Source organism: Arvicanthis niloticus, chromosome 14 (assembly GCF_011762505.2).
Source record: "Arvicanthis niloticus isolate mArvNil1 chromosome 14, mArvNil1.pat.X, whole genome shotgun sequence".
NCBI classification, from domain to species: Eukaryota; Metazoa; Chordata; class Mammalia; order Rodentia; family Muridae; genus Arvicanthis; species Arvicanthis niloticus.
In genome coordinates, this window is record NC_047671.1 from 41,474,737 (window position 1) to 41,763,094 (window position 288,358).

Sequence of the window (288,358 nt, forward strand, 5' to 3'; positions counted from 1 at the left end):
ATGGTAGTGTAAATATTTTTTTGGAGCTAGAGATTTGCCGTGGGTTGAGATCCACTGCCCTAGAGTGAACTTTGCTGAAATCCTATCTCCAATTCTTATCGGGTCCCTAGGAAGACCAACTCTCCCAGTAGGAAGGAATTTTATCTGGAATGCCGTAAGACTTCCTGGTACTGGGAAGAAGAGGTCTCATTCTGTGACATGATCCAGAGGTCATTGAGGAATTACAAGAGGCATATTACTGTCTTCCATCACGGAAGCCACTGAATCAAGCCTTGCCTGAAGTTCCCTGCATGTCTCTGAGGACTCTGGGTTTCCCAGTTACATGACAAATAGCCTTTGATCCCCACTCATTTTCCCTTTGGCTAGTTTGCGTTGGATGTTTTTCCCCTCTGACAAGGGTCCCAGAACTTAGTTTTGTCTTAGCTAATTTGGTGCTTAGTAAATGTTGCCATTCAAGATATCAAGCCATATTGGGTTCACTGCAAACAACCTCAACATGAGTGTTGGTAAATTAGATACAGTGGTTGTATCACCAGATCTTTTGAGGGTAGTGTGATTTCAGGAGCTAGGAGAAAAATTACTGGTTGCTTCTATGAAGATTAATTTTGCTTTTCACTGTTAGAACTTTGTTTTGATTACATTAATCAATAACTTCACAGGCCTTCCTTCTGTTCAATACAATCGATTCTACACCAATCTGAATGCTACACAGAGAGCCAAACTTATTTCTAATCTTGTCAAGCGTAGATTTGGGAGGTAGCATAATATGTACTTGTGACTTCAGCCAGTTTTTCCTCTTGCCCATAATTCTATATTGCAAACTGATCTGTATTCATCGTATCAGAACTGTGTTGTCTTTTTAATATGTACTCCCATGAGAGACTGGTTTCAGTCTGTTGCAACCCAGTATACCAAAGTCTGAGCTGTTCAAGTCTCTTGGATAAACTGGCACAGTATTTGTATAGAACTGATGGAGGTCTTCTTGAATATTTTAAATTATTTCTAGATCATTTATAATATATATGTCTTATAAATAGACATACTTAGTATAACTGCTGTATATTCTGTCTACGGAATAATGTCAAGAAAACGTGTCTATGTTTAGCTTTTATGTTTAGTTTTGTGTTTTTTTGAGATGGGTCTTTCTATGTAGCTAGCCTTCGTTGGCCTGGCCTGGAACTCACTATGTAAACCAAGAATAGCCTAGGACTTGGGGGATTCCTTTTACCCCTGCCCCCAGAGTGCTGTGATGTCCGGTAAATACCACCACATCTGGCTTAACTGATGCACTTCAACAACAGGAACAACTCCATGGACAGTTAAGTGCAGAGACAGATCCCAAGGAGGACTGCTGAGGTCCTACTTGCTCATTTGTTATTTAGAATTGTGCTGTTTTTTTTTTTTTTTCTTTTCTTAATGATCCAGTGGGGAATGAGAAATCCATCACCATGATGTAGCCTCTAAACAGTTTAATATCCCTAAATGCCAAGAAGCATAAAAGTGAGATCTGAAGAAGAAAAGGTGCCGTAGAGTGGGAACAAAAGCCAAGTGAAAAGGAACAGAGGCTGTTTAAGCATCAGGGTAGAAGGCCCTTCTGAGTAGAGAACATTCTGAAAGCATGCTAGAAGTTTGTATTGTTTTATGTAGAAAGGGGAGTCTTAAATTACTTTGTAAACCAGTTTGAGATTTCAGAGTCCTTGGCTGCCCCGTTTATTGGAAACACCCAATTGCTTCATGAATTGGCCGAAAGCACATCTCAGTAAATTATTTATGTGGCATGTCACCGAGGCTGCAGGTTCCTACCAAGCCACAGCCGTATAAACAAAGGCTATTAACCTATTGGCTGGAGTTAGAAGACACTTCAGACTGTTTAAATCTACTGACAGTTTGAAAGACGGCGTCTCTAGATTATTCACAAATCAACTGTTGAATGTGACAAGGCTGTTTCTAAACAGCCCTGAAAGCAATGTGTGTGTTCTGAAGATGACCTTGGAAGACATGGGGCCTGGTGTTTTATATCCACTCAGAAGCATGGAGAAAACATGCAGAGGGACTGAGAAGAGAAGTCAGGATAGTTCAGGAGAGAGGCAGAGTCCAGACAGGCTTTCAGGTATTTTTCCGAGAGAGCATGTGACTAGCAGTAGTAAATGATTTATTTGCTAACTATGAAATACAGTTTTTCCTTCCTGTCCCTCATGTCCTTTCAGAGATAAGCTTTTAAGTGTTTTGTCAGGCCTGTTCCTGATCTGGGTTATTGTTTACTAATGAATCCCAGGAAGACTCGAGGAAGACAATGAGATAAAGGAAGAAGAGACCAGTGGCTGGAGGCGAGATCATCTGGGTCAGTCCTTTGGGAACCTTTGAGTAAATGGCTTACTCGGTTACCACTCTCTCTTCATCAGGGCAGAAGTGGGTCTGGCTCTATGGAACCTAGAGAATACTACAGGCTGAGGGGGAGAAAGGCCAGGGCTATTACGTTAGAAGCCTTCAGTTGGTAAGGAAGAACTCTCTGGTTCATTCAAGTGAACCGGGCAAGGATATACACTACAGTGGGGCAGCAATGAAGTCACTGCATTAAAAAGGTCATTTTAAAAAAGAGTTATTTATTTTATGTATATGAGTACACTGTCTTCAGACACACCAGAAGAGAGCATTGGATCCCATTACAGATGGTTGTGAGCCACCATGTGGTTGCTGGGAATTGAACTCAGGATCTCGGGAAGAACAGTCACTGAGTCATTTTTTTCAGCCCCAAAAGGTCATTTTTATACCCCTGAAAACTTAATTTTTTCAGGACACATTACACCTTTTTTCTTCAGCCAGAAGAGTGTCTATTTGGTGCATTTTTTTTTTTTAGGACTTTAGTGATTGTTTTGAGTCAAGTTTCCTAGCTGTATCTTCCAATAATATTACTATGATCTATGAACAACAAGATAATAAAACCACAGCTAAATTTCCAGAGAACCTCTGTGACATGAAATATTATAAAGGCATTGCGATCATGCTTTAGGGATTTTTCATAACTTGAGAAAATGCTAAGTAAACCGTTAAGTGAGAAAAAAATCAGATTATAAACTACATACAATCAGTTATATAAGAAAGGAAAGTATTTTTGTATAGAAGGGAAGAAACACACCAAGGGAAGGATGCTGCTTACCCGCAGAAGGGGAGGCTGCATAATGGATCACTGTTTTCACTTTTTATACTTCTCACTTCTTAAGTGTTCTCCAATAAGCATGCACATCTTTTAAAAAGTTTATGGAGTAACTGCATGTGTTTGGGTTTCCCTCCATGACCAGACTGAGTGGGAAGCTTGAAGAATGAGCTTGGAATTTACAGATGTGTGTGTGTGTGTGTGTGTGTGTGTGTGTGTGTGTGTGTGTGATGGGTACTCCATGATAGAGCAGCTTCCCTACTTCCCTATAAACAGACACTCTCACACTTGCTGATTGGAACACAGGAGGCCGGCCATTGTGCATTGCAACGCTGTCTTTGCTTCTGGTTCCCCTGGGCGGCCTTACAGTCTGTCTATGCTCAATTCAGAATTAGATCATGGGCCTGCTTCTGGGAAAACTTGCCAGATCAGCAGGACAGATGACAGCACTGGATCTGCCCATCAAGGCTCCTGCAGAGGTCTTAGGGAGGGGCCACTCACTCCTTGGTTTAGAGAAGACTATTGAGGAGGTAGAACCTGGAAGAGAGGTGGTCCATTTATTTGTCTTTGGGGGGCAAGCTGAGGGCTGCATTCTGGTTGCTGTTAATTCAGCTTCTGTGTTTAGTTAGTAGCTACATAGTCTAGGGTAGCGAGAGGACAGGACAGTCTCATCTCCGTCTGAGAATCAGCACAGGACAGGGAACATGAGGAGAGTTCAAAGAGGAAGATATTTTGTGCCTCCAAACTCCATCCACTCATCTAACTTTGTAACAGGGTTGATAGAGCCACCAGGATGGACGAGGCTCACTTTCTCAAAGATTTGATTCATCACTGCGTCTAATTCATCCAAATTTTGAACACAAGACCCTGTATATACTTGCCTGTTCTGTTACTATGAAATGAATTCAGTTGAGGAGGCTGCTTTCTTTTTTCATGTTGGGCAGTTTGGGCCACCCTTGAACACCTCACTAAGGTAAATGCTCATAATCCTTCCTTCCTTCCTTCCTTCCTTCCTTCCTTCCTTCCTTCCTTCCTTCCTTCCTCCCTCCCTCCCTCCCTCCCTCCCTCCCTCCCTCCCTCCCTCCCTCCTTTCTTTCTTTCTTTCTTTCTTTCTTTCTTTCTTTCTTTCTTTCTTTCATTTTACCAGCTCTCTAACCCCTAGGGTCTTGGGCAACTTTGTTTAAGGAATTGGAAAAGGTTGGCTTTGGCTTGCTTCATTGTAGACATCAGGAGGGGCTGTGTTTGGTGTTGTTTTTTTTTTTTTTTTTTTTTTTTTTTTTTTTTTTTTTTTTTTTTTTTTTTTTTTTTTTTTTTTTTTTAAATAGAGTAGTGTGCCATTTGACACCAGAGCAAAAATGACCTGATTAGAGACCTTATAATAAATGTGGGAGGAAATAAAAAAACAATAAAAACAAGGCCACAGGGATACAGCAATAGGATTTCCATGAGGTGATATTTGCAGCCCTTATGCCAATATTGACTCACTAAGTTTGAGACTGAAAAATAAAACTGGTTTGTATTTGAGCCAACCAGGCAAAGCACAGGGAGTCTCCCTTAGGGAGGTCTTCCGGAGAACTGGGATTCAGCCTGGAAACCAGCACTGTGTCATACCTAACCTGGAGTCTCCCACTGTAGAGACACCCACACTCCATGTATATTAATCTCCGCTGGCTCTCTGCAGCTTTTCCTCCCAGTGGCTTGAGAAATAGGGAGTCAAATCAACTGCAAGCAGTGACATATGGCCTTAGAAAAACAATCATTCTATTTTAACATGAGGTTGCAGTGTGTATTTCCCTCCCTTTCTGTGTGCCCTGAGAGCACTTCATGTAAAGTTTCCGCTTATCTTGAGAGGGTTCACTGACCAGGGCCTTCTGCTACATGGAAGGACAAATGAACATTTAGTTGGCTAATCATTCTACTGACACCATGACCAAGGTAACTCTTATAACAACATTTAACTGGGGTTGGCGTACAGGTTCAGAGGTTCAGTCCATTATCATCAAGGTAGGAACACGGCAGCATCCAGGCAGGCATGGTGCAGGAGGATCCGAGAGTTCAACATCTTCATCTGAAGGCTGCTAGCAGAATACTGACTTCCAGGCATTGAGCCATGACAGGGAAGTAAGTTCAGGCAGGAATCTAATTTTAGGCTAAAACAGAGAAGTAATTTCGGTCAGGAATCTAAGTCTTAGGCTAGAACAGAGAAGTAGGCTTCAGGCATGACTAGGACAGGGAAGAAGGCTCAGATATTTTTGTCATCCTGATGAGCCCTTAGAAACAGTGATCATGGGAATGATCACAGGACTTTGTTTATTGCCTTGTTTGTTCCTTGACTATTTGCAGCCATTGTATTGCTGGTTCCTCAACCTAGAACTGACCTAAATATTTGCATGTAATTAAAATGAATGTAATTTAAAAGAAAATTACATGTAATTACATGTACTCTGCATGTACTTTAAAAGAAAATTGAGAAAAAATAAACCTGCCTCGGCTTGAGCCTCAGAACTGGCTGGGGTCATGCTATAGTGTTGTCTAATCATCTTTTTTCTTTTAATCGTCACTCCTGCGCTGGAGAACCTGTTGACTGACTGAGCTGGCTTGGTCACCCCTTTTTCTCTGGGCTCTTCCCTAGCCTTTCAAACCATCTATTGTGGTTGGTCTCAATATGAATGTCACCCACAAGCTCCTATGTTGAACACTGGTCCTTAGGTGGTAACAGTGTTTGGGAAATTTATGAAACCTTTAGGAGGTGTAGTCTCACAGAAGGAACTGAGCCATTGGGGATAAGCCTTGAGGTCTCATAGCTCAGACCTGCTTCCTGTCTGCAGACATACTGTGACCTCTCCCATTGTTTTTCCTACCAAGGTGGACTGTCTGTCTTCTTAAGCTGTAAGCTAAAATAAACCCTCTTCCCTTAAGTGGCTTCTTGTCAGTCATCTGATCACAGCAATGAGAAAGATGACAAATGCATCATACAAATTAAGGATAGCTCTGAAGGGTCTCTGATACACAAAATGGTGTCCTTAAAGAGACTGGTCTCCTGGTGGTTCCTCAATTAGGTTACCCAAACCTTTCATTTTTTCCCCCTTGTTTTAAGGAAAAAAAAAAAAACCTTTTATTGCAGAATGAGCACTTTTTAAATTTAGTAATCTTTATATCTACAACTATTTAAAAAAATTATAAGAATCTACCAGTAGTCCATAAAACTGGAGGCAGAAGGAAGGAGGGGCCTCATATCATGTGCCCATGGTACTATGTGTTTGGTCTTGAAGGAGGCTGCTTTGTTCTCTTGAGGATGATTGGCAAGGACAGTTCAAGTCTCTATCAGAGGCACAACAGGAGCTACAAGCTCTCCTGACTCTCACAGCGTGGAGACTTTGGTCCATATACAACATTCTCTGAATCACCACAGTGGAACAGTGATGGGGGATAATGGCCTTTGCTAGAGAAGACACTTAGAGTAAGGTTTCTGCAAGATAAGGACCTCAATCATTTCACTAAGACACACAAAAGACCATGCCACGGATTCTCTAGGAAATTCCAGAATGATTGTGAATCAGGTGATCGAGGTGTTCCTTCCATCCAGATGTTTGATATCATGTGGCAAAGAAGCCAGATGTATATTTTGAGAGAAGTCATAGGGCCATGGGATGTTTAAAACCATAGTGCTTTATGGATCAAGCATGGTTGACAATGGCTGACATTGTCTGACCCCTGCCTTGGGCATAATGAACAAAGATACAGCAGGAGCTTGCAACAGAGAAAGGCGATACTTTTTTTTTCTTTCCATATTTAGATTTGCAATCTTGCTTTGGCCTTCTTATAAAAACAATGGGCATCCCTAGTCTTTAGAAGAGGGTTAAAAGTCCAAGAAACAATCCTGGGCTAAGGCGAAAGAGCTTTGTGCAGAGATAGGAGAGCTGGAGTCCAGACTCCTTATTCACTGCCTAAGTAGTCTATGGACTTTGTTCCAGTCTCTTCATCTCTGCTGAGATGGGCACGTGTAGGCGAAGAGGTGGGTAGCTCATTTCCCAGCCCTTCCCAGCCTGCTGTTTGTTCAAGGATTTTCCTCTGAGACTCCTTGAAGCCTTTACATAACTCCCTGGGCTGAAAGTCCATTTAGGGTAAACAGAAGGCTGTGATCTGGTCACCATCACTGTAGAACTGGCTGAGCTGGGAACAGTATGTTCAGACAGAGTCAGGAGAATTCATCGCCTTGAAGTTACAGGCATTGGTCTGGGGCTGCTCTCCAGCTTGATGCCTGACATAGAAAACTGGCTTTGGTCAGAACCCTGGTGTAATGAAAAGGCATGCTGGAGGGAGACTTAAACCCAAGGGCAGTCCTGCGACGTTGGTCACTGTTCTCTCTGAGACCCTGTTCCAAAGTGAATGTGAAGTGAGGTAGTACGGTCAGCCCCACCTCTTTGGAAGTTTCTATAAGGACAAAATATATGTGGAAGCAAAATTATAAAGTGGCACCAAAACAGGATTGTGATCAGCTTTGAAAGCTGTCTCTACAGGAACTAGGATGAAAGCAGGGGCTGCAGCGTTTTAGCACAAGGTAAAGGCAGAGAGAATCTGGGCATCTGGATGAGGTTAGGATGAGTGAAGGGATGAGGAGGCAAAGTGCAAAACCAGAGAACGGATGGAAGGGCTCCAGCCTACATCTGCCTCAGCCTTGTTCATAGGTTCAGTCCTCAAGATGGCACCCACTTCCCATTTCCAAAGATACCCTGTTTGCTGATGGGTGACTTTTCTACTGGAAATTTCTGTTGTAATACTGATTCTCTCCCTCCCTCCTCCTTTCTGACTGTATGAGTGGGAGTATGCGTTTATGTTTATGTGTGTGTCTCCATCGCTCTGTTTCTCTTTCTCTGTGTCTCTCTGTGTCTCTCTGTGTCTCTGTCTCTCTCTCTGTCTCTCTCTCTCTCTCTCTCTCTCTCTCTCTCTCTCTCTCTCTCTCTGATGCAGTCTTTAACTGAACCTGTTTCTCACCATGTCAGCTAAACTGGCTGGCCATCAGACACCTAGGATCTGCTTGTTTCCCCCCAAATTCTGGGATTTTAGACATGTGCCTCCATGCCCAGCTTTTATGTGAGTTCTAGATATCTAAACTCAGGTATTCATGCTTGATCAGCAAGCCCTCCACCTACTAACCATCTCTCCAAACCCTCTGTGGCAGTATTTCTTTTAAGTAGACAATTCCTTGATGTGTGACCAGAGGAGCCAGTGGCGGATGTTTCATTCTGGGCCTCTCTGGTCTTTGGAGACACTGGATGAGCTATGGCACCATGCATGGGAAGTGGAGGCATTTAACTGTGCAAGATGGGCTCAGTAGACTAACTGGTAACAATCCAGCTAATGAAATAATGGCAGTTACAGGTACTATTATTGAGCACTGTGTTATTGCCAAAGGCTGAGCTGTTTCATGCATGTCTGCTATTTAACGTTTCCATCTATCTTTGAGCCTGCTTTACTGTTAGTTTACACTAGTATCAAGAAGAAGTTAGGAGAGGTAGTGGAACTTTACTTGCCCAATCTGTTCCCAAGACAGAATAGACTTTGAACCCAGTTTGTTTGAACCCTAGATTCTGTTCTTAATCCTTCTGCTGTTATCTCTTAGGTACAAAGATTTTAATCAAGTCAGCCCAAAGTTGCCTGGATGTTAGCAGAATTACAAAGTCCTTTCAAAACAAATCAGTCCTAAACACCAAAGAGATTAAGATACAGTAAGAAATTCCCCCAAAGCATCTGACTTGCTCTTTTTCAAAACTAGGATAAAAGGTAAATAAGAGAGGGCCTGAAGAGATTGTTCATCTTGCAAAGTGCTTATATTGCAAGCACAGGGACCTGAGTTCAAGTCTCAGAACCCACATACTGCTTCAAAGCAGCATAGCATGTGCTTGTAATCCCAGACAGAAGCAGCAAGGCCAGCTGATCTAGCCTAATTGGTGAGTGCCAGGCCAATGGCATCATTCAATAGTGTGCCTGAAAGGCACACACAAACATACATGCACACAGAGCACACATGCACATGTGTAACAATGTCTTCTGAGTTGGAACTTTCCACCCTGGGGACATTTAATTTTATAACATTCCATTCTGGAGGGTCCATTAAGACTCGGTAAGATCATAACTTGCAATTCTCAGAAAGACCCTGGAATCCACCAGATTCACAGAGCTACTTTCTCCCCAAGGTTCTGTAAACAGCAACAACTTCTGAAGAGTGGAGATTGTGAGCAGCCCAGTTACCTGGAGAAGAGACTCCCCAGCCTGCCTGGCTGCTTGCAAGTGGTGAAGAGAGTTCGGGGTTGCAGCTTTCGTGACTCCTACCTTAGGCTGGGTGGATTTGTCAGTGATGCAGCTGCTAGTTCTGTTAGCAACCCCTTACACATGGTCCTGTGAGTAACCCCTTACCTACACACCTGTAAGTAATGACAACAAACTCTTTGGTTTACCAAGTTGGACTTTGGTGTAATTGTTAGTTTGATCTGTCTTCCATTTCCTATCTGGAGTAGATTTTTTTTCAGATATCTCTCTCTCTCTCTCTCTCTCTCTCTCTCTCTCTCTCTCTCTCTCTCTCTCACACACACACACACACACAAACACACACACACACACACACACACATACTAAGATTTTGTTGTTTATTTTTAAAAAGTAGTAGTTCCTTTAGTGAGAATCAGTGGTATTTCCCTTTTGGAGTGTGTGTGTGTGCGTGTGTGTGTGTGTGTGTGTGTGTGTGTGTGTGTGTGTTGGTCTAGGACACATAAGATGTCCTAGAGGAAACAGCATTTATTGACTGTCTCAGCTAGTGCTGTGCTGACGTTGAGTTGGCCTGGCTCATGCCTGTGTTTAAGGGCTGGTGATGTGTAAATCTTCCAAATTCTACATTATATGAAGTTAAATTAGTAAGTTTGCAAAAGTGAGTATTTGTACCATGGAAAACAAGGCAAATGCCACAGATCAGAACTCTGTCTCCCTGCAGCCTTGTCCCAGGATATTTATCTACATATTACCAATTCCAACCCTGTTTGTCCATTTGTTAATAAACCATAAATCCCTCTAGAGAGTTGTTTCTGAAATGCTTTTGGAAGGGATCCTGGATTTGTAAATCTAGATCCTACCAAGGAACCAATGTTGGAAAAACAGCTTAGAGTAAGCACTGAGAAACCAGGATTGTCAAGCAGACATACTTTCTGTAATGAGAGAAGAGTGACACCTGGTCACCCGGGGAATGCTGGAGTGAAAGTGGTCAGACAGCCTGGTGGTCCTTTGCTATTCTATTAGCAGCCAGCCTCCACCTGAATTTCCCCAAATCCTGAGAATTTTTTAGGCCCTACTTGTAGACTTTGTTTTCCAGTGAATATAACCCATCCTTATAAAAATGGCCCCAAGTACTTTGCATCTTCCATCAATGGATCCATCCGTATGCCTATTACAAATCCTTACTCTAAGCCAGGGGTTCTCACTCTTCCTTTTTTATTTATTTATTTATTTGTTGTTGTTGTTGTTGTTTTCGAGACAGGGTTTCTTTGTGTAGTCCTGGTTGTCCTGGAACTCACTCTGTAGACCAGGCTGGCCCCGAACTCAGAAATCCACCTGCCTCTGCCTCCCAAGTGCTGGGATTAAAGGCGTGCGCCACCACCGCCCAGCGGTTCTCACTCTTCATAATGCTGCAACTCTTTAATACAGTTCTTCTTCATGTTGTGGTAACTGACCCGCTAATCATATTTATTTTGTTACTACTTCATAACTACAATTTTGCTACTGTTAAAAATCATAATGTTAGTATCTAATATGCAGGATGTTTAATATTTGACTCTCAAAGGGGTCATGACCCACAGGTTTAGAATACCCTATCCATGAGTACTGTTTCCCAGTTGATAGAACTCATTCTTATGATAAAGGGCTCAGGTACTTTGCTCTAGTGGGTATTTTACAAGAGAATTTTGATGTAGCTCTCCCTGAAGGTTTGTTATGAGAATTGTCATGTGGAGATCCTCCTGCCCCTGGCAAAGTTTTACTATGTTTAAAAGTGTAAGAAAATTAAACCACAGGATCAGACTCTCCAGCTTCTACAGTCTAGCAGTTTTGATCTGGTCTTACTGACCAAGTCCAGTTCTACGGAGATTTTAATCATTGCCCTGTGGGCTGTGATTCCTGCAGGGATCCCCAACAAACCAGTGAGGCATTTTTACACGCAGAAGAAGACATACACTCAAAATTGCTTGGTAACTAAGCTTGTCCTAAGCAGTTGACACCGATAGTGGCTGACTACTTGTAGCCAGCCTCAGAGAATATCTTGTCCCCAGCAGCCCTGCCTATGCCTGCGGGGGGAAGAATGCTGGCCCCCTTTGGTAAGGTCTGCTGGCTTGAACTGTAACAATGACCATTCCCTTCTTGACGTCTATATAATAACATACCAGAGATGGGGTGGATAAATAATTAAAGCAAGGAGCTGGATATATTTTGTTAGATCACCAAATTTTTCAGTGACATCTTTATTTACTAGAAATGGCACTTTTGATCTTAGCTGTATTTCCCCTTCTTTTCCATGGAAATCAGAGAGAGGAACAGTATAGAGAAACAGAGCAACACATTCCCCACAACGTCTAGGGTTGTTAATACACTGGGCCTGTATGGTAAGACTCTTCTCTGAACTGGGTAGAAGTATGTTCTTCCATTATTCTAGTCCCTTCTTTCCTGTATCAATGGAAAAGCCAGGGGTGGACATGTCTAGTAGATGCTTATACCAACATCCTCTAACCAGTTATGAGACAGTAGAACCTTGGTTCCTCTGAGGTCCTCTCCAGCTCAAAGATTATGTACCTAAATAACTGACACCCAAGTGGTCCGTGGTACAAACTACTTTTCAAAATGGCTTCTCCTTAGCCTGAGGGGCAGCATGGGTTTCCTTTACAGCAGCCAGACTGCAATGAACATAAAGAGATTGAGTAACCCACTCTCAGACACCTTCACTGAGCCCAGTGCTGACACCCTTATGAGCCTTGTGCCTTTTGCTGCATGCAGCCCTTCATGTATAAGGTCTTATATAAGACTCGGGCACCCAGCAGCTTGCCCCTCCCTGCCAGGGCACTTTACAGTCCACAGGATGAGCCACACTCTATTTCTGGAAGGCAGAAAGTACAGGCAAAGGGTAGCCACTGGGAACATTTTCATCTACTCCACCAAAGAACCAGAGACAGATTCCTATGGAGAAGACTGTACAGAAAAGCCAGGAACTTTGGACCTAGGGCTGGGGATCAAAGAGAGTGAACAAGATAGAAATGTAACTGGATTCCCACTGTCAGGTCTGTCTTTGGCTGCTCCATCGATCAAAACCTTAGATTTTAAAAGTGTAATTTATCTTGATGAACCACCCAAACTTATGTATACATTATATGTTAAGAAGTATAGAAAATTCTGATAATTTAACGCCTTGAGGAATTTACTAGGTCAGACATCAAGTGCTCGCAGAGCATGGTCACTGAGCATGTACTGATTTGATTTGCAGTCTCACTCACTTGGTAGTTAGCTGCTCCCTTGAAAGAGGAGGAGGTAGGTAGTGGTTGTGGTCATAACTGAATGTAGGCATTTGAGGATGTGTCCTGAACTTGAGGGTGAGTGGGGTCTGGTGCAAATGACAGCTCTGAAATTAGGTGTGTCCAATTCTAGGAGGAAAGCATCAAGCTGTGACCTAGGAATCTAAGGTAAAAAGGTAGCAGCCCAAACAGGCTGGAAACAGACCCTCGGGTCATGAACAGGAACCAAATCAGGAACTGACTCTCCTACAGCCCTGTGTGTGGAGTTGCAGAACACACACCAGAAAACTCACTGAGAGACCCATCCAGAAGACATCTCTGAGGTCCCAATACTGACAAAGAGAATGTGAATGCAGGTGCTCTCAACTTCCCACGTTGCAATTGAAACCAAGATTGATCCTGTTTGTGCAGTGGGCATGGGTGACTGTCACCTAGATGCTCTGCCTGAACTGTTGACATCTGATATCCTTTCAGGTGAACACTATTTCTGAAACTCACAGATGGGAATTTCCTTCAGAGGTAATGCTTGAACAGCATAAGAAAGCACATGACACAAATTCTTTGTTAGCCACCCTCCAATCCCTAACTAACCCGAAGGTGAAACCTACATATTTTAGGCTTGTGCCGGGTGGGGGATAGAAGGTGACTGAGATGCCTGCTGAGGAGACACTGTTTTGGTCCAGAAAGAGATGTTGGTGGGGTGTGCATGGGGCCAAGTATAGATTCAGGAAAAGAGATAGGTTTAGGTGTGAGTAAAACCAAAGGCATGTAGGCTTTTGTTCTGTGGATTCAATGTCCCATAATAACTGTTTTAGTTGTAAGAAAACAACAGATGAGATTTCAACCTATAAGTGTGTTTATGAGACTCAAACATAGCTTTCAGTTGCAATGTAAGGATATGTCCTGTATGTAACAATTGACACCAAAGATGTCTCAAAGGAAGCAGAGAAGTTTAGGAGTACACGGAGCCCAGTTCACTGGGAGACCAGCTGACAGCAGAACTAGCTGGTGTAGCAATATGACCAGTTGAAATCTCAGCTTTCTCAGAAAGGGACTATATGAATGGGCGAAGAATGAAGTTACTGCATTGTAGCTGAATATGGTTGATTTAAAAACTAATATCAAAGAGTCAGGCATATTTGTAAAGCTCTACATACCATCCTAATGAGAAACTAGGAGAAGCTGACCATGTTGTTATAAGGCACCCTTATTGAATGGTGCTTTCAACTCATGATGGTTGCAGACATGCCATCCACATTGGATTTTATTTGAACCTTTGATTCAAGCTGACTTGATCTCTTAGTTAGGGTTTTACTGCTGCGAACAGAAACCATGACCAAGGCAACTCTTATAAGGATGACATTTAATTGGTGCTGGCTTACAGGTTCAGAGGTTCAGTCCATTATCATTAAGGTAGGAGCATGGCAGCATCCAGGCAGACATAGATCTGGAAGAGCTGAGAGTTCCTTCCACCTCTTGTTCAGAAGGCAGCTAGCAGAAGACTGGCTTCAGGCATCTAGGACAAGGGCCTTAAAGCCCACGCTCACAGTGACACACCTACTCCAACAAGGCTACACCTCCTAATAGTGCTATTCCCTGGGCCAAGCATATATAAACCATCACACTTGGAAAGTTGAGACATCTTACTTATGAAAGAATTATATTATATGTGGTAATGCCACTGTGATAGTTTTAAAGGAATCTATCATTTCAGTATATATAATGAAAGGGGAAGAATAAAAATTTAAATACAGAGAATTGAAAAAGGATTTGTAGAACAAAGATTGTCTCTAAATTAATAATCTTCTTAAGCTGTCTGATGGGGTTAAAGGGGTCTTTGTACCAGGAGCTGGTGTGTGTGTGTGTGTGTGTGTGTGTGTGTGATATCTGCTGGTGCTACATACCAAGGATGTTCCGAACCACACATCTGCTCATACAGACTAATTTTTATACTCCACGAGAACAAAGGCCTATAGATGTGCACATAACAGAGTAGAAACAGTAACAAGTGTTGGTGTTGTGGAGATGTTTGTACTAAATGTATATCCTGTCTATTCTTTCTGCTAAAAATCTAAAGGAAGCCACATTTAGAAATTTATCCAGAAGAGTGATGGCATGGGAGAAGCCATTTCTTCTGTTCTTGTCTTTCTTAGTAGCAGAGACTTGTTTTGTTAGGGTCTTTGCTTCTCAAAGAATAAATTTCCCAGACTCCCTTATGATGTATGGCCATGTGATTTGGTTCTAGCCAATGAGGTATAAGGAATGTTGTATGGGCTCTCTGGAAGGCTCGTCAGAGTCAGCTGACTGTATGGTGCACCCATTTCTCTCCCCGACCCACTATCTGGAATGCAGACGTGAGGCTTAGAGATTCCATAACCACAAGGAAGACTTAGAAGTGGAAGCCATGTATCTCACATATAGAAAGAAGGACCCTGGCATTCCTTCTAGTCACTGAATCATCTTTACTACCTCTGGACTGAGTTTACCAAACAAGAACTGTCATTAAACCAAAATTGCCTATGTTTCTGATTATATACAAAGACTTTATTATTATTGACCAGATAACTGATGGCTTATTCTTTTGGGGTTTGCTTACAACAGTATTATTCTATATCCTGGGCTGGATCCAGATTTGGAACTGGAGGCAATGTGAGTGTTCCAACTCTGAGAGATAAAGTTTCTGCAATGCAAGAGTTATAACTCTGAAGGGAAAGGTATCCTGGCAGTCAGGAGTCAAGGAGTACCACAAAGTCACACTGCACAACAAACCTCACACAGGAGATTTATTGGGAAAAAAAACAGGAAGGTGGCTGCCTCTGCTCTAGAGAGAAGCAGCAGGGAACTGAGCATGAGACAGATGTATCCAGGGGTTCTTAGGGGCAGAGTTTTCCAGAGTAGAGATTTTCAGGGTGGGGATTGGTGGAATTTCAAATCCTGAGCTTGGGGTGAGCCAAGGAATTGGTGGGATCTTGAACTAGGGGATTGGTGGAGTCTTGAGCTCAGGGACACTATAGTGGGCTTTTGAGATCAGGGATTGGTGGGTTTTCAAACCTGGAAGTAAGCATGGACCTTTTACCCGACTTCTTGCCTTAGCTTCTGGGGTGCTTAGATTATAGGTATGACGCATCATGCCTAGCTCTGATTGGCATTATTAATGAGGCATTATGGATTTAGTATTATCTATCAAAAATCAAAGTACATAGAGCCACTAACTCATCAAACTAAGAGTTAAGACTTCAACTTACAGATACGCACACAAGAGAGCTTGTCATTTATACTAACACTATAAACAACCCAAGGAGCTACCTGTGTTTATAGACTAGCTACTTAGGGGAATAAAAGGCTGTCATTCAAAGAATGAGCTCTGTATGTGTTGCCATGGGAGAGCCCCACATCCCATTAGTAACTGAGAACCCAAACTACAAAAGTGTACACACTGATATACAAGCATGCTGTGGGGGTCTCTGTTCAACCAGACACAGATAAAAATATTAAAAATGAAGTTGTGTCTGTACTCAACATGTACAGACTGTCCCCATGCTCTAAAGGAGTTAATCTAACCATTATTTACACAGTCTATATTACGACAGGCTTTGTACATACACTAGAGAGGATAATAGCAAGTGGGAGGTATACAGAGATTACATGAAAATGCCATGCCAATTGAAACAAAGAATGCAGTATCTGAGATACTTGTGTTCAATTGTAGTGAATGGTGGCCTTTTATTACAGTTTCTTTATCTTAAAGTACGATCTGGCTTCCATCCTAGGAATTTTAAAATAGTTAGAATAAAGGTATTGTTGGCTCCCCTCCAGCCCTCTCTCCCTGCCCTCTTGTCCCCGTCCTTCCCATCTTTCACCTCCTTTCTTTCTTCTTGTCTCTGCCCTCACCTCCTCCCTATAAAACCATAATATTCGGTCTTTAAGAGCCTAGTCTTCCGAGGGTCCATGCAAGGAATCAGGAGAGCATTTTCTAGGAAGGACAAGCCAGCTAAGGAATCTCTCTGTGGCCCTGGGCTGAATGCTGTGCTTCTGCCGGAACACAGTGTCCTGGGAACACTCAGTAGCCCTCAGGTGGATGCAGCCAGGTTGTTTGTGTCTTGCAAATGAACGAGGACACATGCTCTGACAGGAGTTGGAATATGATCAGAGGTTTGTTTACTCAGGCCTCATATGGAGGCAAAGGTTTATTTTGACTTGTCCTGTAGCATAGAGCTGCCCAAGGGAGCAGGATGAAACTGCGGGAGGAGGGGTGCAGCTTGCCAGCCTGTGCAATGAGCAGATGGCAGAAGGGGTCTTGTGAACTTGCAAGAGAAGCTCATTTGGCTTTTGATTTTAGAACCGCCATTGTCATGACAGGTGACCTCAGTTGCTTGCTGCATGCTTTAATGATAAAGCCTAAATAAGCATTGGCTATCTATGATCTAGAAAGAGTTACTATTAGATAATAAAGAGAATTCTTGTCTACATGCTGGCATATTCTAGGTCACTCCAGAGACAGACTCTCACACAGACTGAGTACTAATGCATGTCAGGGATGGAGTCGAGTCTCACAGGCATTCATGTGAGCTAATCAAGTCTAAGGCAAGAAGGGGGATGTAAATGGAAAACATGGGGTTCCGGAATTTGTTATGAGGCTAGGTGGACTGCTTATGAAATACGTGCCCAAGTCAAACATCCAGTCCCTGGGAGATTCAGCAGGTGGTTGCAGACACAGCTTGAGCCAAAGCTTTCATCAGAGCGTGAAAGTTACTCTGCCTCTCTTCTTCTCAGGCTTGCTGTTTATCCCGTCCCAATTATAATATTATAATTAAAGAGGAGTATCTGGTCCTAAGGACATTAGCAAGTATCAAAACACAGAAAGTGATTACTTATGCTACAATCGGGCCAGCCTTCTTTCTCTTATAGGGGTTAAGAGGTCACAACATTAATTCAGGACTAGGCACTGTATTAGATGAAAGGTGATAAAAATTAGCAAGAAATGTCCTGTTTCCGATGGACAATGTGAAGTGGAACCTGAGAGACTGGCTCCAGAATACCCGAATGACACTTCCTGTTCGTCTATAGTTGAATCCAGCCTATCAAAGAAAAAATTGCCATTGGGCTCCCTGGCTTCTGGCTTCTCCAGTCTCCATGAAAAAGAATGAAGATGTCAGGGAGCCCTAGAGGGGATGCATAATATACTAAGAAAAGAACAGATGCTTCAGTCTGTAAAACCTTGACAGGTTTTACATCTATGGACAGGTATCCATCTATGGGCAGCTATTCTACACAAGGAGGCAAAGATGGCCATCGAGTAGCGGGAGGGCTTGTCTCGCAACGGATCTGGGTTCAGTTCCCAGCAGCCACATCAGGTAGCTCACAACCACCTGGCATGCATATGGTACTTACACATGGAGGCATTCACATAAAAAACAATAAATAAATCTTTTTTTTTTTAAAGATGGCCACCAATTGTTCTATTTATCATTTAGCTCATCATCCCCAGATACCTCATTCAATAATTTCTGGGCTGCTTTTTCATTTATCCAACCCGGGGCATGTGCCCATCACTGTGTCAGCAATATTTCAGGTCCAGACCAAGTACCTAAACCTGGAACTAGAGTCACTTCAGAGCAAGGAGTGGGATGGGAGAGGAGATACAGAGGGAAATTAAGATGTCCTCCAAAGCAGGGAGATAGTTAGCAGAGAGCAAAATACCCACTGTTCCAGGGAAGACTTCACAGTTCATTTTCCCCCAGAAATAATGAAAGGAAGAAGTGTGTGTGTGTGTGGGGGGGGGATATCAATATAGTATGTAACCTTTCTCTGATATGTTAGACATTGAAGGTTTTGTCGAGGCCTGAGCTGAATGTTGAGGCCTGGGCTGCCCCACGTTTGAGTGACAAAAAATGTTGGGGCCTAGGCTGGCTCACTTTGGGCGGCCTAAAATGTTGAGGCTCTCTCCACTCCGAGCTTGGCAGCCACTGTATCCCAGCCCAAGCTACTGCTCTGGTCCGAGGGTTGGGGTTCAGCAAGAGAGAGAGTGAGGACGGACTCGAAGAATGAAGACCAGACAGAGTGTGATTCAATCCCGTTTATTCTTCAGTTCTCTCTTCCTAGTCTAAGTCCCAAGTCTTGAGTTCCTAGTTCCTAGTTCCTAGTTGTACTCCTTCTTGTTCTCTTCCGAGTGTCTAATGTCTACTCCTACTCCTAGTGTCTGAATCTCTGTTACTCCAAATTGTTCTCCAAGTTGTACTCTCTAAAGTGTCTGATTCTCTGATCTCTCTTCTGTCTGCCTCTCGCCTTTATATGTCTCACTTCTAAGCCATGCCTTTTGGTCACGCCTTTAATCATGCCCTTAGGTCTTGTCTCTAAATCTGATCTCTAGGTCACACTCTTAAGTCACATACCTTTAATCTCACACACCCAAGGAAAGTCCTGGGTATCAGAGTGTGCTCAGTTGTTGTAGGCTATTGTAATACAAGTCTCATGTCAGGGTATATGGCTCAAGATGGCTGCAAAGCTGATAGCCGCTTTCTGCTAAAAGTTGGCCCCCAACAAGGTTTACTCTAGTCTTTAGGTGTTTGGGGATTATCATGTGTGCTTGGCTTGCAAAAGGATTTGAATGTATATAAAACTGAAAAGTTTTTTTTTTTTGTTTTTTTTTTTTTGTTTTTTTTTTTTTAAGGCCTTTTGAATTCCTCTCCTGAGAGGCGAAGGGGCCAGCCCAAGTTATTTTTGTTCCACTTTTGCCTCTGTTATACAGATCAGTAAACTAGGGCTTACACAGCAGCCAGTGATGCAAGGCTTGGTCAGTGCTCAGGCCTTCAATCCCGAGTCACAGGCATGCTCCTCTGTCCCTGCTGTGGGTAGGTAGACAGGGCTACAAAGAGCATTGGTGCCATTCCATGAATGAGCTGTGTGACATGAAATCTTAGCAAGGCTGAGAAACACTGTCATTTAGAGGAAGAAAAGGAGACTGTAGTGACTTAAACATTCATGTTAAATGCTGGGTCAGAGTGTAAGTTAGCTGAGCAGATGGACAGGCCTAAGAGCGGCAGCCTGCCCATGCCCTCCTCATCCCTGCCTGCTGGAACCCTACGAGGCAATTAGCTTCCCCCAGAAACTGATGACTACTAGTTCTTTTCCTTACTTATGGAATATTGTAGAATTTTTATCACATTGATGTGTTTAAAAATAAACTTTAGTAGTAGGAGGAGGCATAGTGTGAAAGCAGAGGTCATCTATAGCTGAAATTACTTCCCAAGGGGGAGACATAACAATGTCTACTCCTCCTTCTAAGGTTCTAATGTCAAACGGAGGTACAATTCTGCCATTCTTCACTCAGGGGAACCAATGAGTTTATTAGGCTTATTTACAGAGCAATAGGTGGGGCTTTGGCAGGAGAACAGATTGGCTTAAACTAGCCACCCTGGAAGATCTGTGTCTTCCCTTCACCCTTCCTTCTATTAATACTAGCATCTCCTAGAGATGTTGAAGATGTACAGTGTTAGAGCCAAATTGCATCCAACTGGTTGGGAGGGGTGACTAGATACTCAGATGAGGGTCCTAGGACATTCCCTGACCCCTCCTCCCAAGAAAGATCAACAGTCATCAAACCCAGCTTTGATGATCTTTAGTGAGTTTGCTCAACTGCACTCCTGAAGATGGCCCCAATTTGACCTGGAGGATAGTCCTATACAACAACATCCTAGAGATATAGAAGCTTAGGGGAGGCCTCTATGTTCTCAAAAACTGACCAAGAAGACATTGGTAGGGACAGTGCCAATCATGATTCCTGTCCAAGCTGGATGACCACTGGGTGTTGTCATTGGCTGCTCAGTTTTACTTAGAAAGAGTCAGTTTGGGCAACATAAATCCTTCTCCCTTTGCAATTTGAGACATATAAAACCAAGACCTCAAAGTATCTGTTTACTGGTAGAAGACTCTCAGGATATCGTCCACGCCTCCTTTTTTTTGACTATGATGTCAAGAAAGAAACAGCAATCTTACTCACCCAGGCATGGGACCAGGGTGGCATCTATACAAGCAAGAAACCCATAGTTTTATCCTTGTGGAATTCAGGAGTCAGATGTATGACAGAACCTGTCAATGGGTTGAGAATCATCAGGAAATAGACATGTGAAATACATCCACACATAAGGCACAAGTTGCTTCAAACCAGCCATAAGCAGGGCATATCAGATACACAGTATGCTTGCTTGGCTTATGGGGTTTTAAATTTGAAATGGTTGCCTGCATCTAAGAATTGGGCTATTTTAAAATGGATGGGCCTTCCAGAGAAAGCTACACAGACACTGTAGCTGTTTAAATGGGAGCACACTGACAGCGTAGAGCCAGACTTTGGGTACACTGAGGTTTTTTAGACTTCCAGAATATGCATAAGTGAAATCCCTGAAAGTTCCATCCGATGCAGCAATGGACCTGCTCCGTACTTACAGGATGCTCAGAGTAAATGAACAGCCTCCAGCGGACTCACCAAGGACTCATTCAACAAAGAATTCCTTCTTGTAAGTTCATGCAAGTAGCCCAGTGCCTTCAGCACCTGCTGTGGCTCCCCAGGCTCTGTGAGTTTCCATTTCAGATCTTACTGTTTCATGGTGAGCTTGCAGTGCAGCTCAGAACCCTGCCAGACGTGAAGGGTCCACGCTGCCCCTGTGCAGGGCTTCCAAGGACATCCATTTCTGCCTCTCTGAGCCTGGCTCTTTAGCAATTCAAAAACAACTTTTGAAAGGCTTTTAAAGTGAGCCTTCTCTCATGTCTCTGCTGAACCCATACCATACACAGTGCATTTGTGCCAATGTGAGTAGGTTTCAGGTTTGATTGCCTGTGCTGATTCTATCTATCTATCTATCTATCTATCTATCTATCTATCTCTATCTCTGTATCTCTGTATCTCTGTATCTATCTATCTATCTATCTATCTATCTATCTATCTATCTATCTATGTATCTATCTATGTATCTACCTATGTATCTATCTATGTATCTATTTATGTATCTATCTATGTATCTATCTATGTATCTATTTATGTATCTATGTATCTATCTATCTATCTATCTATCTATCTACCTATTACCTATCTATCATCTATCTATATTTCTATGTATCTATGATCTATCTATATTTCTATCTATGTATCTATGATCTATCTATCTATCATTTATCATTTATATATCTATTTGTTTTCAACTTGACACAGGTTAGAGTCCTCTGAAAAGAAGGAACCTCAACTGAGAAAATGCCTCTATAGGATTGGCCTGTCTGTGGGACATTTTAAAAAAAATTAATGATTAATGTGGGAGGGCTAAATTGTGGGTGGTGCCATCCCTAGCAGATGATACTGGGTTACATTACACAGCAAGATGAGCAAGCCAGTAAGAAGCCTCTGCTTCAGTTCCTGCATTGACTTCCCCAGATGATGGACTACAAGCTGTAAAGGGGAAATAAACTCCCCCCCGCCCCCACAAGTTGCTTTTGGTTATGCTGTCTTTCGTGGCAATAGAAGGCAAACTAGGATGCCGCCAAAGGGGCTCTCAGTATAACAGTGGGTGAGAATTACCCTCACAAAGAATAGACTGTGTGTGGAGGGATTTGCCTGTGTCCCATTATGTCACCCAGAGTCACCAAAAGCCTTTAATAAAGCCTTCACATGCCTTGTTGGCAGTCTTCTTCCAGGCTTCTTCCCTCCCACAGCATCTGGGCATAGCTAACTATACCATGGAAGACATCAAGCTATAAATGACTTGACTTTTAGTTTTGCACCCACACTTTTGCTCAAGGATAACCTGCATGCCTGGGAGATATTTTGATATTTGCAAATCTTTGCTTGCTCCCTCCCCGCCCCAATCTTTTTTTTTTTTTTTTTTTTTTTTTTTCCGTTCTCTGGGGTTTTTCGTTTTTTCGAGACAGGGTTTTTCTGTGTAGCCCTGGCCCCTGGCTGTCCTGGAACTCACTCTGTAGACCAGGCTGGCCTCAAACTCAGAAATCTGCCTGCCTCTGCCTCCCAAGTGCTGGGATTAAATGCGTGCGCCGCCACCGCCCGGCTCCCCGCCCCAATCTTGATGAGTATGTTCACTGGATCTGTTTATTGATGGCAACAGAGAAATGGATCCTCACCTTGGACACTGAGACAGTTGAGTGTTTCAGGGATTTTCCTCAAGTGGGTGTGTGGCATGCTTTAAAGCCTTTGTGCAGACTTTGCTCTTCTTTTTTTTTTTTTTTTTTTTTTTTTGAGTCAGACTCATGTGCTGTCTAAAATGGTGGTGAGTGCAGGCAAGGCAGACCAAACACAATAGCGATTCACCAGGGAGAGTGTGACCCCCAAGTCCGAAGTCTTAGAAAGACTCCATTTGGTTACTGTTAAATTGAAGTTAGACTAAGTAGGTGAGCCTGCTGAGTTGGCTCAGCTCAGGGGTGGCTTTCCTCAGATACAGCTGTATCTCGTAGCTTTTGAGAGGTGGGAGCACCAGAGTCTGAACAGAAAGTAAGCAGTAACATACTTGTGGCCTCACTTCCTGATAGACTATGCCAACATGTAGATTCCCAAGCAAGCATCAGCTCATTAGACACAGTTCAAGACTGGGTGAAGCATGTTTGGGATCTTTGTCTGTTTACAGCGTAAGTTTAGGGATGATACACACTAGAATAAGTATGTTCCCATGATGTTCATATGAACACTTATGAAGTAGCTGGTGCTGTCTAGAGGACCGCTGGCTAAATTCTTAACCTACTATTCAGCTTCAGGTCACTGAAGGGCGGATCACATGACTCCCAAAAATTGCACGTGTTGTAAGTGCTTGAATTGTCACAGCCATGAGTGGATGAGCAAATACATGAGGCAGTGAAACAGTGAGACACACCAGAGCACTGAGTGGCCAGCCCTCCCCTTAAGGAGCACGTGGATAAGGGGAAGTGGTTGTTTATGAGGATTACAGAATTCCAGTGTAGCAAAAACATAGTGGCTTCTTGGGATGACGTGTTACGGGTAAGAGCCTGGTATAACAAAGAAAACCTTTGGAGACTACACACACACACACACACACACACACACACACACCACATGCACACATGTACACATACATACACACACACAAACACAACACACACACACAACACATGCACACATGTACACATACATACACACACACAAACACAACACACACATGCACACACACATATGTGTACCCATTTGTGTAAATGGTTCTTATCAAGGAAAAATAAAGGTATTTAGTTAGACCTAGAACTATTCCTCTGAATATGGGTCTGTTCCTTTTTCTCCTAATGTCTGTCAATTCTCTTGCCAGTATTTTCTAGCTTTGTTTATTTTCTTAGTTCTAAAGGTTTCCTTTTAATTTATGCCACCCCCGCATCCCATGTCCTGCCAAAATACCACTTTCCCATCTCCCACCCAGAGAGTCTTTCCAGTCAACATTCCTTCCTCCTTGTCTCCTCCGCTCTAATTATTTCTAGCTAACAGAGTCATAGTTTGGTGGGCCTTGGGCATCCAACACTGGCTTGGTGGGTGTTGGGGCCTGGTTGTGTCCCCTCCCTTATAATAAGAACAGATGTAGATATCTAATCTCTAGTAGATTTGGAGCTTCGGCCTATGAAAAGTCAGGTCTGTCATGAGAGTGGAGTCCTCGTGGGTGAGTTAAGTACCATTAAGAGCACAGACTGCTAAACTGGCCACCTTTCTCTACTGTGTGAGAACACTATGAGAAGTTGGATATCTGTAGCTCAGGACTGGGCCCACGGCAAATCCCACCATACTGTTACAACTGCTCTGTTGTTTAAGAACTACTTTTTGATAGGAAACCAAACTGGCTAAAAGAAGAGAATATTGAATAATTCTCCAAGCCAGTGTTCAGGTGGGCTGGTACTCTCTTCACTAGTCATGCACACTGACTATCCACAGGTAATCCAAACCTCATACTAGTAGTCGATCACCTCAACCAATTTCCAACATTTTTTTTTTCAGTTGTCCGGACTTTAGTCTTGTGTGTGTGTGTTGTTGTTGTTGTGAACAATAATCAAGTTCCTTCTATACAACCCTAGCCTTCTTTTCTTCTTCACAGAATTGACTTTCTGCCTGTACTTTGCCCTACACAATATCCACTTGGCCTGAAAAGCTTGGTGTTTTCTACCCCCTGGCTGGAGAAAGGGCCACTGTAAGATTGGAAGAGACTGGATGATCTGCTACAAGAACCTCACAAGATCATGACAGAGGCCCAGACTGTAAGTCCCACAGACAGTAAACACATCTTAGTGCTACAGAGCACCACACTCCCCTTTAAAGTTATAGATCTTGAAGAGTGACTAATACAAATTTCAGCTGGATCATTTGTACAGCAATGAGCTGTTCTTAAAGTTAATTCATATTCAGAATCCATTCAGTTCTTTTCCATCCATTCTTGATTTTTTTACTTAGAACAAAACAAGGTGTATTGAAGACTAGAAAACATACAATGGGACTGGGGGCTTGCGGAGGGGAAACTGGGAAGGGGGACAACATTTGTAAATAAATAAAATAACAAATAAGAAACAGAAGATAGAATTAACCAAGAGATGTTTTTACATTGTTTCTTTATTACAGGTTGGTCTCCCAACCTACACACTGGAAAATAAGCATCATTAGATAATATTAAATACAATGGAGATGTCAGGAAAGTGTGCCAATCAGAGCAAGGTCTGGTCACATGGGAAAAGCTTTCTATTCAAGAAAGCTTTGAATAATCTGTAAGCAGAGTGGTATTTGATGAGCAACACAGATATAACAAAAATGTTAATTATCTCCTGGTGACTAACGATCAGCTATCCATCCCTTTAATATGCATGTGTGGGAGGAAGTGTGAGGTAGAGGCCAGAGGCTTTGATGGGAAAAGTTCCAGCTGGTGAGGCTGACAGGTGGTTCCAAGCTGGTGTCAACCTCTCGGGAGTCATCAGCTCTGCTGTTCTAAGTAGTGTTTACCAAAAGCTAGAGATCTTTTAAAATGAACTAACCATGGCAATGCATACACATTCCCAATCATTTACCTCAATCAAAATACTCGTCTTATGTCCTTATGTGTCTAAAAGCTGTTCAGATGATTCTACCATGCAGCTGGGGCTGAATGCCACAGCTCTGGGGGAGGTTTAGCTACTTTGTGGTTTGATGGACAAGGGAACCTCATCCTGTGTCGGGATGGTGGGCTGGGGATATTGCAAGGGCCCCCATTAGTGGTCATAAATAAGAAGCGATTTCTTCAGTGAGTCAGAAACTGGGATAAATCCTAAGTATGGAGTATAAACCCAGTTGATTCGAAGACAGGACATGGCATCTAAAACTTGCCCAGAATAGTGTCACTAAAATGGCAAAAAGGTGTCAGAATTGCTGCAACCCTGAAGCGGGGCACAGGAATGTGTCTGGTTCCTCAGCATGTGGGTCCCTGAGGTCACTGCTGCAAGAGAAGCAGGCAACTCATCCTCAACAGATGCTCTTTCCTCTGCCTTGGGAACCAAACAATGACAAAGTTCTATCCTCTAGGTAGGAATTGTGGGTAGAGAACCCAAATTAGATAGGCATGGCCATATGTTATGTGACTGGCTACAGCCATGGGGTACCAGACTTTCCCTAACATCCAACCAGAAGATAGGACCATAAACTGCCGACCACAACCAAAGGAATGATTTCCCCTAGCAGTCTGACAGCCCCTGGCACAGAATACAGTCTATTGAGCATCTCAATCTTAAGGAAGATGGCAGGCAAGATTATCACTTTCCAGGACAACCAACTCTGTGGAGGTGACAGCAGACATAAGTGAAAATGGAACAAGCAAAGCAGGAATCAAGAATAAACATGAAGGTCCAGCAAGATAGGTCATCAGATGTGTGCTTGTTGTGAGGGCAGGAGGACCTGAGCTTAACCTTCTGGGTAGCACAGAAGCCAGGAAGGTGAGAAACAATCCTTCAAAGTTGTCCTCCGTCTTACTCTCTCTCTCTCTCTCTCTCTCTCTCTCTCTCTCTCTCTCTCTCCCCCTCTCTCTCCTCCATAGCATGTGGGAACTCAGGCATACAAGCATCTGCACACTCGGGTGCATAAGCATGTGCATCTAAACACACACACACACACACACACACACACACACACACACACACACACTATAATGTCTTTTAGAACTTCAAAGGACAGTTAATCTTTAAAAAATAATATTAACTTGAAGGGACTGGAGATATGTCTCAGTTGTTAAAAGTGCTTGCTGCTCATCTAAGGGAGGCAAGTTCAGTCTCCAGCATCCATGACAGGACAGCTCACAACTGCCCATAATTCTAGTTCCAGAGGATTCAATTCCCTCTCATGGTATTCACCTGTTCCTGCACAATGAAGTGAACATATACTCATGAAGGTTTACCCACACATACATTAAAAATAATAAATATTTTAAAATAAAATAAGCATAAGATCTTTTTTAAAAAGACATTAGCATGAAGACCAGGAAATAACTCAAGACCAGGAATGTAAGTCAGTTGGTAGGTGCTTGCAAGGCATACGAACATACATACATACATACATACATACATACATACATACATACATACATAGTTCCAGGGTAGGTGTAGCAGTGCACACCTATGATTTTGTGGCAGTTTGATGAGAATGGCCCCCATAGGCTCAAATGTTTGAATACTAGGTTCCTAGTTGCTGACACTGTTTGGGAAGGATTAGGAGGTGTGTCCTCATTGAAGGAGGAGTGTCACTGGGGGTGGGTCTTGAGGCTTCAAGACACTCACATCATTCCGGGCCTTTCTCCGCCTGCAACTTGTGGATCAAGATGTAAGCTCTCAGCTCTTCCTCCCATCATGCCTGTTCTCTGCCATCATGGACTCTCACCCTCTGAATTATAAGCCCCAAATTAAACACATCCTTTTATAATTTATTTGCTTATGGTGTGTTATCACAGCCATTGGAAAGTAAGCCAAATCCCAACATTTTAGAGGTAGAGGGAAGAGGAAAAGGATCAGAAATTCAAGGTCATCCTTGGCTACATAGTGAGTTCAAGGCTAACCTGAGCTACATGAGACCTTGTCTCAATATCTCAATACATACATACATACATACATACATACATACATACATAGTTCCAGAGTTTCTTTCCCTTGGGACAGTTTAAACATAATTAGGTATCAACTCCTTTGATCTGGATAAAGAACTCCTCTTTGAGAAAATTCAATTACTTCCTGGTCCTTTTAATTCTGCCTTTCAAACCTTTTCATTTTCTACATGAATTTATGATTATGACTGCTAGTTGTCTCCGGGTGATCTTTCCCCAGGCTTGCCTAATCTATTTTTGTTTTTGAAGAAAAAGTACTTAACTGATTTTTTAAGGTATATTTTATTACCTATTAGGACAAAAGTGTATTGGGATCAGGTAAGTGGATAGTTGATGCTACACCATGCATTTCTTCTTCTCCTTTTCCATTTTATTTTTTGAGATGCCCTTACACTGTAGCCCAAGCTAGCCTAGAACTCACCATATAGTCCAGATTGCTATTGCCTTTGCGGCAATCCTCTTAGTGCAGGAGTAAAGTACACATATTTTAAAAAATAGAATATCCTTTATTCATCGTCAGTTGCGTGCATACAGAGTATCTTGGTCATACGCACCCAAACTGCCTTCTAGACACCTCACACAGCCAACCCCCTCATATCTCCTCATTTTCTTTATTTTTCTTTCTTTTTTGTACCGTCAGTCTCTGTAATGTAATGTTGACTGATCTTGTTGGCTTGGTCTCGTAAGGGTAACCATGGCTGCAGTAAGTTCATGGCTGTGTCATGTCCAGAAGACATCTTTTTACAGTCCCCTTTCCCATATTCTGGCTCTTAAACTCTTTCTGCCCCTCCTTCCTCAGTGCTCTCCTGAGCCATGGAGGTAGGTGTTGGAAAAGATGCTGTATTTAGGCCGGAGGACTCAACAGTGGTTTATTCTCGGCTTTTGGACCACTTATAGGTCACTGTATGAACTGATGACTGCTGTAAAGAGAGGTTTCCCTGGGCAAGGTTGAAGGCAGCACTGATTTATGTGTCTAAGCATAAATACTTAGAGTCTGTCTGACAACATATCCACTTAGTAGGCTAACAATAATAGCTTCACTCTCGGGCCTATAAACTCTCTAGTTGTGGGTTTTTGATCATGTTTATAGTATGAGACATAAATACCTTCCTATGGAGCAGTTTTCAAACTCAATCTGATGTCGGTTGGTTACCTCCATATCTCTCATGTCACTACACCCACGTCACCAGTGGGTCCATCTTGCCTGGCAGATAGCTATTGTATGTAGCATTTAGGACTCACTGTTGGGTAACACCATTAATAACTTTTCTCCTCTAGAAGCCTCCATGGTACTTTCTGGAACTATGAACATTAGCTAGAAGGAGGAAGTTTTTATGTCAGTTACAGCTTATTCATCTATGTCCTGTTACCAAAGCAAAGCACATATTTCTTTACCAAGCATCACCTGAAAACATAAGACTACAATAACACATTCCATTACAGAAACTCTAGATTTGATGCCTATCCAAGAATTTAAACCACAATGTCACTTTCTAGCATGTGTTATATATTTCAAAACACACATATTTTCAAAAGCAAGCTATAATCAAATAATGTTTTCCTAAGTACTCTTTGATACATCTTTAGAGCAAACTAAAAAACCCAACTGTGAAAACTGAAGCTGTGTTCATCAACAAAATAAATACAACGTATGCTGCCAACTTATGGGTTCCTTAGTTAAGGCGGTTGTCGATTTGTTGTCTGCTTGTGATCAGTAAATTCAGTTGTTTTTCTTTCCAATACTCTAAAACAGTGGTTCTCAACCTGTCAGTCATGACCCCCTATGAATTGAACAACCCTTTCACAAGGGTTGCCTGAGATCTTTGGAAAAACACAGATATTTATATTACAATTCATAACTAGCAAAATTACAGTTATGAAGAAGCAAAGACAATAGTGTTATGGTTGGGGGTTACCACACGTGAGGAACTTTATTAAAAGGTCACAGCATCAGGAAGGTTGAGAACGGCTGTTCTAAAGTGTCTCTCACAGCCTCCTTCCAATTCTAGGAAGGTCTTTTCTGATACCAGGTTATGGGAAACTTCTGAGTTGCTTTCTTCTGAGGTGCTTTCTTCAGATTAGCACAATGCAGCCTTTAATTATTCAAGGAAACGTGGCAAACTTGGGCCTGACTTGATGGTATAGGCTTTAGTCATAGCACTTGGGAGACTGTGGCAGGTAGATCTATGAGAGTCTACAACCAGCATGATCTTTATAGTAAGCTCCAGGCTAGCCAGGGCCTCATAGTGAGACCCTATCTTTAAAAACAAACAAACAAACAAACATCTCCAGGAACACAAGCAAACAAGAACCTATGGTAACTATAACAACCTCTTACACACTCTGAAGAAGTCATATTATTACCAACTGTCCTTCTAATTTCAGTCTAAGGGAGTTTTTAGTATATTGACATTTCTGTTGTTTTGGATTCTGCTCTTATAGGAGATAACTAGAGGAAACACACTAGAGCATTTCAGAGAAGACATCTTAGTATGTGATCCATTGGCAGGAACATCCTTAGGATACAAAGCAAACTCGGCAGGGATGAAAGCAATGTGATTTTCAAAGAATCCAAGCCTTCTAAGATCAGAACAATGAATTGTATTCACCTTGCTGACTATACAATTTCCTCTTAGGAAACTGAGGCTTTCTGGTTAATTGTGGAGCATGTTCATTGAGCCAAATCGCCTGGTTTCTGTTCTGGAGAATGCTTCCAGGACCTTTCTGGTAATAGTCTAGAACTATTTGCATTGGAGGTTTCTAGACTTTGACTCAGTTTAGAGTGGGAAAGAAACTCCATGTCAATGAATCTCTGTTCTCTGCCTCTTCCTGTCTTTCACCCTCTTCTCTTGTTCACCCCCCTCTCCCTGTCCCTTGCTACCTTCCTCCTTTCCTCTCTCATTCTCTTCCCCATTCCTCCCTCATTCCCTCTTTCCTTCCTTCTCTCTTTCTTTGTCTTATTCTCACCCAGGGCCAAGGCCTGTTACATGCTAGGCAAGTATTTGTCCTCAGAGTCTCAGGCCCTTGTTTTTGTTTTAAATAAGACAAAAACATTAATTCTTTATCTTTTGGGGTGCTGCAGAGAGGGATGATATCTGATAACAATCTCTGGTTTGTCATCCCTGTACTGAGCAATTCTCTCCAGGCAGCTCATTAGGCCCCAGCTTTGTAGTTTGGAAAGGTTTTAATTCAAATTTGCAGACCAGCCACTGGCTGTGTGACTCCTCTCAGCACTGGGTTTTAGTTGATAGTCTCAAAAGGCAAGTTTAGTGGGTACCAGGTATATCCAATAAACCCCATCTGAACTGCTGCTTTATGGAGTATCCTGGAAGAGACATATCTCAGCCAGTGGAGCTGGGGAGAGTTTCAGTTCTTGGAGGGTAAGCATAGTTTTGATATGATCTGCAATGAAGTGTTCTTGCTCAGTGATTCTTGCCTCAATCTCTGTCTCTTGCATAAATCTCTGTAGGCTTCCACTAATTGCTTGAAGCATCTGGTTTAGTCTGAAGCATTTCTTTTTATTTGAGTTGAGGATGTGCTTGCCAGAACCTGGATCCCCCAAGATTGTCAGACAACAGCTCTCAGATAACTCCACACAAGCATGCTAAGCCCTGGTAGTGACAGCAGTGGAGCTGCGCCTGGCTCAAGGCTCCTTCTAGCATCCACTGTGAGAACCAAAGGCCTGTAAGAGATATGAGATATGAGAGTTGGAATACTGAACCAAGGAACTCCCTCATGAGGCAGTATATAATGTGGGTAAATATAAAAGGGAAATTGGATTATATATACATTAATATGTATGTGTAAATATGTATATATATTCAAAAGTCCCACCATTTATAAGTAAAAAAATGGAGAGAATAATATTGAAAGAAACAGTTAAAAATGGTCAAGAATTTCTCAGAAACTAGGAAAGGTCCAAGTCTTCAAGAAGGCAATTACATCAATGGGACAGTATAGAGAATGTAAAAGTACATATTGTCAAGGTATGAAAAAATGGGTCATCTTACACTCATCCATGGGATCCCTTGCAGCTAGGTTGGTAGGCAATTTGGAAGTAGCTATTAATTTTACAGGTTATCTATTGAGGGATGGCAAGACAGCTCATAGATAGGGGCACCTGCTGCCAAGCCTGAGAACCTGAGCTCAGTTGGAGTACTCATATGGTGGAGAGAGAGAAACAAGTCCCTCAACTTTCCTTCTGACCCCTACTTGCACACACAGTGGCATGTGGTTGTGCACACATGCACACAAGTGCACATACAAAATAAACAAATAATAAAATGTACTTTCAATTTAAACATTATCTATTGGTATCCCCTTTGAATGCTTCCACACAATAAAAATGAGGAGTTAATAGGATTTATTACTGTCTTATTATATCAGAAAAATGTGGCTAACAATCTAAATGTTCACAAGTTAACTAGCTAACCAAACACCAGCTCTACTATAAAACAGTACAGAGAATCATGTCGTAGTGTATTTCCATGAAAGGATTTCTAGGACATTATAACTAGAGACTCTAGAAAGTTGCATATGGAAACAAATGTTAAAATGTACCTATAAAGCAAGCTAGAAGCCAATGGCAGCTTTCCGGAGTGGAAAGACATGAGTGAATGATCCTATTTGCATGAATAGAGGCAGGAGGAGTGACTAGGAGGAGGCTAGTTCAACTGATTAACAGAGAGTTGAGAAAGTTCTGTTTAATTCATTTCTCCAATTATGACTGAGATAAGCATCTCTGTTTTTGGATCATTTGATTTTAATTTTTGTATGGATTGTTTGTTTGTTTGTTTGACAGGGAAGATCATGCTGGGATGGCACACTAGGCGTCATGCATGCTAGCCATGCATTTACCCACTCAGCTATACCGCCAGCATTCCATGCAATTTCCAGTTTTTACTGCATTATGTTTTATTTTTGGTGTGTGTGCTGGGAATTGAACCCAGGGTCTTACATGTATTAAATAAGCACACTATCATTCATTCACATGCCAAGGCCCCATTAAGATTTTTTTTCAATTTTCAGATAGCAAATCAATTTCTCTCAGTTTACCTTCCCAGTATTTTAATTATTTAATCATGCAGGGTTCCCCCCTTCCTTCCTTCCTTCCTTCCTTCCTTCCTTTCTTTCTTTCTTTCTTTCTTTCTTTCTTTCTCTCTTTCTTTCTTTCTTTCTTTCTCTCTTTTCTTCTGAGACAGGCAATATTTTTAAGCAGACAACTCTTGTTTTCATGTCATTTTTCTTTTATTAACCTTTTAGATTGGCATGCAGACTAATGGTTTTGTTGTGCTATTTTGTATATGCATCCCTGTACTTGCTCATATTTATCCCCAACCCCGTTATCTCCCCTCGTCCCCCTCCCTCCTCTGCCAGTCTCCTGGTCAGCCTCTTCAAGCAGTTTTCAACCAAATGCATGATGAAGGAAACAGCTGCAGGAGACATGAAATCCTCAGCTCTGCCTTCAGTGGTCCAATTGCACTGGTTTGACACAGTGTAGGCCCTGTATCATACGGTGCCAAAGCTATTTAAGAGCTGCCAAGTCACCAACCACGCATCCCTTCATTCCCAAGCCATTCTCGAGGCCACCTCATTTCTAAAAATGATCCTTAAAAAAATAACGTGATGGGTTGCCATCGTCCTATAAGCAAGCAGGAAAGCTGCTTCCAGGATGGAGGTTTTGAGAGTAGAAACCTGATTTCTGCATTTGAATTTCATGGGGGCAGACTAGAGATGCTGCTCTAATTTTTCAGACTTTCGAATACTGTTTCTGCTATTTCGATTCTTTAAATTAGTCATGTAGTCTCTCTTATTGTTCTCAAGAGTTACACTGAACATGTAGATTCAAAGGGTTTATGGATATGCAGTAGAGTTTGGCTCATATCCCCCAGCAAAGGAAGAAAAGGTTGTTACTCTTTAAAATAGTATTTTGCACAAAGCCAATTTATTTGCATTATAAAGACGCTTCCCATTATTGTCTTGTAGGATAACTAATTATATACACAAAAGATGATCCTGCCTTGGCCTTTCTATTCTTCTGGAATGGATTTAGACTTCTAGTATATTTAGTCTTTAACTGAGGTGTCTAATTTAGTATCAGACTCTGGTCCCAGAATATCCCAGAGTATTCCAGATAGAGTGTCTGTGAAGAGTTGGTAGCATTTGCTCAGCTCCAGGTCTGAGTGGGAGAGAGTGTGTTCTGATCCAGCTCACAGCAGGCACACGGCTGACTGGAAAGCCAGTGAGTGAGTCACTCTGTCTGCCTCACCTAAGTCCAGACCTGAGCCAGACCTGTGGTGTTTGTTCTTAATGGTGCCTGGGAAATAGTCTTGAGCAAAATAACACTCAATATGGAGGAAATGGCTGAGGTCACAACAGAAACACATGGAAGAGTCAGGTTTACACCAGGCCTCTGGATTTCATGCCTGATTCAAGCTGCAGGTCACATCCACTGCCAGGCAGATCTGACTGCAGACATGTAGTGAAACCTTCTGGATATATTCTTCACACTAGCAGAAATCAAAAGGCAGGAATTTCTCTAGATAAGTCATTTTCTCCCTGTAGTATTAATTCTTCTATACTGGTAACTCCCATGTGAATTTTTTGTCCATCCCTTTAAGACAGAGACAGCAAAATCGCAAACCTGAGGCACCGAGGTAAAGACACACTTCAAATCATTCATTCACTGAGCCCAGCAAACTTCAATTGGGCATTTATTTTGGGACCAATTGTACACTTAGGGACACCCTGCCCTACCTCCACCACCTTGGAGGTTAAGGGCCTGTCTGTGACTGACTTGCCAGTGGGTATTGTGAGTCAATGTTGCTTTTGCAAAGTGTGTCAGTTGCCTCTCTCTGATCCTGGAATGATTTTACGTCTCTGGGAGAAATGGTCACCATCTCCACCCTGAGTTTGATAGCTCTATTTTATTTGAAACTTTTAAATTATGAAAACTGTCAAAAGATTCATAAAACTGGAGGGATGGCAAGATAAGCCTTATAAGCATATCTATCATCCATGTTCAGTGACGATTGCTGTTTTGCCATCTTGCTATAGGTTTATTTTCTGCAGGATTGTAAACAAAAGCACTTTCTGTTTTTTGTTTGTTTGTTTGTTTGTTTTCAGACAGGGCCTTATTATGTATCCCTAGCTATCCTGGAACTCTTTGTAGAACACGATGGCCTTGAACTCACAGACTCCCCTGATTCTGTCTCCTCTGTGCTGGTATTAAAGTAGTGCGCCATTATGCCTGGCAATAGAAACTTTTAGAAAAGGCTTTGCATCACACACCTTTAGCTCAAACACTTGGGAGACAGAGGCAGGTGGATCTCTGAGAGTTCAGGGCCAACCTGGCTTATATAGCAAGTTCCAGGTCAGCCAGAGATAGGTCATGAGACTGTCGCAACACACACACACACACACACACACACACACACACACACACACACCATTTACAAATGCTTTAAGTAAGAGATAAGGAGTTCATATGACTCTTCCATGGATGCTTCACCAGAGCCTGTTTGACCTGCTCTTGTGGTGCTTAGAATTCTCACACCTGAGGAGAAGGCCATGCCACTGACATGCACTGGACCAAAGCCAGGGATACTGCTTGCTAACGTTGCCCAGGACACACACATCCCAAAAGAGTGTTTATTGTAGCTGGCAAGATGGCTTTCACTATCTTTCTAGAGGACCTGAGTTTGGTTCCCAGCACCTACATCATGTGGCTCATGGCCATCTGTAACACCATTTTGGGAGGACCTGATACCCTTTTCTGTCCTCAGCAAACATATACGCACACAGATACAGATAATAAAAATTATTTTTTAAAATAGGGCTATACGAAGGGACTTGTTTATGTGCAATTCAAACTGACCCTGGAGTCCTGCATTTTTTTAATTTACTAACCCTGTCAGCCTTAACCACCAAACCTGCTGTAAGGCGTGTCAAAGAACTCCCGGGCCTCACAGGCGAACAGTGTAGAACTGAGCAACATGGCTGTAAATGCAGGCTCTTGCATGGCTTCCTGGATGAACAGAGAGAAGAGTACCGCTGTGAAGATTTTTAATTTCATTAGACAGGGGCAATTTTGGGTTAAAACCTGCGACCTCTATCCAGTTGGTCCATCCGTGATGCAGATGAAAACATGAGTCCTGCTTCCAGCAAACAAATCAGAGGGGGCCATGCTGGGGGAAACCTTGTTCCCTAACACCTCCTCACTGTGCTGATAATTTTACATGAGCCACCTACTGCCTGATCACATTACTTGGAGAGACTATCGCATAAACAAACAAGCTAATCCAGAAATATTTGTTGAAGCTGACACTAGGCAAAGTGATTTGGGCGAGGAATAGAAACAGAAAGTAAATCGAAGGCAGGTCGTTAAACTGAAAAATAGAACTACCACCTGACCAGCTATTCCATCCTAAGCATATACCCAGAGAACTCCATCCTACCGTGAATCTAGAGAACCCCCATGTGAATCGCTGCTCTATATACTATAGCAAAAAGCCTGAATCATCCTAAAGACCCATCAGTTGGTGAAGGAAATATATATTCTAATCAGCTCTAAAAATGCAATCATAAAATTTTCAAGGAAATGGACGAACTTAGGATGTATAACATTAAGCAAGATCATACAATCTCAGAAAGAAAGAAAAAAAAGCCGCTGTTACCTTTCAAATGCATAGCCAGTTATATATGTAGACAAATGCACATTTGGGTGCAGCATAACACATAAAAAAGAGAACATACCCTAAATGTTGGGGCACGAGGAAGGACTAAATGCAGATAATACACATGCATTAATGAAAAAGGATATGAAGCTAATTGTTTTCTAGTTCTAACTCTGTTGTGAATTTTTCTTTTCTTCTTTTTTTGGTGGTGAATAAGTGCATTAAAAATATACTTGATGGTGAAAATGTAAAACCCAGTAGGACGTTCCACTGCTTCAGAATGGCTGTCCTAACTGAGTTGGGTAGACTCTGGGCCTGGTTCATTTCAGTGTGTCATGTTTCTCACTTCCATTTTTTTTTTTTTTTGTAATAAAGTTAATTAAAAATGAAAAAAAAATCCATGGCTCTTGAGAGATGCATGGGGTTTCAGAGGTGAGTAGAGGGGAAAGAAATTCTAAATCCTATCACCATGTAAGATTACATGGTGGCTCGGTTCCCTGCATGCATGTCAGGTGCCTCTTCTAACTGTTACCTTTTCTGTAGACAAGAAAAACCAGATCTTAACATAGAAATTTTCTAAATCATGAGCCTGGATGGAGAGTAGGATTGGGCTATGAGGCTGGGCAACGGCTGGGATTCAGGGAGACGCCGTCTGTAGGATGTGCCAGCTGGTTGATATGTGGAGTCTGAACAGGATAACAGGAAATACTTGGTGGTAACCACTGGTCCTGATTACAGAATTATGACCCTGGTTCTAAATTCCTTTGATTTCTGTGGTTGTCTTCCAGCACTGGTCACATCACACTGACTCTTTGACTGGAGCAGGAACTTTAAAAAAATATATGTATAATAGGGATGAAGTAATTTTCTTCTGCTATGTTTACCAAAGAAAATGTTCTCCATGCAGATCTGGGGAAAGTTGAGATTTACAATCTTTCATTGAAAACCAAGTATGGCGATGCATGTCTGTGATCCCAACCCTTAGAAGGCAGAGGCATCTGGATCTCAGCGCGTTCATGGCTGAGGTCTTAGATTAAATAGTGAGACCCTGTCTCAAAAAAAAAAAAAAAAATCCTTCATGAAAACATTAATGAGTTGGTCATCTCAGACACCTGCTTCCTATGAATGCATTGCTGGTGCCTTTCATGTCTGTCTAGAGCTCACACAAAGATGAGTCACTAACCATGCTGTGGTACCTGAGATGGGGAAATAGGCTGCCAGGTGCTTTGTCATTCTTGAGAAGCTTGAGGGCACCCTCCCAGTGTTGGTTCACCTGAGGTTGCATAATCGGCTGTCTGAATCTTTAGCCACACTTTGTCTCCTGCAGCTTTCCTTCAGCCACTTCTGAGCCTTGTAATTCCTAGCTCTGTATCTCTGTAGCTAGCTCCTACACTGCCGATTCTGAGCCACTATATAGGAAACAAAAGGTAGGCTTGTGTTTTGTATGCTGTCCTTTAACAACCTGCTCACACTGGTCCCTCTGACTCACCCAGGGAGGATCCAATTACACCATGACCTCTGTTCAGAGGGCACAGAATCTTGTCACTCATCTTTGAAAGCTTGCTATAAAAAGTTGCTGAAAATAATAACATAGTTTTGTGATTGAAGGGTTAGGTTCAGTTTTCTGAAGAGTTGGCCTACATAATACATGTTTCCACAGGCCAGCAGACGGGGCTGTGTGGGACTGCCGTGCTCAGGGGCACAGGGGTTCCAGATGCTGTCATTTTTGGGCCAAGGGGGTCTTGATAAGATATGGTCACTTCAAACAACCTTTTAAACTAGAATAGTACTAGCTTTGCAGAACATGGAGAAGGTCACATTTCCTTCTACCCTGTTTCCTCTACTGTTTGCAACCAAGATACATTGTTGCTGACTCCAGATATTACCTGGATCAAACAGATTTTCCATTGTTGTCCTTTCTTCTGCAGGTTCAAAGCCATTACCCTCTGTTACATGTAGTTGTTTTGTCTCTCCTTTTAAAAATGACACCTTAAGGAGTACTTCTCAGGGACTTAGAATACCCTGAATCTGTATTTGTCTTGTTGATCACATGGTTGACAGACGCTGCATGTTTTTGAAAGAATGGTGTCCTGCCTGCAGTATCACATCAAGGACCAACTATGCCAGACATTATCCTGGTGAGACTCAGAGCTAGTGCTTGGGCACGGGTGCTACCTGAAGCTTTCTCTGCTGCCCAGGCATAGTTTTTCATTCTCTTCCTCTGATCTTCACAGCTGGACCATTAAGACCAGCTGCCCTCTGAAGGAGTGAGTAGGCAAGGCTCTATTTCCTCAAATGGTGAACATCTACAATACTACTGAGAATTTTTGATGGAGAAAAAAAAAACTTACACTTTAATTTTAATAAAATATTTTAAACATACTGACCCCTGAGCTTTAACAAAAACAAAAGCAAAACAAAAACAAAAAAATAAAACAAAACAAAAAACCCTTGAACACATTGTTTAAAACGCTTCAGGTCTTTATTTTAAATCTTAAAGGCATCCTTAGCAATGTAGTTGAATTCTTCCTTTTTCCATCTGATCCTTATCGCTCATTTTCTACAGACAAGAAGAACCAGGTTTTAATGTATGATATCTATCCGTGAAAGGAGTTTTATACCTATATTGTTTTTGCAACTGGATTGTTTCATTCAGTTTTATATGTTCTGGATGAAGCATGAATATAAGAATATATGAATATAATACTTGTGAACCGTCTTCGATCTTTCTCTCTCTATAAGCTAGACTATTTGAGAAAAGGTTTCCTATAGTCTCCCTAGATCCATCTATTATTGTTGTTGTTAGTTTTTTGAAACAGGATCTCCTGTAGCCCAGGCTGGATATAAATTCATTCTATTGACCAGGCTAGTCTTAAACTCCTGATCCTCCTGCCCCTGTGTCTCAATGCTAGAATGTTGCAATTCTTTTTTTTTTCGAGACAGGGTTTCTCTGTGTAGCCCTGGCTGTCCTGGAACTCACTCTGTAGACCAGGCTGACCTCGAACTCAAAAATCCGCCTATCTCTGCCTCCCAAGTGCTGGGATTAAAGTCGTGCGCCACCACTGCCTTTCTCTTCTGAACACCTCTTCTCTAGCTTTGTTTTGCTGGGTACACTCTGACACGGAGACTGTAGGTCAAGGCCAGATAGGAACTGTCCTTCCTGCTTTTTGCTTTTCTCATACTGTAATGTAGCTGCTTTTCTATAATCACTAACTTTCATGGGTCCTGAGAGCCAAGCCTTGTGTCTTGCTCACTGGGTAGCAGAGAGCATGGCATGTGTTTCTGAACGCTGGGATGAGTTTCCAGGATTCCTCTCCTCTAAGTGAAATGTTCCAGTATGATACACAGTTTTAAACATTAAACAGTAGTATGGTGGGCCTGTGTCATATTGGGAATGAGGCTGCATTTATTGCTAGGAACTGTTGAGCAGGGTCAGAGTCTTCAGGGTCTTCTGTGGGTCTGGTCTTTCCTGCAGCAAAGAAGCCAAGCTCATTTTCTTCAGCAGTGGCCTCAGGATGAGCTGACCAGGGCCAAAGTCATTGACTTACTAGGGCCTTACTTTCCTTGAATTCTAAAAGCTCACTATTATCTGTCTGTACCTGCTTACCTGTCTCCGCATGTTTTCAGGCTATCCCACCACAAGCAAGCAGAACATCTCTAGAGCCAATTTAATCATTGCTGGTGCCCATGTATAAAACGGTGATATTCAAGTTCTCTGCTTAACTAGTGAGCAAAGTAAATCAAGAAGTAATAGCTAGCTTGCCTTGAAAGTCTTGTAACCTTGGCTTAATCCCAGAACCCACCTTGGAAAGAGAGAACTAATTCCCAAGAGTAAATTTTTGATCTCCACATGTCTGCCATTGCATTTGAACGCATACGTCATGCACACATACATGTACAGAAGAATAAATAAATATAAGTAAATTTAAGTTGAAGTTCTCTGTGTGATATAACTGTTCCTTATTTTATATCTATTTCTCTGCTCATTTATCGCACCAGTGCTTGGAAGTAATTGGCTAGTTTTGATACAGTTGCCATTAAGAGCGACATATCCATCTTAATTTGGATCAAGGGTTTTCTTGAAACAGAAAAGTGGCAGCTAAATTTCTAGTGAAAATATTTTCATTTTCCAGTGTATTTTAATTGATTTGAATGTGGATGGAGAAAAATATGACAGTAACGTCATTAAGTCAAGTGGTCTTTATTAAGCAGATGATACAAATGACTCATTAATATTGATAGTGACAGGCGAGGGGCCTTCCTTAAGCCTTCACAGAGCACCAGGGACACACAGTTGAGAGGATGGTATCACTGCAACCTCTGCCTCATGAGCTCTGCTTGTTTTTGAAGCCTCGTGGGAAAGAGAATTCCATCACCTTCCTCGTGAACCCACCAAGGTTTTAGAAGTGCTGACTAAGGGAAATCTGAGTGTATCGATTTTTTTTTTTCACTTAAACTCTTCATCCCTGCAGGTAAAACCCAATTCCATTTGCCTTTTTGCAGTGTAGGAGAAAACAATTCTTAAAGAGGTTAAATTACCTGCCCATGATTGCCCTGCAAAGGGTAGATACACGATTTAACTACGGCCTGATTCTCCATCTCCCCTCCTTTGCTCTGCCTTGGGTAGTTAATGAAATTGTTCAGTAAGCAAGGCAATTAGGCTTCTCAGCCAGCTTGGATTAGAGGTAATAAATGCACAGTCTTGGTCCCAAACTCTTAAGCTTCCAGCTACCAGTGCAGAGTTGGCAAGGCAGCCCAGCTGCCTTTGGAAACAGCGCAGATGGAAGCAGGAAACCACACCATCTCATAGCCTGGTGTGCTTCTCAGACAAGCCTGGAAGATCTTTGGCTGAGCATCCCAGGCTTTCGGAAGAGTCTAACACTTCATGTTACCCTACCCAACTCTGACCCTAGGAATGTAGAAAAGGCTACTCTTGGCTCACGTCTAGGAACTCAGCCTATAAAATGATGTAACGATTCAATCTTTACTGTCTTACTTAGAGGGAGTGTGGTTGAGACAGACTGGTGGAAAAGAAAGCTCTCAGAGCGAAGACATTAACTCGGTGAAGAGATGGCCTGTAGAATGGGAGAAAAATCTTTGACAGCTATTCATGGGACTAGAGATTAATATCCATAATATATAAAGAACTCAAAATAAGCACAAAACAAATAACCTAATGAATAAATGAACTAATGAAGTTTTAAAAAAGAAAGAAAGAAAAGAAAAACCATTGCCCCAAAGAATTATAAACAGTCAGTAAAGGCATAAAAATATCCAGTGTTTTTATCAAAAATTTTTGTATTAAATGTTATTTATTTGAGCGTGGTGTGGTCATTTGCCAGTTGTAGGGATGGCAGTCAGAGGACCACTGACACTCACAAGAATAACTTGCAGAAATTGGCTCTCTCCTTTCACTACATGGAATGAAAAGATTGAACTCACTTGGTGGAGGCTGGCAATAGATGACTTTACCCCTTGAGCCATTTCGGCAGCCCAGTGTCTAATGTCTCTAGCCATCACAAAGTTGGAAGCCAAAGCTTCACTGAGATTTCTCTCATCACATTCAGGTGGGGTACCACCAAGAAACAAGAGATGCTGGTGAGGATGCAGGGAGATAAGGAACCCTTATACACCGATGATGAGGATGCAAGTTAGTGCAGCCACTATAGGAATCAGTACGGAAGGTCCTCAGAGATGGAAGGGAACTGCCATCTGATCCAGCAATAACACATCTTGGGTGTACATCTGAAGGAATCAAAGAGCACAGTTCTCTCAGACTCACACGTCTTGTGGTACTACTCACAATAGCTGAGTTAGAGAATCTGCCTGGTTCCCTTCAACAGATGAATAGCTGAGGAAAATATACAAAAAGCAAGCATATGTTTGTCCATGGAGAATGATTCATGCTGTTTGCAGGGAAATGGGTGGAACTGAAGATCACCATGTTAAATGAAAGGAACCAAACTTGGAAAACAAGAATCACATGTTGTTCTCTTATAGGTGGGAATCTAAGGCGGTGGGGGTGGGACATGAAAGTGGGAGACAGGACAAATAGGGCAAAGGAAGTGGATCAGAGAGAGGTGAGAGGAAGAAGGAAGGAGAGGAATGAGGAGGTGAGTGTGTTAAAATGGGTTACACGAGTGCATGAAAAGTTCCAGTGAAACCTACTTTTTTGTACACTGAATAGATTACTTAAGAGAAAGGTCTTCATTAAGCTTAAGTTTGAATATTATTTTGCTCTCGCACTCACTCTCTCTCTCTCTTTCTCTCTCTCTCAGTGTGTGTGTTTTGAGATAGAGTATCAAGTAGACCAAAGTAGCTTCAAACTTTTTATAAAGCCAAGTCTGACCCTGAACTCCTGATCACCCCACCTCCTAAGTGCCACCACACCTGGCTATAAACACACCTTTTAATTGTTATTGTTATTGTTGGTTAATGGCATTAAGGAACAAAGTGTTTAAGTATGCCAATTATGTTAATTAGATGCTCTGCAGTCATGTTCTGGACTGGCTAGTCACTCAGCCAGAGAAGAGAAACAGACCTGGCTTCAGTAGCTGCTGCTAAAACAGATCCACACCCCCAAGGTGCCTAGGCCACACCTCCACGGTGCCTTGGCCACACATTTATGGTGTCTAGGCCACACCTCCACGGTGCCTTGGCCACACCTCCATGATGTCTAGGCCACACCTCCACGGTGCCTTGGCCACACCTCCATGATGTCTAGGCCACACCTCCACGGTGCCTTGGCACCCTGTGAGTTTCATACATTCATTCCCTTTAGCTTTTCCCATGTTTCTACTCACTGTTTTGGATACTTTAATATTTTCTACTAAAACATTACTATATTTAATCCTTGTACCTAAAAAGTTACTTTGAAGCTTCCTTATTTATATTCTTTAGTTCCTAAATTTTAACAGTAGCTTACTGATTACTTGTCTTCAAGGGTTTGGTTTGGTTTTTCTTTTGTTCCGTGTGTGTCTGGTATGAGTGGGTGACCTCAGGCTGTGGTGTGTGTGGAGATCAAAGGACAGCTTTGTGGAGTTGGTTCTTTCTCTCTTTCCTCCCTTATGTGGGCTCTGGAGATGGAACTCTGGCCTTCCTGTTTGTGCTGCAAACACTTTTAAACACTGAGCCAGCCATCTTGCTGGGTCCCATACTCATCAGTTTTACAGTGTTTTTTTTTTTTTTTTTTCTCTTTCCTTATGTTGTTTTATATCCATTTAGTTTGAAATCTTGTATTTACATTTCTTCCACAGTGCACCTGATTTTTCTCGCTTCTTTAAAAAAAAATGCTTAAGTATCTGCTCAAAATATACAAATTGATTTTCTCATGAAAACATCTAAAAGTAAAAACAAGTCTTATAAGCAAACATCCATACTTTACTAGCTTCAAAGGTTACAATTGTAAGAACCAACCGGATGCTTTCTTTTAAAATGTACAGTAATAATGCTCGGAAATGTGTTTGCTATATGATCATGAGCAGACCTCATCTTCAGTTCATTAATTACCAGCTACAGCTTTTACAGGATCATTAGCTGCTTGCACGTTGATTCCCTGCAGGAGCACATGAAGATCTGTTGGATGAATCTGAAGGACTCAAGCCTGTATCTTCTGATATTATATGACATTGCCACAAATCCAGTGGGGGCTCTGCCTCTTCTGTACACACATGCACGTGCCCACATGCCATGGTGGTCCCTTGGAGACTCTCACCTTGAAGACCACACTTAATGTCCATCTTGACCAGATTCTATCTCAAAAAGAGAGAGATGTAAATATGCCATGGCCACAGCTGCAACTGTACCTTACCAACAACCCTATATTTATTAATATATTACAAATACGAATATATGTACATGTATACACACACACACTAGAGCCAGCTGGAGTAGAAACAGCCACAAGGAATTATTTAGAAGCAAAACAGTGCTTCTCTGGATGATAGTGAGTGTCAGACCACTATAATTTATGGTTCATCTGCCTCTGAGCAAAACTGTCAAGGCAAATCAATGTCACTGCGATGGGGTTCTTGGTCTCAGGCTAATGTGTGGACTTTACTGAGAGGTCAAGGCCTCATTGAGGAAGATTTCATAAGATTTGCTCACAGGACGGTTTGAGTTCAGTGATAGCTGGTACATGCTAATTACATACACCTGCCTGCCCAGGGCCAGCTACACTCATGGAGGGCTCCGAGCGTTTACACAATGAGTCACCGGATCAACATCGTTTATTTTGAGGTAGGTAACAACTCCAGTGTAGCTGCTGCTTCTGCTGCTGCTGCTGGCCGGATATCCTCTAATGCTGATGATCTTAAGTGTCTTGTTGGAAAAGCAAAAGGTACCAAGACATCAAATGCTTTCCAAAAGCTTTTACAGGGGCTGCTTGAACTTGTGAATTAGGAGTCATTTTGCTTTGAAGAGTGAGGGTAAGGTGATTCCGATTTCCAAAGTTGACCTATGACTCAGCAAAATGCCAGGGCATGAGATCAAAGAAACATGGCTTCAGTCCGCAGGTGGAAACAGCTGCTTTGTGCCAATTATCGGGACAGGTCACAACAGCAGCAAAGGGGTTTAAGTCAAGACCTGGGCCAGGGCCCAGGATGGCTTTTCTAGGAAATGGCTATATAGCCAGTGATTTTTTTTTTTTTTTTTTTTTTTTGACAGGGTTTCTCTGTGTAGCCCTGGCTGTCCTGGAACTCACTCTGTAGACCAGGCTGGCCTCGAACTCAGAAATCCTCCTGCCTCTGCCTCCCAAGTGCTGGGATTAAAGGCCAGCCAGTGATTTCTTAGCACTAGATACAGAAACAGGTTACAAAGCTGCACTGCTGTTTTTCATGGCCTGTCTGCTGTCCAGCAGATTGCTTAGGCTCTTCCACATCACATCTGCATAGGGGCCCTGGAGAAAGAGTCCCTCCAAGGCTGAACTTGGAACTGACATCACACCAATATACCACATTCCATTGACCAAGACAACATGGTTCATGGCCAGCCCAGTTCTTGATGGGAGTCTGTCTGAGTCGTATTATTAAAGACACAGAAGCAGGGAGTCAATCATCTTTGAAATTTGTCAGACTTCCAATGAAGAATGGGTGGCAATGAATAACTATCGCATATTCCTTGTCTGAACTGATAACATGTAGTCATTCCTGCTGATACTGGCACCACAAACACAGCAGATACTGAAATAACAACCAGTTTAACCTGGTCCTAGGTTCTATACAATAAATAAATACCCTTTCCTTGGATATGATAGCGTTCATATGACCATAGTCTGTGTAGACCCTTATTTTAGGCTGCATTCTCTTAGGTGGACTGAAGGGACATTATAAAGGATATTCATTAGGGCTCATCCCTGAGGCCAACACCCCTGGAAGAGACAGAGAAGGATCTGAGTGATTCTGCAGGTCCACAACCTCAGTGGAACTTGAGGGAGCTCCAAGACATCAAAGGCCTGTCATAGTTGTCTGTGATTGGGTAGTTTGGCCAGGACTTCATACTGAACATCTCTTCTATCATGCACTGGACGTAGGTCCCCTGTGGGAAGAACATAACCTTGGTCAAGGTGGCTTTCTGCAACTGACTTAATCGAAGAAAGCACTCAGAGCTGGAGATGTGGACAGCAATACCAAGGTCACAGGGCTTCCTTCGAGAGCCATCAAATGGTAATGGGATTGTGGAGAGATTCCAGTAACACACAGCTTAGTCTGTAGAAGCTGTGTGATACACAGAGTGGTGTTTACTGACTCTTTTGTTTGCCTCGGAGGGTGTCAAGTAGCTTCATGAAGGGTCTAACTCATAACCCTGTTACCTTCATTTGGATCTGAAAAATAAGTAACGTGCCCAGTGAGGAATTCATTCAGTTCCCGTACAAGTTTTCATTAATACTTCTGGCTCTGGCTTCTTCCACAGGAACACAGGTTTTTGCCCTCCTGTCCTCTGGCCAGCAATTCACTCCATCGGTGCTGGGATTATTAGAATGTGCTGCTATGCCAGATTTTGAAACTAGATCTTATGCAGACTTTCATTTTAAAAAGCAAGAAAGCAGGATATGCATTAATTCTCAGAGAATTGCATTAAAAATATATCTATACTTGTTTCTGTGATACCCAAGAGCAGGCAAAGAGAAGGAAATGCTTATATGAGTGAATCATTTACATGAGCCGTGAAGTTCAGCACCTGAGCTCAGGGGTGGGGACAGGGGATTGGCAAGCAGACTGAGGAGTCCAAGAGGTGAGGGCCTGTGCCAGATCCTTCAGTGGCTACCAGCAGTTGACTGACAAAACTGACAAGGCAAAGGGGAAGCAGTTTCTAAATTTAAGAAATTTTGGCATCTTTGATGAAACCTCAGCAGGTTCTATAATAAACTTGACCTTTGTTCACCCTAGAAGAAGACTTCACTGCAGTTTGGTTTATTCTTGTTAGTCTCTTGTCACAGTAGTCTGCTGCAGTAAGAGACTGGCTAAATTTGCAAACCCTAAGCCTACAGAGCCTTATTTTCAAAGAATGGGCTAGCTGTGTTCCTGCTGCTGGTCAGAGGAAGAGGTCTCTATCTTTTGCAGGTTTATTTGTTAATGTGCCTCTTGGTTTGGTCGCTTTTTACCTGGTTACATCATAAGAAATTGGCGTACTTAGGTTAATCACTGGGTCTTATTGAACTCTGATCTGTGTGTTAGTTACGATGTTATTGCTGTGAAGAGACACCATGACTACAGCAAATTTTATACAGGAAAACACCTAATTGGGGCTGGCTTACAGTTCAAAGGTTTAGTCCATTATCATCATGGTGGCATGCAGGAGAAGGAGCTGAGAGTTCTACACCTGGATCTGCAGGCAGCAGGAAGGAGACTGTGTGCCACACTGGGCTTAGCTTGAGCATAAGAGACCTTAAAGCCTACCCTCACTTCCTCCAACAAGGCCACACCTCCTAATAGTGTCACTCCCTATGGAATAAGCATTCAAACACATGAATCTATAGGGGCCATTCCTATTCAAACCACCAGAATCAGACTCATAGTATTGACTTTCAGAGAACTGGAGTTCCATGGGCTGTATTGGCAGCCATGGTATTAGAATTAGTTTGCCCTTTCTTTGGTGGTTTCAAAGAGCTCTAAGATCTTACATGATATCATTGTCATTTTACCTCAAGGTTTCAAAGATCTGGACAACTGGGCCCAGCACACCCTTGTTGTACACATATGGGCTAGTGTCCAAGTCTGACCTTTGGCACTGTTTTCTGGTGAAAGAAAATGCTTGTGATTCGAGTCTTCTTGCTTGTATTCAAGTCACGGGGATTGTCCTCTGGGCTAGCCCCAGATATATGCCATCTTCAAGACAGCAAAGTCTGAGCCATAGGCAGTACTTCACAAGAGGGAGAGCCTGCAGATCTCAGACACCCTTGCCATTTCTCTGGGCCTACAACAGAAACTTTGGGCTGGACCATGGGCTGGCTGCACTTTAGTCTGATTCTGATAGCCTAATAATAAGGGAGTCTGAAGGCTTTCCTAAACTTCTTAAGAGAAGTACCAATTACTTCTCAACTGAGCAGTTCTCAGACATATGTAAACATGACACATGTGTTCTAAGGTCCTTTATATCCAAGTAAGTTGTTGGTGTCTTATTCCTCTTTAAAGGAGGTGACCACACTACTTAATGACAACTGACTTTAATACAGCTAAGAGTTTTTAGCCCAGCTCTGAGCCTTAGACAAGTAAGTGTCAATGTCCCATATACCCAGTTGGCCATGGGAATGTCAAACCAATCACTATGTAGTCAGGCACCAAAGCTCTTCAGAGAATGTAATTAGACTACCTCACATATAGTTCATTTCTCACTGTAGAGACCACGTTCAAAAGTTTTAACGTCCCAAATAATTGCTGAATAAAGGTACTAAAGTAGCTTTTCTGGGCAATCCTTAAATTATGTATTTTAGGAAAACAAAATACAAAACTTGTTCTATTTTTATTATTATTTGACATTTCAAAAGTTCTGTGTTGGAGAAAATCACACCGTGAACCCTGAGATTGTGTTATTTACTGAAAAAACCTAGTTGTGGTATGGCTCAGCCCTTAGTACGTACCTTTAATCCCTCTAGGTGGAATACAGACGTGCCCTTAGTACACACCTTCCATCTCAAACAGTGAAGGTAGAGTTAGTTTGTAGAAGGAAGCTACCATGTTAGATAGTGATATCTAATTGAGTGGCAGACAAAGTGATAACTCAGAAAGATTTGACAGAATTGGATATGCCCACCTCTCATGAAAAGAGAGAGGAAAGGGAAGCAAATTAAGAGAGCACAGGGAGAAAAAAAGAGAGAGAGGAACCAGTTTTACTGGGAGATCTTTACAGAGACAAGTTGAAGAGAAAACAAGCTAGAGACAGGTAAAAACAGAAGAAACTGGAGGATGAGAAGGAGCCAGAAGTTTAGAACAGATTGCCAAAGTTAGTTTGAGATCAAGCAGAGCAATTCAGAGCCCAGAGAAATGAGATTGAATCAGTTGGCTAGGAGAAGAGTTTTGGGCCAGAACAGCTGAGTTGACCAGCCTGCCAGAGTTCAGAAATAACTAGGAAGGGGTGAGCTTATTCAGCAGTAAGTCTCAGAGGCTGAAAACATTTTAGGCCTAGATTAGATTGTTTAGAGGCTGGAAGCTTCCAGGACTAGGCCTAGGTTAACAGACTGAGGCAGTAAACCTCTGGGAGGACAATTATAGCAGGTAAATAAAAGTTATTTTTATAGTTCCTATCAAAAGATTCATGTTGTAACTGAAAACTATAAGACCTCTCCCTCACTGAATTGGATGAGTCTCTGGTGGACAGTAATCAACTGAGCTGTACTTCCAGAATCACAGACCAGTGCTAGACACCAGATTTCCCCCACTCCCACCCCCCAACTACCACCCTTTCTTTCTTTCTTTCTTGACAGCCAACTTTAACTTACTGGCTGCCAACTTACCTGGCAGCCACAGCTTAAATGGTTTCCATGTATCATACCAATGCATCATTTGGGCTCTAATTCTTCTGTGTTACAGATGGCAAAACCAGGACAGAGGAAAGATAAGTCTGTCCAAAGTAACATAGCTAGTTGGTGGACAAACCCATGCAGCTCAGTCCCCACACCTGCTCTCTCAACACCACATCATTCTGCTGCTCTGAAGGAATACACTCTGTCCAACAGAGTCAGTCACGTGCATATGCTGTGCTTCATGGGCAAGTGTCAGGGATGTGTTTGAGTACTGTAGGAGGATGGAATTGTTGTAGGCTTGGCTGCCATATACAGCTGGGAGGATCAACACTGCCTAACTATAGGAGTATATCCATGTTATCGCCTCTAGAAAGAGCACCCCTTATAGCTGTGCAGTGCATAACACACTCTACCCTGTGTCCCACCCTGACAAGCAGGAAGGATGATGAACTTGGTGTAAATGTTTCTTTATCATAAAAGAAATAGCCTATTGATGCCCATAAAGTTTTAAAAAAAAAAAATAGATTGCAGAAAAAGGAAAAGAGGTGAGCAGATGTAAAATTGAAAGGTTGGCAAATTAGCCACCCAGTGGCAGCTCACACCTCTGATCCCCCTGGGGAGGCAGAGGCAGTTGGATCTCTGTGAGTTGGAGGTTAGCCTGGTCTACAGAGCTACAGAAAATAGTTTTACCCAAACTTCCAGCCAGATATAATGACTGATATTTAAAAATATTTCTATGATGTTTTGATTCTATATAAGCATAAAGTATACTCATATATTTTTACCATAAAGGGCACATTCTAAACAAACTTTTCCCATTTTGTTTTTCTCTCCATCTGTGATTCTATGATCCTACATGAACACAAACCCGTGTCATTTCTGAAATCTGTGTAACCTGTAGGAGTTTCCCCCATACAGACAGATGCTCCAGTGTTTACTCCGTGTTCTAGGATGAATTTGTAAGTTGGCCCAAACTTTAACTCCAGGCAATGCTGGGATTTGTGCCTTCTATCCACTTCTTCACACATCTGTAGAAATAAACCTACTGGGAAGATTCCAAGAGGTGAGCTTTCTGGTGGCAAGCACGTGCTGCCATAGGGGTTCACTGTTGCTGGTCCTCGAAGGTCCTGCATTTTCAGCTCCTTAGCATCTCTCACAGCTGCCTCTTTCCCCATAGCCTTGGCAAAATGTGCCTAGCAAACTCTGGGAATGTTACCAGTCTAGAATGATGCTAATGCTCTCAAAATGGTCTCTGTTTAATTGAAATGTGCACAGGTTTTATTATGGGCAACATGTGATACACTTTTCCATAATCTGATTGACCTCTTTATGTACACCATCCATTGTCTCATTAGCTTCTCAGTAACCATCTCTTCTTGATCGGTAAAACGTATTTACTTAGTGATTATATTTGCCTCAACCATCTGCTTTGTTATTATTAGTTTCCGTTTGTAGTTTGTCTTTGGTTTTTCCTTTGAAGGGCTTTGGACACAAAGACTGTTTGTTTTTAACTTTTCTACAGACAAATGTGCCAGCAGCTCACAGCTCCAGGTTTTGTGTCTTCTTTAGAAAGGTCTTCTTTATTCCAAGATTGAAATTAAGAATTTCATATTTTCTCTGAGCGTTTCCTTGGTTTTATTTTTTTTTTACATGTAAATGTCAGACTCACCTGCTGCCGATTTTGAGACAAAGCAGGCGTTTGTGTTTTATTGTTACAACTGCTGGCCTTTAAAGCATTGGATAAACACGGTTCCCCTGCTGCTTAGCCGCGATCTTTTCAAGAAGCGAACCGGATTTACTGGAGGAAGATTCCTCAGGGGGCTTTGAGCTTGGTGTCTCTGCTAGATGCTCTGTAACTTGGTTTCTGAGCTCGAATCCCAATCCTAGGAGACAGCTGAAGAACATGCATGCCTCTGTCCCAGGCGCTTTGGACTCTGCGGGTCCAAGGAGGACTCAGGCCCCTGTATTTCTTTCCCAAGCTACTTGTCTTTAGATTATCAATTTGCCACAAACAGTCCTCAACTAGTTTAATAAAAAACTGGACAGGCGTTGTCCACACTCACCACTCTTAACATTCTCTCACATTTCCTTCATATGCCTCTATACGTCTCTATACTTGTATATGCACACACGTGTACCATATAAAAATTAGTTGCGAGTGTAATTTCAATTCATCCTTATATATTATGGCAGTTTTATCCCAAGAACAAGATATGGCGACTGCTTATAACCGACATGTTGCCTTGGCATTCAGTGTAATACACTCGGGCTTTCCCGACCCAGAAGCCAGGCTCAGCTCCTCATGACAAGCTACAGCCTTAAACGTTCATCGTCTGTTCCCTGAGCCTTGCACCTACACAGATGATGCAGATACACCACTGAGAGATGTATCCACCTCTCCGCCATTCTGGGGTCGTCTGACTACTTACTCACTGTAAACCTACATGTTAAAATGACACTGAACCGAGGGGAGCTGCCGATCTCTGAGCCCCTCTCTCCTTGCATCCACGCCTGTACCTCCAAACATGTGGTGGAGGCCCAGCGTCTGCAAGTACTGAAAATACCAGTGTTCCCATCATGTTTGTGCTGCTGACATCAAGTCAGCAAGCTGACCCCTAATGGATAGGCCATGCAAACAGACCCATGCAGATAAATCTCCTGCCAGGGTTCTTCTGGCTACCAGCCAAGTGACAGAAAACCTCAGTCTCAGTCCAACACCAGGATAGTCACCTACACAACCACAACAGGATTGCCCGATTCACGGAGTCTTTAGTTGTCATTGTTACTGTACTGTTGTCTAGTGGTAGTCACCATATTCAGACTGTCATACTTGTTCTAATTAAAGCCTTTATAGTTGGCATTTCACTCAAGATCTGAAGAAGAATAGATCATATGTTTGGCCTTTTCTACATCATGGCTGGTTCTAACCATTCCTTTTTTTTTTTTTTTTTTTTTTTGGTTTTTCGAGACAGGATTTCTGTGTGTAGCCTGGATGTCCTAGAACTCACTCTGTAGATCAGGCTGGCCTCGAACTCAGAAATCCGCCTGCCTCTGCCTCCCAAGTACTGGGATTAAAGGCATATGACACCATTGCCTGGCTCCTTTCTTTCTTTTTGCTTTACCTGGAAATGTTTTTTGGTTTTGCATATGACCCTTGATTAATGCTTTTATTCTCATAATCACCTTTATCTATTTATTTAAATTTTTTCATACAATATATTTTAATCATGCTTTCTCCCCTCCCCCAACTCCTCTCAGATCATCATTCCCACCTCCCTACCCTCCCAACTCCATGTTTCTCTCCCTCTCTCTTTCTCTCTCTCTTTCTCTCTCTCTCTCTCTCTCTCAAAAAGGTAAAACAGAAACAAAAATTAAAATTAAAAACTAAAAAAAGAGGAATCAATAAGACAAAAGACAAACAAACAAAACAATAACAACAAAAATCCAAAAATATTAAACAAAACAAACAAAAATCACATAAAAACATGGAGCCTGTTTTGTGTTGGCACCTGCCTGAAGTGTGCTTGATACACCCAGTGACAGTCCATTGGAGAAAACTGACTTTCTCTCTTCCAGCACATAGCAACTATAAATCGCGTCTTGGTTAGGCATGGGACTTTGTGCCCACGTCCCCTTCTCAGGGCTGGGGCTTTTGTCTCATTTAGATTGAGAGATTTTAGCCTATGGATGATTTTACACTATGAATGAGCATCTGCGCAGGAGACACACAATGTTTCCTCATAGTGTGTCCTCATAGTGTGATGGCTCACACCAGCATTCTAGGTGGGTGACACTCTGTGTGTGTGGGAAGGACATTAATTGGACTCAGTGGCTTATAGGAGGAAAAATAGGGAAAAGGAAGAAGAGAGGGGCTGGAGAGATGGCTCAGCGGTTGAGAGCAATGACTGCTCTTCCAGAGGTCCTGAGTTCAATTTCCAGCAACCACATGGTGACTCACAACCATTTGTAATGGGATCCGATGCCCTCTTCTGGTGTGTCTGTGGACAGCTACAGTGTACTCATATAAATAAATAAATAAATAAATAAATCTTTTTTAAAAGCAGGAGGAGAAGGAGGAGATAAAGGTAGTGGGGGGATGTATTGAATGAAGTGGAAGGAAGACTGGTTAAAAATATTCTAAAAACACACCCCTTTATAAATTTCCCCCACTACTTGGTTTTAGGTTTTGCAACACCCTGAAATATATGTCTTCCGTCTTCTACACAATCATATCATTCCGCCAAACTCTTCCTCACATTTCTCTCCACTGCTCAGTCTCCAGACATGCTGAGAGCTGGGAGTTCTACCCCTTGCAAATCCAATGCTACCCCGTTGTAAGAGTCAGAACGGCCTACACATGTATTAGAATGGTTTTTTCTTCAGAAAAGTAAATCTAACTATCCTAAGCATACCAGGCACTGGGTAATATAACCCAGCCCTGTGCCTGCGGAGGCTCATGGTGGGGGAGGTTGAAAGCCACATGCCGGTGTGTGTGTGTGTGTGTGTTGGTTTGTGTCAAGCAGTGGTGTATAGAGAATGCTAAGCTCTTTTATCTGCCCAAGGCACTAGGACAAAGAACACAGTCACCTGGAAACAATTTGGTATTTCTAGATAGGTTTATATAACAACTGGCAGGCAAAAATACAAATCTAAAATAGAAAAACCAAAAACAAATAAAGTCAACTTTGCCATGGAAGTAAATCCATTTCCCTATTCAATGAGAAAGGTAGTGGTAAAGCCAGTGATAACTGCCAGGCTGCAGCCTCTGTGAGGAGACCAATGATCCCATTCAGGGTCAGCAGGCCTTTGGGTGTCAGCTGAAATACAGTAGGTCACACAGCCCAAGGCCCAGCCGTTCCCAAGGAAGTCACTCAGCACCTTCTAGGTTTGTCCCTCTAGGATGATACCCAGCTTTGAGGAAGTCTGGGAATGCCCACTTGTTACCACCACTAAACCCCCCTGAATTTCTGCTTCCTTCAAGGAAGCAGACAAAAGACAAATTATGTATGTATGTATGTATGTATGTATGTATGTATGTGTGTATCCAAAGAGAGAAGAGGAAGAAATGAGGGTCTGCAGTCTCTATGGGAATCAGTCTGTCCACTCCTCAACAGCACTGGCCCCTGTGCCCACCAGTGGGCAGAGCAGGCCCAGGATGGGGGATTAGCCTTGCCTCCTGACCCTACCCTTCTGTAGAGTCTTGGCTGCCTTTTCTCCAATGGCAAAGTGAGCCCCTTAGATTTTGAGTAAATGGAGAGCTGCTGGGGGGAGGGGGGAAAGCAACCTGGACTTCCAAGGGCTCAGAGGAGGAGGGGAGCCTCTAACCATGGGTGAAGAGGAAGGGTAAACCTTTAGCATTCTTAGGAACCAGGATTCTTTCCCAATCCAAGAGTGAGGCTGAACCCAGGTAAAAGTCAGACCTCCAACCTCCAGGGAGGAGGTTAAGGAGGCAATCCAAAGTCTGGAGACGTGTGTTCCTTCTGCTCCAGGCCTCTGTCCTATCCTCTTTCCCATCATCACTCCTGGCTAAATCAGCTTTGATAAAGGGGAAAGTGAAGGCTCCATGGGGTCTCGAGGGGGGCAAAAATGACCAGGAAAGGAATCTTGGGGATGACACCCAGATCCCAGTGGCAAAATCTCCTCCAGTTCGTCCAAAACGACAAGGCTTTCCTTTCATGATTGTTTTGCTTGCAGATCCTCTGCTGTCCTGCAGGATAGTAATTTTCTCCTTGAGACAAGCCCCCTACACATCACTCCCATCCTCGAAGCCATCACCCACGCATCTGGAGGAGGCTATTTTTGTGCCAGGCTTTCTTGCAAGGAACTGCTATACTTCAGTGTGTAGAGTGCAGATGGAAAGAAAAATCCAAACAAAAGAAAATCCAGTCCCCTGCCTTGGTGATAACGGTGGAAAAACTGAAAGTAGAACATACCTAGCCAGCAAGCCTCTCTGATGAGGCACAAGAAGGAGAGAGGTTAGGTCTGATGCCCCATGCCTATGACATAATGTTCCCTGGCTAAGATGCATTCTTCCAACGCAGATTCTGGTCTGATCATGGACCTACATGTTCCATCCTATCTTCTTCTAAAAATAACTGATAGCCAATATATGAAAAACAGAACAAACCAGCGGGGCACCTCTTCAACGAGCCATAAGTGTTGCCTCTGTGGTCAGTTACAGTCAGAGTAATTGCCAGAGAAGGCTTTAAGGAAGGAGAGTGAAGGGGGTTGGATTAAAAGGCCACTTATCATTGACAAGGAGATTGAAGAGCTTCTAACATATGCTGGGAAACAGGCAATGGCATCCCCAAACATAGGAGAATGTGGTCTTAACATTCTCCATACATTTATGGCATGGATAAAATAGAAATTATCCTGAGAATGAAGTCAGCCGACAGCTATTATTTCAGTAAACACTGTGAGCTTAACTGTTCTCTTGGCGACTCGGACCATCATCTTGGAACATTTAAAGCAATACCTAGGGGAAGTTCAAAATGAGCTAGAAAGTTGCCTTCCAAAATAGGAGCTCTCTCTCTCCATCCCCAAACACCCCCACTGCCCTGAGATGGTTGACAGCAACTCCCCCACACTTCACTTAGCTAAGGCAAGGAAAAAGAAAAGGGCCTGACAGAGATGAGGAAATAGTTTCTGATTCAGCTTGTGCTAGCTCTCTGAGATGCCACAGCCCACCTAGCCTGAGTGATCCCCAGTGAGGAAAGCATGAGACAAAGTTGGTAAAAATAATTGTACAAAGGAGATCAAGATAGTTACCAGGTCTGACTCTTATCATTGAACCACACCCCAGCCTCTCCTTTGCATATTCTAGGCAAGTACCTGAACTCACCCAGGGGACTCAACACCTCCAAGATTGGAACAACCAGTTATGTCTTGGTGCGGTACCGTGCCAGCTATCAGATATTCTTGCGCAAAAAAATGTTCCACTCTAGTCAATCCTGAGGTCTAGCTTGCAGTTCATAGGAAGTATACTGGTAAGGCGCAAAGTTCAAGTTCTCCAGAAAGCCAACAGTCAAAACCAGACTGTAGCACCTTAACAAGACAGAGGCTTGGGCTTTGCAGTGCTTCATTAGGACAGCAAAGAAGAAGAAAGAAGAGGCTACTCTACATTGAAAGACAGTATTGACACAGAGACCCACAAGTGATCAGTGTTCAGAGAACAGCAGATGTCCAAACCCCCACCCTGAGCAGGATGTCTAGATTGCACCCCTGCAAAGCTCACAGGGCGACAGGGGAGAGTAGCAGAAAGATCCTAAAAGCTAGAGGTGATGGATGACTTCAAGGAAACTATTTTCTGGACCCTGCATGGCAGGTGCACATATGAACTGAGGGATTATGATAGCATGCACAAAACCTGTGCAGGCTCAAGCCAGGCAAAGTCCCAGCATGAAGGAGGGGAGGTGGACAAAGTCCCACCTCCAGCTGATGGCTATTGGCAACTGATTGCTGTGAGGAGAGGGAAAGTCAGTTTTCTTTAATGTTTCAACACCTGGTATATTGATCAATACTCCAGGGAAGGCCTCATACCCAGAGGTAGTCCAACACAAACTGGAATGGGAGAGGGGGGGAGGGGGAGAGGAAAGGGGGGTAAAAATGTTAAAATAGAAAGTTTCTTTAGAAAGAAAGATATATGCTGAAGTTTGCAGGGATGAGACAAGATACCTGAGATTTGCTTTGAACATATTTCAGAAAAAAACATGACAGTTAAAGCAAGAATTCTGTCGAGAAGTTTATTTATTTGTTTATTTATTTATTTATTTATTTATTGGGTTTTCTTTTTTTTTTCATTTTGGTTTTTTCGAGACAGGGTTTCTCTGTGTAGTCCTGGCTGTCCTGGAACTCACTCTGTAGACCAGGCTGGCCTCGAACTCAGAAATCCACTTGCCTCTGCCTCCCAAGTGCTGGGATTAAAGGCGTGTGCCACCACCGCCCAGTGAGAAGTTTTTTAAAAGAGGTTTTTTTTGTTTTGTTTTATATTGTGATCCTGGGGATCAAACCTAACACTTTCCAAATACTAGGAGGTGCTCTACCGTGAAACTACATCTCTAGCCTCATAAAATATTTTTGCAGATGATTTTATACATATGAACAATACTTTGAGAACCAGTAAAACAAATGTGCTCTGAGAAACACACAACCATGTATACATGCACACACACAGCCAAGCATACATTCACATACCCACATATACACAGCCATATATACATGCACATACATATGCATATACACAGACAGACATGTATACATGCACACACATGTACATACATAGATATGTATACATGGACACACAGACATATATACATGCACACACACTTGCACACTTACAGACATAAAGTATAAATGGACATACATGTACACACATATGGATACATTCACACACAGACATATACACATAGACACACATGTGCACATACACATGCACATACAGATATAAAAATGACCTAAGGAGTCAGCCTGTTGGCACTCACTTAAGACAAACAAAGTGCTTCTCTGACAAACTGAAAAAGTTTTGATTTTTCTCTGTATTTCAAAACAATCAAACCTAAAGAACTTCTTTAGGACAGGCAGGTAGTTCACACACAATGAAATATGGCTCTTGAAAAATATGATTTTTTTTTTGAAGATTCACTGATTTTTGAAGAGGCTTGAGGACTGTTGACCTCTAATTTGCCACACAGAACAAAGTGGAGCTACTTTCTCTCGGGTAACTGTGTGGAGGCCCCACCAGAGCAATTGTAGAAATGCAAACTTCTGATCTACCCTAGACTTGAAGAACCAAGAGATTCTTGGGGCCAGCAATTGTGTTCCAGGAAACCCTGCTGCTGAGTCTGTGCACACGGTGAGAGCCACTGTTCAAAGCACAGGCAAGGTCGGTTAAGAGGACATAGCAATTCCACAGCCTCTGAGTGGGCCGTTTAGCGCCATGCTGAAGGTGTACACAGAGTGAGTGACTAGTCTTGTTTGCTAGAGGACAGGTTTGCCCAGTGGCGATGCCTCCCCATGATTTTGTTTCAGCTCCATAGCATGGTTGGAAAGTGTGGTTAGTAATTTCCCTTTAATACAGACCTGGCCAGAAGTCAATGTTCTCAAGGATGCCAGCCTGTGCACATTGAACATGGAGCCCGCTCATGCAGTCCCTGACTTGACTGGCTGAGCTGGAGACATCATCCACTGAGTGTTAAGTGTTTAAGTGTTAGGGGGAGAGTATTTGGCAGAGTCCTCTGGTCTCAAGAGACTGAACTTAATCCATTCCTTGGCAGGCCTCCACTTCAGCATTTTTATTTGTTAAACTAATTGCTCTATGCATAATTTGAGATCATAGGCAATGAAATTAGCAGAAGTCTGTGCTTACAATGGAAACTTGTTCTCTCTTGGTCTCAATGAGAAGTGTGTGTGTGTGTGTGTGTGTGTGTGCGCGCGCACGCGCACGTGCACATGCACACATGTGTGCACATGTGGAGGAGGAGTGTTATTCTGCAAGAAAAAATGTATTCTGCAAAGAAATCAGAAACTTTTTTTGAAAATAAAATTCTAAAATATTAATTGATCTCAACTACCAAGTGAACATAAAACAAACAAACAAACAAACAAATACAATACAAAACAAAACAACAACAACACAAGATCCTCCCCTCTGGCAATTTCATAGACTTATGAAGCCAGCTCTGAATTGACTGAGCTAGGCCAATGTAGGGTCTAAGGAATCAAGTCTCTATGTTGGCGAGAACTATCTCAGACCAGCCTTTCTGTTAAAGACAACCTTGACTACTTAACTACTCCATTTTATTAGGGTAGTATCTGCCTTCCAAATTGGAGTTGAGGGTTCTAAATCTTTCCTCGGGGAACTTGCTTACTTAGTAAATAACATTCCACAAATAGAGGAGAGGAAAAGCATCGGTCTTATAGCCTGACTGTACAAGTCAAACCTCAATTTAATACTTTTTTTTATTTGACCCGTGGTAGCTTTCTTATTCTCTGAGCTTCTATGTCATCATTTCCAAAACAAGAATAACACATAGATTGCAGAGGCTGTATGAAATTATTATACATAAATAGGCAAAATTCTTCTGGCTGTATAAACTGGTTATGTAAAAGTACTTGGTCTATATTGAATACTCAGTAAATATCAAAATAATGCTAACATCACATGAAAAATCCCGCTTAAGTTCATCAGTCTGCTAACGGTTGACTCCATGATAGCAATAGGTCATCTCCAGGGCAACCCCACTCTTGGTATCAACGTCAGAATTAGTTACTTTTTTTCTGAAATAAATACCATAGCTCAAGGGAACTTAAGGAAGAATGAGTTTATTTAGACTTATGGAGAGAGAGAGAGAGAGAGAGAGAGAGAGAGACAGAGAGAGAGAGAGAGAGAGAGAGAGAGAGAGAGAGAGAAGCATAATAGTGGTGAAGGCCTTGGCAGCAAGTGGCAAGCATGGCAGCAAGAGAAGGAAGTTTAGAGGTTGTATCTCAGCTGCACATACAGAAAACAGAGAGCGAACTGGAAGTTGAGTGAGGCTATAAACTCTCAAAGCCTCCCACCTTCCAATGATGTACTTCTTCCAGCAAGGCTCCATATCACAAAAGTTCCATATCCTCTCCCACACAGTACCACAATCTGGGGACCAAGTATTCAAACACATGAACTTTTAGAGACGTTGCTCATTTAGACCACCACAACCTTCATAAAAGATCCGGATGGGCACAGGAGCGTAACACAGTCCAGGAGGTGACCCACCATCCACACCGTATTTCACCATGACTCTGTCTTCCCCTTCCATCAAGGTACATTCATTTTTTAAAGAAAAAAAATGTCTAATCTAGTATTTCTTCCTGTTACGAATTTAACTTGTCTTTAATATGCTTATAGTTTTACTGTGACTATTACTATTTGTGTCACGTTCCACCTCCAAATCTTCAGAGATTTTAAGAGGATACTCTGCTTCCTATTTTTCCCATAAGCCTTATAAACTTGAATATGGATGATGTATTTAACGTTAATTTGTAGAATGCTGTATTTATTGCAAAGGGATCTTAATAATATAGAACTGACACATGATGAAACAAATACCCCTTTCTATATATGTATGTAGTTGCATAAACTTATATAGTTAAGTTATCAGTTTCTGGTGGCAGTGATAGTTGGTTTGGCTTCTGGGTTTTAGCACTCTGTTTTTGCAGGATTTACTGTCTCTTATGAAGTTGATGATGACAGCAAGTACTCCTGAAGGCAAAAATCTAAAACACTGACAACTTATTTCTCCAGCCTCCCTGATAGCCATGATGGATGCCTGTGCTTCAGGCTCTGCCTATCAGAGGTACTAATAGAAGACGGGAAGTTGGTGATGCCAAAACCAAGGAACCATGGATTGCCCTGTCATTCCTGTGTAGTGGATTGGTGCTCCAGAAGGATCTGGGGATCATAGTTTTGAGTGTTTTTTTCTTGCTTATCTGTAGATCAATTTTCAGGCCTTATCATGACTCATGAACTATACTCTGTCCTACTAAAAGCTTTTCTCCTCTCAGCCATAAATGGCCTCGGTTGTTTGTTGTGAAGGACCCTGACTAATATAGTACATACTATTATATGAAATTCAATATCTTAAAAACACCTACCACATTTACTATACCTCAAGGGGCAGTTAGATTGGTAAATTATCTAGCTGTTCCAAGGCCTGTGTCCATTACTGCTTCTAATAAAACCTCACCAAGTCTTATCAGCTTTCAAAAATAATTGATTGTATTTCATTGTCTTGAGGTGGGTCCATCTTATGTGGCTTCCTCATTTGATTTTAAGGAGATGTAAACAGGTAGTGGTTATTTCTGGACTCATCTGGAGTCTGGCCTGGACAGATCATTCAAGGTGATTCCTTCATTTCTATGTTCAGTTCCTTGCCTTCTCCCTACCCACAAGGTGTCTCATCCTCTCCACAAAGCTTAAGGCTTTTTACAGTAATCACAGGAGACACCTGGATATCAACAGACATGGAATTAATCCTTAGGACTATACCTGAACCTTACACAGTGTTCTTTCCATATTCTTTTGGTAAAAGCAGCCAGGAAGTTTGCCTGGTCTCACAAGGTTGGGCTAGAAAACTAGATTTTAGTTTCTGAAATGGGAGTGTCATGGTCACACAGCCATTGGCAGAGAGAGAGAGAGAGAAAGAGAGAGAGAGAGAGAGAGAGAGAGAGAGAGAGAGAGAGAGTTAGTTCTGTAGCCATCATCTTCTGGAAATGTAATCTGACTGTTTGAATAGAAGGATGGTATAGAGAGAATTATAGAAAAAACATTCAGTAACATGAGTTTTTAAAGGCACAGTGACCATCCTTTGGTATCCACAGGACACAGTCTTCGGTGGCCTGGTGGGTAAAAATGGGCACTAAAGTCTTAAAAGGGAGTCACCCCCTCTGACCTCACATTGAGTCATACTTTCTACTTTTCACCATGTTGTGGGCCTAAAATTTCAATGTCTGAGAAGACACTCATTGGTTTTGGTTTTTCCCGGTGGCTTTGGACAATCAACAAAGTAAAGAAAGAAGGTTGGTAGGCAGTTAGTCTTCTAGCCAGCTTTACTTTACGTGGTGCAGACCTTTAATCCTAGCTCTCCAGACACAGTGAGTTCCAGGACAGCCAGAGCTATCTAGTGAGACCCTGTCTCAAAAATAAATAAATAAATAAATAAATAAACACTAAGAAAATGAAGAGGGTAATAAATATTCTCTTGAACTGTAGTAGGTTCCTCAGTGATGTGATATATGGCAGTGGTGGTGGACTCTAGAAAGAGGGCAGTACTTCATCTTAGTTAGAAACCAAAAGTGTATCTGTGAACATGACTTAATGGAACACAGAGGCTGCCCAAATCATACATGTCCTATTTACTTTCCTATCAGGCAATCTTCTTTAGAAAATGTGACTTTGCATCTGGCATCTGGCATCTGATATCTGTGTATTGAAGACTGCCTTTTGCCTTTGTTGAGATTTATTTTTGCTTTTATTTATGTGCATTGAGTGTGTATATGTATGTGTGTGTGTGCACGCATCCGAGCGCACACATGCTAGTGCATGTGTGTTTGTGTGCTCTCGAATGAGGGTGCCAGTGGAGGTCAGAGGAGGATGTCAGATCCTCTGGAGCTGGAGCTACAGGTGTTTGTGAGTCTCCTGTTGTGAGTACAGGGAACTGTACTACTTCTGCAACAACACCAAGAGCTCTTAGCTGAAGCATCATCTCCCAGCTTCAAGGCTGTCTTGTTTCGTCATTTTGCCTTGCTGCTTTAAAGCTCTGTGGACCCACTATAGCAGGTACTAACAACAATGCTTCTAGAAACTGCACCAGCTAGTCTGAATGGAGTGCCTATCTTTTTCAGTATGTTCAGCCTGGTGTCTCTAAACTGGAGCACAAGTGTTGTATCCTAAAGCCTGAGGGGCTGGGAGGGTAATGTCTCCTGTGTGGGTTTTGTTTGGTGGGCTCCACTGCCACAGCTTAACTTCATTTGGTTGGTAGAGTGAATTGAATCAGTAAAGGATGGTCCCTCATTTCAGTGCACCTGCCAGAGTTTCTATGAGAGCTTCATGGTCTTAGTACCTAATGGCCGTTCCCTCTTCCCAAAAGCCCATTGTCTTCCCCCAACATTCGGGCACATTCTCTGTGTGACTGTCATCTAGGTAATTAGTTCGTCCATAGCTTCAAGTGTTTTTTTTTTTTTTAAAAATCAGATCAGCTTAAGACAAACAACAAATTTATGGGTGGAGAAAGATGAAAGGCCCAGGGGCTGGGCTGACTTCCAGCTTGGATAGATTTAGTGGCTTAAACTGTTGTTTGCACTCAATTGCTCTTCCTGGACTTGCTGCAGACTGCTTGGGTTCTAGCCTCCCTAACCTCCAGGCTGGTGCTTCCCAGAGGCTGTAGCTGAGCTCAAAAGGGAATGGCAGCCTCCAAAGCACAGCCAACTGCATGACTGATCTCTAAACCAATTGCCATAGACAGAATAATACACAGCAGCACATTTAATAGCTGAGGCTGGAATCCTACCTTCTGTCTAGGACCAGTGAGCAGATTGGCTCTGCCGTGAGAGACACAAGCTGCCACTGGGGAGGGGGTAAGGGGCTTTGTGTGATGGCAAGAACAACTATTCATGCCATCGTGATCACTAGCAGAATTATTTTTAAACTACCATAATATATGTGCTTCTATTTAATCCCTGGTTTACCTGGTGTATAGCAACTGCATAAAATATGTGGAACAGGTGGGATTTTTTTTTCCTAATGATAAACACTAGTTCAGTCTTGTAAAGCCAGGGTTACCAAGAGTCAAGTACTTAAACGAAAGGAAGCGTTACTCCCTTCAAGCATAAATAATGCATCTTATCTTCATGCAGTTCCTCAAACCTTTATTATTGCAGTGTTTTGATTACACAGGCGGCATTTGCACGTGCTATGAAGTGGAGTACATTTTATATTGCTATATAAGTGGATGATCTTGAGTCTCTCCCTAGGAGAACAAGTCAGTCACACTTCACTGGCTGAGTTGGAATGCCTCCAAAAGGCACTTTCATATGCTGTGGATCCACCTCCATGCTGGTGCCTCACTGTCTAAGCAGGAAGCTCTCCTGCCTTTGGGGGATGGGGTGGGTTGGTGGGGGAGTGAGGGAAGAGGGGAGAAGCTAGCCAGGAAAGAGAAGATGCAGGCAGACAGAGGCAATAAGAGGCAATCAGAGGTGATGTATTTTCCTTAGTCTTTTTCCATTCCTATAACTTACCTTTTCTACCTTCTAAACAAGGAGCTTTATCTGAGGTCATTTATGGAAGGAGACATGCACAGAGAAATATGCAAGTGGTCATTTCTTCCAAAGATGGTGCTAAAAATGGTAGGTACCATTCCGAGCACTTAGACCCACGTTAATTCAAAACCAGTTTCATTGCAAATGCACAGAGCAGTCTTGGCTCATTACATTCATCCTTGGGAAATAATTCTCACATAGCCTCATCTGAGAAAGGCTGAGTTATGAGCTGGTCTGCTGAAGAAAAGAAATTAATGATCTATCTGGAAATGCACACACATACAAATGCACACAGCATGCTCAGGTATATAAAATACATAGTATCTAAGTATATGTTAATGTGTAAAAATACATTTAATGTTCAACATCTTTTGTCTTTTGATGTATGTGTATACATGATACACATAGAATTATACATGAATGTATGCATTATTTTAACTTTAGAATGAATGAGCAGCTGGCCTCCCTAACATGAAGGAAAGAATCTCAGTACTCTGGCTTCTCCCTTGCTGCTAGAGGAGTGTCAGAAGAACCCACTGTGAGCAGAAAATGGCAGTAAGTTCATCTTCAGCCTCCAGCCCTGGCCCTTCTTAGGCCTTTCCTCACAGGCAAGAGCAAGTGCTTCTTCCTTAAAAAGCATCTTTATGTGTCTCTGCCTTGCAGCTGTGACTGAGTCTCCACACTTTGTGGAGGAGATCCAGGAAAAGCATTACCCCTGCCACCTCCTCCCTGCACAAGATGGCAGCCCATTTAGCTGGAAAGAGACTTCTCCAGTTCTGTAAGAGATTGCATATGAACAATCAGCTCCTTACTACCCCCCTACCCCCTTTGATTGTTAGGCACTGAAAGGACTCTTTGTATGCATATCTTCAATGCCTTGGAATGAGATCTCTGGAAGCCAGTACAGAGCCAGTGGGGTCTCTGACCCTCACAAGAGGTTTGAGAGGTGAGAGCCACTAAAAGTGCCTTGTGTGCACTGGACCATGGCGCCCAGCCGCAGGGAATGTAGAGGCCATGTCAAAGTCAGATATTCCATTACTCCAGAGTCAGATATACAGGGGAGATGGGTTAGAAGATTCCCCTTCTTCGTTCCATAAATCTTCAGCGTCATCACTCTGCTCCCCTAAGCACGGGGATGAGTTGTACACTCCTCTTGGGAGAGATGGCTCAGTATTTAAGAAAGCATCCTGCCCTTTCAGAAGTCCCAGGCAGCTCACCACCTTTTGTAGCTCCAGCTACACGGACTCTGATACCTTCTTCTTGCGTGTGTGTGTGTGTGTGTGTGTGTGTGTGTGAGCGCGCGCGCACACACACACACACACACACACACACACACGGGGTGGGGGGGAGGAGAGAGAGGAGGGATGGAGCGAAACATAATATTAAAACAAATTACTCATAAAACAAAACCATAATGCTTTCTTTCTAGATAAATCAAAATACTTTCCTGAAGACAATTTTCAAAAAGAAGAATCAGAGAGAAGGCTAGTTAAATGGCTCAGTGATAGAGTACCTGCATAGCATGTACAAGACCCTGGGTTCAAACCCTAGACACACACACACACACACACACACACACACACACACACACACACACCACACCAGTCCCAGAGAGCTGAGAAGCAATCCAAAGCTTGATTTTATAATGCACTGAGAAGTGATCTATTTTGCCAGTTAATATCTGTGTACATTTTTCCTCCCTCTCTCCCTTGCCTGCTTCCCAGAGGTAATTTAGCAAAATCCAGCACTGAAAGAATTTAATCAATCAGGGCTGCATTGTGAGACTTTTCTCCAAGAAGGCAGTATGGTGAGCGATTTTTCAAAGATGATTTTTTTTTTTCATTAGAAAGAAGATGGAAAGTTTGGAATCAAGTGGGAGCAAGCTAACTGGTGAGAATATACATCAAAACTGCTAAAGCAACAAACAATGAGTCACTGTGTCTCAGCGTCACTCTTCCCGACGGAAGGTGCCCGAGGACTTCCCAGCAGTTTGTGTTTTCGAACAGCAAATAGGTTTAGAAATATTATTCCAATAAATAGTGACTCTGCTTTATTCTTGTTTCCATCCCTAAGGTCTGGCCTCCAGGGTAGGCTTAGGAATGGATTTTATTAATAAAAGCTGTCCAAATAGTCTACCGTTAAAATATTTGCTCAATTCTTCTCTTTCCTTTTAAATTAAAAGCAAAGTGATCAATTTCATGCAGTTCTGCCTGATCCAGGAAAAGATAAGATTTACCTTCTGTTCTTTGGCTCTAGTGTGAGATATTTGCTTTCTCATGAAATGATCTCAGATGGCAATTTAAAATTAGATCATATAACATCACCAGTCAGATGGGAAAGAGTCCTTCCCCCTACCCCTGGATCTTCCTTCTCCATCCTTAATTAATTAGTTAATTTTATAGGAACATCAGAGAAAAACAAAAGAAGAAAAAAATAAGAAAAAGGGAGCAGTATGAAAACATATAAAACTTTCCTTGACTGAATGGCTGCTGGAGACAAACATCTGTGTGCAAAATTGAGCCCCGTTCCTTCACAGATTCAATCAGCATGTATTATGTATACATGATAGCAGCTACAAGAAACAGGCTGTGGAAGGTTCAGATGACATCATGGCTCAGAAACTCAAACGGGCAGCCGAATGTCATGAGTATGCCAGTGAGTGATCAAGTCCCACAGGAAATGCTTGCCCTGTCTAAAGCTTCTGCCTCCAGTTTTGAGAACTAGTAAAGCCTACTGTCCACTTCCCTAAGAGGAAGTCAGCTCTTGAGTAAGCCTGGACGACTGAGTAGGAATTTAGGATCAAGAGAAAAGATGTTGCAAACCTGAGGAAGTGTCAGGGTCACAAGCAGGGTGGGAGGTAGGGGCCACCGTGCAGAAGCAAGGCTTCCCAGACATGTGCACCACAGAACTCTAGCTGCTAGCTAAGCTGTTGTTTCGCCCGGGTCCCATAGCTCAGGCTAAGTTGTTTCTCTAGAGTCCCGTGGCCCGGAAATGGCCCCTCCTATCCGGAGGCTGCTCTGGCCCAAACCTAGAAAGCCTTATTCCCGGCTCTCTTTTTTCTCTAAAATCTCAGTGGCAGCTGAGTCATGTACATAGGTGGGGGTGCAAGGCTTCTTTTGAAAGGGGGACAGGGAGCTACAAAACTAGGTTGAAAAAATGAGTGTTTATTTTGGATGAGCCAGTTGTCTAGTTCCCGGCTGCTGGGGATGCTTCCTGGGGGCACTTATCTGATTATAGAGATTGGATACTCACCCTGGTTGTTTTTATAACTTTAACTCTCCATCTCATTAACATCCCAATAAGGAGATGTCATGTTGAAATAAGCCACACATGTAAACGTCTCAGTTAGCGCTGTACCCAGCACATGTCACACACCCGTTAACTATTCCTTGTTCCCATCACTTTTCTATTAATGTAGAACACAAGTTTTGGTCCAAGTGGTTGTTAATCTGTCACTTGCAGGAGGGGGCTGAAGAGGAACAACTGTTTAAACAAATTTTACACTCTTTAAATGTCCTTGAGCATGCCAGGGGTGGCTCACAGCTTTAATCCTAGCACTAGGGAGGTAGAGGCAGGTGGATCTGTGTGAGTTTGAGGCCAGCCTGATCCACAGAGTGAGTTCCAGGACAGCTAGTTGTACACAGAAGAAGCCATGTCTAGAGACCCTCCCCCATAAAAATTTCATTGAACATAAGAATCATCTAGAAAGCTTGTTCCTAGAGTTTCCAAGGTCATCAGACGGCTTAGAAAGTAAAGCTGCCTACAGTCAAGCCCACAGGTTGTTTTTTGTCCTGCACTTACCCACTGATGTGGTGCATTTGTCTCTCCTACGCCCCTCCCTTGACATACACACAAAAGGAATAAAACTATAATAGAAGTTTTAAAAGGAAATATAAGGTCCCCAAGCTCACTCTACAGAACTTTTGAATAAGTTAACCTGGGGTGCTGCCTAGTAATCTGTATTTTAAAATAACTATAAGGTTTTCTGACGTGGATGATACAGGTACGACACTTTGCTGATGGCTGACAAATTCCGACCCTTTGGTGCTAATTATCTATAGAGTTACACTTCTACTGCATGCTTATCTCTCTGCATGATGAAATTTTGTTTTTCAAAATGAGATAGAGGACAGTGGCCAGAGGATCACAGCTGTGTGAGTGTGGGTGGCTGTGGGTGGGGATGGAAATGTGGGTGTGGGCGGGTGTGGTGTGGGTGTGGGTATGGGTGTGGTGTGGGTGAGTGTAAGTGCCTGTGTGTGTGTGTGTGTGTGTGTGTGTGTGCGTGTGTGTGTGCGTGTGCGTGTGTGTGTGTGTGTGTGTGTGTGTGCAGCAATTCTCCCCCTCCGGAATTCTTGCTTAGATACCAGCTATGTGCAGAACTGACACAGTCAATAAAAGAGGCATCCTCCAGTGATCAAGAGACTCCAAATCAGTTTGAGAGAAGAGAAGGGAAGGAGTTTCATGACTCAAGGTTCCCAGAAATATAGAAAATAAAAAGCTTACCAAAAATAGTGATTAATACTTTTTTACCAAATTAAAAAACAAACAAACAAACAAACAAAACCAATGATCTATGATGTCTCTGAGATCTTAATTATCAGAAGTGGTCCTTAATCTGGACTCAGGAATGGAAACTGACATTCATAGCATCCTAGCTACGGTAACTATAGTATCAGCACCTCTCGGACTTGAGCGGAGAAAACTCCTATGCAGATGAAAATGGATAACTCCCGCCTCTGCGTGGGATCCCATTGCATGCAGAAGTGCCTGGTGAAGGGTGTTCCAAATCACTCAACCTTTCCTGCTGAGCTTATGTACACATCTAATTCCTGTCCCTCTGTCCAAAGTCATCCACTGTACGTGGTGGAATTCAGAGAGCTGTGCTCATATCTTCAAGATGCACCGTGGTCACTGTGTGCCCTGCTGGAAAGCAGTGGTGTTGAGAGAGCTCAGCAATAGTGCCTCATGAATACCTCATAGGTGCTTGTCATGAGGTCCCACAGTCCGTCACGAATCACTTCCCAGTTGTGCTGTTGTGTCCTGTGTCCTACTCTTATCAGCTATTACTAAGGAACAATGCATTTCCTCAGTAGAGATTCTGTGTTCTTATGGGAAGTTCCCTATTCATTATGCAAATCCGTGAACAACCCTGGAATAGGCTCAGCAACAGACGTTGCCATGCTTTAGGATGGTGGGGTAGAAATAGCGTTGGAAGGCTGGATGCTCATCTATCTCATAATATTGAGAGTGTTGGAATGTAGCTGTGAATCAGGTTCCAAGCTGTTGTACCACTTATTGAAGAAGAGAACAGTAGTAGCCTTCTTTAACTTATGTGTTTCTCCAAGTTTAATGAGTCCAATTTGTTCCTATTTTAAGCCTGGGCTTCAAACAAGTATGTGCAATTAACCTGTTTCTATTTAAAGGTGGGGGAAATTGTCAGACCTGGTAAGAAGGCAACACTCAGAGAGCAAAACTAAAAACAGTGTAGTCCCTTCCAGCATCTGCTTTGGAGAGAAGTGATCGGAGAGCCTGAAGTCTCCAGAGCATCCTAATTGGAAGATGAATGCAGAAACAAAGACACAGAGAGGATGACTTTCTGGATTAGGAAGTCAGTGGGTCTATAGTCAGAGTGGGAAGACAAACGCCTGTGATGCCACGTGGACAATTCCACACTCTCCTGGATCCTCTGAGGCGTAAAAAGCCTTCCTCCACGATTATGGAAAACCCACCTCTGAAGACAGTTTACAAAGACACTGATTAGTGGTATCCCACTGTATTTTATAATGAATAAAGCACAGTTTACTAATCATTTCAAACCTGTGCAACAACTGTGAGCGTCACCACGCACCTCTTCTCAGTTGACTTTTGGATACATACCTGTTGGGGGCCACTTGTTGGGATGTTTAGAAAATGGCGCCTGGTCCGGCTTGGTCCTGGCCAGCCACCATGTTCTCGATGCTCCTCGGCTCTGACCGGGACTCTGGCTAGCTAGATGCGCAGGCCCTGGCACCCACGAGACGACAGCATGGGGGATGGCTCTGCCAATCCCCCACGCTGCATCCACAAAGCTTGGCTGAACCCCAGACAATATCTGCCATCCTCGAAGTATCCGGTAGAAATGAGACTCTTAAAGTTTAATGATTATCTAAAGGATTTATATATTTAGAAATGCTCAATCAACAAGATGCCTGCACAATTAGAGCTGTTATCCAGTATCTAACCTTTTGATAGACATCACTACTCAGGACAGCTTTCGACCCATCCATGGTTCTCCATGGCTGCTAGCATCCTTCTTCTCCTCCCCTTTCTCTTTTCCTCCCCTCCCCTTCCTCTCTTTCTCTCCCAGCTCCACCTCCTCTTCTACTGCCTAATCACTGAGCTCCACTGCAAATACAGTGTAGCAGAATAAGTATCCTGCTATACATACCTGCCCAGTCATCTGTGCATGACTCCTTCATTCTTCAGAGATAGCTCTCCAAACTCTTCTCACAAAGGTTTCAATGCATCTAACTGACTATTCCCTCTATCCAAAGTAAGCAAAGGAGACCAGTGACATCCAGACAGCTGTGATGGTATCTCCAAGATGCACCATGATTCCTCTGTGGCTTGTTAAAAAGCATTAGCTTTGGAAAGCGTAGATGTAATGCAGCTAGTATGTTGGGCCTCACAATGTTTGGGCTCATTCTAAGTTCTTTAACCTTCACGATAGCCCTGTGTCTGCTCTGCCCATTTTACAGAGGAATAAATAGACAAGGAAGGATAACTTACTGAGTTTGCAGTTACATGCCAGGACTGGAATTCAAGCCTAAAGTCTATGTCTTTAGCCACTACCTAATCCAGGATGACTCAGCATATACTGGACTCCCTCCTCCTAACAAGACTCTATGTGGACCATGTGCATGAAGAGAATGAGGAAGACTGCAGCCATGCTGGTGGTGCTATCTGGCAGGCCAGCCTCTAAGTCATCACCACCTGAGAGCCCTCAGAAACTGACTCTGTCACGAGTCCCCCTTGACCTAGGCTCTGGGACATTATCCTAATTCTGTGCTAAGAAGACCTGTCCCTTAGGTGAAACAAAAGTTTCATTTCCCTTGTAGGTATAAAGACCCCCATCTTGTGGTGAGTGGGAAAGGGTCTCATTACCTTCTATCCTGGCTCTGGGTACCTAAATGCAGAGGTGGGTGCAGGAGCCTTTCTGATTGGGCAGGGTCCCTTCGGAGCTCTGAGAAGTTGGTGAGATGAGGAAATTCTCCTCCTATCCCTAACGGTGGGCACTGGTACACAACTGTGAAAGCAGGCACTCTCTGCTAAGATGTCCACTCAGCTGTTGAATGCTCACCTACTCATACTCACTATCTTAGGGTGACTATTGCTGTGAAGAACCACCATGACCAAGACCACCTATAAAAGAAAGCATGTAATTGGGTACTTGTTTACTGTTTCAGAGGGTTAGTCTGTGATCAGCATGGTGGGGAGCATGGTGGCAGGCAAGCTGGCATGACTAAAGCAGGAGCTTAGAGCTGATACGTGATCCAAAAGCTTCAGGAAAAGGAGAGAGAGAGAGAGAGAGAGAGAGAGAGAGAGAGAGAGAGACGAAGAAGAAGAAGAAGAAGAAGAAGAAGAAGAAGAAGAAGAAGAAGAAGAAGAAGAAGAAGAAGAAGAACAAGAAGAACAAGAACAAGAAGATTAGAGGAGGGGAGGGGAGGGGAGGGGAGGGGAGGGGAGGGGAGGGGAGGGGAGGGGAGGGGAGGGGAGGGGAGGGGAGGGGAGGGGAGGTGGAGAGAAGAGAGGAAAAAGAAGAGGAAAGAGAGAAGAAAGATAGATGGGGGGGGTGATGATTGGGTCTGGCATGGGATTTTGAAACCTGAAAACCCACTCTCAGAGACATACCTCCTCCAACAAGGCCACACCTCCTCCAACAAGGTCACATGTCCTAATTTTTCCTAAACAGTTCACTAGCTGGAAACAAAATATTCACATATGTGAGTCTATGGGGGCCATTCTCATTCAAACCACACACTCACTCTCTGTATTGCTTCAATTGCTATAATAAACAATAATATAAATGGTGCGTTTTAAAAGCAGAGAACATTTTAAAAGAAAAAACAAAAAATGCATTTCTGCTTCCAGGAACGTGGAATCAATACATTTCCCCCTTATTCTACCCATGAAATAGAACTAAAACTCCTGGATATTACATAGAAAACAAAAATAAGAATGCCAGAGGTTGGAGAGAGGAGACAGCCATTCTCTGTAGACACTGCAAGATCCCAAACAGCAATCTGGTGTTGAATTTCTTGTGTTTATCTTCAGGCCTCATTTATCACAGACTTGGAACTAAAGAAGCAGATACCCTCAGAATCCAGTGGATGCCGACACAAAGATGCCACCATGAGCCTGCTCTCTTTAGCGAAGGAAAAGGACAGCCCACACTGTGCTGTTCCACGCAAACTCCACAGAAAAACGGTGGTCCTGTTCCAGCAAATGTTGAGCAGAGAGCCTATACTTCCACCCTCACTACCAATATGGCAGTGCCAAAAAAGACCAAGAAGAAAACCAATACTTTATCTTTACTAGGCAGTAAGGAGCCCTTCTGCCCTCAGTTGCAGCTAAGACACACGGGGAGCTTCGATTTCTAAGCTTTATGGATGGTGACGTCACTCTCACTTCCACTGAGGTCACGTCAGAGACTGGCTGGCTGGTTTAAATTCAGCGCTTTCACTGCCATTCATGCTTAATAAGAGCGATCCCTCACTAGAGTGGATGGAGCTGTAACAAGGGGACTTCCAAGTTTACCAGCTGGTGAGGCATCAATCGAGTCTAGCGAAAACCACAGCTTCTACCTCTTCCCAGTCATAACGAGGAAAACCTGCAGATATCAACAAAGCACCACCGGGACAACAAGAATCTGTAAACCAGTAACCCACCCAGCGTTAATAGTGTGGCGCAAACTCCTTCCACTTTCATCAGTGTTTGGGGGATGCCGGGTAAAACAGCAGGAGGGCTTCCAGGAACCGTTCAAATGCCCCAGTCTCCATCCAACCAAGAACATTTTAAATTCAATTTTTTTTAAAGCTAACACTGGGACAATGGGCATGTTTCTTGAGTGAGCTAAAAACAATTTGAATTATCCACAGCAGAAATGCTTCAAAAAGCAATTTCAGTTCTGCTTGAGACAAATAAAAACTTAGCCCCAGGAAAGAAATATCCATATTTTAAAATGGCAAATGGAAATTTTAGAACTAACAAGTAAAAGTTAAGTTTTAAATCCCTCTAAGTGGCTTCAATAGCAGAATGAAGGGAAAGGAAGAATCGATCGACTAGAAAGTAGAGATTAGTAAACTTGAAAGAAGAAAAGAAACAGACTTTTAAAAATTAAAGTTCCTTCATTTTTCTAAATTACATGTGAGAATTGAAGCAAAAATTATGACATGATGTTATCTAAAGGTATTGGGAAAGTATTTGTAATAATTATGTTACAGAGAAAGAGTGTAAGACATCTATATAAATCTCTGAACCTGGTAAAATTATAGCATTCATGGACTTTGATAAATCAGTGTTAATACCAAAAGCAGCCACTAAAAAACTGTATAAGAGTACATTCAAGGGGCTGGAGAGATGGCTCGGCAGTGAAGAGCACTGACTGCTCTTCCAGACAGTCCTGAGTTCAATTCCCAACAACCACATGGTGGCTGGAAACCATCTGTAATGGGATCTGCTGCCCTCTTCCAGTGTGTCTGAGGGCAGCTACAGTGTACTCATATAAATAAAATAAATCTTTTTTTTTTTTTTAAGAACACATTCAAGAATGTGACACATAGTTGGGCGGTGGTGGCACACGCCTTTAATCCCAGCACTTGGGAGGCAGAGGCAGGCGGATTTCAGTGTTTGAGGCTAGCGTGGTCTACAGAGTGAGTTCCAGGACAGCCAGGGCTACTCAGAGAAACCCTGTCTTGAAAAACAAAAACAAAACAAACAAACAACAAAAAAAGAAAGCATTCTTTTTTTGTAATTCACATACATTGAATTAAAATGTTATGTTACACATTGAAAAATGGTCAAATAACCTATGAGAAGAAAATAAAATAAAGAAATAAATACAAAATTAAAACAGAAATAAAATATAACAGAATAAAATATAAAAATAAAATACAACATACAGAAAACATAAAATACAGTAAAACAAATAAATAAAAACATATCATAGCAAACAAAAATTCTGGAAACATAAAAAAAAAAACCATAAAGTAGTAGTTATGCCTTAGCACATCAACAGCAAACAGCCTAAACACATTAATTAAAAGATGTTGCCCAAGACCTATAATTTAGGAGGCCAATGAGAACCTGAAATACATAGCACAACCTTGTCTTGAAAATAAACAAATTGACAGAATATAATTAAACACATGACCCAACTATACGTTGTCTAAAAGAAGCTTACCCCAAATGAAGGTAAAAGAACAAACTATTGAAAAGAGGTTATCCTTTAAAGATTAATCCAAATAAGGTAAATTTACTCTATTAGTGACAGATAAAATAGACTTTACAACAAGGAAAGTGATCATAAATATAATATATCCGTAAGATCGACTCTTTCAGATTCCACGTACAAGTGAGGTCATGACTCTTGTCTTTCTGTTAACTGGCCTGTTTCATTTAACGGTGATCTCTTCCATGAGTGGAGCAAATCCAGGATTTTCTATTTTAATGCTGAACTACATCTCACTGTTTATGGACCACATTTTCTTTGTCATATCAGAATGCTTGATTTAAGTAGAATCGGGTTTGAAGGGATTTCAAAACAATGCTTTGATAATCAACCTAGTGTCGTGGTGATCTGTGATGGTGTAAGGTTTTACAGGTCAGTACTGTTGTAAATGTATTATGACCACATGATGTAACCTCTCTCGTCTGAAGATCATATTCATCTTCTGCATATGAGTTCTACAGAAATGCGTGGAAATGGAATTTTTGATTGATGTCTAAACATAAACACATTAACATTTTTGACACATCATCTCAGAAGCTAGAAGCTTGAATCCTGAGTGTACCTCACTTCCACATGTCTGATATCTAGCATCTGGGAAATTAGACTACCTTAAAGGACAGTGTTAATCCTGCAGCTGTCCTCTCCAGATGTGCCCCAGCTTCTGCTAACACAATTGCATCCTATACGACTCGGAGTGAATCTTCAGTTCTCCATTAGTGCCAATTTCTCTTGTTCTCTAGCTTTATTAAACATTTATTTGGTTTAAAAATATGTTTTATGCCGGTGTCATGGCTTGGGAGTTAGAGACAGGAGAACCAAGAGTTCAAGGCTAACCTGTGCTATAAAGTAAATTGAAGGGAAGCCTAGGCTACATAAGATTCTATTTCAAATGAATGTACTTATGCATGCTTGTGCAAGTGTGTGTGTGTGTGTGTGTGTGTGTTTCTTAAGTTGGGGTTAGTGGCAAGTAGCAGTAGTCCCAGCTATTTGAGCCCAGGAATTAGAGACTAGCTTGTAGCAAAACTGTTCAAAAGAAAGGAAGGAAAAGAGAAAAAAAGAAGGAAGGAAGGAAGGAAGGAAGGAAGAAAGAAGGAAAGAAAGAAAGAAAGAAAGAAAGAAAGAAAGAAAGAAAGAAAGAGAGGAAAAGAGAAAAAGAAGAAAGAAAAGTAGGAGAAACTATCCAGATAGTTGGAAGGATTTGGAGAGAGAGCCATATGTGTTCTGTCTAACATCTTGTTTGGATCTCTTTTAGCTCTATTAAAAGGGAAGGTGAGTGACTCAGAAAAGTCCAAAGAAAGAAACCCACTAAGAATCTTTATATAGAGACGCTCTAGGAAATTGTCCTCTTCAGGAATCTCTGACCCTTTTGTCTGCCATTGGACCCTGTGAAACATCATCTGTGACCCTGGCTTTCCTCTTGAATGCCTCCAGCTGTGGGTCATGGGGCACAGCACACAGATATTTTTTTTATATAATTTTAATGGATTAATGGCTCAAAATCAAATCCTGGCAGAGTATCAAAGACTCCCATCAGAGACACAAGGGTAAAAGTTCCCGTTTTTGAAATGTAGAGCTTTAGGTTTTGTTTTGTATTTTTTTAATGTTGAATATATTCATCATATTCTTTTAACCTAAGAATTCAAAATAAAAGCCACATGGTGCCAAAGTATGAAAGACTCCAAAGAACAGAGAATAATTTTGGAAGCAATAAAATCTTTTTTTTTTTTCAAATTGCCTGTTTTAAGTGGTTGGTGTCCTTGTGCTCCATATCTGATTCTCAGAGATGAACACACGCTTTGTGTTTTCTATTTAAGGCTCTGGGCGCCGGTTCAGGGAAATGCTTTGTCTATTTGCTTTGTGCTTCTCCCCTGACTAAAATCTACCTGCTTTGGTCAGGAAACAAGGCCTCTGCCATAAACTCCCACCAGAGGCTGCATCTTGGTGACATTGTATGTGATGCTGGAATGCTACCTTTCATTATTTTATTTACTTTGCCCCCTTCCCTACTGGGAAAATATTTGCTTCTATTCCCAGGATTCTTTCTTTCCCTTAGCTGTTCAAATCTTTTACATTCTTTATCTCAACTCAAGTGTGAATGGTTAACAACAGCTTGAACTTTAAGCCTTTAAAACACACGTGCATTTTGACTGGGCGCATTGGTGCATCATTTTTTTAATCCCTAAATTCAGGAAGCTGGGGCAAGAGGACTTTGAGTTTGAGGTCAGCTTGGGCTACACAATGAGATCTTTTCTCAAAAAATAAAAATCTGGGAGCTGAAAAGATGGCTTTTCAGTTAATAACACTTACTGTTCTTGCAGAGGACCTGAGTTAGGTTTCCAGCACCACATCGGGCAGTTCACAGCCACCTATAACTCCAGTCCCAGGGAATCCAACATCTTTTTGACCTCTGAGGTCTTCTGCACCCATACAGCACACATAGATATACTCAGCTATGCACATTTACAGGTAAAATAATTAAAATTAAAATAATTATATATATATATATATATACATATACATCATATACATATACACATACATCATATACATATACACATACATCATATGCATATACACATACATCATATACATATACACATACATCATATACATATACACATACATCATATGCATATACACATACACATATACATATACTAAGATGGAGTTCCAAGATAGAGTACTTACAGACCATGGCCCTAGGTTCAGTTCATAGTGCTAGATAACAAAACTAAATTTTGACATTCCAGTCTCAGTATGGAATCCCTGGGTTTCTAGGGCATCTAAGGACTATGACCAAATAGTTGCAGTGTAACTTTCTTCATCTGATCATCTGGATGTCACTATCTTTCCAACAGAACTCTCATTCCACTGCCAGAGTAATGTGTGCCTTTGGGGTCAAAGAAAAATCCCAGATGCTGCAGGGCAATGCAGAGAAACATTTAAGTATGACCCCATCAGGGGAGACAAGCAGAGAGCGGGACCAACTGTTCCCTGCCCTGTTCATCACCCAAAGACATCTTCTTTTCTCCTCTTTTCCTACTGTAAAATTTCTGAAAATCGGTCTTATGGTCAAATTATAAGTACAAAACAACAGAGAAGAACACTTTCTGGTCTGGACGGATCTGGGTTCTAATTTCTACTTTCTGGACCTCAGGCAGCTCAATACGCAGTGGCTTCTGTAGGTCTTGATGGCACACCTAGCCAGAGCAGACTGCATGCCCCGTCTGTGTCCTGCCTTGAGCTGCCCCTTTGTGGGAGAAACCTGCCCATTTCATCCTTAGGGATGGAAACATAACGTAGGTGGGATTGATGTTTTCCGTGAACATGGAAAATCAGCTTGTGCCAAATGGTACAGTGTCTTTGCACCTCAACTTTTCGTGTGTAAAATACAAATGCAGACAGCACCTCCACCTTGAAGAGCTGTTGTGAGGATTCAGTGAGTGATGGGCCAACCTCCCTGGCAAGTGATGGGCCTATATCTATAATTATCAGTAAGAACTGCCCTTCTGGGTCTCTCCAGTTTCATACACATATACATATAGTATGTGTAATTTTTCTTTAATGATTTCACACATATTCACAATGTATTTTGATCATATTCACCCTACCCTCTCGACTACCCCTGGATACCCCAACACATCCTCTTCCCAACTTCATTCATGTCATTGTCATCTTCCTCTTCCTCTTCCTCCTTCTTATTCAATAATGCACTAAGTCTAATTAATAGTGTTCTATCTTTTATGATTGTGGGTTGGGGCTATCCGCTGAAGCATGGGCAACCTACCAACAGCCAAATTTTCCTCTCTACCCCCCCGCAAAAAAATTCTTTCTTTTCCAGAAGTCATTGACTACCAATAGTTCCTCAGCTAGGGGTGAAGACTTATGAGTAATAGCCATGTCATGCCTGAAAGGCGGCTTCTCACAGCACCCCCAAGTCCCCGCCCATCCACCTGCGCTAGGCCTTCCAGGTTCCTTTTCTGGCATTCCTTGAGCCTTGGATGGGGACGCTGACACATGTCCCCTTTAGGGCTGTAGTGCTCCAGTTTCTTCATGCACAATCTCCTTGTCTCTCAGCTAGCCAGGAAACATTGGGAAGGTATTCTATTTCTCATCCCAAACTGTCTAACTCCCACAGTACCCACTGCAGTGTCTAGCACACAGTGAGTTCTCAAGTTATAAATATTGCCACTATAGATTCTTTCCTTCTGACACAGTGAAAATGTGTCACCCTCTGTCCTCATTTCTATTTGCTTTTTTATAGGGAAACTTGCTGCACTTAAAAGCACTTTTAAAAGGTTGGGGGCAGGTTCTGTGATTTGGTCTTTTCATCTCTATATAGACAGATGTAAAGAAAAAGAGGGCATAGAAACTAAGTTCTTGTGTGGTTTTTCAGATGTGTTTTTGATAATCTAATAAGAGCCTGCATCCTCTGCTGTTAAGCTATAGAACGCTGGGAGCATCTGTTGGTTTCAAATGACATCTTATATTTACAAAAGGAGGCGAAACAGAGTCTGGATACCTCTGGAGGACAATGGAGACCATTCCATTCTTATAAAATAAAGAGATCTGTAAAGACCAACCACATAGAGCATGTTCAGAGAGGAAGAACTTGGAAACATTCGCATGGTCTTTAGCCATTAGATTGGCTTTAAGCTAACAGTTTCCTGGCATGGCTATTAAAATGTCCATGCTTTTAGAGAAAGAACACAGTAACACATATTTTCCACACATGCATACCCTGTTACAGAATTTCTGTTATCCCCTAAGTTTTCAATTCTTCACATTTCTCTTTTCCTTCCATTTGGTCCTTGAAGTAACTGTGGGGACAGGTAGCAGGGAAACATAACAAAAAGATCTCAGGATAATACTATCACTTCTATAATGGTCAAAGCCATCACAAGCCAAGTCACAAACCAATAGCTCTGAGACTCTAAGTGTCCAAAGGACTGAGAAACAGAGAGTGGTCCACAGAACAGTTACTACAGGGTGTTTGGTGCTAAAGCAAGCATTTGGCTGTTGGTTCATTTCTCCAATAGCAACCTTGTGACTAGGCATTTTTATAGATAAAGAAACCAGATAAGTTATAAAATTGTCTACAGAGCAACAAAGTAGATCTGGCCCTGGCCCAGCTCCTGGAGCCACTGTGTGGGTAGCCCCTAAGCTCTGCACTGTGTGTGGCCGCCTATCTGAGGCCAGTTTCACGACTCTCAGCCTCAGGATCTTCACCTGTGAGATCAGGGTAGTGATAACCAGACTGTCCAGATGCCAAGCAAGTTAACATTCGCCAGCTATGCAGAACAGGAGTCTATCCTGTGGGACCAAATCAACCCTGGCCCCTGTGGGGCTCTGGGAAACAGGTCTTGTTGCACTAGTGCCTGGCTTCTTTTCTGTGAGTTACCTGTGTTTACTTTCTCACTAAGGTAGGAAAACTGAGTACTTGTGACAGAGACCGAATGGCTCACAACACTGAATACATTTACACTCTGATCTTTCACAGAACACATCCACTGACACCAGATTTAGGTGAGTGCTTGACAAGGCCTAGCCTAAACTGACTGACTACAGTCAGTGCTGACTGCTGTCCCTGTCAAGCTTAAGGTTCACCTTGACATCTCGAAGAACAGACATTCCCATCCACCAATGCGGCTCACAGTTAATGCTCTTTTCTTTAGCCATAGGTCTGAAGCCTCTGACCTGTGCCATGAGGTCATCCGCCTGGTAGAAAAGAGTTTCTTCTTTGAAAGAGAACTGATGGATTGTGTAGAGCCGACTTCTCAAAAACTTTGGTACTTGACGTGGTTGAACTGAGGCTTTTCCGAGTCTAACGACAAACTTGTTTTCTAGGAAAGCAGGAGACAAAGGGTCCACTGTCTATCCAGGCCATTGTGGGTGTGTTCTCCAGGCGTAGGAGTTATCTAAAAAGGCCTTGCTATTTCTGCAAGTCAGATCTACAGATGAGGAAAAATAACGAGAGATAGCATATGCTAATCTGAGTTTGCAAGGGAAAATGAAAATAATAACCCCTCCACTGACCTAGGAAGACAAGTCATTGCTAGCCCAAATCATTGGCATAAAATGGATCTATTCTCCACATATCGTGGAAAGTGATCGTTAAGAATACAAATCAGATTATGTTCCTCTGTAAAATCTCCTAATAGCTTCTCCTTTGTTGCCTAGGTGTCAAGTTCCCTAGTCCTGCTCTGTCTACACTGCTGACTTCAAACCTTCCATTTCTCACCCTCCCTTAGAAGACATTTTTTGTTCCCAGGGTGTTCTGTCCTAGACAATCTGTACCTGCTTCTCTTCCTGGCCTGTTGTGTCCCCACATCTTCACAGGGCTGCCTCCTAATCTATGCTGGATCACAGACCACAGGCTATCCCTAGCTGGGCTTTTCTCTAGGGCACACTTACTCCAGTGTCCATCACATCACCCTATTTTATTTTATTCATGGCCTCAAAACAAGTGAAGAGTATCTTGTTTATTAATTGGCTTGCTTGGTAACTGTCTGTTTCTCCCATTACCAGTGTATGAGTTCTGTAAAGCCTGGAATTTCTAACCAGACATAATAGGAAGTTAATCAACAATTGTTCAATACATGAATGAACCAGCAAGGTTTTGTTTTTTGTTTTTTTTTTTTTTTTGTTTTTTTTTTTTTCCCTCTACAACTAAAGGAAACTGTCACTTGAAAGTCCAGGGTTCAGTAAGGTGGCAGATGGCTCTTGCTAGACAGACATGATTAGCACGTGCTCTCTAATGCATTTGCACACATGGCTCTAATCCAGTGCCATTTAGAAGACCTGCTTGGGAAGACTATAGGGCTTCATATTAATTGGAAATAATGTTCTTCCTCATTAATTCTCACAAACCACCTAAGGGCAGTAAACCAGGGCAATTCCCCTGAATGCTGAGGCCACCTAAAGGCTGGAGACAGTTATCCTCCTGAGCATCTCAAAGATCATAGTCAAAAGAGAGCATTTCAAGCCTGAGGTGGTGGCACATAGCAGCAATTCCAACACTCAGGAGGCTGATGGATCAATTGCTAGTTCAAGGCTAGCTGGGCTATATAGTGTGAGCCTGTCTAAAAGCCCAAATGTTACACACAAATTGTTGTCTTACACACAAGTAAGGCAACACACCCTTTCTGGTTTTTTGTTTTGTTTTGTTTTTTTGTTTTTTGTTTTTTTTTTGTTTTTTTTTTTTTTTGTTTGTTTGTTTTTGTTTTTTTTTGAAACAGGGTTTCTCTGTGTAGCTCTGGCTGTCCTGAAACTCACTCTATAGACCAGGCTGGCATCGAACTCAGAAATCCGCCTGCCTCTGCCTCCCAAGTGCTGGGATTAAAGGCGTGAGCCACCACTTTCCGGCAAACACACCCTTTCTGAAAACAACAGAAACTACTCTGAACTTTTGATACATTCAAAAAGTTATTAACATATAAAGCCCAACAAGGAAAATAACCTGTAGCTGAGAGCAGCAATTCAGTAGCTTCATAAACATCAAAATATAATCACCAGTTGCCCTTGGGATAACCTAGACCACCAGAAGCTCTGTGGGCTGGAGATGTAGCCAGGCGGGAAAGAGCTTGCCTAGTTTGGTTGAGGTTCTGGGTTTAATCCCCTGCACTGCAAAACATAAGAAACCAGTTCAATTAAAATTTCCCTTTGCACTAGGAATAAAACAAATATCCCACAACAGAATTACAAATCTAAACAGTCCCTTAGGCTGCCTACATAGGTGAATAAGGTCAACAGAAACAGAAAATATCGTAGTCTTCAGGAATGTATCTACTTAATAGGTTACCACTTGAAACGTGGTTATATTTAGACAAAACATATGCACTTCATACACATGAAAGGTATTAGATTGACTTTGAAATGGGATAATTTATTGAGTTATGAGAAAAATGACATGATACACAATGCATGTTCATGAGAGCATTGTATGCTAGCTGTTTGTTGGGTTCTGCAGTTTCCTTACTTAAATCTTACAAATGACTTCTCCAGACAAGTGTGAAATAGCAAGTTCAGAAGGTTATCAAAGGCTCCTCCAGTGAGCAGGCCTAGGAGGAGACTTGGCTTGAGTGTAGCCTGATCCTGCAGACCAGAAGCACCCACTCACTTCACCAGGGCCCCTGGTTGAGAAATGTCATTTAAACTCAAATGTGAATCAAGTGGGTGCCAAGGTCCATTTGGCTCTTTCCCTAGAGGAAAGTGGCTGGCTTTGGACGTATTCCAGGGCATTGAATGTGCTCATTTTGACCATACACAGCAAAGATATTCAGCCTGAGTGCTGTTACTTTTGTAGTGAGTCTCTGTGGGAATGGAACATTGCCACTGAAGAATGTTTGCTTCACCAGAGTAAAAGACATCTTTATGGAACCATCACCAATGAATTAAAAATGAAGCTAAAACAGTCAAAACATTAATAAAAGTTATTGTTTGGTTTCAGACCCTCTGGGACAAGGGACTGGGGTGCAGACCTGGCCTCCAGGTTCTCCCAGCCTCCCTCAGTCCCTACCTGGCATACCTTGCCACCAACCCTGAACTTTCCAGCCTAGGTGCTAAGTCTTCCTCCAGAGGCTCTTCCCTATTTCCTTTATAATCCAGACATTTTTGTCTCCTCCCTCTCTCCTTTTCTCCCCTCCCCTTCCACCCCATGAGCTCTTTCTCTCTATCCCTTCCTCTCTCTTTCCCTTCCCATGATAACTTCCCTGGTCTCAGTTCTTGGGGCCAGTGAACTCCCCGGAGATCAGCTTCCCAATAAACCTGTGATTAATATAATCTAATCTGGCTTGAATTGGCTCATTTTTCCCAATGGAGAAATAATTTATCAGTTATTTTATAATTAAAGTTTCTGTTGGGCCTAACAGGAGGTCTAATCTCCATTCCACTTTCACCCTTCAGTCACCGTACACAGGTGGAGGGCGCGAACAGGCCCTAGAGAGATTTACATACTAATGAGGTACCTGAAGGCCAGAGGTGGAGCCGATTAAACATTCCTCCCCAGCCCCTCCCCTCTTTCTCCCCTCCCTTCTTAACTCAGGTCCATCCTGGGTTTAGGGGGTATGCATCCAGATCCCTCCACCATCCATCATGTGAATAAACCGGTTTTGGAAACCCAAGGACTTCCTCGTGTGTTGGGGCCGCGCTGTCATGAGGAACCTTGAGGAGCCGGGGAGAGGCTTTTAGTTAATGAGCAACAGGGCCCAACTTCCAGCTGGAGGAACCCAGAGCGTTCCCAGCATGGCGACTGCCCACAGCATGGCGGGAGGAACCCTGGGATCCCAGTCATATTTTTTCCTTACAAGTTTCTACTAATCTCCTTCTCACATAATTTTGTTTTCCTCTTCTTCCTAGTGTTAAACGGGATTAAATACCATCTCCATAGATATTTTTAGTAATCTTGCTATGTGGCTATATGGTCATACAAATATTTTGTTTAAAGTATTTGAATTTTTTCAAATCCTACTTATCCTCTTATGATCCACTTGTCCTACTCTGTTCTGAGGATGTATCCGCATTAATATATATTATTTCTAACTGCTGTGTAGCATTCCATTATATGAGCAATGCACTTCATGTTTTTCCTTAGAAAGAACAATGCTGTAATTGGCTTACCTTGGGTATGTTAGATTTTTCTGTGGTAAGCGTCCGTGAGTTATCAGATGCTAGTAAATATAACAGACATACCCGGAAACTTCAGTAGTTTAATGAAACCCATTACTTATCCATGTAAAGGTCATATAGGTAAGGGGTAGGAAAGACCCATCCGTCCTATAGAGCCAATCAGAGACCCAGACTGAAGGAGGGTTTGCCTTTTTTTAAAGATCAGCCTGTGCGTCAATGCCCAGCCAGAAGATCAACCTTTTAATCTCTGTAGGTCAGAAGTTATGTCCACTCATTTACTCTGATAAAATTATCATTCTTAAATTACAGCCTACAAAAACCCAGGACACCTAAATGCCTAGAAAGAACAGTGACCTCACTGACCTCATCCACAAAGCTACCTGACCTATGAAAGAGGAACGTGATTTCTGATGGGCACACTGACTATTCCTGCCGTTGCCCAACACTGGCATTGCCAGTGCTTTCAAGGAAGAGCTATTGGATATTGAGGGGTTGTTTTTTTTTTTTTTTTTTTTTTTTTTTTTTTCTTTCAGGGCCTTTTCCTGTGCTTAGAATGGTGATGCAAGTAGGAGGGGCTTGGTAGCAGCAAAAATACTACGCCCACTCCTAGCTTCTGCTTGTCACCATGTCTGTGCTCAATGAAAGAAACTTTGTGGGCTAAGACAAGGGTAAGGCAGAGGCTTCCTCTCATCACCATTTCCCAGTCTCTGAGAGAGACTGCAGTGGCCACAAGTAGGTGCCAAGAAACCTTGCAAGTGCCAATTTCCAAGAAAACGATTGGAAGAACAGACTCGTTCAGCCATATGTTAATGCAACAGAAATGCCAAGGGCAGGCTTTCTCAGGCCAACAATTTCAAGATGTAAACAGGTCTCTACCCTACCCTTCTAGAAACGGGACTACCTTCAGAACCTCAAGCCATCTGTTCACCTAGCTCTGACTGAAAGAGAGAAAGACATAAAACAAACCATGTAGAAATTGATTTCAAATAAACATCAGTATCAAGGGGATGAAAAGGGCTGGGGAAGAGTTTTAGATCTGTTTTTTAAAAACAAGCTTTAAAATAAGAAGAATTGTCAACCAAACAAAAATACTCTCGGCAAAGTGCAGATCAGTCACCTCAGTAGAACTTTCTATAGCGAGTTTGGATAATATCATGTATTACCGTGATAATTTTGTATCTATAATTACTTGACAGTTGACAATTATATGAGACCCATGAAAGGTATAGTAAGTGCAATTGAGAGACTCTCAGCTCTCCTATGTGGCCATATATTATACACCCACCAGAAAGAGTATCAGTGTGTGTTATGCAGTATCTCTAAGCTATTTGTTAAATGTAAAATCAAATATACTTACATAAAACAAACAGTTGTATAAAAGCATACTTAGCCGGGCAGTGGTGGCGCACGCCTTTAATCCCAGCACTTGGGAGGCAGAGGCAGGCGGATTTCTGAGTTCGAGGCCAGCCTGGTCTACAGAGTGAGTTCCAGGACAGCCAGGGCTACACAGAGAAACCCTGTCTCGAAAAAACCAAAAAAAAAAAAAAAGCATACTTACATAAACATATGTAGCACATATAAGAAAGAGTCTCCAAGATTATAAACAAACAAACAAAAAAAACCCATGAATTATATTTGCAAAAGCTGCTTCAACAGAGGAAGTAAGAAAGTTAAAGAGTCACAAGCTGCTTGTCATCTCACAATTTTAAGTGTCTGGATTAGCTGTACAAACGTGTGCACATATGTGTGAATTTGTGTGGTTGTGTTTAAATGTGAGGAAGGGTATGGTACAGTAATCAGTTCAACCTTCTATTAAGTATGCATTCTCAAACTAAAGATTAAACTTCTGTATGAGTGGACTTAGTAACTATCATTACAGTTAAAGGCGGGCTGGAGAGATGGCTCAGCAGTTAAGAGTACTGGCTGCTCTACCAGATGACTAGAGTTTGATTCCCAGCACCTATATGATGGCTCACAATTGTGTGTAATTTCAGTTCCAAGGGATCTGATCCTCTCTTCTGGTCTCTGTGGGTACCAGGCACACACATGGTACACAGACCCATGTACAGGTAAAATAATCATATACATAAAATAAGTAAATAAAATATTTAAAAATAACAAGAAGAGAAAAGCCAGATTTTATAAGATGTAGCTTCTATTTCTTTAGTGTCTTGATCAGTCGACCACCTGAAGAAATACGATTCAGATGTTAAAGAATAGCTGTGGTTCTGTAAGGGCTTCTCAGTGCTGGGGCCATGTCCCTGCAGAATGGTCTTCTTGCAAGTCTGCAAGAAACAGACTTGACCTTGTTCAGGGGGTTATTGACAGAGAAGAATAGGAGGAATCACAAATAGAGTGAAACAGCCCAGAAGCATATTCACAGAATGGCCAGGTCTAAAGGAACACATGTAAAAGTACTAAGCACACTTTACAGATATGATCAGCTCATGTTTCCTTGTTGATAAGAATTGATTATTTTTATTTTTATTATATCATATTTTACTTATTTATTTTTGTTTGCATTTTGAGACAAGGCCTCATTATGTAATATATATATATATATATATATATATATATATATATATATATATATATTCACTGTATAGATCATGTGGGCCTCCAGCTCACAGAGATCCACCTGCCTCTGCCTCCCAAGTATTAGAATTAAAGGTATTTGTTACCACACTTGGCTTGATTACTTTTTAAAATGATTGTTTCCATGTGTTCTACTGAGGACAGAATTCTTTGGATTATTTAGGGTTATGTTGCCAGCTAATACATTTTGCATTAAAATGTTTCTGATCAGTCACACTAAAACTCAATAGATACATAAAGAAAATATGTTATATACACAAATTGATATATTTATTCATAAAGAATACAGTTATGTCATTTATAAGAAAATAGATGCCATCATATTAACCAAAAGTAAGCCAGTCTCAGAAGAAAAAAAATAAGAAAAACAACAACAAAACCCAAAGCAACCCCAGTTTTTTCATGTGAAGAACCTATTAGAAAGAAAGAAAGAAAGAAAGAAAGAAAGAAAGAAAGAAAGAAAGGGGTGGAGGGAGAATGGGGAAAGGGGATAACATCCAAAATGTAAATAAAATATCCAATAAAAATTTAATTTAAAAAAAAAGAAATAAAAGAAGGAAGGAAGGAAGGAAGGAAGGAAGGAAGGAAGAAAAGGCATTTTAGTGAAAAAAAGGGACCATTTTGGAGGAGGAGGAGCTGCCAGCTGGAGGAGAAAGAATAAGGACTGGAAGCAGGGGAGTATGGTCGAAATACATTGTATTCATGTATGAAAATGGCACATTATTACTATTATTGTTGTTGTTGTCTTACAGTTTTACTGCTGTGAACAGATACCATGACCAAGGCAACTCTTACAAAGACAACATTTAATTAGGGCTGGCTTATAGGTTCAGATATTCAGTCCATTATTATCAAGGTGGGAGCATGGCAGCATCCAGGCAGGCATGGTACAGAAGGAGCTGAAAGTTTCTGCTTCGTCTGAAGGCCACTAGAAGACTGGCTCCCATGTGATTAGGAGAAGGGTCTCATTGCCCATACCCACAGTGACACACTTCCTTCAACAAGGCCACTCCTTGAGCCAAGCATATTAAATCCAATTATTATTATTATTATTATTATTATTATTATTATTTTACACAAAATACACAATAATAGCATTTTAAAAACACAGAGGTCTGCTTCTTTGCCACCCTTACCTGGTGACAGCATTTGAGAATCCCTCAAAGGGGAGCAGTAGTATTGTCCTCGCTGATTGCAAATTACACTCACCGTCCACATCCACTGACACACAGGTTGACTTTCCACTCAGCTTTCCTTAAAGAGTCAAAGATCAATGGTAGCTGGGCCTCAGGCCACTGTGACTGTCCACTCAGGAAGGAAATTATCCCAACTCAAAGACAATCGTCATCTGATTCTTTTTTTAAAAAGAGAGTAAGGAGAGAAAGATCACATATATCGTTCTAGGAAGTTGTGATCTTAGTACCACACAGCTTTGACATTCTAGGAGTGGGTTCTTTTGGGGTGACGTCTCCAAAGGTGCGTCTGAATTATGACTAAGTTTCTATTTTTTTCTACAGATTCACTGATTAGCCTTATTGAAAGGAAATTTGTGGCATGGTTTGATGCTGAGATCAGGGAACCAAACAGGAGTAGAAACAGTGACCTGGTTTCCCTGGAAACAGAAGAAAGTGCTGGTTTATAGGTCACTTTTTTTTTGTACCAGAAGCCTCTGATTAAAGTAGATTATAGCCTGCAGGTCCTTCACCTGTCTTTCACATAAATAAAATTTCCCAAGAGTGCCCTTCCAGCCCCACTCACCAAATGAATAATTGACACAAAGCCATTTTGGCCCATATAAATTACATTTTCCCCCCTCCTGTGCTCAGTAGAAACTTGGTTTTCTCAAACGTCGTAATGTGAACTTCTGTTCAAAGGCAAAAATGAATTATAAACGGGGGTCTGACATTCGAGAACTCCGTGATTCTAGAATATGATGTAGGAAGTCATGAGCTCTGTCTCACAAAAGCAACTGAAGACTTATGCTATACTTTGACGTTAACTCAAGATTTATTTGTATGTCGCACGAATCAGATTTTGTTGTTTTTGTTTTTATTTCGGAAAATAAGCTTTCTCTAGCTACTTTAAGAACATACTTCAGGAAAGATTTTGAAAAGTCTCAGAGCCTCAGTGATAGTGGCTAGGGGACAACAAATAGATATCACATAGGAGTCTCGAAGCAGAGTGGCTGCAGGAGGCTCCGGGTGCAGGCAGCACCCACCAGCTGTGTGCACCGGACTCCTTTTGGAATCTGACCACGGCATACAGAAAGGGGCTGACTCTCCATCCACCCGGCATGGCGGGTGTTGACAGATGCCTCACATGTCTCCTCCTGAGGTCTCAATCAGATGACAGTGACTGGCAGGGTTTGGTCCTGAAGTCTAAGATGTTGAGAGGTTGGGTCGTTGTTTGTTTGTTTTTATTTTTACTTCCCCTTTGGAGCACAAACTGAGAAATCAGAACATTCTCCAAATATGAACCCGGCTCAAAGGTATTAATTACTTTCTAGGGGTGTGATAAAACAGCATGACCAAAAGTGACTTACAGAAGAGTTTATGTTGGCTTATGGCTCCAAAAACAGAGTCTATAATGTTAGGAGGTGGGGATGGGGTGGGGTAGGGAGATGAAGTGTTGCCATAGCAGCAGGTGGCTGGGCCAGGAAGCTAAGGAATCTTCAACCACACGCAGAAAGAGTGAACTAAGAGTTCAGAGAAGCTATAAAACCTCAAAGCCTGTCTGCTTTGGTGTACTTTCTATAGCAAGGCTACACCAACCTAAAAGGTTCTAAAATCTTCCCAAACAGTACAACTGGGGACCAGTATTTAAATATGTGAACCTATGGGGAACATTTCTCATTCAAACCACACATGACCAAAACAAAACAAAACAAAACAAATGACTTCAGTGAAATGGTATGACCACAGTACCCTTTGAAGACCTATAAGCGCACTCTTGGCCAATGGGATCCAGACAGTGGGCAGAGGTCAAAAAGATCATTTTTCCTTCCCTTCTGTTGGACCGCCTTCAGATGCAGCAGCTCATTGCGCCTCACCGACCATGCCATCGTGTAGTACTAAAACGGCACCTGGTACCAACAGTAGCCTGGCTCAAGCCTCCATTCTGTCTACAGCTGCCTCGCTGGCTTCTGCCTCACTCTTGTGCCCCAGGTTGTACCTCCTCCAACATGCAACAAGTGGCACCACACAACCCTCCCCTCCCCGCGGCTCTGACTTCTAAGGGAACATGGTTTATAAATACATTGTATTGCAGATGCGAAGTTTTCTCATTACAGTCTTCGCCTGGTCTCTATGTGCAGTTAGCTTCACGTACTTATCACTGACGAAGCCCGTGTGATTTGTAAGCCTACATTTCCATCACTAGCACTTGCGCTGGAAACTTCTTTTCTACTATCTCTAATTTATCTGTATCTTCTGGGGGAGGGCTGGGGGGGGAGGACTGCTCTCTAAGAGGTCAGGGTTGTGAGAGCGGGGTGGACAGTGAGGCTGTCCGCTCTCAGATTTGCTGCTAGTCTCCAGCTTCCATTTAGAGGCTCCATGCTTTGCTATAGCCATGAGCTTCCTTTTCCTAAGCAAGCCTCCCTGCCTGACTCCTCCATGTCCTCCCTTGCTTTATTGTCTCTCCCAGGAAGTTGTTTTCTTGTCCCCTATTACTATAATGAACTGTTTCTGGGACTAGATGTCTTTAAACGCCGGCCCTGTCTGTTACATTTTTAATGAAGGCTTCTTCACGATGTCTCCAGCTTAAACTCGAATTGAACTGTACACTCCTATAACTACTTTGTGCGTCACATATTTATATGAGTTGCATTGGACTCCAGCCTTTGCCACTATCGGGCCTGCATTCCCCAACTTGACAGGAGGATACTCGTTGCCATGGCATTAAGTGGAGAATGTAATGAGCATATGAGAAAAGCCAGTGGATGAATGTTGATGGAATAACTGACTAAACCACTCTTGCCTTGGTCCCTGGGGTATGTTGGGAGAATAATTGGAAGAATTCCCTAGTCAAGTGCTTCCTTGGGGGTGGGGATGGGGGTGGGGATGGGGATGGGGGTGGGGATGGGCGTGGGGTGGGGTGGGGGTGGGGTGGGGGTTAGAAAGGCTCTAGGCAACCTGCACTCTGTAGCAAGACCCCATTCAAAGAAAATATTACAATGATATTCACAGAAAAAGAATTCATCTATTAAATATATAATTTGGGAAAGTGGATTTGTTTTGGAGACTAGATGTCAGTTGGCTCCATTTGAGAAGCTGAATATGAGAGAGAGAGAGAGGGTGTTTATTTGCCTGCCTGGATTCTAACGAGAAGGCTTCCTCCTCTTGCTACTGACAGATCACGACAAGAACATTCCAATTTTCATGCACGAAAGATGAAAAATGTTTTCTCATTTGCAGAGTCAAATGCAGCCAGTTCTTTTAAAAACCTGTCTCTCGGCTGACATCTGGTGGACTAAATCTAAAATGCAGTTTTATAAAGGAAAGATGGTGTTCTCAGATCTCACAGGTAGAAAATCATTAAAGACTTACAGCCAAGTTGACTGAAGGCTAATTTTGCTTAACCTGCTGGCATTGAGTTATTCCTAAATAGACATAATGCTGTGAGGTTTGATGGACAAAGCTCTCTTGTGCTGCAGTACATCTGGCAGGCTGTAAATCCTCAAACTTCTGCCATAGTTAACTGAGAGTGAAATTTAATCCTTTAAACATCTTCCAACATAAAGAGACACATTAGCTATAGAAAGATAAAAATGGGTTCCTATTGGACTTCTTGGTGGCAACACAACATAGGAAAAAAAACCCAAATTCTTAGGCATGTGAAACCTTAAGAGGTGGAGGGGGGCGGAGCATAAACATGGGAAGAATCTGTCCTACTTAGGCTTCTTGTCAGCTTGACACAAGCCTGGGTCATCTAAAAGAATTTCAAATAAGTAAATGCCTCCATTAGATTGGCCTGTAGGCAAGTCTGTGATGGCATTTTCTTGATTAATGATCAATGTGGGAAGGTCCAGCCCATTGTGGGCAGTGCCATCCCTGCAGGGGTCCTTGGGTGTAGAAGAGAGCAAACTGAGGATGCCAGGAGGAGGCAGGAGGAGGCAGGAGGAGGCAGGAGGAGGCAGGAGGAGGCAGGAGGAGGCAGGAGGAGGCAGGAGGAGGCAGGAGGAGGCAGGAGGAGGCAGGAGGAGGCAGGAGGAGGCAGGAGGAGGCAGGAAGTTCCTTCTCCGTCTCTGCTACAGTTTCTGCCTCCAGGTTTCTGTCTTGACTTCCTGCCTTGACTTCCCTGCAGGCTGGACTGTGAGCTCTAAGATGAAATATATCCTTTCTTCCTCAAGTTTCTTTTGGTCACAGTGTTGATCAAAGCAGTTTAAAAACCTAACTAAGCCAGCTGGTTATTAGGGAGGAGGAGTGGAGCTGTGTGAAACACGAGAAGAGAGGGTAATGGAGGGGTGGATACTCCCATCAAAGGATATCAAAGGATATCGTGTGTGCCTATGAAAACACCACAGCGAACCCCTTCATTCCATATAATTAATATATACTAAAAATGTGTTCAGGGCTCTGAGGTAAATTTTATTTCTGTCTTGCTTATCTTTCAACTGACAAAATAAACATATTTTCAGGCTTGCATGTGCAGGAATGCTGACCGTGCGTGATTCTTCCCTACAGTGGTAACTGATTTAAAGTGTCATCTTTATCAAACTCTAATTTACCACATTTCTGTTTCTAGAATGTGTGTGTTCCAGTAAATACTTGCTACAGCTACTCAAAATTACTGCACAGTAGTGCAGTGTAATAGTAGTGCAAGCCTTTGATCCTGACACACCGGAGGCAGAGGCAGGGGGAATCTCTGTGAGTTCCAAGTCAGCCTGTTCTACATACTTAGTCAGAATGGCCAAGACTAACTACAGAAGACCGGTTTCAAAAAAAAAATATTACTACCACATTGTTTTACTGAAAATTACTAAATATTTTTATTTGAATATATTTTCTTATGGGTTGTAAGGTTCTCAAGCTTCCTAATGCAATTTAATTAACCCTTTAATACAATTGCTTATGTTGTGGTGATCCCCAACCATTAAATTACTTTTGTTGCTACTTCAAAACTGTAAGTTTGCTACTGTTATGAATTGTAATGTAAATACATGATATGTGACTCCCAAGGGGGTCTCAACCCACAGTTGAGAACTGCTTCTGTAGCCCAATATGCTATTACCATTTCTTTTAGGATCTGGGACCATAGCTTAAGTCGCACAGAACTTGCCCAGTATGTGTGAAGCCCTGGGTTTGATTCACAGCACTGCAAACGATACACAAATATAAACATAGTCTGTTTTTTTATAGCTTCATTTTATTCTGGTACATAGTCAGGAAACATCATGGTGAAGAAACTGACAATGTCCATTCTAGAATGGAGATTTTTTACTTCAATTCATTATTAGGTAAGTTTTGTTTTTAGGTATAGCAAAGTGGTTCTGTATTCCAAGTCTGTTTTTTAACTGTGGCAACTGAATTTTTTCTTCTTCTTTCTTTCGATTTTAATTTTTTGAGATGGGTGGGGGGGAGGAGGTCTCAGTATGTTACCCAGGATGATTTCAAAGCTCAGGGGTGTTTGTTTGTTTGTTTGTTTTTGGTTTTTCGAGACATGGTGTTTCTGTGTATCCATGGCTGTCCTGGAACTCACTCTGTAGACCAGGCTGGCCTCCAACTCAGAAATCCGCCTGCCTCTCCAGGATGATTTCAAACTCATGATCCTCCTGCCTCAGCCTCCCAAGTAGCTGGGATTACAGACACACCTGGCTTCAAGGCAACTGACTTCTGTAGGCAAACTTTGTTTTCATTGATCCCATATGTTCTTGCATTGTTTGCAGTGGGTTTATATTTGAGGTTACAGAATTTTCCAGGTATACGACCATTTATAAACAGGGATCTCAGTATCAACGTCCAACGTTTACAACTCCTTTCTTGTCTTATTCCTTGGTTAGCTTTCCAGAAGTTTGCTAAGTGAAAATGGAGACTGCAGAGTGATCATCTTGCTGTTGGCTTTAGTGTTTCTTCCCTGAGCAAAATAATGGCCTTTGACAAATGTTAAACTTTTCTGTTTTATTAAGATTGTTAGCCAGATGGTGGTGGTGGCGCACCTTTAATTTCAGTACTTAGGAGACAGAGGCAGGCAGATCTCTGAGTTTGAGGCCAGCCTGGTCTACAGAGTGAGTTCCAGGACATGGCCAGGGCTACACAGAGAAACCCTGTCTCGAAAAACAAAAAACAAAAACAAAGAAACAAACAAACAACAACAACAAAAAGATTGTTATAATAAAATTAAGTATGTCAAAATTTGTTGAATGTTCTTTTGGGGAATATTTGGAGAAAAAAAAAATTTTTTTTAACCTTCAGTCAATTTTACCAGGCAGACAACCGAAAGGAACTTATGGATTTAAGCAGGGGCTCAATTGCTTTTGAATTAAAGGTAAACAAAAGCAGGTTGACTACTCTGTAAAATGGGCCTACAAGGGACAAACATTCAGAATAAGGAAGTTGCCCTCCTGGCCAATCTTTGCTGAGTGTGCCATCTTTGTGTCATCTAAAAAACGAGAACCTGAAAAAGTCCTCTGAGCACATAGTCACCAGAACACTCGTAAGGGTCCAAAAATCGCTGAAGGAAGACCCCAGGCTCAAATAGTATGCAAAGACAAAGAGGGTTAATTCTGTGGAAACAACTGGCATGCAGAAGTCAACCATTCATGACAACCACAAGGGAGCTTGCAGGCCCCTTTTTATGCAGGGCCAGAGAAATTTTCTAGAACAATTAGGTAATCTCTAATGTGATTGGCTCCTACCAAAGCAGTAACATTAGTACAATTTTGAATGGCTACTATGTTGGTTCTTCTATATTTGGAAAGCGGGTTAGGTGGGCTGGAGAGGTGGCTCAGTGGTTAGGAGCATTGACTGTTCTTCAGGAGTTCAATTCCCAGCAACCACATGGTGGCTCACAACCATCTGTAATGGGATCTGAAGAGAATGACAGTGTACTCATACATAAAATAAATAAAAAATAAAATCTTAAAAAAAAAAGAAAGTGGGTTAAGTAATTTAAATTTTAATTGGTGGGTGAAGGGGAGGTCACATGGGTCAGCTTCTGATGGGCTTGTGCCAGATGGTCTGAGGTCTGCACTCCTTTGTCAGGAACTTTTAACCACAGGATGAGATAAGGCTGCCCAGCAAGGACACCCATCTTGAGATAAGATATTTTCCCATACTTATGGTTATCTCCAGGCATCCTTGGGAGTGGGGTTTATAACCTTGTTCCTGGGATTTATGGTCTGTTCCTGGAACTGGAAACTTATGGCCTGTTTCCTGGGACTGATGGCTTTCCTTTTGAAGTCAGGTCTGTTAGACGTCTGGTGTTAGACATCCATGTGGAACCAGACCAAAGAGTTCCGGGGCGGGGGGTATTCAGGAGATAGGACAAAGGTGGGGGGGGGGAGAAGTAGAAGAAGATGGAAGAAGAGTAGAGGCTGGCCATGACCATATGGAGAGAGGGGGAAGGGAAGGGAGAGGGAAGAGAGGACAGAGAGAAGCTAGAGGCAAGAGATCAAGAGATCAAGAAGGGGGGGGGGCAAGCAGCCCCTTTTATAGTGGGCCAGGCCTACCTGGCTGTTGCCAGGTAACTGTGGGGAGGAGCATACCTGGCTGTTGCCAAGCAACTGTGGAGGTGGAGTTTAAAACAAGGTCTGGTTCTGAAATGGAGACAAATGGGGTTTATGCCATCCTTTCACTCGAAACGCACAGAACTAAGAAAGCATATTAAAAGCTGCAAGAGAAAAAGATAATGTAACCTATAAGGGCAGACTTACTAGAACAACTCCTGACTTCTTGATGGAGAGACTCTAAAATCCAGAAGGACCTAGATGGTTGTTCTGCAGACTCTAAGATACCACAGATGACAGGTCAGAGTACTATATCCAGCAAAATTTTCAATTACAATAAATGGAGAAAATAAAACATTCTATGATGAAATCAAGTTTAAGCAGTATCTATCTGTAAATCCATCCCTATAGAAGGCACTAGGGGAAAAACTCCAACCTAAAGAGGTTAGCCACACCTGAGAAAACATAAGGAATAAATAATCCCAAACTAGCATATCAAAAGAGGGGAAACTCTCTCAGCGCGCATACACACACACACACACACACACACACACACACACGCTCATACACACAAGCTCACATACACACACCACTTCAATAAAACAACAGAAATCAACAAACACTGCTCATGGATATCTTTCAATATCAATGATCTCAATTTCTCAAATAAAAAGACACAGACTAACAAAAGGGATGAGAGAACAGAACCCACCCTTCTGCTGCATCCAAGAAACACAACTACATCAGGAACAGATATCACCTCAGGATGAAAGGATGGGGAAAAAACATTCCAAGCAAATGTGCTTAAGAAGCAAGCTGGTGTGGCCATTTTAATACTGGACAAAATAGACTTCACACCTAAAAGAATCAGAAGAGAAGAACACCACAAACTCATCAAAGGAAAGATTCATCAAGAAAACATTTTAACTCTTAACAACCAGCAACCAAACACAATGGCACAAGTCCGTAAAAGAAACACTACTACAGTTTACATCACTTAGTGGCCCTCACACACTGACAGTGGGAGATTTCAGTACACCAATCTTGCAATAGGTCATCCGGACAAAAACTAAATGCCAGAACTAACTGACAGTATAAACCGATTGGTTGAGGGACAGGAGTGGGGGAGGGGGAAGGGCTCCTCTTGATATCTCTGTGTTACAGCTCTTTTAGCCAAAAGCCTTCTCCGACCTTCTTCAGTGAAACAGCTCCTTTAGATGACTTAGCTTGTACAGATACACTTTATTCCAGGTGGGCATGAATACATACACTTTATTTGGGGTAAACTAAGGGTATATATGGACCTTGGAAAGTGAAAAGGAATTTTCAAGGTAAGTGAAAACCATTGGTTAGATTTTGAAAGGGCTGTGAATAGCTCATTTGCATAGAGAGGTATCCCAGAAATCCCAGGTACTTGCTGGGCAGGTTCTTGGGTGGGAGAGAGGGGGATAGAGAGTTAAAGTTGTAGGTCTGCAGAGTACTACACACCTTCTCCAGGCAGAGGGTATGTAGGGTCTGGATCCCCAGACATGATCAGATAAGGTGAAGCCCTGCTGGTAAAGGGAGTCCTCCATTTGGTGCAGAGCTCAGAGAAGCTATCAGGTGATAGCAGGACAAACTTCGACCTTAATTAGCAGGGTTTCCCTGCAATGGGGAACAGCAAAGGACTCAGGTAATTTGAGAAGCAGGGTGCAGAGTCTTTATTCTTAGTCATACTGTTAAAGCTTGTAGAGTGAAAAATTATAAAGACCATTTTATGAAATATATATATGCTTTTTCTTTACCCTAAACCTGAGCAAAAGAATGCAAGTTCCAGAAGGCGGAACTGAATGTAAGATTTCAGGTTTTCACCCGGGACACATTCCAGGTGGAGGGCATTATCACTGAATCAGAGGACACTTGCTAGATTAACATTCCTCAAGCCTCAGGGAAGAAAAATAGTTAATCTGAAATAGTTGGTAAATGACAGGGCAGGGCACAGTGACGTGGTAAAGCTACATTCTTGAGAGGAATGAGTGTGCAGAGTGATTTTCACATGACTCTGGATCATTTGGGCTGGATTCCTCTGGAATGTTCCACTGTTCTTGATTACCCCTCCCTTCCTTGGTCTTCCCAGTGTTATGTTCAAAATTTGTAAAACAACCAATCATGTGTAACCGCTCGAAAATGCCTTCCTTTCCCCACCCCATGCTATAAAAAAAAAACCCTCAGCTTGCGGGCCATTTGTCAAAATTCTGTTCCTGCGTGGACCAGCAGTTTTGACCGTTGACTAGCCAACTCTCCCCAATAAACCTCTGTTGATTGCATCCAGGTATGGTTTCTTGTGATTTTTGGATGGTTGTGATTTCCTGAGACTTGAGGAAGGGTCTCCCGAGTCTGAGGGTCTTCAAGCTCTGATTACAAAATGCAACGTGTATAAAAATACCAATCTGTAATGTTTGGGTTTTTTTTTTTCTTACTGTAGAAGGAATAACTTCTTATATTTTACTAATTGTGCTATTTTTCAGAAGATGAATGTGAAGAACATGATGTCTGTCCAAGGAAATACTTGGAGTGGGAAGGCAGCATTCTGCCATAACTTTGCAAACATCCTCATTTTTCAAGAAATGTCTGGCAAGTGCTTTGTCTTGGCCTCATGTCAGCCATATTTTGTAACATATCATTGAATATAGCTGTTTGATGTTTGTTTTGTCAATTTTTGATGTTAAGAGGTTTCTTTCCAGACCATTAAAAAATAACAAAGCCGGGCAGTGGTGGCACATGCCTTAAATCCCAGCACTTGAGAGACAGAGGCAGGTGGATTTCTGAGTTTGAGGCCAGCCTGGTCTACAGAGTGAGTTCCAGGCCAGCCAGGACTACACAGAGAAGCCCTGTCTCAAACAAACAATCAATCAATGTAAACATATATGATGTGTTTATAAAAAGATAAAGGGGTGGATATATGTTCTATGGATGTGTGGGGGAAGGGGGTGCCTTGGCAGGCCCATGTTGAGGCATCCCTTCCCCGAGGGACCAGCCACAGGACTGTATAGCATAGAATAGAGTTTATTCAGGACATGGGGAGGAGAGTCAAGAGGGTAGTAGAGGCAGAGAAAATGAAAGGCAGAGAGAGAGAGAGAAGAGAAGAGGAGAGGAGCCAGCCATGAGCACATGGAGAGAGAGGGGGGAAGAGAAAGGGAAGGGAAACAGAAAAAGAGCAAGAGAGGAGCAAGAGAGCAAGGAGGGGGCAAGCAGCCCCTTTTATAGTGAGTCACTACCTGGCTGTTGCCAGGTAACTGTGGAGCGGAGCTTAGACAGAATGCTAACAATATAAGCATAGGAAAAATTTGCAATCTTAAGTTGATTAAATGGATTTAGCTTACCCCAAGTCATCAGTAATATCCACCAATAATCCATCACCCGATAGTCCATGCATCTGTTCTGCAAATGTGATTAATATCAGACTGTAATTTCATTATCTCCTGAGCCATTTTACCATAATTTATTAAATGTTTTCTAACCTCATCCCAGGAGAACAAGGTCCCATTCTAACATACAGGAATAACACAGAACCGAGTCACGTTCCAAGCCCATCTTAATTACAGTTTCTTTTGTAAGCCAACAACTTCGTTACCCTAATATAACCACAGCCAATTTTAAATGGTGATTTCAGTGTGTAGCATACTATCCATATGTCTTCGAGCGTTCCATAATTTTCCTGAATCAGGGGACCATCTTTGAATATAATGTATGTTTTGAATGCTTTGATGTAGATCTGCTCCTGTAGTAACATCAGTGGTAGACGGCAATGATTCTCAGTCCAATGGCAATAATTAGTTCAACCATTCTTTCAGGCCTTTTCTTTATTTGATTCCATATATGATAAAACATAGACATGGAAGAAGGTTATTCTCAAGCTTGAGCTATCTGTACAGATATCCAAACATTAGTCTGGGCTCAGAGTACATAAATGCTCTGGGAGCTCAAATGAACAGTACTAGTATTTAAACATTATATAATGTATAATTAGGACAGGACACAAATCCTTCAGACTGATTCCAAGTAGTTTCTCCATCATAAACCAATAAGAAAGACAAACATAATGTCATACTATTAAGAGATACTTTTTTTTGTTGTAAAAGAGCACATAATCTCATTGCTGGAAATATTTTTCCACATGTTTCCATTCCAGACCCAAATGTTACCCAATGCTGATATTAATTTCCAAAGACGTTCTTGAGCAGCTCCGTTCTCCATATGAGGAGAGGGAGGGGACATTCCACTCCCATGCCTGACTAACCCCTCAGATCCATCACTATGGATAGTGATGGTTATTACTATCATGAAACAATCTTAAGTCTTTGTTGCCTTTCTGTTTGGTGTGAGCACAGCTATTGGATCAGGGTCTTTTCCTGACAGAAAATGGCATCATAGCCTTTTAATATTGATTGAGAAATTTTATCAGTATAATGGACTAATTTTTGACTGTTTTATTAGGTTAAAAACAGCAATCCAGTGATTGTGGCATAATTTTGGTAAAATATACCTGATAGAGAATGGTGAGCTGGTAAAATTGTGTACTCTGATACTCTGTTGTTGGGTTGATAGTCACTTGGAAACGTTTTATCTCTTGATCTATTGACCCATTGTTACTAGAAGATATTTTTCACTGTCTCTGGGAACACTTTTTTAGATGTGATGACATCTAAAGTCTATTTAACTGAAATTAACAAAACTGTTGCAGCCTTGACAAATAGGGCTGCTATTTGTGTAATAATCTTTTTCCATCCCTTCATTTTAAAGCTATTTTGTATCCTTTAAGCAAATGTTTGTGTCTTACAAAAAGGACACATTTAGGGTTTGCTTTCTGTCTCTCCTGACAATCTTGGTCTTTCTACATAATTATCAATATAACTGGACTTCCATCTATCATTTATTATTTATCCCCTATGTCTCATTCCTACTTGGTTTTTCTGTTCTGTTTTCCTGCTTTTTCTTTCCTTATTTATTTTCTTTCTAATTGTTTTATTTGGGTTACCATTGCTTTGATGAAACTCCATGACTAAAAGCAAGTTGGGGAGGAAAGGGTTTATTTGGCTTACATTGTCACATCTCTGTTTATCATCAAAGGAAGTCAGGACAGGGACCCAAACAGAGCCAGAACCTAGAGGCAGGAGCTGATGTAGAGGCCATGGAGGGGTGCTGCTTACTGGCTTCCTCCCATGCCTGCTTTCTTAATGAACCCAAGACCACTAGCCCAGAGACAGTACCACCTACAGTGGGCTTGGCACCCCCCCCCATCAATCACTAGTTATGAAAATGCCTTACAGTTAAATCTTATGGAGATATTTTCTCAATTGAGGTTGCCTCCCTTCAAATAGCTCTAGTTTGTGTGTCAAGTTAACATAACACTAGCCAGCACAGTCCCATTGCTGAAGATAGCACCTACACAACTCACTGAACATGGAGTTCAGTAAATACATGAATTGGTATTTACATAGAGCCTTCCTCCTATATTCTAGCATCTTTGATACAGAAAAGTACTCTGCAGGCTATGACAAGAAAAATGTAAACACCAACCCAGCCATAAACCCCTTGATCAACACTGGCGTCCTGCCTCCAAAATAGGCTTGCTAGGGCAATAGTGGCACAAAACTTGTGGGAGTGACCAACCAATATCTGATTTGACTTAAGCCCACTCTATGAGATGGAACTCAAATCTGACACTGGTCGTGACACCAAGAACCTAAAACTAGATAGTTCAGTGACTTAGGATAAAACCAAACACTTCTGTTCTATAAAACAAACAAACAAACAAACAAAAATAACAACAAAAGAATCATAACGAAGTGACTCCTAATGACATTCTGCTATACTCATAGATCAGTGCCTTGCTCAGCCATCATCAGAGAAGCTTTCTCCTCTAGCAGATAGGAACAAATCCAAAGACCCAGAACCAGACATGATGCAGAGAATGAGATACCTTAGAACACTCATCCCTAAAGGGGATATCTCTAACAAATCCCTCTTTCAGAGTTCAGGGATCCCTGTGGAAGAAAAGACAGAAAAAATAAAATAAAAGCCAGATGGACTAAAGGATGTCAAGAAAGCAAAGCCCTCTAAAGCAATCTGATTGAAGCATGTATGAACTCACAGACTGAGGTAGCATGCATACAAGGCTTGCATGGGTCTGCATTAGTCCTTTGCATATATATTATGGCTTCCAGTTTAGTGTTTTTATGGGATTCCAGAGTGTGAGAATGAGTGGGTCTCTGTTTTTGTTTCCTTCTCTTGGGTTCTTTTTCTTCTGTTTGTTTAATTTGTCCAATTCCAATGTGTTTTGTTTTATCTTATTATTTTTTATTATTATCCCCCAAGAAGCAGGTTTTCTAACGAGAGACTGAAAGGGAGTGGATCCAGGTAGGAGGTGAGGTTGGGAGGAAATGAGAAGAGAGAAAAGTAAAGGAAACTAAGCAGAATATATTATGTGAGAAATATATTTTCGATAAAAGGAAAAAATGAGAGCCTGTCACAATTCTCATTGGAACAATTCTGAGAAGGAGCATACCTTCTAATTTTTTACCTCTGGATCAGCAAGCAGATACAAGACCTGTCAGTCCCAGACTCTCTCTGTGCATGCTGCTAGCTATCCTAGAATGGATCCTCGCCTTATTTCAGTGTTTTGAAATCATATTTTGCATAAATGCATTGATCTGATCTGCAAACAATCTACTTTGAGAACCCTAGCTGCAGAGGATCTTGGAGATCTGTGGATTGCCTCTGAGAGGAAGATCTATTTTCTCAACTTCCCACCCAGGGTCTTAGGAATCTCTCATTCCACGAATACAGTCCAAGACAGCAGCTATGTCTTTCCTGGCTCGGACACCTACTTTTGAGGGGAATGTTTTTTAATTTGAAAATATGAAGTAACATGTATTATCATTACCAAGCACGTGAAACAGAAATAGAAAACAGTTCTATCATATGAAAAATACATACGTTGGTATAACACGAATAGAATTTAAAGGAAGACAAAGCATTTCTCAGCAGTTATGGGCATGAGCGAACAGAACAGACACCAGCACTAACAAAGCTCATAGAAATACAAAACTGAGCAGAACCGCGTTGCGTTACCCCACCCCGTACCCACCTTGCCCCTCAGAAAGGTTCAGTACCCTCACCCCTAAAACGTACACGCTGGGATTGGCCCCGCCTCTTCCAAGCCCTGCCTTTAACTCTGCCCCCTCCCTTGCGCTCCCACCTGAGTCTTCAGCAGCCACGCCCCGGAGAGCCCCGCCCTCAACCTGCCTGTCCCTGCATGGCCACGCCCCGCGAAGCCACGCCCCTTAGGGCTAGGCGGGGTCGGCTTCGCGCTCCGCCCCAGTGGTCCAGCAGTTCGGAACCGTGTGCGGAGCGTGGGAGAACGCCCACGGGAGCTGATCCCGCGCACGGGCGCGGGAGGCTCGGCGCGGAAACATGGCGGCTCTGACTACCGTGGTGGTGGCGGCGGCGGCCACAGCAGTCGCCGGGGCGGTGGCGGGGGCGGGCGCGGCCGCGGGGACCGGCGTGGGAGCGGCGCCGACGCCGCAACAGGTAACGGCGGAGGCTCCGGCCTTGCTCCAGGCGGGCCTGACGTTTGAAGGCTCTTAGAGCCACGGCCGTGCGGGGCTGTGTCAGGCCTCAGTTTGAGAGGACTCCCTTTCTTTAAAAAAAATAGGAGCTAGTGATGGGAGCTCTGGGTATTAAGTCGCCAGTGGCCCAGGGCTCCACGCTGGCTTGGAGTCTGAGAACCAAGAAGTGGATCTGTTTGATTGCATCGGTGCTAGGATACAAGGAGGGACCGGATAGGTGTTTTCCAAGATGGGGGTCCTAAGGACCCCAGTCTCCACATGGTGGAATGGAAATCTTTTGTTTAGATGATCAGATCCCTTTTCTGCTTCAGTGTTGTTGGTGGGTTTTTTTTTTTTTTCCTATAGCACTTAAATACCACGGGATATAAGTACCAGTTAGGGAGACATTTTCGGAAGCTTTAGACATTGTCTGCCAAGGACTGTACCTGTTGTGTGCCCAACATATTTGAGGTAGTAGGCATTTACTAAATATTTGTGGTTCAGTTCAGACATAAAGGAAAACTACAGTGAAGTGAGGAGTCTCCATCTTTTCTAAGGGCATACAGTGTTCTTTCTCGTGTGAAGTTAAGGAAATTACATCTAGGGAAGATTTTTTTTCTTTTTTAAATTTAATTCAATTTATCTGTTTGTGTGGGGGGGAGGGTTTGTTTTTGTTTTGTTTTTTTCGAGACAGGGTTTCTCTGTGTAGCCCTGGCTGTCCTGGAACTCACTCTGTAGACCAGGCTGGCCTCGAACTCAGAAATCTGCCTCTGCCTCCCAAGTATTGGGACTAAAGGCATGCGCCACCACTGCCTGGCTTATTTTATTTTATTGGATATTTTATTTACGTTTCAGTTGTTGTCCCCTTACCCCATTTCCCCCCCCCCCCCCACACACACACCCAGGAACCTCTCATCCCATCCCCCCCCTCCTGCTTTTATGAGGATGTGCCCTCACCTATCCCCCAACTCCCACCTCCCCACCCTCGAATTCCCCCACACTGGGCATCCAGCCTTAGGGAAGATTTTCTGATACATCCTTTTGTTTTTCTCCTTATTCTCTCTGTATCTATATAGTTCTAAACTCCCATGTATATTAAGAGAAAAATATATAATACATTTTAAAAATAGATTATGTAAAATATTTTAAGTATGTATTTTTTAAAAATGCATGACCACTGGGTTGTGGTGTATGCCTGTAATCCCAGCATTTCAAGAGGCAGAGGTGGGAATGTTAAGAGTTAGAGGCCAGTATAGGCTGTACAATGCAAACTTTTCTCAAAAACAAAAGGAAACAAAAATTTTAAAATGGTCTTATTTCCAGTGGTATAATTACATTGAATGTCTTTTTTCATGACAACTTTCTGCCATACTGTAGAAAGCCAACATGACTTTCCCACCTAAATCATTATAATGTTGTACATCCTGATGTACCTTTCTTACCAGCTTCCTGACACTGTTATTGGCATACACTATCATGATTCTGCTTCAGTGATTTGCAAACGTTGTATTTGCCTTTTCGGGGGTTGGATCAGAATGACCTGTGGGTCTGTGTCACTGTATGACATTTAGCAATCCCCGGAGACACCTTCGGTTGTCACAAAAGTCAGAGTACTAATTACTAACTACTACTACTGAAAGGTGCTACTAACACCTAGTAGAGACTGGAAGATAGTCCCTCCCTGAAGAATTATCTGTTCAATAATGTCAGTATACTGAGACTGAAAAACTCTATGTTAAGTTAAAATAGGGGCTCACTTAGTGAGGTGCTTGTTGCATAAGTTTGAGGACCCAAGTTGAAGGCTGAGCAACACAGCATGCACCAGTTGTCCTAGTGCTGGAGAGTTGGAGGCAGATCCCTGGGATTTGCTGGCCAGCCAGCGTAGTCACATCAGTGAGCTCTGTTCAGTGAGAGAACCTGTCTAATAAAATAAAATAAGGTGGAGAGAAATGAAGGAAGACACCTAACATCAGCCACTGACATCCACATATATGTGTGCCAACACATAAACTGTACACATGTGAAAAAGTTAGGATCATTGATGTACTATGATGTGATGTTTTGAACAAGTTGATGTGTTGTCTGTCTGTCATACTCTTCCCAATATCTCCATGCTACACACACACTTGCACATACAAAACCTGTACTCTAGCACTGAACTTCAATATTTGTTGATGGTTAAATGGACATTTGAACTAACCCTAAAACCTTAAATGTTGACTTGAGAAAAGATATTTCTTATCATAATAATCTCATGATTTTAAAAATCTCTGCCAAAAGATCTAAAGTTCCTGTTACCAGAGTTCCCTTGACAAAATGCATCAGAAGGGGTGATGTAAACATCAGAAATTAATTTCCTCATTTTCTTTTTAGAGGCTTGATGTCCTGAGGGTTAGTTTCTTGTGAGGTTACTCCATGTCTTCTTGATGTCTTCATATGGTCTTTTACGATTCCAGATATGGGCTGGAAAGATGGCTCACATGATAAAAGCACTGTTCTTCAAGAAGACCTGGGTTTGATTTCCAGCACCCACATGCTGACTCACAAACATTAATTCCAGGAAATCCAAAGCTCTCTTCTCGATTATACAGATAAGAGTCACATACATGGTGCACAGACATACATACAAGCAAAATACCCATACACATAAAATAAATCTTAAAAAAAAAAAAGGCTCCAGATGTTCTAAAGAAAGGTTCTTTAAGAAGCAGGAAACAAACAACTCAGAAGCTTCAAGAAGTCCCTGAAACTGACCAAATGCACTAGGGCCTTCCCTCTCTAAGTTTACATAAGTGGGAAGGACTGCTGAGAAACAGTCTCAGACCAGACCAGCTTCCTAGAAGAGGTAGATGAGACAAGCTACCTGGAAGAAGCAGCGACCAGCGACACTGCCTGGAAAAGTCACTCTCCAGCCTGTTGGACTGCTTGTACGCTGTGCAGTGAGCTTCAGGTTTCCAGCTTTCATGAGCTATCACCCATGCTGAGATGGACTTTTAGTGTTGCAGATGTGTTTGAATAATTTCTTCTCCTGTAAGTCACCCCTCCTCTGTACTCTGTAAGTAACCCCCATAAAACTCATTGGTTCACCAAGTTGAATTTTGGCAGTTGTTCTTTATACTGGCTGGTTTTATCAACTTGACACAAGCTATAGTCATCAGGGAAAAAAGAGGCTCAACTGAGGAAATGCCTTCTTGAGATCCAGCTGTGGGGCATTTTTTTGATTGGCAATGAGTTGGGCAGGGCCCAGAACATTTTGGGTAGTGCCATCCGTGTGCTGGTGGTCCTGAGTTTTATTAAGGAAGCAGGCTGAGCAAGCCAAGGGAAGCAAGCCAGCAAGCAGCATCCCTCCATGGCCTTTGCATCAGCTTCTGTCTCCAGGTTTCTGGCCTAATTGAGTTCCTATCCTAACTTCCTTTGATGATGAACAGCAGTGTGGAACTGTAAAGCTGAATAAACCCTTTCCTTTCCACCTTGCTTTTGGTCATGGTGTTTTGCCAAAGCAATAGAAACCCTAACTAAAGCATCCTTACTTTGGTCTGTTGGACTGAGTGGATCTTTGTTCATAACTCTTCAGGAAGAGTCACACAGCCCTTTTCAAGGTTGAAAAGTACTCTTCTCAAATTTCCTATTTGTTCCTACTAGCTGTTCTTTCAGCCATATTGGTTGTTGAATTATGACTTTAAAACATTGAAAAACTTAATTATTGTTTGTGTATATCTGTATGTGCACATACACACGTGCATATGCCTGAATACCACGAGTACATGTGGCATAGTAAGCTTTTTTACCTGCTGAGCTACCTTGCCAGCCCCCTTTTTGAAGACTCTTAACAACATCGCACTAATGTTTTTGAACCAGGTGTTAGACCAGAGACAGAGCTTTATATCTTTTGGTTCTGGTGGACTTCCCTGTAATGAGCTGAATTTTCTGTCTCTTGGCTGACTGGAATAGCCCTTCAATAATAATTCCATGGGGCCTAAGAGGAGGCTCAGTGGTGAAGATCTACTCTTCTGGAGGGCCAGAGTTTGGCTCCTAGCACCTACATTGGGTGGTTCATAACCCACCTCTAACTCCAGCTCCAGGGGATCTGATGCCCTCTTCTGGTCTCCCTGGAAGACTCTAGAATGAAGAAAGCCTCGCCAAGCCTCGCCAATACCTTATATTAATTAATAGTTTAGTGAACAAATTATATACTTATGTGGCTCAATGAGGTACTTTGATAAATGTATCTAGCATAGAATTGTTAAATAAAAGCTAATTGTATCCATTCTATCTCAATTTTTTTTGTAGTCAGACATTTGGAAACGTATCTTTCCACTTGCTAAGTATTTTTATTGGCTAGAGTCAACTTACTGTACATAACTCAAAATTTCCTGTACTAGGTACCTGTCATTGGTGTGACAAGATTCCTGACAAGTTGATGAAGTGTTTATTTGGGGCTCATGGTTTGAGGGGATACCGTCTATTGTGGAGAGGAAAATGTGTTAGTGGGAGTGCAAGGCACTTGCTCACACTGCGTCTATGGTGAAGAAGCAAGAAAAATGAATGCTGGGACTCGGCTCCTTTCCTTTTCTTTCTTCCCAGACACCAGCCCATACAGTGGTGCTGTCCACATGAAGGGTAGTACAATTAACCAGTAACTCCTCATTCCTGTTCTTCTCTCCAGTCTCTGGTGACCATAATTCTCTGTCTTTTTCTATTAAATCAGCTTTTTAAAAAATAAGTAAATCTTTTTTTAAAAAAACATTGTCTTTTTAAAAAAATTATTTATTTATTATGTATACAGTGTTCTGCCTTCATATATGCTTGCAAGCCATAAGAGGGCACCAGATCTCATTATAGATGGCTATGAGTCACCATACGGTTGTTGAGAATTGAACTCAGGACCTTTGGAAGAGCAGTCAGTGCTCTTAACTTCCGACCCATCTCTGCAGCCTAAAATCAGCTTTTGTTGAAGAATTTTCATATAATAAGACCATGTGGTATTTGTCTGTGTCTGCTGTTTTATATTTAGTGGAATGTTCTCTAAGTTTACACCTGGACTTTAGGCCTGATTTGTAGAAGTGTTATTTTTCAGCCACTAAGTGTGTGGTAGACCAATTTTTGGTTAGTTTGTTATGTGGTAAGAGGAAGCAGGGAGAAAGGCCCGAGAAATCTTCATCTTCGTCTGACTGGAGTTCTGTGCTGATGAAAAGGAAAAGCTGGCCTGCATGTTGACGTGTGCTGCTGTAGCATAGTGATGTCCTTCCCTCCCCAAAGGGACTGAGGTACGCATTAGGTCAAAGTGTTCAGGACAGTCTCTGGTGACTGTTAGCCGACAGCTAAGCTAACTGAGGTTGTAGTGCCACATGAGACAAAGATAAAGACTTTACAAAATTAGTTCATAAGTTGACTAAACATACAACAACAAAACAAAGTACAGAAGCCTTGCTTTCTGCTTTAGGCCTTGCCACAATATATTGTGTTCAGTTCCTAACAAAAAGAAATTATGAAGTGGAAAGAACAAAATACAGTTCACACTTAGGAAGGAGTAAACAGTAAAGAGGTACTAGACATGAGTGTGCTAGGCGGACGTATACTTTATGGTGGTATTTTTGTTTGTTTACTTTGAGATGGGTACGTGCTATGTTGCACAAGCTGATCTAAAACCCAAGGGTTCAGTGATCTCCTGCTTTGATCTTGAGGGCAGCTGGGACTCCAGATGTACTACCATGCACAGCCTTAATCATCTTCTCATCTATTTTAAATATGTTAAAAAGCCGAAGGGAATCATATCTAAAGAAATAAAAAAAATGTGAGAATGCTATCAGAGAGAGAGAATTAAATCAAGTTTTGGGGGTTAAAAGGTGCAAGAAATGGAAACATCACCAGAGAGGCTCACCCCACCCCAGGTTTAGCTGGAAGAAAAAGAATCTGCAAGCTTGAATATAGGATAACAGATTATACTGTCTGGAAAGGCAGAAGAAGATGGTGAAGATAATAAACATTGTCGAAGGCTCAGTCTGTGGCTCTGAAAATGTGATGGAAACCATTCTCACTGTAGAAGACCCAGAAACAGTGTGTGAACCAGCAACCAGAGGCTGGACTATAATCTTCAAATACCTGCCCTAGTGACCTACTTCCACAGTTAGTTTCCACCTCCTGAAGGTTCCACAGGCTCTCAAAATAGAATCACCAGCTAGTGAACAAGCATTCAAAACATGAGCCTGTTGGAGTAATTTGAGATTCCAACTGTAACCTCCACTCCTAGCCCTCAAAACTCATGCCATCTTATAATGCAAAATGCATTTGAGAGACTTCAAAAGTTCCAGTATGGTTCAAAAGTTGAACTTCATCGAGACTTGGGGCAATCTCCTAGTTGTGAGCTTATCGAGTGAAAAAGTTACTTTAAACATACAGTACTGCAGAATTATTCCCATTCCAAAAGGGAATAATGGGAGAATGAAATGAGGGATAGGACCAAAGCTACACTGAAAGCCAGAGGGTCAAATGTTAAAACCTGTGGCTCCATGGCCAGCACCTGGGCCACATAGTATCATGATTGATCTCCAATGGGTTTGGGTAGTGATCCACCGTGGCCTCTTTCTTGGGCTGCCTTTACTTGGTGTCTAGCTCTCTTAGGAAGATATACCACATTCCTATGTCTACAGCATCCTCGAGTCTACTTTAAAGCTTAGGCTTCAACCTCAAAGCTCATATATTCCTGTTTCATGGACTCTGGAAGGGAATCTGACTTTGCTACCTATTGTCTGTCCTCCTAGGCTTTTCTCTGGAATCTTGTTGGAAGCCTCCATGACCCTGTGACTCATGTACTCTAGGCCTGCAGACAGCATCATGTGGATGATGCCAAGCACTGTCGGCAATTCAAGCATTAGCCAGATCCCACTGGACTGAGTGCAGTGGTAGCATAGTTTGTGTCAGTTTGACACAAACCTAGACATGCCCAGGAAGAGGGAATCTCCATTGAAGAATTGCTTTCATCAGATTGGCCTGTGGCCATGTCTGTAGGGCATTTTCTTGTTTGCTAATTGATGAAGGAGGGTTCAGACCACTGTGGGTAGTGCCATTCCTAGGCAAGTATAGGAAAGGTAGCTGAGCCTGATTCTGGAGTAAGCCAGTAAGTGTTCCTCTTTGAACTTTGCTTCAGTCACTAATGTGGGTTTCCACCATGATGAACTGCACAGAGCCAAATAAACCCTTTCCTCCCCAAGATGCATTTTGTCAGTATTATATCAGAGTAATAGAAAATAAATTAGTAAGAGTTCTTGCTGCATAAGCATGAGGATCTGAGTTCAAATCCTCAGTACTTATGTAAAAGTCTGGGTGTGGCTGAATACACTTAGAACCCCAGCATTATGGAGGGCATAGAGAGAATTGCTGGGGCGTGCTAGCCACCAGCCTAGACCCAAGCATGATGAGAACAGTAAGAGACCCTTGTCTCAAGGAAGGAAGGTGTCACTGATAGAACAGGACATCTGATCTTCTCTGGCCTCTATACGCATTCAGGGACACATCTCACACCCCTAACACACATATACACACCGTAAACAAAGCAAGATAGCAAGATACCTAAAATAGTAAAAAAAAAAAAAAAAAAAAAAAAATATTTTTTTAAAAAGAATATTGAATTGCTCATAATTCTTAATTTCAAATTGCTTCAAAGCCACTGTAACATAACTAAATGTGGTACTGGCTTAAGGCTAACCAAAGAATACATGGAGAATAGAAAGCCAGATCTACATTGTAGGCAGTCAAGTTTCAGGAAGAGACAATAAGGAAAGAAGAGTAAAGAAACATCACTTTCAACAAGTGATCTTGGGGAGGTTGGATACTCACCCAGCAGTTCAGTTTCTACCCATGCTGTGCACATGAATTAACTAAGAATGGATCAGAGACCTCGATGTTAGGAGTCCAACTCTCAGAAGATTATGACCTTTGATTAAAGTTCTTTCTGTGTCTTCCACAGAACACAAGCAACTGAAGCTGGAGTAAGATCAGGTGGACTCCATCAGAGCTAACTTTTGTTCCTCTGTGAATATTGTCAAGGAAGTGAAAGGGCTGAGGGCTTGCTCAGTGGCTAGGTAAATTTTTTACATTTATCACGTGCAAGGGTGTAGCTTCAATCCCTAGCACCAAAAAGAGTGAGTGTGTGTGTGTGTGTGTGTGTGTGTGTGTAAAGGAAAGTCAGAGAATGAGGAAAACATGGGGAATTTTATATACTGACCAGGGTTCTATGTCAAAATATATGTTAAAGGGAAAAACTACAACAGCTTTAGCTTAGATGGCTTTTATTTACAATTCATGAATTGGGGGCAATATCCTATCCTATTAAGGAAAAGTAGATCAGTAGAAAACCACATAATTTAACATCAGGTCACCTTTCATGAGTTGCCTTTTAGTACTGTTGCTTACAACTCAATTAGAGAACCATGGATTTTGTGTCCAAAAGATAAACAAGAGAATAGTGGTGAACAGACTTCTCTTAAAAGGTGGTAAAAAGACGTCCACCATCATTGGTCATTATAAACTAATCTAAACCACTCTGAGAGGGGCTGTGCATGTAACTCTGTGATAGTTTGTCTCACACACCCAAGGGCCCTGAGTTTGATCCCCAGCACCCCAAATAAAAAATACTGTGAGATGCCACTTTATAGCCATTAAGATGGCTGTAATGAAAAGGACAAATAATAATAAGTATTGGCAAGGATACAGGGAAATTAGAACCATCACATACTGCTGGTGGGAATGTAAAATGAAGCAGTTACCATGAAAATAGTTTACTAGCCGGGCGGTGGTGGCACACGCCTTTAATCCCAGCACTTGGGAGGCAGAGACAGGCGGATTTCTGAGTTCGAGGCCAGCCTGGTCTACAGAGTGAGTTCCAGGACAGCCAGGACTACACAGAGAAACCCTGTCTCAAAAAAACCAAAAAAAAAAAAAAAAAAAAAAAAAAAGAAAATAGTTTACTAATACCTGGAAATATTTTGAATTGTTGGCATTATCAAGGAAGTGAATAGATGATCAGAGTGGGGGAAACTATTAGTGATATATGAGTATAAAATAAAGGGTTTATAGTTAGAATGCATAAAGAATGATTCCAAATCAACAATAGAAAGGCAATTCAAATGTAAAACAAGAAAGTGAAAAACAATTACCTTATGACTCAAATCCTGTGGCTAGATGGTAACAAAATTTAAAACATTTTTTACATTAAAACTTGTTTAGAGTATTTATAGTAGCACTTCATATTGGGGAGACAGTGGTAGTAACCCAGCTGTTTATCAGATGATGGATGATGAGCAGAAAAAATGAAAGATACAACATAATATAGTGTGACTCTCAACCTGTGGGTGGCAACCCCTCTGCGGGTTGAAAGACCCTTTCACAGGGGTTGCCTAAGACCATTGGAAATATCAGATATTCATAACAACAAAACTTCAGTTATAAAGCAGCAATGAAAATAGTTTTGTGGTTAGGAGTCATCACATCATGAGGAACTGTATTAAAGAGGAACTGCACTAGGAAGGCAGAGAACCACTGATGCAATGCAATGTTAATTTAGCTAGTAAAGGTCTCAGGTGGGTTAGAAGGATGACTCAATGGGGACAGCGTTTGTAGCACAAGTATGAGAACCTGAATTTAGATTCCCCCACACTTACCTGACAGCCAGGCACGACAGTACATATCCAACCCTAGGGCTGGTAGAGCAAAGATAGGGGCATCGTATCATCTTCTTGACCACACAGCCAGCTAATGAGTTAAATTCAGTGAGTGACCCTGTCCCATAAAGAAAGTTGGAGATAGTAAAGTGCACCAGACACTGACCTCTGGCCTCTACACACACATGAATGCATTCAGACATGTGAACATGTGTACAGTGTACACATATCCACACAAAAGGAATGAAATATAGATCCATAGAGTAGCATGAATGGGTCTTAGCATGTTGTGCTAAATAATATAAGACTGTGTGTTCTATAAGCCCATTGATCAAAATAGTCAAACTCAGAAAAGCAGGCTCTGAGAGAAGGCGTCAGGAGGGAGAGACTGCTAATGGCTGTGAGTTTATTTTGGTGTGATGGAAATATTTTGGAGGCGGACAGTGGTGTTGTTGCATAACTTGATAAATATCTAGAAAAATCACTAGTTTTTCAGCACTCTTAACAAATAGTATCTTATGCTATGCTATTCTCATTTTAAAATTCTTCTTGCTCCTGGAAGTACAAAGCCTTGTTTACTTTCTCCTCTTCCCTCACTCCTTCTTAGCAGCTGCCATTGGTCAGGAATACCATTGAGATACACCTTGCCTTTTACTCTCAGTGGTCCAGGTAGCTGTTGCACTCTCATCCCTGGCCTGCACTACTCTACTGAGTTCTTCATGGATCCCCCGGCCTCATTGCCAAATAATATCAACCTATTATGTCAAAAACAAACAAACAAACCAACCAGCCAGACACATTCTGTTCAAGAACTAAGTATGGCAGGATTTCCTAAGCATTTTCTACTCATCAACCCCACTGACCTGAGAAGGGTTTTTCAAGATTTATTTAATTTAAGTGTGTATATGTGAGGGTGGGGTGGAGGTATGTGAACATGCACATGAGAGTTGGTGTCCAGAGGCCAGGGCCCTAGGATCTCCTTGAGCTAGAGTTACGGGCAGTTGTGAGCCTTCCATAGTGGGATCTAGGAATTGAACTTAGGTCCTCTGCCTGAGCAGCATGTACTCTTAACTACTAAGCCATCTCTCTAGTTCCCGTGTCAGAAATTTTATGTGACACTGGGTATATAGGTATATAAAACGGGTCTCCAAATAAAACATTTAGTGATAATATATCATAAATTTGTTTTAAAACAATTATTTGGTATACATATATGATTTTACCATTTATTAATGAGGAAAGCAAATTTGCATATTAATGAGGTTAAAGTAAATCCTGTGATACGAAACTGACTGCCACTCCTAAAAGGTTTGGAAAAATGAAGCACCTCACGGGGAATGGTAGAATTATTGATCTCTCTGAAGGCTGTTTGTTCTCTGAAGATGTGTCTCTGGCCTCCCTCCTGCAAGTTCCCCCCTACCCCCCACTCCACACCACACCACTCCCACCCGCTTTCTTTCTCCCTTCAATACCCCCTGGTGTTTATGTCTCCACAAGTGTGTCAGCCTCCTTTCCTGACTAACACCCTGCTGTTATCATTTCTGTTACATTGAACAACATATAGGTATACTCATCAGTGAACTCCAATAGGCCCTAAACCATCTGCGTACCCAGCACAAGCTACCTGCCTACTTTCATCTCTAGCCACCTTTACTAACCTCTTGTCAGAGTTGTCTTTTCTCTGCTAGCCAGTCTTTCTGGCCCTCAGAATTTGCATAGCTAATCCCTTGACCTAATCACCTTTTCTACTGATTGTACAAGGGCTGTCTCCCTTCTTCCTTTGATGTGAGCCTCTCAAATAGACCCTTGGGGGTGTTCTAAGAGAATACAAGCACCCCCCACCTCGGCTCCTCTATTTCCTTATCATCACTTAGGACATTTTCTGGTTTATTTGTTCATTTTGTCTTCTTTTTATTGTTTTTTTTTCTCTTTAAATCTGTTTTTCCTCATGAAACTGGGCCATGCTGGGGTAAAAAATCATCCTTCCCTGTTGTATCAGTGTTCAGTCTAGAGATGATAAATGACTTGTGAATAAAGTACACCTTTTTTTTTGTCAGTAATCCCTGAATACAGCATTGCATGCTCAATTTAGCATTTTTAAGATAGATTTCTTTTGTCTACAAAGTATATTTTTATTTTATTTGTATGAATATTTTGCCTGAAAGTGTGTTCTGTGTGTATGTGTAGTCCCTGCAGAGGCCAGTAGAGGGTCTCAACTGGAATCATAGTTACAGTCAGTTATAAGATGTCATCTGGGTGCTAGGAACTGAACTAACTCTCCAGCCCCCAAAGTATGTTATGTAAAACCTAGACTGACTCCCTGATTACCCCCAGAAAACTGTCAATGCGTTATTTCTCTAGACATCTCTTGCCACTTTTCTCACGGATGCTTGTTCTTGTTCTTTGTGCAGAGTGAGGGCAGCTTTAGTGCTTCAGGTGGAGTTCGTTCTTTTCAGCTTCAGAACCGGAAACAGAAAGTTAGTCGGACGAAGAAAGTAGAATTCATACGCACAGCAGAAAAATTAAAAAACCAGTGAGTATAAGAATATTGTCTCCAAATAATATCACTAGCTATTTCATAATGAACAATATAAAATTAATTCATTGTCACCTTCCCCAGTGTCACACTATTAGGAAACTCTTCTAATCACTAGCCTGACAAACATAGCAAGAAGGAGGAGGAGGGAGGTGTGAACTGTAGTCTGTTTTAATATAAATTAAGTCACAGAAGGGTTCAGGTGTTTCCCTCTGTGGGACTAGGATTTAAGGCCAGTGGTTCTATCTCAAGTCTTCTTTTGAGGGTCAAGTATCATCCTGTATCAACTTGGGCCTCTTGCTGTGAGTTGTGGAGCTCTCTACATGCCTGTGGGCCTCACGGAGGTCTGGTCTGGTCCTGACCCTCAGTCCACAGCTTCTGCTGAAGCCTTGCAAGATGTGGGACTCCTTGAGCACCAGAAGCCTGGCTGGGTTCAAGACTAATCCCACTAGTTCCTCAACTACCCGTGGAGCTGGTAGGAGCAAGTGACTGGCTTACCCTGCAGTTAGATCAGGTTCCTGTACCAAAGCTGCTGGGGCCCTTGACCACTATCCTCAGTCACCCTGAGAGCCAGCGCTCCTCCTGGGCAGAGCTGCACTGCAGTGAAGCCCATCACTGCAGAAGCTGTGAGCAGTTCTAGTGAGAGGATTGTGCTCTGGAACTATTTTTTCAGTGATCTTTTAATTAATTATCCTCCCTTGGTTTCTGCTTCTCTCAGATCCCCTCTGTATATTATAAAATTTCCACTTATTTCATATTTTTATTACACAGTCTTTGTCTTTCCCTATAAACAGTGGTATTTACCGAGTGTTCATTGTTGACAACAGCATTGTGATATTAATGTTCTGAAAACCTTTCTGTTAATGTTTCTAGTACATAAATAGAAAAATGTAGTTATCATTGCATATTCATGTATCCATGGCAGACATTTCTGTTTGGTCACAGTAATGTTTCTGGTGCCAACCAGACATTCCTAGGACTCCCAGCCTTACCTGGGTTTGGTAGCTGTTCTCTTTCTGTTAGAATTTCTATATAGGACGAAATCCTTTCAGCTTCTCACTGCTTATTGTCTCAGCTCACAAACAACAAAAGCCCCTGAACACATGCATGGAGGCTCCGTGGCCCAGCCCATAGGGCTTTCTGCAGTCCCAACATGATTTCTCATCAGTATATACTTTTTGTCTGTGTTGCCAGTGGGGAAGCTCTGGAAAACTGTGGAGAGCATCTCAGGTTGTGTGCAATGATGTCACTGGCTAGAGACATCATGCTGCATATTGGATTCAAGCTAAGAGAATAAATATTCATATTTACTTTGTGGGAGAAGAAAAACAAACATTGAGAAAATTGATTTTTTGCCAACTTAGAAAAAAAAAACCCTCCTTGATAATATATTTTCTTTTCTTTTGTTTTACTTGAGGACTGTAACACTTAGAACCTCACAACTAAAGGCTTCTGTATTTTCAAAGGAAATATGTAACAGTTCAAATTATAGTTGGTTAAAATTGGACTTAACTGGTAACTCTATTTTAGGTACTATTTTGATTCCTTAACCTTGTTAGTCTAAGTAATCACACTCTTATTTTTTAAGTGAATTGAACATAAAGTACTAATTATTTCAAGTGTATTCATATGTTAAACAATTAGAATATACTTAAGTCATATTTGTACCATTTGTTTCTTTTCCTAAAGAGTTCTTGTCATAGAAAAAGATAAACATAATCATTTCTACAACCAGAGAGGCGACTTCAGGAGTGAGTATGGTGTGCTGGAAGAGCTGGAGAACAAGCTGATCAGCAGCAGGAAGACAGAACGTAAGCTGAGCTTGTGATGACGTACAGACTGTGTGTGATCTAAGGGCAGTGCTGCTCTGTGTTGTCCTTAGACACGGACTGTGTTGTAGTTCTGTGGCGATACACAGCTGGTGACAAGTCTGTCTCTTAAGGACATGCGTTTATTTTATTTTCAGGTTACTGTTTAGTATTCTAATGAATTGTTTTCTAAATCTATTTCTTCCATATTATTAGGAAAGATGATTTTGGGGTTAATTTCTGTGCATTTGATGCTGAGATAAATACAAGAAAATACCGTAGAGATTACACAGTAAATATGTTCTGTTGTTTGTTATGCAGATTAATCATTGTCAGAGGGTGTGAGAATACCTTGCAGAGCTAGATTCTGTATGTTGCAAAAATCCTTATAATATAAAAGCTACTTTGGATTGTATACAGGAAAAATAGCTATTACTAAGCTTTACAACATACTGATTTGCTTGGAAAGATTAAACTGCTTATGATACTGTCTTATTACCAGTTAAAAGAATTTTCTAGTAATTTTCCTTTCTAAACATAATATCATACCATTTTTTAAAGATTTATTTGCTCTATGCATATGAGTACACTGTAGCTGTCTTCAGACACAACAGAAGAGGGCATCAGATCCTATTACAGATGTTTGTGAGCCACCATGTGGTTGCTGGGAATTGAACTCAGCTCTGGGAGAGCAGTCAGTGCTCTTAACTGCCGGGCCATCTCTTCAGTCCCAGATCATGCCATTTTTTAAAGTCATCTTTTGTTATATCGTAGCAAGACTCACTCTCCCTCTTCTGATGAACTGAGAATAGGCTGTAATAGAAACACCACCCATCAAGTCTTCATTCTTGAATTCCTAGACCAGTATAGATCATGATGCCATAACTACTGCTACTTTTTCTTTTGCAGACACTGGCAGGGTGATCTTCCATTTCTTGCTTATATACTTAAACAAAGGATCCAAAAATGTGTTTTATTTTGGGGTGATTTGTTTTACCCTTTCTTTTGTTCCTTTGAGACAAGGTCTCCTGTGGCTCAGACTGACTTTAAATTCTCTATGTTGCCAGGGCTGAGTCATACTCTTGAGCTCCCTACCCACTCTCCAAATGCTGGCATTATGGGCACATACTACCATGTCCAACTCACTCTTCTATTTTCAGTGCAACTTCATTTATTTATTTTTTATACTGTTTTCTGTTCTTCAGTTTTGCCGCTCATTATTAACACTATGCGCCTGTCTAATAAAGGAGGGAATACATGGTGTCTGTCTTAGGGTTTCTATTGCTGTGAAGAGACACTGGCTAGAACAACTCTTATGAAGGAAAACATTTAATTAGGGGCTAGCTTAACAGTCAGAGGTTAAGTCCATTGTCATCGTAGTGGGAAGCATGGTACATGCAGGCAGACATGGTTGTCAAGAAGTAGCTGAGAGTTCTACAACCAGGTGTGAAGGCAGTTTAAGACCTCTGACCCTCAGTCAGTGGTATTTACTTTGAGATGATCGATATGAAAGCAAGAGGCAAGAGGTTTATTTTCCGGCTTGTCGGGGACAACCTTCAATTAGTCCCTCAAGGGGGGTGACTAGAAGGCGACCCCGAATGGCTATCACAAGCAGTTTTTATACGTTTTAGGGGCACAGGTCACATCGGCAAGGTTACAGTTTAAACCTATTGGCTGAGCATACTGACCTTTAAATCTGTTGGCTGGCAAGCATGCATGCATTTGAACTCTACCTGGGACTTTCCAGAGGGTCAGGTGACTGTCAGTACATTCTGAGATTTTTTTATTCAAAAATGATCCCACAGATGGAGAATGGCACATGGCCTAGCCTTTGAAAGGCTGGTGAAAGCCCCTAGGGCCCTTTAGCAGCAGGAAGAGAGAGTGACACTGGGCCTGACTTGAACAACTGAAACCTCAAAGCCCAACCCCAGTAACACACTTCCTCCAACAAAGCCACACTCACTCCAACAAGGCCACACTTCCTAATAGCGCCACTCCCTGTGAGCCTCTGGGGGACATTTTCATTTAAACCACCACAATCTCTATGCAAAGAGACATACTTTTCTTCATAGATCCCAGCTCTAAAGAAGTAATTAACTGTTCCTTAACTCGGGGATCATTCCTTGGTTTTTGATAAATGTCTTCATTTTTATTGACTCTGAGTGGTTTGGCTGTACAGTGTTTCATTTCCAAATGACAAATAAGATTGCATAAGATAATGGCATAGCTGATGAGCTGTGGAGAAAAAGACAGAAGCCATTTCCTAATTATTTAACTTGCTAACAAAGTTCATTTCATTTCTTCACTGGTTTCCACCCTTGCCCCACCACCCTACCCTTCCCTCCTTGCAACCTGAGTGTTACAGGTTACCTGTCCTGTCCAGCAGGACATTAAACAGAGGTCCAGGGAGATCACCTAAGAGAGCTCAAGGGGCGGGGGGTGTTAAGCAGGCAAAGATGCAAAGAAGACTGCTTGTCTATAGGTTGATCAAACCGTAATTTTTACTTTTTCACTCAGGGGTTATATACACAAAAAGGCAGGATGTGGGGAAGGGGATGACACAGGAGCGTAGGTGTTCAGGGGGAATACAGATATCTTCCAGAACAGAGTGTCAGCTGGGTGAAGGTTCAGGGGACAGGACACTATGACTCCGCCTATGATTCACTTGTAATCTAAGTTGGTACTGTCTTTCAAGGTCACCTATCTACAAGGTCTATGACTAGAGCCTGACAACTATCTACCAAAGCTGTTTGTTTACAATAGCTTCTAGCCATCTGTTCTAGTGTTTTTCCAGAGACCCAAGACTTTGTGCTAGCAGGCATGCATGTTAGGCCTACCGCTGTCTTCAGGCCTATGGCTGATTCCAGGCCTTTAGTGTATAGACAGAGATGCCCCTGACAGTTACCAGTGAGTACAACATGCAGCCTCAGGAAAGTTTCCTGACTTAAAAATCCAATAGAGGACCAAGCTTTATACAATTAAAGGGATGATAAAGTGATTTCTATGTCTTGTTGAACTTTATAATTTTATAGAGTATAATTTTAAAAGTGGAACTAAGGCAGCAGTTTTCAACCCATGGGTGGCAGCCCCTTATGGGGTCACACATCAGATCTCCTACATATCAGGTATTTACATTATGATTCATAACAGCAAAATTAGTTACAAAGTAGCAACAAAATAATTTTATAGTGGGGGAGGGTCACCACAACATAAGGAACTATATTAAAGGGTTGCAGCATTAGGGAGGTTGAGAAAGGGACTGGAGAGATGGCTGAGTGTGTAAGAGCGCTTGCTGTTCTTGCAGAAGACTGGTGTTCCACACCCATACTGGAAGGCTTACAAAGCTTCAGGTGATTCAGTGCCCTTGTCTGGCCTCCACTGGAACCTACATAAGTGTGTGAATACACACACACACACACCAAGATAAAAAGATCTTTAAAGATTTTTTTAAAAATTGTTTTTCAAAGTGGAAGCATGTCAGAGTCAAATACTCATATTTAGAGGCTTAATCTGGACATTGCCCTGGCTATAAACCTATTGATAATTTTAGAAAAGCAAAACCAAATGCCAGTATCTCAGCGTTCTAGTAGTTGCCTCGTGTGTACAAGAAAACTTGGGTGTGATTCTTGGCCCTGGAAAAAGTTGTCATTAAGGATTCTTGTGATGAAGCCTCTGGTATTTTGTGATTCGACAAGTTGAAAAAACAAACAACAGAAAAGAGGGATGCAAAGACTACTTGACTATTACAAAATGATACTGTCATCTGCACAGCTACCTATGGGTGTGAGTGTTTATGCCATAGTCTTCTCATGTAAATAAAAATCCCAGCAGGATTACTTTCTGGTGCTAGGTCATCTGAAAATGTCCCAGGTTATTATTTTGTTCTTATACTTTTCATTATTGACCTACCATTTTACTTCTGGGTGGTTCTCTGGTTCTTTTTGGCAACCTGTGGCATAGAAACCAGTAAGTGCCACACATTCATATCAAAGAGCATGTGCTCTGGTGAAATGAGAAATTTGTCAGTCTTCATAGAATTGATACTAGTTATGGGTTGAGGAGGAAGCCTGAGGACCCAAGTAGAGATTCATCACAAGAATCCTTAATGACAACTTTTTCCAGGGCCAGGAATCACACCCAAGTTTTCTTGTACATACAAAGCAACTACTAGAACACTGAGATACTGGCGTTTGGTTTTGCTTTTCTAAAATTATCAATAGGTTTAAGCCAGGGCAATGTCCAGGTTAAGCCTCTAAGTTAAGTAGCCATGTAAAGATCAGGTGTGATGGTGTGTCTTTGTAACTTTAGTGCTGTGGAGTAGAGGCAGGAGGATTCCCAGAACTCACTGTGGAGCCAAGTTGGCTGGATTGATGAGCTCCAGGTTCAGTGAGAGACCTTGCCTCAAGAAATAAAAAATAAATGACAGTGGAGGTTCCAACAAGATGGATCGGCAGGCAGAGACATTACCTTATGACTAGAGTTTGATATCTGGGACCCACATGGTGAAAGGAGAGAACCAACTTCCAAAAGTTTTCCTTTGACCTCTATATATGTACTGTGACATGTAACACATGTATAATAAATGTAGTACATTTTTGAAAAGAAGATATAGGTTACCCTCTTATTAAAAAGTTAGTAAGTTAGAGAACTATAGAGTGAGACATATGACATTGGCGTCTGGCCTCCACACATATGCCCACAGAAATAAAATCACATACACCACACACACATGTGCCCCTGTGTGTGCGCGCGCACACACACACACACCACATAGAATTAATGTTGGTTACTTTTAATATTTACAAATAAGTTAAGGGCAATTTCTGTTTCCAGAAATTATAACACATTAAAAAGAAAGATGTACTCTTTTAAAGAGTACAATATGTTAGATATCAGTTACTCATCATGTTTTTAAAACAATAGTCAATAACTCATTCTCCACAGAAGGAAGAAAGGTACATCCTCTCCATGTCGCAGGTTTACAGTAAAGAGGAACCAATACTTCTTTCAAATATTGGATGTAAACTGAGATGCTTCATGTAGGAGCAACGATTCTTGCTGTTCATATGGTTCTGACAGAAATGGCTGCTGTTTAATCATTCTTGACTGTCTTTCGACTAAAGGACAGTGTGGAGTTTGCCTGCGGAAGCTTAATTGTAACCACGCTTGTCACAGTATGGACTTTTCCTTCCAGGAGCAAAAATCCAGCAACAGTTGGCCAAGATCCATAACAACGTAAAGAAACTTCAGAACCAGCTGAAAGATGTGAAGCCTACACCTGACTGTGAGCAGAGTTCAATAAGATTCTCTTTAATACATTGTTCTTTTCTGCTAGTGCGTTAAAAAATGTACGCTTTTTAGTAAATGTCTCATCCTTTCCATTTGGTATCAGTGGAGCCAGCCCTCCTTTGTTAGGAATTAATCAGGGTAGAAGTATAGTAGTCAGAGTTTATGTGGAATTTTTCAGCCTTTGAACTACTATTCAATCCTAAAACAGTGTGAAGTAGACAGAAGAGCCACTGTGAGGTGGAAACACTGACACAGGAAAGTTCAGAGTTAGCCAAGTAAGTGGACACGACTGCTTTCCCGTTCCTAGTCCACAGCTTATCCTGTCGTTTGCTTTTTGAAAAAAAAAATATCTTTCAGAAGTACTTCAAACACATAAGAAATGGTTTGACTCTACTGGGACAAATGTTAGTCTGGAGGAGGAAGAAATAAAAAAATTACATCCCCAACTTCTGTTTCAAAATTCATTTGTAAAGGCTCAAAGCACAGTGCTTGGACCTGTAGGAGAGGTTGTGGGAAAGCCTCGCTCTGTCCTTTATTAGTCAGGACATTTGAAGCAAGTTCCGATCTCTGTGAGCTTTGTGTTTTCAGTTGTGCAGTGGAGATCTTAGGTCTTCTCGTGGTGCGTGAGGAGGATGGAGTGGAACAGTGCTCTAGAATGTGGGTGCAGTGCTTGGAGCATGGCAAGCAGTAACACTGACAAGCAGGAAAGAATGGGAAGTATTCATTAAATGAAGTGAAGCCATAGTGTGCTAGAGGGAACATGTAACGTCTTTCTCATAGAATTCTGCTGCATAAGAACAAAGGAACAAAAATCTAAAGGAAAACAAGACCATAATTAATTACTTTAAGAGCATGTAAACCCGCCGGGTGGTGGTGGCGCACGCCTTTAATCCCAGCACTTGGGAGGCAGAGGCAGGTGGATTTCTGAGTTTGAGGCCAGCCTGGTCTACAGAGTAAGTTCCAGGACAGCCAGGGCTACACAGAGAAACCCTGTTTCGGGAAAACAAACAAACAAACAAACAAAACATGTAAACCCATAAACACTGCTGAAAGACAAAGTAGAAAATTATAACTACATATGTAATTTCATAATTAAATATTCACAAGATTTATCAAATGCCTACAAATTAGAGCAACCAAGGTAACAGTGAAAGGAAAATGGACAAAGATTATAAGGCACACACTGTATCAAAAGAAATACAAAACTCAAGTGAAATACATGTCCATGCTTCTCAGTAATCACAGTAACATCAGTTAAATTGATGACAGGTCCCTGACTTACTTTGGACATGATGAAAGCACATGGGAGGAAGGTGGTGAGATGAGTCGGCAGAGCCTCTGCAGGACAAGTCTAACACACTGTGGAGTAGACATACTTTCCTTAGTCGGCATTTCAAGTTGAGTAGCTACTTTATAAAAATCCTTACTTGGACATGTTATAAATATACATTCGTGGATTTGTACTGTGCCATTCTGCGTGTTTAAAGGTTTGTCAACAGGAAAATCAAATGGATCAGGTCGGTTCTAGGCTCTGAAATGCCATACATAGCCACAGAAAACGTGAGGCAGTGGTGTATATGCTTACATGCTAGCTTAAGCATAACTTTGTTTTCTTTTGAGGCCTCAACATGTAGATCAGGCTACCCTCTAACACAGAGATATTCACCTGCTTCCACATCCCACTGTGTCTGACTGTCCGCATTTTTTAACCAAAGTATTCTGTTAAATAAAAATTAGAAGTAAACAATAGTATGTGTTACATGAACTAATTTTTATAAAAGTAATACTGATTATAGGATTTAATAATATAAGTGAGAAAAATACCTTTAATCAGTATTATAATCACTTTTAAAATGTACTTATGAGCAAGTTTTCTTAATTGCTCAGGCTAAGAAATGTTTTTAAATAGGGGAAGTCTGTGTTTATTATTAACTCAGCTATATGAAAATATGACTTTTTTTTTACAGTTGTCGAAAAGCTCAGAGAAATGATGGAAGAAATTGAAAATGCAATCAATACTTTTAAAGAAGAACAGAGACTAATGTATGTTTTAAACTAACTTATCCTAAAATTTTCACTTTGTGTCATTGCCTGTGAATGTACTGAGTCTTATACAGAAGCAACACTAACACTGCCTTCTGTCCTACAGCTTAAATTGCCTTTTATACTTACAGTAAATTTTCATTTATCTTGGACACCAGAAGTTCTCTAATAAAAGTTTGCAAGATTATTTATAATTGGGGAAACAAACTTCCTTTAAGGCTCATACATGAATATTACTAATATTAGAAATGTCAACAAAGGTAGATGCAACCGTCAGGGATAATTACACTTTCAGAAGAGTGAAAGATTAATTTGGATCGGTCATTGTGTTATTCCAACTTCATTCTTGTTCATTTTAGATACGAAGAGCTTATTCAGGAAGAGAAAACAACCAACAATGAGCTGAGTGCCATCTCCAGGAGGATTGAGTCGTGGGCTCTGGGTAGTTCAGAAACGGAGAAAGCTTTCAGAGCCATCTCAAGCAAAGTTCCTGTAGACAGAGTGACACCGAATACGCTTCCAGAAGAAGTGGTAGAATTCGAAAAATTCCTCCAGCAAACAGGAGGTCGGCAGGGGGGCTGGGATGACTTGGACCACCAGAACTTTGTGAAAGTGAGGAACAAACATAAGGGGAAGCCAACATTTATGAAGGAGGTTGTGGAACACCTTCCAGGAAGAACGCCGGATGAGGTTCAGCAACATGAGAAGTGGTACCAAAAATTCCTCGCTCTAGAAGAAAAAAAAAAAGAGGTAACAGTAATTACAACAGCTGTTGTGAATCGAGTGTGTCTGTGTGCCAGGTGTGCAGAGATTAACTGTGTCGTTAGCTTTCCACGAACAGCATAGAGTAGCCATAGCCTCTTACAGCAGGCGAAAGCAAGGTGTTGAAAAGCTAGGGAACTTGTGCTCAGTAGTACAGCCTCAGTAAACTGAGGTTGACTTCCCAAGACCAAACATTTCTACCACAAGGAATTACATAAGGCACCAGAAAACTGTCCCTCCACTCCCAGGACAAGGGCTGATTCAGAGCTGCACAGACGACCGGAAAAGGTCATCTTAGTAAATGCCACATTAGTTGCTATGGGGAGCAGACTCTTAAGTTTCTTTGCTGACTTTGAACTTCAACATCACTGTGTAAAGACTCAAATTTTAGCTACCATAAGAGGGTTATAGCAAATATCCTACAAGGTTCATTTTCAAATACATGTTAGCCCAGCTTTGACTTAGGTTGGGTTTTATATCAGCATCTGATGCTGACTAACTAGGTTGTGGTGGTTGTTCTGTCATGGTGGAGTGGTTAGTACTGTGATAGCTGGGCTCCAGCACTAGGTGCTTGCAGCACTCCCTTCTAATCAGCAGATACGTCTCTACACATTGCCACTTTTCGCCTGGGGAGCAAAATCACCTTGGCTGAGAACCATTAATCTAAAGAAATGTTTGCTCCTGTTGTCTGAGGTCAGCTGTGGTGAACTTTAACTTGCCTGGTTTAGCAAGACTACATGTCTTCTAAACAAATAACGATCTCATGTGTAATCTGAAGCTTAGAGAAAGCCGTGGGGCTGTGTTCTTGCTCTCATTGTTTTACCCCATCTAAAATAAGGTGAACGGGAGGAGATTGACTTTGGGAGTTTTAAGACATTTTAAGCATATAAATAATTTTTAAAGACTCAAAATCATAAGCTACTAAAATATGTGTAGGCTTTTCTTCTCCCACAGCTTGGAACACTAGATTTTCGGTTATCTGTCCTGGAGCCTGGTAGAATTTCACAGACCTCAACCCCCAACCTTACTGGAACTCTTGGCCCAACAATTCGTTTTTTTTTGTTGTTGTTGTTTGTTTTTTTAACCAGCCTGTTTAGGTTGCTTCCCAGCTTTGTGGAATGCCATATCTCAGAAACAAATAGACACAGTGTTCCTTGGAACAGAAGCAGGAGTCCCAGCTCCACGTCACTCTTATGCTCTATTTCCTCAGCTTTGACAGATTCAATGTAAGGCTGAGGTAGAATGTGGTGTGAACACAGAGAAGTAGTTTACATGTTAGAGGAGAGGGAAGTTGGGTGAAATACAAGTATTGAGTGTTAAATATACAGAGTTTAAGATGTTTAGTAGGGAATTTACCATTTCTACCCCCAAATTCCTTTAGTATGGCCTGTGTTTTGCATAAATGATGCTACTTAATCATTTTCAGACATGCTCTGAATGCCCTTGAATACCCTCTCTTTTTCTGTACATCTCCCTTCCCCATCCATTCCCTGACAAAATATTCCTTGATCAAAGGCTACCACCTTCTTTTCAACCCCCAAATAAGTGGTCCATTGGGCATTCACTGATGACTTTTCCACCATGCCCTATAATTTTCCTAGGCCATGTCCCACCTAGACCTGTGGCACTCAATGCTGATCCATGGACTTGATACCAGTCTGTAAACTTGACTACTCTATCATGAACTGAGGTGATGTGTGATAGTCAATAGCTCAGTAAGCATACTGTTCACTTCAGTTGACTTTTTTCATAGATTTGTGTGTGTGTGGGGGGGGTTGTCTCAGTGAAAGAAGTACATTCTACCACAAATCCATGATATGTTTGAATAGTGGCATATCAGGAGGTACTATCTAGATGGTATTTGGTATTGTTAGTTACATCTGAATCCTATAGCTTTGCTTTTCATATTATCTCACTATGTAGGATTTATTGAATGAATGAATGAGTGAATACATGATATATTGTAAGGAAAGATGAGGGAATAGTTCCCTGATTGAGGCAGGACTGAGTGATACTTTAGATGGCATACTGTATGGCATAAAGGTTGCTGGAAATTTAAATAATCTTTGACATATTCATACTTAGAGATGGGATGGTTTTATTCTTCCCTGTGATTATGAAGCATCATGTACCAGGCACTAACTCATTTATTTGTCACTAACTCATTTATTTGTTTACAGTCTGTGTAAAAATCACTTCCTACCACTTTATGAATGCCTTAGTGACTTTCCATAAAAGAAAGCTTTGATTTAGGACTTATGGTTCTAGGGGTTTTAGAGTTCATGGCCATCATGGCAGGGAACAGGAGATAGGCAGGCATGGTGCTGGAACAGAGAGCTTACATCGTGGTCCATAATCATGAAGCACATGTCCTCTCACAAGAATACACCTTCCAATCCTTCCCAAACAGTTTCACCAAGTGGGGACTAAACATTCAAAAATAAGAGTTTATGGGGGCATTCTCATCCAATTCACAGTGGATTCTATCCTGTTTTAAAATCTTTGTTTGATACCTTGTAAGAGAAAGATCTCTTAGAAAATATTGTCTGCCTAAAAATAGAATTTGAAAACAAAAGTGAGGTGATTAGAGGGAAATGCAGTACCCGAGAATGATGGAGGAGACAGGAGGGCTCCTGCATGCACAGGAAGGCCAAAGAATAAACCAGGGCCCAGAGATTTACAGTATACCATAAGTTTCTTAAACGTGAGTAGAAAAAATGCACTGGTTTAAAACAAACCCTAAAAACCTAAACATCCAGCATCTACAAATGAACATCTTTCTGGGAAAATAGAACTGAGGTTGTGTTTGAAATGCCATTGGCTGATCTTATCACAAGCTTGTTTGGTTTTATCGCTTTTCACTCTGATCATTTTAGTCTATTCAAAATTGGAAAACCAAAAAGCAGCAAAAGAAGGAGGAAATACTCAAGTTAAAGGAAAAGGTAGACACCATGCCTCTGCCTTCTCAGAGCAAACCAGAAGACAATCCAAAGCAGAAAGAGGAACAGAGAAAGAAGCAGAAGTTGGCAGTCGAAGCTTGGAAAAGGCAGAAGAGTCTAGAGATGTCATCGAAGCATGCTTCCCAGCTCAGAGAAGAGGAAGAGAGAGAGAAAAAGCAGCAGAGAGAGCGCCAGAGGCAATCAAAGCTGAAGCTGCTCCTGGAAAGCTACACACAGCACAAGAGGGAGCAAGAGGAGTTCCTGAGGCTTGAGAGAGAGATAAAGGAAAAGGCAGAAAAGGCAGAGAAGAGGAAGACGGCTGCTGATGAGATTTCCAGGTTTCAAGAAAGAGTGAGTAAACACCCTTCCTAGGTAGTTCATTAGTGAGTCCTGAAGGCCTTGCTTCCAGGTCTGCTTACGTAGACACTGAGTCCATCCCCTCATCTTTCACGACACACCTGCTGGCATCACGAGAGCACAGTCAGTATGCTTTATCCCCTAACTTCCAGTAAGTTAGGATTTAGTAGAAAAGATGTCTGCAAGTAAAGTGATAGTGTCCTGGTCAGATTTTTTTTTTTTTTTTTTTTTTTTTTTTTTTTTTTTGGTCAAGTTGACATGAACAAGGGTCTTCTGGGAAGAGAGAGCTTCAATTGAGAAAATGCCTCTATTAGATTGGCCTGTAGGCATATCTATAGGGTGTCTTCCTTATTACTGACTGATGTGGGAGGGCTCCGCCCACTGTGACCTGTGCCATCTCTGCACAGGTGCTCCCGGGTTCTATAAGAAAGCAGGCTGAGCAAGCCATGAGAACAAAGCCAGTAACAGAGCTCTTTCATGGCCGGTTTTAGTTCCGGTCTCCATGTTCCTGCCCTCACTTTGCTCAGTCAGTGATGAGCCACAACTGTGAGCTGAAATAAACCTTTGGTCTCCCAAGTTGCTTTTGCTTGTGGTCATCACACCACTAGGAACTTAATTAGGACAAATGGTGTGGTAACTTAGGTATAGGCAGAGTGTTGTAGGGGGAAGATAGTGCAGAGGGCGCTTACCAGAGCTGTGAGTGTCAGAGAGGGGATGCTTGAGTTGAGTCTTGAAGGAGAAGCAAAAGAGAGCTCTTCTCTAACAGAAGGGAGAGCATGTCTAAGGGCTTAGAGGAGTGTCAACCGTGTTATTTATGGGAACTAAACACTTCAGGTTCAATTCCTAGTGTTCTACCCTGCGTGCGCGTGCGCGCACACACACACACACACACACACACACACACACACACACACACGCAATTATACTTTTAGTATATTTGGAACATCAAGCAACAGATGGGAATCAATAGTTGAGGAGACTGTGAGCCAGATCGAGTGTGTGGACTGAGAGAGGCTGAATGTATTGTCTTGGTGAGACAAGGAAGGCTATGCGAAGAAGCTCAAAGGATAACAAAATCGCTTTCAGCAAGTAAAAAAATGTTATGAATCGTTAAGGGCATTAAGATGCACAGCAACAACATTCATAAAGGGAGGTACAAAGGAAAGCGGATAAAAAGACATGAGTTGTGTGAACTTCATTTCTTTCAGTTAACATATATAAATCCTTCTGAGTGACAAAAGAACTCCTGCTTACTCATTCCCCTCTCCCCGCAAAGTAAGCAGGCTTTATAATAAATTTTTTTTAAAAGATGAGAAAAAATAAAACAAAACTGAAAATATGAACTCACATGAGAGAATCCATTCTAGAGGAAGCTTTATTGATTGGTGAAAAATGGGTTTAGTTTACTCAGAAAGAGGTTTAGAGTGAGCCTTTGAGTTAAATAAGTGACAGTTTAAAAGACATCAATGAAGCAAGGCCAGCAGGGGTCACAGTCAGGGAAGGGGGCTCTTAGCCTTCCTGTGAAAACAACACCTTTAAAGGAGTGGGCCGCTGACTTGATTTAAATTGCAAACACTTAGGTAAGCAAATTTATGTTGATTGTGTTTTTTTATGTAATCTTTTTTGTTGGTACTTTCTTAGGATTTACATAAACTCGAACTGAAAATTCTAGATAGACAGGCAAAAGAAGAGGAGAAGGCAGAAAAACAAAGGCGACTAACAAGATTAAAAGAAAAGGTATTCTATTGTGTTTTGTTTCTGACATGACTCTTGCTGTGTAGCCCAGGCTGTCCTTGACTGTGTAGGCATATGCCATTGTGCCCTGCTTTAAAATATCTACCTTTGTTTTGTTTTTGTTTTTGTTTTTCTTCCCTGGAGACAGGGTTTCTCTGTGTGGCCCTGGCTGTCCTGGAACTCACTCTGTAGACCAGGATGACCTCAAACTCAGAAATCCACCTGCCTCTGCCTCCCAAGTCCTAGAACCAAAGGCATGTGCCACTACTACCTGGCTGACATATCTACCTTTAAAACATATTTTCTCAAACAATATATAATCATAAAATTTTCATATTAATGAGTTCTACATTTCCTAATGTATGTAACATGTACATTATGTGTATTTAAGTCAGATTAAGCATAGTCACCTCTTCAGTTATTTATCATTTCTTTACGCCAAAATCAGTAAAAATCCTTTCTGAAGGCCGGGCGGTGGTGGCGCACGCCTTTAATCCCAGCACTTGGGAGGCAGAGGCAGGCGGATTTCTGAGTTTGAGGCCAGCCTGGTCTACAGAGTGAGTTCCAGGACAGCCAGGGCTACACAGAGAAACCCTGTCTCGAAAAAAACCAAAAAAAAAAAAAAAAAAAAAAAAAAAAAAAAAAAAAAAAAAAAAAAAATTTTTTTTCTGAAATGTTCAGGCCAGGAGCAGAGCACATCAGAATGTCTTACCCTTCCCTGACTCCCTCCTCCTCATCCTTATTCCTTGACTTTAAGGAGCCTGGCAGAACCACTGTGTTTCTATCTCATTGTTCTGTCTCATATTTCACACTTATGCACTCCAGAGAAGAACTTAATTCATTTTTAGCAATTATTTGAGTTCCACCAAGTCATTTTAGAAGCATTCTTTTTTTTTTATCCTGACTTTCCTCTCTCCTCTCACGCATTGTTTTTTCTGACCCTTCATTCAGCAGCTGTGGGCATTGCTTAGTCCCACTGGTACTGGCTCAGAACCAATGTGGGTACCCTCATGGGTCAATAGATGGATGTTTTTATTGGTATTATTTATTCTACCTTTATTGTCCAGTTATAGTGCTCTTATATAAGCTGCAGTCTGTTTCTTGTAATTAAAATAGAAATAAAATTATAGAACCCGGAAAGGATAATTTCGCAGTTTATTTATTGATGTTAGCAGCATACACACAATGGGAGCTTATTTTGGATGTGGTAGTTTGTTCATGTTTGAGTAATACCAAGTATAGTTTTTAAAACTCCCTCGTGTTACTGGGGACTTTATCAGTACAAATTTAGTTCATATAAGTTAACCGATACTATTTTACTTCTGATCACAGGTTGAAAATAATGTCAGTAGAGATCCCTCTAGGCTTTATAAACCTACCAAAGGCTGGGAAGAACGAACCAAAAAGATAGGCCCATCCGGCTCTGGACCTCTTCTCCATATCCCACACAGGTAAGAAGGTAGTAGATGTTCATTTATAGAAATTTATAATGAGTTTTATTTTATGCAGTTTTATGCATGGTTGTATTTTGTGCAGTTTCTGAATATATATATATATATATATATATATATATATATATTTTCATCAACAGATTTAAAGCAAATCTCTATTTTAACTTTTTATATATTTGTATTGTGTTGTGTTTTGTGCATGGGTATGTGAGGGCTCTGGCTGCTCTGAGTGCATGTGAGTCAGAGGACTGCTTCTTCCACAATGTGGTCTCAGGACAATGTGGTCTCAGGAACCCAGCAGGGGTTGTCCGTGCCTTTACCTGCTTTACCCTTAGAGCCATCTCACCAACCCTACATGGATATTTTAGGTTGCCATTTGATCCGTTGTTTTTACCTTCCTACTTATTTATAATTGATTTTTCTCTTTTTCTCTTTAGGGCCATTCCAACCTGGCGGCAAGGAATCTAGAGGGACTATGAGATAATGCAATTGCTAGTCACCTGATAAGAATGTTAGTACATTGCTATTTCAGGAGAAGGCGATTAACTATGCTATTTAAATAGCACTAACTTAGGTTGGTTATTGTGCTGTGTATGAATTGAGAGGTTTAAGTGTCTTATAGCATTGTCAGTATTTTGTTTGTACAAAGATGATACATGTTGGCCTGTTATTGATATGAAAGTTATTTAAATAGGTTTGTGTTACAAACATTACATTTAAATACTCAAAATATTTCAAAGATGTTTTTATCATGGCTTAGTGACACAATTTGGGAGAATCAGTCTTTTTTAAGCCAAAATTTTGTTACTTTTATAACTTGGAAGTAACTAAGCTTAAGTCACAAAAACATAAGGTGTCTTTTTTTTTTTTTTAAGAGTTGTTCATTCTAAGTTTAACAAAATGGTAGTTTGTTAATTGTTTCATTTTTGTGTAATGGATATTTTGTACTTGATTAAAGCATGCTTTGCTTTATATGGAGACTATTTTAAATAACCTCCCTAACTACATGTCCTTTATCATATAATATGATGTTATCCTCCGGGTTTCCTGCAACTGTGTCAAACTCTCTTCCAACCTTTTTTGGACTCCACAGATTTATAAAATCTTTGTGTCTTTGTACCTTATTGGCTGCTACCATTTTCTTTTGCTTGCCTGAAAGTAGGAACATTCTTTCTTTTGGAGTAAGCTAGTTTTAAACAGTATACTGATGTTTTTGGACTGAAAAGTAGAAAACTTCATGTATGAAAGCAGAACTCAAGTCAGCTTTTCATATAAAGTGTTTGATGTCGTCTTAACTTTAATAGATTTCAATTCACAAGGAAAGTACTGTATACATAAAATATAGGACATTTACTTATTACAAATTTTATCTTTAAATGTCTTTAGTTATAATTTGAGACATATATAGTCTGAATGGCCCCAAAATTACTAGGATTAGAGATTTAAACATTTTCTTATGTAACAGTTAATAGTTGCATAAGTAATTAGATTCCAAAGTTTGGAAAGTAAATTTTAATTGTATAGTTATTGATGCACAATGAGGAAGTATTCCTAACTGGAAATGCCCATTTTAGTTATTTATTTCTTCTTTTAAATAATTTGGAACAATTGAGGAATATGCAAGATGAAGGAATTCAACAGAGCAGAAGAGCTGTCTAAGATGTAAGAAAGCAAACCTTTCTTGCGTTGCTTTGTATTGTGCACAAATGTGCTCCAGTTGCCTGCGTCACAGCTAAGCATCCTACTGGATGTCTTTGATGCTGGTGTTTAGAATCAACCTGGGGCCGTAAGTATGCTCCACAATCTTTACTTCCAGCCTTTGTTGTTGTTGTTGTGTGTGTGTGTGTGTGTGTGTGTGTGTGTGTGTGTGTATGTAAGTATCATGTCTCTGGGGACAGGCACACAAGTGCCACAATATGTTGCGGGAATATTAAAGGACAATTTGTTGGAGGTAGTTCTCTCCTGCCACCTTTATATTGGTCCCTAGAATTGAATTCAGGTTGCCAGGTTTGTGCTGCAACTGCTGAGTACCAAAAGTCACTCAGGTGCTTTGGAGTGTTGAGTTTATAAAGTATAACACAAACCCATAGGTTGCTGTTTTGTAAGAAATTGATTTTCTACAATTAAAAGTACACCAAAATTTGGTTGGTTTTTAAAGAATCTAGTTTAGGCCTAATCTTTGGTGGAATCCTTCCTCACGAGTGCCTTGTGAACTTAAAGGGGATGGTATATGGCCAAGGCAACTTAAATTCTATATTTGTATGAATAAAGTTTTATCAAACAGCCTTGTCCATTGGTTATACGTTGCCTATAGCTAATTATGTGTTATAGTGAAATTGCAACTGAAGGCCTGAATAGTTGTGACAGGCTATCTGATCCATAAAGCCCAACATTTTATAGCCTGGCCTTCTGGGATAAGAAGTCAACCCATGATTGAATGTCTGTGTATTTGTAAACATAAATCAAATTTACTATTTGCTATACTTATTAAGAGGAAATCTCTATCGGTATTTCTAAACTGTCAACAAGAGGAAATAAAGTAGAAGTAGTTCTTAAATTGTCTAGTTCCCTTTATACAATCAATGCTTTTTTTTAGTATTTAAGCAAAAATTAATCCTTATTTAGCAAACACTTTTACATATACTGCCTACTTATATTTCTTTGAATATTTTGTTTGATTTTCATAAATTCTGCTTGGATAGCTTTATCTTCTGCTCCTGAGCTTTCTTAATATGAGCCAGTACCTGATCATATTCTTTTAATCCTAATTATTCTTGAGTTCTGCCATATAATACTTTGGTCTTTGATGGGTCCATTTCAAGGGTCCATTTCAGTTTCAATCAGTTGAACTGCTCCCTTCCAATTTGACATGGTCAATTTAAAAGCACCATACTTAGTACACAGCATAGGTCAAAACGTTGTAAAATGAGGACACCAGTGCATGCATTTTGAAATAATTTCAGATATTCTAAAGATATTTAGAAAAATGTCTGAATCTTCAAAATATTGATAAATCTCTAATAAAACGTTTGTCTCCCGTTTCTAACTGTATGTTTAGCGTTCCTATTCATTCAGCTTAAAAGTGTGTCCCTCCAAAAATATGTCTTTGCAAAATTAAAGTTTCAGATCTCACACTCTTGCATTGTTTAGGGCTAGGATTTAAAATGTTTTGGTTAGCAGAAGAAGAAATGGGTTTCACTCTGAAATTTTATCAAACACAAAAAATCTTAAGTGCCAGGGTTGGTGGCGCATGCCTTTAATCCCAGCACTCAGGATGAAGATGCAGGCAGATCGCTGAGTTCGAGAGCAGCCTGGTCTACAGAGCGAGTTCCTGGATAGTCAGGGCTACACACAAACTGTCTCGGAAAAACAAAATCTAACGGAATTTATGAACTGATTTTACGACACTCGAGAATGGAAAACTTTGGTACTGAGCAGAAAAGACTGTCCATCCTAGGGAGAGGAGAGACGAAATGCTCCAGTGAGGTTTTCGGTGGTCAACAGGACGAGGCTCCTGCGGTGGTCTCGGTCTCGGGTCGGCTGCTGACCTCAACCTGACGCCGGTGAGAAGCTAGAGTTGACTTTTCTCCGCGCGCCAACTGCTTCCGGATCGCGGTGGGTGTCGCTTCCGGAGCAGCATGGCGGCCTCGGAGGACGACAGACTGGCGGGGAGCGGAGAAGGAGAACGGCTGGATTTCCTGCGGGACCGGCACGTGCGGTTCTTCCAGCGCTGCCTCCAGGTCTTGCCGGAGCGGTATTCTTCGCTGGAGACCAGCAGGTAACAGGACGCGGCCGTGGAGGGGCTGGCGATGGCGGCCTTCCTGATGCGCGCCGCGGACCGGCTGGACTGCCGGGACCTGCCGGGTTCGCTGCCGCCAGACCGGGCCTTAACTGCGATCCCCGCCTTGTCCGAGGCCCCCGGCTCCCCGCCACTCTGCACTTCCTCTGTCCCGGCCTCCCTCCTCTATCTCCGCTGGCTGCCGACACCCACTCCTAGCGCCCTGGGAGGTGTGTGGAGCTCCTAGCTCAGGACTTTTGGAGTCTCCCGGTTCCGCCTCTTTTCACTTCCCAGCCATTTTCTGTGAGCTTCCTTTTCCCACTCCCTTAACAGCCTGTGGGTCACTTGTCTCCTTACGTTTACGAAAGTAAAATACGAAGCGTTCGTCCCTCATCACTCCTGTCCTGCCCTCTCCCCTTAATTAATTCTTATTAAAAGGTAGGGAAACCTCTGAGATATGATTAGAAGTTTACTTAGGAGGAATTGTAAATCTCATATTAGGATAAAAAGGTTCAGTGTTGCCTCTGAAGCAACCCTAAGACTGGAATTTGCAAATGTTTGACATCTGGCAAAGGATAAGGAACTGTTATAGAATAGATCTGAGAAAAGCAAAGGAAGATAGTTGTTGTGCACTGCTGTGCTTTGGAACCTGGTATCAGAGATACCTAGGGTCGGATGATAAGAAACATTGATTTTATTTCATTTTAGACAAGATCTCACAATAACCTGGAACTCACTGTGTAGACAAGGCTCATCTGTGAACTACCCGCCTCTCTTTCTCCTGAGTGCTGAGATTAAAGACAGGAGCCACCACGCCCATTGGTTTTGTGCTGGCATCCTCTACATTTTCTCAACTAGGAACTTCCAGTATATTTTGAACACTTTATGACTGGTTCAGTTTGAGAATTTTTATAGATGACTTCTACACATGTGATCAAGACATATTTAACGATGGTAGGTGCGGAAATGGAGCTGCACAAGGCAGACTAGCACTCTGAGTAGAGTCCTTTGCTATTAATGTAGGTAGTTTCTGAAGTAAATAGCAGTTACATGTACTGTATTTCTTTAGAGAAACCTTTCTTGACTACCAGCCAACTACCTGTAGTTATTGGCTTGTTTAATAACATTCTGTCTTTTATATAACACTGGAGCTGCCTTTTTTTGAGTTGATAGTAGCCATATTTGGCTGTTGTCATCTGAATTAATTAGGTCCGATTTAAAATTCAGTTCTTCTTTTACAATGGCCAACACACTTCATGTTCTCCACGACATTTTAGCCACTGGCTGTTGTTTGCCAACGTTTGCAGCGTCTCTCACTATGTCGTACAGGACAGTGTCGCGCTAGAACCTTTGGTGGCAGCTGCCATATGCAAGGCATAAACAAATATTTGTCAAGCAATGTGAGCTGAGCCCTAGAAGATGAACAGAATTTTTTTTAAGCATTTAATTTTTTTTATTCCACGTGTATGAGTACTTTGCCTGCATTGTACCGGATGCCCATGGGTGCCAGAAGAGGACCTAGAACTGGCTGTGAACACCATGCGGGTGCTGGGACTAGAAACCCAGTAAGCCATCTCAGCAGCTCCGAGATGAACAGATTCTTTAAAAGAAGCAGTGAAACTTTTTTCCTCTTTATCCACAGTGACCAAGCCAGCTCAGTCAGTCAACAGGTTCTCTAGGACAGAGCGAGTATTAAAAAGAAAAAGACAATTAGATAACACTATAACATGACCCCAGCCAGTTCTGAGGTGGGTTTATTTTCTCCCATTCTGCTTTTATACCATTTTAGATACATGCAGATAATAAGGTCAGTTCTAGGTTGAGGAACAAGCAACACAAACACAAAGAGTCAAGGAACAAGGAAGACAATAACAAAGTCCTGATCACTGTTTCTAAGGGCTCTTCAGGTTGACTAAGATATCTGAGCCTACTTTCCTTTTCTTTTTTCTTTCTTTTTTTTTTTTGTTTTGTTTTTGTTTTGTTTTTGTTTTGTTTTTGTTTTGTTTTTGTTTTTTTGTTTTGTTTGTTTTTTTTTTTTTTTTTTTTTTTTTTTTCGAGACAGGGTTTCTCTGTGTAGCCCTGGCTGTCCTGGAACTCACTCTGTAGACCAGGCTGGCCTCAAACTCAGAAATCCGCCTGCCTCTGCCTCCCAAGTGCTGGGATCAAAGGCGTGCGCCACCACTGCCTGGCTCCTTTTCTTTGTTCTAGCCCAAAATCAGATTCCTACCTGAGCTTACTTCCCAGTTCTGGCCCATTATCAGATTCCTGCCTGAAGCCTACTTCCTTGTCCTGGCCCAATGTCAAATTCCTGCCAGTCGGCCCCAGAAGCTCCCCATACCACAGATACTGGCTGGCCAGCATGAGTTGCTATATATCATGTATTATATGCTTAGACTTCAAGTTACCTTTTCCAGAGATAGGAATGTGGCTCAGTAGTAGAGCGACTTCCTAGCATGCTGCAGGCCATGAATTCATTCCAGCATTAAAAAAAGTTGAAAATTTGCACCATTAATACAGTGAAGAGATACTTAACCTAGCTATCAGTAAAGATTTATAATTGCATTTTCAAAATCCCATTCCATGCCCACCTCTGTGTCTGACCTAACATCCTTGTTACTAATGGATACAAAACCTTTGAAATGTGTTTTAAAACTTCCACCAGCAAAAAGGCTCGGAGTGTCAGAGAATGAGTAAGGAGCCTATGGCAGAGATCCCCCTTCGCCTTAGTCTTTAGCATCTACCTAGTATTTCTACCATATATTTGAAAAGTGATTTAATTTATGAATTTCTTTGTTCTGTTACTATAAAAACTTCATCAAACTCTAACTACATTGGAGTACAGAATGTAGGACAACCGAAACCTATGTTTCTGGGCCATGATCACTTGCATTTGGCTCCAGAATAAACTATCTCTTGTCCCCTTTAAGGTGACAGTTGTAGTTTTTGTGTTCATGGAATAAATGATTTTTTTATTTTCAAATGGCACTGACCTCATGAAAAGAAGTATATTATTTACTGTTTCACCAAAAAAATTACATTTTTTTAATGAGCAGAAATGAAATTTTCCAAGACCATGTTTTGGCAGTGATGGAGTTTGGCTGTACTGATTTGAGACAGATGAGCAGTGTGTGGTGAGGGTGCAGACGTGATGATCTGACAGTGATTGGGGACACTGCTCTGTGTGAGCTCGGTAGCTTTCCCAGGCGGTGAACCTTGGCTGCTCCTTTCCTAAATCATCACTTCTGACTGGGACTGTCAAGTGTCTTCAATAATGAAGACATCTTTGTTTAGCCTTAGGAAGGGCTATGCATAATCAGGCTGCATTCTTCTAGAAAGTTAAACAAGCAGCTACAGGAAGAACTGGATGACGCTGGAGAGATAGCTCCACAGGTAAGAGTATATCCTATTCTTGCAAGGACCCAAGTTCAGTTCCCAGCACGCACTGTGGTTCACTTAAAAACTGCCTGCAATTCTACCCTCACAGACTGACAACTCAGGCCTCTCTCTCCAGGGACCTGATCCTGTGCACAAACCCACATTCTCGGGCACGCCATACCCATTGTTTACACTCCAGCTGGTGGTGGGACCTGGGAGAATGGAGCTGATAAATGAGACAGACTAAGGGCTCATGCAATAGCCATCTTTATTCAGAGTGACAGACAGATTAGATTCTGAGGGTTAAGAGGAGTCACATGAGTAAAGTATCTACAATCACAAGGACAAACTGTTGCACAGGATGGGCAAGCTAAGCTGTAAGTGGCAGAAACATGTCTTTTATAGAGGCTAGTAAACAAATCATAACAGCCAGCTGTAATGAATAATCTGAAGTAAACTGTCCTCCACCGCTGGGAAGGGCATGGAGCTGTAATCCAACAGTTCTGTGATTTTGAAGGAACTGAGGTCAAACTCTTACCTTTTTCTTGGAGTTTTCTCACCATTCTCACTCAGAATTATCCTCAAACCACTCCATTTTTAGACCATATTCTGACACCTCTAACTAAAAATAAAAAAATAAATCTAGTGGTGTGTCAGGCAGAACACAATAAACACATAAAACCTATTTTTAGGCTTCACGTTGCTCACATGTGAGCTTCAGTGGATTCCTGTACCCACAGTTGAGAAGTGTTCATGATTCTAAACATCCCTTAAAAAGTTAAAACAAGGGTTTGACTGGTAATATTCAGTTACTAAGAATAAATTATGAGGTTTTATTTGTTTTGTTTTTATATTTGTCAAGGTGGGGGATGGCATTTAAATTATTTTAAAAGTGGAATGAAGGGTTTCAGTTGGTTTTATTTTGTTGTTGGTGGTGGTTTTTCCTTCGGTGTTTTGTTTTATTTTGTTTGGGTTTAGGCCAGAAAATGGTTCAGTGGTTTGATAGTTAAGGTGACATTTTCCTTTTCTCTTCTTTTAGGTTGACAATTGCATTTTTTGCACTCTCTGGGCTGGATATGCTGGACTCCTTGGATGTGGTGAATAAGGACGATATAATAGAGTGGATTTACTCCTTGCAGGTTCTTCCCACAGAAGACAGTGAGTGAGTTTTTAACATTTTATTTTTAGTATGATTAGCTGTTCTTGGCATGACATGCATGGGATTAGCAAATCATAATATTTATTTCTACCCATAGCATACTTTGCATATCCTTGTTTTTCTTGTGGTTCAGGATCCCTTTCTGTCCAGATACAACACATAACTAGTACTAGCTTTAATCTGTCTTGAGAAAACAATCAGAGTCATGGGAATTACATTGAGAGTCACAAATGTAGCTACACACTGTGTTGAATATGCCTATATTAATGATTCATTATTTGTATTTAATGTTTATATATGATATGACCAGTCCTTTAGCATTTGCTCTGTTTTTCATTCCTAGCCATTGTTTTTTCCTCTAAAGAAAATTTCTCTTAGCCAACTACTGTCTGTCTGTCTGTCTGTCTGTCTTTCTTTCTTTCTTTTCTTGTTTGTTTGTTTTTTCGAGACAGGGTTTCTCTGTGTAGCCCTGGCTGTCCTGGAACTCACTCTGTAGACCAGGCTGGCCTCAAATTCAGAAATCTGCCTGCCTCTGCCTCCCAATTGCTGGGATCAAAGGTGTGCGCCACCACTGCCCAGCGGCAGACTTTATTTCTTAAAGTATAAAGTTTTTTTCATTAAATTTACAAATTTTATAACTTTATGATTGACATGTTTTGAAAGAAAGTAGTATACAATATATCTTTGATTTATACAAAATATAAATGTAGTTCAAATTGCCTGAATTCATGGCATGTGCTTGGAAGAAAGTGGGAGAAGCTTCTGGAGTTCTTATCACATGCATTTCACAGGAGTTCATGAGCTTAGTTTTGACAGATGTGTTTCCTTTTTGTTTATTATACTTTGGTAACAACTTGAAAGCTTCTTTGGAGTTAGAATTGGGATTTTCCCATATCTTTTGAGATGTATTTTAAGTCTGTTATATTATTAGTTACATTAACTTCTTGTTTTTTTTAAAGCTATCAGTCATTGAAGCTTTAAATAGCTTTACTTCCGTTGGGCTTGCCAGCTTCTGGAGGACATTTGTCTTCTCTGCGGTATTGTTAGGCTGGTAGTCCCTTGAGTCTCCCCTTTCCTCTTCTATGTTTTCACATTTAGTCTAGAAAATTTTCTGTTTCTTCACATATTTTACTTATAGCGCATTTGCATACCACGTAGACGCATTTGCATACCCCTTAGGCGCATTTGCATACCACGTAGACTTCGCCTCTGCAACTCTTAGGTCTGTATTTATATGATTTTGCCAGGCCATGTGAAGTTTAGGAAGTTTAACACCAAATGTTAAAGGAACCCAGCAGATGATTAAGAATCATTTGTTAGATTTGATTAAATACATACTTTTAGTTTTATGGAGTGAATGATAACAAAGTTAGTACATGACAGATTTAACGAAAATTGTGGTTGCCTTAAAGTGCAGATAAAACAATAAAGGCACATTATTTTTTACCTAACTCATCAATTTAGCAGGAGTTTTAGAAGTTGGCAAGACTGCGGGGGAGAGAATATTTAATAATCTGCTGGTGGAGGTAAAAATATTCAAACTTCTTGAAATGCAAATTAGAAGTATAATTTTTTTTCATCTTATCTGACAAGTCTCGCGTACAGTGTGTACTATATCTGATGGTTGCAGCACAGGGCTTCGTCTGCCTAGAGCCTCACGTATAGATGAATGAGGGATTTGTATATGTAATTGGGGTGGAGCTTGAGTTGAGACTGATGTTCTTTAAGAAGAAGGCTCAGGAGACACAGAGGGGAAGGTTGTCTGGTAGCAGATGAAGGACTGCAGTGTGACGTCATCAAGCTGAGGAATGACAAGGATAGCTCACAGTCACTCAAGTAAAAAGAAGGCCTAGATTGGACTCTTTCCAGCCTCCAGAAGGATATAAGACCACTAACACCATAGCTTGGATTTTGGCCTACAAAACTCTGAAGGAATATTGTGTTGTTGTTATTTTAAATCAGTAAGTTTACTGATTTAAGTAAGTTTACTGATTCAGTAAGTAACTGCTGAGATGACTCAGCAGTTAAGGGTACTTGCTCCCAAGCCCAGTGACCTGAGTTTGTCACTCCAACTCTCACCAGTGGAGGAGAGAACCAACTCTGGCAAGTTGTCCTCTGACCTTTACCCATGTGCTGTGGCATGCACATGACTGACTGTACACATACATGTACACACAAATACATAAATGTGAATCACTACAAGTGTGGTAATTTGTTATTAACTTCAGAAAATAAACTAAAATGTTTTGTTATAGTGACAAATTAGAAACAAAATAGGTGTTCATTAAGACTTAAATATTAAAATAAGCTATACTACAGTAAAAAATTGCTGTATTGTAGTAAAGAGAATAGAGGGAGGCCTGCATATGTATGGACTAAAAGTCTGTCTGTCATATATATGAAGTGGAAACTTAGGGTTCTTTGGAGAATCAATTGTGTTGGATGGTGTTTTGCTGGGGTAAACACACGAAGGAGTGTTTTCCTGAAATGGACACAGCTGAAAGACTAAGGCAGATTTGTGACGGAATGTTTCACTGAAGCAGGCCCAGGAGATAGCATAGTCTACTAAAGCAGGCACGTGAAAGGACATGGGTTGAAGGATTCTTTGCTAACTATATCCATGTATTGGTCCACCTTACATTGCATAGTTGACCTGCATTTGTCGGGACTCCAAGAACTCAGGCTGATTGGAAGCATATGCTGAGGCAAGACCTGTGCTGAGGCAAGGCACATGGAGGACACGTGAGGTTTGGAGGGTATAAATAGGATGGAGTGGCATGAAGGAAAGAGAGCGAGGCTTGGTATAGAGCTAGCTGTACAATGCTTTGCTTCCCTGAGAGAGGCACAGCCGAGAACTTCTCCTGGTGTCCCTCTGGGTCCCTTCTGCTGACTTGAGCCTAGGCTAAGGCCTGGCTGTCTCTGCTAGGTCATATCACTGCTGTTGCTAACCAGACTCTACTGAACTGGACTGCCGGTGTATCCATGAGGTGTTTGCAAGTGGATCGAGCTGCCTGCTAACTTATGAACTGAATGCTGATTTCCAGACAACGTAGATGGGAGTTGCTTCCCAAAACCTTTCTAAACAGGTCTACTTTCCCTGTATCCTTTCTTTTTCACTGCCTCTGGTGAGTGGTGGGCTACAAGGCAGGTTAAAGCATTTAAGAACCACCATTAAAAATCAGATTTGAAAAAATGAAAGTTACATATATGGGTACATGATAAATTGAAAATATATAGGGTCACCATGGTGGTGTGCACTGACAGTTCCAGTTACTTAGGACCTTGAGGCAGGAAGGTTGCTAGAGGACAGGAGTCTAGACCAGTTTAGGAAATTAGTGGGACCCTTTCATCTGGTCTTAAAGCCAATAAGCAAGTAAAACACACATGTATTAACAGTTAAAGTCCGTAATTTAAATGTATAGAGAAAGTCTTCGAAAGGATATATGAAAAATCTTTGTGGAGGGGCAAGTAGATGGAGCAGAGATAGGAGATAACAAGGTGAGGTAAATTTTTCTAGGTATTTAAAGTGTTTGAATCATCTAATATAAAAATATCTGTTTTTAAATTAGAAAATGTTCCACTTAACCCCTTTTCAAACAATTAAAATAAACTATTTAAAACTGAAACTGATTTACAGATATTTATTTGCTAATAGAAAAAATAATGTACATCATTTAATATTTTGTAGTATTCAAAGAACAGCCAGATTGTTATCAGATTTATCCTTCCCCTGATCCAGAAGAAGAAACTGAGAGGCAAGGTATTTGGGGGTAACCAACTCCCTTCTGATTGGATTTTGGATTTTAGGTCCACTTCACAGAAGAAAATACATGTCTGGCGCTGTAAATCTGACCAGAGCCCATGGTTGGGCAACTCACAGGCCCTAGAGGTGACATATTACTATTATTCTACTAAACCAACATAAACACCAAACTGCCCTGTAAATCTGTATTTCTCTCCCTATTAATTGGTAAGCTCTCAGGCCTCTTTAGAGAAGCTTCTTTGTGTAGTAGAGAGTTGTTAAAACAGAAACTCAAAAATGGTCAAAGAGCAGAGACTAATTCTGTCTTGTCTGTTGGTCTGTCTCTTTCACAGACATATATTCTCTCTCTCTCTCTCTCTCTCTCTCTCTCTCTCTCTCTCTCTCTCTCTCTCTCACACACACACACACACACACACACACACACACACACACACACACACACACACACACACACACACACCACACCACACCACACCTCCCTCCCTGGCCCAGGATCCATTGTGGGCAAGAAGATTGTAATTGTAAGAGGCAGCAGCTGGGGAAGACAGGGGTATAACAGGAGTGCTATCCTCACAAACCCACAGCAGCTGTGGCCGCCTGACCACAACCCTCACAAGATCAGGCCAGTCAGCAGTCTAGCATGGAGGGAGAATGGGCTCACAAGCTCTCAGCCCTTCCTGAGGAGCTGTGAACAGTTGATGACTTCTAGAAGAGGGACAAAACAGTGTTCTTCGTAAAGCTTTCTTTTGTAGATGGCCCCACACTCAAAACTGGATGAGCAGCACTAATTGGATTTGAGGGGTTATTTAAAAAAAAAAAAGGATCTGGAGTTGGCAGGGGAGGTAGGGTGGTAGGGGTGGAGCTAGGAGGGTGAGGGAGAAGAGCGAGTCAGAATATGATCAAAATACATCTTCAAATTATAAAATAATGAATATTTTTTAAAGAAGTGTGTTTGAGTCCTTGCACCAATGTTTAAGGATAGAGTTGGACTGACAACTCCCAGGTGTCAGTGCTGCCTCACTGCCTAAGTGCCATGCAAAACATTTAAGGACATTGTAAATACGTAGTCAGCCACTTAACTCTGGGGGTTGTAAAGACTCTGTTGGCATCTTATTAATAAGTGTATTGTTAGACTCTTGGAGCATCAGGCCATTCTTATCAGAGGAACTATTTAGGTTGGGAATTGTATACTCTCTCTTCTGACCACTAATGAGAGGTTACATCACATTGTTGTACAGATAAAGATAGTGAGGTCCAGAGGCTTTATAATTTGTTCACAGTAACACAGACAGTAGTGATGCTAGAGGAAGCACTAGGTAGAGTTTTCTGTTCTCTCTTGGTTCAGGGCAGTAAATGCTGTAACTCTGAGGCTCTCATGACAGTCAATGAATTGGCGTTTTGCTTAGTAGAACCTAGAAGATAACAGACTAGGTCAGATAGTGTGGAGCATCAGCAAGAAGACTGACTAGTGAGAGGGTGAGGTGCTTTGTATATGCTTGGCCCAGGGAAGTGAGTGGCACTTAGAAGGTGTGGCCTTGTTGGAGGAAGTGTGTCACTGTGGGAATGGGCTTTGAGACTGTCCTCCTAGCTACAGTCTTTTCCTGTTTGCCTTTGGAACAAGATGTAGAACTCTCAGCTCCTCCAGCACCATGACACCCTAGACGATGCCATGCTTTCCGCCATGATGATAATGGACTGAACCTCTGAACCTGTAAGCCAGCTCCAAGTTATGGTGTCTGTTCACAGTAGTAAAACCCTAACTATGACAGAGGATAAGAAATACTGGTTTCTTTCAAAGTAGATATTTTCCTTTTTTTTTTTTTCCTTATTCACTTTTTATCCCACTCACTGCCCTCCTCCTGGTTACTCCCTCCCACACTCCTTCCTCCAACACTCCTTCTCCTTCTTCTCTGAGTGGGTGGGAGCCCTCTGGGTATCCCTCCACTCTGACACTTCAAGTGAGACTAGGCTCTTCCTCTCCCATTGAGGCCAGACAAGTCAGCCCAGCTAGAAGAACATATCCCACAGACAGGCAACACCTTTTGGGATAGCCCTGTTCCAGTTGTTCAGATCCATGTGAAGACTAAGCTGCACATCTGCTATATAAGTGTGGGGAGGCCTAGGTCCAGGTTCTTGGGTTGGTGGTTCAGATTCTGAGAGCCCCAAGGGTGCAGGTTAGATGTCTCTGTTAGTCTTCCTGTGGAGTTCCTATCCCCTTGAGGCCCAAAATCCTTCCTCTTGTTCTTCCATAATAGTCTCCAGGCTCCATCCATTGTTTGGCTGTCGGTGTCTGTATCTGTATGAGTCAGCTGCTGGGTGGAGCCTCTCAGGACAACTTGGTCCTGTCTGCAAGCATAAAGTATCCTTAATACAGTTAAGGATTGGTGCTTGCCCATGAGATGGGTCTCAAGTTGGACTGGTCATTAGTTGGCCTTTCCCTCAGTCTCTGCTCTATCCCCTGTATCTGCATTTCTTGAAGACAGGATAAATTTTGGGTTAAAAGTTTTGTGGGTGGGTTGGTGTCTCTGTTGCTCCATTGGTGTTCCTGCCTGGCTACAGGAGGTGGCCTCTTCAGGTTCCATATTCCCCAGTGTAGTGAGTCACACCTGGGATAACAGAGGCACCTAAGAATCAATGGAGGTGACCTAAGTAGATATTTTGAAATTGCTTCTCTGTGCTCCTCTCTCTGTCTCCCTTTCTCTCTGTCTCTTTGTCTCTGTCCCCCCTCTCCCCATGCTGTCTCTGTCTGTCTTTTTCTTCACTTTTTTGAGACAAGCTATCACTGTAATCCAGGCTACTAGAATTACCAGTTAGCCTGGGGTAGTCTCAAACTGTAGTTTTCCATCCTTACCTTTTTGGAATGTTCAGCCTACTAACACACCTCGCTTGCTATCTAAAAAAACAAATAAACAGACAGACAGACAGCATCCTTGAAACTATAGTAAGTGTGCTTTCCTAGAGGCTAGATCAAGCATAGTACATGTTTAGGAAATGACGGAGCATTCGTTTGAAGAACATGGTGATCCAGCTCTTCAGCCCACCCCAGTCCTAGTCTGCAGAACTCCAGCAATATTACTGGCTCAGAGCAATGCTAAGCTCCAGTCTCTTGAGAAAGTTCTCCATCTTCTATCTCTTGAATTGGTCCCTGTCTTGTTCTAAAGCTAATCTTTGGAATTTACAAAGTGCACCTGAAAGCGCTTTCTAGCTATGGTTTGGTTTTGTTTCATACGTGCATTTGTTTATTTTGTGGAGGGGTGGATTGAATTGAGGCCCAGAGCATGCTAGGCAAGTGCTCTCCATAATTGACAACCCCAGCCCAACTATCCAGCTTTCAGTTAATTTGGGTCTTGGCATCTTTAAACAAGGAATTTGTTTAGCACAGTGCATCCTTCTAATAAGAAAGCCTTGAATTTTTTTGAGATGTGTGAAGGATTAGTTCTATATTCATAAAAGCGCACATTTTAAAATTATCATATTCCTCACTGGAATTCTGTCTGCTTAGTGCAGAAACCTAACTTTTAAAATGGAACTCAAATAATGACTGATTCAGGTTTTGAATTCTACTAGCCACTTGAGCTCACAGTGACGGTTTATTGTGGCCTAAGCATTACCTTTTGCTACGTATGCCTACATAAGATTTTGGAATGTGTTAACTTTTCATAATACAGTTATCTCTTAAAAGAGGGGAAATATACAGATTCTTAGGAAAAGCAACTCTCGTAATTAAAGTCAGTCTTACTATTGCTGATGCCAAGATGTGCTTGCAGGCAGAAGCCTGGTATAGGCTTTCCTCTGAGAGGCTCTGCTAGCACCTGACTAAGACAGATGCAATTACACACAGCCAAACATTGGACTGAGCCCAGGGACCCCAATAGAAGAGTTAGGGAAGGACTGAAGGAGCTGAAGAGGATTGCAACCCCTAGGAAGAACAACAATATCAACTGGACCCCTCAGAGCTCCCAAGGACTAGACCACCAACCAAAGAGTATATGTGGGCCGATCTGTGGCTCCCACTACATATGTAGCAGAGGACTGCCTTATCTGGCATCAGTGGGAGGGGAGGTTCTTGGTCCTGATGCTAGAGGGGTGAGGTAGGAGTGGGTAGGTGGGTGGGAGGACACTCTTAGAGGCAAAGTCAGGGGGGATGAGGTGGGAAGTTTGTCGAGGGGAGACTGGGAAGGGGACATTTGAAATGTAAATAAATAATTAATAAAAAAATAAAGTCAGTCTACTTTGTTGTTTAGTTTGTTCTATATACCCCAGGCTTAACACAAACTCATGATTCCCCTGCCTCAGCCTCTGAAGACCTGGGATTATAACTGCACTACCACATCTATATCTAGCTAAAGTGTTTTTTAAGTTCTCATTAAACTTTCATATTTTGTAAGTTTGTGTGGTACGTTCGTACGTGTGTGTGTGTGTGTGTGTGTGTGTGAACATGCCACAGCACTTGTGTGGAGGTCAGAGGACAACTTCATGGAATAGATTCTCTCCTTCCACTTTATATGGATTCTGGGGATTGAACTCAGGTCGTGAGCGTTGCCTGCCTTTACCCAGTGAGCCATCCTAACCATCGGTTTTTAAGACTACATAAAGCATCTTACCGCCTCAATATTGTTTTTTTTAAGACTATCTGGATGTAATGTCTTACATTGCATGGCATCTGCTTGGTCTTTATTTTGAACTTAATAGCAAAACCACAAACTGTAAAGTGAAGCATTATCCAATCAGCACACAGAAGTCAACTTTAGTGTGTATCTTTCAGGCATACATTTCAAACAAATGTGTTCTTTGAGAATATAACTCTAAATACTTTATCATAAACATGAATACATATTACATAAACAAATTACTATGCTCACAGCATCCCCAGCTATTGGTTTTATTTTTCATATTAGCTTCTATTCTTCTGCTCTGTTATTTCCATTGTAACATACACTTGCCTGCCTTTGAAGAGGGTGCCACGAAATCAAAAGAGAGAAGAAATACTGCATTGTGTTCCATATGCTGTGACTGTCTCTGAAGACTGTAAATAGACTTTCATGGTGACACTGCATTCTCCGATAGGGTAAAGAAAGGACACTTTACTTTGAAGAAATATTTCTTTAAAAATTGCAAAAAGGGGGCGGGGGTGGCTTTTTGTTTCTTCTTGGTTAAGGTTGCCACCATTAACCAAGGTGTTTTAACTTAAAATAGGATTGTCTAGGCTTCATATTCATGGTTTTCATGTAAGCTTGAGATAGGACCCAAAATGTCTCTACATCTTGTCAAGTTGCATGTACAGCTGATTCTAGTGGGCAGGCTGTATGCAAGGAGCTTTTCATTTGTTTTGCAGATGCTAAGTATGAACGCTAGATGGCGCTCTTGAATAAAGCTTCACCTTCACCTGGCATATACTTGAGTGATAAATTTGGAGAGAATTGCAATTATACTTGAATATGATGAAATATGTAAGTTTCTAGAATTACAAAGGAATTTTCAGTAGAAAACCAACTTGACAGGAACTAGAAAAGAATATGTAATGAACTTAAAAATGGTAAATATGTCTTCTTAATGAACATCATTTTCAAAACATTGGTACTTACGTGTATGGCTGATAAGCCAATTTGATGAATAAACCATCTTTCTCTGGCCCTAGGTTTAAAGTTAGTAAACATGCCTTGAGAAATAAGATCTTCCTTGGATGCTGTTGTTTATACTGAAAGCATTTTTTTTTTTTTAAAATCCAGCATCACAGTTCACAGCAGTTGACAAGAGGGAAAAAATACTGCATTGTGTTCCATATGCTATGACTGTCTCTGAAGACTGTAAATAGACTTTCATGGCGACACTGCATTCTTCGATATGAAAAGAAGAAAGGATACTTTACTTTGAAGAAATATTTCTTTAAAAATTGCAAAAAAAAAATGGGGCAGGGGCTCTTTGTTTCTTGTTTTATTTTTGATAGTTTAATTGGCCAATTTCAAATAGTTGCTGTTTATTAAACTGTGATCACTGCTAAGTTATAACCTGAGCGTGCCCTTTATCCTTTATAAGAACCCTGCAACCTTCTGCCTGCAGGATGTTCCAGTTCCAGTAGGAAGTGGAACGCATTTCAGCTGGGCATGCTCATAATGTGCCTGTGACCTCTTCTCTTGAGGCAGACAGGAGAAGCTGGAACTCAAGGATTTGACTATGTAACAGTTTGACGACCAACCTGAGGTACAGGAGCCCATCTTGGATGGATGGATAGATGGATGGGTGGGTGGATGGGTAGGTAGGCAGGCAAACCAACTCAGACAAGTTGTTACTTCCATGTAGAACACAAGTATTAGGAAGAAAAGGGTCATTCATTTGGTGAGTTTGGCTACTTGTGTCCATGCTAAGGTCTCCTAATGATACAGTATTTGAGCATCAGCTTCTTCTGCTGCTTCTCAAGAAGGTTATGAATTTAACCTAACCTTAGAATCAGACATGTGTCCACTTTGTCTCTAAGGAGGTGATATTTTACTCAGAAGCATTTTCTTTGAAGTCAGACTGTATGTAAAACACCTTAATGAGTAGTCCTAAGTAATTGGGACCTCAAAACTATAGCAGTGATTTTTGGCTACACTGCTCTGGCTCCTGGGGGTTGCCCAGGAGCTATCTGAATTAGAGGATGGAAGACACTCAAACATATGTCAATTAATTTTAAAATGCTTTGGCCACCTCAAAGGCTGGGCACTCCTAAACCTTTCTTCGCTACCCTAGGCCAATCGAGGAATTGGCCAGTGGCCACCCACCTGAATTCTCACATGGCTAGTTGGCTTTATCTCCTGCAGCTTCTACGTCCACCCATCTTCCACTGCTTCATGATGAGCCCGCTGTTCCTCTTCCCTGCATCTTAGCCCATGGAAATCTAAGGGTCCCGCCCCGCCCCAACTCCCTTTGTCCAGCCATTGGGCATTGGCATTTTGATTGATTGATCAAAAACCAACTGAGGACGAGGACCTTAACCATTTGGACACACAGATTCCTAGTTAAACCAAAGCATTAGAACCAATCCCCAACAAAGAACTTCCTAAGGAGGGGGTTATACTCAAAATATGCATAGAACTTTTATTTTCAAGCTCAAGTAAAAATGGGATCAGACTTTTATAGTAAAGTACTAATGAGTTGGTAACATGGGAGAAGATCTTTATCAGGGGAGGAAAAGAGGAAGCTGATGTTCAGGTTGGATCATATAAGAAATACACTTTAGACACTGCTTACCACCTTGAAGTGATTAGAACAAAGTCACGACGAAGGAAAAAGGCATCTGATGAAGGCTGTGTGGAATGGTGCTGACCCTGCACCACAGATTCTTGTTTTCTTTTTCTGTCAGACATTGGGTTCTTGCTGGTGAACTCTGTAGTTGACAGTTATGGTTAAACTAATTTCCTGAAGTTGCAGCATATTCATAGGGGTCTCCCACATATATACGCGTGTGCGTGTGTGTGTGTGTGTGTGTGTGTGTGTGTGTGTGTGTGTAGAACAGAAGAGAAAGGCCGAAGGATACTAATCTTGAAAAGAATGTGAATGATAGCTGCTCTCTGGAAGAGTCTGGTATATAAGAAACTGTAAGTTAGGCTTCAGGAGCCAAGGAGAGCTCGTAGCTAAGAGCCCAATGAAACTATGACTGCAGCCCCACAGAAACAGGAAACTCATCTGCCAACAGTGTGACTGAGCTTAGAGGCAGACTTTTCCTGTAGAACTTCAGTAAGGTAGTGCCGCAAAGGCTTTGGTTGCCTTTGTGAGACTTGAATTGGCTCCTCATCATCTGAGACAGTAGGTGATGAGTGATTGTTCATCAGCGTTGACTCAGAGGATGGAAACGCGGTCCTCTCATCCCACTGCTATGTTGCTATTCCCTCTCGGCTGTTACGGCTGTACCATTTGCCTGATTATAAACACCATACATGTGCTTTATATCTTTGATTTCTCTTGTTCAGATGTAGCTTTCCACATTGTTACTTAGTTTTACTAATAATTACTTTCAGATCAGCACAGGGTACACTTTGATGGATGCGGCATGATAATTAAGCCCGTTAGACTTTTCTGTCACTTCTAAACTTCCGCCATCAAGCTGCACCAGACACTTTGTGCGTATGACCTCGTTCATGAAGGTCCTGAAGTACATTCTTGGATGTATCATCACTTAGAGAAAGGATATGGAGTAACCTATGGTTTGGTTACTCTTTAAAAAACCTTAACCAAATTTTTTTTTTTTTTTTTTTTTTAGTCTTACCAAAAGTAAGGCATGTTCCCTGAACTTACCGCCACCATTAGAGCTGCCAGCAGAGAGACGTGATTGGTGTGAAGTGTTCAGTGTTTCTTATTTCTGCAAAGATGTATAAACTACCACTAAGTATTTCAGGGAAACAGGATGAGCACAGTCAGAGCCCGCTTTGGAGAAGCAGAATGGGAGAGTTATGATTTGGTCTTCACAACGGAGGAAAGTTCATGGCACCAGACTCCATTGTTAAACCATCTTGAGTTTTTACTAGCTGTCAATTTTGCTATGCTAATACATTCTTACCTTTTATATCTATCATAATGGTTTTCTAACAGGCATTAAACCCATAAGTATAGATGAGTTTTTTAGTTCTCAACGTATATATTTACATAAATATACTTATACATATATATGTATGTATATATATATCTAGAGAAAGGAAATTTTACTAATAGAAAAAAAAAGATATACTTTGAGTAGAAAACAAGTATGGGTTTAAGTATCCTACATATGTCAAAGCCAGGTACCTGGAACACAGGTTTAAGACTGAACTATGAATATACGTTCTTTCCAGGCTAATAGAACAATATACACCTTTAGTTTACTCGTGTTTCAAGAAGCAGTAGAAGACACTGGATGGGAAGCCTGGACTCTGGAGCCTGTTGTGTGAGCTCTTCCCTCCAACATGTCACTTAGCCTCTGGGCTTGTTTCCTGATGAGCCTTCAACATCATCTCACATCTCACATAGAAAGGAGACAGTGAGCCTTCATATGTAAGAGGACTTGGCTATGAAATCAAGAGGACCTGAGTGCAACCCCCAGACCCACATAAAAGCCAGGCGTGTCTGTGCATGGCTGTAACTGTGCCCTGCCCCCAGCCTTGAGCAGGCCTGAAAGACCTTGTTTACCACAGTAGACCAAATAATAGGACTCAGATGGAGTTACCCACCTTGGCTGAACGTACAGCCTGCTACAGAAAATTAGAAGAATAAACTGCCCACTGAGCTTGCCTTGAGACATCTCCAACAGTGACCAAGGATGGGTTCCCCCACCATCCTCCAACAGTGACCAAGGATGGGTTCCCCCACCTATCTCCAGCTGAAACAAGAAGTGGTTTGGTGGGGCTTTCCCTTTAAATGGAAGAGCTGAACATTAAACTTCGAGCCTTGATCAGAAAACTTTGTCTTGGCTTCATCGTTCTCTTGCCCTCTGTCCCTTTCTTCATTTCCAGGAAAACCCTGTTGGTCCGTGGCCGCAGGCGGCTACATGTAACCCCAGCTGCTGGAAGGTGGACTGGCTATCCAGCCTGGTGGAAACAGTGAGACCCTGTCTCTAAGTATAAGATGGGGGCAGTAGAGCAAGACTCTTGGTGTCCTCTTCTGGTCTTTGCATGTGCACACAGCTCTACACCCTCACCTGCATGCACCATGTGTATATGCAGAGAAAGTGGAACTTTGGTACTAAAATACTGTTACTGAACAATTGTGTAGTTAAACTGCCTGCATTCTATTCAGAGATGGTGTGTTTTAAATAAGCAAATATTTTGTTTTCTAGGGTCGAATCTGAGTCGCTGTGGTTTTCGAGGTTCTTCATACCTGGGTATTCCATTCAATCCATCAAAGGTTAGTTCTCTGTAGGTTGGAGGGCTGGAAAAGGATAGAAGGAAATTTTAGTGAGAAAGCAGGTGAACTGTTTAGAAAGAATTAGGCTTCTAGGTTTAATATGCTAATCATTAGTGGTTTCCTAGAGAAACAAAATACAATGTTCAGGTACTTTGTGTGAAGTCAGTGAGCTTGCCTGTGTTGCAGGATCTATGCTGGGCTCTTGTTTCTCAGGAGAGAGAGAGAGAGAGCGCTATTCTCCAGGAAGTGAATGATTAATGACTGCCATAGCAGGAAGCTTAGCTTCCCCAGCATTTTGGACAGAGGCTTTTGAACCAGCTTGTGCCAGTATATAGAGAAGTCCCAATGAAGCAAAGAACTTTTTCTTCAGAGAAGCAGGGCCAGAACAGCACTGTACTTATAGAAAATAGAGAAAAGCTTGATCACCCCTCCCCCTTTCCTTTCTTTCACTCGGATGGTATGGCACTCAGGACCTCAGGCATACCACACTCCACCAACTGAGCCATATTCCCACTCTTTTTCTTCTCTTTTAAAAAGAGGTCTAATGGGAGCCTGATATAGGAGGCTCTATAATGAGGTTAGGGTTGGCCTGGGTTCTGTAATCGAGTCTGTATCAGCCTGGGCTAGAATATGCCTCAGAAACAAAGGAGAGGCTTTTTTGTTTTTGAATTAGTCTGCTTATAGGATGGTTGTCAGTCATGGGATGACTCTGAGTATTTCAAGAATTGTGTATACTTGCAAGCAGGATGAGAAACTCCCAGTTTTTCATACTCTGAAGGTTTTAGAAGTGACAGTGGTTGTAGTTATAACAAGATTGATTGAGACTGTTTCAGTTTTATTCCTCTCATTTAAACTATAGACAAGCTTGTGTGAATCAGGGTTAGGCGACATCAGCAAGATGTCTTCAGTTAAGTGCCTTGGTAGCAGGGAATATGGCAACAAAGGATTCATAAAATGTGTTTCTTCCCTTTTTTTTTTTTTCATACATGTATTTTCCAACTTAAGCCAACCCTGACTAAAGGGAGGCTTTTGAGTTAGTTACAATGGATAGGATTATCTGCTAACATAGGGAATGATGCCAGTTGTGTAGCACAAGACCATGTACAGATGTAAGATGTACTTGTTGGTGTAAAACAGTGAGTTAATTACACCTTCACAAGATAACCTCTGCCTCCAAGGCATTTCATATCATGTTTTTTAAAATTTATTTTCAGACGGGCTTACAGTATTGCTGAAGTTGACCCTAAAATTCTGAGTTCAAGCTTCCCATGTAGGTGTGCACTGTAGGTGTGCACTGTAGGTGTGCACTGTAGGTGTGCACTGTAGGTGTGCACCGTAGGCGTGCACCGTAGGCGTGCACTGTAGGTGTGCACTGTAGGTGTGCTGTAGGTGTGCACTGTAGGTGTGCTGTAGGTGTGCACTGTCTGTGTGCACTGTCGGTGTGCACTGTAGGTGTGCACTGTAGGTGTGCACTGTAGGCGTGCACTGTAGGTGTGCTGTAGGTGTGCACTGTAGGTGTGCTGTAGGTGTGCACTGTCGGTGTGCACTGTAGGTGTGCACTGTAGGTGTGCACTGTAGGTGTGCTGTAGGTGTGCTGTAGGTGTGCACTGTAGGTGTGCACTGTAGGTGTGCACTGTAGGTGTGCTGTAGGTGTGCACTGTAGGTGTGCACTGTAGGTGTGCGCTGTAGGTGTGCGCTGTAGGTGTGCGCTGTAGGTGTGCACTGTAGGTGTGCGCTGTAGGTGTGCACTGTAGGTGTGCTGTAGGTGTGCACCATTGTATCTGAGTCCCTGCATGGTTTAAAAATTCCAAGAACCAAAATTAAAGAGTTAAATGTTTGCCCCTAGTTTATATACTTTCATGGTACCCAATTTTAACCTTCAATGTGCCTCGCTGTGCCCTCTGAGAAGCCACATCTCACTGTGTATGGCTTTCATCTCCATCTCTGTGGTAACAGGAACTAGAGACTCAGATGCAATCACATAGGCCTACAAAAAGTTGTCACAGAGGATGGGAGCATAGGTCTGTGGGGCAGAAAAACCCAAGGAAATGAAGAGATTTTCCAGTACCATATATAAATAAAATTGCTCCATCATTGTTTTTCCCCTTCAGAAACCACCAGACCTCCCGTGTGCCATTGCTGCCATAGTCTATGTGTAGTTTTGATGGGGCACAGGCACTTGTACATCATCCATCTTACCCTTTCATTTATTTTGCATCACAAATCCCATATTCTCTGTTAAATTACATAATACTTTTAATGTCCAGGAGTTTTCTTTTTCTATTTCACTTTGATTTTTTTTTCTTTCCATGATACCTTGTTCCTATCTGTACCTTCCCAAGCTCTTGCTCTCCTGCAGCAGAGTCCCTGTTTAAATCTGTGTAGAACTGTATCTTCTTCATGACCATTTGAATAATCAACTCTCTCGAATCTCTCATTAGAACCACTCAGATTTCTCTTCATCTCTTAAAGGTCAAGGTTCACATTTAATTAATGTTTGGATTCCCTACCGTTCTTTTAAAATAGCAGGTGATCGGTTTGAATACTGAAAAATGAGACATTGTGGGCATTCTAAGAAGCCCATTATGTGAAATAGAATAGTCAAGAGAATTAGAGATTGAGTTCTGAAGAAGGACTCAAAACACAATATGATGAAAATCAAAAATCAGTTTGGTGTTAGTGAGACTGTATAAAGAATTGTATGTGGGGTAGGTCAGTGGGTGGGTTCCAAATTGTGTGTGTGGTGGATCAGTGATTGGTGTTAGTGAGACTATAAAGAATTGTATGTTGGGTGGGTCAGTGGGTGGGTTCAGAGTTAAAGGGATTGAATTTCATGCAGATTTGCTCTGTGAGGAAGCACAGGTCACTGTACAAGAAAATTATGGGATCAAGTTTCTAACCTTTGTAATACACAGACATTATTGGCTAGATTCTGCATATGAGGTTTAAATGGGGTTTATTTCTGAGATTGTGTGACCTTGCTTAATATTATACAGACGAATAATGTATAAAATTAACTATTTGCATTTCCTTTTTTTATTTGAGTGCTAATGTTTATTAGCGATTGAAATGATTAAACTTTATGATAGAATGATAAGGTTATATGGTGAATAATACTGTGCTGTTTAATTTAGGTTTGTACCAAATACAATACATTTTCTTTGTTTCTCAGACAGTGCTGGGAATTAGACTTACAGCCTCAACACACATTAGGCAAGCACTCTACCACTGAGCTATCTATATTCTCAGCCCAAATTTTACTTCTTTTTATAAATTTTTTTTGCTTTAAAATATTGAGTTTCTAACATTATAAGACATAACTTAATGATACTGTTCGGTTGAACTAAGTAGAAAGTTTCAAATACGTGGTTTATTCAAATGTCATAGCTACTTTCATAAACTTAGAAGATCATAATCATAATAATAAACATTATAGCTTGTAAGAAGACATATTGAGACATCTAAAAATTAAGGCATGTTTTCCTCAGTTGGATATCTGTACAAATTGGTGTAAGCAACATTTACTAAAACCTCATGCTGAACATTATTTGAGAAAGAAAAATTTAAATTTCAATTAATTTAACATAATATTAATTTTGCATTTAGAATCCAGGAACAGCTCATCCTTACGACAGTGGACACATAGCGATGACTTACACAGGTCTTTCCTGTTTAATTATTCTTGGAGATGACTTAAGCCGAGTAGATAAAGAAGCTTGCTTAGCAGGCTTGAGAGCACTTCAGCTGGAAGACGGAAGGTATGAACTACTCATTGGTATTTTCGTGTGTAAGTAGAAACTATTTGGAACTTAAAAAACTGGATATAGTACTATAGTGGATTGTTAGAACCCGGGACTAGAAATAAAGTTCAAGAGTTAGTACATAATTAATGTGTTGAAGGTCCTGGATTAGACCCCCACTCACACAATGGAAATGAACCACAGAATGTTTGAATATATAGTTAAGTGCTTGATGAAATAATACCTCATTTTACATGAACAAAAATAAAGCTAACTTTCTAGTAGGACTCCTTTTGCTTTTTTAAATTTTATCTTTTAGATGAAACATATTTTGAAATAAGATACTTAATTTGAGTGTTGGTTCTGTAAAAGTTCTGATGGAGAGAAAGGATTGAGCATTAAATATTACATTCAGAGTTAGGTAGTTTGCTCTCCAGTCCACTGAGGAACATATTTAAATGATGGAGAAGCTAGTGCCCACTGATACCTGATGCTTTCTTTATGTTTGTGCTTGAAGATTCTTCTAAGAGTAACAAACAGTTCTAAGTTGTTAATTGATGAAGTCATGATCTCCAAGGAAAAGGCTTTGTGGACCAATCACTGCCGGTTACATCCTTGCACTGTACACTGTGACCCTTATTGTCTTGTCTGTGTTTTCAGGACACTGCTCTTGATCAGGGAAAAATAGACATAAACGGTCATTTGAGAATCCAGTGTTGCCCCAGATTTCTGCCAGAAAGAGGAATGGAACACAGACCATTACCTCTTAGAAACTAACTGTGTAATGAAACACAATATAATAGATCAACTCTCTATATACATGTAGGAGAAATTTCACATAATAAAACATGGGTTTAGGCATTTCTTACTACTAAATAGTATGTGTGCGGTCTTATTTACTAATTTTTCTGCAGCTAATTGGGAGCTGTTGTGGCACAGTATCCCTTCTTGGGAGTAAACAACTTAGAGTTGTTGTATAGTAATGTATATGCAGTGACAACTTGTGAGTATGAGTACCATCCAGGGGTTAGGGCCATTTGTAGTATGTGGTGCGGGTAAAGTCAGCAATAGATGTTTCTGTGAGTGAAGACACAGAGACATGCTCCTGGCTTGAGGTAAGTGAGCCTAATGCAGCCTCCCGTCCTTGTTTCCAGCTTCTGTGCTGTTCCTGAAGGCAGTGAGAACGACATGAGGTTTGTGTACTGTGCTTCCTGCATTTGCTATATGCTCAACAACTGGTCAGGCATGGATATGAAGAAAGCCATCAGCTACATTAGAAGAAGTATGGTGAGTTGTGTTGTAAAACAGGACCAGTTCACGTTATTATTGCTGGTATTGAGGGCTTCAGTGTAATGTATGCCTCCTCTCTTCATCAAGATATCTGGGCCTTTTCTCATCAAGCAGAGCTAAGAAAATTATATATCTTTATGTATACAGAGACTATCCCCTCATACAAACATAGGCTAACACCATCTATGCTTCTATGTGCTTTTATTAGCATATTAAGAGCCATTAGTCTATATAGATAAGATCAAGTTTCAATTTACTATACAGGATCTATTTATTTTCCCTCTTGATAACCATTCCAACTACAGTTAGATTTATTTATTTCTGTTTGAATTTCTTTTATAGGTAGTCATTCCATTTAGATTCTGCATCCCCCAAAAAGTCACTGATGTCTGTCTGTCTGTCTATCTATCTATCATGTTAGTTACTTAATATGTATAACTTAACGTTTCTGGATGTCAGAACTATTACAGAAACACCTCAGAGGAGTGTAACTTCTTACTCCTGTTTACTACCACCATTTCTTAGCCCCTAAACCTACCATCTTGTTTTCATTCACTCTGTAGGTAACATTCTCATTTATCTTTTCTATATTTCAGGGTTTTTTTTTTAAAGATTTATTTATTTATTTATTTATTTATTTATTTATTATGTATACAGCAAGCCAGATATGATTATAAGTGGTTGTGACCCACACCATGTGGTTGCTGGGAATTGAACTTAGGACCTCTGGAAGAGCAGCCAGTGTTCTTAACCTCTGAGCCATCTCTCCAGCCCTATATTTCAGTTTGATAAGATCTATGTGCCTTTTATTTCTTCTTTTAAAATCTGTATTAGACCTATATGTATATCAAATGGGAGTCATAGAGTGGCTTACATAGGCTATGTTCTGGCTGGAACAACAGTGGCTGTCTCCTGATGGAAAGGCCACACATCTGGTTTGTTCAGTCCATGAGGCTAGATGTCTCAACCAGTCATCACATCAGTCTACTTTGGAGTCCCAAAAGAAGTAGGGTGGTGTTTTTTTTTTTTTTTTTTTTTTTTGGTTTTTCGAGACAGGGTTTCTCTGTGTAGCCTTGGCTGTCCTGGAACTCACTCGGTAGACCAGGCTGGCCTCGAACTCAGAAATCCGCCTACCTCTGCCTCCCAAGTGCTGGTATTAAAGGTGTGCACCACCACTGCCCGGCAAGAAGTAGGTTTTAATACCAGGGAAGCAATGCCTCGGCAACAGGATAAACTTGCCAGTGAGAGTAAGGGCAAGCAGGCAATGCTGGGGGCCTGCCCTGGCCTTTAGGGGAACGGTACTTGGAGGGACACAGGTCAAAGATCCCTGGCCTTATAACTTTACTATTTGTGGTTTAGTAAGCACTGGTTTCTTGCTATGTAACTTTCTCTATATGTTTGTGCCTTAATAAGCACTATTTTTTCTCTCTCTTCCCTCCCTTCCTTCCTCCCTCCCTTACTCACTCAAAAACCGCTTGCAACTCATTAACTTTTTGTGACCTAGAGAAAAAAAGAAAGGAAAGAATTAATATCTTTTACACAAGCAATATCCACAGATGTACACAGTCATACACACACGCACACGCATGCGTGCACACACACACACATACACACACACACACACACACACACACACACACACACACACACACTGGTCAGGCCTGACCGTCACCTGTCTCATCAACTCCACAAATGATCATGCATACTTACATATATACACATATACCTGCATGTGTATATATAGACACACAGACATGCATATATACATTTAGTGGATGGGGCAGAACCCTCCAAGCCACCCTTTTATTCCTTTTCTCTGCCTTTTTTATAACTTTTTAGACAAAAGTTCTTTAGAAAATTACTGATAGATAAAAATGTTACCCAGAAGGGGAGTTACAGAAGGATGATTAAGCTCAAAGCAGTGCAGTTCCACATGGCCTCCCTTCGTTATCATAGTGCACACCTGTAACTTCATCCTCAGACCTGACCTAGAATGAATGGTTTTCCTTGGTAGTAAATCTGTTCCAAGCCTGCTTTCTTATCCTACTGCAATTAGCCCATGACACATGAAGGCTTACAGAGTCCTATTTGCAGCTTTTCAGAGTGCTGAAAATTACTTGTATAAATTTAGGAATTCTATAAAATCATCAGGAATTATGAAATCATCAATTTGTCTATACAACATTGCTGCATGATAGTATCTGATCTGCAGAAAATCTACCCAGAAGGGTAGACTAATGCCTAGGAATCATTAGGCTATGTGATAGTGACAGGAAAGGCATATCAGTAGCAATAAGCAATTCTTGAATAGTCTCTGAAGGCCCTGCAAGTCAGAGCTTACCCATCACAGCCATACAAAGCATTGGGGGCATCTCCAGAAAATTTACTTGCATGCCTTTTGCCTTTCGTAGCTGGCTCATGGCAAGGCAAAGAACAAAAATTTTCTTCTTCCAGATCCTTTTATGTGGGCTGCCACCATAAGTGGCCCAGATTTAGGGTTAGTCTTTTGATCTCCAACGATCCAGCTTTAGGATGGGTCTTCCCACTTCAAATAATTCAATCAAGAAAAAATCCCTCACAGGAATTCTTAGCTGTGTGGTTTTTAGTTAATTACACATATAATTATAGATTAGTCAAGTTGACAACCAAGATTAGCCATCACACACAATCATACTCTTTATATAATACTTAATTTCTAAATGAAAATGATAACCAGGTATAATTATTGTTAACAAAACTATCCCACATAGAACTGCAAACTCATCATATATTTAACCAGGCCATAAAATACTGCACATGCCTCTTCCTGTAAATGGCCTTTCCCCCTTGAATGACATACCTTGAAAATCAGTTTTCCTCATTCTTTTTCTTATATTTTTCTTATAATTTACATTACTTAACTGTGTGGCTGTGACACAGTATCTTCTTAAAATTCTTCATTTACAACTATTCTTTATAGAGAATTATCTATTTTTTTCACTAACAGCACTATTATTGATAGCCTGCATATCTTTTTATATATTACAATTACATCTTCAGGTATATTGTTTGGTCAAAAGCTAAGTACATATGCAATTTTATTAGGTATATTTTGTTTTTGTCCCTCCAAAAGATGGACCAAGTGGACCAGGCTGTGAATAGTACTCTTGTTACTACCCAGCCCACTGCTCTTACAGTGTTTTCAGTAAGCCTATTTCTTCCTTAGGAAAAAAGAAAAAAGTTAATAATAAAAAAAAAAAAGTTAATAAAAAGATAAGCTAAATTCTATTCCAACCTCCATAGAAAGTGCCCTTTTCAATATAGCCTTACCAATAGAATGTTAAACTCCTTTAAAAATGTCTTGTCTTCCTTCCTTCCTTCCCTCCTTCCTTCCTTTTCTTTATCCTGTTGTAATCCACCTGCCTACCTCTACTGTTGAAACATAGGTCTTTTGTCCTATTAGGTAAGCATTCTCACCATGAACTACATCACCAGCCCTGGTCTTTTGGCTTTCTGTTATATATATATATATATATATATATATATATATATATATATATATATATATATATATATGTAATTATATATGTATATGTATGTATATAATATATGTGTGTATATATATGTATATATATATTCATATGTATATTCATATATATATTTATTTATTTATAGGCATGTGTCACTAAACCCATGTTTTTACTCTTAGATGATCATCCTCCTAGGTAGTGATTTTAGATCAATCTTACACCAAGCCTAGCTCCCTCCTTTTTCTCCCTAAAAATTCTTCACAAATTACCATTGGACTTTGTGTGTGTGTGTGTGTGTGTGTGTGTGTGTGTGTGTATGTGTATATATATATATATATATATATATATATATATATATACACATATGTATGTATGTATATATTTTCATTTCAAGAAGTTTCTCTCTGGCATTTTTACTTCTTTTGATTGTGATCAAAGAAATGTTTAAGCTGAAGCCCAGGGCTGGCTGTCTGCATGCTGAGCAAGTGCTCTACCGCTGAGCTGTCTGCTCCCTTTTTACCTCCTTATCTCTGTTCTGTATTCTTATTTTCTGCCCATATTTGGTTTCCCTTCTTTTTAGAAAAGGATTTATTATTGGTAATTTTGTGGGAGTGAGCTATGTGCACACAGTTTAGATGACTGTAGAGGGCAAAGAAGTTGAATCTTCCTGGAGCTGGAGTTACAGATGGTTGTGAGCCTCTTTATCACGCCCCCCCCCCCCCAACATAGGTGCTGGAAACTGAATTTGGGTCCTCTCTCTAAGAACAGTCTAGTTTCTTGACTACTGAGCCATGTCTCCAGCTTTCCAATTTCCCTTTTTGTGTTTTTAATTTAAATAATTGTTATTTAAGAGTCCTGCAATTTAGTGTCTTTTGTTTTTTAATTTTGTTCTGTTGGATTTTTGTTTGTTTTTTTTTGAGACAGAATATCTTTGTATCCCTGAATGCCCTGGAAGTTACTATGTAGACCAGGCTAGCCTTAAACTCAAAGATATATGTCTGTCTCTGCCTTCTCACTGCTGGGACTAAAGGTGTGGGCCGACACACCTGGCTGATCTCTATACACTTGGCTAATCTCTTTGTCTTTTCCTCCCCTGAAACCATTTAGCACATTATTATTCCTTCCTACTGTCAGTCCAGATTGTGTGTGTGTGTGTGTGTGTGTGTGTGTGTGTATGCACTTGCTAGTATTGGGGTGTGTGTATGTGTGGAGGCTGAAGTGGATATTGGGTGTTCTTTCTTGGTTGCTCTCTAACTTTGTCTTTTGATACTCACTGAACCTGAAGTTCCTTGGTTAGGCTGGCTACCACTGGTTAAGGGTCCTCTTTCTTGGCATTACTGCCCCAGTGTTGGGGTTATAGGCATGTGTCACTAAACCCGTGTTTTTACTCTTAGATGATCATCCTCCTAGGTAGTGATTTTAGATCAATCTTACACCAAGCCTAGCTCCCTCCTTTTTCTCCCTCAAAATTCTTCACAAATTACCTTTGGACTTTGTAAATGTTTATCAGAGATGGTTTGCTGAGACTTGATACTTTTTCTATAGCAAGTAATCTGAAGCTTAGGAGTGTCTTTGCAAAGTTTGTGTTTTATAAATTGTGTTGTTCTTACTGTTTGGATTTTAGAAGATGTATGAGGACCTTGAACTTTAGGAGGCTCTCAGCCTCAGTAAAACTAGCGCCTCAGAATAGATTTATTTTATGACTGCAGTTGAATAGGAGTGATCCTTGTGTTTTCATTCACTGTCTGATCACTTGGAAGAGTATGAGGAGTAAGGGGTAGAGATTATTGTTGAACAGAACCAAGAATGGAGGGGTGCCCTGGACACATCTCAGATGTGCCTCTCCTGAAAACACTTAATGGTTTGGCCTGCTAGCTATGAGAAGAATGGAGACTGCACAATTTTAGAGTATATAAAAGAGGTCAACAGAGTTAACTCACTGTCCACTTAGCTAAACTAAATTGTTTTTCTTTTTCAGTCCTATGACAATGGGCTGGCACAGGGAGCGGGCCTTGAGTCTCATGGTAAGTACTCTTAAGTGATTGTGTCCTTCTAAGAGAGCTTGCAGCATCGTCAGTATAGAACACCTCAGCCTTTCTCAGCCCTTGCTGTACCATGACTCTGTCGATTTCCCACGTCTATCTTTTTTTTTTTTACACTGCAGTACTTAGCTGTTTGAAACCTCTTAGATCACTAATCATTAAGAGATTGTTCAGACCAGAAAGATTTCTAGTAATTTGTTAAAATGTTAGCTGCATGAAAATATGTTGGTATTGGTTTTTAAGCTGTTACTAAGAAAAACCAGGTTATTCACTTTGGCATAACACTTGAAAGACTAAACCAAAGAGATATATTGAACGTGAAAATTTTTCTTTACCTTCCATACTATCCTTAGTGATAATCACATATTTCTGTTGAGCCAGTCTACTCCCTCACATTTCTCTCACTTAGAGCAGGACTGGAGTTGTATGAGGGCAGCTATTAAGTTTGTTAGCACATCAACAATATGTGCTCTCAAGTCCAGATCTGAATTCAGAAGTAATCAAGCTTCCGTTCTGCTTTTCTAAGAAGTTGGCCCAGGTGCTGGGGACTCTGGTGAACTTGAGGTTTCTCATGCCCGGATATGCTGTGTTGTACTCACTTCCTGCCCCATTCCTCTGCTTGTAGTATTGGAGAATGGTGTTAGCCTGGCACTGCCAACAGTGTGACCATGCTTCCTGAATCTCCCTAAAAGTTTCCTCATCAACAAAACAGACGTTTTGTCCTTCTATATAGAAAAATGTTTTGACTTTTTCTCTGACTCCCTATTAAAGTATGACGCCATGGTTTCAGTATATGCTCAAGTTCCACAGATGGGTGTGAGTATAGCTGGTGACAGAGATACCAAACAAGATTCACTTCCCATGATACATAAGAGCCAAACTATAGCACTGAGTTTGCAAAAAGAAAGGGCTTATTTCACGACTAGTCAATCAACATGGAGGTCAGGAGTTATGAACTCAAGTCTCCCTTCCTAGTCGGTCCTGGGAATTTTTAGGCAGAGAGAGGGGAGAGGCTGTTTATTCATTCATTGGATGATGGAAAGGGAAAAGTTTCCCTAAACTTATTTTTAGACATACATGGTCCATCATACCTCTTTATAGGCTACATGCTTCTTTGGAGTAGAGTGTATTCTATATTGGGGATTTCGTGTTTGGAACTTTACATCAAATGCCAGCGACTGATGGCTGGCTTTTACACATTTCCATTCTTGAAAAATGAGTTTGAAGCTATCTTTGCGTGAATTTCAGAGCCTTATGTTGTGAAACAATAAACACTTAATTATTTGAGCACTTTCCATCCATGTATGTCCAAGCTCTAACTGGTTCAGAAGCACCTATGTTACTGTTCGTCCCCATGATTGGGAGGGATGTGGTTACATGAAGAGGAAATATATAGCTCCAAGAATTTCTCGAAAGATAGGCTCCCATGCTTGCTTCTGTAGCACTCTGAGGAGACGTCTCACTGGCATGGGAGACACTGGAATATTATTTTCTGGGATATGAAGGACTGTCCAAACATGATACTTACTCTCTGAAGCATCCTATAAGGAAGAACAGTCTTCCCGAATCCCTCAGGTCTTCCTTTGGAGTCAATTTAACCTGAGTAGCCATCCGTATTATCAGTGATGGATTGTAGTTCATGTGCAGAAGTTTGACATCTTCTGAATATCTGTTAACTGTGGCTTTGAGGCTAACCACACACATATAGCCCATTCTGTGATTCCTGTTCTAGTTCTGTTTTTCTTTCTACAATTTGCATTTTCTAAGTGACCTGTATTTATATATTTGTTTACTGTTACCTCTTTCCATTTATTTATAATCCCCACAGGAACTTGGCCTTTTTATCTGGTGGTGTATTTATACCACATTTGGTATATAGCTGAACCGATCATCTTTATCAGTTAACCCTGTATTCACCCAGATCTGAACAGTGTCATCTCCCTTACATGCTGAGCATGTCTCATTTTAACATCTCAGAATGCATACTTTAAATTCTTTAATGTGTTTGTGTGTCACTTTATACTATGTATGTGTACTTGGATATAAGCATGGCACATGCATGCTACATAATATGTGGCCATCTGAGGACAGCCTTAGATGTGGGTTCTCACCTTCCACCGTGTTTGAGAAAAGTCTCTTACTTGCCAGACAGACTAGACTTGCTAGCTTGCTGGGATTGCAGACCTGTGCTACCATGTCCAGCTTTATGTAGATTTCAGAGATCTGAACTCAGGTCCCTACATTTGTCCTGCAGGTGCTTTATCCACTGAGTCCCCATCTTCCCAATCTTGTTTAATTTTCTTGAGATGAGGGCTTGTTGTGTAGCCCAGGCATATCTCAGGCATGCATTATTCCTGCCTCTGCCATTGTAGTGCTGAGATTACAGGTATTCTACTACCACACTTAGCCTGCTGACAAGCCCACAGTGGGAAGGCACCTCAGTTGATAAAGTGCCTGCCATGTAAGCATGATGACTGATGACCTAAGTTCAGATTTCCCTCTATAAGCTGGGCATGGTGTCATGGACTTGGAGCCCCAACACTGGAACCTAGTGATGTGTCTTGTCTCAAAAAATAGTACTGAGCCAGACGTGGTGGTGTATACCTTTATTCCCAGCACTCGGGAGACAGAGGCAGGTGGGTCTCTGTGAGTTTGAGGCTAATTTGGTTTACAGAGTGAATTCTAAGACAACCAGGGCTAAACAGAGAAATCTTTCCTCAGTGAACAAACATGTATGTATGTATGCATATATGTATATGTGACGTATATGTAAAACATTGAGATTGCTCAAGGAAGACACCTGACATCAGCCTATGACATACATATGTGCATGTGCACCCACCTAACATATATGCACGCACTACATGAATAGCACATAGCACACATACATAGCTACCATGGTCTTCTTCATTTCCAAGCCTGTTAGTACTGTGTGGGAAACATGGAACAACTTACTATCAAATCTACTGTGTTTGTGTAAGACCCCAAAAGGGGACTCTCACCCAAGTCCGGACCTGTACGAACCCAAGGACACACGAGAAACCTTCTTGATGCAATTGCAGAGGAGGTTTAATGACGAGGGCCCTCGGGCCGGAATATATCTCACGCAGGAGATAGGGATTCCGACCCTCTAGCCCCGGAAACTTGGGATATTTATGGGTAGGGGTTGGGGAGAGCGGGAAAGTTTGGCGCGGTTACATATGATTGGATATCTCAAACATCCGTTCCCAAGCCTGGTTTCCATCTAGCCCCCATCCCAATTACCCTAATTTACATCTGTATCTTGCTCCTGGGAGAATTCCTTTCAAGTGACTTCCGTTTACCCAGGTATTTTATTGCCTCTATCTTGGGTCTTTTGTGCCTTTGAAATGTTTATTTAAGCCCTTGGAATGCACCCCAGGGGCAGCTAACACTTGAGTGTAAATTGAAACTCTGAACCTAAGAAACCTATGTAAATTGAAACTCTGAACCTAAGAAACCTAATTTTGAGACCTAAAATTTCATTTTTACAATTTATTCTTTCATTTGTTCAGTGTAGCCAGCAGTTCAGGAATTTGATTGTTTATTGTCTCAAGGGTTTTTTGGTTGAGTTTTTTTTTTGTTTGTTTGTTTTTGTTTTTGTTTTTAGTTATCTAGTTAAACTAATTGTCCCCTACATATCACCAATTTGTAATCTCAGATTTATGCATTAAGATGAAAGTTATTATGTAATTTGGCTACTGTTCTGTGCTAGTTACCATTTGATAACTTACATATAGTCTCATTTATTTGAAATACCAGCCTACTGAGAAAAGTGGTTTTCAAGTAATAGAGTCAATCAGAAAGGCCAAACCACTGTGAGAGTCAGAAGGAAAAAGACCTGTTACAGGAACATGCCTTTACCTTCTTATGCTAGGTGATTGCTGCTGGGACAAAGTACCTGAAACAACTAGAGAGGAAGGGCTTATTTGTTAAAGGGCAGTCACTGTGGAGAAGGCATAGAGGCAGAAGATTGAGGCATCACACTCATCTGCAGGTAGGAAGCAGAGAGATGAATGCTACTGTAATGATGCCATTCTCCCTAGGGTGGGTCTTCCACCTCAGCTACCCTAAGGTAGAAACTTCCACAGGAAATGTAAATCCTATCAAATTGACAATCAGGATGAGCCAGCATAGGACTCAGGAATAAACAGTCTCCAAGTGTAAAGGGCTGTGCTGGGGCCTCACCGCCTGCCAGTGCTCAGGCCCGGTAGCCCTCCAGCAGCTCCCTGAGCTGTGGGGGATTGCCAACATGCCCTCTCCTTGTTTTCCTTTTGTGTGAGCTTTGCCTTCCTTTCATTGTCCCAGTGTCATTTGTTAGGCAAAACTTGGTCCTTTGTCCCTATCTAGCCCTGAGCAAGCTCTGATTTCTGTAAGACTGGCTTCATGCTGCTTTCATTGTCCCTGTTGATCTACTGGGCTGTAAACGTTAGCATCTTACTTCCTGAGCTCACCTACAGTATACTTGTGCATTGATATGTGTGCAGTCGGTTGTCCTGTGTGGTACTTTGTGTCCCGTGCTTGGCAAGTTGAGGTTGAACTGTTTGGGCTTAATGATATTCTTGCTTTTTCATGTGCTGTTATTCCTAACTCCCCATTCTAAATATGTAATATATTGGGTTTGGTGATGTTCTTTTCTCCTTTTTCTAAGTTGTTTGTTTTGTCTCTATCTTTTGCATGGTCAGTGTATGTAGACAGAGAGACTCACCAGGCAGATGGTGACCTCCTGGGCCTTGGTTGCCAAGTGTGCTCACTTTATCCCACTAATTGACCAGGAGCAAAGCACTATGGAGGGGTACAGTCTGAATGTATTGTGTAAGAATTGGGCTGTCTGAGTTTGTGATGAATACAATTGTTTTTGTCTCTCAAGGTTCATAATAGAAATTAATTTGTTTCTATGGTTCTTTAAAAATATCTCTACTCCTTAATCCAGAACAAAAATGTTTTAAATCCCTTTGGTCTTAATTTCCTTTGAACACTGAATTTCCATGAACTTCTTTCTCTTTATGTTTTCCGGTGCTTAAGTAAAAGTGTACTTGTTTTGTGCGCCTGCGTGCTTAGTTTCCTGCTCTACTTCTGACTATGTGCTTGTTGACTACCCTAAGTTCCATGTTTCAGAGGACAGAGATTCTTCTGGATAACTTGGTATATACAAACATGATTGCTAATAAAATTCACAAAATTGAGTGATAAAGCCATTATGGGACAGAGTTTAATCGGCATATAGCCTGCGTTGCTGCTCCTGTCTTTAAATCTCTTGGGCAGTAATGCCTATGTAATACTGTTTTGCTGAATTAGCTAGGAAGTGATAAGAGGAAAGTCTGTTTAGAAGCCGTTTGCTTTTTAATGGTTTGGATTCTCAGCTGCCTCCCTGGATGCAGAACTGTAGACATAGAGAAACTTATGGGGAACCTAAGGGAATTAGTTCTGGTGTAAATGTAAATCATGTAATTTGGAACAGATTCCTTGATCTTGCTCCTTTTAAGTATAATGTCTTAGAGCTTTAAATTATTCTAAATTCTATTCTGTTTTTGCCAGTTGACACGGGAGACTTTATTGTAGTATTTTGAGTTTGTTACTGAACTTTATTTCATTGTCCTGTAGGCTAATGGGACTGTTCCCCTCTCCCGACATGTCGTGCTGCTTTCATAGGCCCATAGACATACAGTTTGTGTTTTGATCATCAGGAGGATCCACCTTTTGTGGCATTGCGTCACTGTGCCTGATGGGTAAACTGGAAGAAGTTTTTTCAGAGAAAGAACTGAACAGGATAAAGAGGTGGTGCATAATGAGGCAGCAGAACGGGTACCACGGAAGACCGAACAAGCCGGTTGACACCTGCTACTCCTTCTGGGTGGGCGCTACGCTAAAGGTAATAAGACACCCAAGCCACATGATACCTGTACCTGCTTAAAATGTTTGTAGGACTTGTTACACACCCATTAGACCAGACATCTTGTTAGTAAAGCTAACTAGAGCATCTACGACAGGGATCAATCAGGAAGCCATACCTTGAAACAGGAAGTTAACTTAAAAAGATAATGTTAGACAATCACTGGAAATTCATTTGAAATTTTTCTTTTTTTTTAAATTGTTTGTTTTGCCTAAAACTTCCAAAATTCACTGATTAGATTTGCTACATAAAATCACTGAGCCATTATTTATATCATTTTCATCTTGAAATGCCTTTACTCTTAAGAACCATCCTTTGTGCAGATGTTCTGAATATTACAGAGCTTGTGTTCATCTTGTATGTAATGTCTTTGTGTTAGTTAGGGTGTCACTGCTGTGAAGAGTCCCTGTGACCAAAGAAGCTCTTATAAAGGACAACATTTACTTGGGCCTGGCTTACAGTTTCAGTGGTTTAGTCCATTATCATCATGGTGGGAAGCATGGCAGAGTGCAGGCAGACATGGTGCTGAGAGTTCTACATCTTCATCCACAGATAGCAGAAGGGGACTATGTGTCACACTGGGTCAACTTGAACATAGGAGACCTCAAAGCCTGCCCTTATAGCAACATACTTCCTCCAATAAGACGACCCAAGCCTTCAAACACAGGAGTTTGGGGGTGGGGGGAGCTTACCTATTCAGACCACCGAAGTCCTATTTTTCCTTCCTAAAAACCATGCATGTGGTTGAAACAAATCTGAAAATAGACTGGTTTAAAATGAAGGCAATAGCATATCTATTTAGTTCTAATGCCATTTAAAAATGTGTTCAGACATAGATAAAATGAGAGGATAGTGTACTGAAGGCCCATGAATCCCTCTTGCATCATTAGTACTGGCCATCCCAGAGCAGCTGTATTTCATCCATCTCATACTCGCTCCTCCCAGTCACCATGTTGACGTCAAGACAATCTTTGTTTTCTGGAAATTCTTCAATATGTCTTCTAAATGAAAATAACTTAAAAACAACACTGCTTGTATCAATACCACACCTAACGTGAGCTGTAATTACTTTCCACACTAAGTGTCACTAAGTGATTGATGATGTTTCCTGCAGCATCACACCCGGAAGCTCCCAATACCAGACCATCTCTCCTTTTACTCAAAAGGGTCTGAGTTGTCAAGCTGTTTGTTCTGTTGTAATGCTCCTATGAACTTATAGCATAGTATGTCTAGCACTTTAACCACTCAGTAGTAATAATGATGTCCAAAATAATATATAACCACCATTGCCATTGTACACATGACTTCTGATCCTGTCAGCAGTAGTATCTCACTGTCCTCTCCCCAGCTTCCTGTAGTCCATGTTGTATTCGCTGTCTCCATGTGTCCTTTCTGGGCATCTCATCATGTTACTAAAATACCTGACAGAAGCAACTTGAAAAAGGAAAGGTCTGTTTAGGCTTAAGAGTTTTGGGAGTTACATCTCACTGTGGCAGGGAAGGTCTGGCAGCAGGAGCAGGGAGTGGCCCATCACATTTGTCCATAGTTGAGAAGCAGAGAGCAGGGATTACTGGGGCTCACTTAGCTTCTCCTGTCTATGCAGTCCACCATCTTAGCCTATGGAAATAGTACTGCCCACATTTAGAATGGGTCTTCCATCTCAGGTATGTCCAACGCTTTGTCAGAAGTTGACTCTAGATCGTGTTGAGTCCATTGTAAACTATCATTATCATGCTCATATATCACAGTTATGCAATACTTATCCCCTGTGTTTTCCTTATTTACTTTAGCATAATGTTAGGAGCCATCTAGTTTTTTAATATATATAAAATTTTCCTTTTTGTGCCTAAGTAATCTTCCTCTGCATGTGTTATGTGTGTAATTTTAGTAGGTATTTACTGAATCTATAGATGTGCCTGGGTAGAAGTCATATCTTGACAATATCAAACCTTCCTGCTAATAAGCTTGGTAATCAAATAAAAAAGATAACCACAGTTGGCTAATTTAAGTGCTCAGGTCTCCAGAGATTTGCTCTGCGAGTCTAAGCTAGAAAAAGCCTGAGTGATCATTAGCTGAGCTGTGAGCTGTAGGCCAATAAGAAGTTTTGTGCCTGTTAATTCTTGTCATTTTGTTTTCAGCTTTTGAAAATTTTCCAGTACACTAACTTTGAGAAGAATAGGAATTACATCTTATCAACTCAGGATCGCCTTGTTGGGGGATTTGCTAAATGGCCAGACAGTCATCCAGGTAATGACATTTGACACAAATCTAAAGGAGTATGTGTTGAGTAGACCTTGTAAGTTTATGTCTTCTTCAGAAATTGTATATGATAGAAAATACTGCCACTAATGTTATAGTAAATAATATGTTTTATAAAAGATAATATCTGGAGGCCAGTGAAATGACTCAGTGGATAATACATCTGCTGCCACACCCGTGACCTGGGTTCAGTTCTCAGGACCCACGTGGTGGAAGAGGAGATCCAACCCCACACGTTGTCCTTTGACCTCTGTATATGCACCCATGCACCTACCCATAGCTACATACAAAATATAAATCATAAACATTATATTTGAGACAGGTTTAAGGTATAAAGGGAGGGTAAATTGTTAAGTTCTATTAGTATGGTGTGCATCTCTCCACATCCCCAGTACTGAGCAATGTTTTATTTTATGTGTAAGGTAGATGTTCTGAATGTGTCCTAACCGAGGGTTACTTGGCCCATCTACAGCATCAGGATTACGAGCTGTGATATCAGGGTTATTAGCTTTGATGTGAGCTAACAGTGTTCTAGTTTGATTTTTTTGTTGCTGTAATATTACTTTGGCAAAGGCAACTTGAGGAGGAAAGGGTTTATTTGGCTTATACAACTAGGCTTATACATTATTGAGAAGTCATTTCACTTGCTTACTGGCTTGTTCTCTGGCTTGCATTATCTTATGCTCAAGCTATCGTTTTAATACAGCACAGGATCACCTGCCTAGTGATGTTACTAACCAGAGTGGGCCGAGCTCTCCTATATTCAAATCAAGACAGTGCCCCACAAACATGGTCACAGGTCAATTTGAACTCGGTAATTTCTCAGCTGAGGTTCTCTCTTCACAAGTGATTCTCGATTACTTCACAGTGATAAGGCTAACCAGGACACTGAGTTCTGAAGGGAACAAGAGAGATTTCTAAGTTTAAAAAAAAATTCTTAAAACCAAATTAAACATTAACCAAATCAAACAACATATTAAAAACATTGCTCACTGGACAGTGGTGGTGCATGCCTTTAATCCCAGCACTTGGGAGGCAGAGGCGGGCGGATTTCTGAGTTCGAGGCCAGCCTGGTCTACAGAGTGAGTTCCAGGACAGCCAGGACTACACAGAGAAACCCTGTCTCGAAAAACAAAAACAAAAAAACAAAAAACATAAACTGCAAAATTAGGACTGGTGAGATTGATCACTAGGTGAAGACACTTTCTGCAAAAGCCTGACAGCCTGAGTTAGTTCCTTCTGATCCACATGGTAGTTAGCCATAAAGAATGAAATTATGTTGTTGGCAGAAAATGGTTGCAACTGGAGACCCTCATATTAAGAAATATGCATGAGGCTCAGACAGGTACCTGCTCCATTTTCTCTTGTTTGGGATCTTTGACTTCAGAGGAACACAGATCATTTATATGTATATGACACTAAAGCAACAGAGACTGTCAGGGTGGAGAGAAAGGACAGTACACATGATACTCTTCAATGAAAATGTCTTATGCAACTCATTGTGTACAGTGAACATATACTAACTTAGTTAATCAAAATTTCTGAGATTCTGAATTACAAGTATCACTTGCTCCCCATAAATTTTGGCAGTTTCAGTTAGCTTTTTTTTTTTTTTTTTTTTTTTTTTTAAAGATAGAGTCTTACTTTGTAGCCCCCAGATGGCCTGGAATTTACTAGTAGATCAGGATGTCCTCAAACACAGAGATCCACCTGACTCTGCTTCCCCAAGTGCTGGGAGTAAAGGCCACTACTCTGGTTTCAATTCATTTCTTTAGACAGAAACTTTAGTTTCTGGGTTCTCATGCTCATTACCTAAAACACAGGAACCAAATAGTCTCAGACTATATGACTGACACCCCCAAACTAGCACCCCTCTCTAGTATCCTTCTCCAGCCTTTACTCACCCCGTGTTTATTTTCTTCCAACAAAATGAGCCTGTTTGTAGCTCGTCTATAAAAACCATATAAAATAATGGAGAGCTCTGGTGTATTTGATCACATATTATTGGAGGATTCACACTAAGGAATGGTTACTTAAGTATTTTAAGAGATCATGGTCTTAGTTATCATGGCACTAGGGACTGCTTTTCTGCTCATCTCTATAGAGCTTCTGTGCTTGGAGTGTGCACTTGAATCAAAACATAAAGAATAGGCTCCTGTTTTTTTTTTTTTTTTAACTAAAAACATGTTGTCTTAGAGAAAAATGTGGGATACTTAAGGCATACACCAAGATATGTTTTTTTTTTTAAAGATTTTATTTATTTATTATATGAGTACACTGTAGCTGTCTTCAGACACACCACAAGAGGGCATCAGATCTCATTACAGATGGTTGTGAGCCACCATGTGGTTGCTGGGTTTTGAACTCAGGAACTCTGGAAGTGCAGTCACTGCTCTTTAACCACTGAGCCATCTCTCCAGCCCCCAAGATATGTTTTTACAAATAAATTTCTCAAGCAAAATAATAGTTTTGAGATTTTTTTGGGGGGGGGGTGGTATGTATAATACATAGCCACATAGCTGTAAATAAGTTTGATGTCTAAGAAATCTAGTGATTATTTTGGTCCTGGTCCACCCCCCTTTTGTTTAACCTATCAGCCTGGCAGTGTTTTAACAGATAACAGAAATTCAATCTTTTGAATCCATCTTATATGTTTGAAATGCCAATTATTTCAGGTACCGTGAAGTTTTATTTTTGTGGGTTGTAGGTTTTTGAGACAGGATCTTATGATATGGCCCATGTTCCTCTTGAACCCACTGCATAGCCAGAGATCATTTTGATTTTTCTTTCTTTTTTTTTTTTTTATGTGAGTACATTGTAGTTGTCTTAGCACACCAGAAGAAAAGAGGACATCAGATCCCACTATAGATGGTTGTGAATTACCATGTGGTTGCTGGGAATTGAACTCAGGACCTCTGGAAGAACAGTGATTGCTCTTAACTGCTGAGCCATCTTTCCAGCTCGATAATTATTTCTTAATCCTCCTACTCTTGCTGTCTAAGTGCTGGCTTTAAAGTGTGGACCACCACCAGGCCTAGCTTTCCATTTCTGTTTTAGGGGGAAATTCTTGAAGCTTTTTTCCAAAGAGATCAGTTGCTAAATTTAGTTGTTTGTATCTATATGTGGGTGGGTACGAGGCTGACTTAGAGACAGTGTCTCCTGTGCACCATTGAACAGAAGGTCTGTGGGCAAGACCTGCTCCGTGAGCCTATAGGAAAACCTCTGAGCTACTGTCTTCCCGATGAACGTCTTAACTGTTTTAGTAAGATAAGTAGCAGATTTGAGTCAGGGCTTCTGTTACTCTTGTGGAGACTATATCACTGTCTACAGAAGAGGGCTTTGGGTTTTAGACTGCTTGGGTAGTTTTGCTTTGGTTTGCTCTGTTTTAATGATTGGTGGTTTAAAATTAAAAGCAGATCTCTGACTTTATAAAACTTCTTTTGAGGAAAAAATTTCATATGGAGAGATTGAGATTTTCTGTAAGATCCAGTTGATACTATTCTCAGTGTGTGTCACACCCCTTGCCATTCCACCTCTTCCTTTTAACCTTTATTTTACGTGTGTGGATATTTTGCCTGTGTATATATTTGTGCACCACATGCGTGCTGTGCCTGCAGATGCTACAAAAAGGTGTCAGCTCCCCTGGAACTAGAGGTACAGATGATTATGAACTGTGGATGGTACAACTCAGAGAGCAGCCAGTGCTCTTAACTGTGGAGCTGTCTCTCCAGTCCTTTCTTTTTCCTTGTTTTTTTTTTTTTTTTTTCTTGAAAGTTTTTTGATCTCCAAACAAGGTTAATAGTGCTTTGTTCACCTTGTAATTTTAGAGTAACTATAAGAAATAGGGGGAAAATTATTCTTTTACTCTGAAAATTAGAGGAAAGTGAGCTATTTAGCTTGTGACAAAGTTAGACTTGTGAAGGTATTCTGAACTTTAATAGCTCTTAGGATCTTAAATGCTGACCATTTCAAAAATAGAAATGCATTCTTGGCTGCTCTGAAACCTTTTTTGTGTGTGTGTGTGTATGTGTGTGTCCTGTAACTGCAGAGTTCTGAGCACTTGAGAAGACTATATAAGGTTCTCGGGCAGGCAGAGGCCATGCATTTTCATGACTACTCAGTAGAGGGTTGTGGCTCTCTCTAAGTGGGAGGCTAGAGCACAGGGTTTATTTCTAGCCACCGCAGAAAGTGAGTCTGTGCCGTCTGTCAGGTCAGAAGCTGCACAGCAGCACTCCAGGTGGCCTCTGTGTTTCCAGCACTGCACACAGGGTTGGTGTATGCCTAGGATCTATGAGACAAAGCTCGGGTGGGGCGGGCAGGTGTGCCTGCTTGGTTTCAGAAGCTATTTTTGTTTTTATGTTTAGAAAATTTTCTAAGACTCTGGTAAAGGACATACTGAGCATCTAGAAGGCCCTGGTTGTAGTTAACTTCACAAAAACAAAATTGGAAATAAAAGAAAAAATTATTATATAATATAAATTATTTTTTCCCTGTGTTTTATAGTCAGCAGAAGGTATTGCTGTCCAGATCCTTAGAGAACATAGGCAAGAAAATCATGTGATGTGTTCTTCTAATAATAATAATTTTTATAGTAAAATACATAATTTTGGCTGACTTTCAAAAACACTGTTTGAAATTGAGACTAATTCTTTTACAAACTAGCATTTCTCTAATTTTAAATGTAGTGATTTGCTGTAGATACCTTGCAGTGTGTACAAGTGAGAGGGCTAATTGTGGCTTCAAATGCCTTTCCAGATGCTTTACATGCGTACTTCGGGATCTGTGGGCTATCACTAATGGAGGAGAGTGGAATTTGTAAAGTTCATCCTGCTCTGAATGTAAGCACTCGAACTTCTGAGCGCCTCCGAGATCTCCATCAAAGCTGGAAGACCAAGGACTCTAAACAGTGCTCAGACAATGTCCATATTTCCACTTGACTAACCCTGGGGTAATGGGTTTGTAGCATAAGTGTAGCTCAAGGTTAAAAGCCATGTGTAACCAAGTGTGCTCTTCTTTAAGGGGTAGTCTTAAAAGTCAAAAGCTTGTACTGCTAATACTTCAGGATGTGCTCTTGAGCCAGTAACCACTGTACTGGATTTCAAGAAAATCCTTCTTGAAGTTTGGACATCAGCAGGACTCTGGTATGGTTCTTAACTGTTTATACTGTGTTTCTGAGACATTTCATGGGGCAGATTGACTATATGTTTGTAGGTTATCTTCTTAAAACCCTCAGTACAAGTTCTGGCTTACAAAATGGACACAAATCTTCAAAACAAGTTTACACTTCATATGGCATTGATAATCTTCAGGTGAGAATTTAATGATCACTTAAACCTCTACTGCTGATGGTAAGAAATTTGTTTTACTGAATTAAGTATCTGGGATTATTCTTTAAAAATTGATGGTCTCATAATTTTCTTAAAGAATAGCATATTTTGTGTTATTCTTAAGGTGTGCCAACTAGACTTGTATAACCTGTACAAATAAAAATTAAAAGTTCATATAAGAAAAAAAGTAGGCTTAACTAATACTATAGTTTTCTAAAGGGAGAATGTTACCTATTGAGGGGAGTAATTGACTGTTTAATTATGAATGAAAAAGTTATGTCTTTATTAGAGGTTCCTTAGGTGAATACCTGTTGTGTTTTGTTTTAATCCCAAATCATTGACTGCCATTTGTCTGGGGCAAGGGAAGAAACAATCTTTGCTATCTACAGAAAAGACATTCAGTGTTTTATTCTTCTGAGAAACTGTAAATTATACTTGTATAGCTATAGCTGAGTTCTTTTAAGATGCTTAGATTTTTTTTTTTCAGTGTTTTGTGGCCACTATAGTTAACTGCTTCATCCCCTGTCTACTAGGTTGAGCATCCTTAATCCAGAATCCAATATCTGGGTCAGGCATAGTGACACATGCCTTTAGTCTCAGGACTCAGGAGGCAGAGGCAGCCAGATATCTTTGAGATCAAGGCCAGTCTGGTCTCCAGAATGAGTTCCAGGCCAGCTGGAGCTATACCATGAGACCCTGTCTCAGAAAACAAAACAAAACAACAACAACAACAAAATAATAATAATAAAATCCAGTATCTGAAATGCTCCAGAATCTAAATTTTTTAACTGACAGTATGACACAATTGGAAAATCACAAGTAAATTTCAGAGACTCTGAAATAGTGTATAAAACTACTTGAAACTAATGAATAAAGTGCATGAAATAAATGTATTCCGTATTTAGACCCTCCTGTCCACAAGGTAAAAAGTGTATATGCAGACTCTGAAAACAGAGTCTAAACTCTGAAACATTACTTTTGGTTCCAACCATTTTGGATAGTGATACTCAACCTATAAATACTTTTCTAATGTTTTTAAGTTTGGTAAATCTTTAAATATAAACAGAACCACTGAAGTATACATAATCATTTATATTTTTATATTTTTGGCTAAGCGGGAGGGAAATACATTCATTTAGAGGGATAAACTTGGGTTTCACTTACTTGTCGTCTTGTTTTATTGTCTTAGTTCTGTGAACTAACAACCAAAAGGAGATGGTGTGAAAATCCTTTGTTAGCAATCAACATGTCACATCTATGACTTGGTGGCAAGAAGGAAATTTCTTCACTGGAGGAAATGGGTTTGTTAGTTTTGGTAGTAATAAGAGTTGTATTAATCAATAGACATCATTGTAAAAGCTAAGTTACAAGTGTCCCTGGATAGATAATAGCATTTTCATTTATTTCCTAAATCAGAGAGATATTTTCTACATCATAGTTCTTCTAAAGGGAAACCAGCATAAGATTAAAAAATAATCTCTTATCTGCAAGCTTGGCTTTAGACTTGAGTTTGTAGTGCTGGGAGTTTAGCTTGCTGCCTGATGGGCACAAGGGCCTGAAGTCCCTGGCTTTGATCCTTGGCCCTCAAACTAATAAGCCAACCAAATCCTAATTAGAAATAAGTCTTCCTGTGGTGGAGAGAAAAGCTTTAACAAGAAATGTTATCTTTTCACGAGTTTTTCCAGTTGCTTCTATTTAATCTCAATATTAACCATTCCTGTCTCAAACTGAGTTATCTACCAGACATTAAGAGCTGAAGTAGCATGTTGGAAATGCTATAGAAGTATTTCAAGCCAGTGCTTTTCCTGAGTTACTATTAGTTGTTAAAAAGTAAGAAACATGGTTATTGCCAGGAGTTGGTGACTCACACCTTTAATCCCAGCACTCTGGAGGCAAAGGTAGGTGGATCTCTGAGTTCAAGGCTAGCCTGGTCTACAGAGTTAGTTCCAGGACAGCCAGGGTTACACAGAGAAATTTTGTCTAAAACAACAGCAACAAAAAGTGGTTATAAAATAGATTTATAATATAAAAGTAATTTATATTTTCACACTTCTTGAATAATTTGCTAGCAAAGGAATACTAATGGCAGAATGATTCTAATATGTCTAAGATAAGGTTCCATGTGATACGTTATGGACCAGTGAATGTTCATGTTTCATAGAAACCAACCAAAAAATACTGAGTTGTTATGAAGTACAGAAAAATTGTTTCTAGCTTTTCCTAAATAGTTATGTATAAGGAAAATATTTATTAATAAATTATAAGCAACATATATAATGTTTTCTAGAAGCAGTGGCATAGTAAGAAGACAAACGCGTGGTTCAGGTGTGCAGCCCCATTCGCTCCTCACCAGCCTCTCTCCTCCTCTTTCTGGACTTTCTGAAGAATAGTGGCAAGAAACATTTGTTTATCACCTACATTTTTAGGTTTGACCTGTAATATTTGTTTTTATTAGGTTTTAAAATATGTAGTTATAAGTAAGTAAGTTCAAATATACATTTTGCTGACAATGGTCATAATTTAAGAAGTGAGAGAGGGGGAGAAGGAGGTTATCTGAAGCTCGGTGATTCGAAGTTTATCTGTCCATTGTGCAGCATGATCTTGGACGAAGTTCTGCCACTGGTAAGATGAAGTAACAGAATTTCATTCACTGAGCTGAGTCAGGAATGAATGTGGGAGTATATATAAAAAAGCACTTTGGATAGAGTAGGTATCCAACTATAGTTTCATGTGATCATAAAAGTGTAAAATCTTGTATGATAGAATTCTTAACAGGGTTTAAACTGAAGGAAGATGCTGCCAGTGATGTAGGGGCTTTTTTTGGGGGGGGGGGCTTTTTGTTTGTTTGTTTATTTTAAACTGTCAACATAAGTAACAGAAGGAGTAGCAAATATAGCCATGGTCACTGCAGAACTAGGTGACAGGTGGTCCCCCATGAGCCTCAGAATACAAGTGAAAGAACATATGTGCGGAGGATGTAGGCAAGAGCAGCCGTAGTCTGAGGCCTTGCAGGTGGGAGCATTGCAGTGTTGTCACTTCAAAGGACAGTGGGCCAGTCTGAAAATGATGGCTGAAACTCAGAAGAGCTCTACAGAATCCTGTCTGCAGGCTGGTGAGTGCTGAAAGAGTGGGAGGCCTGGTCTGATACTGTATGCCTTTTGAAATTAATGAGGTAAAGCACAGCACTGGGAAGAAGCTGCTAGAATTGAATCCAAATTGGACAGGATAGGCATGAGACATAAAGAAGAAACAGCTAAAATAAATGTTGGTAGGAAAAGCCTGTAAATATAGATGCATACACATAGGGCATACATAGTCACTTAAATCACAGGAAATGGAAGGGAGCTAGAAAGATAGAGCAACCCTTCCTTCACAACTGTGACTTCACTGAAAAAAGTAAGATGTAAAAGTGCAGTTGGTTCTTAAAGGTAAAGTAAGCAGAGCAGCTCCTCACCAGCAGGAGCACAGAGACACATGCAAGGCCCCTGCCCCTGGGACTTCACCCTGGACAAGGCAATCAGTGACACAGAGAGAGTTTGCAGTGTTTGCAGGGATGCCCATGGTCTCAGAAGTGGGGCAAGAAACAAAACAAAACAAAGCAGAGAAAGGAGGCAGGAAAGATGAGAGCAAGAGGCAATTAGTCTAAAGCCAAGAAATTCAAAAGCTTCTTGGCATAGTAAGAGTGCTCAGGGAAATCACCCGTTAGCTAACCTCTAAGAGGCAGGAGAGACATGTAGGAAACGTGAAGTGAGCGGGAGGATGTGGTGTTAAACAACTGTTTCCAGTTGTCTGAGGAATCTCACACAAATTCAGAGATGAAATTTTTAGAGAAAAATACTAATTGATAAAATTTAATACAGAGAATACAACTGCCATAGGGAAATGCAGATAAAAGAACATTGTACAGACTTGGAAGACTGAAGAATCTCAATGTCGCTCTAATAATTTCAGAAGCTAGAGAAGGGATCTTGAATCTTAAATTACTACATAAAAGAATTTTTTTTTCTGTATTTACTTTGTAAGGTTGGTATAATAACAATGATTCAAAAAACACAATAGAAATTGTATGAAAAAGGACATTTTACCAGCACTTGCGAGGCAGAGGCAGGCGAATTTCTGAGTTCAAGGCCAGCCTGGTCTACAGAGTGAGTTCCAGGACAGCCAGGGCTACACAGAGAAACCCTGTCTCCAAAAAAACTGAAGAAAAAAAAAAAAAAAAGAAAAGAAAAGAAATTTTAGGTAAGTCTGGCTTGCTGCTGTCTCCAGAGAGCAGGGCAGTAGCTCTTTCAGGAATGCTTGCCACTCCGTCATGGAGGCCTGAGATAGATCTGCAGCACTCACGTAAAGAACTGCTCCTGATGCTGAGCTCTTGTTCCCAGCTCAGAGGAGGCAGAGGGAGGCAGACTGCTGGAGTGTGTTGGTTGGCCAGCCCAGCCTAACTGATGAGCTTCAAACCCCCTGACAACCCCTGTCTAGAAGATAAGGTGGGCCAGATGAGCTGTTTGAGTTAGTGGAGGCTCTTGCTGTGCAAGCCTGGCAACCTGAATTCGATTTTCTAGAATCCATAGAAAGTGGAGGGAGAAAACCAACTTCACAGAGTTATCCTATGACTTCCATATGCATGCCCATGGCATGAGTGCCCCCACACACAAATAATAAATTTTAACCCAATGTGAAGAGCTGAAGAACAACTGAGGTTGGCCTCAGGCCCCCACACATCTGCAAATACAAACATAAGTATCAATACGAGTTATTCCGAAATTAGACCCACAACTCAGTAGCACTTGAAAGAAAGAATAAAATCATGGCTCATTTGAGCTTATATTAGGAGTGCAAGGATAATTCAATTTTAGACTATCTTAATATGGTGTTAAGAGACATTTGGTTTGATAGAAATAAGCACTCTCATTAGAAACTGATATATAATTCACTGGCATGGCAACTCTTCCCTAGAGGCAAGCTTCTTACCATTGTAACCAAAGAGCCTTTCTGACAGAGCCTGGGTGTGCTTACTATCTCCTTTCCTACCTACCGCCATGCTCGAACTTTTCACCACGGAAGTTAGAGCAAAGACAGGAATCGGGAACAGTTCAGACCTGGCAAATAGGACCATCTACTTGAACAACCAAGTTAAGTAGCTGTAGTAGTTAACATGCAGGCAGCAGTAGGATTTAGCAGACCTGGGCATGAATAAGGCCTTCATTTCCACAGTTTAAGGTTGGGCTAAGTGTCGTCAGAAATCTCCCTCTTTCAGCCACTTCCTCCCTGCCCAAAATTAAGTGCTCTCAGGACTGGCTGGATCTGGACTGGCTAGGGCCACCTGTTTGTGTACAACTCGTGCTCTGTACAAGTGCAGCCATGTGGAATACACTGGGTTTTACTTGGCTTCTTTGCCCTAAAGAGAACACAAGGGCTCTCTGGTGCTGGTAGTGCTTGTTTTTGATCTAGGTGCTGGTTACATGGGTGCATTCTACATTTTATGAGTATTTACCAAGCTGTTCAATCAATCATGCTTTGCGTACTGTTCTGTATTGTAAATACAATCCAATAAAAATGTTTAGTTAAAAAAAAAACTTCATTATCTATCTATCTATCTATCTATCTATCTATCTATCTATCTATCTATCTATCTGCATTCATATTTGTCTACATAAACCTAAACAGTTTAGAAGACAAACTGCAAGATCTCTCTTTGTGATTACTGAAACAAAGACTCATGTATGAACTCAATAAAACATGTCTAAAATACCTACATGAGAAAATCCAGTTTTGGAAAAGGAAAACTCCTGGGAGACAAAATAGACTCAAACAAGGATTTGCCTTTTTGTTACTAGGAAGATAACTTCAAAGCAGTTTTCTTCTTGGGTTAGTTTGTAAAGTTACTACCACTGCAATAAATAATATACTTGTTCTCATATAACAGACTATATAACTGAAAAAGTGAGAAGAAACCAGCCCCACTAGACACTGAGTATGTTGGCAAAAGCTATCAGAATTAAACACATAAATGCTTTGCTTGGTCAATTGCATATCTGCAAATTTAGATTAAGCACACAAATAGATGATGTTCTGTCTTAAGGATCTTCTGATGTATTTGTAAGTCATAGGGAAAAGATGCTGTTTATGTTACATTTATCTAGTGTGATACTACACAAGTGTCAAGTAAGAATGGTGTTTGTAATATATTGCTAAATGAACTAAAAGTTTGGTTTTGAAAAATAATCCAATAAAAGAAGGGAAACGAAGTGTTAGAAACAGTCTCTGCAGCTCATGGACTACAATAAGGCAATGTCTGAATTCAGTGAGAGAGAGAACTTTTAGCTAAGTATGTTGGGATGTCCTCTGTAGTTATTCACATATTTCCAAGTTCTTAAATACATAGCTTTATCTGTCTTGAACCTTTGCATGTTGCACGATATGCCAAGATACTATATACTCTGTAATGTTTTGTAACTCAGTGATACTTATGTCTTAATATGTGTATTTTAACGATTGTTGAGTAGTGCCTAAGTTATCATTGGTGCCTTGATTTTCACAGTTACAAATGTGTTGCTGTAAGATTCCTAAAAATATATCACTGCCTATTTGTATATTTCTTTATGCTAAGTTTATAGCTATGGAATTGTTCAGACAAACTTTTGCCCATTTCGTATTCTGGTAGCTCTTGCCAAATTGCTTCCTAAGAAAGTCATGCTTGCCTTCACTCTGGGACTCTCCATACCATGAGAAAGTCATCTGCTAGCAAGTCACCGCTCTGTGGCATTGGGAAAGACCGGTGGCTTGGTTCTTGCAACTTGATCTCAGCTCCTGCTGCAGGGTGCCTGACATTAGGTTTGTAAGATCAGTAATGGCAGCAGCAGGGGGCATGCTTCATTCACTCTTTCAGTCTGCAGGGGTCCTTTGTAGGTCAGCAGCAAATCATGATGGATTGGATGTCAGTTGTATATCATGCTTTGTAATGTACAGTAGGTCAGCAGTAAATCATGATGGATTGGATGTCAGTTGTATATCATGCTTTGTAATGTACATGATTGTTATGGTTTTGTTCAATTTATGCCTAGGAGTTTTATTTTATTTGACAAAAAAGGCGAAGTGTAGGGGTAGAATTGGTTCTTGATCTATCAGTAAAGATGCCATGGGCCAATTGCTGGGTAGAAGGATAAGTGGGACTTCCCACAGTCAAGAGACACAGGAGAGAGAGGAAAGGAGTGTTTGCCACACTTCAAAGGGAGAAAAGCCAAGCAGTTATGAGCCGATTCTTTAGGGGGGAGGAGCTTGGGTTGTTGAGCTGGGATTGAAGGTGGTTGATCAACTAAATCTTGGACACGTTGAGGTGATGAGCTAAGAGTATTGGGACGCGCACACTAGCTGCAGGAAATTAATAGTGCCTGGCAATTGAGCCAATAAGGTGGGTTGGCAACAAATTAAATATGTGTGTGTGTGTGTGTGTTTTATCCGTAGATCCAAGAGAACCTGGGTGGGGGCTGGTAGCATGGTGTTCCTGGAGCTTAGGCAGGGTAGCAAAGCCACACACAACATGTATCTATGCTTATTCATAGTTTGAGGACACCACCAGCATCAAAACTTTCAGCACATACACAGCAAATAGTAGATGTTGATTAAGTGAATTAAGAAATGAAGGAATATTTGAGCGCTGCAAATACAGTGCAGCATTAGAACTCTATGAGGCAGGAATAAACTTTCCTGGGTTCCCACAGGGCTGGAGGAGAAGCCATGCTGCAAAGCGGGACAGGTTACCAGGCTGCAGACCTGCCTCTGGGTGGCATTTAGGTTAAATAGGGTAGTGTTTAAATACATTGTTTTCTTCAGAATTAGCTCATTTCCCCGCAAGTCAGTTAAGTAGTATCTGTTGTCAACAAATTGCATCTTCAGAGTAAAGGAATGGGCCTAAGTTGATGAGTGAAAGTTCTCCTTTTTCAGAAAGTTCGTAAACAGAATCAACAATGTGTTAGTAATAGTTAAGTGCTGTCGTAGCAGTTATCAGTGGATGCTGAAGCTTTTAGGAGAAATGGTGATGGAGACGTTAAAAGTGAAGGCTTGAGTTGCTACCACCTGAGCCCACTTACACTAGCATCTCTAGAAGATGCTGGGAGCAATCAGATATGACGAGCCTTCTGACAGCACGCAATTCTTTACCAAAGTTTTGGGACTAGATGGAGTCGCTGCTGGATTCAACTAACAAGTGACATGGGAACGGATACAATGATAGCACAAAGAAGCAGGGGAACATCTCCAGAAAGTGAAGTGTTCAAGGATGAGTCTGGTGCTTGGCAAGGTTTGGCATAAGGAAAGTGGAGAAGGACAAAGCATCATCTCTAGAGTGAAAGGAAAGTGAGATGTAGCCATCAAAACAGTTCGTACACTCAGGGTTCTTATCAACCAAATCTCAGATATTTTGAGATGATTATGAAAGTCTAGATATATAGTAGCCATTTGAGAACATTAAAGAGTTACTTTGGTCCCATGATAATGGCTGCAGTGTATCAAAGAGGTGCCCTTTTAAAGACTTGCAATTCGGAGTTGATGTGAACTCCCTCCCCACCAACAGGGCTTCTCTCTGTAGCCCTGGCTGGCCTGTAACTCTCTTTGTTGACCAGAGTAGCCTCAAACTCAGATCTGCCTGCCTCTCAAGAGCTTCTTCACTTTGTAAAAGAGCACAGTGGAATCTCCACCTTTCCCAAGACAGAGTAGTAAAGGCTGGGTTTATTTTCTTCAAGAAAACATTAAAACTTTAGTGAAATCTATGGGCTGGTGGCTATTAAGACATTAAATCGGGCTGGAGAGATGGCTCAGCAGTTAAGAGCACTGACTGCTCTTCCAGAGTTCCTGAGTTCAATTCCCAGCAATCGCATGGTGGCTCACAACCATCTGTAATGGAATAAAATGCCTATTCTGGTGTCTGAAGACAGCAACAGTGTACGCATATGCATAAAATAAATCTTTTTTTAAAAAAAGACATTAAATATCAGGCAATGGGAAGTGGGCCCTGCGAGACAGAAGAAAAATGAGATGAGCAACTTTTTCTATTGCTTCTTTGAGACTTCCTAAACCATCGCACAGAGAGGAGACTCAGGCAACGAAGACAGGTTTCTAGGAGATCAAGATAAGTTGAGTTCATAGGTCAAAGTACAAGGAGACGAGTTCATAAGCATTTCTCTTTTCTTCTTGGAGACCGGGTTTCTTTGTGTAGCCCTGGCTGTCCCGGAACTCAATTTGTAAACCAGGCTGTCCTTGAACTCAAAAAATTCTGCCTGTGTCTGCCTCCTGAGTGTTGGAATTAAAGGCATAGAACACCATCACCAGGCCTAACAGCTACATTCTTATAATGCGTATGCTCAAAATGGGTAGAAAAAAGATTAAACATTAAATACAGACATGGAAAATGTAGACTCAGCTTGTACATATGAAAAAGTGAGATGAGATAGTATTGGCAGCAAGATGTTACAGAAGAGGTTAGTGAGCTTCAGAACATAGCAGTAGAAGCATATGCAAGATGAAATGTAAAGAGAAATGTTAGTTGTTATTAGACGTCCTACCGCAGCAAACAGACCACTCCAGACCACATGGTGGGGGGGGGGGTTATTCAGGAGATAGGGCAAAGGTGGGGGGAAGAAGATGGAAGAAGAAGAGAGAAGAAGAGAAGTAGAGGTCGGCCATGACCACATGGAGAGAGAGGAAGAGAAGGGGGGAGGGGACAGAGAAGCTAGAGGCAAGAGAGTAAGAGAAAGAGGAGGAGGCAAGCAGCCCCTTTTATAGTGGACCAGGCCTACCTGGCTGTTGCTAGGTAACTGTGGGGAGGAGCATACCTGGTTGTTGCCAGGTAACTGGAGGTGGAGTTTAGACAGAATACTAACAAGAAATCATTTTGAAAATGAAAATGCCATCCATAGACTGGGCGGTATTCAGGATCTTAATGTCATGACTTTGGCATTCCAAGGTTGAGAGAGCATTCAAAGTTCTGAAGTGGTAAAATAGTTCCAAATTTGACTTTTTCTTAAAGTGTAAATCCGTAACTTTAAGAAACAAATTGTTCAAGGTCAGTAATTAGAAAAAAATAGCTATGTACAGAGCAGAGGCATGTGGCAGTAGAGTTCTCATCAGAAACTATGCAGGACTGGAGAAGACCAGCATCCTCAGCCTTGGAGTAGACTGACAGCTTAAAGTTCTAAACCCAATGTAATGACTTAAAGAGTCCCCTGCCTTCACTTCCCATATTCCTTACATTTTACTGTCCCCATCCTGTGAGGCATCACTTTCCAACTGGGTCCTTTATAGCTCTGGGCCTCTACAGGAGCTAAGCTGAATACACAAAACTGGAGATTGGAAGATCTCTCGCAGATTGTATTTGAGGTTCGCATCAGAGAATCTATACCTGATGATATATTCTCACACAAAAGTCCATGAAGGTTGAGGTGCTAGGTCTTTTTCTATTATATAGGTAAATTGACATAGCATTGAACTGCCTTCTAAATATGTTTTTAACCCATAGACAATCACTCTTAGCCTTAATCAGAGAAGCCTCTGCCATGAATGCAGAGACTTATGATTGTTTAGTGTGCTGAGACTAAGTCTCCGGGATTGCTGCACAAGAGGGTGAAAAATAAAGCACAATCCAGGAGATAGGGAGAAGGGCTACAAAATGCCATCCTTTCAGCAGTACACAACCACACAACCACAAATCCAGATCTTCCCAGGGCCTGCAAAAGGATGCCTCCATCACCAGCCAGACATGGCTGGAAGAAGGCTCAGGAGATCCCGTCCCTCACTGCTGAACCATTTTCTATGGGTAGATCAAGGAGAGAGGGAGTTATTGCCTTTAGTTCTCATTTGTAACCCTACCAGGCTCCAAACCAGTGGAGGTAGTCCTGGTTAAACAAAATGGTACACAAAACCAAACCTAACGGCATGAATCTGGGGGGAAAAAGGGGGGTAAGAAATGGGAGGGATAAGAAGATTAGGTGGAAAATAGGGGTGGGGGTTAGCCAAGATACATGTATACATGTATGAAATTGTCAACTAAGTCTTTATAAAGGAAGGAATTCTAAATGTCAGGTGTAGCAGATGTAGGTAGACAGGTGAGTATCTGGAAGCACTGTTAAGTCTTTTCAAACATATTTAGAAAGGTGTAAACATCATAGACTGAGACTCAGCCCTGGTCCTAATTGCTACAGTTCTCCTTTGCACACAAGCATGTACCAACATAACTGGAGAGTCCCTGTTTCACGAAAAGCTCACTCCAGTTTATTAAGATGAGATTTTCTGTAAGTCAGGGGATTGCAGACTGGTTCCTAGCTTCTGAATGTTTAATACAGTATTTATGGGAGACAATAATGCTTCTCCTGTGCTTATAAATATAGCGTGATGGAAGCTCTCCATTAACCGTTACTGGTCTGTAGAGCACATAGCTGAGATGTGCTTTCCCCTAGAGTTCTGTGATAAAGTTGGGGGTGAGGGGTGACTGAGAGAGGGGCATTGAAAACAGATGTCTTTTTCTCTGGTTCTTTTTGTAATGCGTGATGGAGGCATTCTTTTGCAGGCCCTGGGAAGATCTGGATTTGTGGTTGTGTGATTGTGTAGTGCTGAAAGGATGGCATTTTGTAGCCCTTCTCGTCCATTATTTTACTATTGTCTGAACATAGGGCAGAAACTTTCGACTGAAGCCTTTATGTATCGAAGGCTGACCTCACACTTGCTAGGCACCCTGGGATGATCTTGAATTTCTGATCCTCTTGCCCCCACCTCTCAGGTGATAGAATTACAAGTGTGAGTCACCACACCCCAGTTGGTGATACTAGAAACTGATCATGAAGCTGGGTCTTCATGAATGCTAGGCAAATATTCTCTCAGCTACCCTATACCTCTAGCACTTGGGAGCCTTTTAAAAACACGATTGTCTTAGTTACTGTTCTAACTTTTTTTTTGTTTTGTTTTTTTTTTGTTTTGTTTTGTTTTTTTGTTTTTCGAGACAGGGTTTCTCTGTGTAGTCCTGGCTGTCCTGGAACTCACTCTGTAGACCAGGCTGGCCTCGAACTCAGAAATCTGCCTGCCTCTGCCTCCCAAGTGCTGGGATCAAAGGCATGCACCACCACCGCCCGGCTGTAGGGTTGGTTCTTAACCATCATGGCAGAGAGCATGTCAGCAGTCAGGCAGGTATGGTGCTAGGACAGTAGCTGAGAGCTTACATCCTAATCTGAGAGCAGTAGGCATGGGGGGCAAGGGGAGGAGGAGGAAGAGAAGGAGGAAGAAGAAGAGGAGGAGAGAGAGAGATAGAAAAAACAGTACTGGCCCTAGTTTGGATTTTTGAAACTTCAAAGCCTACCCCCAGTGACATGCCTTCTCCAACAAGGTCACACCTAATATCCACCTCCCTAGGTGTCTCCCTCCCTCTCTCTCTCTCTCTCTCTCTCTCTCTCTCTCTCTCTCTCTCTCTCTCTCACAAACACACACACACACACACACACACTCACACACACAAATGGAAACCAAAATAGACAAAAAACCAATAAGACCCTCCCTTCAAAAAGCCAAAACAAACAGAATGCCCGCACCCCGGGCACAAAACAAAAGTATGGAATTCGTTTTGTGTTACCAGCTACTCTTGGGTATGTGGCCTGCCATGGATATCCAAGTGGTGATACTCCATTGGAGAAAACTGACTTTCCCTTTGCCAGCTGAAATCAACTACAAATAGCTTCTTGGGTTAGGACGGAAACTACGTCTACTTCTCTCAGTGCTGGGACATCATCTGGCTTAAACCTGTGCAGGTCTTGTGTGTGCTTCCACAGTGTCTGTGAGTTCATATATACATCAGTCTTGTTATATCGGAAAGATCGTGTTTCTTTGGACTCATCCATCGCCTCTAGATGCTGATGATTGTCTTTCCCCTCCAGTAGCTTGCAGGGTACCTTCTAACATCATGAACACTAGTCAGTAGGGGTGAGGCTTCTAGTTAGGCACCAGATGAACGTCTCCATGTTTGATGACCTAAGTGTTGGCCTCAGCAACAGGCCCTTATCATCAGGTTCTAGAGAGCAACCAATAGCTTCTAGCTATTATGAATGGAGCAGCAATGAATATGACGAGCAGGTATCTCTGTAGTAGGATGCAGAGCTTTTTGGGTATATACCTGTGATGGCTATTCTTAGTTGTCACCTTGACTCTATCTGGAATGAATTATAACCCAGAAATGGAGGACATACCTGTGAGAAAGATTTTGCTTGGTTTGATGTGGAGAATATACTTCTAATCTGGACCCTTGAGATGGGAAGACATACATCTTTGATCCAGATCTTGAGGTAGGACACTATTAATCTGGGCAACACCTTTTGCTGGATGCCTATTTAAGGACATTGAAGAAGTAAGATTTTGTTCTTTACCTGCTTGCTCTCACCTTGCTACCAAGTCCATTCCTTCACTGCCATTAGAGCCTACTGGCATCAGTATCTACTGAAGACCAGCTGACACATCCAGCCAGCTTTGACTGAACAACTTACGGATTCTTGGATTTTCCTTTCATAGCCAGCCATTGTTGGCTTAGCTGGATAACAGCCTGTAAGTCATTCTAACAAATTTATCTATCTATCTATCTATCTATCTATCTATCTATCTATCTATCTATCTATCTATCTATGAGAGTCTGGAACTAAAAGCTAAAGAGAAAATGACTTCCTAAATCTCACAGAGAGTGAAGGAGTCCAAAGAAGGAATCTTCTAGATCTGTCTCATACATAAAGGAGGAAGTGGAGGAGAAGGAAGAAGAAAAGGGGCAGGGGGACCACGCCTTGTCTTAATATCCAAGGATATGAGAAAAGACCATTCCTCTCCATTGACTTCATTTGCTAATCAGTCCTAAGGCCATCAGCAAAAAATTCAAGATTATGTCCACTCTTCTAGGGATCCCAACACGTTTCACAGCCTGGAAAATCCTGCACAAAAGAGGATTCATACTTCAGAGGCACGGAAGTTAGCCAAATTACTTGGACTGTGAGTTTGCTACTCATGTATATCAAAGCCCTTTCACGTTCTCACAAAAACCAGACCGCTGAATGTAAGATGAATGCCCTGCCAGGAAAACTGGCCTTAGTGTAGTCAGTCCCCCTACTGGTACCAAGTAGCTTTCAAAAAGCCTTGAGGCTCTGAAAACCCATCAGCTGCAGAGCCTCTATAGAACTAAGCCTTTTCCCTCCTAGTGAGAATTATTAGGTACTTCAGACTTAGACTTTGCCCTGGGACTGAGTAACTATCTCTATTCTAGTGAAGTCCATTCACATACATACTCCCCACCCTCACCCCGTTGGTGGTGGTTTGCTTCTTGAACTCCAGTTGTCAGTCTCCTCCCACACCAGGCAGAAGAAGAAGTTCAAGTTAACGTCTTTGAATCGTGTGGAACTGAATTAATCTAGGTGGCTTTCCCACCCAACCTCTAAAGGCACTGGGCGTGGTAAACAGCCACACCCAGCAACACCCCCATTTAGTGACCTTTAGCAAGCAGTTCCCCATACAGATCACAGGACTGTGAAACACAGGAATCATAAACTCACTGCCACCTGGATCCGCAGGAACAATAAAAGCTAGTATGTGCTTGTCTATAAAGTGGCCAGCGCACAGCAGAGGTGAGCGATTCAAGGTCTCCATGAAGACGAGAATACCATGCAGCAAACCCAGGAAACTCACAGACTTTACAGTCTGAGCTTTGAAAAAACATGCAGAACCTTCTTTAGGACACTTGGGTTAATAGAAAAGCTGCGAACGCCGTAGAGCGCTAACACCTCCACTAGCTTCCTATTTGAACATCATTTGCTTTGGTTTATTTATTATTGTAGCTAATGGATCAATATTGCTGCATCGTGGTTAACTATATACAGATTTCCTTGGGCTTTTCTCCGTGGCTGTCTGGTTCTAGGACATCTTCCAGGATGCCACGTTATATCTCATCATCGTGTCCTCTTGGCTGTGACAATTCTGAGGCTTTGCTTGTCCTTGATGACAGGCAGTTTTAAGGAGAGTCATGTATTTTGTGCAGTGTTCCCCAACTAAGATTTGCCTGATTTTTTTTTTTTTAATCACAGGCAGGAATTAAACGTTTGGGGAAGAAAATGGCAAGAGGGAAAGGTCACAACACAAATACACAAACACACACACACACACACACACACACGCACACACGCACACACGCAAAAACCGGCGTGAGCGCATGCGCACACAGGCACACGCACAATTTTAAAAGTTCCTCTTATCCCTCCAGCCCTCATCTCCACAAGAGCAGTGATTGTATTGGCAGTCCCTGGCAGGGTCAAGGAAAAGCGCCATTATTTTATGTCCATTACAGGAGGTTGGTCTCACCCAACTGGATAGCTGCAAAAGATTCCTTAGAACTAACCCCTGGAGGGCTGACCTTGGACTCCGGGGCAGAGACCTCCTGGGACTTGAAAGTGAACAGAAATGAAGGAAGGTCCCATCAAAGCAACAAGCCTCCACACAGATGTCAGAACAGTGCAGGAAGGACTGACAATCCTGTGAGCCAGTTGAAAGGAAGGCGGAGTGCCGGTGATAAAAGTGTGACCACAGTTCAAGGCACCTGGCACTGAAGCGCACCCAGACCCAGCCCTGGGCCCAGTAGCGGGCTTGAAACACAAAGGCAGAAAAGTCGGGTATTTACAAATACAGGCCAAGGCTGCTGCGGGAGCTGCCTGAGACTGGTCTGCCAGGAGACAGCCACTGTTTAATCTCTCCTCTCCTTAACTCTATTGCTTGATCCACTGATCCACTCAGAAGGGCAAATTCGTCAGAGCCTGCCTTGTAGAATTCTGTGGGATCAAATGGGACGATATGAGTAAGCGTTGGCAAGGGAGCCCTACCCAGAGTGTCACCATATACTAGTCCCTGTCGTTGTGCCTGTGGAAAATGGCTACAGAGCTTACTTGGAGGCATACTATAGTCCAAACCCGAAGGCTCCTACAGCCTCTAAACTCTCTGCAGAAAGGTTTCAGATTTCAGCCGGGCCTAACAGTGCATACCTGTCTGAAAGCTAGCTGCTTGGGAAGCTGAGGCAGGAAGGTTGAAAGTTCAAGGTCAGCCTGGGCAACTTAGGCCATCAAGAGAGGAGGTACCACTTAGTGGGAGAGTGCCTGCTAGCATGGTTGACTCGGTTTCCAGCATTTTCGAAAATAACTGTCCTTCTACTACACACGTAAAACTTAGAGTCATTGATTTCCTCTCCCACATGCTTTAAAATTGGAATCACGGTCCAGCAGCAGTTAAGCAGTCTAGGGTCATGAAACACAGCCTAGTGAATGTGGACTCCAGCTAAGAAGCACATCGTCAGTCATGATGGCCTGCCACTCAGACCAACACCGACATTTCCTCCGCTCAGAAACTCTGGCAGGGATGAGAGCAACGCAGGTGTGTGTTCCCAGTCTGCACGGAACTCTTCGCTGAGAAATACCCGGTGTTCTGTTGAGCTCTGTGCCCAGCTCTGTGACTCTAGCGAAGAAACCACAGCAGAGATTTTTTTTTTCCTCTTCGTACGCCGATTGCATTTACACTCCAACCACCACGTCATGGGTGACACAGGTGTGAGCAGAAGCCACAGAGAGGATTCGCTGAGCCCTCAGTCCATGCTGCCATTCTAAATTCTTAACACGGATTATCTCAAATCCTTGTAATAATCTTTGGGTCAATATTATACCCATTAAAAAAGAGTAGAGTGAGCTACGGAGACGTTAATACGTTATTAAAAGACAAACGGAGGCTCAGCAAGTACTTGCTGCTAAGCCTTGCTCCACAGAATCTACATGATAGGAATACTGACTGGTCCCTACAGATTTCTCTGACCTCCTCCAAACTCTCTAACTCTCTGTTCCCCCCCACACACACACACATGTTTTAAAAGTCATTTAGATTATTTTATTTATGCATATGAGCATTTTGCCTGCATGTATGTATGTATACCATATGGCTGGTGTCTGAAGCTGTCAAAAGAAGGAGTCAGATCTGTTGGACCTGGAGTTAGAGGTGGTTGTGTACCACCATGTGGGAGCAGAGAATCAAGTCCAGGTCCTCTGCAGAAGCAACAAGGGCTCTTGAGGGATGAGCCCCCAGTAATATTTTTATCAGCTAAACGGTTGTTAGGTGACTCTCTGGCTAGGATCGGTGTTTAGCTTTAACAGAAGACCGGGTTCAAATAAGTTCTTGAGCAAGAAGTAGGAAGTGGGTGATTAAGAGTTACAGTAGCAGCTCCGCTGTTTTGCCCCTCCGGTCCTGTCTTTTGGAGCCTTGACTTCTAGCCTCAGGGTCTCCTCAGCAGTTTGATACATTGTGCTTTTTTCCAGAAGCCACCAAAGAAGGCTACCAAATGTATCTGAATCTCTCTCTGTCTCTCTCTGCCCCTCTCTCTCTCTCTCTCTCTCTCTCTCTCTTTCTCTCTCTCTCTCTCTCTCTCTCTCTCTCTCTCTCTCGCGCGCGCGCGCCCGTGTGTGTGTGTGTGTGTGTGTGTGTGTGTGTGTGTGTGTGTGCGTGCGTGCGTGCGTGCGTGTGTGTGTGTGTGTGTGTGTGTGTGGTGTGTGTTACACTTCTCTGGATCCTGTGACAAGGAAGGAGGAACCGTGTATCGTAAGTGACAGTTGTGAGACTGGGACTGTGCTGTTGGCGGCAGGTGAAGACGATGATGCATGGCCATTTCTGGTTGCCATCTGCACTCCTCATCTGGAAATGCAGGTAAGGCGCGCTGAACAATCAAATAATTAGAATTGGACAAGGGCAGCCAGGCTTGGCTCAGGCAGAATTTATTCCGAATTAAGGTAATTCTTTAACTTCACCATGTTAAGTAGTATTCTGAGACTTATAATCAAGATGAAAGAAAACTGGTAATTTCCTTCTTTTATTCTGAAATTTTAATTGGAGGACCTTCCTCCTGAGGAACTATTTTCGGGTTTTTATTTTCAAGAGGAAACATTCAGCATTAGGCCCCTGGTTTGTCTTTTAGGGAAATAAAGGAAATATTTGAATTTGATATTTAGAAGTGCTCCTAACTGAAGTAGGCTACAACGTTTCTCTTGACCTCAGTTATAAAGTTGGTAACATTCATTTAGCCCTTGAATATAACTTTCTTTGGGACTTAGCAGGTGTTGAATACATTATTCTTTATAGCCATTTTTGTCTTCTTATTAGCAAAACAGTGAGGTAACTTAGAAGAAATGTTTAAACATTTGTTGCTGAGTGAGTAGTCTGTGACTGAGTGTGTGGTGTGTTCCCTTTAATACACCTTAGCCAAATATGTCTGAACAGTACATAAGAAAGGAGAGTTAAAACCCCCTTGGGATGATATGAAACACAAATATTTCAAATAAATATGAATTACCTGGAGCAAGACACATATATTATGAATTTTTTACATGTTATAAGAGAAATACTAACAAAAAAATCCCTTTTTGAGTGTAAACATCATACTGCAAAATACCTTTATGAAACACAGAGCTCTCCCAACAGGCTGACACAGCTCTAAAATAATCTTCTCATTTATGCGAAGGTAGCCCTATAGCTTCTCTAAGGAAATATTCATAAATTTTGCCACTGTGTTCCAGAAATGCCTTAGGAAGAAAATTGCAGAAGACTCAGTAGAAGTGGGAAATGTAGTGGAACGTTTCCCTTGATAGAGTTCAAAGCTATGCATACGTCAGTGAATGAAGAGCTATGACTTCAATTCAAAGCCAGGGCCATGGTTAGGATGCTATGAATCAGGTTCAGTGTCTTACTGATTCTGATTATCTTCTGACATCTGGCAGGCCACAGAAATGGTGGCATCATCTTTTATGTGCAGAGTGTACCCCTCACACCCGTGGGTGAGGGAGGAGCCCGGAGTACTTGGGCTGCAGCAATCCAGCTGGAGAGCTGTGCAGGTGCTGTGGCATAATGGCGCAGGTCAAATAAAGGGCTTAGTCCATAAGAGACAGTAGATTCAGGTAAAGCAGAGTCCATGAGATGGCATCAAGAACAGTGAAACCCAGGGGAAAGAGTGTTCTATATCAAGGGGGTAAAGGTAATTTTCTAAAATTAATTTTTAGTTTGTGTGGAGAGGTGTTTTGTCTACATACACGGGTGGTACCCACAGAGGACAGAAGAGGGCATCGGATCCCCTGGAACCAGAGTTACAGACAGTTGTGAGCTACCACATAAGTGGTGGGAATGGAACCTGAGTCTTCTAGAAGAGCAGCCGATGCCCATAGCACTGTCTGAGCCATCTCTCCAGTCTGAGTAATTTCAGCTTTTTTAAGAGGTAGAAAACACATTAATCAATACAATTCTCAATCTGCTTTCCCTTTTTATGTCCCTTGATATCATTCAGAGAAAAATGGCTTTAAAAAACATACATACATACATACATACATACATACATACAACATACAGATAGACACATACACACCACACACATACTCCGTGGATATGAAATGGCTTAGAAAGTTAAGGCCTGGCCACCCAAGCTTGGTCCCTGGCACCCACATGGTGCAGGAGAAAACTGACAGCACAGGTTGTGCTCTGACCGCCACACATGCACTGTAGCATGTATGTGACTTCACGAACACACAAACACACAGTAAGTCAATGTAATAAAATATTTCAGAGAGTCTTAAAAATTTAAGACTCCTCCCTGGCCCCAACACACACACACACACACACACACACACACACACACCATAGCTTCTGACCTGTGGCACATGACAAGTTATAAGTTAGGAGTGGGTGAGAATGTGGTGCCTGGGCAAAGCTGTCCTTCCTGCTCTTCAAAGTTAATGCAATTTTTATAGTGGGATGTGTAGAGAAGCTCTTTCTTAGCACTAAGTGAATTTTGTCCCAGACATTTCCCTCCTCTATAAAGAAACAACAGTGCTTAAGCCTTACCAAACACTCAGTTTAATCAATAAATGAGTGGCCCATGGTGATGTTATTAATATTCTGAATTTCCATTTCATGGAGAGATGTGTTATGCCTTTTATTGGAGATGCCTGATGCAATACAAAGGAAATCTTAAAAATATTATCTCAGTGGAAAAGTAGAACAATCATCATGATTTATCATTTTTCTATATTCAACAATCAGTAACTAGCTTTCACTATTTCAGACCTCCTAATATGTTCCTTCTCTCACCGCCCAGTAAAAGCAATACAGATGTAGACCTGAGAGACCGTGGGTTAACCCTCTTCTAGTCTCTTCCTAGCTTCCCTTAGTCAACACCTATCAAGCAAACAACTTGGGGATTGGGAGGTGGAGGGTTAGTGGGGTGAGGGGGGACTTCTGCAGTCAGGCTATCTAGTGGTTCTCAACCTGTGCATCATGACCCCTTTGTGGGCCAAGACCCCTTTTGTTGATCAAATGGTCTTTTCACGGGGGTTGAATATCAGATATTCTGCATGTCAAATATTTACATTACTATTCCTAAGAGCAGCAAAATTACAGTTATGAAGTAGCAATGAAAAACTTTCATGGTTGGGGAAGGTCACCACAACATGAAGAACTGTATTAAAGGGTTGCAGCATTAGGAAGGTTGTGATCCACTGCTTTTTAAAAAATTCTCAGCCGGGCAGTGGTGGCACACGCCCTTAATCCCAGCACTTGAGAGGCAGAGGCAGGTGGATTTCTGAGTTTGAGGTCAGCCTGGTCTACAGACTGAGTTCCAGGACAGTCTGGGCTATACAGAGAAACCCTGTCTTGAAAAACCAACCAACCAAACAAACAAAAAACTCAGTGCTAGAAGAAACCCTAAAGCAGAAATGCCCAGCTGCTTCAGAAGGGTGCATACAAATAAAACACTCAAGCTTAACCACATTGGAGATAGAGGAAAGCAAAGTGGACCTCTGACCCAAGAAGATGACCAAAGTACTGTCACAAGGTCCCTCAGCCTTGAAAGAAGCAAACTTTTATGTCAGGAACACAACCAGGCCTGATGGGTGAAGCAGATCAAAGAAACTAAAAACGGAGCCCGTGGCTAAATTATTTATGCTGCTGCTGCAGTTGTATTGATCAGAGTTCTCATCGAGTCCCACCTTCATGTACCTACAGAAGCTGACGTCTCCCAAAGATTCCTGCCCTGGTGTGGGGGCGGGGTAGAGAGCTAGGCAGGACCACAGTTATCCGATATAGCCTTGCCATATCTAATGACAACTGACAATGTCTTTGTATAGCCTTAACTCCCGGGAAAGAAATGGTGTATCATTTCACCCTGTGGCCTGAAGGAGAAAAGGTTCTGCCTGACCTGCTGAGATCATATTACCTCAGCATCAAAAAGCCCAATGCAAAGGTACAGCTTCCAAAACCTGAGCATGGCGCTAAAGGGGCATTTCCTACTTTGAGAATCTTCTTTCCTTATTCACTTTGGAGTCTCCACTACCAGAACACCATGTAGTCCACAGTAGGTAGTTGTTTTATGTTTGGTGGATGAGTTCATGAGTGAATATTGTCATACTGGGATCCAGGCCCTGGAGGTCATATGTTTAGAAGCATATCTTAGGCCACCGTTTCCCAAGTCAGCCTGGTCTTGCCATACTAAACTTCCCTTTAAGCAGTCTTGCTTGTCATAGGAACAGCTTTTCCTCCCTTGAAGCTGGGGATGAATTTAGGATACAGGCACACCGTCCCAACTCCACCATTATGGAAAGCCTAGGATAAGAATCGATTCCTCGTCCTTATGCAAAGGATTTCAAGGCACTCGCTACTATCTCTGGGCCAAAGATGGTGCTCTATAAACTCCCGAAGATAAGAATCTGTGAAGGAATCCGTGTGCTTTTTACCTCAAGAGAAAAGAAGAATGTGGAAAGAATCTTTGTTTTTGGTTCACTTGTAGTTGCCAGCACTTCATTTGCTAAGGAGGGATAGGGTACAGACATACTGATGTAGACAGGAAAGATAGTTGATCAAACTGATTTGATCAGAGGAAATTGTAAGAATTAATGGTAAGTATTGTTTGGAAAGCTACTTAAGAAAGACATGCAGAGACAGATCTTTGGCTAATGCACTGCTTTTCTTCCAGATAGTGTTTTATGCAATTAAAATTTAAAGCCCACAGTATTGAAAGAGAAGGAAATGCTAGGCATGCCTTCTTTCTTATGTGAACCAAAGTCCTCTGAAATCACATCCATGCTGAACACCCTGCAGACAGATTGAGATAGAATTTAGCAGATCAGAGTCAACTTTGTCTTGAGCATTTGTTACTTCCCTTAGTAACCATTTTTCTACCAACCTCTGACCCAGTATCTTTGTAAGTACTAGATAAACCTTCTAAGATGTTTTGTTATCTTTAGCAGACCATCTATCTCCCATCTTTAAGTGAAGATCATTGCAAGACACTATCAGAGTCCTATAGAAGGTACTCCCTGCTCTACTGGACCCATCCAATGTCTCTAGCAATGCACTTGGTAAATGTATTGATTTATGGCTGTCTTTTGTTCTGTGGCTGTATAGTTTCATGTAATTTTTTTGGACCACATGACTGGAGGTATAAGAAATTAAAGACCTGAGGATTCCAGTTCTCATAAGAGTGTGGGGAAATGGGTACCTTCCAGATTTTTCAGTTTTGAGCAGGTGAAACAACTGTTTGGACAGGCAGTTTGGCAACATGGGCTCAGATTGTACATGGTCCAGCATTTCCACTCTTAGCTATTCAGAGACAAAGGCTTCCTGGACACTGTAAACTAAAGTGTACAGGAAAACAAAATCGTTAACTATCTGTTGAAGATCTACAGGTTGAGTGACTGATGAGGACCTTATGATTGTGAAGGATTAGAACATTTTGGATCCAGAGCAACATTATCTGGGGCGACTTTTATTTCCCTTAACAGCCCCTTGTTGCCCTCCCTTGTGTCTGATTTAGTCTCTTTTTGACTATTAGCTTATACCTTTGGAGTGTATTTTTAGCTGATCACCAACGTCCAATATCCTGGGATCATTATTGCAACTTAGGCCTGACCTTTAAGCTTCACACAGTGCCTTATTGGCATTGTATCCTTGCAGGGAATGTGACCCTACCATATGTTGTTTGGCCCCAGTTTTTTCCTAGAAGCTTGGTGCAAATCTCCACAAACCTCTCACTGCATCTTTTATGCCTGCTAATGTATTGATTTATGGCTATCTTTTGTTCCATGACTGTAAAGTTTCATGTAATCGCTTTGGTAATCTCTTGGTAGCCTATGACTGATGTCACCAAGTTGCCAGCCCATGGAACAGTACTGTCTATCTTTAGGGTGAATCATTCTTGCTCAGTTAAACCCCACTGGAAATACCTCACAGACTCATTCAGAGATGAGTCCTAGGTGATTCCAAATCCAGTCAAGTTGAAAATAAGATTAACTATCATGCCCAATTGTGTATGTTGTTGGAACAGGTTACACTGAGTTGTTTATCCATTGTCAACCGTTTTTTTTTTTTTTTTTTTTTTTAATTCTATAACATCAGAGCCACATAGTGACATAAACTATTTGGCTGCAAATCTAAAGTATTTAATCAATATCTTACCCTTTAAGAAAGATTGTCAACTTTTGTGCTGGATTACAAAATAACCTCCACATATTTTAAAATTAGGATGGAGAGGTGGCTCAGGGATTAAGATCACTTGTTGGTCTTGAAAAGGACCCAAGTTCAATTCCCAGCACCCCAGTGGTAGTTCACAACCATAACTCTAGTTCCAGCAAATCTAATGACATCCTCTGACTTCTGTGGACACCAGAAATGCACCATGCACATGACACACATGCATACATATCGGCAAACTGTTTATACATGTGAAATAAAATAAACAAATCTAAAAAACTCAAATTATTTAAGAGTACTCTTTATACAAGAAGAACCAACACAAACATATGTGAAATATAAAATATTTGGTAAAATTTGAAAATTAATCAACTCACTTATAGATAGGCCACATATCAAAGATTACAAGTGACAACTGAAAATTTTTATTAACTAAATGACAAAAGTACAATATAAAATTTTATGAAATAGCCTAAGTAATCAGTAGATAACAATGAAAATAATCAATACAAAAAAAGGAAAGACTGAACATTTTTTGTTCAATTTTTGGGAATAAGGAGAGGCTATCCATTCTTGCAACATTCACTAATCATTTTACTGAAAATACTAACCACAGCAGTATGGCAAGAAAGGTAAGTTAAAGGCACTATTAGAAAGGGAAAAAATGAAAATATGTGAATTATAGATGATATAAAAAATTACAAACACATTCCAGAAGACCTAAATGAATTTTGTACCATTACAAGATACAACTTTATTATACAAAAATTATTTGTTTATACCTATTAAAAAGAAACTAAGAGAGGTGACCTTCATTTCTAGCAATTGTTAGCCTTCCTGGTTGGATGGAAAGGTATCCTGGAACCCAGAAGCCCAGGAACCACACAGCTCTGAGGTGGGACAGTGTCCCGATGGAAGGGCATCCTGAGATGGGAGCTCAGGAACCACGCAGCTCTTAGAGGAAGCAGCCTTAGCAGAGGTGGTGTAGCTCCCAGGGGAGGGAATCCCCAGCTGAGCTGGGGAGCTCAGGAGCCTCAGTCCTGCTCCACTTCTTCCTTTCTTCTCTCCACTGCTGCTTGGCTCAACGAGAGAGTCACACCAGGCATGAAAGAGACTGATTAATTGTGAGGGTCCAGGGTGTGGAGGGATGACTCGCGGGTTGGCTGCCTCTGCTTCCCAAAGTGGACAGCAAGGAATTAAACAAAGGGCAGGGCTCATAGAGGGTTTCTCAGGGGGAGGCGGTTTTTTCCAGAGTAGAGATTTCCAGAGTGAGGATTGGTGGGATTTCAAGTCCTGAGCTTCAGGAGCTCAAGGATTGGTGTGCTTTCCTGTTCGAGGATTGGTGGGTTTTGGGGCTCAGGAACTGGTGGGATTTTGTGGGAAGCTCAGAGATTCTGGGGTTTTCCTGCTCAGGGATTGCTGGCTTTTTTCACACTCCCCAACTCCCCTTTCCCTGCATCAGGCCTATTGGTTAAGGTAGGAAGACCTTCCCAGCTGCAGGCAACTGCTGAGCTACTTGGGGAGGCTAGAGAGGAGTTGCCACCACCGTGGACAGCTCCTGTGGCAGACCCTCATGATGGCTGCAGGCTGAGGCTGCAAAGGAGCTGTTTTTGACAATTCTTGCTGTGTGGCACTCAGGGATACAACAGCACTAATCAGAATAAAATTCCTAGCTGTACACAAATAAGAGACGTGAAAAACACAAACACAGAAATCTACAAGGCAATGAAGAAAATCTCAAGGCATGGAGACAGTCTAAGATTTAAGAATGAGATTAAGCAGCCGGGCAGTGCTGGCGCACACCTTTAATCCCAGCACTTGGGAGGCAGAGGCAGGCGGATTTCTGAGTTCGAGGCCAGCCTGGTCTACAGAGTAAGTTCCAGGACAGCCAGGGCTACACAGAGAAACCCTGTCTTGAAAAAACAACAACAACAACAAAACAAAAAAGAAAAAAAAAAAAGAAAGAAAAGAATGAGATTAAGCTAGGATCACCTGGATCCATAATTAAACAAACAAAAAACAAAGTCAGCAAGACAGGCACTGTGATGAGTCCAAGGGCAATTTGGATCACACAGCCAGATCCTATCAAAACACTAACCAACTCTTCACCCAGAAGATAAAAAACAAATCACAAAACTATATTCTTAGAATACACTGAATATCATGGTCTGTAAATGTTGCTTCAAAAAAAGGTGTTTTTAAAAGACAAGGCTTTCTTTTTTCTTTCTGTTTTTTATTGTTTATTTGGGAATCTCACATCACAAACCCTGATTTTGGTCATCTCCCAGCCTTCTCATGTCTACCTCCACGTCCTCTTTCCCAAGCCTCCCTCCTCCTCCCCTCAAATAAAGAAAAGAATGAAAAGAAAGAAAAAGTCCATTTTGTGCTGTCCATACACTTACTGGAGCGTGGTCAAATTCCTAGTGGCCAGCCCTGAAAGGGGCCATGAGTCTTTCTCCACCTGCACCACCTACACCCTAGTAGGGAAGGCGAGTCTTTCTCCATCTGCACTCCTGCATCCATATGACCTACAGTGGTAACACAGGCCACAGACATCAACCCTGCCTTTGACCATATCAAGTCATATCAGGTCACAGACCCATTCATGGCCCTCAGCAGTTGCATGGATCCCTGGCCTCAAGATGGCCTATGCTTGTATAGGTGCTGGAGATTGAACTTGAATCTTCTAAAAAAGCCATCTGTTTCTAACTGTTGGGCCATCTGTCCAACCCCAGGAGAGCAGTTTATATTGAAGAATTTTCTTCATTTGATAGAAACTGGCAAGTAGTAGATTTTTCACAAGAGACCCTTTAACATTGCTGGTCTCAATGTTGATATTTTGCATAGTATGTAATCTTTTATTGAGTATTTTCTTTGGTGGTAAAGAGAATAACATGTCATGTTAATTTCATTTTCTCTTTTTTTGAGAAATATAAATTCACTTTTGAAAATGAAGTTCTATATTCATCTTTGTGGTTCTAATTTGCTTTTGTTCTTAGTAGGTAAAAATGAAGCAACTTTTAATTTGATGCCAAGTGACCGTTCTACCATCTGCCTTTAATGTCAATGCAGAGGATTTTAGGAGTCCTGAAGTGCTCTTCATTTTGTCTCCCTGTCATCTTTGAGGGCTTTTAATGCTCTATATGGTTCTTCACATGTGAGTGATGAGAAGCAAATACCACCAAGCACAAGACCAAACCCGCACCTCACTCCTAGGCACTGACATTGCTCTAACAGCTTCACTTAGTGTCTTCCCATTTCCTTGGCCTCTGTAGGAGTCCAGGGAACTGGTAAGGGTTCCCTGCTACATAATTAGCTGGGAGCAAATAAACAACCTTTTTTTTTTTTTTTTTCAGCAGCATCTTCATGGAGGAGATGGGCAGCCAGGGTGACCAGGTGACAAAGGGACCCTAAGATCAGAGATCCTGGCACTCAGAACAGTTAGAAAACATTTCGTCTGAACCAGTTTTACGGAAGTGAAAACTGAAACTCAGAAAGTTGAATGGACTTAAAACCCAAGGCGTAGTAGAAACAGTTTCCTCTTCCTCACTAACAAATCTTTGCTCTTGTTTCGAATGGCGATACACCTAGAGTAAAATGGCCACCTTGCCAGCCTTCTCTCCAGCTAGGAGTAAACACAGGACTCAGTTCTCCCAAAGGGGATGTGAGCTGAGGCTTCCGGTGAGCTTGTGGGGAAGGCGCTGAAGCCCTAACATTTGGCTTGTGTACTTTTCGTCCCCTCCCTCCTTCCAATGGAGACATATCTTAGCTGCACACCTTTCACACAGTGGTTGGTTGGTTGTTTTGTTTTTCCTTTCATGTGTCAGATTCCATTCTGGGCGTAAGAAACTTTGATTTCTAGAGTGAAGTCTCTATCCATCATGAATTGCTAATAGTGAAAGGGACCACATTCATGGATGCTACTGGTGTTTTGTTTTGTTTTGTTTTGTTTTTGTTTTTTTGACATCTAGTAGTTTCCCCAATGGAAGCAAAGAGTGAGTACAAGATTCTAGACAACTGGAGAAGATTACGCTGTTGGACTGCACTTTGGAAGCCCTGCCATGGTGTTTGTTTTCAGCAAGGCTCTGACTAAACATCAGCAACACATTCTTGCTGCCATTCAGAGAGGCTATCAGTTGCCAGACAATAACACTCTACCAAGAAGCAGCAATGCCCTGGGAGAACAGAGAACAGTTATCAGCAATTATGGCAGCATTAAGGAGAGTTTAGAAGGAAGCAGGGTGAAGGAGGAGGAGGAGATATGTATCCTTTTGGATTTCTCTGTCACAGAGGAGAAATTACAAAATATCCTCAAAGAAGAAAAAAAAGGTCTATGGCTGCTTGAGACAGGGGACCTCCAAAGTAACTGTAAATCAGACCATTTCCACACAGTCCCCTGCCTCTGATGGCCAGCCCAGGGCAAACCGTGCCAACCTTCTTCAGAAACGTGGTTTCCTGAAGAGGTGTTCTTGTCCAGTGGCGCTCCTGTCCAATCTAATTATCGCTGTCAATTGCAAATAAATAAATAAATAAATAAATAAATAAATAAATAAATAAATAAATACCCATGACTAAGAGAAAGCCTAGAGCAGAGAAGTAGATTGCAAAGCAAAGAGTAGTAGGTGTGGCCACTCCAGCTGCAAACCTCTCAGAAAAACAGCTATAAAAAAATGAAGTATTCGAGCTGGGAAGCTGCACCAAAAGGGAACAATTAGAAGAGTGTGTTGTAACTAAAGGTGAGAGTCCAGGAACCTTGCTGGCACAAATGCTTTTCTGGTCGTTCTCTCTTTTGTTAAGGGAAAGTTGAGCATCTGGAGGATATCGAGATCTTATCAAACCCCACACACTTGGAGTGTTTACAACACAATCCCTGTGTCTATTCTCATCTCAGAAGCCCCGGGCTTGGTCTTTGTTACCTATTGGATTTCAGGAAGGCTGACTTGAGATGCGGCGTTGCCATTTCCTGGGCCTTTACTTTTTCCCCCCTGTAGAAACCCGGCTCTTTGTTGTGTCTCCTCCGCATTCATTTTCCTCTGCCCTCACACCTCTTACAACGCGATGGGGATTTTTTTTCCTTGTCCTGGCTCTTAGAGCCCGGGAGCTCCAGTCTACCCGGTATCAGATCAAGTCCCTGGAGCTGTCGGGGCTGGGTGCTCGCCTGCCAGGAGTCCCGCTTTGTGTGCTGGCGTGTTTGTCGCGACCGCTGGGGGACACGACCCCCGAGGAGGCGTGGCCTCGTCCCAGCACCACCCGGGAGGGCTGGACACTAGCTCGCCGCCGCCGCCGCCGCCGCCCTTATTTGTTCCGTTAGCTGGCGCTGGCCAGCCTGGTGCAGCCAGGGCCCGGGAGCCTGGACAAGGCTGCCCAGTCCTCTTAGCCCTGCATCCCACCCTGCCCCGCCCTCGGCTTTCCCCTCTCCACTTTTAACGGTGCCTCTGGAAAAGGGCTGGGCAAACTCAAGCTGAACCGAGAGAAAGGCGGGGAAAGGACCACATTCGATGAGCCCGTCTGGCTGGTCTAGAGTTCCTAAAGGGTCTTGACCATGTCGGAGTCAGGGGAGATGAGTGAATTTGGCTACATTATGGAATTGCTTGTCAAGGGCAAGGTAAGCGTCTCTGCTGTGGGGCTGTGTCCGAGATCCCGGCTGGGCACTCACTACCTGAGGGTGGGCTGCGGCATCAGAGCGGTCCCGTGCTGGGGGGGGGGGGGGGGGGAACACAAGCTGGAATCCGGGTCTGTCCTCCGCACTAGCGCATCCCAGCTGTACACAATGCACCGTGGCCGCCTTTTCTTTATGTCGAAGAAAGGGGACTCATGGAGCTAGTTGGCGGAGCGGTGCGGGAGCCCGGCGGGAGAGGATGGGAACTGAAGGGCTGCCCGACAGCACGGAGATTTGGAATGGGTGACAGGCGTGGGGGTGTAGAGGGAGGGTCCGCCGATCCGTTAACTCAGAGGACCTGAGGCGGCTCCGGGTCCGCGCGCAGCCTGTCGCTGTGTGGGACAGGGACAGTTCTCGCTCTGGTTCTCAGCCGCTGTCCTGGGCGGGAAACATGAGGAGCAGCCTGCCTTGGTACCAGGGTGGAGGGACAGAAGCTGAGAGTGGCTCAGGACGTTGGTAGGATGGCTTCCCCTGAGTGGAAAGCCTTTCGAGAAGCTGGACCTCAGGGAGCGTCTGAGAAACTGCCCAGAGACGTTCCGAAGTGATACACAGGCGAGGCGTGTAATACTGAGCGGGGCTCTGCTGGTCTAGGTTGGGAGAAAGGGCGCTTAACGGTGTCTATGCTTGTTCATTGCACCTGGGGCTTGGAGAAAAAAAAAAAGAAAGAAAGAAAGAGAGAAAAGGAAGAACCAGACTCTGTGTGTGATCATCAGAAAGAAGGATTGTGCCTCCCTGATGCTCACCCTTAAAACTTTGATCCCACACCCCACTCCAATACGCATAGCTGGCACGCAGCGTGGAGTAATTTAGCTTTAGACTGCATAGTCCTGACTCCCAACCTGAGTATCAGGGCAACTAGTCTTCTTTGGATTCTCCTATTCTGTAGCCGCTGAATACATTAATCCGAAATAGAATATCCAGTAACAATTTGAAAGTGAGGATCATATCTTGGAGCACTCGTAGCATTCATAGTCAGAAGCACAAGTGGTAGACCCTCGTTCCAGTTTTCCCACTTACCTGGGACTCCATCCAGTAAACTTGAATGTCATCTGAGCATGTACGGAGTCATCCTGGCCAGAACATTCAAATACTTCATGGTCCCAAACAGCCACCCTGTTATGACTTCGGGACCTACAAAGTGTACCAGCTCACGCCTTCCTCTAAATAGATTTCCCTTCGAGAAGTCCAGCAGGGGCTGGCTACAAGGGAAGAAGGTCCTGGGTCAAAGGTGGAACTCTGGAGAGCTGGGACAGTGCTTGAAAAGGGGGCATCTGTTTAGGAGCTGGGAGTAGGTTGGGGAGAGGATGTCTTTTATGAATTTCAAAGTAAATGGGCCACTCTTGATGGGCTGGACAACAGGATGATTGATAGGTAAGTTGTCTGTGCGCAGATGTTCTTCAGTATAAGCCAGAACTATGTTAGCTGGCTGTGCTTTTCTCCAACTGCATCTAAACCGAGAAACTTTGAGAAACTAGTCCTTTGTGTGTGTGTGTGTGTGTGTGTGTGTGTGTGTGTCTGTGTGTCTGTGTGTGTCTGTGTGTCTGTGTGTGTCTGTGTGTGGTGGAGGGTGGTCCAAGGCCAGGGATGGGCATATTGCCAAGTCTGGTGACTATGAAGTAGACGAACTTCCCTAAACACTAAATGGAGAAGGCAAACCTTGGTGAATTCTTGAAACTTCTTAGAATAAACTAAGGCACGTGAACCCAGGAATCTCTCAGAGCCATGGTGTTACAATATGTTCCCTGTAATAGAAACCTCAAACAGATGACCTGGTGTCCTTCACTGGCTTCCTCTGCCTCTCTCCCTTGACTAGTCAGACTGCCTTCTCTTGGCTCCAACAGCAGGCCAGTGGCTGCCAGGAGCACTCTCCCCAGACTTCCACAGCTACAGAGGCCAAAAATCCTAGGAACTCTTTGAGGTTGTAAAGTAGATAATTCCTTCCTACCTTTTTGGAGTTAGGGCAGGCAGCAGGAATAGCTTAACTATTTATTTCAACTCATGTATTCCTTATGGACTTTTTGTTTTGTTTTGTTTTTGTTTTTCTAGACAAGGTTTCTCCATGTAGCTCTGGCTATTCTGGTACTCATTCTGTAGACCAGGCTGGCCTCGAACCCAGAGATCTGCCCGCCTCTGCCTCCTGAGGTGCTGGGATTAAAAGCATGCAAGACCACTGCCCAGTTTGTAATTTAACACCACCATATAAAATCTCTGCTCTGTGTGTGATTCTAAGTGCTTTAAGCACTTACTGCTAGCCATGGGAGAGCAGATTTTTGAGACTGAAGGTTATTTTGTTTTGGATTTGGGGTTCACTTGGCAGCTTGGGTTTACAGCATGCTGGGAGTCTGGTCTGATCATGAGAGGCAGAGGGGTGGCTGGTAGTCTGCCAGCCTTCTCCCTGCTTCCTTCCAAGTTTGGTTTGTGAGTTGATCATCTTCGCTTTCCCTCTAGCATGGTTTCGTCTTTGCAGCACTTTTCTAGCCCCGTGCAGGAATTCATCTAAATGCCATCAATGTTGCTGGCCACTGCAGTGCTCAGGGAGCATGTGCAAGGCCCCGGCTTCGATCTCTAGAACTGCTAAAACAAAACTGTTAATTAAAAATTCATGACTTTGGGGCTGTAGATGTAGCTTGGTATCACAACATTTGTACATAGGTTCAGTTCCCAGCACCACAAAAGATAAAATAATAAAACACATGGTTTTAAAAGTTTTTGTTGCAAAATAATCAACTTTTTGGGATTTCATGGAAGATACGATGGGAGTTCATTTCCACTTTCATCCCTCTGTCCAGCAACATCAGGATACGTGTCTACTTCAAATTAAACCAGCTTAAGTGTATCCCCTGCCCAGGGAGGTGAGTGAGCCTTTAATCTTAGCGTAACCTAAAACCTACATGCCTAACCTGAGCGGCTTACAATGCTTTCTCATAGAACTTGCTTTAATATTTAAAGCACACAGTGAGCCCAGCATTGTGATCTTTCTGCTCACCAAACAATACCTTGGAAGCACACAGCTGTTAAGACACAGGCTAATTGAGAGCCCTAAAATCAATGTAAATGCTTCCTCTTGCATTTCACTGCCAGGAAAACTTTTGCCATTTCGGGAAGCTTTTTGCTTCTTTTGCAAGAGAAGAGACATTGGACTAAAACAGAGTTTTAAAATCTGTGGTCAATATCTAGAGACACTCAAGAGCAATGCTCTCAAATGCTTTGGGTCTCTTGAAAGGGTTTCCTAATTTTTTAAAAATCATCTTCACACATATCTTCCCTTTAGATCACCATGCACCTTTTCTGAACTGGCAGAATGAAGTGTGTGGAATGGAGTGTTAAGTTTAGAACATTCCTTCATCCATCCTTCGCTTGTCAGAATTATACTGAAGTATCAATACCCAGACAATGATTCTTCTTTAACAGTTGCCTCTCAGGTATATCCTGGGAGCACCATAGTTTTGGCAAAATGAAAGGCAATCTGGAGAGATTGCATCGCTTGGCCATCATTGGGACTTTGAACATTTGTGGGGTACAAAAGACTCAAGAACGTTGAAATATTTTATTTTTTTATTTTCTCTGTGTATGTATATTGCTTACATATATGTCTGTGCACCTCATGGGTGCCTGATGTCTGAAAAGGCCAGAAGAGGGCGTCCAATCCCATGGAACTGGAGTCCTAGATGTTGTGAGCCCCCATGTAGTTCTGAAAGAGTAGCCTTAATAGTCTTAATCCAGCACCAATACTCAGAAACTTTTACAAATACACTATTAACTTTGAAACAAGAATACCCTTAAATGAGAAAAGAATTAGGTTTAGAAATTCCACAAGTATTGCTAGCTCCTCAACCTAGAATCGACCTTAATACTTGCATGTAATTAAAATGGTTTAAAAACAAAAAGGAGGAGGGGGGAGGGGATGGGGGTCTCTAGGGAGGGAAAATAGGGAATGTAAATAGATAAAATAACCAACTAACAGAAAGAAAATCCACAAGCAGAGCAATATAAAGGGTTAACATCTGGGACAGAAACAAAAATCCCACCGATGGCTGAGCAGGTAGTCATTCCAACAACCAAAATCCCAGTGATGGCAATGACGGTGAGGTTTGGCCCACTGTAAAATGTCTTTCTTCTTTCCTCTTTCTTTCTTTCTTTCTTTCTTTCTTTCTTTCTTTTTCTTTCTTTCTTATTTTCTTCTCTTTTTTTCTTTATTTTTCTTTTTGCACATTAGGGTTAAGTCAAATATATGTGCTGTGAGAGAAAAAAAAGAAGACAGAAATTTGCAGTATCGTTTAAAAATAGCTACTCTCACAAGTACCCTCTCTCTCTTTATCACACTGTTGTAGAAGTAATTTGAAGATAGTATCTCCAAATATCATTTAGAAGGATAAGTGGTTATCTTCATGAAATGACTGTGTGCTTCATGCTTACCTGTGGGCAGTGCAGTGGGAATGGTGGAGTGCCATCCAGGTTTGCATTCTGGCTGATGGCTAACTAGCACATTAGTTAATCTCAGAAGAGTAATGACTGGGACATGTCCTTTCTAGAGAGAATTATACCCATTGTACAGGATTGCTGCAAGGGTTAAAGGAATATTTTATACAAACTTCCTGGGAATGTTATTGATACAGGCCTTCAAAAGATAAGCTATGTATTCTGGCAATAGGAGCAGGTCTTGAGACACTTTATATTGTAACCATGTGATCATTAACAAGTAGATGTTGGATGTTTAGATAAAATACCTAATATACGGCTGGTGGGGTGGCTCAGTGGGTAAAGGCACTTGCTTCCAAGCCTGATCTTTATGGCATAAGGAGAGAACTGACTCCTACAACATAATCTCTTAAGAAATACTTGATGTAGAACTGCAGAGATAGCTTAGTCTATAGGGTGCTTGCGAAGAATGCTCTGTCTTAGGCTTCCCAGAACCCCCAGTAAAAAGAGTTGGTCACAATGGCATCTAGTTCTAATCTCCGTGCTGAGAAAATGGAGAGATGCAGATCTTGTGGGCTCACTGGCCATCCAGCCTTGCCCAGCCTATTAGAGAGCTCGAGGCCAATGAAAGAGCCTGTTTTAAATTTAAAAAATAAAATAAAAATTGAAAAGGGTTGAGAGATGGCTCATAAGGTAAAAGCTCTTGCTGTCAAATTTGACAACTTAATTTGGATCCCCAGGACCCACATATTAGAAACAAGAGAATTAACTCCTCAAGTTGTCCTCTATCTTCTACATATGTACCGTGTGTGTGTGTGTGTGTGTGTGTGTGTGTGTGTGTGTGTGTGTGGTGTGTGTGTGTGTGTGTGTGGTGTGTGTGTGTGTGGTGTGTGTGTATGTACATGGGAACAAGCACATACATGTGCCCCACCTCAATAAATGCCAAAAAAATTTGAAAAATACTTAAAAAGATAGATGATGCTTTAAAGAGTGATAACCAGGATTGTCCTCTGCCCCCCCCCCATGCACACATGTGCACACACATGTATTTATACACATGAACACACATATACAAATATGGGCTATAAAATTGAAGTTGAAATTCATATAAAAACAACTTAATGCAAGTAGTACAATATTTGAGTCATATACTAAAAATGTTATTATATATCTTCCAATTTTAATTGGGTGTATCAATGCTAGCAGTCCTATGGAGAATAATGAGATGTGGTCAAGAGAAGAGTAGACAACCTGTATATACAAATATTATTCACCTCAACGTGCCCAAGGGCCCTTTGCCCACTGACCACGTAGGCTGTGTTACTGACACCAACCAGAAATTCCTGCCAGGGCAGAACTACACACTACCAACGGTGTGGAACTGTTGGCTGGGTGCTACTGTGTTAAGTGCCTACAGGGCTTTATCTTAAGACATAAAAGCTAAAGTAGTTTTGGAACAAGGCTAGCAAACATCAACCATGACTGCAGAAGTGAGAATGTGTAATTTAGTTAAGCTGAGCATCAAAAACTCTAAGGACAAATGAGGTCCGAGTTAGGGGAGATGGTCAGTGAATATTAGACCATAACGGATCCTCCGTGGGGTTGTTTTCACATTTGTTTGCTTTGAAGCAAGCATGTAGCCAAGGCTGTCTCACACCCATTATCATTCTGCCTCAGCTTCCTGAATGCTGGGGTTACAGGCATGTGCTACTGTGCCGGTCTTTTGAGGGTTTGTTATCGTTCGCACTTTCAGATGCCTTTCATTACTTCTTACTCTTGGTTACCTGTCACACCACATTGGCTCTTCTTTTCAGGTTCTGTTCTTTCTCCTTCTCACAGTTAGTAGTCTGAAATAGCAGCTGGAAAGATGAGTAGGACCTGGCCAGGTGCTCTCTGGATGCCTCTGTCCCGGCTTTGTTCCCATAGCAACAGTTTATGACTGGGGAACATGCCCTGTCGCAGGTTTGGGTATAACTGGTAGACAGTTCAATTTACTGCCTTTCACCTTGGACTTCTGATACCTGGCAGTATGGATTACAGTGTGTCAAACCACAGTAAAACCACCATCATTTTTAGCTTCTTTACTTCCCTAAGTCTAGGAGTTGTCTGCATTTTCTTCTAGGGATGCTGAAAGACTAAGGGGATCCCTCTTAGTCATGAGTTAGTTGGTCTGTAGCCACGTCACTTTGCTTCTACTTTTTGTTTAGGATATAGCAGAATGGCACTCTGTCTGCTTTAGACTGGAGGTAAAGCCTGGTGTTTCAGGGTGCTCATTGAAAAATGCACTGTGGTCACTAGGACCCAACCCAGTCAAGAATTTAATCTCTTCTGGTGGCCAGGAGCCAACATGGGAAGAGACCAGGTGAGCTGAATGAGTATCGTTAACCTTTTGGACTTCATGAACGAGGTACATGTGACTTAGCTCACAGCCCTGTGGTAGAGCAAGTAATTAGGCTGCAGATTCGACTAGATAGAACACTCTCCTAGCTAAAGTCAGGTTCTGGGTTTAATCTTCACTATCGAACACACACACACACGCACACGCACACGCACACACACACACACACACACACACACACGGGCGGGCAGAGACAAAAGAGAGGAAGTGGTGTGTGTGTGTGGGGGGGGAACCAAGGATGCTGAAGCTCTATAGGCTTGAGGGAGATGGCAGACACGGACCAAGCTTCTATGTGCTTCATTTTGGCCCCCATGTTAACAGAAACCAGTAGGACTGGTAGCATGGGACACACCAAACTGGGGGAAGAGCAAAGGACAACTTATAAGGTGTAAAATCAGATAAGGATTAAGAAATCCTTGCCCTTTTGTCTGCATCTCTGTCTGTGTGCCATGTGTGTGCCTGGTGCCCGCAGAGGTGAGAAGAGAGCATCTGAGTCCCTGGAACTTGAGTTGGGGATGGTTGTTAGCTACCATGCAGTTGCTGGGCATGGAATCCTGGTCCCCTAGAAGAGCGACCTGTGTTCTTAACTGCCAAGCCATCTTGCCACTTTAGTCCCAGCCTTCAAAAAGTTCCCAACATGTATAGAAATCTTGGTGTTCTCAGCCCTCTGGATTTTCAGACTCGTGTTGTGTTAACAGACACACTGAATCACGCACTTATGTGCATCCACCCTTCTCTCCCTTACATGTCAAGAACAAGGTGCTGTTGTGCTGCAGCACACAGCTTATTCTGCTCTCTGCGTACACAGCACCCTCCATCCCAAGCAGGTTATCCTTACATAGCCACTAGACCAGTGCCTCCCCACCTTCCTAATGCTGCGACTTTTTAATACAGTTCTTCAGCGTTGTGGGGACCCCCAACCATAACATTACTTTTGTTGCTACTTCGTAACTTTAATTTTGCTACTGCTATGAATTGTAATGCAAACATCTATGTTTCCTGATGGTCTTAGGCAACCTCTATGAAAGGGTTGTTCAACCCCTAAAGGGGTTGTGACCCACAGGTTTCGAACCACTGTGTTAGACTGTCTCTGCAAGATAGGCAGGCAGAGAGGCAATCCCAGGCAGCAGTGGGATTAATTGTGAAGGTGAGAAAGAGCAGGATCTGAAAAGAAACAGTATGATCTGGGTAAAGGAGAAATAAAAAGGATTCAAAAGCCCAAATAAGAAGAAATCTATGCAAGTCAGACGTGGTAGTACACATTGGTAATCCCAGCATTTAAGAAGCTGAGGCAGAATGGTCACTGGCTTGAAACCAACCTTGTCAACATGCCTATCTCAAATAAAAATACACAACTGTGACTAACAGAACTCACCAGGAAATTTAATCAGGACCCAGGAACGGTCTTGGTACCTTTTAAGTGGAGACTTAGAGTTGTGGGTGCCAAGAGTGGGAAGCTAATGGAAGCCTAGCAGCCAAAGAGGATGCTGACTCTGACGGAAGTGGGGAGCCGGTGGTTTAGAGCAGCAGACTTCAGACTTGCTGCTAACATCACTCCCTTCCTGCTTTTAACAGTTTCTACATCAATAGGATTCTCAACAAAAAACGCTTTAGAATTAAAACAAGCACATACTGAAAAAAATGCCAGCAATACAGCATGAGTGGAAAGTCTCTTACACCTGACTGATCCTCTTACAGCTCCTGACCCATTCTGTGCTCCATTCCATTCATTTTATTTACCTATACAACACTCACTTGTATTTATTTTTATTATTTACCTTTATGAACACCTGCCTGCACACTCACACAACACACAACACACACACACAACACACACACCCCAGAGTGCCAACAATACAGTGCTGATAAAACTTCTGCTCTGTAAATGCTTGGCAGATTTAATTAAAAAAATACTCACTCTATTTTAGACATCTTTAATATTTAAAAAAAATATTGTATGTATTTTTGTTGGTGACTTCATATATTTAAGCAGTGAATCTTGCCATATAATCCTCCAACTTTCGTCTCCATGCACCCCAACATCTCCCCTTACCTCCACTGTCTTCAGTTTTTGTTAATGACCCATGGGGTCCCAGCTAGTCCTGCCTGTGGGAATGCTCACTGCTCTTGTTGACAGGAGCTTGGGACAATAGCTACCTTGAGTTCATAGGTGCAGTCACCATGTCATGTCCCCATGACAAGTATTTACAGTCCCCTCTTCTGCGGTGTTCCCCAAGTCAGGCATTTTTCCTCATCAAATAGATCTGCTACAAAGTATTTTGTAGCATAAATGTACACTATGAAAAGCGTTTAGTCATTATAAAATGCAAGTAAGATTTTTGAATTGTTTTGTATATACATGACAAGTATTGAAATGGGACCATTCTTAGCCATGACTCATTCACAAGGCTTATTGCATTGCAATTTTAAAAATAGAAATTGATAAATTTCCTTTCAAGTAAGCTGTAGCAATTCATACTGTCATTATAAAATGTTTGAAAGTGCCTAGAACCCCACATTTTGTCAAGTTGTGTAACAGAAGTTTGCTGGCCAGGTGTGAAATCTCTCAGTGAACTTGGTTTTGTGTAATGGAAGGCCCTTGAGTTTTATTTTCACCCAGGTGTTGTCTATAAAAGTTTTATTCTCAGTTTGTGCTAATTAGTTTTTCCTAATTTCTTTTACTCTACCATAGTATGTTTTGACTCAAAGGCCTATCTAAGCATGCTAATGTATCTTTAATACAAAGGCCAACATTAGAAACAATGTTATAGACTTACACTTTTTGAAAGTCAAGACTTTACAGAAGCATATTAGGTAGGTGTTGTGGGGCGTAGAGGTTTGCTGCTTTCCTCTTTTCCCTCTTGTTTAGGACACATGCTCCTGATCCAAGGAAGCTTACAGGGTCTAACATGTGCTGCAAGCCTATCTGGATAAGAACAGCTCAATCATCTCCCACCGACCCCTCGCCTTCCCTCCCCCTCCCGCCTCCCCGCAAGGTGTGAATCCTCTCAGTATATTGAGGACACTCCATTAGGTGCTATAGTCCCTTACTATTTTCAGTTTTACACTGCTATGGTCATTTAACTGCCTGGTTGACGGAAGAGGTTAAGGCTGATGTCAAAGCTGTGAGAAAATGTGAAATTTGCCGCAGGAGACAGCTTTCTTCCAACTAGGAAATTAAAAGTAGGGTGCGTTTCAAAACCTAATGGAGACAGCGCTCTGCAGCTCCGTGCTCACTTGGCCCAGGAGTTAGGATAAAGGTTCTTTCAATCTAACACCAACAGAGGAAACTAGCCTTCAAGAAAGCAGTGGCTTTCATTACCTAGTAATATTCGCCCCCCCGACTGTGGTAGGCTGCCTTCTTCTGTTCTGTCCGTATACAGGAAGCAAACGAAATGCCACCCTCTAGACGCTTGGCCGGTGCAAGCTTGGTGTGGCTGCCAGGGCATTTCTGGATCCCTGTCTTCAGATGCGAAACCGCAAGGTGGCTGTGGGCTGGGCTAGGGCGGGGGCTTTGCTGCAGTCTTGACTTCAATCCTTGGCTAGCACCCAGGAATGGAATCCCTGCTCCTCGGCTAGCCCAGTGACACCCGGCTCCTGCGTGACGTGAGGCACCAAGCTTTGGTTGAGAAAAAAAAAAAAAAAAAGAACGTACTTTTAAGTGCTCAGTGACCAGGGAATGCGACTTCACGAAACAAACCAAGCAGGAAGAGTGTGTTGAAGAGCCCAAGGGAGAAGACTGGGGAACCCACCCGGGAACTTCCCTAGGCCAGCCTGGCTAGCGGCAGGAGTGGGCGGGATCTTGCGCTGGCCCTGGAGTACCGCTCCGGGTGCTCCTTGGGGCGCACTTGCCCTGATCCTCACTTCAGCTTAAGGCCTGGGAGCGTCACTGGTCTCCAGGCTTTCGCGCACACTTTGGGAACGCTCTCAGAAGAAGTGAAATGGACCAAAGCACCGCAGAGCCAGCAGCCGTCACCCCGACCCGGAGGGTTTAGATTCCCCGTGCTCTAGCGGGGAGCCTGAGTGGTGGGCAGCTCCGAGCCCGCACCCCGCCCCTCCCGAGCCCCACCTCGCCACTGTCCACGCCCCAATTAGGCCCTCCTCCTTTGTGCGGCCGCGCCGTTGCCGGGGCGACAGCCCCTCCCCCTCCCGGCCCCGCCCCGCGCCACCGCCCCACTCTCCGCCTGGCTGCTAGTCCAGCTGCAGTCCGCGCGAGCCGCCGCCGCAGCCGGCAGCGGGGCGTCATTCCCGGCTCCCGGGGCCCTCGCAGGGAGCAACCGCATTCTCCCGCGCCCGTGCTTTCGCCTGCGCCGGCCAGTCCCTCGCCGCGTGGCCCGCTGGCCGGATCTGGCTGACCAGCTTGCCCTCCGGTCTGACCCGAGGCTCCCTAGCCGCCTCGGGGACTCGCCCACACGACCCTGCCGGGGCCGGCTGCGCCTGTAAAGACTCCTTGGTTGATGTCACCCGGCGGAGGGCTGCGATGGAGGGGGATGCCTCAGACTCTCAGGTATGCGCTTACTCTTGGTTGTTCTCTCCCGGCCGGTCCCAGCATCCGGCGGCGCCTTTTTCTGCTCTTGAGAGGGTAGAGAGGGGCTTGGGGTCCCTTGGGGAGGGAGCGAAACGCAGGTCCGGGACTGTGCACCTGGCCACGCCGGGGACGGAAGGGCAGGCTCTTCCGTGGGGTTCTGTCTGCAGAAGTAGTCGCTTTGGGGTGTCTTGTGCGCTTAAGAGTAGGGCGCGTGCCCCAGCGTGCCGCCCTTTGTCTGGAGCCCCGAGGGGCGCTGGAGTCCCTCCGGGACCCCGGCTGCTCCTGCCACCCGCTGGGAGCCTTGTCTCCTGCTCGCTGGGCGGGGCCGGGGCCCCTGCGGCTGTGCGGTTCAAACCTTTTCTTTGCAGAGGTTGAGTAGGCACGTCTCCCGAAGTTTCCTGAACCACCCCTTTGCAGTTGCTTGAGTGAGCTATCACATCACATTGGTTTTAACTCAAAGGATGTAAAAAAAAAAAAAAAAAGATACTGATTTTTTCTTTGAAGGAAGAATTACTTTATATCCAGCGTAATCAAATGATTTAGGCACAAGAAAAATGGAAATGACTTTTAGATATTCCTGTAGGAGGTGGAGCTTTACCAATGGTATTAGTTATATGTAAAACGGGACAAGATTCTATATCGGGCAGTCAGGATACATCTTTTCTTTTTCCTTTAAGATCAGTGTGATACCGGATGAAGTGTGAGATAAAATGTGAATATCCAGTATTTGGTGTGAGTTGTAGGTGTGACCGGCTTATTTCCAGGTTTGATGAAATTGTAGCACGCTGTGGGCCTTTTTGGATAGTTGTGATTCCTCAAGAGACACTGCATTAAAGATCTGTTGGGAGTGATGAAGCTAGTTGTTCCTGGTGTGATTATCAGGGTTTACTAAAGCTCTTCGTGTCACCGGAGGGGAAACAGATTAGCATACACTTATTTCATCCAAACGAGTGAATTAAATTTCACTTTCTGAGCACCTTTTTAACCCAGCACTAGGAATGCATATCCAGTGACTTACTGGGTTTGAGGCCAGCCTACTTTGCAGAGCTAGCTCCAGGACAGCCAGGGCTACACAGGAAAATGGTCTTGAGTCTCCCTCTTCCCCCCCCCCCCCAAAAAAAAAAAACCACACCCAAAATTTTCTGTATATTTCCTATAGATGAAATGATTGTATAAGATTGAGATTTTAAAAAAAAATGTTGGCTTGTCATTAAAATTTCAGGGATGCCAACATTAACCTATAGAATTTGAAACATAAGGGATGCCAACATTAACCTATAGAATTTGAAATTTAAGTGCTGTTCCCCCCACTTTCCTGGCACTTCTCCCAAAACCTGTATAGGTGAGTCATCAAACCTTTTTAGTTGTGACCCTAAAGTGATTCTCATTTAAGGTGGTGAAATAATGAATACCTATAGGTTTGAAGGAAGAAGCTGGGTGGTGTCTTTCAGTCCTCTCCCCACCTTTAATATTTATGATGTGCTTTTATGACAACTGCTTTGGTATGCAATATAGAGCCTTAAGCATTTTAACATTTTCATAAAACATATGAAAGCTGTCAAATTTAATGTAGAAAATTGTTGTTATTCAGCTTGTAAGTAGAATTCGGTTAGGATTTCCCGAACACACTGGCTTAGCCTGGGTGTTCATTTATTACCAGCTCTTGCTCTTTGGCAGTCATGGAGTTAATACATTAAGAATGGTTAATGTCATAGTGAAATCTTTTTTTGTTGAAAATTATCACTTTTAGAATTTCACTAAAGTCCTAAGTCAAAGACTTGTCCCTAATGATTTGAACAGCCTGTGATTTTTGATAGGGTGTGGTCCTCTAATATCTTCTTCTTACATTTTACGTTCTTTTGTTTTATATCATTAGTTCTTAATTCCATGTTATATATATTAAAGGAATTTCAGTCATAGTTTTGTTTGTTTGTTTTTTGGCAAGACAAAGTGCCCTGGCTATCCTGGAACTTGCTCTGTAGACCATGCTGGCCTTGAACTCACAGAGATCTGCTTGCCTCTGTGGTATGGCCACCACAAACCACCCCTCCTCATGCCTGGGAAGTTCACACTTTAAGTTCCGTATCTTAATTTTATTTTGGAAAGGTAAGCACATTATGCAAAATGAATGAGCATGCTGACATGTCTACCCACGAGAGTTTTGACCCTGGCTTTGGTTTTCATCCTAAGGTGACTATTAAGAATATCGAAAAGGAGCTTATTTGCCCAGCATGCAAGGAGCTGTTTACACACCCGCTGATCCTTCCCTGCCAGCACAGCGTCTGTCATAAGTGTGTGAAAGAACTTTTACTGTCTCTGGATGACTCATTCAACGATGTGGCATCAGACAGCTCTAATCAGAGCAGTCCTCGACTCCGGCTCACCTCCCCCAGCATGGATAAAATCGACAAGATTAACAGACCAGGTATGTGGGGGATGCTGGGTGGGGCAGGGAGAGCTTATTGAGAGAGGTCCAGTTATAACTGAAAGGGGGATGGTTTTTGTTATTTTTTCCAAGTGAACAAGTTATGATTGTAGCCTCCACTTAAGATGTCGAAGTGAACTTGTAATTCTTGATAGTCACTTAAGATGGATTTGGAATACTAACTTGGTGCTAAACTGCTTACAACTGGCTTTAAGTGATCGATAATGGAAGAATAATGAACTGTTTAGGGAAGCATCTATAAGGTTAATGTCCAAATAAATACTGCAGAATTAAGGATGGGACTACATAAAGGTTACTTCTAGAAAACTTTTGTTGTTGAGATTTTACTTATTTTGTGTATGTGTGTTTCAGTAGATGTGTACCATGTGCCTGCAATGCCCTCTCAGGCCAGAAGATGGCATCAGATTCCCTGGGTCTGGAGTTAACAGTTGGTTGTGAGCCATAATGTAGGTGCTGGGAATCAAACCCAGGTCCTCTAGAATAGCAGTCAGTATTCTTAACTGCTGAGCCATCTTTCCAACCCTTAGAGAACTTTTAAAGCAAATCAAATGTGTTATCATTCTACCTGAGAATCTTAGACTTTTTACCGGCATGACATTCTTTTGTTGTTGTTGTTGCTTTTTGGAGACAGGATTTCTCTGTATAGCCCTTGGCTGCCCTGGAACTCACTCTGTAGATCAGGCTGGCCTCAAACTCAGAAATCCACCTGCTTCTGCCTCCCAAGTGCTGGGATTAAAGGTGTGCGCCACCACTGCCCAGCGATATATTTTTTTTTTTAGTAAGTGTTTTGGCAGGGTATGGTGGCACACGCCTATAGTACCAGCATGTGGGAGGAGGATCTGTGATGTCAAGGCCATCCTGGGATACATGAGAACCTGACTACTCCCCAGAATAAGGGTTCTGACCACCATGAATACTAGAATTCTGCAGTAATGTATGGAAGTAATTTTAATGACACATAGCATATATCACAGGCCAACATTTGCCCTGTTTTATGTCTAGATGGTGTTGTCTCTGAACAGTTGGAGAGGTGATGTAGAGCAAAATTAACTTAAAATTACAGAAGTGGCTGAAATTCTTTTAAAGTTAGTGGTGACCGCAGCCTTGTGTTAAACATGATCTTTACACTAGGGAGTGTGATATATACACATGATATATGTGTGTGTGTGTGTGCATATATATATATGTGTGTGTGTATATATATGTATATGTATATATACATATATATATATTAGACACACAATATATGTGTATATACACACACACACACATGCACACACTTGATTTTGTATGTACAGTGCTTTGCCTGCATGTTATGCATATGTACCTGGTGTCTGAGGAGGTCAGAAGGGAGTGTTGTATTCTCTAGGACTAGAGTTACAGATGCTTGTGAGCTGCCATGTGGATGCTGGGAGTTAAATCTGTGTCCTCTGGGCCATCATCTCTCCAGCCCCATACAATTTTCTTTGAATGCCAGCCATTAACTATTTAGGAGATCCTTTGAGCATATAAAATATATGTATATGCCATTGAAGTCCGTTGGGAAAATTGTGTTTGAGAGAGACTGAGGTCAAAGAAGGTTGTGTTCATTGTGAGATCTTGGCTTTTGTGTTTTGCTCTTTGCTGTGAACCTGGCACCCTGAGGGACAGAAAGACAATGTGTTGAAGCCATCCTTATCAGATAAAACTTGATGGTCTTCACTGGCCAGTTGGGACTCCCCTTGGCGGATGGAACAAAATTTACTTATTGTGTATTGCTGTTCAATACAGACAATTGGTGGAATCTTTTTCCTTAGGTTGTATTCATTCTGCATATGATTAAGTTGTGCTTACATACGTCCTTCGTGAAGTTCTGTGTTTTACTCGCTAGATTTGACTGATTCTCATATGCGGTTCATAAGAAGTTAGAACTATCCATGCTTTTAAGAGCTTGCTATAGTACTTACTCTAATGCACAATTGTTGAACGGATTTTGAGTGACAAACTTTTGGTATTACAGTCACAGAGAGCGTGCCACCATGACTGCAGTGTAATAGGGTTAAACATTTTTTCTTCAGAACAAGAGTTCCATTTCACCACACACCCACTGTCCAGATTAGATGTGAAGTGATTGAAATATGCCCCTCCCCATTCTGTAAGATCACTGTGCAGGTGGATCAGGTCCTGAGCAGGGACTTAAAAGTGCTTGAATTTGGTGATGGATGGTTGCAGGCGCTAGAAGTGTTTAACCTGAAGAAGGATGACTACTGAATGGTTTCGGCACTGTGTCAGGTGACCCACAACCACCTGTAAGTTTGACTCCAGGGGATCTGGCACCTTCTTCTGGTCTCCATGGGCAGGCACCCTCCCAACATACACATAAATAAAAATCAATCTTATGGAGGTGCATGGCTTGGAAGGTGAGATTGTTTGAAATGTGTCAGTCATTTCCGATGATTTGGCTTGTAAATCAGCAGTCATAAATGTCAGGACTGTCACAAATGTCAGCAGTTTTAAAGGACCAGGTGTCATTGTGTTGCAGTTATAATAATACCTTTCATTTATGGGCAGACATGATAAGACACACTTGAAAAGGAAGCCCAGACACCCTGCTCATAGGAATGGATGTGGAAAGAATGTGTTTCTAAAAATTAGTTTTTACCATTGGTTTTACTAAAGGATTAGACTCTAAGCTATCCAGTGTAGTATATACTAGCTGTGAAGTATTTGAAATAGGACTTTTCTGATTAAATAAAGTATTTTCTGCTGAACATATAAAGTGCTTACAAGATTTCTGAGGCTTCTGATAAAAAAGACAGATTTAATGCTTTTTATCTTATTACATTATGAGGTTGTATATAATGGATATAGTGGGTTAAATAATACCAGAACTAAACTTGTTTCTTAACTTTTATTGTGGCTACTTAGAGACCTTAAAAGTACATTGTGCTGTGGCTTACGTATTTCATTGGGATAATATTGCTATACATATTTAATAGACTTTTTTTAACAAAAGGCTATGTTTGAGAGCATAAGGTTTCTGTATATATGTCAATTACCCATCCAGGTGTGTAAACAGAAAAGCTGTATTGTTTTATATTTCTGATCATATATGTGTAACCTTTCCCTCCATTTTGTATTTTCCTGTTATCAGAGATAATGAGTTTTTTTTTTTTTTTTTTTTTTTTTTTTTTTTTCGAGACAGGGTTTCTCTGTGTAGTCCTGGCTGTCCTGGAACTAACTCTGTAGACCAGGCTGGCCTCGAACTCAGAAATCCGCCTGCCTCTGCCTCCCAAGTGCTGGGATTAAAGGCGTGCACCACCACCGCCCAGCGATAATGAGTTTTAATAATCTTTTTGTAAGTTAGTTTTTTTAGTTCAGAAAAAAGCAACCAAACAAAAGATGCTTGAATGTACCTAGTGGCCAGATAATGAGGTTGTTTAAAAACACAAATTTGTAGGACAAAGCGTATATCTCTCAAGTGTTGCCTGATAGTGGTGCAGCCGGATTCTGTAAGCTCGAGTAACTATTTTATATTGCTGCCTTTGTAAACATCCTGCGTGTCAGGAAACACACACACTTACTGTTGCTCCAATAATCGTGTTCTGTGAGGGACACAGTCACAGCTTTCTCTTTTGTTAACAAGTTGTGAGTATTCTCTTTGGGATGGAATTTTAAATCCAGCTTTCTGTTCATTGTCCACAGCACCACAGCGGAGATCTTTGGGGTGTCGAGGTAGAAAAAAAATGCTTTATTGCTTTTGTGGCTGCAGGCAGCGTAGTGTTAGATTTAAATTCTCTTGTTTATCTAGAGTTTCTCTAACACCAGTGGTCAAGTCTTCAAAATTATATAGAAAGTAAACAAATTGGAATAACATGACTTAAAGATCAAACAGGACAAAATTTCTGATGTTTTTAAGGGATGTATCTCAAAATGATTCTCACTTTTGTTTTGTCCATATACACAATGAGATTTTGTCTTTTAGTATCTGATATCTGAAAAAAACTTCCATTTCCATAGACTATAATAAAATGTAACAAGCTACATTGGAAAGGTTAAACAAATATTAAACTTTTGTTTGAAGTTGTCAATTTCATAGTCTCTCTATTGTTTTATGCATAGTGTGTCGTCTTTGTTGTTGTTATCAATGTTTGAAAGTGTTTGCCATCAGAGTTTTAATATGGAGGGCTTACCCATTTGTGGGTCATGTACACAGCCATTTCCCCCTCCCCCCAATTCAGTTGGCCTCTTAAAGTAAAATTGACTATTTTTTGGTCAACTCTGGTGATACTCTTTGGTTGGAGAAATGTTACCATGTTATCCTTTTCTGTATCTCTCACCTCCTGAGAAGTCCAACTGGTACCGCCCACCAGTCTGGCAAGCTGTGATCAGTACCACTAGAAAGCATGGGAGAGGATGTAACAGCAGCAGGCTGAAATGTACTGCACACATTTGATGCCCTTGCATTAGTTTTTAAATACTTTATTCTTCTCCCTGACAGTTGAGTGATAAAGCAAAAACTGAAATCTGGCTCCTTTGGCCACTCTAAACCATTTTGAAAATTCTTTAACTATTTTTAATTGTGTCATGATGTCGGCTTACTGTGCCTTTGAAGCAAAGCGGCGTGAGTTGAGAGCATTTACCTAACTTAAGGATGCTGCCTCCCCCAGTTGTGTGGCTGGTGTTTGGTCTTTAGGACTTCCTAGCCTTCCCTGTCATCATCTGGTTAGTCCCTAGTTCTTCGTATTGTGTCACATTGTAAAGAAATACTGTGTAAATAGAACTTTCTCTAATAACGGAAACATTCAACACTTGCTACATGCTGTGGTATTCACTAGCCTCAAGTACTCTTGAGTATTTGAACTATGGCTATTGCTACTAAAAAACAAAGTGAAAATTTAATTATGTTAAATTAAAATTTCAACAGCCATTTGGCTTCATGGCCCTTTAGATGACATAGCTATTGAAAACTGACTTTATTACATCTTTCTTTTAGAGTGCAGTGTTTTTTGTTTTGGATTTTTTTGTTTTTGTTTTTCATGAGGTTTACCTTCCAGGATATCCTTGGGGCTGTCATGCTTTCTTTGTTTCTCTGAATATAATATTTTATGAAAGCAACAGTAAAAGCTCATGGCAGATGAAATGAAAGCGTATTAGCATTCTCAAGGACACTCGAGGATCTGTTTAGAGAAACCACCAGGATACCTATTTGAATAACTTACCTGGAAATTATTCAGGTCTTAGGTTCAACATTTTACCTCATTGAAGAGATCTAGTGTAGTATTTTATAAAACCTTTTATTTTTGCCAGAAAAAGGGCAACAGAGATATACAGAACAGGGATGCAACATTTTTTAAAAACATTTCTAAACATGAAAACAACCACAATTTGGGTGTCACCAGCTTTCATGTTAAAGCATGATTTAATTTTCATGATTTTGTTTCCTATCACTTGATTGGTCACAACCTTCATAAACTACAATAGACCATTGCTTTTCACATGCATATTGAGGTTGGTTGTTCGATCATTTAAATTTCTAGCATCTAGTTACTGTATCGAAGGATCTAACCAGATGTGAATTTTCATCTGTTTAAACTTGACCACTGCATTACTTGACTTCCAGAATTGTTTGGCTTCTTCTTCTTCTTTTTTTTTTCCTTTCACAAAAACGTTTCCATTGGCATGTGTGTGTGTGTTTTGTTTTTACTTAGCCTGGCGCCTGGCGCTTCTTTCATTACATGCCTGCTGTGATGTGAAATATCTTGGACCTTGTTGCATGTTTTTAAAATTACTCCAGGAATGTTTTTATAGTAGGATTTTCAAGTTTGTGTGGGAAGTTTCTTTTCTTATATGATTCATGCTTTAAAACGTTAAGGCTCTCAAACGTCATTAATTGGAGATATCAGAGATATTGTGCATGCCTGTTACAATGTCTGCTTTTGGAGTCCAGTGACACTTTGCATGCTATAAAGTCATTAATATAAACAACACTGTGGGCTGTCTGCTGAGTGTTACCTATTGTGACATCATACCAGGCATCTTTTAAGACATCATTTTTAGATGACAGTCATTTCAAGAGCAATATGAATGTAGCTACTTAAAGCTCTTTGCCAAATAGAGTATACTGAATTTACCCATTAATTTTTGATGTTGGACATGGTGGTATGAAAGAAGGCTGAGGTTGTTAAGATGTGGCTTGGTTTGTGTGTGACAGAAGCTCTTTTTTGGGCAACCAAGGTCTCACACTCTCAAAAGGCTTTAAGTAAGTACATGTCCACCTGTGTTAAATGGACAGCCTTGCATTTCTGTAAACCAGCAGGTAAGATTGGCCATAACTTAGTTTCTTAACTTAATAAGATCAGAATGATAATATTGAATAAAAAAATCTAATAGATTTTTGTGTAAGGTCACTTATTGTATTTTCTATAATACAAGATTACATGTCATGCTTCTTGGCATTGAGTTAAGTAATCTTTAACAAGTCTTTGTTTTAGGTCCCAAGAAGATACTGAACGGTTGGTCCCTCTTAAAGTTATAAGTTCTAGGTCTATGAATGAATTAGTCACTCCTGTATGGATTGCATTCAATCCCTTTCTGGTCTTTCCCACTGAATTTTCCCAGATAAATCCACTGCTACAGTGGGAAACATTCTATTGAGATGGTTCTTAAAATGTGTGACCACCCATTCCTTTGTGTATGTAATAAAAGTTTAGACTAACCAGAAATACACAGTACATGTAGGTGGCAATTTTGCAGTTCTGAATAGTCTCTGGGATGGCCCTGAGCATGATGATTCATGGGCCCAGATTAAGGTCCTTCTCTTTCATCTACCCCATTTCTTCCCAGTCATGGTATATGACTTTGGATATGATATAAAGTGAACTAAAAATATTTTTACTTATTTATTCATTTATTTATTTTATATGTATGAGTACACTGTAACTGTCTTCAAACACACCAGAGGAGGGCATCAGATCCCATTGCAGATGCTTGTGAGCCACATGTGGTTGCTGGGAATTGAACTCAGGACCTCTGGAAGAGCAGTCAGTGCTCCTAACCACTGAGCCATCTCTCCAGCCCCTTAGCTAGAAGTCTTAATTATATAAACTCCTATCTCTATGAAGTATTGTATTATATGTTTTGTCTTCATGGCTGTGTTTGGCTTAATATAAGTATACGCAGTTTATTATAGATTATTTTTCCTTTTTCTATGATTGCTTTTAATAATTTGAACTTGTCTTTTATATACCAAGTAAAAATATTTGTTTAGAAAAGCATTTTCAGAATGTAGGTGGAGCCACTTGGTACGTTAGTTACTGTGGAGACATGTGTTTCTAAAACCTGCCTTTTCTTCCTATTAATCACTTACGATATAACTGAATGAAGACTTACTAATTACACAGGCTGGAAGCGTAATTCACTGACCCCGAGAACAACCCTGTTTCCTTGTCCTGGCTGTGAGCATGATGTGGATCTTGGAGAGCGAGGAGTCAGTGGTCTGTTTCGAAATTTCACTTTGGAAACGATTGTCGAGAGGTACCGGCAGGCCGCTAGGGCAGCCACAGCCATTATGTGTGACCTTTGTAAACCACCACCCCAGGAATCTACGAAGAGCTGCATGGATTGCAGTGCAAGCTACTGCAATGAATGCTTCAAAATTTATCATCCCTGGGGCACTGTAAAAGCCCAGCATGAGTATGTGGGCCCCACCACTAATTTCAGACCCAAGGTAAGTTAGGGTACCAAATGTGATGGGAGAAATCTCCAGAAGTCTAGAGACAGGAAGAGTTGATTGGGGGAACATTTTAATAATTACAGCCCAGTACTTTAAAGCTTGGGACATAGTGGTTTTATAATCTGTTAGGTGGGATTTGCATTTCTCAAGTATTTTGGGTAATTGCTTACTAATGCTCATAAGAACGTCATGTCCTGTGACTTTTGATGAGTACAATAATTTTTGTATATCTCCAAGATGTTCTGATTTGTGTAATTGAAACAATGAATGCTTTAAAAGGTGTTCTTTACACCTTAGTAAATGGTATGAATATGAAAATATAATACTATTCCTAAAAATAAGACCTTTAATTTGTAATAATTTCATGTGTAAATAGCAAAAGCTCTGTGGAGCCAGAGAGATGGCTCAGTGGTTAAGATTGCCTGCTGCCTTTAACAGAGGACCCAGGTTTGGTTCCCAGCACCCACACAGGTCCTCACAGTCAGCTGTAATTGCAGCTCCAAGAGATCCAATCCTCTCCTCTGTCCTCTGTGAGTACTGCACTAATGTTTCCGTACCCAACACAGACACATACAAGTAATTTAAAGTAAAATCTAAAATCTTAAAAAAAAAGATTTCACTGAACATTTCTCATATAATGTATCCTGAAAGATTAAAGCAAAGATATTTGCTTTAATGCACCCACATTGGGAAGGACATTTTGTCAAAATTGTTAGTCAGATAAGGGGTTTATCAAATAGCTTTGAATTCCCTTTTATGATATGTCTCACTGTGATTCCTCAAGGCCATTGAGTTTTAAATATGTAAGACTTCAAAAGTTTTAGTGTTTCATTAAGAAGATCACATTAGTACTGTTCTATCATGGGAGGACACACGATAATGAGCTAGGTTAGGGCTAGGATTTTATAAGTTAAGTATGTCATAGAACTTGGAATGCAAACGAAATCCTGATGAGTAACCCAAAGGTGTGTGACTAGGCTATGCTAACAAAAATAGTCCCTTTAAGACATTTATGTTAGTAAAAGCTGTCTCTTAAATGCTAATGAATACTCACCTATAACTGAACTCACTGAACCTCTTCATATGGAAATTCTATGTTTTTCTACTTTACAAAAACATATACAGTGGGTGTGGTGGTGCATGCTTTTAACCCCAGCACTCGGGAGGCAGAGGCAGATAGAATTCTGTGAGTTCAAGGCCAGCCTGATCTACAAAGTGAGTTCTAGGATGGCAAGAGCAGAGAAACCCTGTCTCAACAAACAAACAAAATCCCCCAAACTAACAATAAAGCAAGCAAGCAAACAAACAAACCATATGCTTTTGAGAATATGGAACTTGGACATTCTGAAACACTGTTTATTTTAGTTTTGTCTTTCCCCTGAAGCCGTGTTGGTAGTAGGACTCTGCATATTGATCTTCTATTTTCTTAGTTTTTCAGACCAGTTATAGTTGTCTAACATCTAGTCTGTTAAAATAATGAACAGTTATTTGATTTCATCAACATGCTATGTAAATACTTGTTTCTGAATGGAGACAGTATTTTATGTATAATTTCAAAGGCATCTATGATGGTAGTTCATAGAGTAAGTACAAGTGTGCCATTTCCTTGAGTCAGGGGCTGCTGCTGGCCAGAGCCTGTGTGGCTTGTGGAGCTAGCCTGCTGGACTCTTACATCACAAAACCTTCCAGGGCTTTCTTAGCAACATGCTCCTGTGGGGAGTGAGGGCATCGATTCTCTTAAGGTCCTCTGATACCTTGTAGGGTTGCTTATTAATCCGTGTGCCTAATCCGTGTGGTGAGAGGGCCTTTCCAGCTTGCTTAAGCCTGCACTCTACTTGAGTCCTTTTGGAATGAGTGTTTTCACCAACTTTAGGAGAAGTAACATTTGTGTATTAACTGTTTGAGCCCTCGAATTTAAAAATAGTAATTCTAGAATTTTCATGTGATATTTTTTTGGTGTGTATTTTTTATTCTCTTATATGGCTCTACTTTATAGAGCAAATCTTTGTATTTTATGTAGCAAATCTTTGTATTACTTTGTAAAGTAGATTACTTGAAGCCTAGATCTTTAACTGTCCATTGTTTTTGTTCAATAGATTCTAATGTGCCCAGAACATGAGACAGAGAGAATAAACATGTACTGTGAACTTTGCCGAAGGCCGGTTTGCCACCTCTGTAAGTTGGGTGGGAATCATTCCAATCACCGAGTAACCACCATGAGCAGTGCCTACAAAACCCTAAAGGTATGACTTGCTATTTTAGAAGTGGGTTAAAGTTTTTACTTTATTTTACCTTTATAGGTGTTTTTACCTGCAAGTATGTCTGTGCACCATGTGTGTGCAGTGCTTGCAGAGGGGTCAGAAGAGGGCACTGGATTCTTGGGACTGGAGTTTCAGAAGGTTGGCACCCTCACAATGGGTGCTGAGAATCAAACCCAGGCTAAGAGTAGCCAGTGCTCTTAACTCCTGAGTCATCTCTCCAGTCCGGGAAGTAGGTTTTGATACCTGGTGATTTCATGACTCATTTATATGTATAAAATCATGGTTTGTAATGTGGTCTGTTTCACTGAATGGAGTTAACAGTATAAAGTAAAACTTAATATATAGTTATTAAAAACTATAAAAATATAATTATTTAATGTATACATATATATAATTATATACATATTTGAATAATTAAAATTATATTTATATATTCATATATTATATAGCACATATAATTTTTATGTTACACATGGTAATATAAAATAAATTATACAGTATATAAATATAATTATATTTTAAATAAATTATAATTATATACTCACATATAAATATGTAATGCAATTATAAAAAATTAGATATAAATTATTCAAAAGATATCTATCATAACATTTTTAGGTTTTTTTTGAGTGTATTAAAGCTAGTTCTGAGGTGTGAGGGAGAAAGGAATGGGACCCTGTTAGGATCCTCCAGGGAGCAGGGCTCATTACTGATCAGTCCTCTGGGTGCAGTAGAAGGCTCCTGAAAATTTTCAAGTTTGATGGTCAGTAGCAGAGTCTGTAGTTGTATGATGCCTTTTTAAAAATTTTAATCTTCTTGCTGTAAAGAGGTTTAAAGGAACTAATTCACCCTTAAGCTTCCCTTTTAGCAAATTGTTCCCTTTGTTTAGCAGTGTGTGCAGATTGTCCTGTGTGTGGCTATATACATAAGTAGTGTCATAGGTCTGTGTCATGGACAGGTTAGGCCGCTGTGGCTTCTATTTCTCTGTTCCTTTGCTTGCTTGGTGTCTCAGTTAGGGTCTCTACTGCCATGGTAAATAAAACATTATGGCTAAAAGAAACTTGGGGAGGAAAGCTGTTATTTCCTCTTATTCTTTCAGACCACAGTCCGTCAGTGAAGGAGTCGGTCAGTTCAGGAACTCAAGCCAGAGAGGAACCTGGAGGCAGGAACTGGAGCAGAAGCCATGGAGGAACACTGCTTACTGGCTTGCTCTCCATGGCTTGCTCAGCCTGTTTTCTTACCACCCAGGTTCACCTGCCCCAGGGCGGCTCCACCCACAGTGTGCTGGGTCCTCCCCCAGCAGTCATTTATTCAAGAAAACACACAGACCAAGACCCACAGACCAAGACGATAGGGGGCGTTTTCTCAGCTGAGGTTCCCTCTTCCTCCATGACTCTACCTTGTGTCAAGTTGACATCAGAGCAGTCAGTCAGCTGGAAGTTTGGGTTAGCTCTCAGGTCTTATTAATTACAACATAGTTTCAGCTTTGCTTGGCAGGGCTGGGAACCGTTTATTTAGGCTTAGCTTAATCAGACTGACTTTGGAGGTAAAAGCCTTTGATGATGAGTCTTCATCCCCAGTGATTTAGAAGCTCATCTTTCTTGGGGTCAGGGGTCTGGATAGTGGGGGGCATGTGCAAACTTTACTCCTTTCTGGAACTTTCTGTGACCTTAGGCATGGTTCTTGTGTACCTGTCTGCCAGTTTTCCCTTTTCTTCTTGTCTCTGTGGTTTTAGGCTTTAGAGACTCTGACTTTCTTAGCTCCTACTTCAGGGAGACGCTGGGATCCGTTTGAGTTCTTTGCCTTAAGCCCTAGAAACTGCAGACGAGAAGCTAGGATAGCCAGCTTTTCTGGTTTTCCATCATCTCGGAAAATGTCTCTTTGAGATCTGATGCATAAGGAGATTCCAGATGTTGTGCTTGGTTGTCTCAAGTGGGAAGCCAGATACGTTTTGTCCCTTTGTCATGCATCTGCAGTCGGTCAGCTTCGCATGGCACAATCTAAAACATATCACATTTGTAGAAGGTTAGATTTCATGTAATCTGCCCTGGTTTTTATTAAATGTCCTAAAGCTACAGTGTTGGTAAACCAATCCACACTTCCAGACCCCACAAGCGTTTTTTTTTTTGAAACAGGGTCTTGCTGTGTAAAACAGGCTGGCCTCAAGTTTGCCATGAATACTCCTGCCTCTAGTTCCCAAGTTGTGATTTACAGGCGTGTGCTACCACACTTGGGCAGAAAGGCTTCTGTGACCTCATATGATGTCAGCAAGCAAGCAGTGGGTTCTATAGCAGCAGATGCTAGCTGGGGTGGGGGGTCCTCTAATTCAATTTAGTCCAGTCATTGTACCTGGATGTGCTGTCGGATCCCACCGGTGAAGAGCTCAGTCTGCAGGGCTGTCAGTGCCTCTGCCCCACTGTGTGTGTATGCTTGCTGTGAACTTCATGTGGTTGGTTGGTTGGTTGGTTTGTTTAAATGCCTTTTATCACATGGTTGTAAAAAGAAGTTTCAGTTACTCACCCTCCTTGGGTCTAATTGTTTTATTTGAGAGGCTCACGGAACTCAGGAGAACATAAACAGCAATTTATCGTACAGGATATTACAACAGGTGCTGATGAAGAGAGACGCATAGGGGCAGGAATGTGGGAAGGGCTGCCACGCCCTCTGGTTGTGCACTCTGTGAGAACCTCCACTGGTGCTGCTCTATGGAAGTTCTGAACCCTCTCTTTTTATAGAAGCCTCATTGATAGGCACACTTGATTAAGTCTTTGGCAACTGATGATCGCCTCCACCTCGGGGCTTCTCTTCCCTGGAGGTTGTGAGGTTGGACTGAATCTTACCTGTCTAAGTTGTCTGTGTGTTCATAGTGACCATCTCTTACCCTGAAACCAGCTGCCGCTTGAATCATTAGCTTATTAAAAAAAAAAAAAAAAGGAAAGAAAATCTATCATTTTAGAAATCATCAAGGACTTTGGGAGAGAAACTTGATGAAGAACATAATCGTAATAATACAGCTATCTTTTATTACACATTAATTTCTTTCATTTCAGATTTTCAGAACAATATTCCATAATACAGTTTCCAATTTACACACTCTTTAGTAAAAAACTAATTGTCTAGATTTGTCATTTGCTAAGAGTAGCAAGTCTCTGTTACACTTGGTTTTAGATTTAAGCTGAAGGGAATTGGCTACACAATGCATAAGACACGGTATCTATCACTTCTTTTATTTTTGGCCAGTTGGGTGTTAAATTAGAGAAATGAGCTTCATGGAAGGGTAACCTTGCATTTGTCTTCTGTCTGTTGTTTGTTGAATCTGCTGAGGTAAATACCAGGTTTCTTACCTGTTCTGTAGTGTGTGTCAGGTTGTGATGTTTTCAATTCTGGAAACTGCTTGCACCTTTGAAGAAACTAGCTTAACCAGTTAATGGAGAATGATCCACTGCTAGCAGTTTTGTTAGCTGAGGCTAGGATATTTTCCATCCTGTGACTCACTTGGCTTCTGTTAATATTGACAGAAACACACACATGGGCTTAAAGTAGAGTCCCTCTTCCCCAAGGCTGCCTACCCTTAGTCTTCCTGAATGGGAACCCCAGAAAGAGTCTCCACAGGGATTCCTCTTGACTGATTTCCTCTCACCATTTGGCCTCCTAGGCTTTCTGATTCTGGCGTCCTGAAATGATGCGAGTTCACTGTCTTTCCTGATCTGGCCCCACCTCAGTCTCTGAGCCTCTCCACTGTTGAAAAGTTGTGGCTTTTCTAGAGCTTTCTCAGCCTCTCACATCACTGTACAGGTTTCTTATTAAGCTTTGTCATGGCTCATCTTACTTTACATTGTTTACTCTGTAACCGCATCTGCAGAAGTTGGCGAGCGTTCCATTAAGGAACATTTCCTGAGGAATTTCTGAGTTTTCCATCTATTATTTTCATGAATTTCTAAGGATGAGTCTTACTCCTTTTCTGTTTGCTCTTCTCAAAATCACTTTGATTTTAGACAAGTTGTTAATAATTTTACACGTTTCTGCTTTCAGAGAAGCAGAATATGCGGACATTCCTGAAAGCAGTAGGGAAATACTCGGTGTAGCATCTGTATTTTAGGGTGTGAGAGATGTTTGTGATGAATATTGTTGTCAGAGTGGTCGAAGTAGGTTGTTGCCGTTGTAAGTGCTGGTAGCGTAGGGCTTTCTTAACATGGTGGTGGTGAACATTTGACTATAAAACACCCCCATGGGTTCTTGTGTTTGAACTCTTATTCCCATTTTGGAAGGGTATGGAACCTGTAGGAGATGAGGCTGGGCTGGAGGAAATGTGGGGCCTTGTATCCCATGTGGGTTCGAGCTGAACTCTTCATGCATATCAGTACAACGTAAATGGCCATGTCCTGCTCCTGCTCCTGCTGCCACAGCCCTGGCTGCCTTGGCTACTGTGCCCTTACCTGCTGCGACGGACTTGTGTCCTCTCAAACAGAACCAAAATAAATCTTCCTTTCCTTAAGTTGTATCCTTTAGTTTTTGTATCACATCAAGGAAAAAAATAATGAGACAGTAGCTTGAATATGTAATATTGTGGATTCTTTTTCAAGTAGTACACTTGCACAGAAAGTAGCACATATTTCTTTCTCCAAAGGTTTTACTCTGAACTCTAGAGGTGAAGCAAGGCTGATATTATCTTTGAACTCATGCTGTTGTTGAGTGACTTTTCCTTCATCTTGTTTACTAGTGTTTGTTTCATTGGTGCCTTTTATTGGGGGATGTGGTATATAAAGGGGTAAAAATAGTTCTCAAACTTGGCTTGTAATTCTCTCTGACCTTTGAGATAGCTATAGAGGTCAGCCTAGGCCTACTTTACAGGGTCTTAGCTTTGTTGTGTGGCGTTCTTGGGAAGATGTGAGTAAGTGTCATTCTCACCTCAGACAGGCACTGAGTTGATGCCAGATTAGAACAGTCTAGCAGAGTCCAATTTGGCAGATTTATGAGCTTACTGTGTTTATTTATGGCAGCACAGGTGGCTCACAGGCAGCTGTGTCCCTGAGCCCCCTGTTGGCGGTGCAGGCAGCTTGGCTGGTGGGAGAGTTATGGGCTGTGTAACCTTGGGACGGGTGGTCTGTAGTCTTGTAATTTTCAGGAACTCTCTGAAATTTGTGAGATTGGTCTGCTTGATGAGTCTTGAGGAGTCCCGTCTTTGTGATGGGCAAAACAGTGTTTAAATTTGGAGGAAATTGCTGCACGGCAAGCCCTTAGGACACTCAGATTCACGCCAAAGGGTTATATTTTTTTTTAGCATTTAAGAAGGGCATTTATTGTGGATGAAAAAACACACACATGTAGTAGACACACAGAGAGACAAAGAACCTCTGCAAAGTAGAGGGGGACCTGAAAAACTTCTCCCCAACAAGTAATCCAGTCTCTTCCCAAGGGCTAGGACTTCTAAAGCCTCTACTTTAGGGCTGGTCAATTTGAAGCTGATAGCACCTTTAAACTTGAGCGTTCCGAGTGCAGGGGCATGTTAGTTATGTATTACTCTCTTAGATTACTTGCACAAACGAGGCTTTGGTGCTGTTGTAGTGTGTTGTGTCCTAATCTGGTCTTGAACTCCTTGAGCATGTCCCCATCAGGGATCCTACTGGTGTTAGACAAAGCTGCCAGGGTTTTGTCTCAAGTCAGAAAATTGAAGAAGAGGCTGGCCATCTTGGAAATTTGATAGCTTTATTACCTAGCCATGGTCCTTCTCCTTATATGTCTGCCTACGAGGAAGTCTTAACTCCTAGTCTCTCCTTCCCTTCTCTCAGACATCACCCTGATTGATTTTTTTAGGGGTTTGGGGGCAATGACCATGTCTAGCTGCTTTGAGCATACAAAGGGTGGACAATGGAGGGCGGGGCAGATACAGCTCTGTCACTGTAGTCAAGAAAAAAGAGTGCCAGTATGTGCTCTTAAGGGACAGTGCTAGACTTGACATTTGGCTTGCAGTGTGGTGTTAAATACTCCCTAACCCTGGAGAGTGGTTATGTTACTTAATTATGAGTAGGTTTCTGGTTCAGCTGTTGCCTGTGGTATTTGTACCTCATGAACTTTGGGTTCTTTGGATGGGTAAAGTGCCAGGTCAAAATGGAAGACTTTCTATCTCTTTGTAGCATTATTATTCTGTAAGGTCCTGTTTTCTTTTCTCTGTCTCTGTCTCAAGGATTACAGGCTTGTACAGCCATGTCTGTCTCTTACAATTGACTGCTATGGGCGCTGGAGATTGATCTAGGACTTTGCAAATGCTGGGGACATGCTCTCTCCTTAAGCTAGATTCCCAACCCACTCTGTCTTTTGTACCCCCAAATCTTCCTTGTTCCTTTCCTGTCAGCCACTTCCTCTTTCTCCAGTGAGCACTCCCAGAGGGCTTCTGTGTATCTGGTTGCTGGATGTCCCTCTGAGACTGACACGAGTCCTTCGGAGCCAGTCACATCTATTTCTGCACACATCCTCTTTCACTCTCTAGTATAAAGAGGAAGATGAAGTAGATTAGAGACTTACTTCTTGAATTCTTAAACACCAAGTGGTTGTCTCTCTTCTTGCCCTCACTTTACATTTCAGGTGTTCAGCAGTTAGCATCCAGGAGAGCACTCATTCTGAGCCTGTGTTGCCCTGGGAGGTGCTTCCTGGTCTTTCTCATTTTCATTTAGACTTAATTTGGTTTTCCGTTGTGATTTGGTAATCCTACCAAGTGTTCTCAAGTGGTTTTTTGTTTTTTAAAAACAGATTTCAGATTCATTGAAAGACATTTTTTTTTAGACCAATCTAGAGATTACACCAAAACCTGAGATGTAATTTCTCTGGGAAATTATAGTGTTCAGAATAGCTAGTTTAACAAATTAGTTGTAAATCCTTGTTTTCACCAGTGTGTAGTGAATGGATGAATAGCTGGGATGAGCTGGGATTATTTTAGATTGATCTTTGGTGTCTTTCCTGGTGGTGTGTGTGTGTGTGTGTGTGTGTGTGTGTGTGTGTGTATGTGTAAATTGTGAAATGTGAGGGAAGGCTATACTATTTGAACTGCTATACTATTTGACCTTCAGTTTGCTTAGAAGCCTTAGAATCAAGAATTCTGAGAGTGATAAACAATGAAAAGTTCTACTTGCACATTTGGAATTTTTGACTGTCACCCCTCTCTCCCCCTCAGCCTTCATTTAACATTCAGATGACCTTGAGCCTATGTGCTAAGGCCAGTAAATATTTACCTTGAGTTAATCACCATAGCTGGTTTTGCTGATCCTTCATCAGGAAGGAAGAGTACCTTGTAATTTACAAGATTGCATTAAGTCTTTGTTGACTTATTTTTGTACTTGTGTTCTGTGTGTTTCCACAGGAGAAACTTTCAAAAGACATTGATTTCCTTATTGGTAAGGAAAGCCAGGTGAAGAGTCAAATTTCTGAACTAAACTTGTTAATGAAAGAAACAGAGGTAAGTTGTAAGCTGGTCAGAGTACCTTTCCATTCACTCATCCAGACATTGTCTTATTTGTTTATAACATTCTAAATGTGTTCTCTGAGCTGAGAATTGTGTGACCTCATACCTCTGCTTCCTTAGAACTCATGGAAACACATGCAGAGTAGACTCCTGGGTGATCAGTGTTCAGGAGTCGTAGGGAAATATTAACTTTCAACACTGTCCTGGATGTGAACATGAACAGATAGCCTTTGAAAGGTTACTGTATGTGATAGACCCAGGGCTATTGAAAATTCCAGGCTCTGCTGAATACATGTTCTGGCTTGCTTACCTACATAAAGATGAGTGTTCATGCCTGCCTTGTTTGCAGAGGCCACAAGGTGGAAACAACCCAAATGTCTCTCAGCCGTGGTGTACAAGTATTGATGAGACTATTGGAGCTAAGACTAGATAGTCTAGGTATATCCTGCCATACATTGTGTGGAAGGGATGATGCTGTGATGACATCTATAGACAGTATCCAGAGTAGGCTGCAGAGATGGTTTTGCAATGGTTGGGAGCACTGGTTGCTCTTCTAGAGGACCTGGATTCAATTTCCAACACCACATGGTGGTTCACAAAGTTGTTCCTGAGGAGGGAGAATCAGCTCTGCAGAGGTTATGAGGGTGGCTGCTGGTATACAGTAATGTGCTTTTATCTGAATGTTCTACTAGTCAGTATATATTTATAGAGAGTCCCTTCCTTTATGCTTACTTGCACATTTTTCTATTTGTATATTCTACTTCAATTTAAGTAGGGAAAGGACCAGCCTAGGCTTGGAGAGGACCTCTGAGAAAGAGATATCTGGGAGTGGTAAAACAAACTACTTGAAGTCAAATTGTGGATTACAAGCTGACAGCCCATGTTCTGCTAGAGACAGCTTTTCAGATTGCTGTCTTTCTGTTCTGTTCTCTCTGGAGATCTCCAGACAGCTCTCTGCTCAAGATATATTTTTTGCAATTCTAAAAACTCTCTGGATAGCTCATCTCTTGCAGATCAAAAGCCCAGTCTTTGATTTATATATCAACTCAGTCATTCTCCTAGGTTCCCTTTTGATTATCCCATGAATCAGCATCCCATGACCTCAGTCTCTTGATTCTTAGAAAGCGACTGCAAGCACAAGCACAGACAATAAGATAGGTGGGTGATCGTGCCCTGAGATTATCATTTCTACCATGCCTGGGCCTGGACCCCCTCTGTCCCAGGCTGACCTTGAACTCAGGAATCTGCCTGCCTTTGTATCTGCCTGTCTTTGTATCTTTCTGACAAGCTGGTTCATAGTGCAGCTGCCTCTGGTTCTTTAGATTTGTCTGTGAAGCTCCTTATGCAATTCATATTGCATCCTTATATTTTGCATAGTTGAGAAATTATGTATTTCTGAACTCATGTTTTCAGTGTTCTTTCCCACAGCCTAAAGGGCTGTCCCAAAGGTCACAGTGTTCTACCATTTTGTTTAGACATTAGACATACCCATACCCCCCAGATTCGTGCTGTCTCTGATTATCATGGAGTCATTAACCTTGGCAGAGAGGACATTCCTTGAAGGAGGAACATGAAAATATGTACACTATTATACAACTAAGCCTTATGCTCATAGCCGCCATCAACACTCATGGCAGCCCATACTCTGCTCGCTCTGTTCTAGGAGTGGGAACCATTCTGGAACCATTCTGTCCCAACCACGACCATGCCAAAAGCGGCAGAAAGTAAGCTGGCATGGTGGCTCATACCTGTAATCCTAGCACTTGGGAGATAGAAGCAGAAAGATTATGCGTTCATGGCCAGCCTTGAGTACATAGAAATTAAAGGATTGCATAAGACTGTCTAAAAAGGGGTGGGTACAGGCTACATGGCCTATAAGGCAAAGGTACTTGCTGCCAAGCTTGATTACCAACTCAAGTTACCTGAGTGTAACTTCTGGAGCCTACATGGTCAAGAAGGAGAATCCATTCTCTTGAGTTGTCCTTTGACCTACACACACAGACACGAACACAGTAAATAAAGTGTAAAAAAAAAACCCCAAAATTTAATAATAAAAAGTAATAGCATTTTTAAAATACTTAAGCATGAGTAAGGCTGGATTATTTGACAGTTTAAGTATCTTTCATAGGCTTTGATATATAGAGTGGAGTTTTTTTCTCTTCTTTTTGATCACTTTAAAAATTATAATCAAATATAAAAGATCTAGGCTAGCTCAAGATTATTATTTCTTGAAATATTTTTTTTCCCAGTAGGAAGTGAGATGGTTAAGAAACAGCAGGGGGCCAGGGATGTTTCGTAGTGGTAAAAAATTTGCATGACGTGTACAGGACATGTAGGTCTTGATTCTGGTCTGGATCATCATCACCGTAGAAGAAATAATACAAAGAAAGGAAAAAAGAAAAATGCAAATTAAGCTGGGTGGTGGTGGTGGTGCATGCCTTTAATCCTAGCACTTGGGAGGCAGAGGCAGACAGATCTCTGGATTTCTGAGTTCAAGGCCAGCCTGGTCTACAGGCTACACAGAGAAACCCTATATTAACACCCCCCCCACACACACACACAATCAAATTAATGCCATGTTTGTCTCCATCCTTAACACTTCTTCAGTGATGATGGGACATTTTTTGTATCTGCAATTATAATTTTAATTTAAGCATATTTCTGAGCTTAATGTGGAAAACCATTAAGAGAATCTTACTGTTCTCTGAACTTTTCTTTTAAAAACTGAATTAGAACAAAGCATACTGGTAAGTACAAAAGTATCACAATAAACTCCATCATGTTACATTAAAAAAAAAAAAACCTCCAAAAGCCAAAACCTGAGCTGATGGGGTTAGCAATGGAGAGGGGAACCTGAACAACATTCCTTTCCCAAAGTAGAGCCTGTTGGGAATTCTGCAGTGTCCTCTGCAGTACCTATTTCTGAAGACTTTGCTGGTGGGTCTGTTGGTAATAACCACTCCCAGCACTCACTGGACCCTTTCAAAGTCACTCTGAGCTCTGATTTTATAAAGATTCAAACCATTTGGCCCAGGCAGGGTGATATAGACGTGTAATCCCAGCACTAGCGAGGGTGAGTGAGACAGGAGGATTGAGATTGAGGCCAGCTGGGTTATATAAAGAGACTCTGTTTTGAACAGACAAACCCCCAAATGAACATGTTTATAATATGCACTACAGGTAGGTTATTTTATGAAAGAGAAAAAACAATTATTCAGTGATAAGAATGTCTAGATTATATGACACAGTGGTATAAGAATAGAATAAGTATAGGTATAAGTGACATAAGAATCTGTATAATTTCTGTTATCCATGTATTTTGCATGGGAGAGGGAGAGTGGCAGGGCGCCGAACCCAGAGCTCACGCTCAGCTTCCACTTAGCCCACAACAAGCACATGGCTGGGTAAGGATTAAAGAAAATTCATTTTAAAGACCTTAATGTAGAATATTGAGAATGATGCTTTTAAAAGTTCTATGGCTGTAATTTAACTTTAGAATAGCTTTCTGTATTTAGAAATATTCCTGAATCTGAGATGAGTTACAAACTCTCAAGACTTGTGCTTTTGCTATATTTGTTGTTAAGTCAGTTCAATTCTGCCCTTAACTAATTCTATCAATGAAAATTGTTTCTCATTTAATTGAATCATTTGTCAGTTACCGGACTTTAACAGTACAAAGTTTTGACATCACAAAGCAAATAGAAACGGAAGCGGACAGTTATTTTTATGTGCCTCACCCCAGGCTTTGAAGATTTTGGAAGCAAAAATTTTTCTTGACAACATCCGGCATTGTTTTGTTAATATTATGTAGGGTGTCATGAGAAGACCTTGATTGGGTTTATGGCTAAGATAATGCATGTGTTCTATATCCATGCAATGGAGAGAGTGGGTTCAGCAGGAGGTAACACGTGTGTGGTTTACACTAGTGCAACGGAGAGAGGGCGAAGGAAGAAGCTCTGGCACATTTTGAAAAGCTCTTTGAAATCCTGGAAGACAGGAAGTCGTCGGTCCTGAAAGCCATCGATGCCTCCAAGAAACTAAGACTAGACAAATTTCACACTCAAATGGAAGAGTACCAAGGCCTTCTAGAGAATAACGGGCTTGTGGGATACGCTCAGGAAGTGCTGAAGGAGACGGATCAGTCTTGCTTTGTGCAGACGGCGAAGCAGCTCCATCTCAGGTACTTGCCTGGCTCCGTAGCTTTTGAAAACCTCGACCAGCCGGTCGAGTAGTTCCTGGTGGTGGGTTAAGGAGCAGCCTGGCTCTGCTGCATCCTGAGTTCTGAATGCAATGTCCATTTCTTTGGCTTGCCATGTTGCCAGTATTTAGTGTGACTTTCCTTTTAAAAGAATGGCTTTTATATGACACATGTCTGTCCACAGAATACAGAAAGCTACAGAATCCCTGAAGAGCTTTAGACCTGCAGCCCAGGCTTCTTTTGAAGACTATGTTGTTAACATATCGAAACAAACAGAGGTGCTTGGAGAACTGTCCTTTTTCTCTAGTGGTAAGTGGTGAAGGCTGTGCTTCCCCCCTGGCTGTGTGTGAGCAGCAGGTGTGCATCCCCTCCCCTTTGATGTAAGTTGCTCGTGATCATCTATCCTGGAACTTCAGTTTTCATGCACAAAACTATACTCCTGGCTTTTTAAACATTGTATACATAGCATCACCTTTTTTAAAATTATAAGCTTATGATATTGTTAGTACATGAAATCTGGTTTAAAGTATATTCTGATTTCCAGCTATATTGAATTAGGGCCTGCTGTGAGGATCTCATCTTAATTTAATATCCCTTCTGAAGACCGAGTTTCCCAATAGAGTCACTCTTCTGAGGACTGCTGTCACTATCAGGAGGGTCCTGACTTCAACAGATGACTTCTAGGAAACACTCTCACAGGCCACCCCATCACAAGGAGGGCTTCCTCCCATTCTTACATCTTAACACATTTGCCTTGCTGAGGTTTCTCTTCATGTGAAGTTGAAGCAGCACAGACTAGGTGCTAGACAGATGCTCAGTGGTTAGCAGGTGCTAGACAGATGCTCAGTGGTTAGCAGGTGCTAGACAGATGCTCAGTGGTTAGCAGGTGCTAGACAGATGCTCAGTGGTTAGCAGCAAGTACTCCTCTTGCTGAGGAACAGAGTTTAAATCCCAGCACCCACATCCAGCCTCACAGCCACCATAGTGCTGGCTACAGGGGCTCTGACAGCTTCTGGTCTCTGAGGGTACCTGTACTCACTTGCACATACTTAACCCCCAAACATAAGATTTTTAAAACCTGTATTTAAAAAAAAAGATGTTTTCGGACTGGAGAGATAGCTCAGCGGTTAAGAGCCTTGGCTGCTTTTTTTAGAGCTCCTAAGTTCAGTTCCCAGTAACCACATGGTGGCTCAAAACCATCTGTAATGGGATTGGATGTCCGTTTCTGGCATGCAGGTGTGTATGCAGATAGAGCACTCATATACATTAAATAAATAAATAAATAAATAAATAAATTTAAAAAGCTGTTTTTTGAAAAACAAAATTTGTCTTCTTATAGGTTAAAAACTGTGGCTTGCGATAGCGTCTCTTCTTTTTAATACGTATATCTAAGTCTGGCATTATTTATTATGGATTTAGTTTTTCCAAGTAGGTGTTTGTTTCATTTCAAAGGCTGACTTTACTTCCTAGATGTTCTGCACACGTTAGTTGCTTTTTGCTTACTTTTAAGTCTAAGTTTTTAACCTATGGATCCAAACATACCCCTGTAAGGGCAAGGCCAACATGAGTAAGCATGGGTTATCCACAGTACCAAGGACCAAGAAAACACTGGGTAGAAGAAAGGGGATGCCCCCATCTCCTGCCTGTGGATATATTTCCCCGCGTGCCCTTTCTTATAGAGACCACGTGGCTGAAGATCCGCTGTGATTCGGTCCTGTTTAGTTTTTAACTTTATAGTATGTTGTGGATGTAGTTGCTGATCTTACTGTGGCTGTGTAATCTTCAGGTGTGTTAATGCACTGTCAGGCGTCCTTGTAAGAGGCTCATGCCTATACGAGGCTGCAGGATAAGTAAAGGAAGGGGGGGGGGAGCATTTTACTTCTTCCTCTGGGTTTGATGTAGACAAGGTATGTGTGGACATACATATTTGTGTATATATAATTTATCCATGCTGAACTCAAGCTTAGTATGTTGCCAAGGAACACCTTGAATTGATTCTCCTGGCTGAGCTGGTGTCTTGGGAATGTGCTGTCCTGCCCAGCGTACATGTAACTTATAGGCACTACTGATAGATCAGCTGATCCAAGCTTCCATGGTTAGTGTATAGACAAGGTTATGTGTGTGCACCAAGATTTAGCTGTGATGTTGGTCTATGTTTTGCTTTCCTGAAAAACCATATAGCCTAGGCTAATCTGTGATTCATTATGTAGCCCAGGCTGCCCTTGTACTTACAGTGATCCTAATGCTTCCTAAGTACAGAGATTACAAATGTGAGCTACCATGCAGCCTATAAACATTATACTTTCATCAAAATATTCTGACCCTATTTCCCCTAAATATATAAATCTTGATCCATACAGTGGAATTTCTTATGGCAAACCATAGTATCTAAACAAGATTGCTATACTGATTATCTTAGAATTGCCTAAATATTTTTTTTGGGTTTTCCTTTTTTAGTTTCTGGTTTTCTTTTCTTTTTTAAAGTGTGTGTGTGTGCGTGTGCGTGTGCGTGTGCGTGTGCGTGTGCGTGAGAGAGAGAGAGAGAGAGAGAGAGAGAGAGAGATTTGTGTTTGTATGTATGTATAGACCAGGAGCCAGAGGTTAGTAACATGTGTCTTGCTCAGTTATCTGTCTGATTCTTTTGAAACAGGGCCCCTGGGTGGACCTGGAGTTCACCAATTTGAGTAGCCTAGTTGGTGAGTGAGCTTCAGAAATCCACCTGTCTCTGCCTCCCTAGAGCTGGTGGGACAGACTCCTGCCTCCACTACCAGGCTTTCTGTGGGTGCTGGGACACGGACTGGGACCTCAAGCTTGTATTACAAGCGCTTCACCAGCTGAGCCACCTCACTTGCTGCTTTATTATTCCAATACTAAGAAAAAGTATTTGACTTTACAAGTCTACATTGGTAAATATTAAAGAAAATGCTCATTAGAGTTTGGTTGAAAATCACAAAACTTAACATTTTAGTACTAAAATGGTTTATGTAAATTTACATAAAAATTCCAACTCCAGAGGTATGACTCATTATGGGGAAAGTCTATGGTTTTAAAAAATAGAATTTCCAGTGTTTCAGAATTAATGATACCACTTAATGGTGTTTTAGTTTTTCAGTTTTCTTCCCCAATTCCATTATAATTACAGATTTACCTTATTTGAGATTTACTGCCTTTTTATGCATAATATTATAAATTTAGAAATTTCTTGGACATAATAGAAAATGCCGGTACTTTATTTTTGCTGAGGGAAATACTGTCTTAACATCGTGTTCTATGTCATAATTCTTCCAGGCATAGACATTCCTGAGATCAACGAGGAACAGAGTAAAGTGTATAATAACGCCTTGATAGACTGGCACCATCCAGAAAAGGACAAAGCCGACAGCTATGTTCTTGAATACCGCAAGATTAATAGAGACGAAGAAATGATATCATGGAATGAGATAGAAGTCCACGGCACAAGTAAAGTTGTCTCCAACCTTGAAAGCAACAGTTCCTATGCGTTCCGAGTGAGAGCTTACAGGGGTTCTATCTGCAGTCCCTGCAGCAGAGAACTGATTCTGCACACTCCTCCAGCTCCAGGTACTGGGAATACAGGAGTCAGAGTGGGAGAGGCCCGGAAGTGTAGAGTGTCTCCATAGGTAGACCTACATTGAAACCAGCTTTGTGCTTTGGAAAGACTCTAGACAAGTAGATTCCACACTTAGATGAGATTTAGAAACGACCTCAAACGAGTCCTCAAATATCACCTCATATTCTGTATTAGATTTTGATTGATATCAGACCAAAAAAAAAAAAAAAGACATGTTAACAATTGGGGCTAAATTGACATCAAGATGATATGAATGCTATTTTAAAGTATTGAGACTGCATGCCCAGATGAGCATGGGGGAACATGCCTTTAATTCCAGCACTTAGGAGGCAGAGGCAGGCAGATCTCTGAATTTGAGACCAGCCTGGTCTGCATGCATACTGAATACTAGGCCATCTAAGGGCAAAAATCATAAGACCCTGTCTCAAAGCAAAGAACTTAACCATAAAATAATAGCATGGCTCTGGGTCTTTTTAAAAGATCAGTTGATGGCAATGTCTAAAGAACAGGGTATTGATAGTTATTTTTTCAATTCATTGGCATGATTTGTCCGACTTGCCTAGGTTTTCTCTTCCAGAGTGCTTCTCTGCACATGATGGCAGAAGGTCTGTTTAGGACCACATTGTAAGCTTTCCCTCTACACAGATAGCTCCTTGTTCTATATTATATTACTCCGCCTCTCTTCCTCGGATATGCTGACATCACTTATTATTTATTAAAGAGGCTGAAGAACTTTACTGGATAGTAAGGACATACAGGTTAGTTGGGGGCTACTGCAGTGTCTTCATAGATAGGGGGAAGCTAGAACTAAAACTGTTCTGACTCATGGTAGTGGGGAGCATTTTTCCTTGCCCATCACTGCCTCAGACAAACTCAGTTGATTTTTTTTTAGGCCATGGACCCTACCCCTGTTTTAGTGTCGTATGTACCCATATTTTCTAAATTCTGTCTTTCCTTTCCCTTTTTGTCCAAATATAAAAATGGTGTGTGTGTGTGTGTGTGTGTGTGTGTGTGTGTGTGTGTGTGTGTGTGTGTGTGTGTGTATGTGTATGCTTTTTCAGGAATATTGTGGCTTAAAATTTTTTTATAGCTATTGTCTTAATCATTGCTGTGAAGAGATACCATGACCATTACCAACTCTTATAAAGGACAACATTTAATTGGTTGGGACTGGCTTACTGTTTCAGAGATTATCATCATGGTGGGAAGCATGGCAGCATCCAGGTAGACACAGTGCTGGAGATGGAGTTGAGAGTTCTACATGATAGACTGTGTACCACATAGGGTGTAGCTTGAACATAAATAACACCTCAAAGCCCACCTCCACAGTGACACACATCCTTCAACAAGGCACACCTACTCCAATAAGGCCACACCTCCTAATAGTGCCACTCCCTATGGGCCAAGTATTTAAACACATGAGTCTATGGGAGGCTAACCTATTAAACCACCTCAGATATATAGGGCTGGCTGTAAGTATTTCCCTTGAATTTTACTAAAACCAACAGAGAGGGTGAATTTTCAAGTATCCAGTAGACATTTAATGCTATATGCTATTTTTAAGTTTCTGGTCTCTGAAAGTAGAAAGATAATTCTAAACAAGGCTGCTGTTTTTAACAGCAGCTGTATAGGGAGGAGGAGAAGGCATGCTAAGAGTTTTATTTTCCTCTCTGAGAGAAGCCGTTTAAGTAGTGGGGCCATTTAGATTTACTGTACAAAATAGGAGATGCCGGAGATGGAAACGAATCAAGAGTAACTATGCAGGACACCAGCCATCACCAAAGCGAAGGATCTGCCTGTATACGGGGACTGGTTTAGCTTGCTGGAAGCTATTTTTTTTACATGTCATGTAATCAAGATAGACATAGCATTGTACGCATACAGTTTGGTGATAGAAAGTACATTCTTTATTGTACAGCGGATGTTCAGTAGCACCATTCACATCTTCAGAAAATACTGTCAACCTCACCTGAAAAATCTGTATCCCGTAAACAACTCTTCAGCCCTCTCCCTGTAGACACTGGTAGTCTCTCTTTCATTCTGAGGACTGGACTATCTGGGTACCTCAGGAGAATGGAATTTGCAGTATCTGTCATTTTGCATCTGGCTTATTTTGTGTTGTCTGTGTTGTACTGTGTCAGGCTTCCCACTTTTAAGGTTTAGCAACCCCTCTCCTGTACATCTCCCACATTTTCCTTATCAATTTCGCCATTGATGGATAGCTTTGTTGTGTGTTCATTGGATAGCTACAAATGTTGTGTTAGAAACAGTTAGTTAGCTTCATTCTACATGTGAGGAAATTTAGAGTTTAGATGAATCTTTTGTTAAATGCAAACCTCTCCAAACTGAAAACCCATGACGTATTCAGAGAGTATCATCTTTCTCCTATCTGTTGTGTTGATTGATAAGGGAAATATCTTACAAATTTTCAAATTAAGAAAATTCAGAATATTTATAAATATATACTACCTCTTAATTTCAGCTCCTGGGGATCCAAAGTTCCTGACCTCATGGGCACCTGCACTCATGTGCATATACCCACCCCCCAATAATTAAAAATAATAAAATAAATATTTTTAAAAGTAAATGGTTGGCCAAGTACATTCTATATATATAGGAAATGACTGCGATTCCAAGGTATATACTCATAAACATTCACAGATATATAAGACATTTTCTACTGCTTTGGTTATTTCTGACGATCTTCAGGTATAGAGAATATTCGAGAACTTACTGCTGCATCGGAATTGTACCTTTTGATTGTCGTAGTTGTCTGGCATGGTGTGACAGCATCCCTGCATCTAAACTATCATATGCAGCTTTAAACTATGGAAATCCTGGTAGATGGCGCTCAGATTGCTGTAAGAATAATTTCGACTTCTGTTCAGTTTTCAGTTTCCTGTTTGATGAAAAGTGTGGCTACAATACTGAACATCTCTTGCTGAACCTGAAGAGAGACCGGGTGGAGAGCAGAGCTGGCTTTAATGTCCTTCTCGCTGCGGAGCGCATCCAAGTGGGCCATTACACGAGCTTAGACTACATCATCGGCGATGTCGGAATCACGAAAGGTAAACACTTCTGGGCCTGCCGCGTGGAACCGTATTCATACCTGGTGAAAGTGGGAGTTGCTTCCAGTGACAAACTGCAAGAGTGGCTGCGCTCTCCACGGGACGCAGCTAGTCCAAGGTATGTTTTTTTCCTCGACGGAGAACTTTACCACTACTTTAAAAGTAAATATCAGCATTGCCCAAGATCACCCTGAACACAGATCGGGACTCGTTCATTACATTTGGAATACGCGCCGGGTGATTGGCTGTCACTCGGCTGCCTTAGGGAAGGGGTCAGGGTGTCTTGTATTCACTCACAGAATAACTAACGTTTACTTTTTGCTGCCATGAGGAAGCTAGTCTGTTTTGAATTCCTCTTGCTTGTGACAGGGCTTCACGGCTTACATTTTGAGTTTCCCACAGTTCCTAAAGTGTATGTTAAAACACCTATCCAGTGAAACGGCTCTAACTGCCGGGTTCACACTTGTTACCTAGTTTATTTACTCAGCTTCTTAAAACTTTTCCATCAGTCCTTTTGTGTTGCACATGTGTCTTCAGCAGGTAAATTTCTTAAGCTATTGAATAATGGAGATTGTGTAGTTTCCCTTAAATGGGCATAAAATGAACTGGCTTAGAAAAAAAGTTTTTTTTTTTTTTTTTTTTTTTTTTTTTTTTTAGCCATTCAGTCTGAGTGGTTAAACATGAATGTTTAACATGTTATGATGACACATGAATGATAGGACAAACATTTTGTACAGATAATGACATAATAATGAGCTATCCTAGGTAAGGGGCTAATTAAACACAATGGCGTGCTCAAGTAGAAATATTGTACATGGCAAATGTTTACCAATGGCAAAACAATGCTGTGCCCTTGGTAAAACATGTGTGTTGACATGTGTGGGTTGTCAGCACGAGAAGTAGGAGAAGCCAAAAACAGAAAAAACAGATTAAAGTTATTGATGCACTATGATTCAAGATATATAAAAAGACAAGCCATACACAGGGAAGAATGGAAGGCTTGTGTATCAGAATTTTCTGTGACTTTTCATGTGTCACAAAAGGAAAAACAGTTTCACCATTCTTAGTTGATGTGGAAATCACAACCAGGAAATAGGGTTTTCCAGAGGAGAATGAACCATGCTCTTATCTCTTGTTCTTTCAAGTGCCTGGTTATTTACTTTAGCCTGTTATTTTCACAGATTAAGAATGAAGTTCTTTGTATTTTATAACATGTCATTGTGTACCATATGTATTTAATCTCAAATTAAGCCCCTTGACATCCTCTCCTCTGATTTTTTTCCCAATGGAAATACATTTTTAACTTCCTATTTGTATCTAGATTTGGATAAAAATGGATGCTACTACTATGTGGAATTTGACACTGACCACATAGGACAACTCTAAATGGCAATTTATAGTCTGTGCTTTAGGTGTGTTCAAAGAACATTTTTGCGTGTGGTAACTTTTGAGCAGTGTGCATTATTTTTTGAGTGTGTTGAAGACCCTACAAAGACTGCAGCTGGAGATGAGTTACTGTGCTTATTTTTGTGTTGTAGATATGAACAAGACAGCGGGCATGACAGCGGAAGTGAGGATGCCTGTTTTGATTCTTCACAACCATTTACATTAGTTACTATAGGCATGAAGAAATTTTTTATACCCAAGTCACCTACTTCTTCTAATGAACCCGAAAACAGAGTTCTCCCCATGCCAACAAGTATAGGGATTTTCCTTGACTGTGATAAAGGCAAAGTGAGCTTCTATGATATGGACCATATGAAATGCCTGTATGAGCGCCAGGTGGACTGTTCGCATACAATGTTTCCAGCATTTGCCTTAATGGGCAGTGGAGGAATTCAGCTTGAGGAAACCATCACAGCGAAGTATCTGGAATATGAAGAGGACGTGTAGCTTGGACACTCCACGTGATGAGGATAAGAACTGTGAACAAAGCCATGCCTTGGTGTTAGTCTATGTAACTAATTACATATCATTTACGTCTCTGTCACCACACCCATTTGTACCGTGTGATTCTTTGTTTTGTCTTGGCCTGCTTTGACACACAGGGTCTTGCTGTGTAGTCCAGGCTGGCCTCAAACTCTGTTCTGTTATAGCCTCGCCCAAAGGCTGGGATTATAGGTGGGCACCACCATACCCAGCTAGTGTGTGATTCTTAAAATGCATAATGACTTTACAACCTTGTTTCTTCCATGTCATTGTCCTATCTTTTACAAATTGTGGGAGTAGAGACTTTCTGTCTTACCTTGTCCGGGATAGATAACTTTACAATGGAAGTCCTTCTCTTTGGGCACAGGGACTCTAATTGATGTAAGTCAGCTGATGGTGGTATTATTCATGTCCCTTTGTTTGGGGGCTGGGGTGGGATACAAAGTATTTATTGTAATTCTTTGTGTTTGTTTTTCTTTCCCTTCCTTTTCTTTTTGTATCATGTTCATGTCCAAAGAGAAGATATTTTTTAAATGCTTATTGATAGAAATTAGTACTAAGCCATGTGTCTTGCATTTGATGTTAATAGGAAAATAAATTTATAGATAGGTAAAATGATGAAGGCCATAAAATGGTAGTATATTTAAGTAGAAAATTATGTATTTTAAAGTGTGTAACTACTGAGCATATATTGCCTGGCAAATAAATATTGCTTTTTTTTTTTTCCTGTAGACCACAGACTGTATCAGTAAGGATATCTCTAAGAGTGTCTTTACTGTAATGCCCATTGTCTGGCATGTAGCCTGCATTGTTTCATTTAGGAAACACAGGGTTCTTGAACCCGTGCAACTTTTCACTACAATATAATTTTTCCAGGAAATTTTATCTTCAAATTTTCTTACTTTAGAATAAATACTCGAATTTATAGCAAAGAATTATTTTTCAGAACTACTAGGGAAGACGGACTGATAGTGAACACCTGCCTTTTTGTGTCTTGTGAATTTTATGATTTTGGTACATGTGTTATACATCAGGGTTTTCTGGCTTTTGTTTACAAATTTGAGAAGTTCAGTGTCCACTTTCAGCAGCATTGAAATACCAGACATGTTACATGTTACTACTGTCCAGTTGGATGGCATTGTTTGTGGGCTCATTGTGTGGTCATAAGCATTTGTAGTGTGAGTCAGTAAAATACAAAATTCCTTAGAAGTAATAGTGAAAATCCCAAGGATGTCTAGTCAGTTTTGACACCTTTTCTACACTGGATGTTAATTTCTGCAAGATTACCTTCTGATTATTTGAATTGCCTTTTTAAGAGTTAAAATGTCCAGACACTAAGACTTACATGTTTTCAGCACTGATCTCGTATGGAATCTTAATATTTTAGTAGAGTAACCAAAGCTGCTTATGTTGTTTGATTATTTTTCAATGGAAGCCTGTTAGGCCAGTCACACTGTGTCTGACCCAGTACTGACTGACACACACCCCTACGCTCGTGTAGAAAGGTCTGGAGGATTTGTGTTGAGTGATTGTCCTTCCTCTCCCATTTATATCTAGCACTTTATGACATAGGAAACAGAGAATGTGCAGTGTTACCTGGGTCATTGTGCAATAAAGCTGCTAAGTCACCACGTGTGTGGTTAGTGTGACACCCAATACTCATGTAAGCACATGTCCTGTAGACATTTTAAAATATAAAGCTTTAACAGGAGTCAGAGAAGGAAGCTGTTCAAACACTGTATCACTGTATAGAAATTGCTTGGTGGAATTTCATTTTTTAATAATAAATAAATAAATAAGTAAATAAAGGGAAGCCAAGTGTAGTTATTCAAATCTGCACTCCAGGGATTTTTACCCTGCTTTGTAGGAAACTAAAACAGAACACGTACTATAAGATGCTTTGTGGCATATGTTAATTTTTTTAATTAAAAAAGATTTATTTTTAATTACGTGTATGTGACTGTACATGTACACACGAATGTGAGCACCCATAGAGGCCAGAAGTATCGGATGCCCTGGAGTCAGAGGTGGTTGTGAGCTACCCAGCAGGAGTGGGAAGGATCTAGAGACTCCTGCAAGAGCAGTACTCACTCTTGACTTCATATGTTAGTTTAATGCAGAGTTATTTTCAACATTTATTTAATTCTAGTATGATGAAGCTAATATATTTCAATTGTCTGCTTATATTGTCATTTCCGGTTCACAGCAGATTGCATTTTACTAGGTGTGTGTGTGTGCTTGTGTGTGTGTGTATGTGAGTGTGTGTGTGTGTGTGTGTGTGTGTGTGTGTGTAAGTCAGAGGACAAGCTATGGAGAGTCAGTTCTCTTCTTTCACAGTATAAAATCTGGATTTTAAACTCAGATTTCCAAATTGGCAGCAAGCATCTTGGCTCTGAGCTATCTAGGCAACTCTAGATGGTTTCTTAACTGTTGTTTAACTTTTTAAAGAAAGGCCAAGTACATTATAGTTGGATTCCACTCATCTTTGTCTTATTTCCCATAAATTCCTTCCTCCTACCTTGGAGTGTAGAGACCCACTTGCTTCCACTTAAGACATACCTAAAGTCCATAAGATTTTAATAAACCACACCTTGTACAACCCTGGATCTGTCTGTCTTTTGACTCAATCTTTAGCTGGTTTTCAGACACCAGAACTGAGATTTTCCATAATGACTTACTCGTCCACTCCTCATTGGAGGGTTGTATTAATCTGAGGTTCAGTTTGTTAATTTAAAAAACCTGATCTGTTTTCTTTTTTCTTTTTATTTTTTTTTAGAGGGCTGACATTTTATTAAAGATGTTGGTTCTAACAACTTTTCTCTGACCTGTTTTCTGGGAAAGCAGAATAGTAGGGCTCTGGTCTATTTTCTTTGTTATTACATAACACTGACAAGAAGCTCATGTGGCACGAAAGGAAAGAACTTAGGTAGTAAACTTAGATCATAACCAGTTTGGCTGGTGGCTCATGACACCTGCCTCCCAGTGAACACAGGTCACCTGGGGAGCTTGTTGAAAGCTGATTTTGATCTCTTAATATTCTGTCCTTTGAAATGGACAACTGATACACTTCTCTTAAATTGCTACCAGAATTAAGATAGGATCTACATTAAAGCAGATAGCATAAAGCCTGGAATGGGTACTAAGCAAATAAGTGTTTGAAATGATTAACTCCACCCAACAAATCTTTTAGCCAATTGTGGATATGTTTTGCAAATAACCAACTCTAGTTCATGGAGAAGAGACAAAGCCAAGCAAACTCCTGTAGTGGAAGATCTGAGCTGAGCCCTTGTTTTAAACAGCAAGGTGCCCTGTGATCCCTGCACTGAACTTGCAAAGTCCTAACTCTCTCCTGTACTAGATACATTGGGGGAATCAAATCTTTGCTCAAGCCCAAGTCAGTTCAGAACTACTTGGAGAAATGATTTTGGCCTTCTTTGTAAATACCACAAGGTCAGCTTCAAGAAAACCCTCCTTTCAATTGCATTTCCTAAGTTTTCACTGAAGCCTAAAACATTTTCTCTGAAGCCTAATACATGCTGTCAGCCTCCCTTCTGTACCTCCACAGAGGAGTCACTCTCTTCTCCGAAACACAGCTACTCAGTGTGTTCCATCTCGATGAACAGCTCTCAAATGGATGGAATAGTTAGATCCCAGCAAGGAATTCCATTGTCTCCAGTATGCAGAATTAATCCTGGTAGCGTGTTGTCATTACTGGAGATGTTTGTACATTTGTGGTAGTGTCCCCAGATCTGACTTTATTGTTGGCTTATTCAAGTATATTCTTCCTTTACCCTAAATTATAAACTACTTAAGGGTCCCCCACCTCTACCATGGTGCTGGGCATTAAAGCCATGAACTTAACACAAGCAAGACAAGCACACTACCACTGAGCAACATCTCTAGCTGAGAATTTTCAAATGTGTGCAGTCTTAGTAATCTTTCATTTCTGTAATTCCAGTGATTTTTTTTTTACATCGCTAGTTTTTGATTCAATCAAGGACTACAATAACCAGAATCATGTCCTTCAAAGTTGGTCTAACTAGTACATGGTTGCTACGCAGCTTGTGAGCTAAAGTTATTTTATGCTTTCAAAGGCCCTTTATGGAACTGGAAAGGTCTCCAGGATAGGATATATTGACTTTCTCTCCCTGCCTTCAACAACAATAAAAATGAAGATTTCAAGGCAGGGAATGCTGCCTTGGTTGAGTTTCTACCTTTCACAAGATGCAGAAATTCCCAACATCCTCTCATTACTGCTACCACACAGGTAAGAATTAGATCAGGAAAAATGCCCATCCGGCCAGCTCACTTGGTTGAAATTAAAAGCTGCTGAAGTAGGTGTCCAGTCAAAGTCACAGGCTGCAGGATTTGGTAGTGGCTCTAACCTTCTCACTGGCCTGGTAAGGAGGGCAAGTGGGGGTTGGGGACTGTTGTGGTAAATATTATTACATTATTTAGTTCCCAAATAAAAGGCAAAAACCTTTAGACTTACAATAAGGCTTTAAAGCATTACAGCTGGGCAGCTATCAACCCTCTATGCTGTTTTGTCTACTTCCCCATCACTAACCCTGGGACATCACTTGCCATGTTCCATCTGGGCCCCTCCTACACCAGCACTCATGATCCACCTACCTACCCCACACCGCTTTCTCCTCTTTCCTCCTTATGTTCCTGCCTGAGACCCCAAGCCTGGGAACTCCACTCCACTCCCTCGCTCCTGCCCAGTCCAGGCTGTACCCTATTAACCAATCACTGGTAACTTGGGAAGCAAGGTTCAAATAACAAAAGCTGATACATTGAGGTGCTCCTCATGGGTGCTTTATTTAATGACCAAGTCTCTCTTAAACATATGAGAAAGACTAGAGAGGGTAGATTATTAAAATTATTTTTTCTCGAATGACTTCAGGGATGAGGAGCAGGAGCTCCAAGTGGCCAGATCTTGGGGGCCAGTATAGAGCATTTGAGTCTGGAGCCATAGCAGCCCAACCCTTACAGGTGAGCTCTGCTTTGGTAGCTCCCACTCCTGCACAAGTCTCCTCTTCCCCTTCCCAAACTTTCTTTTCTTTCACATCTCCATCTTCCCTCTATATAGTCTTATTTGGGGTGATGTAAACTGATTTTAAAATTTACCTTGAGCAGAAGCAGGTGTGGTGGCCCATGCCTTTAAACCCAGCATTCCGGAGGCAGAGGCAGAGGCAGAGGCAGGGAGATCTCTGAGTTTGTGGCCAGCCTTGTTTGCAGAAGGAGTTCCAGGACAGCCAGGGCTACACAGAGAAACTCTGTTGTCAAAACAAAAACAAAACATTACCTTGAACACAAAGAGTTTGGTTGATGGAGATAAATGGTCAGGTTCAAGTCAATTACTTATCTCATAGTCTACATTAGGAATGGAATACACCTATCTGGATCTAGTTAGTGATTTTTGGTATTGTGAGATTATGAAAACTCAAGAGGTTGAAATTTAGTTATTCTTTGGGCCACTTTTGCAACAGTAATCTCTCAATTTTTTTTCTCATGTTTTTATGTTTTTCTCCCCCTCCCCTCCCCCTGTATGTGTGTGTTTTCCCAATGACATTTATATGTCTTTCCTATCTGGGTTCCCTGTAAATAAAGACACCAGGCAAACTTTGGCATTTGGTTGATTGTTGACTAAGTTTAGGCTGAGGGATCTAATTAACATGAGCAGAAGAGGTGGGAGGTTGTAACAGAGCAAGGTGAGTATTCTCACATTCCCCCCCCCCCCCCGAAGTGAAGCTAGTCTACCAGTCCTTTACCAAGAGTTGGGCCATTAGTAAAAGAAACTTTATTTAATGATCAAGTCTCTTTTTAACAGATGAGAAAGACTGGAGAGTGTAGATGATTATATTTTTTCTCAGATGATTTTGTAGGAGAGACATCTGAGTCATCTTAGACCATCTTGGTCTGCTTTGGGAGTTTTTTTTGAGGATTTTGAGTATTGATTGACTAACACTGTCAACATTATGCAGACCTTCCCTTTCATATCACCCTAACTTTGCAGGCCCTCTTTGCCCATGACTTCAAGTAAGCTCTTATATGCCAGTGATTCTAGTTTACTACCTGCTGCTCTGACCTTCCTGAATCCCACACATATTTACAAAGCCACCTGCTTTTGGAGGTCTTAAGAGCAACTTAAAATGAAACATCTGGGTCCCAGACTCTTGATCTTTGCTCTTCTCAACCAGGCAATTCATTTAGAAAGAAGAGCTATTAAAAATCTTAAAAGGTAGGACTCATGGTTGAAGAGATAATTTTGATAGAGGTTCCTTTCTCTATCCTCAATGGCTTATCAAATTGCACAGTCAACAGTCTGCCATCTCCTTTCTGAAAGTGTGGTAAGACATGAAAAGTCATGGCTTTTATGGTGAGTTCTCATGTCAATGGCATTTGCATTATTGGCTCAGTGCCAGCTGGGTTCTCATCAGCATGCTTTTAGGTCCACTGTCTACAGATCCCTGTATGTGGAAAGAACTGTCTGGATACATTTGTGCTCAAACTATATAACTTTGCTCTTCACTAAGGAGTAAACCTCCTGGAAGCTGTGAATCTTCTCACGAACACCCTTTTCCATCTGTAAAATGGAGGAAAAAAAATTCCTATCAACTTGCAGAGTTCTTGTGGATTATATGAAGTAACAGCTGAGAGGCATATGAGTTCATAATAAATCTTGACTCTTCCCACCTTCAAAAGCTGGAAATAGATTTCAGAAAGTTACCAATGCTTCATGCCCCAGCTTGGGACAAGGTCTCCAGTGTTCCAATCTGATCTGAGTCTTGATGTGTAGTCCAAGAAGACTTTCAGCTCCTGATCCTCTTGCCTCCAGCTCCCAAATGGTACGGGCCACCACACACAGTTCTGCAGTGCTGGGCATAAAGCCGGGGCTTCTCAAAAGGCAAACAGTTTGCTAACTGAGTCATGCTCTCAGACTAGACGTTTCTTTAGAAACCCTGGAGTTTGTATTTCTCTCATCAGATAGAATTTATCCCTGGACCCTTGTAACCTGACCATCTCCCTTTGATCTTGCTAGACTGAGGAAGTACTTTTTGTTTTGTTTTGTTTTTCTGGTGGTTAAAAGTCCTATTAATGCAGAATATGCTTGAGGTAAAAAAAAAAGTATTTTTTTCCTGGTAATTTAACAGGTTGTTTAATTTGGTTTATTTGCTTTGGTATATCGCTGCTTGGCCTTTTGGCTAAGATCAAGTGTATTTGCTTTGGTATAGGAAACTGAACTCACCTTGTGCATGTGGAACTATAACCCTTGACTCTTAACAGTTTTATTTTAGAGCTACACCATTTTCTTAGATTGGATGAGAAAGGGCCACTCCTTGATTATTGTCTTGCTTTTAGTAACAATGACCCCAGAGCTGCCTTTTGAGGTACATTTTCTTAGTAGCTTGCCTGCCGTTATAGCTAAGATACATAGGTGTTCAGCCAACACCAGGCCAGATTGGCTTGTGACACAACATTTGTAAGCAAATTATAGTAACTCTGTGTCTTGAACTGGTCACAGAAATGTCTGATCTCTAGTTAGGGTCTGGTTTGCTTGTCTGCTTCCTCTACTTTCCTCAACCACTTCTCTTTCAATGGTTCCTGGTAAAAATCCTTCTAGATTGCACCAGCATTTTGGTGCATACGGCTCGTGCAGCTAGAGTGGACCTCTCTCCAACTTTTGCCATGTTTTGCTGCTTGGCTCCAGAATTTTCATCACTGTGTCCAAGGAAGCAGACTGTAGAGATGCATTCATACCCATCTCCTCCCAGCTCTGGCAGCAGCAGCTTCCTTTCTCATCCTTCAGATCCCCATCTTACCTCCCCAGGGCTGCTGTGATAAAGTAACAAACTAGATGACTTAGAACAACAGAAATCCCTTGACATCAGAGCAGCATCAGGTCCTCTTGCTCTGAGATCGGTAGGGGAGAACCATTACTTGCACCCTCTACCCTCTGGCAGCCCCAGGTGTTCCGGAGTTGTGGCAGCGTGGGTGGCCATTTTCTTCAGGTGTCTACATTTTGTTCCCTGTGTGATCCCGTGCTCAAAGTGCCCCTTCTGTATGGACAGCTGTCAGTTCTAGGGCCCTGAAAGGGGTCTTGGTTTTTGGTAGAAGTGCTGGCTGGAAGTAGCCCGGAGACCCTGCAAGGGATGGGCATTTATTCCTCCACGCTCCCAGAATCCAGGCTCCTAACACGTGAAACTCCATTAACCTACATCAGTCATGTAGGACAATGCAGCCCCTCTCAAAGAGCACAGGTAGAGGGTGTGACTATAGGCCTCAACCTCAAGACATTTACATACTAATGAGATACCTGAAGGCCAGAGGGCATAGCCAATTAAGCATTCTTTCCCAGACCCTCCCCCCTTTCTTCCTCCCTATTTAACTCAGGTCTGCCCTGAGTTTGGGGGTGGTGGTGGTGGTGGTGGGTGTGCATCCAGATCCAGCTGCTGTCCGCCATGAAAATTAAGCCTGTGAAACTCATGGACTTTCTCACCGCACCTAACTCCCTTTCCAGCCACCCTACCCACAGTCAGTGATTAGAGCCTACTCCAGTTGAACTTTTTTTTCTTGGTTTCCCAAATTTGTCACCTTTTCTGGAGTTTAGGCTGACATGATTTGGGGAACACAAATCAACACAGGAAGTCCCACACACTTCGCCACATTCTTGAAAGAGCTCCAAAGAACCACTTCTCATATCAGTACTCAAGAGTCTTTGAACCTTGCTAGCACATGGATGAGTACAAGACTAAACCAGCAGTTATCAGTGTCAATCACAGGCTTTTAAAATGGTGACTTTTATTAAAACGTCTAGCAATCTGCCTTCCTAAAAGGTTTTAAGAGATTTAAAATGAGTTTTTTTTTTTTTTTTTTTTAAATTAAAAACCCACATTATTTCACCTGTGTGAATGTAGTTGCAGTCAGTAAACTAGAGTTAAGGAATACCTAGAATTTATGTGCATCAATCTTCTTGGAATCCTCAGCTTTCTGATTGCAGGCCATATTATCTAGGAAGTTTCAAACATCTCTAAACCCATAAATACAGGGACAAGCTGCCCTAGAACTCTATCTTTGTCATGGGTAGAATGGTAAAAAGTCTCTGGACTTACTCTGTCAGTGTAGAGGGCTACAAGCAAGAGTGGCCAGGATCCACAGACTACTCAGTTACTAAATGGGGATATAAAAACACAAGGATTTATTACTTGGAAATATCTGGGACCATTTTGTTTCTGAATAAATTTTGGTGAACAGTCTCTCAACATGATATCATCAAGCCTGAAAGGCTTCATCTTATGTTATCCAACTCGATAAAGAGATCCAAGTGTACAACAATAATTACGCCACAGAATTATATATCAAACACATCGGTCAAGGGCTGTATCACCACTGAGGTGGCCTTGCTTCTTCTGACTGGTGCGGACATTTGTTTAGCTTGTATCAACGTTGTAAACTTAAGATGCCCTGTGGAATAAGGAATAGGTACATCATAAAATACATCATGTACATCATATACATGAATAGGTACATTGCAACATCACAGAAGAAAATCTCAAAGACCAACACAAGTTCAGAGATAGGTAGATAGGTAGATAGATAGATAGATAGATAGATAGATAGATAGATAAGATATAACAATGAGGTCTGACATTGCTAGGATTTGCAAGGACACAGATCAGTGGAAACTCACATTTGATAATGAAACTTTGATTACCTATTTCTTATCCCACAGGGCATCTCATTTTTACAACTTTTGTACAAGTTAAACAAAATGTCTGTTCCAATCAGAAGAAGCAACTCCACTTCAGCAGTGTGTATTACTATAACCGTTTTGGGAAAATAGTCTGTAATTTAGTAATTTGAAAATTAGCATACCCAATGACCCAGTAATTCTCCCCATATGTGTCTATTCCAGAAAATCTCATGCTCTCATACCTCTGAATCCTTGTATGAGAATGTTCATGGTCCCAACTGAGAAATAACAGAGTCCATCAGGCATAGAATAAAGAAGGAAGCCAAGAAATACTTATGTATAGAGAGCAATGAACTGCACCTATGTGTGGGAATACAAATATTTTTAAACAGCATTAGCATAAAATTTAGGTCAAGGTTACCTTTAGGAAGAGTGGGGAACTTGTAGCTGTGCAGACCCTGCAGGTGAGGTGTCCAGACTTCTGGGGTAAGGGTAATTAATCTGGGTGGGGACTGTAAGAGTCTTCATTTTATCCTTCCCAGCATATATTTACGTGCTTTTATGTGGCTGTTATTTCACACAATGCAATAGCTGATGTAGATTTCTAGCTGTTTGTCTCCTTTTATACATTTACTTTGGAGAGGAAGGCACATGTGGGGACATTGGAAAAGTCACATGGCAACTCTCCCCTGTGATACTGGTCCCTGGGTGGTGGGAATTGTCAACACCCAGGAGGTTAGCCTCTGGTCACCTAGATTGAAATTAGCCTCTGAGAGTGTCTGGGAGGGATTGTCTTGATTCTGTTACTGGTGTGTAAAAATCAGCCTTAATTGTGGGTGGGACCTTTCCCTGAGCGAGCTTCTAGACTGTATAAAATGAGAGGTAAGCTGAATAGTAAGTAGACTGCACTAATCCATTGCTCTCTGCTCTTGACTCGGTGTAATGTGCCTGTTTCTCTTGACCCTCTGCCTTCACAGCTTCCTCTCTATGATGGGCTATGACCTGCAACCAGGTTTATGAGCCAGACAAACCCATTCTGTTAAGTTGCTTTTGACGGAGGAGTAGTTTACTACAGCAACAGGAAAGGAAACTGAAGCGCTGACCTCAGAGCTTTTAGCTGGTCTGTATCAGGATCTCTGGGTGGGTACAGCTTCCTTTTCTACTTACACGATGTGTAGCACAGGGAACAGAATGGTGGAATGAGACCCATAGGAGTCACCTCAGACAAATGCAGTGACTAAATAAGATATACCACCGTAGATGTTTTTCCTACTGGAGCTCACCTTGGGTGCATTTGTGTGAACTGTAAAAGGCACCTCTGTCCTACCAGAGACTGGCTGGACAGATAGACAACACTGAGAGAGACAGACTCACATCAATGTACAGAGCTGCTGCTGCTCTGTGGTAAATGCAGTGCAGAGCCATGGTGTTGGCAAGTGACAAATGTTACTGCCGTGGTATAGAACCCGACACTCAGAAGACAGGCTGTATGCTGACAATCAGCCAAGGAGCTTAGATGCAAATAGAGCCCCAGTTCACTCTGCAGGAGGAGTCTCACTTCTCATATTATTCTTCTGCCTTTATGACAAATTCATTGGATAAAGCAGTGTGTTGGGAAATCTTCATTCCTGGATGTAATTACTGCTGGATGTAAGCAGTACCTTCCTAAGAGCAGTTTCTCCATCTTCAAAACGGTGTCTTTGGTTTATATACATTGCCTGGTGAAGCATGAGTGTTTTAGGGTTAGCAGAACAGGTGTGGTCCCAGAGTATTCTGATGGGTGAGCTGAGGACTCCTTTGATTTTCCAGCTAAGACCACAACATGCTCCGACCTGGACTGACCAGACCAGGATAAAATGAGATCCTGTGTCACCTAACACTGGCAAACCAGGATTTTGTTCTCCATTGAAGTTTAATTAGCCAGGCTCCCTCTTTCTTTGTGATGACGGAATCTTGGCTATTAACTTGAGGAAGTCTCAACTAAAGAATTGCCTGCATCAGATTGGCATGTCAGCGGGGTATTTTATTGTTAATTAATATGGGAGTGCCCAGCCCATTGTGGGTGATACCATCCCTAGACTGCTGGGCCTGGGCTGTACTTTAAAAGGTAGCTGAGCATCAGTCCCAGAACAAAACAGTAAGAAGCTTTCCTCCGTGGTCTTCCTTTCAGTTCTGCCTTAAGTTCCTGTTCTTACTTCCCCCCTTCATGATCTACTGTAATCTGCATGGCTTGCAAGAAAACCATTTTCTCTCCTAAACTGCTCTTGTTCCAAGGATACTATTACAGTAACAGAAAGCAAACTAGGACACTTTCCTTCCGTACTATAGAACCAGCCTGTGATTGGCCATGTACAGAAGTACCATTTACTTAGAAATTTACGATGTTGGGATAAAATTAATTTTGCTTTTCTTCTTTCCATTTCCCCCTTCTGTGCTGGGAACAGAAGGCAGCCTTCACTGTATCCATAAGCTACATCCAAAACTTGAAACCCACTCTTGAACAAAAAAGTGGAGAGTTTTCTGATGACTAGTTGACAGAGAGACTGGTGGGAGGTTTGGGCTTTCTTTGAGGAATCGTTCACATTGGGACTTCAGAACTAAAAATGAAAACCAGTGGAGAGTATTCCTCTCCAGCTCCTGAGTGAACCCTGGATGATATTTAATTTCTTCCTTTTACTTGGTTAATCTTCTCATTGGGAAGAGTATAAGAATAATTTATGTCTGTCAGTGTTCTGAATGAGGATATTGCCCCCTAGTGCTGAAAAGTGGCCTAGCTGGGAGCACCCCAAAATCACAACTGAGTTAAGATTGAGTTTTTAACATTGGTACCGAAGACCCGGCTTTTTTGTCCTGACTGACTTGTGGGTTCTAAAAAGAACTGATGATATTAACTATCATGTTATATGAAATCATGGCTACAAATAGCCTTTTTGATTACAGCATGGGACTGTGACTTTACCTATGAGGTGGAGGAGTGGCAACTTCTGAGAAGCAGATCTTTCAGAGAAGCCCACAGAGGTTTCTTTCATGTAGTAAATGGCTGTTGATTTTATTGTGCGGGTTTTGCCACTAGGAGGTAAAGCCTATTGTCTTTCATGGATCACAATCTTGGCTTTTAAATTTAGCAAATTCACCACATCTGTCCTTAATGCCAGGTCAAAAGCTTTTTAAGGTTTTTGTGATGAGGGAGAGAAAGTGCGTTCAAATTGCTTCTCTGAAGCATTCATTGGTCCAACCAGGAAGTAGAGAGTAGTCAGCTGGAAAGGAAAAGTTAAAGTGTTAACTATTACCAGGAAGTAGCAGGGACCTGGTTACCAGGAGGTAAAGAGAATTTAAGGAACAGCATTTGAAAGAACCACCACCGCCCGGGGCTGGTGGAGTGGTGGGTGGCTGAGAAAGAGGAAAAGCAAGCAAGGAAGGAGCAACTTTCAAAGAAATACCTACCCACCCACCATCCCAATCGGGCAGGTCTCTTTATGGAGATTCAAACTTCCTGGAGAGTGTCCAGCTCAACCTACTCTGAGATGGAGAAAGTGCAGAGTCCACACAGAGGAAACTGTGCAGAGTGAATTGTTCTGCCTTCGGGGCAGAACACCACCCACAGGGAGCTCCTGGAGACAGCAGGCTGCCCACTGCTGTCCACTTCTGGTGGAAGCCAAGAGCTGTGGGAACTGAGTAGTTAGGAGGCTTGAGAGAGGTGAACACCAGAAGAAGTAACCCTTTCTTCTTTCTCTTCTTGAGTCTATTCTATGTACCCTAATGACTAAGTGTGTCATTGTTCCAGTTATCAAAAGAAAAACAGAAGTTGCCTGTGAGTTCAATAAAAGTGGATTTGGGCTTGAGAGTCAATAAGTAGCAGATATAAAATATTTTTTACTAACCCTACTTGTTAAATATCAGAAGCTGGCCCATTTTGAGGAATCTATTTGGGTCTTGGGTATTCTGGTAATGGACCCCTCTCCACCTCTGCTCTGTTACCAGCTAATGCACAGGCATCCATATTGATACCTACCTGTTGCTGAGACTGCTACATGAATTAAACATTCTTTTTTTTTTTTTTGGTTTTTTGAGACAGGGTTTCTCTGTGTAGCCCTGGCTGTCTTGGAACTCACTCTGTAGACCAGGCTGACCTTGAACTCAGAAACCCACCTGCCTTTGCCTCCCAAGTGCTGGCACTGCTGGGCTAAAGATTTATTTATTTTATATATGTGAGTATACTGTCAATGTCTTCAGACACACTAGAAGAGTGCATTGGATCCCATTACAGACGGTTGTGAGCTACCATGTGGTTGCTGGGAATTGAACTCAGGACCTTTGGAAGAGCAGTCAATGCTCTTAACAGATAAGCCATCTCTCCAGCCCTGAATCGAACATTCTTGGATTTAATGTCTGATGATTTTTATTAAAAAAAAACAAAACAAGCCAACATACTAGATCCCAACTGCAAAGACAGTGGTGACAAGTGTAAAAGCCTGTGTGCGGCAGCTGATTAAAGCACGGCCTTGGTCAACCTCTCTCTTTCTTATGTACATGCGATCAAGTGTAAGGGAAGCTGGTTCTGGAGGAGTCTGGAGTTACAGGTCTATCTGAAGCTTTGTTCCTTTTCCCTAAATCCCAACTTGTACTCGTGCTTCATGGAAATCTCTGGAAGCTGTGATAGCCAAGGACCACTTGATACCTTTCCCCATCCATTCCTCCTTTCCATTCCTCCTTTGCCTTATATTTTCTTCTTATTTTTATAAGGTTTATTTCATGTATGTGAGTACACTGTCCCTGTCTTCAGACACACCACAAGAGGGCATCAGGTCCCATCACAGATGGTTGTGAGCCACCATGTGGTTGCTGAGAATCGAACTCAGGACCTTTGGAAGAACAGTCAGTGCTTTTAACCACTGAGCCATCTTTCCAGCCCATATTTTCTTCTTTAATCCCCTTCTACTTCTCACTCCTGGATTACAGCCTTGAAGAGCTTTGTCTACTTGTTTCTGTTTCCCTTTCTCCTACCATTTCTTGAACATATTCAATTCTGACGATTTTCTTCACTCAGAGATAGACACTTGCTTCTGGGCCTCTGTTACAGTACAATCATATTGAAGATAGGGAGGCTAAACAGTTAGAGTTTTAGTTTATATATATATATGTCAAGAAAACAAGTTATAACAAATTATATGTATATATTATACTATAAAATTAGAAAGTTTTTTTTTTTTAAATTAAGTGTCTGACCTACAACTTTTCCCTTCCACTTCTGGACTTCATGACCTTTCTTTCTTTGTATAACAAAAATTCTATAGTATAATCTACATAAAGACATAAAAAGATAATTTAATCTACCTCCTAGCATAAGTTATCAAATTTTATTTTTATTCATTAATGGTTAACACATATAAAATATAAACCTTTAAACAAAGAGAGCCTTATTTACGTAACTGCTTCTAAAAAGAAAGAATATTGGCCAATGTGATTTAACTTGACTCCCATATAAAGAGAAAACAGGCATAAAGCCGTCACTGATCTGACGTATAGTCTCGACAGGCAAGGTTGTCAGTGCTGACAGTGAATTGATAAATGCTCTGCTGAGAGTTATGGATTTTGCATAGTCTACTTTCTCACCCCATGTACCTTTTCCTTAATTTTTAGTTGTTTTTTAAAAATTAGCGTACAGCATAAAGATTTCATGGTCGCCCTTCTTTTTGCCCCTGTGGATTCTCATTGTGTAGTATTATCCCTAGAAACCAAACAGTCCCCATCTTCCTGACTGTAGCCGCGCCTGCCTGCTTGTTGAAGATCATCACAGCTGTGCTTGCTGGTTCCTGATGCTCTTCACAGAAGAAGGGGGCTGGAGGGTCACTGGGCCCTGGGGGAGTATCCATTGCACCATGCTTTTGCAAACATGGGGGCATCTACAGGCTGAGTGCAGACTGTCAGTGGGGCTATTTGGGGATCACCTATGTTCCTGCCAGATCTATGCTTGGTCAGTGATCCTAATACATTTACTGGGTTTTCAGAGTGAAGCTTGGCTTGTCATTGTGACGTCATAAGGAGTGGGAAAGGCTGTGTAGTGCCACCACCAGGGTGAAAATTTTCCAAACAATTCTCCCCTTCTCCCTTCTGCATTCCCCCACTGTCACCCTTACCCCCGGGGGTCCCTGTCTGCTTTCATGTCACATGTGTTTCATCCACTGTTTCCTCAGCACTTCCCACACCTCCCTTTCTCACTCCATGACCCATTCCAACACCCACGTATATAAAATGAGAACGCAGTAGAGGTTCATGTGAGAAGCACATGGTGTTTGTCTTTCTGAGTCTGGGTCACTGGAACCTACAAATGCTGTGATTTCTCTGTTCTTTATTTCTGAATAAATTTCTATTGTATTTATGCTCCAGTTTCCTCATCCATCTGTCACTGGACATCTAATCTGTGCTCAGAGCTCTGTTTGAAGCTTCTTCCTTCCCAAGGTGCTAAACACCCATGGATTTGAAAGTGTTATTATTATTATTATTAAAATTATTTAATTATTATTAAAATAATTATTATTTATGTACATGCCTATTGCTGAGGTAGAATACCGAAAGGGTTAAATGCTACCTGTGATGAATCTGGAAGGCTAGTTGGGTGGGAAGTATGGTGGGGCTGGCATGCCTCTGTTTTTCTCTTTCTCCTCTTCTCCCTCCTCTTCTTCCTCCTCCTCCTCCTCCTCCTCCTCCTCCTCTTCTTCCCCCTCCTTCTCTCTCTCCTTTTCTTTCTCCTCCTCTTCTTCTTCCTCCTCCTGATTCTCCTCCTCTCCTTCCTCCTTCTCCTCTTCCTTCTACTCCTCCTCCTTCTCCTCCTCTTCTGTAGTAGTGGAACAACTTTGTGGGAAGCTTCTTTGATGTGGATTTGTTAGATTCTGCAAAAGGTCTGAAGGCTAGGGCAGTGAGTGGGAGGAAATCTCAGTCTGTCTGTGACTGTCCGTTCTCATCGAGCCTCCTCAGGTGCCTTTCTTCCAGGCCAGGAGCACTGCCTACTCTAGAACAAAGGCTGAGTTCACCTCAGCTGTTCATACATCCATAGGGGTGGGAGCAGAGGAGTCACTGATTTGATGCCCCTGGAAAGGATACAAGTGCTATGTGACCCCTCCAGCTCTTGGCTCCTTTTAAGGGCCTCATGTTAGTCTCAATTAGTCTTCTTGGGCTCCAAAACACATCCTTCCTAAAGGGTAAATGACTTGGAAAGAAATTCTTGCTTCTATTTGTTTTAGAAACCAAAGGCTTTAGCACTGCTTTCATAGTGTCCCATAAGTTAAGAGGGCAATATCTAGGATATTCCAGAGACCTGGGCTGGGGAAGTCACCAGTATCTATGAGGGTGACTCTAGCTGAGACTCCTAACAGTAGGAGATATGGATCCTGAAGTGGCACTTCCTATAGCCAGGCAGGAATTTCAGTGGAGGGATAAAGACAGCACAAAACCTTCAACCTAAAATCTGTCCTGCATATAAGATGTTCAGGACAAAGATGGAGCAGAAACGGAGGGAAAGGCCAACCAATGAGTGGCTCAAACTGAGACCCATCCCATGGGCAAGAACCAGTCCCTGGCACTATTAATGATGCTCTGTTATGCTTGCACACAGGAGCCCAGCATAACTGCCCCTGAAAGGTTCCACTCAGCAACTAATGGCAAGAGATGCAGAGACCCACAGCCAGACATTAGATGGAGCTTGCAGAGTCTTATGGAAGAGTTGAGGGAAGGATTGAGGGACCCGAAGAGGACAGTTAACTCCAACAGAGTCAACTAACCTGAACACTTGGGGGCTCCCAGAGACTGAACCACTAACTAAGGAGTGAGCACAAGGTAGACCTAGGCCCACTGCACATGTATAGAAGATGTGCAGCCTGGTCTAAGTCCCCCAACAACAGAAGCAGGGACTGTCCCTGAATCTGTTGCTTGCCCGAGGTTCCATTCCTCTAACTGGGCTGCCTTGTATAGCCTTTATGGGAGTGGATGTTCGCAGTTCCTCCGTGACTTGATGTGCCCCGGTGAGCTGGGGAGAGTGGGGGGATAGTGTGTGGGGTGATACTATGGGGGCCCTTCCTTTGCAAAAAAGAAGGGGAGAGAGGAACGGAGGGAAAAGTTGCATGAGGGGGGGTTACTGGTAGGAGTGAGGGCTGATATTGGGATGTAAAGTGAATAAATAAGTAAATTTAATAATATTAAAAAGAGGTCTAGAGGTAGAGAAAAAAAAAAGAAACCAAAGGCCTTTGAGGTCTGAGTAAGCCGAAGGCTGAGTTTCAGTGGAGGCCTGTCTGTACAAGGCTTCCTTTGTTCTTGGTGAAATGTACATAATTCGTGGTTTTTAATTTATCAAAAGTTATTTCAGATTTCATTTTGTTATTATTTCTAAGCAATCCAAAAGAAAACCAGAAGGCGGGGGCAGGGGTGTGGGGGACACAAACCAAAGTACTGAAGCCACTGCTGCCTGGAATTTTAAAAATTAACCTTATTGAAATAGGATTACTGTTGACCGATTCTCCTGTTTTCTCTGTAGCTTGCTGGGTCTTAACTTTAGGAAGGCCCAGGTAACTGGCTGAAGGTTGTTTTATAGCTGATACCTCCTCTCAGCCTCACTGACATTTCCCTTCCCTCCTTTCATCCAGTGAGAAACCACGCCTACAGGGGCGGGGGGGTGGGGTGGGTGAGAGGTGAAGCGAGTGGGGTGCGAGCAGGGTGCGAGCGGGGCAGGTCTTCCTAGATTTCTCTACAATCTCCAGTACTTGCACAGCCACTGATAAATGCTGACTTCTCATTCCAAGTAGAAATTTAAATTTTCCTCTTCAGTCAGCACAGCTTTAGATATCTGCTGAGAGCTGACAACCCCTTTCAGGGCAGCTAGGCTGCTGGAGGTTATGAATAAAGATTATTCGGCATCTGCCTCCTGCCCTGATTCACCAAGTTCTTTAACCCTTGCCACATACATTGCAATTTTTTCCCCCAGCTTATTGCTTAACTTTGGATTTTCTGTTTAGGGTATATTTTACCCCTCAAGTCTGCTAAGTTTCTATGTGGCGAACTCAGTACGTTTTTTCACTTACGATTTTGCCTCTGACTTACACTGAATCATTTTCCCCAACTGAAAAGGAACACTTCCTGTGATGGAGGCCATGTGAGTCCCAGCGGAATGACTTTTGATGTCCAGCATCCTGACATATATAAGTCAAGCCTTCCCTCCAACTTTGTGGAGTCTGCACATACAGGTCTGGCTTCTCTAGCCTAGAAGCTGTACATTCTCTGCGGAATCATCCAGGTTTCCCCAGCTTTCTCTTTGGGAGCCTGGTAGTACTCAGGACTGTTATCTTGGCACCAGCAGAGCTTGTGGCTGCTGAGAACGGAGCCATGTTGTGTATAAAAATGAGAACCTAAAGTAAGTAAATGTCACTCACGTTAGCTGAACCCTGGGCACCAGACCTGATAGAATCTTTTCCCCTTCTAACAGAGACTTTAATCAAGGTTTTGATCGAAAGAAGTTGATATGGAAGGTGACTCTGGAAAGTGATGGGAGAGAGTAGAGATGTGAGGCAGGGGAAGGGGCCATGTTCATGCTACGTTGATGGGTTTTTTCCTGGGGGAGTCTGAGCTTTGTCTTGGTTGAAATCCTTTGAAAAATCAGCATAGGTCATGCCTGGGGATTTTCTTTGAATTTATTTCTTTTCTAATTGTCTTAACCAAATACCTGACAATAGACAATTTACGGCTTTATTCTGGCTCATAGTTCAGAGGCACATAGCCCATCATGGTGGGGAAGGCACGGTCCCTGCTGCTGCCCCGAGAGCAGAGAAAGGAGAGGCCCCTCCCTCACCCCTTTATTCTTTCTGAGTTGCTAGCCTATGAAACGGGGTCACTGGTGTTTATTAGGTCCCCCTGTCTCAGCCATCTCTCAGTCCATCATCATGCATGTATCTAAAGGTGTGCCTCATCATTTCCCTGGACTTTTATCAAGCCAGGGAAGTTGACAATCATAATAAACCACCATACTGACCAAGGACCTAACATAAATACAAAGCATTTATGAGATTGCTCTCCCAATACAGAAGACGAATTAAGCAGAATTCCTTGGCATGCCTGAAATGCTGGGGTTGTCTCAGGTTAGGATACCTTTAAAAAGTTTAAAATAAACAGTCTCTTAATTGTGTGTGTGTATGTGTGATTTTTACATTATGCACTGCACCCCAATCCAATCCATCTGCCCCTCCCTTCATACCCACTCTACACCCTTGGAACTTCCCATCCAACAGAGAAAAAAAATCTCATTAAGGAAGCTACAGTGTGTCCTACAGTACACCCTTTTGTCCACACTTCACTGCTTGCAAATGTTCGTTGTAATGACTTACTGGTCTGGTACAAGGCCCTCTGGCTTCTGCTACTCTATCAATACTGGAGCCTCACTGGGACTCAGATATCCTGTTGTTGCCTTGTGTCATGGAGATCCTGCAGTTTGGGGTCTGAAAGATCATCCCCTTCATGCACTCCAGTAGTTCATAGATGGGGTTGATGTTGGAGTGTGTGGGGAAGAAATCTCGTGGGTGGGGGGAGGGAGTCCGGCGGCGGCAGGGTCCCAGGGCGGTCAGGCATCAGAGTCCCGGGTGGGCTTCCCACATCGCCAGCGGAGGGTCCCACATTCACGCAGCTGTCAGTGGGCGGGCCGGTGGCTGCATCGGCAAGGTTCCAGGGTTCCAAAAGCTGGGAATCAGGCGGAGAGACCATGCAACACGTGGAGTCCGGTTTTCCAAAGCTTTATTGTTCATGACACGGTAAATGGATGTAGGTGGTACGCGCTTCCCCCGCCAAAGGCCAGGGGAGTCTCATTTTATAGGGAAGGAAAAAGGGGAGGGAATAACTTAATTAGCTACGCCCCTGGCCTTTTGATAATTCATTAATATTTAAATCCCTGGAGGTAGAGACTTGTTAATCACGCCCTCTACCTGTGTCCTACGTGACTGAAGGTAACAGGTTAAATGGAGTTACCTCGTCCAAGGCCCAACAGGAGTGGTCAATTCAAAGCCCCACATCTGGACCTGAGAGGTATCTGAGTTGGTCTGCTTGTAGGTCAACTTCAACCCCTCCTTATTGCTCCACCAACCAGGGCCAGCTCTACCATGCAGCTCAGGCAAAGTTCAGGTCCTGTTCTCCAGAGGGTTGCAGCAGGTAAGGAACATGGCTGGTTCTCCCAGTCACATGACTCCAGGCCAGCTCTCCCATTTGACATAGGTAGCAAGAAATGAAAAAAGAGTGAGAGCATCTCTCCCTTGTCTGTACCACCACACAGCAAATAAGGTTGGCTCTCCCACAATCCCCATATGCAGGGCCAGCTCTACTGTGCTGCCTAGGTGAGGTGCAGGGCCTGCTCTCTCAAGTGCTGAAGCAGGTGAGGGCAAGGACAGTACTCCTGCTCTGGTGGCCTCAGAGCCAGGTCTCCCCACTCCACAGGTGGTGAGGGGCAAACAGGGAGGAGGGTATCTCTCCCTCCTCCAGGCCACCACATAGAATATGAGTGGTAGGGCCGGGTAGGGCCAGGTCTTCCAAACTTGTATCCTTGGAAGCCAGCTCACTCACAACTCCTGTGATGTGTCCTGCTCTCCTGAGTATTGCAGCCAGCTAGGGGTGGGGTCAGCTTTTCTGTCACACCCCCAGGGCCAGCCTTCTCACAATGCCCAGGTGAGGGGTTGGGGCCAGTTCTGCACAGCCCTCAGACAGCCACATGTCCTTGGGTGGCAGCCCAGAGCAGGGACTTTTGCCTGGCCTTTGGTGGGAACAAACTGCATGATACAAACATGGCCTCCAGTGGCAGCAGAGGCCAGGGTCCCACCATGGTCCCTGGGTACTCACATTCTGCCTCTCTTCATTGTTACTAACATCCCTCTGTTTCTTTCTCTTCCATTTCTCCACCACTAACTTGCATTTGCTCCTCTTAGTAGTACCCTGTGTATCTGAGTATCTGGGGTCATCTCAGGAATGGTCTCAGGAGTGCTATGCCTCATCCATGCATGATGGCACCATGCAGGAGTCACCTTAGGCACGGTCTACCCCACTGGGCCTGCCAGGCACCCGACTGGTAGTCATCTTAGGCTAGCTCACTGTCCAGACTCCATGGTGCTAGTCAAATGGTCATCTAAGGCTAGCTCCTTGACAAGCCTGCATGAGTAGCCCCATGCCTGGGTGGTTGTCTTGGTCTCTCTACTGCCTGGGCCAAAGTTCCAGGAGGGGTTCTTCTAGTGTCTTCTGGCTCATTCCCTGCCCTGGGAGCCTGTCTGGGCCTGCTTGGTGCCTGACTGGTGGTAGTCTCAGGCTTGCTCTTTTCAGGAAATGTAAGGCTACGAATCATTCAGATAGATGTTCTCAGGTCAGAACACTGAGTCTACTTAGACATAGCCTCTCTCCACTCTGCCACCTACTGACCCATATGTGATACAGCAGCCACTTCTGCAACTTATCTACAGACTTCTGTAATAAAACTTCAGGATACAGCCCAGCTTTCCCTCCAGGCATCCTCTGCTCTCTATGCTTACCCTACAATCAGTTATATCAGCACTGATTGTGAGATTGGCTACTAGGCTGTTTGAACTCACAGTTCTGTGTAAGCCTGGCTGCTAATGTTCTGGGGACAAGTAAAGGGTTTGCTATTGAACCTTCTTGTTTGCTTATATCTGCTGCCTCTTTGGGACTTCTTGTATGGTTGATATCCCAGAGTCTTGAGTCTGGTTAGCTTGGGCTGAAGAGTCAGATGTGATTAACAAGAGACCACCAGCATTATTGATGTGGAACCTTTGTGTTACTGGAACAATTGTTGCTGGTGAGCTGGAGCTAAGAGATTAGTGATGATTAAGAAGAGACCCATACCACTGAAGTGAAATCTCCTGGGAAGTGTTTTCTGAGGGTCAGTTCGCAGAAGCTGTGTTCCAGAGGTGGCCAAAGTTGTCCCTCACATCAACAGCTAAACTTGGTAGTTTAAGAGTCACCCAGGTGTTACTGGTTTTGAAGGTCATGGAGAACATCTGTGTCTTAGCACTGTGAGAGGCCATTGGTGAAGGTGCAGCCTCAGTAGCAGTTGGCGGCTCTGCATTGAAGGGATCATGCAGAGAAATCGAGACTTGGCCCCATGAAAAGAGGCTGTGGAGAAAGTGCAGGCCAGTTGCAGCAGAGACCCCAGTGTTTTGGAGATGCCAGTACCACATGATGACCCCCAGGAACAGCAGCAGTGGAGCAGAGCCAGCCGGAGCCTAGAAAACAAGCTGTGTGCTGCAGAGGGTGGAGCTGGAGAAGTGACCCAAGGCCCTTGGAGGAGCCTAGAAGATCGTGAGTGAATCTCAGATAATTGGACACTGAGTTATTTACACCGTAGGAGTTTGATGACACTTTGTTTAGATTGTGACTGTATCCTGCTTCTTCCCTTTGGAAGAAAGTTATTTAGCTTATTTTTTGATTTTTATAGGAGCCCATACCTGAAAGACTTTGAACTCTAAAAAAAAAAAAAAAAGATTTTGGATTTTTTAAAGAAATTGGGTATTAGAAAAAGTTTTAATCTATAAGACTGTGGGATTTTAAAAGGTTATTTATGTTTTTAATGTGAGATCTTGGGAATAAGTGGGAAAGGAAAGGTTGTGGCTAAATGTGATGTGTTTGTGTGCCAAGTTGACAAGGGATCGATTATGCTTGATAGTTTTATGTCAACTTGACAGAAGCTAAAGTTGTCTGAGAGGAAGGAGCCTCAGTTAAGAAAATGGCTCTATAAGACCAGGCTGCAGACAAGCCTGTAGGGCATTTTCTTAGTTAATGATTGGTGGGGGAAGGGCATAGCCCATTGTGGGTGATGCCATCCATGGGCTGGTGGTCCTGGGTTCTATAAGAATGTAGGCTGAGAAAGACACAGAGGAACAAGCTAACAAGCAATATTCCCCCCATGGTCTCTACATCAGCTCCTGCCTCCAGGTTCCAGCCTTACTTGAGTTCCTGTCCTGCCTCTCTTTGGTGATGAACTGTGATGTGGAAGCATAAGCTGAATAAACCCTTTCCTCCTCAGCTTGCTTTTGTGTACATGATATTTTACTGCAGCAACAGAAACCCTCACTGGGGCAGTATAACACTGAAAGTATATCTGCATGCCTGTCAATTAGGCCATCATTATTTTTAAGAAAAGCTTCCAGTTTGAATGTCAGTACAGTTTAGTGCCTGCATCAGCGTGCTGTTGGCATTCATTCAGTTGGTCTCACAGGGTTTGGGTTGCTGGGAAGGAGTGGTAAGCTGTGGTGCTGTGGCCCTTGTCCACAGTTACAGTGGTGACACTGTAGATTCTTAATTTTAATTAAGAGTTTTTCCCCAAGTGCTGGGAATTAATACCAGGCTTTTCTTCATGTGACAAAAGTGCTTGACTGCTGGGATGCAGCCTCAGTCCTTCTTGCATCGGTGGTGAGATTCTTCCTTGGTGTCTTTAGGAAGTTTCTTTGGGAAGGTAACATTTTTGTGGTTTCTTTGATATTTTTTTCCTGTGAAGTTCCTCTCCTCTCCTCTCCTCTCCTCTCCTCTCCTCTCCTCTCCTCTCCTCTCCTCTCCTCTCCTCTCCTCTCCTCTCCCCTCCCCTCCCCTCCCCTCCCCTCCCCTCCCCTCCCCTCCCCTCCCCTTTCCTTTCCTGTAACTCGTTTCAGGTTTTTATCACTTTCTCCCCCCACCCTGTTTCTTCTCTCCTAACATTTCGTTCCCTTCCTTCGGCCTCAAACTTGTGATCCTCCTGCCTCAGTCTCCTGAAGGTTAGATTTACACACTGTACCACATGAGGCTCATTAAAAATTTTTTGTTTATGTGTATGGGTGTTTCACCTGCATATATATCTGTGCACTATGTGAGTGCTGGGTGTCCGTGGGGACTAGAAGAAGGCATCAGATGTCATAGAAGTGGAGTTGTGAGCCTCCGTGGAAGTGCTGTTAACAGAACATGGGTCCTCTGGAACAGCAACTGGTGCTTTTAACTCTCCTGAGCCATCTCTCCAGCTCCAATCCCAGGCTTATGGTTTTTTTTCAGCTTTACTGTTGTGATTAAGAAAAAAATATTGAGTGAAGTGCACAATGTGGTGCCTTGATAGATATAGTTTGAAAGAAAAATCACCAGGACTGGATAATTGACATAGCCACTGTGATGCTTAGCCTTGACTGTCAAATTTATAGAATCTAGAGTCTCCTAGCAGATAAACCTCTGGGCATGCCCATGAGTTGTTATCTAAATTCAGTTGCTTGAGGATAGCTTGCTCTCAGTGTGAGTGGTGCTGTTCCAAGGTCTAGGGGTCCAGACTGCACAAAGGAGAGAGAGGTAGCTATGCACCAGTGTTCATCACCCTTTGCTTCCTAACTGCTGATGCGATGTGACCAATGCTCCAGGCTCCCCCTGTTGTAACTTTTCTGCTGTGATGAACTATACCCTCTAACCGCAAGCCAAACTAAGCCTGTCTCCCTTGAATTGCTTATCACAGCAATAAGAGAATTAATTAATCTACCCGTGTTGTGGACATGTTTTTGAGTAGACCCATACAGTGTCACCAACCACAGCCACCATGTTGCACGTTAGGGTTCCAGAGAGTATTCTTCCTATAGTTGAAGCTCTTCTGTCAGTCTCAGGTGCAAAGGCTACTTACTACCTTGTCTATGTGTCTTTAAGGAGACATAGTTGCTGATGGTGGCCTAGGCACAAGAGCTTGGTCCTCTGCCCGCTCTCAGCCTTTCTGCAGTGTGTGGTCCATCTGGACCTTGGACTTTACCATTTAGCAGCAGCCTTGCTTCAATACTTACTCTTTTCCTGTGTCCTAATCCCGGAGTCGTGCTCCCACTTTTTGCCAGTAGGTGGCAAGAGAGGCCTGCCTGGGAAAAATATCATGCCCAACCATGAAGATTAAGGAAGTCAGTTTGTATCTGGTAGGGCTGCATCCCCTGAGAGAGGCAAAGCTTCTTCAAGGAGGTCTTTGATAGAAGCAAAGAATTTCCTTGTAGACTTGCCTGAGGCTAGAGAGAGGGTTACCTTTGAGTTAGTTTCCTTTCCTTTTAAAAGTTGCAAAGTGTATTTATCTATGTATTGCACATAGACACAATCCCATGCCTTAGCCGTGAAAATTCATTAGCTCTTCTTACATGTCAGGGGTTCATATTAACCAACCCAACCATGGAAGGGTTGACTGAACCCCGATGAGAAGCCATGATTTAGGATAAATCAGAACTACTGACAAACAACAAGTAGCAATTGAGGTTAGAAGCAAAGAGATCAAAGTTAGCTTAAAACACCAATAAAAGTAGGTGATCAGTTACAGAGACACAGGTGAGAAGCAAAGGGTGTATTTCCTGTTGTCAGCTGCTCAAGAACCTGCTCAGCCTTGAGACTGTAAGTCTGTTCTTGGCATCTCTGTTTACTGAAGAGCCTATGGGTGTAGACTTTAGAGGCAGCCATATTTAGGTTTGAGATTCAGCTCTGTCATCTCTAAGAACTGTGATCTCAACACAAAACCCTTCTGAGCCTTGGATATTCATCTTCCAAATGTGGCCATCACATTTAGACCAAGGAGTGATGTCAATAGTAAATAAAAAAGGACTCTTGTTCCTGGAATCAAATAGTTGCTTAACAAATATAACTGTTAGGAAATTATTCATCTAATGGTGAATAATACAAAGGGAAAATACAAAGGAAAGTGTCTTAGTCAGGGCTTTATTGCTGTGAAGAGACATAAACCACAACAACTCTTATAAAGAAAAGCATTTAATTGGGGCTGGCTTATAGTTTCAAAGGGTTAGTCCATGTTATTGTCATGGCAGGAGACATGGCTGCATGTAGGCGTACATAGTGTGGGAGGAGCTAAGAGTTCTATATTGTGATCCATTGACCCACAGGCAGAAGGAGATTGAATTTGTTACACTGGGAGTATATTAAACATATGAGACCTTCAAGTCTGCTTGTTTATTTCCTCCAACAAGGCTACACCTTCTAATAGTGCCACTACCTCTGGGCCAGGCATTCAAAAACATGAGTCTATGGGGGGCGCATTCCTGTTCAAACCATCATAGAAAGACATCCCACAGATATAATCTTTGGTCACAAGAGAAATACTCTTCATAAATAAATATTATACTTAGGAGACATCTCATAATGATAATGGAACAGGTATCTATAGATATATCTATAGGTACAGTTTAAGTTTTACCTATAGGTACAGGTGGAAAAACAATACTCAGAGTGTCTTGCTTATCCTGAGGGGGTGAGTGCCCTCAACACAAATACAACATGATACATTTTTGTTTGTGGTAGGTAGAAATATTCTGAATCTATCTTAGGGGCGTGGCAGGCAGTTACATACTCAAAATGGATGAATACAAATGTCTCAAGTGCAGAATACCTTAAAGGTAACAAGAAAGGTACATAGCTTACCACGTATAGTTGTGTGTGTGTGTGTGTGTGTGTGTGTACATCCTGTGACAGTTGCTGTTTTATTTCTATTCTAATAGTTACAATATGAGTTCTAGCCTAGATACATCTGGCTTTATTTAGGAAGAAAATAGAGACATTCAAATCATTTCTAGATATACTTTAAAACCAAACAAGAAAGCTGCACCAGGGAGATCAGACACAAGGAAGAGACAGTACTCTCTCCTTGGCTTTCTTCCCAGACCTTCCGTTTAGAGAAGCATAGTGTCACCTCTCCTGCCCACACACCAGTATGAGCTGTGGAAAGCTAGCATGGCCCAGGGGACAGAATTCCTTTTGTGTCATGGCCAAGCCTTAGGTCGTAACATATAGAAATTCTGCTTTTAAAAGTCTCATTCCTCTAAATCTCTTGTGCTTCAACTTACTGATACCTTTCAACCAGGAGCAGACAATGACAATCAACTGGTAAGTGCAGTGTACATACTATGGGGGAATCTTTGTTTCCCCCTCTAAATCTTGGGTTGGAACTTTGCTGGAAGAACAGCTGGTCACATGTGAGGCTGAGATGGTATGTTTTACCCTCAGCACTGCCCCACAGAAGGGACCATCATTACAGTCATAGGGTCCTCCTGATGTCATTATGAACTTTAACCCTAGAGATGCACAAAGATAAAAATATGAAGGTGAATAATCAAAGTTTTCTTAAACAGGAACTTTTTATGTATTTCAAGGTAGTCTTTAACTTACTATGTGGCTGAGGATGGCCTTGAACTCCTGATCTGCCTGTCCTCCTGCTTCTACTCCCAAGTCCACGGATTACAGGCATGTGCCACCACAGCCAACTCCTGAACAGTAATTCTTTTTGTTGTTGTGTTTTTGTTTATTTGTTTTTCTGAGACAGTGTCTCACACTGTAGCATTGGCTATTCTGGGACTCTGTCTGTAGACCAGGTTGGCCTCTAACTCAGAGAGATCTGCCTGTCTCTGCGTCTCGAATGCTGGGATTAAAGGTGTGTGCCACCACAGCCTGGCCTGAACAATAATTCTTAAAACCATCATATCATTCAATATATGTTAGTGGTGTTCTTTTTTTTTACACAAAGGCCAGCTCTCTCAGTTAAAAATACATATTTTTTTACATTGCCTATTTACTTATAAAATGTGACCATATTGAACCACTTCTCGGAAAATGTCACTTCACATCAAGTTCATGGTTTGAAAAGCAAGCAAGCAGTTGCTGGTTTGATGTAAGAGAAGGCTGGAAAGGATTTATGAGGGCGACATTTCCTTTGTTCTTTGGATCAAAAACCCAAATGTCAAATTTTTGATAAACTAGAACATTCCTGACTGACTGTTCTGACCTCTGGCATAGAATCCTCAGCAATCTAGGAGGACTTTGTCTGTGGCTCTGGTGTTTTCTGTTTCTGACTACCTTTTTTTAACTCTGGTGTCAGCATGACTGCAGTAACAAACTTTATAAAAATACATATTTCATCTTCCATGTATTTAGATGTCTTTGACCAAATATGAAGCTACTCAGGAAAAATAACATCAACTTATACCCATCCAGAGAGATGACTGTATTCTGGCATCTTTGAGGCTGTATAATTTTTGGTATACGAAAATGAGAGCATCTTTAATCCCAGCACTTGGGAGGCAGAGGCAGGTGGAATTCTGAGTTCGAGGCCAGCCTGGTCTACAGAGTGAGTTCCAGGACAGCCAAGGGCTACACAGAGAAACCCTGTCTCGAAAAAAAAGAGAGCTTCTTCAGCAAGGATACAATGCCCCCAGTGTGGGATCCTGCATTCTCTAAGTCCTTCTTTCCCCACAACCCCATTTGTAATAGCCTACACTATCTAATAATACATAGATCAGTAAACACCTCAGTTACCAAATTAACACTTTGGACAAATGACCATAAAACAAGAGCTTGAAAGTTTAATGATTTTGAATGTTCTTGGACACACAATCTTATGAAACCTTATGATTTCCATGGAAATGTCAAAATTTCGAGACTCTTTCTGGCTGAGGCTGAAGCTGGAGTGATGATTATGGGTTCAAGGCCATCTTAGAGCTACATAGTGAGTAGAGTGAGCTACACAGTGAAATGTCTCAAAAAGAAGCTAGAATTTGACCATGAGTCTTGTTATCCACTTATTAAAAATAATAATTGTTGATAATATTATTGAGGATTTGCAGCATGCCAGATGTTAGACTGAGTTGTTTTACATATGTTAGTCAAATATTTTATAACAATACTATAGGGCAGAGTTTACTAAAACTCTATTTTTCCTCTTAGATGAGGTGGGACCCAGTCCTGTGTATAAGGTACTCTCAGGCTATGGAGGGGAAAGGTATTTTGCTCCTGACCTTAGATTTTTTTTTTTAATTTTTTTTTTCTAAAGAGAGCAAGAGTCATGTGGACATTTGCAATGAACATTAGGATCTACCTTCTTTGCAGACACTGAAGCTCGACTGTCAAATCAGCATGAGGCCAACCATAGCTGACTGCATTCTTCCTTAGGTGGCAGTGAGATTTTCTGTGTACTGTTATTTTCCCATGAAAACTTCTGGAAGCAGTGATGTTACTTGTGTTTGGCTTTGGGCTTTCTCCCTTATCTGTACAACAAATGTTCGGTAATTGCTTTCCAGTTCTACTCTGGTCTGTCATTGAAGCTATGCATTTAGCATCCTTACTGGAAGTCTGTGACTGTCTCTTTTATCCCAGGGAGGGCTGATCCAATCTCACTTCCCTTGACACATTTTATTTGCTCTTCAGACAGAGGGTCAGAAAAGCTACACTGAATGCTGGCTGATTCTGAACACTCGTAGATGGAGTTTCTCTTGTTTGGATTAAAATGGCTCCTTGATTTCAGCTGTGTTCGTCTCGTGCCCTCCTGTCTTGGTCAGGGTAGGATTAAAATTATATGATTCTGCTGCCTGCAGTACTGAAGTTTGTGGCTGTCCACTCTCACATAGGACAGTTTATTCTCCTTCTTCATGAACGTCCTTCTGTTCTAAAGGACTCTGCATCCTTTGTGGATAGGAATGGTACGAGATGAGTCTCTTGATGGGTCAAGAGAGAGTTGTGGGGGAAAAAGGAAGTAGGAGGAAAGGATGAGAGCAGCAGAGAGAAGTGGGTTCGTGTTTCTTATAACCCATCACTCCTTTCCTTCAGGAGACAGCTAAGCTCATTCTTTTTAAGAAAGGGACTAGAAATATTTTGAATGACTTCGACCTTCTAAGAGCTGTAGGAATCCTATCACAAAATAAACCAATTAATTCTTAACTCAGGAAGCTGTTCTTGCTTCTGGAAAAATTAATCTGCTAAGTGATATTTTAAGAAAGCCAGTCTAACGAGAATTGTTCCCAATGAATGAAAAGTGGGTAAAAGTTCAGATTCTAAATATAGGGTAATGACTTTAATTGATTTTTGTTCTTCTTTGTTGTTGCTGCTTGTGGAGTCCAGTTATCAAATTTAGAGACAGATGATGATGGGCGTAGTTCATATCTTTAATTGCATTACAACACCCCCAGGTATGATAAGAATGGAGTAATTGGGACAGAGCCATAAGGATGATCAATCCTACTTCCTGCTTCAGTGCTTGCTTAGATTTTAAAAAGTTACCAGGAGTCCCTTTCATTGTCTCTGCCTGGTTGTTTCCATCATGGTAGATGTGGTCATCTGTTTGCACACTCCTTTACCACGTTCTAAACCAAGAAAAGCAGGAAGAGGTTTTAAAGCAACAAGGTGCTTCCACTAGCAAGAACCTGAGCCCTTGAGTGCATCATAGTCTGCATAAATTAAAAATGGAATCTTGTATTTCTGACTGAAAGTATCCAGTTGCTTAAAGAGCATATATAACCATATGATAACTTTTTCTTATGTTTTGTGTACATGAACTACTTTCCAAATTCTCTTACCATTGCCCTTTTGAGATAATTTGGATAGGCTAAAACATCCTACCAATATTTTCTGAGAGTGAAGTGTGCTGTATGTGGCCACCATCTGAAGATCACTCTGCTGAGGACAGCTTGAGATTTGGTTTTCACATCATGTTGCTGGCTTTGAACCGATTTCCCCCTCCCCACCCCCACCCCCCATACCGTATCCTCTGCTTTGGATCAGTGACTCTGAGCCACTTGGCAGAGATCAGGGTGATGGGTACAGTATATCTCCTCAGATGTCAGAAAGACCAGTGTCTCTAAAGAGACCGGCCTTGTTTCTAATCAGGAAATACAGTTCAGGTAACAGAATAATTTATACAGAAATTCAAAACATTGCTGGAACATAGAGAAACTTCTGCATAGAAAAGTTGATGGACGATTCAAACATCAAGTGCAAGGAGCATTTATGATGCCATATCTAGGTAACAAATAAGACTTAACGGAGCACCCATTACCCAAATCTTTGTTGACTTTTTCAAGGATCTTTTATCAATTGCCTTTGTAGGTTAAAGACCAAAAGACTGGATTCCGTGATGCTTGGATGGAAACATAAAACAAATGAAATGGGGAAGGAAACTTTAGTGTGTTTCTGGACAGATCCTTGTCTTTAAACTCTTGCAATGTTCTCATTTTTGGTAACTGGCTGAGTACTGAGCACACTGTGCTTTGTGGAATGCAAAACTGGAAAGACTGGAGGGTTAACTTAGCAAGCTCTTTCTTTGGCTAAAAGGAAGGAGAAGAGAAAGTATAAAACAGGAGATAGAAAATTTCATTGGAATGGATTTTAATTTTGAATAAAGCAAAAATAAAATATAGGTACTGTGGTCAGATGTGCCTGTTGTCACATGACTCAAACCTGGAGATATGGGAGACTGACATAAGATGATTGTCTTGAGTTTGAGGTCAGCTTGGTCTATTGCCGGGGAACTTGCAGGAGAAATGGCTTTAGAATGCATGGAATGCAGCCTATGGGTTACCACAGCCACATAGGCGAGCCATGGTGTGGCATGATCTCTGAAGACTATGTGTCCTGGGGACTTCATGCTCTTATGGAGTTCTGCTCTGCTTGTTGTCCTCATATCCCTCTTAATCTTAATCTTCTTAATATGAAAACTTTTGTCCCTTCAGAGCAAAGTCTGCTGGGTAACTTCTCTAATCACTGGTTGTCATTAGCAGCAGCCCCTGTACGTATCTGGATCCATCCCAGTCAGCCGCTCTAAGCACTGATCCCTCAATGGCTGCCTGTCTCCGTTTACCCTCTGGTCTTTAGTAGTCTGTATAGCAAATTCCAAATAAGTGAAAGCAAGACCCTAAGTGAAACAAGGAAACAACCCCATCCCTACATAATCAACCTCACTACACCATTCTGAAAGGGTTCCGTTTCTTGGGCATTCTGCTCAGGGGAAAGCTATCCTTGGTGGAGATTCTGGGGCCCTGGATGGCATAAATAAGCTAGGAGACACATGTCAGTTTAAATTGTCTCAAGTATTAAAGCCCAGGGAGACTAAGGCCTAGGTAACTTGATCCTGAGACACTAGCAAACTAGGTCAGTGGGTTAGGAATCTAGTCTTCTTTTCCAGGAAGGAGGTTGCCCACCTCCAGGGTGAAAAGTGCTACCTGGGTGCTAAGCAAGGAAAGAATTCAGAGCAACCTCTGAGGGCAATAAAGTTACAATGTTGCAATTTAGCGTAGAGAGGAAACCATGGTGTTGTGGAAATGCACTCCGGAGGAGAGTACCAGATCAAGGGCAAACCAGGCGACTAAATGGGATTTGATACATCATTGCTGAGCAAGTCACTGAGTGGTGAATATCGTAGTTCGTAATGTGTGATTCTTCTATTTGCTGGGTTTGGGACAGAAAGACCTGGTATAGGAGAAACAAAGGGAAACGGAGCTGACTGATGGAGACTGAGAACACAGTTGCAGGAAATATGTTACACATAAATCTATATGTTTAGTCTTTCAGCATAAGTAAAACATAGGAAAGTCCATGCTACCTACCTTAAGGGACACATGTTTTTAAGACTATGCCTTACTGTTTAGCTCAGATTGGCCATGAGCTTGCTATCTAGCTCAGGCTATATAGCAACCCTACTCCTGACTGTGGCAATTACAGCCCAAACAGTTTACATCTTGTGGGCCCTGACTATGTGCAGAGGCTGTGCTGTGTTTGTCCTCAGGATAAGACAACCCTGAGAGTGGGGTCTCATCATTACCCTGCTTTATAGATGATGAAATCATGCCCAGTTTAAAGACACAGAATTTGTGACCTTGGACAGCTCCATGGAAATCCATACTCCCACACTTGTCCCATCCAGCCCCCTGCTGACCAGCCAATAAAAACAAAGAGAAGAGTTTCTTAACTTCCCTCTAGTGAGAGCCTGGGTAGTACCTCTGGCAAGGTAGGCTGGCCTCAAGATCCTTTTCGATGATGCTCTCAGAGGACAAAGCAGGTCTTCCCGATTTTAGCTGCTAAGTCTCTAAGAAAGCACTGTCTTAAAAATAGAGCCGGGCCTCCAGAGAGGTTGTCCTTTTACCTTTATTTGAATTCCAACTTGACTATTAGCACATTTATTAGCACGCTTGCTTCAAGGGAACAAACCCTTAGCATCTGCTGTGCCCGTCGTTTTATTTAAAGTCATCTGGCTTTTGAAAATAACTTCTAAGTGGTCTCTATTAATTTAATCTAGACTCTCGAAGATTGTTCTTCCTCTGTTTTATTTTAACTCATAAAAAATGCTGAGACCGTTAGACATCCATTCAAACTTGGAAATTACTATTTTTTTTAAGTCATCACATTGTTATGTCTTGTGTTAGAGAGGACGTTGTGAGACGAGCCTGTGGTATAGTTCTGTTTCCTAAGCTCTTCTGATCCTTAAAGGACCCATGATACTTGCTTAAAAACAAACATGCCCAAGCCCCTGGACACCAGGGGTCAGTAGGTGCAGAAAGAGGGCCACAAATCCATATTTTAGAACAAACATCCCAGGTGACACTGTGCTTAGGCAAATGTGGAGATCCTATGAAGCGGGAGACTTGGGGAAGGCTTCCCAAGAATGGCCTTCACATTATGTTTTTCTTAAAGGCCCAAAGCTTGGGTCATCTTTGTAGTCTTTCTCTTTTTTATAAAAGTAATATCATTTTTTTTTTAGGGCCCAATTCTCATTTAGAAACTCAGCTGAAATTCCTGATGTAGGGTCAGAAGAATCTGAATAGTCAACATTGGAGTTAGTTTGAGCATGACACATCCAGGGTCTGCTTATTCTATTACTCTTCCCCACAGTATTTGCTGGATCCTTCCTAGGCTTGGCCCTCTGCTGTCATACCACTGTTGTGTCTCCCATTATCTTCATGCTCACTCTTCTCTGTGCTTCTGACTCTCTGCATTTACCTGGAAGGCACAGCGCTAGCAATTGTTGGTCATAGCTGGATGATAGCCTCTTGGGTCCATCCCTGTTTATTCAAGTGCCTTTCTTGATTCAGACAGCCCTGCCGTGAGGGTAAATAGCTTTATAGGCAGATTCAAATTCCCTCCTAAGTTTTAAGGTGTCACAGCCTTTGCCTTGGCCTTTAAAAGTGCTACCTTCTGGTGGCTGTGGTAGCTAGAAAAATGGTCCTGCCTGGTGATTCTTTTTTATTTCCCATCCAATAGTCTGGGACCATTTGGCCTGGGTCTACCTGCTCTTCTGATAGAGAAAGCATGTGTCCTCATGAGAACTATAAACTAGATATAAATTTGAGGAAATCGAGTTGTGTCTTTCCAGCTCAGGATTTTTATAGTGACCTTCTGCTAGGCTGACTGGACAGGAGAGATGAAGAAGAGATGGTCCAAGTCCTCAATGACCTGGCGAACAGAGTCAAAGGCATTGTATCTGGTGGCTGGCCATTCTGAGTTTGAAGTTCTGCTCTTTGTAACCTGTGTGACCTTGGGCAATGTAATTGACACTTTTGGTGCTGTTTCCTCAGTTGCATTATGAGACTAACGAAAGAGTACTGTAAGGTCATTGGGAGAATTGAGTGACAGGTCCTGTAAGGTCATGGGGAAAGCTGAATGACAATGTGAAGATGACATGCTTTAACTAATAGCCGGTGTGTGAAGAATGGCTTGGGAAATGCATTGTTAATGTGACAACCCAGAGCCTGACCTTCCATGCCACTGTTGAACCCCCACCAGGTCTAGTCAGAGCTCAGAAGCCTTGCGTAGGGTAAACAGGGTTCCCTTTCCTCCTCCAAATGTGTACTGATACCTTTTATCTGGTCATTGCTCCCTAACCATTGCTGCTCCTCTTCTGTAATCGCCCCTGTCATGAGGACAAGAAAGCATAAATGCATTCTGATGTCGCTCTCCTGAGAGCATGTCTTTGGTTAAGCTGGAGCCCTATGGGGAAGAGAATGTATACAATTTATTTTTGTTTCATGACCTAATTTACTTAAACCTCCAGAGATGCAGCACTATAGTTTTACATAGGTACTCTCGACAGAGCCCACTGGACTTTGAGAGTATTCTGTCAGGGGGAGTATGAATTCCAATCTAGTTGTCAAGCAGAGCCCTCTGGAAGCAGTAATTTGGAAAATGACTTTTCTCTCCCATGGCTGGTCCCTTGCTTTAGAGAGTAAGCTGCATTGCCAAAGGTTCTGGAAAACCCCTAAGCTGAGTTTCCCTTTTAAAGGTTAAGGGTGATCTGCTGTGTACATGTTCTGTCTTGAGCAAGCCTAGGAAACATACCAGCAGATAAGGGTATTTGAAGTCCATCTTCTTTTATGAACTTAGTATTTTACTGATAGAAAAAATATGACCAACTTCATTGCAAAATTCTTAAGAATCTGCAGTGAGTCTCTTCAACCTTCCATTTGGCACTCAACAGCTTTCTACCTTCTCTTAGTTTATTTTGCTTTGCTTTTAAATTTCTAAAGAATTTGACAAAGTGCCGTCTATCTGTAGACTGTGGTGCATTTTGTTTCCTCCACCTCTTGAGAAGGTACAGGCTTCTGTAAACCAGCAGACTTCATTTATCTGGACCTGGGTCTGGGGTCAACTCTCCTTGCTGGTGGGATTCAGCAGAATGAGGCTTTCTTTCCATGGCCAGCTTTCCAATGAAGCCCTCATTGGAGACGGGGAGAATGTAACCTCTAGACGTGAAAGCTACACAGCTCCCGTTCCTGTAACTTCTGTAATGTGTGTCCCTGGATTCCTTAGTGTTCCTGTCCCTGGAACACAATAAGAGGATTTCAAACTGGCTAAAGAGGAAGAGATAACATTGGCTCTAGGAGCTCCGAGTCAAGGCCTTCTGCTCTCCCACAGTCTTTTTTCATGTCTAAGGATGATCTGAAAGCTTCCCCTTGACTTTTCATAAGCCTTATACCCATCACTCATGCATCGAGGGTCCTTCACATTTACTTGGGTTATCATGGCAAAGCTGCAGCTTTCCAGCCTTGCTCTAAATGCCACTTGAGCATTTAAGAAAAAAAAAAAAAAAAACACAAACAAACCAGAAATCAAGTGCTTGGAAATCTCTGCAAGCAGTCTAATCTAGATCTGCCTGCAGAGCAGAAGTGCCTTTTGGAACTGTTTATGTGATTAGTGAAGAGGGGATGGAGCATGGTCCCCAGATTCTAGCTGCTGACCACTAATTGCTATGACCAGACAGTGGCTGCAGTTTGGCTATTTATTATATGACTCCCGCTGCCCTCCCTGTTCAAGCTCTACACACCCATCATTTCTGTCATCAGAGCACTGTACTTCTTATTGTGTGTCGGTTAGTAACAGGAAAGAGTGAGAGGATAGCACAGTAGAGGCCAGTGGGCCCAGGGTAAATCCAGGAGGGGAGATCAAGGTTTAGACCTCAGGCTGCCCTGCTGGGGAAGGGTGAGGTATGCTCCTTTATGGTTGCAAGCTCCAGTTAAACAAGATGTAGGGGCAGAGGGAGCACTTGGTGGTCTTTGGCAGTGTGAGACCCGGGCCCAGATTAGCTCTTATACCCTAGTCTTGTGGCTTTCTCATCCAGCTTTATCACCTTTCTTTTATTTCTGGTGTTTCTACTCTTTCAAATGCTTCAGCATCTTCCCATGGTTCTTTCAGCCACATTCTTTGACCACATCTACTTCTGTCTGTCTTCTGGTAGCTCTTGTTGGGGCACCTTCCTTCACACTATCCACCACAGGGAAGACCACCTCTTTCATGCCCTAGTACCATGCACACTTTTCTTCTTGACATATAGAATGATTGATAATTATTCTTTTTTTAAATCTTTTTAAAAAATTTTAAAAATTTTTATTTTTTATTGGATATTTTATTTATTTACATTTCAGATGACATCCC

The 288,358-nt window shown here is 41.8% G+C and overlaps 3 protein-coding genes and 1 pseudogene across 11 annotated transcripts; 3 read left to right on the top strand and 1 right to left on the bottom strand.

The window, feature by feature from the left end:
- The first annotated feature begins 2,181 nt into the window (after window positions 1-2,181).
- On the top strand, window positions 2,182-134,314 carry Ccdc112 (coiled-coil domain containing 112). 5 transcript variants are annotated; one of them, XM_076912676.1, is made up of 12 exons: window positions 2,182-2,341; window positions 9,352-9,581; window positions 24,780-24,939; window positions 115,250-115,371; window positions 117,064-117,185; window positions 122,377-122,466; window positions 124,439-124,514; window positions 124,874-125,264; window positions 128,153-128,566; window positions 130,214-130,309; window positions 131,639-131,757; window positions 132,195-134,314. In XM_076912676.1, exons 3-12 carry the CDS (start codon window positions 24,922-24,924, stop codon window positions 132,223-132,225), a joined length of 1,479 nt encoding a protein of 492 aa, XP_076768791.1. In that variant the 5' UTR covers window positions 2,182-2,341; window positions 9,352-9,581; window positions 24,780-24,921; the 3' UTR covers window positions 132,226-134,314. The 5 variants fall into 5 exon arrangements, with proteins under 5 accessions (XP_076768791.1, XP_076768790.1, XP_076768788.1 ...); XM_076912675.1 differs by having other exon boundaries at window positions 9,352-9,555; XM_076912677.1 differs by lacking the exon at window positions 2,182-2,341 and adding an exon at window positions 3,715-4,127 and having other exon boundaries at window positions 9,352-9,555.
- Window positions 134,315-135,347: 1,033 nt separating this feature from the next.
- Pggt1b (protein geranylgeranyltransferase type I subunit beta) lies at window positions 135,348-187,085 on the top strand. 2 transcript variants are annotated; one of them, XM_034518084.2, is made up of 9 exons: window positions 135,348-135,535; window positions 139,950-140,068; window positions 153,620-153,687; window positions 157,294-157,445; window positions 158,582-158,714; window positions 164,205-164,250; window positions 169,974-170,158; window positions 172,318-172,426; window positions 177,194-187,085. In XM_034518084.2, exons 1-9 carry the CDS (start codon window positions 135,396-135,398, stop codon window positions 177,373-177,375), a joined length of 1,134 nt encoding a protein of 377 aa, XP_034373975.1. In that variant the 5' UTR covers window positions 135,348-135,395; the 3' UTR covers window positions 177,376-187,085. The 2 variants fall into 2 exon arrangements, with proteins under 2 accessions (XP_034373975.1, XP_076768793.1); XM_076912678.1 differs by lacking the exon at window positions 135,348-135,535 and having other exon boundaries at window positions 139,950-140,072.
- A 19,698-nt stretch (window positions 187,086-206,783) lies between these two features.
- Window positions 206,784-252,781, top strand: Trim36 (tripartite motif containing 36). 4 transcript variants are annotated; one of them, XM_076912680.1, is made up of 10 exons: window positions 206,784-206,908; window positions 220,498-220,732; window positions 228,136-228,461; window positions 230,564-230,710; window positions 238,083-238,178; window positions 242,111-242,364; window positions 242,567-242,691; window positions 245,671-245,961; window positions 248,860-249,039; window positions 250,578-250,803. In XM_076912680.1, exons 1-10 carry the CDS (start codon window positions 206,846-206,848, stop codon window positions 250,649-250,651), a joined length of 1,791 nt encoding a protein of 596 aa, XP_076768795.1. In that variant the 5' UTR covers window positions 206,784-206,845; the 3' UTR covers window positions 250,652-250,803. The 4 variants fall into 4 exon arrangements, with proteins under 4 accessions (XP_076768795.1, XP_076768794.1, XP_034374569.1 ...); XM_076912679.1 differs by having other exon boundaries at window positions 206,786-206,908; window positions 248,860-249,157; window positions 250,578-252,781; XM_034518678.2 differs by lacking the exon at window positions 206,784-206,908 and adding an exon at window positions 217,986-218,286 and having other exon boundaries at window positions 248,860-249,157; window positions 250,578-252,781.
- A 20,222-nt stretch (window positions 252,782-273,003) lies between these two features.
- LOC117720252 (small nucleolar RNA SNORA17) lies at window positions 273,004-273,143 on the bottom strand (annotated as a pseudogene).
- Between the last annotated feature and the right edge of the window lie 15,215 nt (window positions 273,144-288,358).

Excerpts from the sequence above, each read along its gene's own strand:
- Ccdc112 (XM_034517803.2), top strand. The coding sequence starts at position 103,046 with ATGGCGGCTCTGACTACCGTGGTGGTGGCGGCGGCGGCCACAGCAGTC. Across the intron at positions 124,515-124,873 it reads AAAGAAGAACAGAGACTAAT|ATACGAAGAGCTTATTCAGG; the intron begins GTATGTTTTAAA and ends TGTTCATTTTAG. Across the intron at positions 131,758-132,194 it reads CTTCTCCATATCCCACACAG|GGCCATTCCAACCTGGCGGC; the intron begins GTAAGAAGGTAG and ends TTTTCTCTTTAG.
- Pggt1b (XM_034518084.2), top strand. The coding sequence starts at position 135,396 with ATGGCGGCCTCGGAGGACGACAGACTGGCGGGGAGCGGAGAAGGAGAA. Across the intron at positions 135,536-139,949 it reads TCTTCGCTGGAGACCAGCAG|GTTGACAATTGCATTTTTTG; the intron begins GTAACAGGACGC and ends CTCTTCTTTTAG. Across the intron at positions 140,069-153,619 it reads GGTTCTTCCCACAGAAGACA|GGTCGAATCTGAGTCGCTGT; the intron begins GTGAGTGAGTTT and ends TTTGTTTTCTAG.
- Trim36 (XM_076912679.1), top strand. The coding sequence starts at position 206,846 with ATGTCGGAGTCAGGGGAGATGAGTGAATTTGGCTACATTATGGAATTG. Across the intron at positions 206,909-220,497 it reads AATTGCTTGTCAAGGGCAAG|GTGACTATTAAGAATATCGA; the intron begins GTAAGCGTCTCT and ends TTTCATCCTAAG. Across the intron at positions 242,365-242,566 it reads GCGAAGCAGCTCCATCTCAG|AATACAGAAAGCTACAGAAT; the intron begins GTACTTGCCTGG and ends GTCTGTCCACAG.